General features: G+C 50.8%; 1 protein-coding gene across 3 annotated transcripts; it reads left to right on the plus strand.

Moving 5' to 3' along the window:
• The first annotated feature begins 8766 nt into the window (after positions 1 to 8766).
• On the plus strand, positions 8767 to 207199 carry ASPDH (aspartate dehydrogenase domain containing). 3 transcript variants are annotated; one of them, XM_073637239.1, is made up of 9 exons: positions 8767 to 8904; positions 115601 to 115667; positions 147439 to 147583; positions 175120 to 175204; positions 177139 to 177288; positions 186552 to 186854; positions 201318 to 201544; positions 201941 to 202098; positions 206532 to 207199. In XM_073637239.1, the coding sequence occupies exons 2-9, from the start codon at positions 115616 to 115618 to the stop codon at positions 206567 to 206569; spliced, it is 1158 nt and encodes a 385-aa protein (XP_073493340.1). In that variant the 5' UTR covers positions 8767 to 8904; positions 115601 to 115615; the 3' UTR covers positions 206570 to 207199. The 3 variants fall into 3 exon arrangements, with proteins under 3 accessions (XP_073493340.1, XP_073493341.1, XP_073493342.1); XM_073637240.1 differs by lacking the exon at positions 8767 to 8904 and adding an exon at positions 8927 to 8981; XM_073637241.1 differs by lacking the exons at positions 8767 to 8904; positions 115601 to 115667; positions 147439 to 147583 and adding an exon at positions 158319 to 158578.
• Positions 207200 to 244752: the final 37553 nt, after the last annotated feature.

Here is a 244752-nt window from a genome sequence, read left to right on the forward strand (position 1 = left end):
ACAGGTGCTTGTCAATACATCTGCAGGATATTCATGATGTATGATACTCCCAACATCCTTTCTCACTAATAGTACTGAATACAGTCCAGGTCATGGTGAACTTAGGGAGTTTCCTGGTGGTGATATATTGGGACTTTATTTTGTGTACAGACATAGGACAAGTATGATAATTATAAACCAATGAGCCAATTCTTATAAAGGTCATGAGAACACGACAAGAAAACAGAACAAACAAAAGTATTGCTAAATAAGGATTATATGACTGAAAAACAAGTCTTCTTAAAGGCAATGATTCGAAGCTGAACCATTATTTTAACATGCTGTAACCTAGTCCTTAAAAGGACTGCAATCACAACTATTCCCTACTCCTAAGCTATCTGTAGATTTGTGCAAAAATTGGCTTTAAATTAACAAGGTATAGCGCACACAGCAACAGCGGTGCCGTCTAACACGCAGCTGCAGCAGTGACAAAATGGTGGCGACGGGGAAAATGGCTTGGTCTTATAGGGCAAGGACATGTGACATACACTGCCAATGACACATGCCCTTGCTTGTGTGAAAAAAAGCACTTCGCTCCGTGTGTGCGCTGCTGATAGGCTGACAGATTGCACCTCCCCACTGTAAATGCGGGAAAGAGAAAAAAAAATGGAGATCTTCATTATTCCTGCAGAGATCCATCCCCTGCCCCTCCCCCCGCCCCACTGTACACTCAAACTGCGTATTAACATTAATTTTCATCATTACTGAGAAAAAATCCAGTTATGATTTTGGTGCACGAACAGTTATCGAACATAACCTCGAACAGCCAAATTTTTTTCAAATCGTTCGTGTTAGCCGAACGGCTCGAACACCGCCCAAAACAGCTCGAATTTGAGATTGGCGAACAGTTCGAGTAGAACAACGCTCATCTCTACTGCCGATTACTCCACTACTTGTAGCTCTGCCGCACAATTCTCCACTATCGATTACTCCACGAATTATAACGCTGCCTTACACTCCTCCACCGTCAATTACTCCATTAATTATAACTTTATCGCACACTGCTCCACTGCTGATTATTACACTACTTGTAACTCTACCGCACACTCCTCCACTGCCGATTACTCCACTACTTGTAACTCTACCGCACACTCCTCCACTGCCGATTACTCCACTACTTGTAACTCTATCGCATACTCATCCACTTCCGATTACTCCACTACTTGTAACTCTGCTGTACACTTCTCCACTCTCAATTACTCCACTACTTGTAACTCTACTGCACACTCCTTCACCGCTGATTACTTCACTACTTGTAACTCTATCGCACACTCCTCCAATTCCGATTACTCCACTATTTGTAACTCTGCCGCACACTCCTCCACTGCTGATTACTCCACTACTTGTAACTCTAGCGCACACTCGTCCACTGGCGATTACTCCACAACTTGTAACTCTACTGTACACTCCTCCACTGCCAGTTACTCCATTACTTATAACTTTACCACACACTCCTCCACTGTCGATTACTCCACTACTTGTAACTCTAGCGCACACTCCTCCACTGACGATTACTCCACAACTTGTATCTCTACCACACACTCTTCCACCACTGATTACTCCACTACTTATAACTCTACTGCACACTCCTCCACTGCCGATTAATCCACTACTTGTAACTCTACCGTGCACTCCTCCCCCGCCGATTACTCCACTACTTGTAACTCTACTGCACACTCCTCCACTGCCAATTACTCCACAACTTGTAACTCTACCCCACACTCTTCCACCACTGATTACTCCACTACTTATAACTCTACTGCACAATCCTCCACTGCTGATTACTCCACTACTTGTAACTCTACCGCACACTCCTCTACAGCCAATTACTTCACTACCTGTTACTCCACCGCACACTCCTTCACTGCTTATTACTCCACTGCTTGTAACTCTACTGCACACTCCTCCACTGCCGATTACTCCACTACTTAAAATGCTACTGCACACTCCTCCACTGCCGGTTACTCTACTACTTATAACTCTACCGCACACTTCTCCACTGCCGATTAGTCCGCTACTTGTAACTCTAGTGCACACTCCTCCACTGCCGAATACTCCACAACTTGAAACTCTATTGCACACTCCTCCACTGCCGATTACTCCACTACTTATAACTCTACTGCACACTCCTCCACTGCCGGTTACTCTACTACTTATAACTCTACCGCACACTTCTCCACTGCCGGTTACTCCACTACTTATAACTCTACTGCACACTCCTCCACTGCCGGTTACTCCACTACTTATAACTCTACCGCACACTCCTCCACTGCCGCTTACTCCACTACTTGTAACTCTACTGCACTCTCCTCCACTGCCAATTACTCCACAACTTGTAACTCTACCGCACACTCCTCCACTGCCGATTATTCCACTACTTGTAACGCTACTGCACACTCTTCACCCACCGATTGCTCCACTAATTGTAACTCTACTGCACACTCCTCCACCGCCGATTACTCCATGTAAAGATCTGATGCCTTTTAAATGAGAGGTCCTCCGGCCATTGGCCTGGGACTCCTTAGGACGGCGTGCATGGCCCCTTTAAGAGGGAGCGCGCGCCCTAAGCACAGTGCCCGGAGAGCTGCGCGTGCCGACAGCAACAGAGGCAGGAGCGCCGGAGGACGCCAGGCAGGGAGTGCGGCGGTGAGTGGGACAGTGTCTCTGCCTGTCAGGGGGCAGAGACGCTGATACTACATCCACCTTCAATTACTTCACTACTTGTAACTCTGCCGCACACTCCTCCACTGCCAATTACTCCACTACTTGTAATTATGCCGCACACTTCTGCACTGCTGATTACTCCACTACTTGTAAATGTGCCGCACACTTCTCCACTTCCCATTACTCCACTACTTGTAACTCTGCTGCACACTCCTCCTCTGTCAACTACTCCACTACTTGTAACTCTACCGCACACTCCTCCACCGCTAATTACTCCACTACTTGTAACTCTGCCACATACTCTTCCACTTCCGATTACTCCACTATTTGTAACTATGCCACAAACTCCTTCAATGATGATTTCTCCACTACTTGTAACTCTGCCGCACACTCCTCCACTGCCGATTACTCCACTACTTGTAACTCTGCCCCACACTCCTCCACCGCCGATTACTCCACTACTTTTAACTCTGCCGCACACTCCTCCACTGCTGATTACTCCACTACTTATAACTCTACCGCACACTCCTCCACCATAAACTACTCCATTACTTATAACTCTACAGCACAATCCTTCACTGCTGATTATTATGCTACTTGTAACTCTACCGCACACTCATCCACTGCCGATTCCTCCATTACTTGTAACTGTACCGCGCACTCCTCCACTTCCGATTACTATGCTACTTGTAACTCTACCGCACACTCCTCCACTTTCGATTACTCCATTACTTATAACTCTACCGCACACTCCTCCACCGCCGGTTACTCCACTACTTTTAACTCTACCGCACACTCCTCCACTGCCGATTACTTCACTACTTGAAACTCTACCGCACACTCCTCCACCGTCAACTACTCCATTACTTATAACTCTACAGCACAATCCTTCACCGCTGATTATTATGCTGCTTGTAACACTACCGCACACTCATCCACTGCCGATTACACCACTACTTGTAACTCTACCGCACACTCCTCCACTTCCGATTACTATGCTACTTGTAAGTCTACCGCACACTCCGCCACTTTCGATTACTCCACTACTTATAACTCTACCGCACACTCCTCCACCACCAATTACTCCACTACTTGTAACTGTGCCCCACTTTCTTCCACTTCCGATTTCTATACAACTTGTTAATCTACCGCACACTTCTCCACCGCCGATGATTCCACTTCTTGCAACTGTGCCGCACACTCCTCGCCTGCCAATTACTCCACTTCTTGTAACTCTGCCTCACACTCCTCCACTGCCAATTACTCCACTACTTGCAACTCTGCTGCACACTCCTCCCCGCCGATTACTCCGCTTCTTGTAACTATGCCGCACACTCCTCCACTGCCAATTACTCCACTGCTTGCAACTCTGCCGCACACTCCTCCACTGCCGATTACTCCACTACTTGTAACTCTACCGCATACTCCTCCACCGCGGATTACTCCACTACTTGTAACTCTGCCGCACACTGCTCCACTGCTGATTCCTTCACTACTTGTAACTCTACCGCACACTCCTGCATTGCCAATTACTCCACTACTTGTAACTATGCTGCACACTCCTCCACTGCTGATTCCTCCACTACTTGTAGCTCTGCCGCAAAATCCTCCACTGCCCATTACTCCACTAATTGTAACTCTGCCTTAGACTCCTCCACCGTCAATTACTGCACTACTGGTAACTGTACCGCACACTCATCCACTTCCAATTACTCCACTACTTTTAACTCTGCTGCACACTTCTGCACTCTCAATTACTCCACTACTTGTAATTCCACCGCACACTCCTCCACTTCCAATTACCCCACTACTTGTAACTCTACTGCACACTACTCCACCGCTGATTACTTCACTTCTTTTAATTCTACCGCACACTTCTCCACTGCCGATTACTCCACTACTTGTAGCTCTGCCGCACAATTCTCCACTATCGATTACTCCACTAATTATAACTCTGCCTTACACTCCTCCACTGCCAATTACTCCACTACTTGCAACTCTGCTGCACACTCCTCCCCCGCCGATTACTCCGCTTCTTGTAACTATGCCGCACACTCCTCCACTGCCAATTACTCCACTGCTTGCAACTCTGCCGCACACTCCTCCACTGCCGATTACTCCACTACTTGTAACTCTACCGCATACTCCTCCACCGCGGATTACTCCACTACTTGTAACTCTGCCGCACACTGCTCCACTGCTGATTCCTTCACTACTTGTAACTCTACCGCACACTCCTGCATTGCCAATTACTCCACTACTTGTAACTATGTTGCACACTCCTCCACTGCTGATTCCTCCACTAATTGTAACTCTGCCTTACACTCCTCCACCGTCAATTACTCCACTACTGGTAACTGTATCGCACACTCATCCACTTCCAATTACTCCACTACTTGTAACTCTGCTGCACACTTCTGCACTCTCAATTACTCCACTACTTGTAACTCCACCGCACACTCCTCCACTTCCGATTACCCCACTACTTGTAACTCTACTGCACACTACTCCACCACTGATTACTTCACTTCTTGTAACTCTACCGCACACTCCCCCACTGCCGATTGATCTACTTTTTGTAACTCTGCCGCACACTGCTCCACTTATGATTACTTCACTACTTGTAACTCTACCACACACTCCTCCACTGCCGATTACTCCACTACTTTTAGCTCTGCCGCACAATTCTCCACTGCCGATTACTCCACTAATTGTAACTCTGCGTTACACTCCTCCACAGTCAATTACTCCATTAATTATAACTATACTGCACACTGCTCCACCGCTGATTATTACACTACTTGTAACTCTGCCGCACACTGCTCCACTTATGATTACTTCACTACTTGTAACTCTACCGCACACTCCTCCACTGCCGATTACTCCACTACTTTTAGCTCTGCCGCACAATTCTCCACTGCCGATTACTCCACTAATTGTAACTCTGCGTTACACTCCTCCACAGTCAATTACTCCATTAATTATAACTATACTGCACACTGCTCCACCGCTGATTATTACACTACTTGTAACTCTACTGCACACTCCTCCACTGCTGATTACTCCACTACTTATAACTCTACCGCACACTCCTCCAATGCCTATTGCTCCACTACTTGTAACTCTACCGCACACTCCTCTACTGCCTATTACTCCACTACTTGTAACTCTGCCGGACACTGCTCCACTTACGATTGCTTCACTTCTTGTAACTCTACCGCACACTCCTCCACTGCCGATTACTCCACTACTTGTAGCTCTGCCGCACAATTCTCCACTATCGATTACTCCACTAATTCTAACTCTGCCTTACACTCCTCCACCGTCAATTACTCCATCTATTATAATTCTACTGCACACTCCTCCACTGCTGATTACTCCACTACTTGTAACTCTATCGCACACTCCTCCACTGCCTATTACTCCACTACTTGTAACTCTACCGCATACTCATCCACTTCCGATTACTCCACTACTTGTAACTCTGCTGTACACTTCTCCACTCTCAATTGCTTCACTACTTGTAACTCCACCGCACACTCCTCCACTTCTGATTACTCCACTACTTGTAACTCTATTGCACACTCCTCCACCGCTGATTACTTCACTACTTGTAACTCTATCGCACACTCCTCCAATTCCGATTACTCCACTATTTGTAGCTCTGCCGCACACTCCTCCACTGCCGATTACTCCATTATTTATAACTCTACCGCACACTCCTCCACTACTGATTACTCCACAACTTGTAACTCTAGCGCACACTCGTCCACTGGCGATTACTCCACAACTTGTAACTCTACTGCACACTCCTCCACTGCTGGTTACTCCATTACTTATAACTTTACCGCACACTCCTCCACTGCCGATTTCTCCACTACTTGTAACTCTAGCGCACACTACTCCACTGCCGATTACTCAACAACTTGTATCTCTACCACACACTCTTCCACCACTGATTACTCCACTACTTATAACTCTACCGTGCATTCCTCCCCCGCCGATTACTCCACTACTTGTAACTGTACTGCACACTCCTCCACTGCCAATTACTCCACAACTTGTAACTCTACCGCACACTCCTCCACTGCCGATTACTCCACTACTTGTAACTGTACTGCACACTCCTCCACTGCCAATTACTCCACAACTTGTAACTCTACTGCACACTCCTCCACTGCCAATTACTCCACAACTTGTAACTCTACCACACACTCTTCCACCACTGATTACTCCACTACTTATAACTCTACTGCACACTCCTCCACTGCTGATTACTCCACTACTTGTAACTCTACCGCACACTCCTTCACTGCCGGTTACTCCACTCCTTGTAACTCTACCGCACACTCCTCTACAGCCGATTACTTCACTACTTGTTACTCTATCGCACACTCCTCCAATGCATATTACTCCACTGCTTGTAACTCTAGTGCACACTCCTCCACTGCCGGTTACTCCACAACTTGTAACTCTACTGCACACTCCTCCACTGCCGGTTACTCCACTACTTATAACTCTACCGCACACTCCTCCACTGCCGTTTACTCCATTACTTGTAACTCTACTGCACACTCCTCCACTGCCAATTACTCCACAACTTGTAACTCTACCGCACACTCCTCCACTGCCGATTACTCCACAACTTGTAACTCTACTGCACACTCCTCCACTGCCAATTACTCCACAACTTGTAACTCTACCGCACACTCCTCCACCGCCGATTACTCCACTGCTTGTAACTCTACTGCACACTCCTCCCCCGCCGATTACTCCATGTAAAGATCTGAGGTTGTGGTTTGTCAGTAATCACCTAGGCAGGTTAACGATGCAACAATATTTTATTGATCACAGCCATGGTAATAAACCAATTCCAGGTAAATGGCCAAAATACAGTTCTCTCAGTCCTCAAGTTCCCAGTCTGGGTTCAGTAGTTCCACTGGCTTCTTATCAGGCCATACTCACTGTCTCCCAACTTTTGGTTGGCCCACAGATTTCGTATCTCCAGCCAGTATAGTCTGTAGCCACAGTCCATGATCCTCTAGACGGCAGATAAAATGATGAAAGCACAGGTATCCAGTAGCAGCAGTCCTTTTAAGAAAGTTTAAATCCAAACGACATAATCCATAATGGTAACATGTTTATCCATCCATCCTTCCAAGTCCACCGTCTCCATCCTCTTCCTTCAATCGTTTCACACAACTCTCACTAAAACATGTCTGTCCTTTCTTTCGCTGGGATCAGTCCCCTCCCAGGCCAGAAGTGATCACCCTCCCCCTTAAGCATTTACTGTTAGCTGAAAACAATGAAGAATATTCTAGAAGTCTTCATCTGAGACTGCATGTAAGACCCCCTGTGGTGACGGCTCCACTGTGTCTACAATCTACACACACATAATGAGATTATTGGCTGTTGGAACAATGGTTAGATACTCCTGAGATACAGGTATCCTGAGATACAGATTATTGAAATGCTGGACATTTTACAAGTGAATCTAGTGCACATACTGACAAGTTAGCTGAACTATATAAAACATAACAAGTAAATCACTAATAAAACACAATAATAATATTGACAAAAATGGTGGTCCGTTGCTGACAAAGTATCATAGTCTTTAGTAAGTGGGCAGCTCCTCACACTCCACTACTTGTAACTCTGCCACACACTCCTCCAGCGCTGATTACTCCACTACTTGTAACTCTGCCGCACACTCCTCCACTGCCGATTACTCCACAACTTGCATATTGAGCTCTAATGGCCTTTGTTTGGCTACTTTTTGGTGCTGCCATATTTACAGACGAACACAAGAACAAAGTCATCTGAAAAGAACACCACAAGCACAGAGGCACATTGGAGGCCATTTGATCTCAGTTTGTCTCATTATAGTGAATGACTCAGTCAAGGACAGTACTGTATTTCAGGGATTCATTGCTAAACGCACATACATTGTATCGTGGAATCCTGTGCTATATTCTCTGGACTCTGTATGTGGCACCTACATTTTTCTTGTTGCCATTAAGTTTAGTGAGGAGCAGCAGTCAGTTTGTTGTATAACTGCAGCGCTCACAAGGCCGTAACGGAAGCAGACAGGACCCAGGAGCGTTAGGTCACAATCAGATTGCTGACTCCTCACTAAAGACTCCCGAAATACAGAGCGAGCTCAAAGTCCTGCAGCCGAGCTGAGCGCTGTGTGCTGGGGAGGTATGTATACTCGCATAAATATATTTATATATATATGTATATACCTGCAGCCGAGCTAAGTGGTGTGTGCTGGGGAGGTATGTATACTAGCATAAATATATTTATATATATATATGTATATACCTGCAGACGAGCTGAGTGGTAGGTGCTGGGGAGGTATGTATACACGCATATATTTATTTATATACCTGCAGCTGAGCTGAGCGGTGTGTGCTGAGGAGGTACAGTACAGACCAAAAGTTTGGACACACCTTCTCATTTAAAGATTTTTCTGTATTTTCATGACTATGAAAATTGTACATTCACACTGAAGGTATCAAAACTATGAATTAACACATGTGGAATTATATACTTAACAAAAAAGTGTGAAACAACTGAAAATATGTCTTATATTCTAGGTTCTTCAAAGTAGCCACCTTTTGCTTTGATGACTGCTTTGCACACTCTTGGCATTCTCTCGATGAGCTTCAAGAGGTAGTCATCGGAAATGGTCTTCCAACAATCTTGAAGGAGTTCCCAGAGATGCTTAGCACTTGTTGGCCCTTTTGCCTTCACTCTGCGGTCCAGCTCACCCCAAACCATCTCGATTGGGTTCAGGTCTGGTGACTGTGGAGGCCAGGTCATCTGGCGTAGCACCCCATCACTCTCCTTCTTTGTCAAATAGCCCTTACACAGCCTGGAGGTGTGTTTGGGGTCATTGTCCTGTTGAAAAATAAATGATGGTCCAACTAAACGCAAACCGGATGGAATAGCATGCCGCTGCAAGATGCTGTGGTAGCCATGCTGGTTCAGTATGCCTTCAATTTTGAATAAATACCCAAAAGTATCACCAGCAAAGGACCCGAACACCATCACACCTCCTCCTCCATGCTTCACGGTGGGAACCAGGCTTGTAGAGTCCATCCGTTCACCTTTTCTGCGTCGCACAAAGACACGGTGTTTGGAACCAAAGATCTCAAATTTGGACTCATCAGACCAAAGCACAGATTTCCACTGGTCTAATGTCCATTCCTTGCGTTCTTTAGCCCAAACAAGTCTCTTCTGCTTGTTGCCTGTCCTTAGCAGTGGTTTCCTAGCAGCTATTTTACCATGAAGGCCTGCTGCACAAAGTCTCCTCCTAACAGTTGTTGAAGAGATGTGCCTGCTGCTAGAACTCTGTGTGGCATTGACCTGGTCTCTAATCTGAGCTGCTGTTAACCTGCGATTTCTGAGGCTGGTGACTCAGATAAACTTATCCTCAGAAGCAGAGGTGACTCTTGGTCTTCCTTTCCTGGGGCAGTCCTCATGTGAGCCAGTTTCTTTGTAGCTCTTGATGGTTTTTGAAACTGCACTTGGGGACACTTTCAAAGTTTTCCCAATTTTTCAGACTGACTGACCTTCATTTCTTAAAGTAATGATGGCCACTCGTTTTTCTTTACTTAGTTGCTTTTTTCTTGCCATAATACAAATTCTAACAGTCTATTCAGTAGGACTATCAGCTGTGTATCCACCAGACTTCTGCACAACACAACTGATGGTCCCAACCCCATTTATAAGGCAAGAAATCCCACTTATTAAACCTGACAGGGCACACCCGTGAAGTGAAAACCATTTCCGGTGACTACCTCTTTGAAGCTCATCAAGAGAATGCCAAGAGTGTGCAAAGCAGTCATCAAAGCAAAAGGTGGCTACTTTGAAGAACCTAGAATGTAAGACATATTTTCAGTTGTTTCACACTTTTTTGTTAAGTATATAATTCCACATGTGTTAATTCATAGTTTTGATGCCTTCAGTGTGAATGTACAATTTTCAAAGTCATGAAAATACAGAAAAATCTTTAAATGAGAAGGTGTGTCCAAACTTTTGGTCTGTACTCTATGTATACACGCATAAATATATATATTTATATATATATGTATATACCTGCAGCCGAGCTGAGTGGTGTGTGCTGAGGAGGCATGTATACTCGCATAAATATATTTATATACATACAGTCCAGAACAAAAGTTTGGACACACCTTCTCATTTAAAGATTTTTTTCTGTATTGGTATTAGTCCTTAGTAAAGGACTCTCTTTTGTACCTACTACAGATTGTGATATTTTTGAGACAGTAAAAGATCTGCACTTATTTATACGTAAATTAAAATGGAAAAAACACTTCATCAGGGAAGACAAAAAGAAAAGCCTTGAGTTGGGTATTGATGATGGACTCTTGCAGGATGTCCGATTTTTATTCCATCTGGGAGACATTAATCCAAATGTAAATGGGATGGGCCCATTCACCAATCTCAAAAGTAGGAGTCGGAAGATGCCCCCTTCCACAGGAGACATCAGTCCACTAGATGTATTTCTTGATCTTGTGATTGGTGAACTTAGAGCTCTTGATATGGGCAAATCAGACTGTCGTTTTAGTCTCTCCAAGACTCAGATGGATTGTTTACTTAGGCTAGAACAAGATAAAGACATAACGATCAAGCCTTCAGATAAAGGTGGGAACATCGTGATAATGGACACTGTAAAGTATCATGAGTTATGCCTTTCCTTACTAAGTGAGGAGATGGATTATCGTATCTTATTAGAAAATGCAACTAAACAATTCTCAAAGGATCTAAAAAAACTCTTTGAATATGGCCTTGAAAAAAGAGTCATTGACAGTAACGAGAGAGACTTTCTGTATCCGGTCCATCCTGTTTTGGCAACATTTTATTGTTTGCCCAAAGTGCACAAGGGAATTACTCCCCTCAAGGGGAGACCTATTGTGTCTGACACAAAATTTAGGTATCCACATTGACAAAATTTTGAAACCATTTGTGGTGTCACTCAGTTCTTACGTGCGAGACACAATGGACCTTTTGGGCAAAATTGATGGTATTACGGTGGATGCAGACACAATTCTATGTAGCATCGATGTGGAGGCCCTTTACTCCTCGATCCCCCACGACTGGGGACTAAAAGCTGTTCAATACTATTTGAAATCTAGGGGACAACAATTTGCTGCACCTAATGAGTTTGTTATGAAAGCATTGGAATTTTGTCTTACAAGGAACATTTTCATGTTTGACCAGAAGTACTTCCACCAGCTCAGGGGCACAGCAATGGGGAGCCCCTGTGCCCCCTCTTATGCTAATTTGCTCCTGGGCTGGTAGGAGGAAAATTTGGTATTTGGAGAACCCCCCAGGGACCAAGTTAATAACATCTCGATGTGGCTTCGCTTCATCGATGATGTGTTTGTTCTTTGGAGGGGGAGTCCTGAGAGCTTTGGAGAATTTGTTACTGAACTAAACGACAATCCAATCGGCCTTAAATTTACTTATGAGGCCCATACATCTAGACTAGCTTTTCTGGATGTCCTCATACAGAAAAATTGTGATGGCTTACTTGTTACTGATACCTACAGAAAGCCTACAGCAACCAACTCCCACCTGAGATGGGATAGTTGTCATCCTGTTCCCCTGAAGAGGGGCATCCCTAAGGGTCAATTCCTTAGAATGAGGAGAAATTGCTCGGATATTGAGAATTCCAAGAAGCAGGCATGGGATCTGAGGGGGAGATTTAGGGAAAGAGGATACCCTAAACATATTTTGGGAGAGGCCTTTAAGGAATCCCTCAATAGAGATAGAGCATCTCTTCTAAACCCTCAGCCTAAACAGACCGAAAAAAATGAGGTGGTAAGATTTATTACGCGCTTCTCTAATCAATCTAATGGTATCAGAGCGATTCTCCAGAGACACTGGTCTATCTTACACATGGATTTTGATCTCAAAAATTTCATTCCAACAGCTCCCCAGATTACTTATAGAAGAGGTAGGTCTCTACGAGATCGCCTTGTCCATAGTCACTATCAGCCAAAAAGAACTCAGTCGTGGTTGGATCGGGGTTGTAGGGGCTCCTTTCGATGTGGGGGCTGCAAGTCCTGTGACTTCATCACACAAGGGAAAAACTTTATAGGAAATGGAACAGGTGTGGTCTATGAGGTTAGGCACCTTATCAACTGTCGCACAAAAGGGATTGTATATAAAGCAACATGTGAATGTCAACTTGAATATATAGGGAAAACTAAGCGAGAGTTTCGGAAAAGGATAGGAGAGGACATCAGAGACATTATCAACAAACGAGATACTCCCCTCCCTTGGCCTGCCACGTCAATACCATGCATAAAGGGGATCACAAGAAAATCACATTTATGGGAATTGACAAAATTACCCCACCAATTAGAGGAGGTGATTGGGATGCCCTTATATTGCAAAAAGAAACCCGGTGGATTTTTGAACTAAGGACCAGCACTCCGCTTGGCTAGAATGAACAACTATCCTTTTCTCCCTTTATAAACACATAAGGGTCAGGAGAGGGACAGCTTAGGCAGGGACAGCCGACGTTGAGTGGGGGCGCCACTGGATGGTAGGGTGCCAACCTCCACGTAGGTAGGGATTAAGTTAGTTAGGGACATAAAGAGGGATATTGCCCATTGGTCCTTTTTCCTTCTCTCCTCCTGTTTGTATGTGCTCAGGTCCTTTGTGTCTCGCACTACCAAAAGGAACTGGTTACTCAATTATTAGTGGGTTATGTGTTTAATATATTTTCCCCTTCTTACTTTTTCATCTCATGTTCTTGTGGTGATTAAATTTCTCAAATGAAAAACATTAAAATACCAGTGACTTTCACCTCTCTTCATTTAATGAATTTATTGTCTAATCAGAGATATTGCCTCTGCTAGTATTGTCCCTTTCGGTCAAGTATAAAAACAAGATTAATGTAATTTTTGCCTTTGTACATGTTGAGAAAGGTCATGTGGAGCTCCTTTATAGAGTTTACATAAGGGTTCCACAAGACGCCCCGCATAGGCTACAGGGGAATGCAGATGTCCGCAGGGACTGCCTATCTCCCTGGCAGTAAGAGTTGTTCTAGGGCTATGGACCTGAGCGTATTGTTTGGGCCCATTGCCGCACACCTGGGTGTGACAAGCACTCTTTGGACGCATTGAATATGCGTTCCACGCAAACCCGGAGGTGCGTCATAGCCACACCCCCGGAAGTGACGCGTGCATGTCAGGCAGCGTTCCACGGAGGAGGAAGTGGTTTTAGCATAGGTTTGGAATGGCAGCATGTGACAGGCTGCAACCAATCCATGTGCATCACGTGATATTTAAAAGAGGGACCTTCCCATGTGCTGTAGCAGCGCAAACTACGGAAACTTTTGCCCCTGAATGGAAACTTGTGAACCTCTGTTCCCCCTGAAGACTCAGTTTGAAGAAACGTGTCGGGGTGGTTCGTGTTATGATGATGCTCACCTCTATGAGAATGAATAATAAAAGTCTCTAAGATTTATGGGTGAGATCACTCCATTTATATTCCCTTTCTCTTTCCCAGGTCTATATAAACTGGGGACATGTGGTATAGGGTTAGAAATTAAGCGAGTCCGTCCCTGGCCCTTGGTGTATGTGTACAATTTAAGTATCAGAACCATGAAAGAGGGTTATTTATTTTGAGAAGACTCTAATATTACAAATTGCTGCTTTATGGGTAAATAAATATATTAGCTTTATATTTTCTCCTATCCAGCAAGCATCTTTCAATATATCTTTTACATTGACCCTTATCTAGTTAGTATTAAAATAAGATGGTCACTGAAGTGTACCATTAGATGCTGTTTGCTGTATGACCATTACTGTATCTGAGCAGGATCTCTCTGGGTAAATTTTCCTGCATTGAGTATAGGTAGGGTAACCATTTATACATGTGAAAGGTCATGTGAACCCCTGATGTTATTGGGTGTGATAACTGGAGAAAAGGAGTGGATGAGTGGATCACTCTTTTATTGTGTAGATGTCAGTCTGTGAGCACCTGCACCTTATTTTAAAAGTCTTTGATTAAAAGTTACATTTTAAATTGATACACAGCTATTTCAGTTATTATACACTGTATCATTTCATAATTAAGCCCAAATGCTATACCGAACAATCTCTGATCACCCTGACTCGCCCAGGGGGATATGGGGGACTCGGTACCTGGGCCTTTACCTTCTTGGGATGTCACGGTGGTCGGCTCCCGGGCCCGTACCCTGGGGTCACTCTTTAAAAGGGGTTTGTTACTTGAAGGGATGAATAACAGTTTTGTCTCGTGACGCCACCTGTGGTTCCCGGTAATGGGTGCCGGCGCTGCTGCAGACCTCTGGAGCAGATGTTAGGGCAGCTGGGTTGGTGCGGCTCCCCACAGGCAGAGCACAGCTCCAGGGCAGTGTAGGTACAGATGGTGATGCTGGGCGTTGTAGTGCAGGAGCGATAGCGCGGTAGAAATAACTGACAGAAACAGTGGGGTGCAGTCATCCGAGTTTACTCACAGTTCTTTAGGTTCCTCATGTGGCAATATACGGGTGACTGTCTCCCACGTCGCGCTGCGTTTTCCAGGCAGGGGTTCAGCACTCCCTCAAGTATCTCAGAAGAACCTAACGGGACCCCTTTCTTTATGTTCCTTTCTTAGCCGACTTCCCGAGCTGGGTCTCTCCCTCCTGCCCTGCGCCCCGCCACACAAAATCCCGATCAGGTACCTTGAGATCCCTCTGGGCAACTTGAAGTTCCCGGACCTTGCTTGGTGACCTTTTCAGCAGCTTAGGTGCGAATGTGGCGACTGCACCTTGAAAGTGCAGAAGCCTCCGGTTTTCCAGCCGAGACCTGGAGTAACTCGTCTAGTCCAGGGACCGGTTCCCTTCTTGTGGCCTGATAACCTCTGACGCCTGGCAGATTCAGGCATACGGGTGCCGTCCTGCACTCACCGCACCCCCTGGGATCCCTTCTGTTACTGGAGCCTTCCTCCCTGACTCCCCTCTCACTCCTCTCTCAGCCTTGGGCGTGACAGGCCGAGCCTGCCTGCAGAGCCTTTGCTCCTCACGTCCTCTCACTCTCTCTCCCTCCGTACGACTCCCTTAAAAGATGGCTTCCCTATATATATATGTATCTTCTTTAAGTGCTCCCCTGTTCTGCGTCCTCCACCCATACCCACTACTTGGTTCCCCCTCACTTTGGTTTCCCCCCACTCCAGCCAGGGACGGGGCAGCAGAAAGCAGTGCATATTGCCCTTCCAGCCAGCCTGGAGTAGTGTAGTGTTGAGTGCAGGTGTTAGGGTCCCGGGCAGTACTCCATCCTCACTTGAGAGAAGGAGATGCCACACCTCTGGGTGAGGTGCAGTACCTCTGTGGCGACTGAACCCTCAGGGGCGCCACAACCCCAGCCTCCTTCATTTCCCGTAACATTCCTTTGGCACGTTGATAGTGAGCTGGGGGTACAGGCCAGTACCTCTCTTTAATGGGCGAATGATCTCCTGTGGGGATATGATGTTGGACCCCTTTTAGCTGCCCAAAATCTAGTGGGTGTTTGCTATAGACTCGCTCATATTCTTGGACCACCCGGTATACTCCGTGCTTTTGGTGCAAAGGGGTGGAGTCAGTGCCCACTTGTAGCTTCTGACACAAATCCTCCATCTGCCCCTTGGAGTCATTATCCTCCGCCTGTTCGGACGGAGGCAAGGGTTCCACTGCCTTTATTGCGTTGTTACTGACAGTGAACAGCTTAGCAAGGGTGGCATACCGGGGTAAATGGACCTCTCTCTCCCCACAATTCAGGATGCGGATCGGCACTCTCCCCTTGCGGACATCGACCACCCCCCTGGCTGTCAAGATGGTGGGCCTACTATCAGAGTATACGGGCTCTACCAGGGCCTGGTAATCTTGACCCCTGAGACCGATTGCTGCCCGACACCATATTAATATTTCACTCCTAGGGGGCATTGCAATGGGGAATGGATCACTCATCCTGACACTGCCAATTTCCCCTCCAGACAGCTCTACCTGTTGTCTCTGCATCAGGGCTCTGATCTCCTTCTGCAGAACTCGCGGCTGACTGGTACTGGCGGTCTCTGCGACCTGTTGCAACAAAACAATAATTTCTCCAAGACAATTCTCTATCACATTGATGCCTAAGGTTATCATAGGATGACTTTCTCAGAGATCGATATCAACAATAATCATTCCTTGTGATGGCAATTCTACTCGGCCAACCTTTATGGTCACCTCTTTATACCCCACCTGAGGCAAGGGCTGACCATTGCTGGCATAGATGCTAATATGTTCATCTGGACGGCGGATAATGTCTGAATCAGTCCAGTATTGTTTATAAAGGATATATGGCATCTTTGTCACCTGGGACCCAGTGTCCAGTAACGCGTTCATCGGGATGCCATCAAGCTCGACAGGTAGGACCGGTCGTCCTCCCACGTACTTGTCTCGCCAGCTTTGTGGGCCTGGTCATCTTACTCCTGGGGGTTGGCCCTCTAGCCCAGAGATTGCTCGTTTAAATCGCATAATCTTGCGAGGTGCCCCACCTTTTGACAGCAGCGGCAGATGGGTTGTCCATTCTGGTCGTAGCGATCGCTGTTTCTCCCTCTGGTAGGTGGGATTCTTCTCTGCTGTCGCCACGGGACGTCATCTGGACTGGAAGTCGGCTGGATCTTTTCCTTTGGAGACACTAGCATGGCCTGCACGGTTGTGGTTAGTGTAGCCACACTTTTGGTCAGCTCCTGGACCTGAAGAGGGTCTGCAGAGGGGTCATTATCTAGGGTTTGTGCGTCAGCCTCCAAAGATGTCGGGGAAAAGGATGCCGCCTCCTGGCAGTGTGTGATAGCTGGGCGCCGGAGGGGTGCAGTGCCACTTGGGATTGGTTCTCGCAGCACCCGGATGGCTCGGTCTTTAAATTGCGCAAAGTCCAGATCAGGGTTTTGCAGAGCCATAATGCGCAGCTGTGTCCAGTGAGCGTTAGACAGGAGCCCCTCAATAAACTGCTCAGTTAGCAATCTGTCCTCGTCTCGCACACTGTCGGGGTCTACCTGTTTAATGGCCCGCAGCGTTTAGAGCATAGTCCCGTACACTGTCCTGCACCCTTTGTTTACACCCGTAGAACTTTATTTTAGTTTCCGCTGCTGTGCGGGTGTCAAAGGTATCCTTCAACCGGGCCAGTATTAACAGTGCTTTTGTCCCTGTCCGGCCAGTGCTTCACCTCTCTCTGGGTTGCACCGATTAGCTGGCCTATGAGGATGCTGACTTTTTGCTCCTCAGACTGGGGGTACACTTGGAACAAACGTCAGGGGAGACTGCGGTCTCTCCTCAAATTCGCTCAGGGTGTGCGACTCCCCTGAGTACTGAGGCAACCATGCCGCCCTTGGAATATACGGCATGGATAAAGGCATTACAGTGGCGGTGGCCGCGCCCGCAGCTGGATCCTCTACCAGGTTGGGCACCTTCCCTCCACCCCCCAGTGAACCTCAGCCAGGTCCTGGGTTCCTGCTGGCGTACCAGTATCGTGCTCTGCAGGCGAGAGGGATCGCTTACCCGGCGGTTCCGGATTGAGGCCTCCTGCTTCCTCTCCCCTGACGTCAAATCATGAGGTTATACAGCTCAGCAAAGTCTATGGCACACAGTACCCGGTTATACCGGGCTTCGAATCCTGTTCATGAAGCCAAGTTGACACGCCCCCTGAGGCCGTGGGGTAGTCGTTAGCCGGGGCAGTCCTTTTCTGGGGTAGTCACGATGGCAGTGACCCGATCCGTGGCCCCGGGCGGTCAAATGAAGGAAAAGTGTAAAAGTCACTTTTGGGGAATGTATTTGTGACGCCACTTGTGGTATGCGGCTATATGGGGCCACCGCTGCGGTGCAGATCCACTGGAGCTGATGGTGACGCAGCAGAGTTGGTTCAGCTCTCCACAGGCAGAGCTTAGCTCCAGGGCAGTATATGATGAATAGTGGAGGTAGATGTTGTTGGTGCAGTATAATGCTGGGCTGAGGGCACAGATAATGACCAGGCAACAAATTAATGGCGGTTTCCTCTATCTTTACTTGCGGTTTGTCAGAGCAGACCGGGGCACGGGTACTAGCTGGTGGTGGAGATCCGGGCGGCCTAGAAGCAGTTTAGGAATCCACCTCGACCAAGTGGGGTTGTAGGCCTTCCCTCTGCGCTATTCTCTTTGGCCCTGCCGCTTAAGCTATGCTCCGGCCCTCGTTCCTGAGCAAAACGTCTATTCCTCACCCGTATGGCAGGCAGCTCGAGCCTTCTTCAAGTGTCGCTCTTTCTTGGCGGCGCTGGGCCCTAGGATGCTGCTGAGCCGCCGGGCGTCTGGTGGGGCCAGGAGATCTGCAGTCTCCTGCCCTCCAGATTTAGCTGCCGGGCCCTCAGTGCCCCACAACCACGGACTCCTGTGTCCGATTCCTTGCGCTTCTCTCTGGGGCGAGCTTGTTCACAGCTCCCTTCCCCAGGTCCTTCCTCGTCGTTCTCCTGTCTCCAACTCTCCTTCAACTAACCTTTTCTAACCCCGCCTCCAGGTTCCAATTTAAAGGGGAGGAGCTCCCCTGTCTGGTCTGGAGCCAGGAAAGTGTTGAATGCTGGTACACCTGATCAGGGGACCCCTCCTTGCTTTTAAGCATGGCATCACACCCTGTGAGGGAGGCAATGCCAATGTGGCAACCAGACCCCTGGGGTGCCACACATACACCGAAATGTATCTCTCTACAGGAACCCAGATCTTAATTCGGCTTGATCTGTTCCATCCACACACACCCCTCTTCATGATGACGTCACATGGGCAGGGTTGTGGACTGTCCTCAGCCCTTCAGAATTTTATGAAATCCCAACTTATGCGATAACTACTCCACTATCAGTATTTGGTCAGTATTCGGTCAGTATTTTTTCTCAGGAGTCCGGTGTCCTTGAGCACAACAGTAACGGTGTTGCCCACAGTAACCGGTTGCAAATTCTCACGAGCCCTGCCGACTGCCCCACCCACAAAAAGAATGGCTGCAGTAGGACCTGGGGCCTCAGGAGTGGAGTTCATCTTCTGCCACTCCGGGCAGACGAGGCTGATGTGACCAGTTCGGTCACAGGTATAGCACCGCCGGGAGTCAAATGCAGGCCAGTGCTGGAAGATGGGGCAGGACCCCTCGAGGATCGGATGGCAGGGTCACTGGGGGGTGTATGTTGGCTTATCCGTTTTCCAGCTGGCGATGGCTGACTTCCGCACCTCAGGCGTATGATTGGCCACATACGCGTCAGCGATCTGTGCTGCTTAGGTGGCCTCCTTTGACTCTCGGTCCAACACAAACTGTCGCACCTCCACGGAGCAAAGATGAAGAAATTGGTCTTCTACCATAATATCCTTCAGCTCCTCGAACGTGGTGACTGACAGTCCTTGGACTCACTGCTCAAAGTTAGTTCTGAGCTTATCGCCACATCACTATAGCTGCCTTGTGGTCCACGCTGGAGGGCTCGAAACTTTTTGCTTTATACCTCAGGAGTAAGCTGGTACTTTTTTTTATCAGGGTGGACCATTGGGAGTGCATTATATGGTATGGAGGACAATGGGGAGTGCAGTATATGGTATGGAGGACCTTGGGGGTGAATTATATAGTATGGAGGACCATGGGAGATGCATTATATTGTATGGAAGACCATAGGGAGTGCATTATATTATATGGAAGACCATGGGGGATGTGCATTATACTGTATGGAGGAACATGGGGGGGGTGCATAATACAGTATGGAAGACTTGGGGGTGCATTATACTGCATGGAGGACCATGGGGAGTGCATTATATTGTATGGAGGACCATGGCAAGTGCATTATATTCTATGGAGGACCATGGGGAGTGCATTATATTGTATGGAGGACTATGGGGAGTGCATTATATTGTATGGAGGACCATGGGGAGTGCACTATATTGTATGGAGGACCATGGCGAGTGCATTATATTCTATGAAGGACCATGGGGAGTGCATCATATTCTATGGAGGACCATGGCGAGTGGATTATTGTCAGTGGAATTTTCTTCCTTACCAATTAGAAATCGTCCACACCTGAATTCGTAAGATAATCTGTTATTTATTGATCATGCAGCATGGAGACAGAATGAAAGCAACAAATCATTAGCATAATCATAATGTCTACCCTCATTTCATTCCATGGCAGTTATATAGATAAAAATAAAGGCGTGTCGTAATAATGATTCTAGTACAGGAAAATATAATTAACAGAATATGAAATGCAGCTGTTATGTGAACGTCAGATAATCTGGCTGTAACTTCTAATTATTACATTTTAATGAGTGAGCGAAGACATCAGCTAACTAGAAAGGAATTCAACAACAAACTCACAGATGTTCACTTAGAGATAATAATTAGTTCATATAAGACTGAGTCTAATATATATGTATATGTATATATGTACCTTCTAAAAGTCTATATAATAATGATTATTAAAATAAGGCAGAAATGTATTACAATTATTATAACATTCCCTCATCTTGTAATAAATCATTCATCTGTAAACATCGGAGCTTTAGTTTTCCTTTGACAGATTTCACAGAAGCTCTTCATATAACAGAGTATTAGTAATCTCGAGAGAGAGTATTATTTTTGGGATCATTATCATTGAGTTCCAAAGTTCCCATTCCTTCATTGGATTCCAAAGTTTTTGTTATGGGGTCTCTTCATGGAAACAGCTATAGTTGAAAGCCTCATATGGGGTTGGGGCACTGCGAGATATGGCATAGTATCAGAGGATATTGGGCTATGGGTGCATATCCAGCAACTTTTAAGAATGTCTTTAGAAACTATGTCTCATAGCAGGACTTGCTGAAACTTATCAGTTTGTGTTCCAGTCCTCTCCTCCTTTAGTACATCATTGAGAGTTAGGGAAAGGAATGCAATTGCCATCAACATGGTCCAAAAGGGCAGGGTCATCATCTTTGCTTCTGCCGGGGATCAGGACCTTTTTCCAGTGGCTGTCATTGATGTAAGTATCTTTGCTTTGGAGGTTGACAGAAATGGCATTGGTCAGTAGTTAAAATGGCTCACTGTATCTGGGCTCAGTGGTCTCCTCATATGTCTTTTGACCACGACCCAGTCTCCTGGTATCAATGTGTGTGGCTCTTATACAGTTGGGGTCTGGGATGGAGGAAAGAGCACATTTATGAGTAACAGTCCACTCCAAGACATATTCAGAGAAGGAACTGTAGGAGGCTGCAGCTACTGCAAGAAATACAACCCTGTCTTGGGGACACTACCAAACAGTATTTCATCAGGGACAGCTTCTCTCTAGACTTTGGGGCGGTCCTCACTGAATACAATGCAATGGGCAAGCAATCTACCCAGGACAAGTGTGTTTCCTCCATTCACTTCTGGATTTTTAATTTCAGATACAGTTAAGGCGTTCCACCTTCCCACTACTTTGTGAGTGATAGAGAACATGGAAAACCTGTTCTATCCACAGAGTGCCATGATCTGTTTCATCAGCTCTCCAGTGAAGTGTGTGCCTCTGTCACTCTCTATGGTTTCGGTTACCCCATATCTACAAATCACCTCACTTATCAAAATTTTGTTTTGAACTTTGGTCACGACCCAAGCTTCAGGCAACCAAGGGAATAGATCAATGCATACCAGGACGTATTCATAAGTACCCACCTTAGGTAGCTGTATGTAGTCCACCTGCAGTCTCTGAAATGGGTAATCTGGTTTTGGCGTGCATTTTGTGGGACTCAAATAGGTCTACCGGGGTTATGTTTCGCACAAAGCACCCGCTTTGGCCTATACGTTCTGTACGTGTGGGGCAGCCTGAGTCTGGAAGACCTGCATTTGTTCACGATCAACGGTCATTGGGGCTGGTGCGGTGACAGTCTCCTCTGTGAAAAGGTAGTGACGAGCCCCTGGACCTGTGCCGAGTAGCGTTGCGCACGCGGGGGCCTACCCGGAGCCGGATCTGATAGGGGTAGTAGTTTCGTGGCGGTGACCCGGTCCGTGCCCAGGGAGTCAAACTAAGTGGCAGTGCTTGTCAGAAGATGTTATATTGCTCGACTACGCCACCCGTTGAATGCGGTTATGAGACCGCCACTGCAGGGCAGACCGCTGAGGCCGGTGGTACGGTTGTGCAGCGTGGATGGTATAACCCCCAACGGGAGGGGTATGGCCTCAGGGCAGCGGACGTGGATGATGAAACACTCAGAGACGGTGCGGTGTAGTTCAGGGTCTTTACTGGTGGCAAAGGTAGACCCTCCCGGAGTACTGGCTAGCGATCGGGGCCTGGTCAGTCCGTGAGCAGATGGAATCTCCCCTGGCCAGGCGGAGTTGTAGGCCTCCCCAACTAATCGTACTCTTCTGGCTACCTTGCTAGAGGCGGGTAAAAGTAGCCCACATCCCTGAGTGTACCGTGTGGTGCTCACCCGTATGGCCGGTGACTCGGGGCCTTCTGGTAGCTTCCGCTCCACGACGGCGGTGCTGGTCCCTTGCGTGTGACCGTGCCTTCGGGTTTCTTGGCCAGAGGACCTGAAATCCCCTGCCGGTCGGTTTCTGCTGCTGGGTAAGGATTCGTCCCCACAGCCTCGGACTCCGGGTCCGGTCAGAACTCTTCAATCAGGGCGAGCTCTACAGCTTCCAGCCCCTGATCTCTTTTAGCACAGCTCCCACAGAGCTCCTGATCTTTCTTTCCCTAAAGCTGCTCCACTACAGACCAGACTGTGTCTCTGTCTGTGTTCTCTCACTCTACTCTACTCACTAACCCTGCCTCAGCCCCAGCTTTATATAGGGGAAGTTCTTCCCCTCCCAGGACTGGACAGGAGGTGTGGTATGCTTAGGATTCCTGACCAGGAGACCTCCCACCTGCTCACAGACGTAATATGGCTATTACTGTGGTAACCAGACCCCTGGGGTGCCACAGTAGCTTCCTGCACTCTTGGTCACTGAGTCCCCTAGCGGGGCCGTGTCTGCTATGGCCAGTATACCAGTCAGAGGTAGTCGTGCTGCTTCCTTAGCCACCTGGTCGGCCAAGGCAATCCCTACTGCAAGGGGAATTTGTTCCATGTGCGCCGATGGCTGCCCTTCAGGGAAGGGTGAGTGCTGTGAGGAGTTGCTCTACTGCCTCATAGGTTTGCCAGCAGAGGTCAGAAAGTTACGGCTCCGCCAAATGGCGCCAAAGTCATGTGTGACCCTTTAAAACATATCTCGAGTCTGAAAATACATAAATCTCTTTACATTTTCCCAGATTGCCGGCTGCAGCGAGCACCGTCAGCTCAGTCTCTGGCGCAGAGCCGCTGGAGGAGAGTGGTTCATGTATTACTGCCTTACCATTGTGGACTACTGCACACCCGGTGATGAACCGTCCTTGATCGCTGTCCCGAGCTCTGGAACCATCTACAAAATACTCAGCAGAGGGGTTAGTGAGGGGACATCAGTGATATCTAACAACCCCTATGTGTCTGCTTCCAGTCATGTTCATGTGTCAATGTCACACCGAGCTTCCTCATCTGCCAGTCTGAAAAGCAGGAGCAGGTTTTGGCTCACAGTCCTTCCCTCTTCCTCATCCTGATATTCTCCTCCCTTCTCTAAATCCGCTGGTAATAACGTAGCTGGTTGCAATTATCCTTATTTGTGCCAGAGGAAGTTTTTTTTTCAAATGGAGAATCGGGCTTTTAAGTCTGTGTAGCCATAAGGCTATGTGCCCACGATGCAGAAATGCTCAGGATTTTTTCCTGAGCGTTTCTGCATCTCCCTGGCAGAAAAAAACGCATGTGGATTGTACATGCGGATTGTACATGCGGATTGTACATGCGGATTGTACATGCGGATTGTACATGTGGATTGTACATGCGGATTGTACATGCGTTTTCCTGCCAGGGACATGCGGAAATGGAGCGTTATTCACTGACATTTCCACATGCGGATTGACAAGCGCTTTCCAAGCTATTAGCATCACTTGGAAAGTGCTTGTGACTACTAGGTCACACTATATAAATCCATGCAAAAGGCAACCGGCATACATAGTGTGACCCGAGAGAGTGGTAAAAATAAAAAAATAAATATATACTTACCTTCCGATGGCCCGCGCTGGCTTGTTTCGCTCGGTCCCGGCTGCCGGCAGCAGTGGATTGAAAGACCTGCCGACGTCAGCGTCGCGTGACCCGTCACATGACTGACATCAGCGCAGGTCCTTCAATCCACTGCAAAGTGCCGGGAAGCAAGGAGGAGCGCAGCGCGGGCCGCCAGAAGGTAAATATACATATATTTTATTCTTTTTTTTACAGATTTTTTAATGGTACCTGGGTGTGGATGAGACTCTCCTCTCATCTACACCTGGGTACCATCCGCACATTAGAACGCTTGGATTACGCATCTACATATACAGTGATGCGTAATCCATGCGGTCTAATGCAAGTCAATGGCGGCGAAGACGCAACACTTCCGCAAAATAATTGGTAGTGCTGCGTTTTTTTCCGCAATGATAATCCACAGCGGAAATTCCCGCAGCATGTGCACAGCATGCGGATTATCATTGGGGAACATGGCAGGCCTTCTACCATGCGTTTTTAATGCATTTCCGCAGCTGCAAAAACGCATTAAAAACTCATCGTGGGCACACAGCCTAAGGCTTATACCCATAACCTCGGGCTACTATTGTCCATGCTGCTTTATGCCAGTCAACGCACATTCGGTCCCCCCTGCTATTTGAACTTATGATACAAACATGCTTATCGGACTCTGCTAGTTCCTTATCTCTGCATCCTTTATATAACAGGCAGAAGTCCACTAGTATAGCAGCCTCCTGTCCGATTTCAAAAGTAAGATTTAAGGTCTTAAATTAGAAACCATTCCACCACCCTGGACTTTCCTTTCCTGCTGGATCCATTCTTCTCCAATCTCCCATTACCATGGACATAAAAATATACATGTAACTAACCCTGATATACACATACTAGATCTGACCATTCTATCCGGGAAGGGAATGGGAGACTTCACCAGTTTGAGACAAGCTTCCCATTATGGAAAACCTCCCTTTGTACCTGGACTTTGACAGGCAAGTCAGATCCTACTCTGTCCCTACCTGTCTGACAAGTTTACAGTGTGAGAGATGGATCCAGGAGGAGCGCTCAGCAATCTTGACCGCAGTAGGAGTAGTCAACAGGACTTGGTAAGGACCCTCCCACTTAAGATGGTGCCAGTATTTCTTCTTTATAACCCTCACAAGGACCCAATCTGCAGGTTTCACAATCTCAGGTTTTGTTAATGGGTCTCTTGGAACAAAATTAGGGATAGAAACTTCTTTGTGAGTTAATATCTTAGCCATGTATTCTGCTAATGTACAGTCAACTTCCTCTATTCTTTTAAAGGGTTTTAGCTGAGGTAACAGAAAAGGTCTCCCGTATATGATTTCAAAGGCCGTCAGCCCTACAGATGTTGGCGTGACATGCATGTTTAGTACAACCAGTGGGAGACAATACAGCCAATTTTTCCCTGTTTCGTGCATGGTTTTTCTCAACTTGTTTTTCAAGATTCCATTGTGTCCCTTGACCAGTCCGGCGGACTTAGGATTATAGGCACAGTGGTTTTTTAATTCAATTGACAATGTTTCAGTTAATAGTGATATTATTTGGTTTACAAAATGTGGACCATTGTCCCTATATATTTTTTCTGGAACCCCAAATATGGGTGTTAAGGGGACGGTTGCAAACAACTTTATTAAATAATGGAAAGCAACCAAACACGGGGTCCGCGATGCAGCCTGGAGGACTGCGGCCGACCACCTTCCGGGTAAGAAGGTAAAACAACAAACTGAAATAACAATCCCCTCCATGTTACTGCACACCGGAACGGGAATAGGGATTCGCACTATCTCCGTTAACTGCACAAGAGATGTGTGACAAATAATGTATCCGTAGCCCTGTTTACAGCACAGGGACTACGCAGCAGGCGCTAGGATGCGTGTGTGCCTCACGCCGGCGAATATGTGCTCCCAGCCGGCGTGCTACCGGACTGAGGAGTATCTATCCACGTGGCTTACAGGCGGTGCCGGGAATACGGCGTCTGCAGACTGCTCGGGGTGTATGGTGACCCCTTTGTCGGAGCCAGACAGTCAGAAGAAGCTACCTGCCTCCCTCCATCTAAGGCTGCCTATCCCCCGCTAAACCTGCCTGACAGAAGCTAAAGCACACGTGGAGCCCAAATGACCAAGCGTCCACACAACAACACCATCACAGCTCAATGATCAGAGCGTGTTGCCATGCTTGTGGGCGGGCTATTTAAAGATTAAGCCCTGCCCACCGTCGCACTATTGGTGACGTCACCCGCGACCAATCAGGCGGTGCCAGGTCACCAGATCAGCTGACTCCCAAACCACCAATCACGGTCCGCCATGTCACGGGCATGCTAAGTGCAGTGAATCCTGGACTTAGGCTGTAGCAGCCCTGTTTCCCTCCACAACCTACACCTCATGTTGCTTGGCACAAAGACCCAAGAGACATCTTGTACATCTCGTGCACAAGCTAGGCGTTGGGATTGACAATGATGCTGAGCAGCATCAGCCCTGGCTGGACTGGAATGGGAGACCCCAGAATCCACAGAAGGCTCTGGACCCAGCAAACACCCAATGCCTAACACTGGGTATGATCTCTTCTAGAAGGGTCTTTGCTACTGTTAATGCAACAGGGTGGACAGTTGGAAAAACTTCAATGCACCTGCTGAAAGCATCTATAATGACAAGACAGTACTTTATTCCTTCACACTTGTTCAGTTCAATAAAATCCATACAGATGTGTTGGAATGGATATTCAGGGTGTGGAAATTGTCCTTTCTTTGGTCTCAGGTTCCCTTGGGAATTATTTGTGCACAAGTAATACAGGTTACACAAAAAATTCTTGAATAGTTGGTAAAGCCGTACGTTGTAAATACCTTGGATATGATCTCTACCATCCCTCCTGTTGAGACTTGGCTAATGCCATGGCTCAATACAGCGGCATATCTGAAGAGGTTACTGGGCAGTATATATGTATTTTCTGTAGATACATCTAGGCCATCTTTTAAGATGGCCCCTTTTGTTACCCATTTAGTTTGTTCAGATTTTGGTGATGCTTGTTGCATTTCTTTGAGGATTTGTAAGTCAATGTTTTTGCCTCATGTAACGTCAGTATATTTGTGGTAGCCGCTTGCTTTGCCGCCCTGTCTGCCTTTTCGTTGCACTTGGAAATGGTTCCATCTTTACGTGTATGTGCTGCACATTTACATATTGCTATTTTCTTGGGAAGCTGTATTGCCTCTAACAGGTTTAATGAGATTTTTATGATTTATTTCTTTACCTGTGGAAGTAACGATATCCCTATTTTTCCACTGTTGTGCAAACACGTGTGGTAGAAAAGGCGTATTGCCTGTCAGTGTATATAGACACCATTTTGTCTTTAGCGAGTTTACAAGCTTCTGTGAGTGCTACAAGTTCTGCTGCTTGTGCTGCTAGGTGTTTTGGGAGCATCCTGTGTCATCACTGCATACCCTGCAGCATTTGTACCATCTGGGTTCTCTCTGCAGGATCCATCTACAAACAGTACTAAGTCACTGTCAGGAATCGGCGTATCTTTAAGATCGGCTCTGGCAGCACTCTTTCTGAGATGGACTCTAAGCAGTTATGTCGTTCCCCATCTAGAGGTATCGGCATAAGTGTGGATGGGTTCAGCGTGGTGCATCCTTCTATCATCAGGTGTGGCTGTGATAGTAACAAGGTCATACAAGAAAGATATCTGGAGGGAGAAAGATGCAAGATCTTACTCAGCGGAAGTATTATGGCTCCAGCATGTGGCACCCTGAGGGTGAGAGGGTGAAACAGTACTAGTGAGGCTGAAGACTTCACAGCCTCAGCTGCTGCAGCTGCTGCATGTACACATGGGGACAGGGCTCTCGCTTGGAGGGATAGTAGGCCATTGGCCGGCTCTTGCCTCCATATTCCTGCAGAAGCACAGAAGTCATGTACCCATCCTTACAATCAGTTGTCTGAATGAAAGGTGTTGTGTAGTCTGGTGATCCTAACACTGAGGAACTGACTAAAATCGGTTTTAGCTGGCTGAAGGCTTTCTCATCCCCTGGTGTCCAGGATATATGGTCTTGTGCTGCCAACGGCTCATCAAAGATGAGTGCACTGAGGGGGCCGGTAATAGCAGCATAGTCGGCTATCCAGCGCCTGCAAAAGTTACTCATTCCTAAAAAGGTCATCATTTGTCTTTTTCTGACTGGTTTGGGGGTCTGGTGCTGTGGGGGCTCTTGGAATCACAGCTTTGTTTACAGCTTGAAGGTCCTGCAACAAGTGACATCCAACAGATGGGGGCGCTTATTTTTTACTGCAAACAAGGGTGTGTTACAAGGTGAGCTGGGGCAGGGTACAATCACCCCTGCCTGGAGGAGGCGCTGTATAATGAGTTCCATACCATGCTCATCTTCTGGCTTAAGGGGATACTGCCTTTGATGGGGCCTGAAAGTGGATTTTGGTGTTATACAGACAGGTTCTACCTCTTTTATCAATCCCACCCAGAGGCTGACTCACTCACAGGGGTGTCATCCCCATAGGTGCATGTCACCTGCAGCGGTGCTCAGTAAGGATCACCCCAGAGGCTGACTCACTCACAGGGGTGTCATCCCCATGGGTGCATGTCACCTGCAGCGGTGCTCAGTAAGGATCACCCCAGAAGCTGACTCACTCACAGGGGTGTCATCCCCATGGACGCATGTCACCTGCAGCGATGCTCAGTAAGGATCACCCCAGAGGCTGACTCACTCACAGGGGTGTCATCCCCATGGGTGCATGTCACCTGCAGCGGTGCTCAGTAAGGATCACCTCAGAGGCTGACTCACTCACAGGGGTGTCATCCCCATGGGTGCATGTGACCTGTAGCAGTGCTCAGTAAGGATCACACCAGAGGCTGACTCACTCACAGGGGTGTCATCTCCACGGGTGCACGTCACCTGCAGCGGTGCTCAGTAAGGATCACCCCAGAGGCTGACTCACTCACAGGGGTGTCATCCCCATCGGTGCTTGTCACCTGCAGCGGCGCTCAGTAAGGATCACCCCAAAGGCTGACTCACCCACAGGGGTGTCATCCCCACGGGTTCATGTCACCTGCAGTAGTGCTCAGTAAGGATCACCCCAGAGGCTGTCTCACTCACAGGGGTGTCATCCCCATGGGTGCAAGTCACCTGCAGCGGAGCTCAGTAAGGATCACCCCAGAGGCTGACTCACTCACAGGGGTGTCATCCCCATGGGTGCATGTCACCTGCAGCGGTGCTCAGTAAGGATCACACCAGAGGCTGACTCACTCACAGGGGTGTCATCCCCATGGACGCATGTCACCTGCAGCGGTGCTCAGTAAGGATCACCCCAGAGGCTGACTCACTCACAGAGGTGTCATCCCCACGGGTGCCTTTCACCTGCGGCGGTGCTCAGTAAGGATCACTTCAGAGGCTGACTCACTCACAGGGGTGTCATCCCCATGGGTGCATGTCACCTGCAGCGGTGCTCAGTAAGGATGACCCCAGAGGCTGACTCACTCACAGAGGTGTCATCCCCACGGGTGCCTGTCACCTGCGGCGGTATTCAGTAAGGATCACCAAAGAGGCTGACTCACTCACAGGGGTGTCATCCCCATGGGTGCATGTCACCTGCAGCGGTGCTCAGTAAGGATCACACCAGAGGCTGACTCACTCACTGAGGTGTCATCCCAACGGGTGCATGTCACCTGCAGCGGTGCTCAGTAAGGATCACCCCAAAGGCTGACTCACTCACAGAGGTGTCATCCCCATGGGTGCATGTCACCTGCAGCGGTGCTCAGTAAGGATCACACCAGAGGCTGACTCACTCACAGGGGTGTCATCTCCATGGGTGCATGTCACCTACAGCGGTGCTCAGTAAGGATCACCCCAGAGGCTGACTCACCCACAGAGGTGTCATCCCCATGGGTGCATGTCACCTGCAGCGGTGCTCAGTAAGGATCACACCAGAGGCTGACTCACTCACAGAGGTGTCATCCCCATGGGTGCATGTCACCTGCAGCGGTGCTCAGTAAGGATCACACCAGAGGCTGACTCACTCACAGGGGTGTCATCTCCATGGGTGCATGTCACCTACAGCGGTGCTCAGTAAGGATCACCCCAGAGGCTGACTCACCCACAGGGGTGTCATCCCCATGGGTGCATGTCACCTGCAGCGATGCTCAGTAAGGATCACCCCAGAGGATGACTCACTCTCAGAGGTGTCATCCCCACGGGTACCTTTCACCTGTGGCGGTGCTCAGTAAGGATCACCTCAGAGGCTGACTCACTCACAGGGGTGTCATCTCCACGGGTGCACGTCACCTGCAGCGGTGCTCAGTAAGGATCACCCCAGAGGCTGACTCACTCACAGGGGTGTCATCCCCATGGGTGCATGTCACCTGCAGCGGCGCTCAGTAAGGATCACCCCAAAGGCTGACTCACCCACAGGGGTGTCATCCCCACGGGTTCATGTCACCTGCAGTAGTGCTCAGTAAGGATCACCCCAGAGGCTGACTCACTCACAAGGGTGTCATCCCCATGGGTGCATGTCACCTGCAGCGGTGCTCAGTAAGGATCACACCAGAGGCTGACTCACTCAAAGGGGTGTCATCCCCATGGGTGCATGTCACCTGCAGCGGTGCTCAGTAAGGATCACCCCAGAGGCTGACTCACTCACAGAGGTGTCATCCCCACGGGTGCCTTTCACCTGCGGCGGGGCTCAGTAAGGATCACCTCAGAGGCTGACTCACTCACAGGGGTGTCATCCCCATGGGTGCATGTCACCTGCAGCGGTGCTCAGTAAGGATCACCCCAGAGGCTGACTCACCCACAGGGGTGTCATCCCCATGGGTGCATGTCACCTGCGGCGGTGCTCAGCAAGGATCACCACAGAGGCTGACTCACTCACAGAGGTGTCATCCCAACGGGTGCATGTCACCTGCAGCGGTGCTCAGTAAGGATCACCCCAAAGGCTGACTCACTCACAGAGGTGTCATCCCCATGGGTGCATGTCACCTGCAGCGGAGCTCAGTAAGGATCACCCCAGAGGCTGACTCATCCACAGGGGTGTTATCCCCAAAGGTGCATGTCACCTGCAGCGGTGCTCAGTAAGGATCACCCCAGAGGCTGACTCACCCACAGGGGTGTCATCCCCACAGGTGCATGTCACCTGCAGTGGTGCTCAGTAAGGATCACCCCAGAGGCTGACTCACCCACAGGGGTGTCATCCCCACTTGTGCATGTCACCTGCAGCGGTGCTCAGTAAGGATCACCCAAGAGGCTGACTCACTCACATGGGTGTCATCCCTACGGGTGCATGTCACCTGCAGCGGTGCTTAGTAAGGTTCACCCCAGAGGCTGTCTCACTCACAGAGGTGTCATCCCCATGGGTGCATGTCACCTGCAGCGGTGCTCAGTAAGGATCACCCCAGAGGCTGACTCACTCACAGGGGTGTCATCTCCACGGGTGCATGTCACCTGCAGCGGTGCTCAGTAAGGATCACCCCAGAGGCTGACTCACTCACAGGGGTGTCATCCCCATGGGTGCATGTCACCTGCAGCGGTGCTCAGTAAGGATCACCCCAGAGGCTGACGCACTCACAGGGGTGTCATCTCCACGGGTGCACGTCACCTGCAGCGGTGCGCAGTAAGGATCACCCCAGAGGCTGACTCACTCACAGGGGTGTCATCCCCATGGGTGCATGTCACCTGCAGCGGCGCTCAGTAAGGATCACCCCAAAGGCTGACTCACCCACAGGGGTGTCATCCCCACGGGTTCATGTCACCTGCAGTAGTGCTCAGTAAGGATCACACCAGAGGCTGACTCACTCACAGGGGTGTCATCCCCATGGGTGCATGTCACCTGCAGCGGTGCTCAGTAAGGATCACCCCAGAGGCTGTCTCACTCACAGGGGTGTCATCCCCATGGGTGCATGTCACCTGCAGCGGTGCTCAGTAAGGATCACCCCAAAGGCTGACTCACCCACAGGGGTGTCATCCCCACGGGTTCATGTCACCTGCTGTAGTGCTCAGTAAGGATCACCCCAGAGGCTGACTCACTCACAGGGGTGTCATCCCCATGGGTGCATGTCACCTGCAGCGGTGCTCAGTAAGGATCACACCAGAGGCTGACTCACTCACAGGGGTGTCATCCCCATGGACGCATGTCACCTGCAGCGGTGCTCAGTAAGGATCACCCCAGAGGCTGACTCACTCACAGAGGTGTCATCCCCACGGGTGCCTTTCACCTGCGGCGGTGCTCAGTAAGGATCACCTCAGAGGCTGACTCACTCACAGGGGTGTCATCCCCATGGGTGCATGTCACCTGCAGCGGTGCTCAGTAAGGATCACCCCAGAGGCTGACTCACTCACAGAGGTGTCATCCCCACGGGTGCCTGTCACCTGCGGCGGTGCTCAGTAAGGATCACCAAAGAGGCTGACTCACTCACAGGGGTGTCATCCCCATGGGTGCATGTCACCTGCAGCGGTGCTCAGTAAGGATCACACCAGAGGCTGACTCACTCACTGAGGTGTCATCCCAACGGGTGCATGTCACCTGCAGCGGTGCTCAGTAAGGATCACCCCAAAGGCTGACTCAATCGCAGAGGTGTCATCCCCATGGGTGCATGTCACCTGCAGCGGTGCTCAGTAAGGATCACACCAGAGGCTGACTCACTCACAGGGGTGTCATCTCCATGGGTGCATGTCACCTGCAGCGGTGCTCTGTAAGGATCACACCAGAGGCTGACTCACTCACAGAGGTGTCATCCCCATGGGTGCATGTCACCTGCAGCGGTGCTCAGTAAGAATCACACCAGAGGCTGACTCACTCACAGGGGTGTCATCTCCATGGGTGCATGTCACCTACAGCGGTGCTCAGTAAGGATCACCCCAGAGGCTGACTCACTCACAGGGGTGTCATCCCCATGGGTGCATGTCACCTGCAGCGGCGCTCAGTAAGGATCACCCCAAAGGCTGACTCACCCACAGGTGTGTCATCCCCACGGGTTCATGTCACCTGCAGTAGTGCTCAGTAAGGATCACCCCAGAGGCTGACTCACTCACAGGGGTGTCATCCCCATGGGTGCATGTCACCTGCAGCGGTGCTCAGTAAGGATCACACCAGAGGCTGACTCACTCACAGGGGTGTCATCCCCATGGACGCATGTGACCTGCAGCGGTGCTCAGTAAGGATCACCCCAGAGGCTGACTCACTCACAGAGGTGTCATCCCCACGGGTGCCTTTCACCTGCGGCGGTGCTCAGTAAGGATCACCTCAGAGGCTGACTCACTCACAGGGGTGTCATCCCCATGGGTGCATGTCACCTGCAGTGGTGCTCAGTAAGGATCACCCCAGAGGCTGACTCACTCACAGAGGTGTCATCCCCACGGGTGCCTGTCACCTACGGCGGTGCTCAGTAAGGATCACCAAAGAGGCTGACTCACTCACAGGGGTGTCATCCCCATGGGTGCATGTCACCTGCAGCGGTGCTCAGTAAGGATCACACCAGAGGCTGACTCACTCACTGAGGTGTCATCCCAACGGGTGCATGTCACCTGCAGCGGTGCTCAGTAAGGATCACCCCAAAGGCTGACTCACTCACAGAGGTGTCATCCCCATGGGTGCATGTCACCTGCAGCGGTGCTCAGTAAGGATCACACCAGAGGCTGACTCACTCACAGGGGTGTCATCTCCATGGGTGCATGTCACCTACAGCGGTGCTCAGTAAGGATCACCCCAGAGGCTGACTCACCCACAGAGGTGTCATCCCCATGGGTGCATGTCACCTGCAGCGGTGCTCAGTAAGAATCACACCAGAGGCTGACTCACTCACAGGGGTGTCATCTCCATGGGTGCATGTCACCTGCAGCGGTGCTCAGTAAGGATCACACCAGAGGCTGACTCACTCACAGAGGTGTCATCCCCAGGGATGCATGTCACCTGCAGCGGTGCTCAGTAAGAATCACACCAGAGGCTGACTCACTCACAGGGGTGTCATCTCCATGGGTGCATGTCACCTACAGCGGTGCTCAGTAAGGATCACCCCAGAGGCTGACTCACTCACAGGGGTGTCATCTCCACGGGTGCACGTCACCTGCAGCGGTGCTCAGTAAGGATCACCCCAGAGGCTGACTCACTCACAGGGGTGTCATCCCCATGAGTGCATGTCACCTGCAGCGGCGCTCAGTAAGGATCACCCCAAAGGCTGACTCACCAACAGGGGTGTCATCCGCACGGGTTCATGTCACCTGCAGTAGTGCTCAGTAAGGATCACCCCAGAGGCTGACTCACTCACAGGGGTGTCATCCCCATGGGTGCATGTCACCTGCAGCGGTGCTCAGTAAGGATCACACCAGAGGCTGACTCACTCACAGGGGTGTCATCCCCATGGACGCATGTCACCTGCAGCGGTGCTCAGTAAGGATCACCCCAGAGGCTGACTCACTCACAGAGGTGTCATCCCCACGGGTGCCTTTCACCTGCGGCGGGGCTCAGTAAGGATCACCTCAGAGGCTGACTCACTCACAGGGGTGTCATCTCCATGGGTGCATGTCACCTGCAGCGATGCTCAGTAAGGATCACCCCAAAGGCTGACTCACTCACAGGGGTGTCATCCCCATGGACGCATGTCACCTGCAGCGATGCTCAGTAAGGATCACCCCAGAGGCTGACTCACTCACAGGGGTGTTATCCCCATGGGTGCATGTCACCTGCAGCGGTGCTTAGTAAGGTTCACCCCAGAGGCTGTCTCACTCACAGGGGTGTCATCCCCATCGGTGCATGTCACCTGCAGCGATGCTCAGTAAGGATCACCCCAAAGGCTGACTCACTCACAGGGGTGTCATCCCAATGGGTGCATGTCACCTGCAGCGATGCTCAGTAAGGATCACCCCAGAGGCTGTCTCACTCACAGTGGTGTCATCCCCATGGGTGCATGTCACCTGCAGCGGTGCTCAGTAAGGATTACCCCAGAGGCTGACTCACTCACAGGGGTGTCATCTCCACGGGTGCACGTCACCTGCAGCGGTGCTCAGTAAGGATCACCCCAGAGGCTGACTCACTCACAGGGGTGTCATCCCCATCGGTGCTTGTCACCTGCAGCGGCGCTCAGTAAGGATCACCCCAAAGGCTGACTCACCCACAGGGGTGTCATCCCCACGGGTTCATGTCACCTGCAGTAGTGCTCAGTAAGGATCACCCCAGAGGCTGTCTCACTCACAGGGGTGTCATCCCCATGGGTGCAAGTCACCTGCAGCGGAGCTCAGTAAGGATCACACCAGAGGCTGACTCACTCACAGGGGTGTCATCCCCATGGACGCATGTCACCTGCAGCGGTGCTCAGTAAGGATCACCCCAGAGGCTGACTCACTCACAGAGGTGTCATCCCCACGGGTGCCTTTCACCTGCGGCGGTGCTCAGTAAGGATCACTTCAGAGGCTGACTCACTCACAGGGGTGTCATCCCCATGGGTGCATGTCACCTGCAGCGGTGCTCAGTAAGGATGACCCCAAAGGCTGACTCACTCACAGGGGTGTCATCCCCATGGACGCATGTCACCTGCAGCGATGCTCAGTAAGGATCACCCCAGAGGCTGACTCACTCACAGGGGTGTTATCCCCATGGGTGCATGTCACCTGCAGCGGTGCTTAGTAAGGTTCACCCCAGAGGCTGTCTCACTCACAGGGGTGTCATCCCCATCGGTGCATGTCACCTGCAGCGATGCTCAGTAAGGATCACCCCAAAGGCTGACTCACTCACAGGGGTGTCATCCCCATGGGTGCATGTCACCTGCAGCGATGCTCAGTAAGGATCACCCCAGAGGCTGTCTCACTCACAGTGGTGTCATCCCCATGGGTGCATGTCACCTGCAGCGGTGCTCAGTAAGGATTACCCCAGAGGCTGACTCACTCACAGGGGTGTCATCTCCACGGGTGCACGTCACCTGCAGCGGTGCTCAGTAAGGATCACCCCAGAGGCTGACTCACTCACAGGGGTGTCATCCCCATCGGTGCTTGTCACCTGCAGCGGCGCTCAGTAAGGATCACCCCAAAGGCTGACTCACCCACAGGGGTGTCATCCCCACGGGTTCATGTCACCTGCAGTAGTGCTCAGTAAGGATCACCCCAGAGGCTGTCTCACTCACAGGGGTGTCATCCCCATGGGTGCAAGTCACCTGCAGCGGAGCTCAGTAAGGATCACCCCAGAGGCTGACTCACTCACAGGGGTGTCATCCCCATGGGTGCATGTCACCTGCAGCGGTGCTCAGTAAGGATCACACCAGAGGCTGACTCACTCACAGGGGTGTCATCCCCATGGACGCATGTCACCTGCAGCGGTGCTCAGTAAGGATCACCCCAGAGGCTGACTCACTCACAGAGGTGTCATCCCCACGGGTGCCTTTCACCTGCGGCGGTGCTCAGTAAGGATCACTTCAGAGGCTGACTCACTCACAGGGGTGTCATCCCCATGGGTGCATGTCACCTGCAGCGGTGCTCAGTAAGGATGACCCCAGAGGCTGACTCACTCACAGAGGTGTCATCCCCACGGGTGCCTGTCACCTGCGGCGGTATTCAGTAAGGATCACCAAAGAGGCTGACTCACTCACAGGGGTGTCATCCCCATGGGTGCATGTCACCTGCAGCGGTGCTCAGTAAGGATCACACCAGAGGCTGACTCACTCACTGAGGTGTCATCCCAACGGGTGCATGTCACCTGCAGCGGTGCTCAGTAAGGATCACCCCAAAGGCTGACTCACTCACAGAGGTGTCATCCCCATGGGTGCATGTCACCTGCAGCGGTGCTCAGTAAGGATCACACCAGAGGCTGACTCACTCACAGGGGTGTCATCTCCATGGGTGCATGTCACCTACAGCGGTGCTCAGTAAGGATCACCCCAGAGGCTGACTCACCCACAGAGGTGTCATCCCCATGGGTGCATGTCACCTGCAGCGGTGCTCAGTAAGGATCACACCAGAGGCTGACTCACTCACAGAGGTGTCATCCCCATGGGTGCATGTCACCTGCAGCGGTGCTCAGTAAGAATCACACCAGAGGCTGACTCACTCACAGGGGTGTCATCTCCATGGGTGCATGTCACCTACAGCGGTGCTCAGTAAGGATCACCCCAGAGGCTGACTCACCCACAGGGGTGTCATCCCCATGGGTGCATGTCACCTGCAGCGGTGCTCAGTAAGGATCACCCCAGAGGATGACTCACTCTCAGAGGTGTCATCCCCACGGGTACCTTTCACCTGTGGCGGTGCTCAGTAAGGATCACCTCAGAGGCTGACTCACTCACAGGGGTGTCATCCCCATGGGTGCATGTCACCTGCAGCGATGCTCAGTAAGGATCACCTCAAAGGCTAACTCACTCACAGGGGTGTCATCCCCATGGGTGCATGTCACCTGCAGCGGTGCTCAGTAAGGATCACCCCAGAGGCTGACTCACTCACAGGGGTGTCATCTCCACGGGTGCACGTCACCTGCAGCGGTGCTCAGTAAGGATCACCCCAGAGGCTGACTCACTCACAGGGGTGTCATCCCCATGGGTGCATGTCACCTGCAGCGGCGCTCAGTAAGGATCACCCCAAAGGCTGACTCACCCACAGGGGTGTCATCCCCACGGGTTCATGTCACCTGCAGTAGTGCTCAGTAAGGATCACCCCAGAGGCTGACTCACTCACAAGGGTGTCATCCCCATGGGTGCATGTCACCTGCAGCGGTGCTCAGTAAGGATCACACCAGAGGCTGACTCACTCAAAGGGGTGTCATCCCCATGGGTGCATGTCACCTGCAGCGGTGCTCAGTAAGGATCACCCCCGAGGCTGACTCACTCACAGAGGTGTCATCCCCACGGGTGCCTTTCACCTGCGGCGGGGCTCATTAAGGATCACCTCAGAGGCTGACTCACTCACAGGGGTGTCATCCCCATGGGTGCATGTCACCTGCAGCGGTGCTCAGTAAGGATCACCCCAGAGGCTGACTCACCCACAGGGGTGTCATCCCCATGGGTGCATGTCACCTGCGGCGGTGCTCAGCAAGGATCACCACAGAGGCTGACTCACTCACAGAGGTGTCATCCCAACGGGTGCATGTCACCTGCAGCGGTGCTCAGTAAGGATCACCCCAAAGGCTGACTCACTCACAGGGGTGTCATCCCCATGGGTGCATGTCACCTGCAGCGGAGCTCAGTAAGGATCACCCCAGAGGCTGACTCATCCACAGGGGTGTTATCCCCAAAGGTGCATGTCACCTGCAGCGGTGCTCAGTAAGGATCACCCCAGAGGCTGACTCACCCACAGGGGTGTCATCCCCACAGGTGCATGTCACCTGCAGTGGTGCTCAGTAAGGATCACCCCAGAGGCTGACTCACCCACAGGGGTGTCATCCCCACTTGTGCATGTCACCTGCAGCGGTGCTCAGTAAGGATCACCCAAGAGGCTGACTCACTCACATGGGTGTCATCCCTACGGGTGCATGTCACCTGCAGCGGTGCTTAGTAAGGTTCACCCCAGAGGCTGTCTCACTCACAGAGGTGTCATCCCCATGGGTGCATGTCACCTGCAGCGGTGCTCAGTAAGGATCACCCCAGAGGCTGACTCACTCACAGGGGTGTCATCTCCACGGGTGCATGTCACCTGCAGCGGTGCTCAGTAAGGATCACCCCAGAGGCTGACTCACTCACAGGGGTGTCATCCCCATGGGTGCATGTCACCTGCAGCGGTGCTCAGTAAGGATCACCCCAAAGGCTGACTCAATCGCAGAGGTGTCATCCCCATGGGTGCATGTCACCTGCAGCGGTGCTCAGTAAGGATCACACCAGAGGCTGACTCACTCACAGGGGTGTCATCTCCATGGGTGCATGTCACCTGCAGCGGTGCTCTGTAAGGATCACACCAGAGGCTGACTCACTCACAGAGGTGTCATCCCCATGGGTGCATGTCACCTGCAGCGGTGCTCAGTAAGAATCACACCAGAGGCTGACTCACTCACAGGGGTGTCATCTCCATGGGTGCATGTCACCTACAGCGGTGCTCAGTAAGGATCACCCCAGAGGCTGACTCACTCACAGGGGTGTCATCCCCATGGGTGCATGTCACCTGCAGCGGCGCTCAGTAAGGATCACCCCAAAGGCTGACTCACCCACAGGTGTGTCATCCCCACGGGTTCATGTCACCTGCAGTAGTGCTCAGTAAGGATCACCCCAGAGGCTGACTCACTCACAGGGGTGTCATCCCCATGGGTGCATGTCACCTGCAGCGGTGCTCAGTAAGGATCACACCAGAGGCTGACTCACTCACAGGGGTGTCATCCCCATGGACGCATGTAACCTGCAGCGGTGCTCAGTAAGGATCACCCCAGAGGCTGACTCACTCACAGAGGTGTCATCCCCACGGGTGCCTTTCACCTGCGGCGGGGCTCAGTAAGGATCACCTCAGAGGCTGACTCACTCACAGGGGTGTCATCCCCATGGGTGCATGTCACCTGCAGTGGTGCTCAGTAAGGATCACCCCAGAGGCTGACTCACTCACAGAGGTGTCATCCCCACGGGTGCCTGTCACCTACGGCGGTGCTCAGTAAGGATCACCAAAGATGCTGACTCACTCACAGGGGTGTCATCCCCATGGGTGCATGTCACCTGCAGCGGTGCTCAGTAAGGATCACACCAGAGGCTGACTCACTCACTGAGGTGTCATCCCAACGGGTGCATGTCACCTGCAGCGGTGCTCAGTAAGGATCACCCCAAAGGCTGACTCACTCACAGAGGTGTCATCCCCATGGGTGCATGTCACCTGCAGCGGTGCTCAGTAAGGATCACACCAGAGGCTGACTCACTCACAGGGGTGTCATCTCCATGGGTGCATGTCACCTACAGCGGTGCTCAGTAAGGATCACCCCAGAGGCTGACTCACCCACAGAGGTGTCATCCCCATGGGTGCATGTCACCTGCAGCGGTGCTCAGTAAGAATCACACCAGAGGCTGACTCACTCACAGGGGTGTCATCTCCATGGGTGCATGTCACCTACAGCGGTGCTCAGTAAGGATCACACCAGAGGCTGACTCACTCACAGAGGTGTCATCCCCAGGGGTGCATGTCACCTGCAGCGGTGCTCAGTAAGAATCACACCAGAGGCTGACTCACTCACAGGGGTGTCATCTCCATGGGTGCATGTCACCTACAGCGGTGCTCAGTAAGGATCACCCCAGAGGCTGACTCACTCACAGGGGTGTCAACTCCACGGGTGCACGTCACCTGCAGCGGTGCTCAGTAAGGATCACCCCAGAGGCTGACTCACTCACAGGGGTGTCATCCCCATGAGTGCATGTCACCTGCAGCGGCGCTCAGTAAGGATCACCCCAAAGGCTGACTCACCAACAGGGGTGTCATCCGCACGGGTTCATGTCACCTGCAGTAGTGCTCAGTAAGGATCACCCCAGAGGCTGACTCACTCACAGGGGTGTCATCCCCATGGGTGCATGTCACCTGCAGCGCTGCTCAGTAAGGATCACACCAGAGGCTGACTCACTCACAAGGGTGTCATCCCCATGGACGCATGTCACCTGCAGCGGTGCTCAGTAAGGATCACCCCAGAGGCTGACTCACTCACAGAGGTGTCATCCCCACGGGTGCCTTTCACCTGCGGCGGGGCTCAGTAAGGATCACCTCAGAGGCTGACTCACTCACAGGGGTGTCATCTCCATGGGTGCATGTCACCTGCAGCGATGCTCAGTAAGGATCACCCCAAAGGCTGACTCACTCACAGGGGTGTCATCCCCATGGACGCATGTCACCTGCAGCGATGCTCAGTAAGGATCACCCCAGAGGCTGACTCACTCACAGGGGTGTTATCCCCATGGGTGCATGTCACCTGCAGCGGTGCTTAGTAAGGTTCACCCCAGAGGCTGTCTCACTCACAGGGGTGTCATCCCCATCGGTGCATGTCACCTGCAGCGATGCTCAGTAAGGATCACCCCAAAGGCTGACTCACTCACAGGGGTGTCATCCCCATGGGTGCATGTCACCTGCAGCGATGCTCAGTAAGGATCACCCCAGAGGCTGTCTCACTCACAGTGGTGTCATCCCCATGGGTGCATGTCACCTGCAGCGGTGCTCAGTAAGGATTACCCCAGAGGCTGACTCACTCACAGGGGTGTCATCTCCACGGGTGCACGTCACCTGCAGCGCTGCTCAGTAAGGATCACCCCAGAGGCTGACTCACTCACAGGGGTGTCATCCCCATGGGTGCATGTCACCTGCAGCGCCGCTCAGTAAGGATTACCCCAAAGGCTGACTCACCCACAGGGGTGTCATCCCCACGGGTTCATGTCACCTGCAGTAGTGCTCAGTAAGGATCACCCCAGAGGCTGACTCACTCACAGGGGTGTCATCCCCATGGGTGCATGTCACCTGCAGCGGTGCTCAGTAAGGATCACCCCAGAGGCTGACTCACTCACAGGGGTGTCATCCCCATGGACGCATGTCACCTGCAGCGGTGCTCAGTAAGGATCACCCCAGAGGCTGACTCACTCACAGAGGTGCCATCCCCACGGGTGCCTTTCACCTGCGGCGGGGCTCAGTAAGGATCACCTCAGAGGCTGACTCACTCACAGGGGTGTCATCTCCATGGGTGCATGTCACCTGCAGCGATGCTCAGTAAGGATCACCCCAAAGGCTGACTCACTCACAGGGGTGTCATCCCCATGGACGCATGTCACCTGCAGCGATGCTCAGTAAGGATCACCCCAGAGGCTGTGTCACTCACAGGGGTGTCATCCCCATGGGTGCATGTCACCTGCAGCGGTGCTTAGTAAGGTTCACCCCAGAGGCTGTCTCACTCACAGGGGTGTCATCCCCATGGGTGCATGTCACCTGCAGCGATGCTCAGTAAGGATCACCCCAAAGGCTGACTCACTCACAGGGGTGTCATCCCCATGGGTGCATGTCACCTGCAGCGATGCTCAGTAAGGATCACCCCAGAGGCTGTCTCACTCACAGTGGTGTCATCCCCATGGGTGCATGTCACCTGCAGCGGTGCTCAGTAAGGATCACCCCAGAGGCTGACTCACTCACAGGGGTGTCATCTCCACGGGTGCACGTCACCTGCAGCGGTGCTCAGTAAGGATCACCCCAGAGGCTGACTCACTCACAGGGGTGTCATCCCCATGGGTGCATGTCACCTGCAGCGCCGCTCAGTAAGGATCACCCCAAAGGCTGACTCACCCACAGGGGTGTCATCCACACGGGTTCATGTCACCTGCAGTAGTGCTCAGTAAGGATCACCCCAGAGGCTGACTCACTCACAGGGGTGTCATCCCCATGGGTGCATGTCACCTGCAGCGGTGCTCAGTAAGGATCACACCAGAGGCTGACTCACTCACAGGGGTGTCATCCCCATGGACGCATGTCACCTGCAGCGGTGCTCAGTAAGGATCACCCCAGAGGCTGACTCACTCACAGAGGTGTCATCCCCGCGGGTGCCTTTCACCTGCGGCGGTGCTCAGAAAGGATCACCTCAGAGGCTGACTCACTCACAGGGGTGTCATCCCCATGGGTGCATGTCACCTGCAGCGGTGCTCAGTAAGGATCACCCCAGAGGCTGACTCACTCACAGAGTTGTCATCCCCACAGGTGCCTGTCACCTGCGGCGGTGCTCAGTAAGGATCACCAAAGAGGCTGACTCACTCACAGGGGTGTCATCCCCATGGGTGCATGTCACCTGCAGCGATGCTCAGTAAGGATCACCCCAGAGGCTGTCTCACTCACAGTGGTGTCATCCCCATGGGTGCATGTCACCTGCAGCGGTGCTCAGTAAGGATTACCCCAGAGGCTGACTCACTCACAGGGGTGTCATCTCCACGGGTGCACGTCACCTGCAGCGCTGCTCAGTAAGGATCACCCCAGAGGCTGACTCACTCACAGGGGTGTCATCCCCATGGGTGCATGTCACCTGCAGCGCCGCTCAGTAAGGATTACCCCAAAGGCTGACTCACCCACAGGGGTGTCATCCCCACGGGTTCATGTCACCTGCAGTAGTGCTCAGTAAGGATCACCCCAGAGGCTGACTCACTCACAGGGGTGTCATCCCCATGGGTGCATGTCACCTGCAGCGGTGCTCAGTAAGGATCACCCCAGAGGCTGACTCACTCACAGGGGTGTCATCCCCATGGACGCATGTCACCTGCAGCGGTGCTCAGTAAGGATCACCCCAGAGGCTGACTCACTCACAGAGGTGCCATCCCCACGGGTGCCTTTCACCTGCGGCGGGGCTCAGTAAGGATCACCTCAGAGGCTGACTCACTCACAGGGGTGTCATCTCCATGGGTGCATGTCACCTGCAGCGATGCTCAGTAAGGATCACCCCAAAGGCTGACTCACTCACAGGGGTGTCATCCCCATGGACGCATGTCACCTGCAGCGATGCTCAGTAAGGATCACCCCAGAGGCTGTGTCACTCACAGGGGTGTCATCCCCATGGGTGCATGTCACCTGCAGCGGTGCTTAGTAAGGTTCACCCCAGAGGCTGTCTCACTCACAGGGGTGTCATCCCCATGGGTGCATGTCACCTGCAGCGATGCTCAGTAAGGATCACCCCAAAGGCTGACTCACTCACAGGGGTGTCATCCCCATGGGTGCATGTCACCTGCAGCGATGCTCAGTAAGGATCACCCCAGAGGCTGTCTCACTCACAGTGGTGTCATCCCCATGGGTGCATGTCACCTGCAGCGGTGCTCAGTAAGGATCACCCCAGAGGCTGACTCACTCACAGGGGTGTCATCTCCACGGGTGCACGTCACCTGCAGCGGTGCTCAGTAAGGATCACCCCAGAGGCTGACTCACTCACAGGGGTGTCATCCCCATGGGTGCATGTCACCTGCAGCGCCGCTCAGTAAGGATCACCCCAAAGGCTGACTCACCCACAGGGGTGTCATCCACACGGGTTCATGTCACCTGCAGTAGTGCTCAGTAAGGATCACCCCAGAGGCTGACTCACTCACAGGGGTGTCATCCCCATGGGTGCATGTCACCTGCAGCGGTGCTCAGTAAGGATCACACCAGAGGCTGACTCACTCACAGGGGTGTCATCCCCATGGACGCATGTCACCTGCAGCGGTGCTCAGTAAGGATCACCCCAGAGGCTGACTCACTCACAGAGGTGTCATCCCCGCGGGTGCCTTTCACCTGCGGCGGTGCTCAGAAAGGATCACCTCAGAGGCTGACTCACTCACAGGGGTGTCATCCCCATGGGTGCATGTCACCTGCAGCGGTGCTCAGTAAGGATCACCCCAGAGGCTGACTCACTCACAGAGTTGTCATCCCCACAGGTGCCTGTCACCTGCGGCGGTGCTCAGTAAGGATCACCAAAGAGGCTGACTCACTCACAGGGGTGTCATCCCCATGGGTGCATGTCACCTGCAGCGGTGCTCAGTAAGGATCACACCAGAGGATGACTCACTCACTGAGGTGTCATCCCAACGGGTGCATGTCACCTGCAGCGGTGCTCAGTAAGGATCACCCCAAAGGCTGACTCACTCACAGAGTTGTCATCCCCATGGGTGCATGTCACCTGCAGCGGTGCTCAGTAAGGATCAAACCAGAGGCTGACTCACTCACAGGGGTGTCATCTCCATGGGTGCATGTCACCTACAGCGGTGCTCAGTAAGGATCACCCCAGAGGCTGACTCACCCACAGAGGTGTCATCCCAATGGGTGCATGTCACCTGCAGCAGTGCTCAGTAAGGATCACACCAAAGGCTGACTCACTCACAGGGGTGTCATCTCCATGGGTGCATGTCACCTGCAGCGGTGCTCAGTAAGGATCACACCAGAGGCTGACTCACTCACAGAGGTTTCATCCCCATGGGTGCATGTCACCTGCAGCGGTGCTCAGTAAGAATCACAACAGAGGCTGACTCACTCACAGGGGTGTCATCTCCATGGGTGCATGTCACCTACAGCGGTGCTCAGTAAGGATCACCCCAGAGGCTGACTCACTCACAGGGGTGTCACCTCCACGGGTGCACGTCACCTGCAGCGGTGCTCAGTAAGGATCACCCCAGAGGCTGACTCACTCACAGGGGTGTCATCCCCATGGGTGCATGTCACCTGCAGCGGTGCTCAGTAAGGATCACCCCAGAGGCTGACTCACTCACAGAGGTGTCATTCCCACGGTTGCCTGTCACCTGCGGCGGTGCTCAGTAAGGATCACCAAAGAGGCTGACTCACTCACAGGGGTGTCATCCCCATGGGTGCATGTCACCTGCAGCGGTGCTCAGTAAGGATCACACCAGAGGCTGACTCACTCACTGAGGTGTCATCCCAACGGGTGCATGTCACCTGCAGCGGTGCTCAGTAAGGATCACCCCAAAGGCTGACTCACTCACAGAGGTGTCATCCCCATGGGTGCATGTCACCTGCAGCGGTGCTCAGTAAGGATCACACCAGAGGCTGACTCACTCACAGGGGTGTCATCTCCATGGGTGCATGTCACCTACAGCGGTGCTCAGTAAGGATTACCCCAGAGGCTGACTCACCCACAGAGGTGTCATCCCCATGGGTGCATGTCACCTGCAGCGGTGCTCAGTAAGGATCACACCAGAGGCTGACTCACTCACAGGGGTGTCATCTCCATGGGTGCATGTCACCTGCAGCGGTGCTCAGTAAGGATCACACCAGAGGCTGACTCACTCACAGGGGTGTCATCCCCATGGACGCATGTCACCTGCAGCGGTGCTCAGTAAGGATCACCCCAGAGGCTGACTCACTCACAAAGGTGTCATCCCCACGGGTGCCTTTCACCTGCGGCGGGGCTCAGTAAGGATCACCTCAGAGGCTGACTCACTCACAGGGGTGTCATCTCCATGGGTGCATGTCACCTGCAGCGATGCTCAGTAAGGATCACCCCAAAGGCTGACTCACTCACAGGGGTGTCATCCCCATGGACGCATGTCACCTGCAGCGATGCTCAGTAAGGATCACCCCAGAGGCTGACTCACTCACAGGGGTGTTATCCCCATGGGTGCATGTCACCTGCAGCGGTGCTTAGTAAGGTTCACCCCAGAGGCTGTCTCACTCACAGGGGTGTCATCCCCATGGGTGCATGTCACCTGCAGCGATGCTCAGTAAGGATCACCCCAAAGGCTGACTCACTCACAGGGGTGTCATCCCCATGGGTGCATGTCACCTGCAGCGATGCTCAGTAAGGATCACCCCAGAGGCTGTCTCACTCACAGTGGTGTCATCCCCATGGGTGCATGTCACCTGCAGCGGTGCTCAGTAAGGATTACCCCAGAGGCTGACTCACTCACAGGGGTGTCATCTCCACGGGTGCACGTCACCTGCAGCGCTGCTCAGTAAGGATCACCCCAGAGGCTGACTCACTCACAGGGGTGTCATCCACATGGGTGCATGTCACCTGCAGCGCCGCTCAGTAAGGATTACCCCAAAGGCTGACTCACCCACAGGGGTGTCATCCCCACGGGTTCATGTCACCTGCAGTAGTGCTCAGTAAGGATCACCCCAGAGGCTGACTCACTCACAGGGGTGTCATCCCCATGGGTGCATGTCACCTGCAGCGGTGCTCAGTAAGGATCACCCCAGAGGCTGACTCACTCACAGGGGTGTCATCCCCATGGACGCATGTCACCTGCAGCGGTGCTCAGTAAGGATCACCCCAGAGGCTGACTCACTCACAGAGGTGCCATCCCCACGGGTGCCTTTCACCTGCGGCGGGGCTCAGTAAGGATCACCTCAGAGGCTGACTCACTCACAGGGGTGTCATCTCCATGGGTGCATGTCACCTGCAGCGATGCTCAGTAAGGATCACCCCAAAGGCTGACTCACTCACAGGGGTGTCATCCCCATGGACGCATGTCACCTGCAGCGATGCTCAGTAAGGATCACCCCAGAGGCTGTGTCATTCACAGGGGTGTCATCCCCATGGGTGCATGTCACCTGCAGCGGTGCTTAGTAAGGTTCACCCCAGAGGCTGTCTCACTCACAGGGGTGTCATCCCCATGGGTGCATGTCACCTGCAGCGATGCTCAGTAAGGATCACCCCAAAGGCTGACTCACTCACAGGGGTGTCATCCCCATGGGTGCATGTCACCTGCAGCGGTGCTCAGTAAGGATCACCCCAGAGGCTGACTCACTCACAGGGGTGTCATCTCCACGGGTGCACGTCACCTGCAGCGGTGCTCAGTAAGGATCACCCCAGAGGCTGACTCACTCACAGGGGTGTCATCCCCATGGGTGCATGTCACCTCCAGAGCCGCTCAGTAATAATAATAATAATAATAATAATAGTTTATTTTTATAGCGCCAACATATTCCGCAGCACTTTACAAATTTTAGGGGGGACTTATACAGACAATACAGAATAAGCATATCTCAGATCGAACGGAGTGAGGGCCCTGCTCGCGAGCTTACAGTCTATGAGGAAGTGGGGGAGACACAAAAGGTAAAAAGTACATATATTGTATAATGCAGCCTTGATATACTGAATAGGATAAATAATAATACATGGACTGGTCGCCAGCCAGTATGTGTGCAGTCCTGACAGAGGCTTTTATGTGCATGGTTGGTTTGAACCCGAAGTTGAAGAAGATTTTAATATGGGGGAAAGCTGGGATGGACAGAGTGTGTTTAGGTGATACGCCAGTCTAAAGAAATGTGTTTTTAGGGTTCGCTTGAAACTGTGGGTATTGGGAATTAATCGAACTGTCCTGGGTAGTGCATTCCAGAGAATTGGCGCAGCACGCGAGAAATCTTGGAGACGGGAGTGGGAAGTTCGGATTATGGAGGATTTTAGTTTCAAGTCATTTGCAGAACGGAGGGCACGTGTAGGGTGGTAGACTGAGACAAGGGAGGAGATGTAGGGGGGTACTGAAGCATGGAGCGCTTTGTGGGTAAGCGTGATAAGTTTAAAACGAACTCTATATTGGATGGGCAACCAATGCAATGACTGGCACAGGGAAGAGGCATCTGAGTAGCGGTTGGCGAGGAATATGATCCTGGCTGCTGCGTTCAGGACGGATTGGAGAGGGGAGAGTTTAGTAAGAGGGAGACCGATTAGTAGAGCGTTGCAATAGTCAAGGCGAGAATGAATAAGAGCGACAGTAAGAGTTTTTGCCGAGTCAAAGGTGAGAAAAGTCCTGATTCTTGAGATGTTTTTGAGGTGTAGATGACATGAACGAGCGAGTGATTTGATGTGAGGAGTGAAAGAAAGATCTGAATCAAAAATGACCCCAAGACAGCGGGCTTGTAGCTGGGGAGTAATGGTTGAGCCACAAACGGAGATGGCAATATCGGGCACAGGTAGATTAATGGAGGGAGGAAAGACGAGTAGTTCAGTTTTTGACAGATTCAGTTTTAGGTAGAGGGAGGACATAATGTTAGACACAGCAGAAAGACAATCACTGGTCTTTTGTAGTAATGCAGGGGTGATGTCCGGAGCAGAGGTGTATAATTGGGTGTCATCAGCATAGAGATGGTACTGAAAACCGAATCCACTGATTGTTTGTCCAATAGGAGCGGTGTATAAGGAGAAAAGAAGGGGGCCGAGGACTGATCCTTGAGGAACCCCGACAGTAAGAGGAAGTAGGGAGGAGGAGGAGCCGGCAAAAGACACAGAGAAGGAGCGGTCAGAGAGATAAGAGGAGAACCAGGAGAGAACCGTGTCCTTGAGGCCAATAGTGCGGAGCATAGTGAGGAGGAGCTGATGATCCACAGTGTCGAATGCTGCAGAGAGATCCAGGAGAAACAGCAGGGAGTAGTGACCATTAGATTTAGCTGTTAGTAGATCATTAGAGACTTTAGTGAGGGCAGTTTCAGTAGAATGTAAAGAGCGGAAACCAGATTGTAAAGGGTCAAGAAGAGAGTTGTCTGAGAGATAGCGGATTAGACGGGAGTGGACCAGGCGTTCCAGGAGTTTAGAGATAAAGGGAAGATTGGAAACAGGTCTGTAGTTGGCCGTGCAGTTCTGGTCGAGGGATGGTTTTTTAAGTAATGGTTGTATGCTGGCGTGTTTAAAAGAAGAGGGAAAGATACCAGATGAGAGGGAAAGGTTGAAAATTTTAGTTAGGTGAGAGGTGACAGCTGGAGCAAGGGACTGAAGGAGATGTGAGGGAATAGGGTCGCTGGTGCAGGTGGTAGGGCGAGAAGATGCAAGGAGCCTGATCACTTCATCTTCCGTGACTGGTTCGAAGTCAGAAAATGAGCAAGATACAATGTGGCGGGGGGGAGCATGCATAACATTTGGGGATTGGGAGAAAATTTCCTGTCGGATATGGTCAATTTTTTCTTTGAAATAGTTAGCCAGATCGTCAGCGCTGAGCTCGGTGGTCGGGGCCTGTGCTGTTTGATTGAGGAGAGAATGAAACGTGTCAAAGAGTCGTTTAGGATTATTGGAAAGTGAGATGATGAGGTTGTTAAAGTAGGTTTGTTTGGAGAGGTGAAGGGCAGAGTTATATGTTTTCAGCATAAATTTATAGTGGAGGAAATCTTCGGGCAGATTTGATTTTCTCCACAGCCGTTCAGCGCACCTGGAGTACCTCTGGAGAAGACGTGTTTGAGGCGTGTGCCAGGGTTGTCGCCGTCTATGCCGAATTGTTCTTTGTGTAGGAGGTGCGGCTTCATCCAGGGCGCATAGCATTATTTTGTTATAATGCTTCAATGCAGATTCGGGACATGAGAGGGAGGAGATTGGGGCCAATGATGATTGCAACTTTTTTATAAATTTCTGGGTGTTAATGGCGCGTAAATTTCTATAAGTGTGGACGGTGGGAGTGTCTTGAGTAGAGTCACAGTTCTTGACAGAGAATGAAAGAAGATTATGGTCAGAGAGTGGAAGGGGAGAGTTAGTAAAGTCATGTACTGAGCAAAGCCGGGAGAAGATCAGGTCCAATGTGTTCCCGTCCTCATGTGTAGGAGAATTAGCAAGCTGTGAAAGGCCGAAGGAGGAGGTTAATGATAAAAGATGCGTGGCAGATGGGGAAAGAGTAAGGATCACCCCAAAGGCTGACTCACCCACAGGGGTGTCATCCCCACGGGTTCATGTCACCTGCAGTAGTGCTCAGTAAGGATCACCCCAGAGGCTGACTCACTCACAGGGGTGTCATCCCCATGGGTGCATGTCACCTGCAGCGGTGCTCAGTAAGGATCACACCAGAGGCTGACTCACTCACAGGGGTGTCATCCCCATGGACGCATGTCACCTGCAGCGGTGCTCAGTAAGGATCACCCCAGAGGCTGACTCACTCACAGAGGTGTCATCCCCACGGGTGCCTTTCACCTGCGGCGGTGCTCAGAAAGGATCACCTCAGAGGCTGACTCACTCACAGGGGTGTCATCCCCATGGGTGCATGTCACCTGCAGCGGTGCTCAGTAAGGATCACCCCAGAGGCTGACTCACTCACAGAGTTGTCATCCCCACGGGTGCCTGTCACCTGCGGCGGTGCTCAGTAAGGATCACCAAAGAGGCTGACTCACTCACAGGGGTGTCATCCCCATGGGTGCATGTCACCTGCAGCGGTGCTCAGTAAGGATCACACCAGAGGCTGACTCACTCACTGAGGTGTCATCCCAACGGGTGCATGTCACCTGCAGCGGTGCTCAGTAAGGATCACCCCAAAGGCTGACTCACTCACAGAGGTGTCATCCCCATGGGTGCATGTCACCTGCAGCGGTGCTCAGTAAGGATCAAACCAGAGGCTGACTCACTCACAGGGGTGTCATCTCCATGGGTGCATGTCACCTACAGCGGTGCTCAGTAAGGATCACCCCAGAGGCTGACTCACCCACAGAGGTGTCATCCCAATGGGTGCATGTCACCTGCAGCAGTGCTCAGTAAGGATCACACCAAAGGCTGACTCACTCACAGGGGTGTCATCTCCATGGGTGCATGTCACCTGCAGCGGTGCTCAGTAAGGATCACACCAGAGGCTGACTCACTCACAGAGGTGTCATCCCCATGGGTGCATGTCACCTGCAGCGGTGCTCAGTAAGAATCACACCAGAGGCTGACTCACTCACAGGGGTGTCATCTCCATGGGTGCATGTCACCTACAGCGGTGCTCAGTAAGGATCACCCTAGAGGCTGACTCACTCACAGGGGTGTCATCTCCACGGGTGCACGTCACCTGCAGCGGTGCTCAGTAAGGATCACCCCAGAGGCTGACTCACTCACAGGGGTGTCATCCCCATGGGTGCATGTCACCTGCAGCGGTGCTCAGTAAGGATCACCCCAGAGGCTGACTCACTCACAGAGGTGTCATTCCCACGGGTGCCTGTCACCTGCGGCGGTGCTCAGTAAGGATCACCAAAGAGGCTGACTCACTCACAGGGGTGTCATCCCCATGGGTGCATGTCACCTGCAGCGGTGCTCAGTAAGGATCACACCAGAGGCTGACTCACTCACTGAGGTGTCATCCCAACGGGTGCATGTCACCTGCAGCGGTGCTCAGTAAGGATCACCCCAAAGGCTGACTCACTCACAGAGGTGTCATCCCCATGGGTGCATGTCACCTGCAGCGGTGCTCAGTAAGGATCACACCAGAGGCTGACTCACTCACAGGGGTGTCATCTCCATGGGTGCATGTCACCTACAGCGGTGCTCAGTAAGGATTACCCCAGAGGCTGACTCACCCACAGAGGTGTCATCCCCATGGGTGCATGTCACCTGCAGCGGTGCTCAGTAAGGATCACACCAGAGGCTGACTCACTCACAGGGGTGTCATCTCCATGGGTGCATGTCACCTGCAGCGGTGCTCAGTAAGGATCACACCAGAGGCTGACTCACTCACAGAGGTGTCATCCCCATGGGTGCATGTCACCTGCAGCGGTGCTCAGTAAGAATGACACCAGAGGCTGACTCACTCACAGGGGTGTCATCTCCATGGGTGCATGTCACCTGCAGCAGTGCTCAGTAAGGATCACCCCAGAGGCTGACTCACTCACAGAGGTGTCATCCCCACGGGTGCCTGTCACCTGCGGCGGTGCTCAGCAAGGATCACCACAGAGGCTGACTCACTCACAGGGGTGTCATCCCTACTGGGTGCATGTCACCTGCAGCGATTCTCAGTAAGGATCACCGCAGAGGCTGACTCACTCACAGGGGTGTCATCCCCATGGGTGCATGTCACCTGCAGCGGTGCTCAGTTAGGATCACCCCAGAGGCTGACTCACTCACAGAGGTGTCATCCCCATGGGTGCCTGTCACCTGCGGCGGTGCTCAGTAAGGATCACCCCAGAGGCTGACTCACTCACAGGGGTGTCATCCCCATGGATGCATGTCACCTGCGGCGGTGCTCAGTAAGGATCACCTCAGAGGCTCACTCACTCACAGAGGTGTCATCCCTACGGGTGCATGTCACCTGCAGTGCTCAGCAAGGATCACCCCAGAGGCTGACTCACTCACAGGGGTGTCATCCCCATGGACGCATGTCACCTGCAGCGGTGCTCAGTAAGGATCACCCCAGAGGCTGACTCACTCACAGAGGTGCCATCCCCACGGGTGCCTTTCACCTGCGGCGGTGCTTAGTAAGGTTCACCCCAGAGGCTGTCTCACTCACAGGGGTGTCATCCCCATGGGTGCATGTCACCTGCAGCGATGCTCAGTAAGGATCACCCCAGAGGCTGTCTCACTCACAGTGGTGTCATCCCCATGGGTGCATGTCACCTGCAGCGGTGCTCAGTAAGGATCACCCCAGAGGCTGACTCACTCACAGGGGTGTCATCTCCACGGGTGCACGTCACCTGCAGCGGTGCTCAGTAAGGATCACCCCAGAGGCTGACTCACTCACAGGGGTGTCATCCCCATGGGTGCATGTCACCTGCAGCGCCGCTCAGTAAGGATCACCCCAAAGGCTGACTCACCCACAGGGGTGTCATCCCCACGGGTTCATGTCACCTGCAGTAGTGCTCAGTAAGGATCACCCCAGACGCTGACTCACTCACAGGGGTGTCATCCCCATGGGTGCATGTCACCTGCAGCGGTGCTCAGTAAGGATCACACCAGAGGCTGACTCACTCACAGGGGTGTCATCCCCATGGACGCATGTCACCTGCAGCGGTGCTCAGTAAGGATCACCCCAGAGGCTGACTCACTCACAGAGGTGTCATCCCCACGGGTACCTTTCACCTGCGGCGGTGCTCAGAAAGGATCACCTCAGAGGCTGACTCACTCACAGGGGTGTCATTACCATGGGTGCATGTCACCTGCAGCGGTGCTCAGTAAGGATCACCCCAGAGGCTGACTCACTCACAGAGTTGTCATCCCACGGGTGCCTGTCACCTGCGGCGGTGCTCAGTAAGGATCACCAAAGAGGCTGACTCACTCACAGGGGTGTCATCCCCATGGGTGCATGTCACCTGCAGCGGTGCTCAGTAAGGCTCACACCAGAGGCTGACTCACTCACTGAGGTGTCATCCCAACGGGTGCATGTCACCTGCAGCGGTGCTCAGTAAGGATCACCCCAAAGGCTGACTCACTCACAGAGGTTTCATCCCCATGGGTGCATGTCACCTGCAGCGGTGCTCAGTAAGGATCAAACAAGAGGCTGACTCACTCACAGGGGTGTCATCTCCATGGGTGCATGTCACCTACAGCGGTGCTCAGTAAGGATCACCCCAGAGGCTGACTTACCCACAGAGGTGTCATCCCAATGGGTGCATGTCACCTGCAGCAGTGCTCAGTACGGATCACACCAAAGGCTGACTCACTCACAGGGGTGTCATCTCCATGGGTGCATGTCACCTGCAGCGGTGCTCAGTAAGGATCACACCAGAGGCTGACTCACTCACAGAGGTGTCATCCCCATGGGTGCATGTCACCTGCAGCGGTGCTCAGTAAGAATCACACCAGAGGCTGACTCACTCACAGGGGTGTCATCTCCATGGGTGCATGTCACCTACAGCGGTGCTCAGTAAGGATCACCCCAGAGGCTGACTCACTCACAGGGGTGTCATCTCCACGGGTGCACGTCACCTGCAGCGGTGCTCAGTAAGGATCACCCCAGAGGCTGACTCACTCACAGGGGTGTCATCCCCATGGGTGCATGTCACCTGCAGCGGTGCTCAGTAAGGATCACCCCAGAGGCTGACTCACTCACAGAGGTGTCATTCCCACGGGTGCCTGTCACCTGCGGCGGTGCTCAGTAAGGATCACCAAAGAGGCTGACTCACTCACAGGGGTGTCATCCCCATGGGTGCATGTCACCTGCAGCGGTGCTCAGTAAGGATCACACCAGAGGCTGACTCACTCACTGAGGTGTCATCCCAACGGGTGCATGTCACCTGCAGCGGTGCTCAGTAAGGATCACCCCAAAGGCTGACTCACTCACAGAGGTGTCATCCCCATGGGTGCATGTCACCTGCAGCGGTGCTCAGTAAGGATCACACCAGAGGCTGACTCACTCACAGGGGTGTCATCTCCATGGGTGCATGTCACCTACAGCGGTGCTCAGTAAGGATTACCCCAGAGGCTGACTCACCCACAGAGGTGTCATCCCCATGGGTGCATGTCACCTGCAGCGGTGCTCAGTAAGGATCACACCAGAGGCTGACTCACTCACAGGGGTGTCATCTCCATGGGTGCATGTCACCTGCAGCGGTGCTCAGTAAGGATCACACCAGAGGCTGACTCACTCACAGAGGTGTCATCCCCATGGGTGCATGTCACCTGCAGCGGTGCTCAGTAAGAATGACACCAGAGGCTGACTCACTCACAGGGGTGTCATCTCCATGGGTGCATGTCACCTGCAGCAGTGCTCAGTAAGGATCACCCCAGAGGCTGACTCACTCACAGAGGTGTCATCCCCACGGGTGCCTGTCACCTGCGGCGGTGCTCAGCAAGGATCACCACAGAGGCTGACTCACTCACAGGGGTGTCATCCCTACGGGTGCATGTCACCTGCAGCGATTCTCAGTAAGGATCACCGCAGAGGCTGACTCACTCACAGGGGTGTCATCCCCATGGGTGCATGTCACCTGCAGCGGTGCTCAGTTAGGATCACCCCAGAGGCTGACTCACTCACAGAGGTGTCATCCCCATGGGTGCCTGTCACCTGCGGCGGTGCTCAGTAAGGATCACCCCAGAGGCTGACTCACTCACAGGGGTGTCATCCCCATGGATGCATGTCACCTGCGGCGGTGCTCAGTAAGGATCACCTCAGAGGCTCACTCACTCACAGAGGTGTCATCCCTACGGGTGCATGTCACCTGCAGTGCTCAGCAAGGATCACCCAAGAGGCTGACTCACTCACAGGGGTGTCATCCCTACGGGTGCATGTCACCTGCAGCGGTAGTCAGTAAGAATCACCCCAGAGGCTGACTCACTCACAGGGGTGTCATCCCCATGGGTGCATGTCAACTACAGCAGTGCTCAGTAAGGATCACCCCAGAGGCTGACTCACCCACAGAGGTTTCATCATCCCCACAGGTGCATGTCACCTGCAGCGGTGCTCAGTAAGGATCACCCCAGAGGCTGACTCACCCACAGGGGTGTCATCCCCACTTGTGCATGTCACCTGCAGCGGTGCTCAGAAAGGATCACCCCAGAGGCTGACTCACTCACAGAGGTGTCATCCCCATGGGTGCATGTCACCTGCAGCGGTGCTCAGTAAGGATCACCCCAGAGGCTGACTCACTCACAGGGGTGTCATACCCATGGGTGCATGTCACCTGCAGCGGTGCTTAGTAAGGATCACCCCAGAGGCTGACTCACTCACAGGGGTGTCATCCCCATGGGTGCATGTCACCTGCGGCGGTGCTCAGTAAGGATCACGTCAAAGGCTGACTCACTCACAGGGGTGTCATCCCCATGGGTGCATGTCACCTGCAGCGGTGCTCAGTAAGAATCACCCCAGAGGCTGACTCACACACAGGGGTGTCATCCCCACGGGTGCATGTCACCTGCGGCAGTGCTCAGTAATGATCACCCCAGAGGCTGACTCACTCACAGAGGTGTCATCCCCATGGGTGCATGTCACCTGCAGCGGTGCTCATTAAGAATCACCCCAGAGGTTGACTCACTCACAGGGGTGTCATCCCCATGGGTGCATGGGTGCATGTCATATGCAGCGGTGCTCAGCAAGGATCACTCCGGAGGCTGACTAACTCACAGGGGTATCATCCCCATGGGTGCATGTCACCTGCAGCGATGCTCAGTATGGATCACCCCAGAGGATGACTCACTCACAGGGGTGTCATCCCCATGGGTGTATGGGTGCATGTCACCTGCAGCGGTGCTCAGCAAGGATCAATCCGGAGGCTGACTCACTCACAGGGGTGCCATCCCCATGGGTGCATGTCACCTGCAGCGGTGCTCAGTAAGAATCACCCCAGAGGTTGACTCACTCACAGGGGTGTCATCCCCATGGGTGCATGGGTGCATGTCATATGCAGCGGTGCTCAGCAAGGATCACTCCGCAGGCTGACTCACTCACAGGGGTATCATCCCCATGGGTGCATGTAACCTGCAGCGATGCTCAGTAAGAATCACCCCAGAGGCTGACTCACTCACAGGGGTGTCATCCCCATGGGTGCATGTGAACTGCAGCGATGCTCAGTATGGATCACCCCAGAGGATGACTCACTCACAGGGGTGTCATCCCCATGGGTGTATGGGTGCATGTCACCTGCAGCACTGCTCAGTAAGGATCACCCCAGAGACTGACTCACTCACAGGGATGTCATCCCCATGGGTGCATGTCACCGGCAGCGGTGCTCAGTAAAGATCACCCCAGAGGCTGACTCACCCACAGAGGTGTCATCCCATGGGTGCATGTCATCTGCAGCGGTGCTCAGTAAGGATCACCCCAGAGGCTGACTCACTCACAGGGGTGTCATCCCCATAGGTGCATGTCACCTGCAGCAGTGCTCAGTAAGGATCTCCCCAGAGGCTAACTCACCCACAGGGGTGTCATCCCCATGGGTGCATTTCACCTGCAGCAGTGCTCAGTAAGGATCACCCAAGAGGCTGACTCACCCAGAGAGGTGTCATCCCCATGGGTGAATGTCACCTACAGCGCCGGTGCTCAGAAAGGATCACCGCAGAGGCTGACTCACTCAAAGAGGTGTTATCCCCATGGTTGCATGTCACCTGCAGCGGAGCTCAGTAAGGATCACCCCAGAGGCTGACTCACTCACAGGGGTGTCATCCCCCTCGGTGAATGTCACCTACAGCGCCGTTGCTCAGTAAGGATCACCCCAGAGGCTGACTCACCCACAGGGGTGTCATCCCCATGGGTGCATGTCACCTGCAGCGATGCTCAGTAAGGATCACCCCAGAGGCTGACTAACTCACAGAGGGGTCATCTCCATGGGTGCATGTCACCTGCAGCGATGCTCAGTAAGGATCACCTTAGACGCTGACTCACTCACAGAGGTGTCATCCCCATGGGTGCATGTCACCTACAGCGGTGCTCTGTAAGGATCACCCCAGAGGCTGACTCACTCACAGGGGTGTCATCCCCATGGGTGCCTGTCACCTGCAGCAGTGCTCAGTAAGGATCACACCAGAGGCTGACTCACTCACAGGGGTGTCATCCCCATGGACGCATGTCACCTGCAGCGGTGCTCAGTAAGGATCACCCCAGAGGCTGACTCACTCACAGAGGTGTCATCCCCACGGGTGCCTTTCACCTGCGGCGGGGCTCAGTAAGGATCACGTCAGAGGCTGACTCACTCACAGGGGTGTCATCCCCATGGGTGCATGTCACCTGCAGCGGTGCTCAGTAAGGATCACCCCAGAGGCTGACTCACTCACAGAGGTGTCATCCCCACGGGTGCCTGTCACCTGCGGCGGTGCTCAGTAAGGATCACCAAAGAGGCTGACTCACTCACAGGGGTGTCATCCCCATGGGTGCATGTCACCTGCAGCGGTGCTCAGTAAGGATCACACCAGAGGCTGACTCACTCACTGAGGTGTCATCCCAACGGGTGCATGTCACCTGCAGCGGTGCTCAGTAAGCATCACCCCAAAGGCTGACTCACTCACAGAGGTGTCATCCCCATGGGTGCATGTCACCTGCAGCGGTGCTCAGTAAGGATCACACCAGAGGCTGACTCACTCACAGGGGTGTCATCCCCATGGGTGCATGTCACCTGCAGCGGTGCTCAGTAAGGATCACACCAGAGGCTGACTCACTCACAGGGGTGTCATCTCCATGGGTGCATGTCACCTGCAGCGGTGCTCAGTAAGGATCACACCAGAGGTTGACTCACTCACAGAGGTGTCATCCCCATGGGTGCATGTCACCTGCAGCGGTGCTCAGTAAGAATCACACCAGAGGCTGACTCACTCACAGGGGTGTCATCTCCATGGGTGCATGTCACCTACAGCGGTGCTCAGTAAGGATCACACCAGAGGCTGACTCACTCACAGGGGTGTCATCTCCATGGGTGCATGTAACCTGCAGCAGTGCTCAGTAAGGATCACCCCAGAGGCTGACTCACTCACAGAGGTGTCATCCCCACGGGTGCCTGTCACCTGCGGCGGTGCTCAGCAAGGATCACCACAGAGGCTGACTCACTCACAGGGGTGTCATCCCTATGGGTGCATGTCACCTGCAGCGATTCTCAGTAAGGATCACCGCAGAGGCTGACTCACTCACAGGGGTGTCATCTCCATGGGTGCATGTCACCTGCAGCGGTGCTCAGTTAGGATCACCCCAGAGGCTGACTCACTCACAGAGGTGTCATCCCCATGGGTGCCTGTCACCTGCGGCGGTGCTCAGCAAGGATCACCACAGAGGCTGACTCACTCACAGGGGTGTCATCCCTATGGGTGCATGTCACCTGCAGCGATTCTCAGTAAGGATCACCGCAGAGGCTGACTCACTCACAGGGGTGTCATCCCCATGGATGCATGTCACCTGCGGCGGTGCTCAGTAAGGATCACCTCAGAGGCTCACTCACTCACAGAGGAGTCATCCCTACGGGTGCATGTCACCTGCAGTGCTCAGCAAGGATCACCCAAGAGGCTGACTCACTCACAGGGGTGTCATCCCTACGGGTGCATGTCACCTGCAGCGGTAGTCAGTAAGAATCACCCCAGAGGCTGACTCACTCACAGGGGTGTCATCCCCATGGGTGCATGTCACCTACAGCAGTGCTCAGTAAGGATCACCCCAGAGGCTGACTCACCCACAGAGGTTTCATCATCCCCACAGGTGCATGTCACCTGCAGCGGTGCTCAGTAAGGATCACCCCAGAGGCTGACTCACCCACAGGGGTGTCATCCCCACTTGTGCATGTCACCTGCAGCGGTGCTCAGAAAGGATCACCCCAGAGACTGACTCACTCACAGAGGTGTCATCCCCATGGGTGCATGTCACCTGCAGCGGTGCTCAGTAAGGATCACCCCAGAGGCTGACTCACTCACAGGGGTGTCATCCCCATGGGTGCATGTCACCTGCAGCGGTGCTTAGTAAGGATCACCCCAGAGGCTGACTCACTCACAGGGGTGTCATCCCCATGAGTGCATGTCACCTGCGGCGGTGCTCAGTAAGGATCACGTCAAAGGCTGACTCACTCACAGGGGTGTCATCCCCATGGGTGCATGTCACCTGCAGCGGTGCTCAGTAAGGATCACCCCAGAGGCTGACTCACACACAGGGGTGTCATCCCCACGGGTGCATATCACCTGCAGCAGTGCTCAGTAATGATCACCCCAGAGGCTGACTCACTCACAGAGGTGTCATTCCCATGGGTGCATGTCACCTGCAGCGGTGCTCAGTAAGAATCACCCCAGAGGTTGACTCACTCACAGGGGTGTCATCCCCATGGGTGCATGGGTGCATGTCATATGCAGCGGTGCTCAGCAAGGATCACTCCGGAGGCTGACTCACTCACAGGGGTATCATCCCCATGGGTGCATGTCACCTGCAGCGATGCTCAGTATGGATCACCCCAGAGGATGACTCACTCACAGGGGTGTCATCCCCATGGGTGTATGGGTGCATGTCACCTGCAGCGGTGCTCAGCAAGGATCACTCCGGAGGCTGACTCACTCACAGGGGTGTCATCCCCATGGGTGCATGTCACCTGCAGCGGTGCTCAGTAAGAATCACCCCAGAGGCTGACTCACTCACAGTGGTGTCATCCCCATGGGTGCATGTGAACTGCAGCGATGCTCAGTATGGATCACCCCAGAGGATGACTCACTCACAGGGGTGTCATCCCCATGGGTGTATGGGTGCATGTCACCTGCAGCACTGCTCAGTAAGGATCACCCCAGAGGCTGACTCACTCACAGGGATGTCATCCCCATGGGTGCATGTCACCTGCAGCGGTGCTCAGTAAGGATCACCCCAGAGGCTGACTCACTCACAGGGGTGTCATCCCCATAGGTGCATGTCACCTGCAGCAGTGCTCAGTAAGGATCTCCCCAGAGGCTAACTCACCCACAGGGGTGTCATCCCCATGGGTGCATTTCACCTGCAGCAGTGCTCAGTAAGGATCACCCAAGAGGCTGACTCACCCACAGGGGTGTCGTCCCCATGGGTGCATGTCACCAGCAGCGGCGGTGCTCAGTAAGCATCACCCCAGAGGCTGACTCACTCAGAGAGGTGTCATCCCCATGGGTGAATGTCACCTACAGCGCCGGTGCTCAGAAAGGATCACCGCAGAGGCTGACTCACTCAAAGAGGTGTTATCCCCATGGTTGCATGTCACCTGCAGCGGAGCTCAGTAAGGATCACCCCAGAGGCTGACTCACTCACAGGGGTGTCATCCCCATGGGTGCATGTCACCTGCAGCGGTGCTCAGTAAGGATCACCCCAGAGGCTGACTCACTCACAGGGGTGTCATCCCCATGGGTGCATGTCACCTGCAGCGATGCTCAGTAAGGATCACCCCAAAGGCTGACTCACTCACAGAGTTGTCATCCCCATGGGTGCATGTCACCTGCAGCGGCGGTGCTCAGTAACATAGTTTGTGAAGCCGAATAAAGACTTGCGTCCATCAAGTTCGATCTGTTAGTTCTGTAATTGTTAAAGTTGATCCAGAGGAGGGCAAAAACCCCAAATGATTTGGCCAATCTTCACCTGAGGAAAAATTCCCTCCCGACTCTGAAACCAGCAGTCAGAATAAATCCCTGTATCAATCTACTATTTTATTTTATTTTTAAGTATACGCTGAAATCTGCCTGGTATCTAGAAATGCATCCAGTCCCCGCTTGAACTGGTGTAGTGAATCCGACATTACCGTCTCCTCACTCAGTGAATTCCATATTCTCACTGCTCTTACCGTAAAGAACCCCTTCCTATGCTGGTGCTGAAACCTTTTCTCTTCCAGTCTTAGTGAATGCCCTCTTGTTACCGTAATATCCCTCCTTTTGAACAAATCCCGGGCAAGATCTCTATACTGTCCCCTAACATGTTTGTACACATTTATTATGTCCCCCCTCAACCTTCTCTTTTCCAGGCTGAATAGTCCTAGTTTTGCCAACCTCTCTGGGTATTGCAGTCCCTCCATTCCCCTTATTAATTTTGTTGCCCTCCTTTGTACCTTTTCAAGCTCATTTATATCCTTTCTATATATTGGGGCCCATAACTGAGCACAGTATTCCAAGTGTGGTCTGACCAGTGCTTTGTACAGTGGAAGAACAATGTTCTCCTCCTTTGCAGCTATACCTCTTCTGATACATCCCATTACCCTGTTTGCCCTTACAGCAGCCGCCTGACTTTGGGCACTCCAATTTAGTTTGCTATCAATCAAGATGCCCAAGTCCTTCTCCATCTCTGAATTCCCCAATGATTTCCCATTCAGTGAGTACTGGTGACTTCCATTTTTCCTTCCCATATGTATGACCTTACATTTCTCCTCGTTAAACCTCATTTGCCATTTAATGCTCCACCTACCCAGCTTATCCAAATCCCTCTGTAGGTCTGCACTGTCCTCTTTTGTATTAATTGTTTTACATAACTTTGTGTCATCTGCAAATATTGATATTTTACTATTTATCCCGTTGACTATGTCGTTAATAAAGATATTAAATAACATTGGGCCTAGTACAGACCCCTGTGGTACCCCACTAGTGACGCTTACCCAATCTGAGTATATTCCATTTATAACCACCCTCTGCCTTCTATCCTTTAGCCAGTTAGCTACCCACTTGCAGACATTTTCCCCCAGCCCCATCATTCTCATTTTGTATACCAACCTATTATGTGGCACGCTATCGAACGCTTTTGAGAAGTCGAGATACACGACATCCACTGGTTCCCCCTGATCTACTCGAGAGCTAACCTCCTCGTAGAAGTCAATCAGGTTTGTTTGGCAGGAGCGATTCCTCATGAATCCATGTTGGTTCGGGATTAAAAGATTATTAGCATCAAGATGCTCCGTAATTGCCTCTTTAATGAAGCTGTCAAAAATTTTGCCCACAACGGACATCAGACTCACCGGCCGATAGTTTCCGGCGTCACTTTTCGCTCCCTTTTTGAATATTGACACTACATTCGCCTGTCGCCAATCAAGTGGCACAGACCCAGTCTCAACAGAGTCCTTAAATATAAGATATAACGGTCTGTCTATCACATGACTTAGTTCCCTTAGTACCCGTGGGTGTATGCCATCAGGTCCTGGTGATTTGTTTATTTTAATGTTACTGAGGCGTTTCTGTACCCCAGCTTGGGTTAGATTTGTCATACTTAGTGGAGGATTAAGTTTGTCACTTCTCATTTCTCCTGTTAGTTCTATTTCCTTTGTGAAAGTTGTCGAAAAAAAATTATTTAATAGATTAGCTTTATCCACATCTTTCTCTATGATTTTGCCTTCCTCACTTTTTATCGGTCCAATATTATCCGATTTAATCCTTTTACTATTTATATACGTAAAGAACAGTTTGGGATTTGATCTACTTTCCCTAGCAATACGTCTCTCTGTTTCCTCCTTTGCTATTTTTATTTGTTTTTTACAGGTTCTCGTTTTTTCCTTGTAACACATTAGTGCCTCCTTACTGTTTTCCTGTTTTAATCTCTTGAATGCCTCTTTTTTGCTATTTAACGCCCCTTTTACGTTCTTGTTCAACCATATTGGTTTCCTCTTATTTCTGGCCCTTTTATTCCCATACGGTATATACCTCTCGCACTGAGTATTCAGAATTCTTTTGAAGGTTTCCCATTTACTATTCATATTCCATTGATTAAGAACTTTGTCCCAGTCAATAAGTTGAAGGCTTTCTTTCAGCTGATCAAACTTCGCCCTCCTAAAGTTTAATGTTTTAGTTGTTCCCTTATTGATAACCCTACTGAAGGGCATTTTAAAGTCGATAATATTATGATCGCTATTACCTAGGTGCCCCCCTATCTGTACCTCAGTTATTCTATCAGGCCTATTAGTCAATATTAAGTCCAACACGGCCTTCCCTCTCGTTGGCTCCTGCACTAGTTGGGAGAGATAATTATCCTTAATATTTGTCAAGAACCTTTTTCCTTTCTGAGATCTACAGGTTTCTGTTTCCCAGTCAATATCCGGGTAGTTGAAATCCCCCATTACAATCACTTCATTATGTGTAAGGATCACCCCAAAGGCTGACTCACCCACAGGGGTGTCATCCCCATGGGTTCATGTCACCTGCAGAAGAGCTCAGTAAGGATCACCCCAGAGGCTGTCTCACTCACAGGGGTGTCATCCCCATGGGTGCATGTCACCTGCAGCGGTGCTCAGTAAGGATCACCCCAGAGGCTGACTCACCTACAGGGGTGTCATTCCCATGGGTGCATGTCTCCTGCAGCGATGCTTAGTAAGGATGATCCCAGAGGCTGACTCACCCCCAGAGATGTCATCCCCATGGGTGCATGTCACCTGCAGCGATGCTCAGTAAGGATCACCCCAGAGGCTGACTCACCCACAGGGGTGTCATCTCCATGGGTGCATGTCACCTGCAGCGGCAGTGCTCAGTAAGGATCACCCCAGAGGCTGACTCACCCAAAGGGGTGTCATCCCCATGGGTTCATGTCACCTGCAGCAGTGCTCAATAAGGATCACCCCAGAGGCTGTCTCACTCACAGGGGTGTCGTCCCCATGGGTGCATGTCACTTGCAGCGGTGCTCAGTAAGGATCACCCCAGAGGCTGACTCACCCACAGAGGTGTCATCCCCATGGGTGCATGTCACCTGCAGCGGTGCTCAGTAAGGATTACCCCAGAGGCTGACGCACTCACAGGGGTGTCATCCCATGTGTGCATGTCACCTGCAGCAGAGCTCAGTAAGGATCACCCCAGAGGCTGACTCACCCACAGGGGTGTCATCCCCATGGGTGCATGTCACCTGCAGCAGTGCTCAGTAAGGATCACCCCAGAGGCTGTCTCATTCACAGAGGAGTCATCCCCATGGGTGCATGTCACCTGCAGCGTCGATGCTCAGTAAGGATCACCCCAGAGGCTGACTCACCCACAGAGGTGTCATCCCATGGGTGCATGTCACCTGCAGCGGTGCTCAGTACGGATCACCCCAGAGGCTGACTCACCCACAGGGCTGTCATTCCCATGGGTGCATGTCTCCTGCAGCGATGCTCAGTAAGGATGATCCCAGGGGCTGACTCACCCCCAGAGATGTCATCCCCATGGGTGCATGTCACCTGCAGCGATGCTCAGTAAGGATCACCCCAGAGGCTGACTCACCCACAGGGGTGTCATCTCCATGGGTGCATGTCACCTGCAGCGGCAGTGCTCAGTAAGGATCACCCCAGAGGCTGACTCACCCACAGAGGTGTCATCCCCATGGGTTCATGTCACCTGCAGCAGTGCTCAATAAGGATCACTCCAGAGGCTGACTCACTCACAGGGGTGTCATTCCCATGAGTGCATGTTTCCTGCAGCGATGCTCAGTAAGGATCACAACAGAGGCTGACTCACCCACAGAGGTGTCATCCCATGGGTGCATGTCACCTGCAGCGGAGCTCAGTAAGGATCACCCCAGAGGCTGACTCACCCACAGAGGTGTCATCCCATGGGTGCATGTCACCTGCAGCGGAGCTCAGTAAGGATCACCCCAGAGGAGGCTGTCTCACTCACAGGGGTGTCATCCCCATGGGTGCATGTCACCTGCAGTGTTGCTCAGTAAGGATCACCCCAGAGGCTGACTCACTCACAGGGGTGTCATCCCCATGGGTGCATGTCACCTGCAGCAGTGCTCAATAAGGATCACCCCAGAGGCTGACTCACCCACAGGGGTGTCATCCCCATGGGTGTATGTCAACAGCAGCGGTGCTCTGTAAGGATCACCCCAGAGGCTGACTCACTCACAGGGGTGTCATCCCCATGGGTGCATGTCACCAGCAGCAGTGCTCAGTAAGGATCACCCCAGAGGCTGTCTTACTCACAGGGGTGTCATCTCCATGGGTGCATGTCACCTACAGCGGTGCTCAGTAAGGATCACCCCAGAGGCTGACTCACCCACAGGGGTGTCATCCCCATGGGTGTATGTCACCTGCAGCGGTGCTCAGTAAGGATCACCCCAGAGGCTGACTCACCCACAGAGGTGTCATCCCATGGGTGCATGTCACCTGCAACGGAGCTCAGTAAGGATCACCCCAGAGGAGGCTGTCTCACTCACAGGAGTGTCATCCCCATGGGTGCATGTCACCTGCAGTGTTGCTCAGTAAGGATCACCCCAGAGGCTGACTCACTCACAGGGGTGTCATCCCCATGGGTGCATGTCACCTGCAGCGGCGGTGCTCAGTAAGGATCACCCCAGAGGCTGACTCACTCACAGGGGTGTCATCCCCATGGGTGCATGTCACCAGCAGCAGTGCTCAGTAAGGATCACCCCAGAGGCTGTCTTACTCACAGGGGTGTCATCCCCATGGGTGCATGTCACCTACAGCGGTGCTCAGTAAGGATCACCCCAGAGGCTGTCTTACTCACAGGGGTGTCATCCCCATGGGTGCATGTCACCTGCAGCAGCAGTGCTCAGTAAGGATCACCCCAGAGGCTGACTCACTCACAGGGGTGTCATCCCCATGGGTTCATGTCAACTGCAGCAGTGCTCAGTAAGAATCACCCCAGAGGCTGTCTCACTCACAGGGGTGTCATCCCCATGGGTTCATGTCAACTGCAGCAGTGCTCAGTAAGAATCACCCCAGAGGCTGTCTCACTCACAGGGGTGTCATCCCCATGGGTGCTTGTCACCTGCAGCGGTGCTGTAACATACCTGGCGGCGTCCTTGCATGGTGGTCCATCTCCCACTGTGCAAGAGGGCGCACTTGATCTCCTGTCCAGAATGTCTCTCTGGCTTCCCTCCATGCTGTCTGTTTGTGTCTGTTTCTGCTGCTTAAGGGCGGCGCCCGATCACTTCCTGCCTTTTGTACCTGCTGTGGGTCACACCCCTTGTGCGTCCTCAGCCTATTGCTGTCTGTCACTTGGTATATAGCTCAGCAGCTCCCTTCTATCCCTGCCTGAGCATAGTGTTTCCTTCAGTGTGTGCTTGCACTCTGAAGGTGCCAGGTCCCGTCTCTTGTCTCCTGCTTTTTGTATCAGTTCCCGTGTCTGAACTGAGTCCTGTATTTCTCCTGCTTTTTGTATCAGTTCCCGTGTCTGAACTGAGTCCTGTATTTCTCCTGCTTTGCGGTATCAGCTCCCATGTCTGAACTGAGTCCTGTATGTCTCCTGCTTTGCGGTATCAGCTCCCGTGTCTGAACTGAGTCCTGTATGTCTCCTGCTTTGCGGTATCAGCTCCCGTGTCTGAACTGACTCCTTTCTGTGTTCTCTTGTCTGTCCTGTCTGAACACGCTCCTAGCCTGTTCCTCTCGCCTTCTAGTGGCCGTTTTCCTAGACCCGCTCCTGTGTCTGGTCTGTCCTGTCTGAACACGCTCCTTGCCTGTTCGTTCCGCCTCTCTGGGGGCCGTATTCCCAGACCCGCTCCTGTATCCCTCTGCAGTGTCGGTCTCCTCCGTACACTCAGTTCCAGTCTGAACTCTCTCCTGTCCTTTGTAGCGCTGGCGTCCCTGCCCTCTGCTAGGCAGGGACGCTGCTCCCCTCACCGCTCTGCTCCGTGCCCGGCGTCCTCCTCCCGCTCTGCTCTCAGCGCGCGCTCCTTTCCGGCGCCTGTGCTTAGGGCGCGCGCGCGCGCGCTCCCCTCCTCTTAAAGGGACCGCGCGCGCCGTCCTAAGGAGTCCCCGGCCAATGGCCGGAGGACTTCATCATATATAAGGCACCTCCTCCAAAATGGAGGTGCCCGAGCAATGTTGTTTGCACCTGTGTCTCACCTGTGCTTCAGCCCTCAGGTCCCGTTGCCAGTTACCTGCCAGTTACCTGCCAGTTTCCTGCCAGTTTCCTGCTAGTTACCTGCCTGATTCCAGCCTGAATACTTGTTACCTGCCTGCCTGCCTGAGGTCCGACGGTCTGCCTTACAACTCCGGTCAGTCTGTCTAAGGACCAACTTGTCCGCTCACCTGGGAGCGCTTCTCCGCTACCTGCCTGCTTGCCAGCCCGGAGGTCCCGTTGTCACGTGCGGTGACCACCAGCTATTCCAGAGACTCTTGCCCGCTCACCTGGGAGCGCTTCTCCGTTATCTACCTGCCTGCCAGCCCGGAGGTTCCGCCGTCACGTGCCGTGACCACCTGCTATTCCAGAGACTCTCGCTTGCTCACCTGGGAGCACACGTCTACCATCTGCCTGCTAGCCTACCCGGAGGTTCCGCCGTCACGTGCCGTGACCACCTGCTATTCCAGAGACTCTCGCTTGCTCACCTGGGAGCACACGTCTACCATCTGCCTGCTAGCCTACCCGGAGGTTCTGCCATCACAGGTCGTACCTACCCCTTACTCAGAGACTGCCACCCGCTCCCTTACAAGGGCCGCCCCCTTGTACAGTAGCTCAGAGGTTCCGCCTCCCGGACCCGTTACATCCTTTACCTGTTTTGCCTCTATGTCCGTTCCCTTCCTTTTTCTGCAGAGTCTGAACTCGTACCTAACTCCTGCTTGTTGTCTCTGCAAGTACTGTGTGAGTATCTGGCTCTGTCTTTCCCTTCCTGTCTGTTCCGTGTGAACAGAGCCCTGTCCTCCCTGTTCAGCCTTGTCTGCACTCTAGCTGTGCTTGCCTGTAACCCTCTGCCTGTATTGTTCCTGAGTCCCGGTGTGTACTGGGTCCTATCCCGCCTGTGTTCCTACCTGCTAGTGCCTCCCTGTCTGCACTCTAGCTGTGCTTGCCTTTACCCCCCTGCCTGCATACCCGCCTGCCTGCATACCAGTCGTGCCTGCCTATACCCTCCAGTCTGTGTGCCAGCCTACCAGCCTGTTCCTGTATTTCCCTGTGTGGGTCAACAGCCGTGTCCGGGGTCTGTCCTGGAGTAGCACCTGGTCCCTCTGCTCGGTTCCTCCTTGGTGCACTGGCGTCGTATGCCGTCGTGCGACCCTGGTCGGATCGGGTGAATACTTAGTCACGCCCCTCCAGGCATTCACTCTCCGGCACGGTCCAGTGGAATCACTACCAATCACACGCACACGCCGCTTAGCCCGGGCGTGTGCATAACAGCATAACAGCATGCTCAGGCCATGGTTCCCGTTGAGCCCCACGGCCTTCGCTCTTTGAGAAGTTTTTCCAGCGAATACATGCATTAAAATAAATAAATAAATTTTTTTCCCCCTTTAGCTGAGTTCCAGGCGAATTACGCACCCGTCCAGATGGATCTATCAGCTCTCGTTCCTGCGGATCCGCCACGTTACTATGGGGATCCAAGACAGTGTCGTGCATTTGTGGAGCAATGCATGCTACACTTTAAGGCCTACCCTCTCTATTTTCCTTCCGATTGGGCTAAAGTGGCCTTTATGATTGACTACCTAGCGGGTGATGCCTTGAAATGGGTCACCCCCCTATGGGAAGCATGGGATCCTGTCATCCTTGACCTGCAGGCCTTCCTGGTGGCCTTTCGTATGGTCTTCGAGGACCCTAACTCTGAAGCCCCTGCTGAAGCTTCACTTCCCAATATCCCGGAGCAGCCCCGACGGGTAATGTGTGTGGGTAGCGCAATAGTCCTCCAGCCCAATGAGACTACTGCCCACCCAGAATCCTCACAGGGTGACTACGCTTTCCGGAATACTTCTCTCAACCTCAAGAGGCAGTCCAGACGTGCTAGACTTAGAGGCAAGCCGTCACGCCAGGGTCTGTCCTCCCTGAGACCTCCTGACCCCAGCCTTGGAGTCCCTACTGAAGCTTCATCTCCCTGTATCCCGGAGAAACCCCAATGGGTAATGTGCGTGGGTAGTGCACCAGTTCTCCTGGCCGAAGAGACTTCTGCCCATCCAGACTCCACACAGGAGAACTTCCTGCACCCGGCATCAGATGCTTCTTTCTCTTTAACCGGTGTGCATGTCCAAGGATGCTCCAAAGCTGTGGTTACCTCAGAGTCTGTGCACCTCTACTACCTGGCGGAGGATCCCCTGTTGCCTCCTGAACCCTCCGGGATACCACTCGATGACAAATGGAGAGAGACTTCTCTACACCCGGTACTCAATACTTTGTCCGCTTCGTCCTGTGAGCCTGACAATGGGTACCCCAAAGTGGTAGTTACCTCCGAGTCTCTACACCCCTCCGACCAGGCGGAGGATCTCCAGTTGTCTCCTGAACCCTTCGGGGTGCTACCTGGTAGCGAAAGGACAGAGACTCTCTTATACTCTGTACCTGATACCTCGCTCGCTTCGTCCAGTGAGTCCAACCTAGTGTACTCCGAAGCAGAGGTTACTCCTGAGTCTCTACACCCCTCCGACCAGGCGGAGGACCTCCAGTTGTGTTCAGAATCCTTCGGGGTGCCACCTGGTGGTGAATGGACAGAGACTTTCCTATATCCTGGATCTGATACCTCGCTTGCTTCGTCCAGTGAGTCCGACCTAGTGTACTCTGAAGCAGAGGTTACCCGTGAGTCTCTACACCCCTCTGACCAGGCGGAGGACCGCCAGCTGTCTCCAGAACCCTTCGGGGTGCCACCTGGTGGTGAATGGACAGAGACTTTCCTATACTCGGTACCCGATACCTCGCCTGCTTCCTCCAGTGAGTCCGACCTAGTGTACTCTGAAGCAGAGGTTACCCGTGAGTCTCTACACCCCTCTGACCAGGCGGAGGACCGCCAGCTGTCTCCAGAACCCTTCGGGGTGCCACCTGGTGGTGAATGGACAGAGACTTTCCTATACTCGGTACCCGATACCTCGCCTGCTTCCTCCAGTGAGTCCGACCTAGTGTACTCTGAAGCAGTTGTTTTCTCTGAGCCTCTGCACTCTTCTGACCCGGCGGAGGACCTCCAGTTGTTTCCTGAATCCTCCGGGATACCACCAGATAACAAAGAGACAGTGACTTTTCCTCATTATGTACGTGATAACCCGTCTATTTCTTCCTGTGAGCTTGACAAGATGTACCTCGAAGCAGTGATTACCCTTAAGTCTCTGTCCCCCTCCAACCCAGTGAACGACTGGCCCTCGAATTCCCTGCGGAAGATTCTGGCAGGCCTGAAGAAGAGGGGGCGTAAGGGGGGAGGTACTGTAACATACCTGGCGGCGTCCTTGCATGGTGGTCCATCTCCCACTGTGCAAGAGGGCGCACTTGATCTCCTGTCCAGAATGTCTCTCTGGCTTCCCTCCATGCTGTCTGTTTGTGTCTGTTTCTGCTGCTTAAGGGCGGCGCCCGATCACTTCCTGCCTTTTGTACCTGCTGTGGGTCACACCCCTTGTGCGTCCTCAGCCTATTGCTGTCTGTCACTTGGTATATAGCTCAGCAGCTCCCTTCTATCCCTGCCTGAGCATAGTGTTTCCTTCAGTGTGTGCTTGCACTCTGAAGGTGCCAGGTCCCGTCTCTTGTCTCCTGCTTTTTGTATCAGTTCCCGTGTCTGAACTGAGTCCTGTATTTCTCCTGCTTTTTGTATCAGTTCCCGTGTCTGAACTGAGTCCTGTATTTCTCCTGCTTTGCGGTATCAGCTCCCGTGTCTGAACTGAGTCCTGTATGTCTCCTGCTTTGCGGTATCAGCTCCCGTGTCTGAACTGACTCCTTTCTGTGTTCTCTTGTCTGTCCTGTCTGAACACGCTCCTAGCCTGTTCCTCTCGCCTTCTAGTGGCCGTTTTCCTAGACCCGCTCCTGTGTCTGGTCTGTCCTGTCTGAACACGCTCCTTGCCTGTTCGTTCCGCCTCTCTGGGGGCCGTATTCCCAGACCCGCTCCTGTATCCCTCTGCAGTGTCGGTCTCGTCCGTACACTCAGTTCCAGTCTGAACTCTCTCCTGTCCTTTACCTGTTTTGCCTCTATGTCCGTTCCCTTCCTTTTTCTGCAGAGTCTGAACTCGTACCTAACTCCTGCTTGTTGTCTCTGCAAGTACTGTGTGAGTATCTGGCTCTGTCTTTCCCTTCCTGTCTGTTCCGTGTGAACAGAGCCCTGTCCTCCCTGCTCAGTCTTGTCTGCACTCTAGCTGTGCTTGCCTGTAACCCTCTGCCTGTATTGTTCCTGAGTCCCGGTGTGTACTGGGTCCTATCCCGCCTGTGTTCCTACCTGCTAGTGCCTCCCTGTCTGCACTCTAGCTGTGCTTGCCTTTACCCCCCTGCCTGCATACCCGCCTGCCTGCATACCAGTCGTGCCTGCCTATACCCTCCAGTCTGTGTGCCAGCCTACCAGCCTGTTCCTGTATTTCCCTGTGTGGGTCAACAGCCGTGTCCGGGGTCTGTCCTGGAGTAGCACCTGGTCCCTCTGCTCGGTTCCTCCTTGGTGCACTGGCGTCGTATGCCGTCGTGCGACCCTGGTCGGATCGGGTGAATACTTAGTCACGCCCCTCCAGGCATTCACTCTCCGGCACGGTCCAGTGGAATCACTACCAATCACACGCACACGCCGCTTAGCCCGGGCGTGTGCATAACAGGTGCTCACTAAGGATCACCCAAGAGGATGACTCACTCACAGGGGTGTCATCCCCATGGGTGCATGTCACCTGCAGCGGCGGTTCTCAGTAAGGATCACCCCAGAGGCTGACTCACTCACAGGGGTGTCATCCCCATGGGTGCATGTCACCAGCAGCAGTGCTCAGTAAGGATCACCCCAGAGGCTGTCTTACTCACAGGGGTGTCATCTCCATGGGTGCATGTCACCTACAGCGGTGCTCAGTAAGGATCACCCCAGAGGCTGTCTTACTCACAGGGGTGTCATCCCCATGGGTGCATGTCACCTGCAGCAGCAGTGCTCAGTAAGGATCACCCCAGAGGCTGACTCACTCACAGGGGTGTCATCCCCATGGGTTCATGTCAACTGCAGCAGTGCTCAGTAAGAATCACCCCAGAGGCTGTCTCACTCACAGGGGTGTCATCCCCATGGGTTCATGTCAACTGCAGCAGTGCTCAGTAAGAATCACCCCAGAGGCTGTCTCACTCACAGGGGTGTCATCCCCATGGGTGCTTGTCACCTGCAGCGGTGCTCACTAAGGATCACCCAAGAGGATGACTCACCCACAGGGGTGTCATTACCATGGGTGCATATCACCTGCAGCGGTGCTCAGTAAGGATCACCCCAGAGGCTGACTCACCCACAGGGGTGTCATCCCCATGGGTGAACGTCACCTGCAGCGGTGCTCAGTAAGGATCACCCCAGAGGCTGACTCACCCACAGGGGTGTCATCCCCATGGGTGCATGTCTCCTGCAGCGATGCTCAGAAAGAATCACTTCAGAGGAAAACTCACCCACAGAGGTGTCATCCCCATGGGTGCATGTCACCTGCAGCGGCGGTGCTCAGTAAGGATCACCCCAGAGGCTGTCTCACTCAGAGAGGTGTCATCCCCATGGGTGCATGTCACCTGCAGCAGTGCTCAGTAAGGATTACCGCAGAGGCTGACTCACTCACAGGGGTGTCATCCCCATGGGTGCATGTCACCTGCAGCGGTGCTCAGTAAGGATTACCCCAGAGGCTGACTCACTCACAGGGGTGTCATCCCCATGGGGGCATGTCACCTGCAGCGGAGCTCAGTAAGGATCACCCCAGAGGCTGACTCACCCACAGGGGTGTCATCTCCACAGGTGCACGTCACCTGCAGCGATGCTCAGTAAGGATCACCCCAGAGGCTGACTCACCCACAGGGGTGTCATCTCCATGGGTGCATGTCACCTGCAGCGGCAGTGCTCAGTAAGGATCACCCCAGAGGCTGACTCACCCAAAGGGGTGTCATCCCCATGGGTTCATGTCACCTGCAGCAGTGCTCAATAAGGATCACCCCAGAGGCTGTCTCACTCACAGGGGTGTCGTCCCCATGGGTGCATGTCACTTGCAGCGGTGCTCAGTAAGGATCACCCCAGAGGCTGACTCACCCACAGAGGTGTCATCCCCATGGGTGCATGTCACCTGCAGCGGTGCTCAGTAAGGATTACCCCAGAGGCTGACGCACTCACAGGGGTGTCATCCCATGTGTGCATGTCACCTGCAGCAGAGCTCAGTAAGGATCACCCCAGAGGCTGACTCACCCACAGGGGTGTCATCCCCATGGGTGCATGTCACCTGCAGCAGTGCTCAGTAAGGATCACCCCAGAGGCTGTCTCACTCACAGAGGAGTCATCCCCATGGGTGCATGTCACCTGCAGCGTCGATGCTCAGTAAGGATCACCCCAGAGGCTGACTCACCCACAGAGGTGTCATCCCATGGGTGCATGTCACCTGCAGCGGTGCTCAGTACGGATCACCCCAGAGGCTGACTCACCCACAGGGCTGTCATTCCCATGGGTGCATGTCTCCTGCAGCGATGCTCAGTAAGGATGATCCCAGGGGCTGACTCACCCCCAGAGATGTCATCCCCATGGGTGCATGTCACCTGCAGCGATGCTCAGTAAGGATCACCCCAGAGGCTGACTCACCCACAGGGGTGTCATCTCCATGGGTGCATGTCACCTGCAGCGGCAGTGCTCAGTAAGGATCACCCCAGAGGCTGACTCACCCACAGAGGTGTCATCCCCATGGGTTCATGTCACCTGCAGCAGTGCTCAATAAGGATCACTCCAGAGGCTGACTCACTCACAGGGGTGTCATTCCCATGAGTGCATGTTTCCTGCAGCGATGCTCAGTAAGGATCACACCAGAGGCTGACTCACCCACAGAGGTGTCATCCCATGGGTGCATGTCACCTGCAGCGGAGCTCAGTAAGGATCACCCCAGAGGCTGACTCACCCACAGAGGTGTCATCCCATGGGTGCATGTCACCTGCAGCGGAGCTCAGTAAGGATCACCCCAGAGGAGGCTGTCTCACTCACAGGGGTGTCATCCCCATGGGTGCATGTGACGCACCCCCTGGGCCATATTCTTTAGGGGAATACCCGGAGCCGGATCAGATGGGGGTTGTAGTCTCCGAGTGGCTGTGACCCGGTCCGTGCCCAGGGTGTCAAGCTCAGAGTATGTGGCAGTCCTACAGATGTTACAAAGTTCGTTATGTCGACTACGCCACCCGTTGGATTGCGGTCACTACGGCCGCCGCTGCAGCAGGGTCCGCTGAGGCTGATGGTGTTGGTGCAGCTTTAGATAGTATAACCCCCAACGGGAGGGGTATGGCCTCAGGGGGTCAGGTGCAGAGGATGGGGGTTGTGGTGGTGCAGCGTAGATGATAATTAAAGACAGAGTCGGGTTGTGCAGTTCAGGGTGTTTACTTACTGCAGATATTCCAGTCACTCCGGCCTTGAGTGACCACCCGAGCCGTGCTGCGTCCACCAGGTCCTGGATTCAGCCAACCCCCAAGCAAGTCCGGAGCGTGTCCCTGAGCCCTCCTTCTTGTCCTTTCTTCTGGCCGTCCCCACCAGGGATCCACCTAGGTCCAGCTCCCTCGGGCCTTCTGTTGGGAGACCCTTGGCCTTGGGTTCCCTGACCCTACACGTGGTTTGCCTTCAGGGTGGATGTGGTGGGTGGCCGTGGCAGATCCTGCCCACGGCCTCCGGTCTCTGGCTGAGGTATGCTTTAGCCCCCACCAGTTTGGGATCCGGTACCCTGTTGCCAACTCTTCACCCTGTGATTGTATTTGGGGTCTCAGAGTTCCTTCTGTCTCCCCCTCTGGGTCTTTCTTGCTCTCCTCTCTCACTCTCTCTGGGCCTGGGGCTGCTCTGCTCTTCTGCTCTCCTCCTCTGGCTTCTCACAGACTGACTGACTGTGGCTGACTGACTGACCCTGATCTTAGATGGTGCCCACCTTAAATACTCCCTCTATGTGTGAGCTCAGGTGACCAGCACCCAATGAGCTCCTATCTTTACCCAGGCTGCTCCCCCTATCTGCCCCTACACTACTGGGATGTACCACCCCCCTCCCACTCCAGCCAGGAACAGACTCGGTCGTACCTGCACATTTCTAAGTGGGAGTACCGTTGGTCTGTTCCCCGGAAATGGGATGTGTGTAGTGCATGCAGCTAACTGAGCTCAGTTCCACACTCCATCCTTACCCGGGAGTGGAATATCACACCTCTGGGTTGAGGTGCAATACCCCTGTAGCAGCCGAATCCTCAGGATGCTACACATGTCACCTGCAGTGTTGCTCAGTAAGGATCACCCCAGAGGCTGACTCACTCACAGGGGTGTCATCCCCATGGGTGCATGTCACCTGCAGCAGTGCTCAATAAGGATCACCCCAGAGGCTGACTCACCCACAGGGGTGTCATCCCCATGGGTGTATGTCAACAGCAGCGGTGCTCTGTAAGGATCACCCCAGAGGCTGACTCACTCACAGGGGTGTCATCCCCATGGGTGCATGTCACCAGCAGCAGTGCTCAGTAAGGATCACCCCAGAGGCTGTCTTACTCACAGGGGTGTCATCTCCATGGGTGCATGTCACCTACAGCGGTGCTCAGTAAGGATCACCCCAGAGGCTGACTCACCCACAGGGGTGTCATCCCCATGGGTGTATGTCACCTGCAGCGGTGCTCAGTAAGGATCACCCCAGAGGCTGACTCACCCACAGAGGTGTCATCCCATGGGTGCATGTCACCTGCAACGGAGCTCAGTAAGGATCACCCCAGAGGAGGCTGTCTCACTCACAGGGGTGTCATCCCCATGGGTGCATGTCACCTGCAGTGTTGCTCAGTAAGGATCACCCCAGGGGCTGACTCACTCACAGGGGTGTCATCCCCATGGGTGCATGTCACCTGCAGCGGCGGTGCTCAGTAAGGATCACCCCAGAGGCTGACTCACTCACAGGGGTGTCATCCCCATGGGTGCATGTCACCAGCAGCAGTGCTCAGTAAGGATCACCCCAGAGGCTGTCTTACTCACAGGGGTGTCATCTCCATGGGTGCATGTCACCTACAGCGGTGCTCAGTAAGGATCACCCCAGAGGCTGTCTTACTCACAGGGGTGTCATCCCCATGGGTGCATGTCACCTGCAGCAGCAGTGCTCAGTAAGGATCACCCCAGAGGCTGACTCACTCACAGGGGTGTCATCCCCATGGGTTCATGTCAACTGCAGCAGTGCTCAGTAAGAATCACCCCAGAGGCTGTCTCACTCACAGGGGTGTCATCCCCATGGGTTCATGTCAACTGCAGCAGTGCTCAGTAAGAATCACCCCAGAGGCTGTCTCACTCACAGGGGTGTCATCCCCATGGGTGCTTGTCACCTGCAGCGGTGCTCAGTAAGGATCACCCCAGAGGCTGACTCACCCACAGGGGTGTCATCCCCATGGGTGAACGTCACCTGCAGCGGTGCTCAGTAAGGATCACCCCAGAGGCTGACTCACCCACAGGGGTGTCATCCCCATGGGTGCATGTCTCCTGCAGCGATGCTCAGAAAGAATCACCTCAGAGGCTGACTCACCCACAGAGGTGTCATCCCCATGGGTGCATGTCACCTGCAGCGGCGGTGCTCAGTAATGATCACCCCAGAGGCTGTCTCACTCAGAGAGGTGTCATCCCCATGGGTGCATGTCACCTGCAGCGGTGCTCAGTAAGGATTACCGCAGAGGCTGACTCACTCACAGGGGTGTCATCCCCATGGGTGTATGTCACCTGCAGCGGTGCTCAGTAAGGATTAACCCAGAGGCTGACTCACTCACAGGGGTGTCATCCCCATGGGGGCATGTCACCTGCAGCGGAGCTCAGTAAGGATCACCCCAGAGGCTGACTCACCCACAGGGGTGTCATCCCCATGGGTGCATGTCACCTGCAGCAGTGCTCAGTAAGGATCACCCCAGAGGCTGACTCACCCACAAGGGTGTCATCCCCATGGGTGCATGTCACCTGCAGCGGCGGTGCTCAGTAAGGATCACCCCAGAGGCTGACTCACTCACAGGGGTGTCATCCCCATGGGTGCATGTCACCTGCAGCGGTGCTCAGTAAGGATTACCCCAGAGGCTGACTCACCCACAGGGGTGTCATTCCCATGGGTGCATGTCTCCTGCAGCGATGCTCAGTAAGGATCATCCCAGAGGCTGACTCATCCCCAGAGATGTCATCCCCATGGGTGCATGTCACCTGCAGCGGCAGTGCTCAGTAAGGATCACCCCAGAGGCGGACTCACCCACAGGGGTGTCATCCCCATGGGTGCATGTCACCTGCAGCGGCAGTGCTCAGTAAGGATCACCCCAGACCCTGTCTCACTCACAGGGGTGTCATTCCCATGGGTGCATGTCTCCTGCAGCGATGCTCAGTAAGGATCACCCCAGAGGCTGACTCACCCACAGGGGTGTCATCCCCATGGGTGCATGTCACCTGCAGCGATGCTCAGTAAGGATCACCCCAGAGGCTGACTCACTCACAGGGGTGTCATCCCCTTGGGTGCATGTCACCTGCAGCAGTGCTCAGTAAGGATCACCCCAGAGGCTGACTCACCCACAGAGGTGTCATCCCATGGGTGCATGTCACCTGCAGCGGTCCTCAGTAAGGATCACTCCAGAGGCTGACTCACTCACAGGGGTGTCATTCCCATGAGTGCATGTTTCCTGCAGCGATGCTCAGTAAGGATCACACCAGAGGCTGACTCACCCACAGAGGTGTCATCCCATGGGTGCATGTCACCTGCAGCGGAGCTCAGTAAGGATCACCCCAGAGGCTGACTCACCCACAGAGGTGTCATCCCATGGGTGCATGTCACCTGCAGCGGAGCTCAGTAAGGATCACCCCAGAGGAGGCTGTCTCACTCACAGGGGTGTCATCCCCATGGGTGCATGTGACGCACCCCCTGGGCCATATTCTTTAGGGGAATACCCGGAGCCGGATCAGATGGGGGTTGTAGTCTCCGAGTGGCTGTGACCCGGTCCGTGCCCAGGGTGTCAAGCTCAGAGTATGTGGCAGTCCTACAGATGTTACAAAGTTCGTTATGTCGACTACGCCACCCGTTGGATTGCGGTCACTACGGCCGCCGCTGCAGCAGGGTCCGCTGAGGCTGATGGTGTTGGTGCAGCTTTAGATAGTATAACCCCCAACGGGAGGGGTATGGCCTCAGGGGGTCAGGTGCAGAGGATGGGGGTTGTGGTGGTGCAGCGTAGATGATAATTAAAGACAGAGTCGGGTTGTGCAGTTCAGGGTGTTTACTTACTGCAGATATTCCAGTCACTCCGGCCTTGAGTGACCACCCGAGCCGTGCTGCGTCCACCAGGTCCTGGATTCAGCCAACCCCCAAGCAAGTCCGGAGCGTGTCCCTGAGCCCTCCTTCTTGTCCTTTCTTCTGGCCGTCCCCACCAGGGATCCACCTAGGTCCAGCTCCCTCGGGCCTTCTGTTGGGAGACCCTTGGCCTTGGGTTCCCTGACCCTACACGTGGTTTGCCTTCAGGGTGGATGTGGTGGGTGGCCGTGGCAGATCCTGCCCACGGCCTCCGGTCTCTGGCTGAGGTATGCTTTAGCCCCCACCAGTTTGGGATCCGGTACCCTGTTGCCAACTCTTCACCCTGTGATTGTATTTGGGGTCTCAGAGTTCCTTCTGTCTCCCCCTCTGGGTCTTTCTTGCTCTCCTCTCTCACTCTCTCTGGGCCTGGGGCTGCTCTGCTCTTCTGCTCTCCTCCTCTGGCTTCTCACAGACTGACTGACTGTGGCTGACTGACTGACCCTGATCTTAGATGGTGCCCACCTTAAATACTCCCTCTATGTGTGAGCTCAGGTGACCAGCACCCAATGAGCTCCTATCTTTACCCAGGCTGCTCCCCCTATCTGCCCCTACACTACTGGGATGTACCACCCCCCTCCCACTCCAGCCAGGAACAGACTCGGTCGTACCTGCACATTTCTAAGTGGGAGTACCGTTGGTCTGTTCCCCGGAAATGGGATGTGTGTAGTGCATGCAGCTAACTGAGCTCAGTTCCACACTCCATCCTTACCCGGGAGTGGAATATCACACCTCTGGGTTGAGGTGCAATACCCCTGTAGCAGCCGAATCCTCAGGATGCTACACATGTCACCTGCAGTGTTGCTCAGTAAGGATCACCCCAGAGGCTGACTCACTCACAGGGGTGTCATCCCCATGGGTGCATGTCACCTGCAGCAGTGCTCAATAAGGATCACCCCAGAGGCTGACTCACCCACAGGGGTGTCATCCCCATGGGTGTATGTCAACAGCAGCGGTGCTCTGTAAGGATCACCCCAGAGGCTGACTCACTCACAGGGGTGTCATCCCCATGGGTGCATGTCACCAGCAGCAGTGCTCAGTAAGGATCACCCCAGAGGCTGTCTTACTCACAGGGGTGTCATCTCCATGGGTGCATGTCACCTACAGCGGTGCTCAGTAAGGATCACCCCAGAGGCTGACTCACCCACAGGGGTGTCATCCCCATGGGTGTATGTCACCTGCAGCGGTGCTCAGTAAGGATCACCCCAGAGGCTGACTCACCCACAGAGGTGTCATCCCATGGGTGCATGTCACCTGCAACGGAGCTCAGTAAGGATCACCCCAGAGGAGGCTGTCTCACTCACAGGGGTGTCATCCCCATGGGTGCATGTCACCTGCAGTGTTGCTCAGTAAGGATCACCCCAGGGGCTGACTCACTCACAGGGGTGTCATCCCCATGGGTGCATGTCACCTGCAGCGGCGGTGCTCAGTAAGGATCACCCCAGAGGCTGACTCACTCACAGGGGTGTCATCCCCATGGGTGCATGTCACCAGCAGCAGTGCTCAGTAAGGATCACCCCAGAGGCTGTCTTACTCACAGGGGTGTCATCTCCATGGGTGCATGTCACCTACAGCGGTGCTCAGTAAGGATCACCCCAGAGGCTGTCTTACTCACAGGGGTGTCATCCCCATGGGTGCATGTCACCTGCAGCAGCAGTGCTCAGTAAGGATCACCCCAGAGGCTGACTCACTCACAGGGGTGTCATCCCCATGGGTTCATGTCAACTGCAGCAGTGCTCAGTAAGAATCACCCCAGAGGCTGTCTCACTCACAGGGGTGTCATCCCCATGGGTTCATGTCAACTGCAGCAGTGCTCAGTAAGAATCACCCCAGAGGCTGTCTCACTCACAGGGGTGTCATCCCCATGGGTGCTTGTCACCTGCAGCGGTGCTCACTAAGGATCACCCAAGAGGATGACTCACCCACAGGGGTGTCATTACCATGGGTGCATATCACCTGCAGCGGTGCTCAGTAAGGATCACCCCAGAGGCTGACTCACCCACAGGGGTGTCATCCCCATGGGTGAACGTCACCTGCAGCGGTGCTCAGTAAGGATCACCCCAGAGGCTGACTCACCCACAGGGGTGTCATCCCCATGGGTGCATGTCTCCTGCAGCGATGCTCAGAAAGAATCACCTCAGAGGCTGACTCACCCACAGAGGTGTCATCCCCATGGGTGCATGTCACCTGCAGCGGCGGTGCTCAGTAATGATCACCCCAGAGGCTGTCTCACTCAGAGAGGTGTCATCCCCATGGGTGCATGTCACCTGCAGCGGTGCTCAGTAAGGATTACCGCAGAGGCTGACTCACTCACAGGGGTGTCATCCCCATGGGTGTATGTCACCTGCAGCGGTGCTCAGTAAGGATTAACCCAGAGGCTGACTCACTCACAGGGGTGTCATCCCCATGGGGGCATGTCACCTGCAGCGGAGCTCAGTAAGGATCACCCCAGAGGCTGACTCACCCACAGGGGTGTCATCCCCATGGGTGCATGTCACCTGCAGCAGTGCTCAGTAAGGATCACCCCAGAGGCTGACTCACCCACAAGGGTGTCATCCCCATGGGTGCATGTCACCTGCAGCGGCGGTGCTCAGTAAGGATCACCCCAGAGGCTGACTCACTCACAGGGGTGTCATCCCCATGGGTGCATGTCACCTGCAGCGGTGCTCAGTAAGGATTACCCCAGAGGCTGACTCACCCACAGGGGTGTCATTCCCATGGGTGCATGTCTCCTGCAGCGATGCTCAGTAAGGATCATCCCAGAGGCTGACTCATCCCCAGAGATGTCATCCCCATGGGTGCATGTCACCTGCAGCGGCAGTGCTCAGTAAGGATCACCCCAGAGGCGGACTCACCCACAGGGGTGTCATCCCCATGGGTGCATGTCACCTGCAGCGGCAGTGCTCAGTAAGGATCACCCCAGACCCTGTCTCACTCACAGGGGTGTCATTCCCATGGGTGCATGCCTCCTGCAGCGATGCTCAGTAAGGATCACCCCAGAGGCTGACTCACCCACAGGGGTGTCATCCCCATGGGTGCATGTCACCTGCAGCGATGCTCAGTAAGGATCACCCCAGAGGCTGACTCACTCACAGGGGTGTCATCCCCTTGGGTGCATGTCACCTGCAGCAGTGCTCAGTAAGGATCACCCCAGAGGCTGACTCACCCACAGAGGTGTCATCCCATGGGTGCATGTCACCTGCAGCGGTCCTCAGTAAGGATCACCCCAGAGGCTGACTCACCCACAGGGGTGCCATCCCCATGGGTGCATGTCACCTGCAGCGGCGGTGCACAGTAAGGATCACCCCAGAGGCTGACTCACTCTGAGAGGTGTCATCCCCATGGGTGCATGTCACCTGCAGCGGCGGTGCACAGTAAGGATCACCCCAGAGGCTGACTCACTCACAGGGGTGTCATCCCCATGGGTGCATGTCACCTGCAGCGGTGCTCAGTAAGGATCACCCCAGAGGCAGACTCACTCACAGGGGTGTCATCCCCATGGGTGTATGTCACCTGCAGAGAAGCTCAGTAAGGATCACCCCAGAGGCTGACTCACCCACAGGGGTGTCATCCCCATGGGTGCATGTCACCTGCAGCAGTGCTCAGTAACGATCACCCCAGAGGCTCTCTCACTCACAGGGTTGTCATCCCCATGGGTGCATGTCACCTGCAGCGATGCTCAGTAAGGATCACCCCAGAGGCTGACTCACCCACAGAGGTATCATCCCCATGGGTGCATGTCACCTGCAGCGGCGGTGCACAGTAAGGATCACGCCAGAGACTGACTCATTCAGAGTGGTGTCACCCCCATGGGTGCATGTCACCTGCAGCAGCAGTGCTCAGTAAGAATCACCCCAGAGGCTGTCTCACTCACAGGGGTGTCATCGGCATGGGTTCATGTCAACTGCAGCAGTGCTCAGTAAGAATCACCCCAGAGGCTGTCTCACTCACAGGGGTGTCATCCCCATGGGTGCTTGTCACCTGCAGCGGTGCTCACTAAGGATCACCCAAGAGGATGACTCACCCACAGGGGTGTCATTACCATGGGTGCATATCACCTGCAGCGGTGCTCAGTAAGGATCACCCCAGAGGCTGACTCACCCACAGGGGTGTCATCCCCATGGGTGAACGTCACCTGCAGCGGTGCTCAGTAAGGATCACCCCAGAGGCTGACTCACCCACAGGGGTGTCATCCCCATGGGTGCATGTCTCCTGCAGCGATGCTCAGAAAGAATCACCTCAGAGGCTGACTCACCCACAGAGGTGTCATCCCCATGGGTGCATGTCACCTGCAGCGGCGGTGCTCAGTAATGATCACCCCAGAGGCTGTCTCACTCAGAGAGGTGTCATCCCCATGGGTGCATGTCACCTGCAGCGGTGCTCAGTAAGGATTACCGCAGAGGCTGACTCACTCACAGGGGTGTCATCCCCATGGGTGTATGTCACCTGCAGCGGTGCTCAGTAAGGATTAACCCAGAGGCTGACTCACTCACAGGGGTGTCATCCCCATGGGGGCATGTCACCTGCAGCGGAGCTCAGTAAGGATCACCCCAGAGGCTGACTCACCCACAGGGGTGTCATCCCCATGGGTGCATGTCACCTGCAGCAGTGCTCAGTAAGGATCACCCCAGAGGCTGACTCACCCACAAGGGTGTCATCCCCATGGGTGCATGTCACCTGCAGCGGCGGTGCTCAGTAAGGATCACCCCAGAGGCTGACTCACTCACAGGGGTGTCATCCCCATGGGTGCATGTCACCTGCAGCGGTGCTCAGTAAGGATTACCCCAGAGGCTGACTCACCCACAGGGGTGTCATTCCCATGGGTGCATGTCTCCTGCAGCGATGCTCAGTAAGGATCATCCCAGAGGCTGACTCATCCCCAGAGATGTCATCCCCATGGGTGCATGTCACCTGCAGCGGCAGTGCTCAGTAAGGATCACCCCAGAGGCGGACTCACCCACAGGGGTGTCATCCCCATGGGTGCATGTCACCTGCAGCGGCAGTGCTCAGTAAGGATCACCCCAGACCCTGTCTCACTCACAGGGGTGTCATTCCCATGGGTGCATGTCTCCTGCAGCGATGCTCAGTAAGGATCACCCCAGAGGCTGACTCACCCACAGGGGTGTCATCCCCATGGGTGCATGTCACCTGCAGCGATGCTCAGTAAGGATCACCCCAGAGGCTGACTCACTCACAGGGGTGTCATCCCCTTGGTTGCATGTCACCTGCAGCAGTGCTCAGTAAGGATCACCCCAGAGGCTGACTCACCCACAGAGGTGTCATCCCATGGGTGCATGTCACCTGCAGCGGTCCTCAGTAAGGATCACCCCAGAGGCTGACTCACCCACAGGGGTGCCATCCCCATGGGTGCATGTCACCTGCAGCGGCGGTGCACAGTAAGGATCACCCCAGAGGCTGACTCACTCTGAGAGGTGTCATCCCCATGGGTGCATGTCACCTGCAGCGGCGGTGCACAGTAAGGATCACCCCAGAGGCTGACTCACTCACAGGGGTGTCATCCCCATGGGTGCATGTCACCTGCAGCGGTGCTCAGTAAGGATCACCCCAGAGGCAGACTCACTCACAGGGGTGTCATCCCCATGGGTGTATGTCACCTGCAGAGAAGCTCAGTAAGGATCACCCCAGAGGCTGACTCACCCACAGGGGTGTCATCCCCATGGGTGCAGGTCACCTGCAGCAGTGCTCAGTAACGATCACCCCAGAGGCTCTCTCACTCACAGGGTTGTCATCCCCATGGGTGCATGTCACCTGCAGCGATGCTCAGTAAGGATCACCCCAGAGGCTGACTCACCCACAGAGGTATCATCCCCATGGGTGCATGTCACCTGCAGCGGCGGTGCACAGTAAGGATCACGCCAGAGACTGACTCATTCAGAGTGGTGTCACCCCCATGGGTGCATGTCACCTGCAGCAGCGGTGCTCAGTAAGGATCACCCCAGAGGCTGACTCCCTCACAGGGGTGTCATCCCCATCGTTGCATGTCACCTGCAGCGATGCTTAGTAAGGTTCACCCCAAAGGCTGACTCACTCACAGGAGTGTCATACACATGGGTGCATGTCACCTGCAGCGGTGCTCAGTAAGGATCACCCCAGAGGCTGACTCACTCACAGGGGTGTCATCCCCATGGGTGCATGTCACCTGCAGCGGTGCTCAGTAAGGATCACCCCAGAGGCTGACTCACCCACAGGGATGTCATCCCCATGGGTGCATGTCACCTGCAGCAGTGCTCAGTAAGGATCACCCCAGAGGCTGTCTCACTCACAGGGGTGTCATCCCCATGGGTGCAAGTCACCTGCAGCGGAGCTCAGTAAGGATCACCCCAGAGGCTGACTCACTCACAGGGGTGTCATCCCCATGGATGCATGACACCTGCAGCGGTACTCAGTAAGGATCACCCCAGAGACTGACTCACCCACAGGCGTGTCATCCCCATGGGTGCATGTCACCTGCAGCGGTGCTCAGTAAGGATCACCCCAGAGGCTGACTCACCCACAGGGGTGTCATCCCCATGGGTGCATGTCACCTGCAGCGGTGCTCAGTAAGGATCACCCCAGAGGCTGTCTCACTTTCAGGGGTGTCATCCCCATGGGTGGATGTCACCTGCAGCGGTAGTGCTCAGTAAGGATCACCCCAGAGGCTGACTCACCCACAGGGGTGTCATCCCCATGGGTTCATGTCACCTGCAGCGGTGCTCAGTAAGGATCGCCCCAGAGGCTGACTCACCCACAGAGGTGTCATCCCCATGGGTGCATGTCACCTGCAGCGTTGCTCAGTAAGGATCACCTCAGAGGCTGACTCACCCACAGAGGTGTCATCCCCATGGGTGCATGTCACCTGCAGGGGTGCTCAGTAAGGATCACCCCAGAGGCAGACTCACTCACAGGGGTGTCATCCACATGGGTGCATGTCACCTGCAGCGGTCCTCAGTAAGGATCACCCCAGAGGCTGACTCACCCACAGGGGTGCCATCCCCATGGGTGCATGTCTCCTGCAGCGATGCTCAGTAAGGATCACCCCAGAGGCTGACTCACCCACAGAGGTGTCATCCCCATGGGTGCATGTCACCTGCAGCGGCCGTGCACAGTAAGGATCACACCAGAGGCTGACTCACTCAGAGTGTTGTCATCCCCATGGGTGCATGTCACCTGCAGCAGCGGTGCTCAGTAAGGATCACCCCAGAGGCTGACTCACCCACAGGGGTGTCATCCCCATGGGTGCATGTCACCTGCAGCGGTGCTCAATAAGGATCACCCCAAATGCTGACTCACCCACAGAGGTGTCATCCCATGGGTGCATGTCACCTGCAGCTGTGCTCAGTAAGGATCACCCCAGAGGCTGACTCAGTGTAACATACCTGGCGGCGTCCTTGCATAGTGGTCCATCTCCCACTGTGCAAGAGCGCGCACTTGATCTCCAGTCCAGGGTGTCTCTCTGGCTTCCCTCCATGCTGTCTGTTTGCTTCTGTGTCTGCTGCTTATGGGCAGCGCCCGTTCACTTCCTGCTTTTTGTACCTGCTGCAGGCACACCCTTTGTGCGTCCTCAGCCTATTGCTGTCTGTCACCTGGTATTTAAACCAGCTGCCCCATTAACCCATGCCTGAGCATCTTGCCCTGTCAGTTGGCTTTTGTCTCTGACATGCCAGGTCCTGTCTATGTTACCTGTCTTGCAGTATCTGTTCCCATGTCTGTACTGTGTCCTATCTGTGTACCTTAACCTGCAGTCTGTACTCGTTCCTTGCCTGTTCGTTCCGCCTTCCTGGAGGCTGTATTTCCAGGCCAGTCTGAACACGCTCCTTGCCTGTTCGTCCCGCCTCTCTGGGGGCCGTATTCCCAGACCCGCTCCTGTATCCCGCTGCAGTGTCGGTCTCCTCCGTACACTCAGTTCCAGTCTGAACTCTCTCCTATCTTTTACCTGTTTTTTCTCTATGTCCGTTCCTTTCCTTTTTCTGCAGAGTCTGAACTCGTACCTACTCCTGCTCGTTGTCACTGTACTTCCGTTTGTGAGTTTGTGGTCCACTCGCTACTTCTCTGCAAGTACCCTGTGGGTATCTGGTTCTGCCTTTCCCTTCTAGTCTGTTCCGTGTGAACAGAGCCCTGTTCCTTCCGCGTCTGCGGTTTTTGCTTTGCTCTGCTCTGTCCACCGCGTCTGCGGTTTTCGCTTTGCTCAGCTCTGTCCGCCGCGTCTGCGGTTTTCGCTTTGCTCAGCTCTGTCCGCCGCGTCTGCGGTTTTCGCTTTGCTCTGCTCTGTCCGCCGCGTCTGCGGTTTTCGCTTTGCTCTGCTCTGTCCGCCGCGTCTGCGGTTTTCGCTTTGCTCTGCTCTGTCCGCCGCGTCTGCGGTTTTCGCTTTGCTCAGCTCTGTCCGCCGGGTCTGCGGTTTTCGCCTTGCTCAGCTCTGTCCGCCGCGTCTGCGGTTTTCGCTTTGCTCAGCTCTGTCCGCCGCGTCTGCGGTTTTCGCTTTGCTCAGCTCTGACTGCCGCGTTTGCGGTTTTCGCTTTGCTCAGCTCTGTCCGCCGCGTTTACGGTTTTCGCTTTGCTCAGCTCTGTCCACCGCGTTTGCGGTTTTCGCTTTGCTCAGCTCTGTCCACCGCGTTTGCGGTTTTCGCTTTGCTCAGCACTGTCCACCGCGTTTGCGGTTTTCGCTTTGCTCAGCTCTGTCCACCGCGTCTGCGGTTTTGCTTTGCTCAGCTCTGTCCACCGCGTCTGCGGTTTTCGCTTTGCTCAGCTCTGTTCACCGCGTCTGCGGTTTTCGCTTTGCTCAGCTCTGTCCACCGCGTCTGCGGTTTTCGCTTTGCTCAGCTCTGTCCACCGCGTCTGCGGTTTTCGCTTTGCTCAGCTCTGTCCACCGCGTCTGCGGTTTTCGCTTTGCTCAGCTCTGTCCACCGCGTCTGCGGTTTTCGCTCTGCTCAGCTCTGTCCACCGCGTCTGCGGTTTTCGCTTTGCTCAGCTCTGTCCACCGCGTCTGCGGTTTTCGCTTTGCTCAGCTCTGTCTACCGCGTCTGCGGTTTCGAATTTGTCTCCCAGTCTGTACTGGACCCTACCCAGCTTGTGCTCTAGTCTGCCTGTTCCTGTATTCCCCGGTGTGGGTCAACAGCCGTGTCCGGAGTCTGACCTGGAGTAGACCCTGGTTCCTCTGCTCGGTTCCTCCCTGGTGCACTGGCGTCGTATGCCGTCGTGCGACCTTGGTCGGATCGGGCAGATACTTAGTTACGCCCCTCCAGGCACTCTCCGGTTCATGGCACAGTGGAATCACTACATAAACACGCACACGCCAGTCAGTCCGGGCGTGTGCATTACACTCAGTCACAGGGGTGTCATCCCCATGGGTGCATGTCACCTGCAGCGGCGGTGCTCAGTAACGATCACCCCAGAGGCTGACTCACTCAGAGAGGTGTCATCCCCACGGGTGCATGTCACCTGCAGCGGTGCTCAGTAAGGGTCACCCCAGAGGCTGACTCACCCACAGGGGTGTCATCCTCATGGGTGCATGTCACCTGCAGCGGAGCTCAGTAAGGATCAACCGAGAGGCTGACTCACTCACAGGGGTGTCATCCCCACGGGTGCATGTCACCTGTAGCGGTGCTCAGTAAGGGTCACCCCAGAGGCTGACTGACCCACAGGGGTGTCATCCCCATGGGTGCATGTCACCTGCAGCGGTGCTCAGTAAGGATCACCGCAGAGGCTGACTCACCCATAGAGGTGTCATCCCCATGGGTGCTTGTTACCTGCAGCGGTGCTCAGTAAGGATCATCCCAAAGGCTGAGTCACCCACAGGGGTGTCATCCCCATAGGTGTATGTCACGTGCAGCAGTGCTCAGTAAGGATCACCCCAGAGGCTGACTCACCCACAGAGGTGTCATCCCCATGGGTGCATGTCACCTGCAGCGGTGCTCGGTAAGAATCACCCCAGAGGCTGACTCACCCACAGAGGTGTCATCCCCATGGGTGCATGTCACCTGCAGCAGTGCTCAGTAAGGATCACCCCAGAGGCTGTCTCACCCACAGGGGTGTCATCCCCATGGGTGCATGTCTCCTGCAGCGATGCTCAGTAAGGATCACCCTAGAGGCTGACTTACTCACAGGGGTGTCCTCCCCATGGGTGCATGTCACCTGCAGCGATGCTCAGTAAGGATCACCCCAGAGGCTGACTCACCCACAGGGGTGTCATCCCCACGGGTGCATGTCACCTGCAGCGATGCTCAGTAAGGATCACCCCAGAGGCTGACTCACCCACAGGAGTGTCATTCCCACGTTTGCATGTCACCTGCAGCAGTGCTCCTTAAGGATCACCCCAGAGGCTGTCTCACTCACAGGGGTGTCATCCCCATGGGTGCTTGTTACCTGCAGCGGTGCTCAGTAAGGATCATCCCAGAGGCTGACTCACCCACAGGGGTGTCATCCCCACGGGTGCATGTCACCTGCAGCAGTGCTCAGTAAGGATCACCCCAGAGGCTGACTCACCCACAGAGGTGTCATCCCCATGGGTGCATGTCACCTGCAGCGGTGCTCAGTAAGGATCACCCCAAAGCCTGTCTCACTCACAGGGGTGTCATCCCCATGGGTGCTTGTTACCTGCAGCAGTGCTCAGTAAGGATCACCCCAGAGGCTAACTCACTCACAGGGGTGTCATCCCCATAGGTGCATGTCACCTGCAGCGGTGCTCAGTAAGGATCATCCCAAAGGCTAACTCACCCACAGGGGTGTCATCCCCATAGGTGCATGTCACCTGCAGCAGTGCTCAGTAAGGATCACCCCAGAGGCTGACTCACTCACAGGGGTGTCCTCCCCATGGGTGCATGTCACCTGCAGCAGTGCTCAGTAAGGATCACCCCAGAGGCTGACTCACTCACAGGGGTGTCATCTCCATGGGTGGATGTCACCTGCAGCAGAGCTCAGTAAGGATCATCCCAGAGGCTGACTCACCCACAGAGGTGTTATCCACATGGGTGCATGTCACCTGCAGCAGTGCTCAGTAAGGATCACCCCAGACGCTGACTCACCCACAGGGGTGTCATCCCCACAGGTGCATGTCACCTGCAGCAGTGCTCAGTAAGGATCACCCCAAATGCTGACGCACTCACAGGGGTGTCATCCCCATGGGTACATGTCACCTGCAGCGGCTGTGCTCAGTAAGGATCACCCCAAATGCTGACTCACTCACAGGGGTGTCATCCACATGGGTGCATGTCACCTGCAGCAGTGCTCAGTAACGATCACCCCAGAGGCTGTCTCACTCACAGGGGTGTCATCCCCATGGGTGCATGTCACCTGCAGCAGTGCTCAGTAACGATCACCACAGAGGCTGTCTCACTCACAGGGGTGTCATCCCCATGGGTGCATGTCACCTGCAGCAGTGCTCAGTAAGGATCACCCCAGAGGCAGACTCACTCACAGGGGTGTCATCCCCATGGGTGCTTGTTACCTGCAGCGGTGCTCAGCAAGCATCACCCCAGAGGCAGACTCACTCACAGGGGTGTTATCCTCATGGGTGCATGTCACCTGCAGCAGTGCTCAGTAAGGATCACCCCAGAGGCTGACTCACTCACAGGGGTGTCATCCCCACAGGTGCATGTCACCTGCAGCGGTGCTCAGTAAGGATCACCCCAAATGCTGACTCACTCACAGGGGTGTCATCCACATGGGTGCATGTCACCTGCAGCAGTGCTCAGTAAGGATCACCCCAAATGCTGACTCACTCACAGGGGTGTCATCCACATGGGTGCATGTCACCTGCAGCGGTGCTCAGTAAGGATCACCCCAAATGCTGACTCACTGACAGAGGTGTCATCCCCATGGGTGCATGTCACCTGCAGCAGTGCTCAGTAAGGATCACCCCAGAGGCTGACTCACTCACAGGAGTGTCATCCCCATGGGTGCATGTCACCTGCAGCAGTGCTCAGTAAGGATCACCCCAGAGGCTGTCTCATCCACAGCGGTGTCATCCCCACAGGTGCATGTCAACTGCAGCAGTGCTCAGTAAGGATCACCCCAGAGGCTGACTCACCCACAGGGGTGTCATCCCAATGGTTGCATGTCACCTGCAGCTGTGCTCAGTAAGGATCACCCCAGAGGCTGACTCACTGACAGGGGTGTCATCCCCACGGGTGCATGTCACCTGCAGCGGTGCTCAGTAAGGGTCACCCCAGAGGCTGACTCACCCACAGGGGTGTCATCCCCATGGGTGCATGTCACCTGCAGCAGTGCTCAGTAAGGATCACCCCAGTGGCAGACTCACCCACAGAGGTGTTATCCCCATGGGTGCATGTCACCTGCAGCGGTGCTCAGTAAGGATCACCCCAGAGGCTGACTCACCCACAGAGGTGTCATCCCATATGGGTGCAGGTCACCTGCAACGGTGCTCAGTAAGGATCACCCCAGAGACTGACTCACCCACAGGGGTGTCATCCCCATGGGTGCATGTCACCTGCAGCGGTGCTCAGTAAGGATCACCCCAGAGGCTGACTCACCCACAGGGGTGCCATTCCCATGGGTGCATGTATCCTGCAGCGATGCTCAGTGAGGATCACCCCAGAGGCTGACTCACCCACAGAGGAGTCATCCCCATGGGTGCATGTCACCTGCAGCGGCGGTGCTCAGTAAGGATCACCCTAGAGGCTGACTCACTCAGAGCGGTGTCATCCCCATGGGTGCATGTCAACTGCAGCGGCGGTGCTCAGTAAGGATCACCCCAGAGGCTGACTCACTCAGAGAGGTGTCATCCCCATGGGTGCATGTCACCTACAGCGGTGCTCAGTTAGGGTCACCCCAGAGGCTGACTCAGTCACAGGGGTGTCATCCCCATGGGTGCATGTCACCTGCAGCGATGCTCAGTGAGGATCACCCCAGAGGCTGACTCACCCACAGAGGTGTCATCCCCATGGGTGCATGTCACCTGCAGCGGCGGTGCTCAGCAAGGATCACCCCAGAGGCTGACTCACTCACAGGAGTGTCATCCCCACAGGTGCATGTCACCTGCAGCGGTGCTCAGTAAGGATCACCCCAAATGCTGACTCACTCACAGGGGTGTCATCCCCATGGGTGCATGTCACCTGCAGCGGTGCTCAGTAAGGATCACCCCAGAGGCTGACTCACTCACAGGGGTGTCATCTCCATGGGTGGATGTGTCCTGCAGCGATGCTCAGTAAGGATCACCCTAGAGGCTGACTCACTCACAGGGGTGTCATCCCCACAGGTGCATGTCACCTGCAGCGGTGCGCAGTAAGGATCACCCCAAATGCTGACTCACTCACAGGGGTGTCATCCACATGGGTGCATGTCACCTGCAGCAGTGCTCAGTAAGGATCACCCCAGACGCTGACTCACCCGCAGGGGTGTCATCCCCACAGGTGCATGTCACCTGCAGCGGTGCTCAGTAAGGATCACCCCAAATGCTGACTCACTCACAGGGGTGTCATCCACATGGGTGCATGTCACCTGCAGCAGTGCTCAGTAAGGATCACCCCAAAGGCTGACTCACTCACAGTGGTGTCATCTCCATGGGTGCATGTCACCTGCAGCGGTGCTCAGTAAGGGTCACCCCAGACGCTGACTCACCCACAGGGGTGTCATCCCCACAGGTGTATGTCACCTGCATTGGTGCTCAGTAAGGATCACCCCAAATGCTGACTCACTCACAGGGGTGTCATCCCCATGGGTGCATGTCACCTGCAGCGGCGTTGCTCAGTAAGGATCACATCTGCAGGTCCTGTGGACCATAAAGTTTCTGGATATGTGGTGAATTCCTCCCCTAGTTCTGGGGAGAGGATCATCATTTCTCCATTAATTCCCCGGCCTTACTGCACCTGGACATTGGGTTTAGAAATTGTGTCCAATCCAGCACTTTGGAGTATGCCTGCAGTTTGTCTTTGCAAAATGAGCCATCACCCAAATCCTACCATTGTTTACTTTCCTTACATTCATCCACAAAATTGCCAAGGGATTTCCATGATCTACCCTTACATCTGGAGAGGGAACGTGTGGCTTGGTACCTCTATAAAGCAATTTAAATTGTTCCCGACAATTTACCGCTGGCAGCACAGTTCCCTTTCTGATTCCAGTATAGGGGGTCCGAGAACAGCCGAGAGCAGGGTTTTCGGAAAAACTTATTATCGTATTTTAAATCAGGACCCTTAAAATACCTGTAATACATGGTGCAGTGTAGTTTTTAAGGTGTTTGAAATCTGCACCCGGATCCCCTTTATCTGTTGCTTCCTTGATTAAGGACTCAGTAACTGAGGATGGTCCTGCAGTTATTAGATCTAGACTGTAATGGTATCTGGGTTCCCTATACCCTTGGAGCACCATTGTCTCCGCCATGGATTTTGCCTGAAGTCCTGCAGTAGTAGGAATTATTCCCAGGCTCAGGGCTTGCATCTTATCCCCCCCACACAGTTGATAATATAATTTGTGCAGTTGCACTTTTACCTGTGCCGGGGTCCCGTACCTCCAGTGGTGTAGACGATGGTTCTCTGTGCCTTACCATTTGCTCCTGTTACCACTATGCAGGCAGCAGACAGTCCAATAGTGGGTATCTCTTCTGGATGTACTAAGGTTCTTATGGCTCCTGAATCAACAAGAAAAGTGACCTCACGGCCCCCCACGAGGAGGGGCACTTTTGGAAGTAAAGGGTTTTGTAAATACATTTCTATTTTTTTTCCTTCTGACCAAAAGGTCCTTATCACACAAGGGCATCATCTCAGTCCTTTTCTCCTGTTTTTTCTTTTGTCTACCTTTTTCTCTCGTTCTTGCCTCTCTCAACCATTTATTTGCACTGTCATGACCATTCTTTCTTTTCTCTTTCTCATTACCTTGTTCTATTTCTTGTACCAAATTTTCACATTCTGTCAAAGTAAGTTTACCATCAAATCCAAACTTTCTCTGCCATTAATCAAGGTACTTCCCACATTCAGGGTCTATTTTATGCATATACTTACTATCCCCCTCTAGTGTTTCCTTCTTATCATTACACCAAAGACAACCACGTTCCACACGTTTGCCTGGAGCATTCCCCATGTTTACAGCTTATATCCCAAATTCAAGACTGTTTGTTCTGCTTCAGTAGTCCCCTCCGGGTACAATTGTATCCAGCCGTCAGATGTAATGCACAATAACAATCCCGCCTTATAATGTGGACAAGACATTACAATATAGTTATGGGTCTACGTCCCGTAAGGATGTTATATGACATTCTTATACACAAGAAGAAGACAAAAAAGAAGATAACCATCCCAGTTTTTGGCACCATGTAATGTTGTGGTAGCCCTTCTAAGAAGAGCTAATTTGGAAGGAGATAACAAATTATCTCTAAATCTGTCTGCCATTTTTGGTTCTAATTAAATAAATAGACAAGTTCATTCAAAATTGTTAGTTATATATATACACTACCGTTCAAAAGTTTGGGGTCACCCAGACAATTTTGCGTTTTCCATGATACTTTTATTTATCAAATGAGTTACAAAATGATTAGAAAATATCGTCCAGACATTGACGAGGGTTGAAATAATTTTTATTTGAAAGAATAATTTTCTCCTTCATACTTTGCTTTGGGCACAGAATGCTCCTTTGCAGCAGTTCCAGCATTGCAGACCTTTGGCTTCTAGCTGTTAATTTGCTGAGGTCATCATGTGACATTTCCCCCCATGCTTCCTGAAGCCCCTCCACAAGTTAGATTGGCTTGATGGGCACTTTTTGCACCATACGGTCAAGCTGCTCCCACAGCAGCTCACTGGGGTTGAGATCTGGTGACTATGCTGGCCGCTCCATTACAGATAGAATACCAGCTGCCTGCTTCTTCCCTAGATAGTTCATGCATAATTTGGAGGTGTGCTTTGGGTCATTGTCCTGTTGTAGGATGAAACTGGCGCTGTACGCAGGGTATGGCATGGCATTGCAAAATGGAGTGATAGCCTTCCTTATTCAAAATCCCATTTACCTTGTACAAATCTCCCACTTTACCAGCACCAAAGCAACCCCGGACCATCACATTACCTCCACCATGCTTGACAGATGGCGTCAGGCACTCTTCCAGCATCTTTTCAGTTGTTCTGCGTCTCACAAATGTTCTTCTGTGTGATCCAAACACCTCAAACTTTGATTCATCTGTCCATAAAACTTTTTTCCAATCTTCCTCTGTCTAATGTCTATGTTCTTTTGCCTATATTAATCTTTTCCTTTTATTAGCCAGTCTCACATATGACTTTTTCTTTGCCCTGAAGGCCAGCATCCCGGAGTCGCCTCTTCACTGTAAACGTTGACACTGACGTTTTGCGTCTACTATTTAATGAAGCTGCCAGTTGAGGAGCTGTGAGGCCTCGATTTCTCACACTAGAGACTCTAATGTCCTTGTCTTGTTGCTTAGTTGTGCAGCGGGGCCTCCCACTTCTCTTTCTACTCTGGTTAGAGCCTGTTTGTGCTCTCCTCTGAAAGTATGGCCACGCTGCTTTACCCTCACCCTGTGTTGTCTGAGTAGCGCTATGCCCACGGAAGAACCCGGGTCTTCACATTCAGCATTTGTATTGTGTATGTATTGGAATCATACTAGCCCCCGACACCCTAAGGGCTAAAATTGTTGCTTATTTTGGTGCTTATATTATTGTTTGCATACACTTCTCTAGCAAACCCACACTGGGCACTTGAATTCTGTATGTATCTATATACTCTTACCCTAAGGATTAAAACTGTTGCTTATTTGTGTTTATTCTACTGTCTGCATGTACAGTACAGACCAAAAGTTTGGACACACCTTCTCATTTAAAGATTTTTCTGGATTTTCATGACTATGAAAATTGTACATTCACACTGAAGGCATCAAAACTATGAATTAACACATGTGGAATTATATACTTAACAAAAAAGTGTGAAACAACTGAAAATATGTCTTATATTCTAGGATCTTCACAGTAGCCACCTTTTGCTTTGATGACTGCTTTGCACACTCTTGGCATTCTCTTGATGAGCTTCAAGAGGTAGTCACCGGAAATGGTTTTCACTTCACAGGTGTGCCCTGTCAAGTTTAATAAGTGGGATTTCTTGCCTTATAAATGGGGTTGGGACCATGAGTTGTGTTGTGCAGAAGTCTGGTGGATACACAGCTGTTAGTCCTACTGAATAGACTGTTAGAATTTGTATTATGGCAAGAAAAAAGCAGCTAAGTAAAGAAAAACGAGTGGCCATCATTACTTTAAGAAATGCAGGTCTGTCAGTCCGAAAAATTGGGAAATCTTTGATAGTGTCCCCAAGTGCAGTTGCAAAAACCATCAAGTGCTACAAAGAAACTGGCTCATATGAGGACCGCCCCAGGAAAGGAAGACCAAGAGTCACCTCTGCTTCTGAGGATAAGTTTATCCGAGTCACCAGCCTCAGAAATCGCAGGTTAACAGCAGCTCAGATTAGAGACCAGGTCAATGCCACACAGAGTTCTAGCAGCAGACACATCTCTTCAACAACTGTTAAGAGGAGACTTTCTGCAGCAGGCCTTCATGGTAAAATAGCTGCTAGGAAACCACTGCTAAGGACAAGCAACAAGCAGAAGAGACTTGTTTTGGCTAAAGAACACAAGGAATGGACATTAGACCAGTGGAAATCTGTGCTTAGGTCTGATGAGTGCAAATTTGAGATCTTTGGTTCCAACCACCGTGTCTTTGTGCGACGCAGAAAAGGTGAATGGATGGACTCTACATGCCTGGTTCCCACCGTGAAGCATGGAGGAGGAGGTGTGATGGTGTGGGGGTGCTTTGCTGGTGACACTGTTGGGGATTTATTCAAAATTGAAGTCATACTGAACCAGCATGGCTACCACAGCATCTTGCAGCGGCATGCTATTCCATCCGGTTTGCGTTTAGTTGGACCATCATTTATTTTTCAACAGGACAATGACCCCAAACACACCTCCAGGCTGTGTAAGGGCTATTTGACCAAGAAGGAGAGTGATGGGGTGCTACGCCAGATGACCTGGCCTCCACAGTCACCAGACCTGAACCCAATCGAGATGGTTTGGGTTGAGCTGGACCGCAGAGTGAAGGCAAAAGGGCCAACAAGTGCTAAGCATCTCTGGGAACTCCTTCAAGATTGTTGGAAGACCATTTCCGATGACTACCTCTTGAAGCTCATCAAGAGAATGCCAAGAGTGTGCAAAGCAGTCATCAAAGCAAAAGGTGGCTAATTTGAAGAACCTAGAATATAAGACATATTTTCAGTTGTTTCACACTTTTTTGTTAAGTATATAATTCCACATGTGTTAATTCATAGTTTTGATGCCTTCAGTGTGAATGTACAATTTTCATAGTCATGAAAATCCAGAAAAATCTTTAAATGAGAAGGTGTGTCCAAACTTTTGGTCTGTACTGTACCTTTAGCTGAATGTTTTTTTGCATACCTGTCCCCTACGGGTTGTAAATTTCTGCTCAAAGTGTATTTTATTTCTTTCTATCCTTTGATTGTCCATGATTATCTACATCCTCTTGGGGATTATGAAAGATAATTGCTTTGTATGTACCCCCTGATGATATGTGTGTATTTCTCTGTGGTTACTGATTGTGGGATCCGTTCAGGTACCTGTGTATTGCAGTTTATTCTGCGTATTTGTGGTTCTGTTCCCCAATCTATATTCACCGTGTTGTGTACTAATTTTTGGAACTTAATGAGTTGAAGGTAACCACTCCTTAGTAAGGGCTGTCCAATTTTTATTTTTTCCCCAGACAGCACTTTGTCCTATAAAGTAGAATGGATGTATTCACACATAGTTAAAACCTTGGATCTGATAGTGAGATCCCTGTGACTCAGAGCAGGTCTCCTGATCCTATGTGGATCCTATCCGCGGATCAGACTCGGTCATTGAAGTCCATGGGGATCCGTTAGACACAGATGCAGATCGGAGGCATCACATTTGCTTCCATTTTGCATCACAGATTTGCTGCTTAGGGCACGGCCCCACTATCAGTATTTGGTCAGTATTCGGTCAGTATTTTTTCTCAGGAGTGGGAGCCAAAACTAGGTGAAGAACAATCAGAGAAAAGGTATAATAGAAACAAGTCACCAATTCTGCATTTATCACCCACTCCTGGTTTTGGCTCCAACTCCTGAGAAAAAATACTGACCGAATACTGATAGTGGGGCCGAATACTGATAGTGGGGCCGTGGCCTTATACTGATAGTGGGGCCGTGTCTTAGTGATAAAAAATCGTGATCTTCCAAAGGATTTTTTATTGGCTTGGAAGCATGGACACCTCTACACACAGAAGCTGTTGGATGTGTGAACGTGGTCTTTGGCACATGCAGACGAGCGTTTAAGTCATTCGTGTGCCGTCTGATTTCTGATCAGATCGCACACAGCGCACTGATTCGTGTTATTCAATACGGCTGTTCAGATGAACAATTTTTTTCTTGGTCCGACTGTCCATGAAAAAACAATTGCAGCTTGCACTACTTTCTACCGAGCCATGGATGAGACTCGCACATTCAAGTCTATGGGGGTGTCAGGGTTTCACAGCGACAGGGGAGACACCGGGGAGCTACACAATATCCCACCGCTGCCGTCACTCTGTCAGGATTTTGTCAGATATTCGCGAGCGCACGATTCCGACTACTCACTACGTAGCTATCGAGCAGAAAGCGTATGTCGTCACACCTCCGGATTCCAACACATGGAATATGTGTATACGCCCCAGTATGGTTACTGCCAGCTTCACCATAGCCCAATTAATATTATTCACTGCCACCAGTTTGAACTATAATACAGGCCTGGTCGTACGCCTGCTTTATGGTAGCTTATATGGCTTCGGGGGAAGGAACGATTACAGGACAAAAGAAACAGAACTATTACATTTTATATTTAATCCAAAAAGGAGGCAGTGTTTAGGAAAAATATACCAAGATTTTACAAATGGAGACATTACAATACAAATACAGTTACACAAAATAATAAGGATTAAAGAAGAAACTTACTATACGAACGCAGAGACGATTCAATAAAGCTGGAGACACTCCACTTGATTAGAACATTCGGCGAACGCGACCCCTTGCTTATGATACATATACTCCCGGTACTCATCCATCCTCCGTGGATTCTTTTATGCCTAAGGAGAGACCTGCCCACACACCCCCTGGGATGACATCACAGGGGCTGGTCTCCAGCCTTCATATTTTTCTTAGAATATCTGGCTTTTGTGATAACTCATCGGTGGTTGACCGTAGAGGCCCGAAAATGATACCATATTTTCCATTATGATTTTACCTTTCTCCAGAGACCACACACAATATCATTTTGTTACTTTTGCGCCACAGCCCCCCGGAGGGGTTTACAATGGCGGGAAAGTAAGCATATTGTTCCTTAGCTTACCCAGTCACTAAAAATATAGGTTACCATCCATTACCATCAGAATTAAGGAACGTGAGATATTTCATATCTCATATCGGCTCCAGCCGTCTGCAGAGCTCTGTTGAAATTCCCGGGAACTAATCTTTCTTGGCTAGATGTACATTTATCACAAGTCTGTGTCAGAGGAAACTTCCCTCGCATTTTAATTGGTTGGCAGCACCTAGCATTTGTTTACAAGTCACTTCTCATGTGTGTGTTAACTTGCATACAGACAGATGGTAGATTGTCAGCTCTTCTCTCCTGACAAATACTATAGTGGAGTGATGAGAGGGACTTCAGGGGGAGAAATTCTTAATATTTTTCTCACAGGGGGCAAGAAAAAAATCTGATCACACATGGAACATCCAAGCGGCATCCAATGTTTACGGGAAGATTTCTGTTATAAATCAGGAAACTATATGTGATCATGGACATGTGCTTAAAGTAGTTGTATGAAAATGGATCACACACGGACATAAAAAAACAGACACATGGAGGCACATGGATTAAATCTGATGAAAATTAGAAAAAAATCGTTCGAGTTTTGTGGATGAAACTCAGGTGATTTCTCATACACTCGTTTGCAGGCGCCTTAGACTGTCAGCCAAAGCCGGTGATACCGGCTAGTTTGACCGACATTAGTCTGGTGTGTATGGGGGACTTTAACTACTATCTAAAGGGTATGGGCACTTTTAGTCCGACTTATCAGTAGGAGGCATCACAACTTAGAGTGCCTAGGGCAGCATGAACACCAAATACGGCAATGCTGATCCCCATACTGTGCCCTCGCACTGTCCCTTCTTATGTATACTGATTCACATACTGTGACCTCGCTGTAGCGCCGGCGTCCCTGCCCTCTGCTAGGCAGGGACGCTGTTCCCCTCACCTCTCTGCTCCGTGCCCGGCGTCCTCCTCCCACTCTGCTGGCAGCGCGCGCTCCTTCCCGGCCACTGTGCTTAGGGCGCGCGCGCGCGCTCTCCCTCCCTCTTAAAGGGGCCGCGCGCGCCGTCCTAAGGAGTCCCCGGCCAATGGCCGGAGGACTTCACCATATATAAGGCACCTCCTCCAAAATGGAGGTGCCCGAGCAATGTTGTTGCACTGTTCACTACTCTGCTTCAGCCCTCAGGTCCCGTTGCCAGTTACCTGCCAGATTCCTGCCAGCTTGCTGTCTTATTCCTGCCTGATATTCTGCTACCTGCCTGCTAGCCTGTGGTCCGACGGTCTGCCTTACAACTCCTGTCGGTCTGTCTAAGGACCAGCTTGCCCGCTCACCTGGGAGCGCACATCAACTACCTGCCTGCTTGCCTGAGGTCCGACGGTCTGCCTTCCAACTCTTGTCAGTCTGTCTATGGACCAGCTTGCCCGCTCACCTGGGAGCGCACATCTGCTACCTGCCTGCTAGCCTACCTGGAGGCTCCGCCGTCACGTGCTGTGACCACCTGCCTGTCCAGTGACTCCTGCCCGCTCACCTGGGAGCGCTCATCTGCTGCCTGTCTGCTAGCCTACCTGGAGGCTCTGCCGTCACGTGCTGTGACCACCCGCCTGTCCAGAGACTTCTGCCCGCTCACCTGGGAGCGCTCATCTGCCGCCTGTCTGTTGGTCTTCCTGGAGGCTCCGCCGTCACATGCTGTGACCACCCGTTTATCCAGAGACTCTCGCCTGCTCACCTGGGAGCTCACGTCTACCATCAGCCGCCACAGGTCGTACCAACCCTTTACCCAGAGACTGCCCCGGTCACTTGCCGTGACCATCTGCCCGTTCCCCCAGAGACTGCCCCGGTCACTTGCCGTGACCATCTGCCCGTTCATCCAGAGACTGCCCCGGTCACTTGCCGTGACCATCTGCCTGTTCCCCCAGAGACTGCCCCGGCCACTTGCCGTGACCATCTGCCCGTTCATCCAGAGACTGCCCCGGTCACTTGCCGTGACCTCCTGCCCGTTCTTCTAGAGACTGTCCCGGTCACCTGCTGTGACTGCCTGCCTGGTCGCCACCCGCTCCCTTACAAGGACCGCCCCCTTGTATAGTAGCTCAGAGGTTCCGCCTCCCAGACCCGTTACAGTTTGCTCGGGCCTACGAACCCGGTGGCACCCAAGCTCCCTCGCTCTCGGACCTGTGTCATGAACTGTCCCGTCAGAGGTCCCAACAGGAGTCCATCCTGAGTCACCTGCGGAATGTCAATTCTCGCCTGGACACTCTGACTGCTCCGCCAGCAACCTCCGCCAGTGCCATGACTCGCAATCCGGCAGCTCCGCTGCCCACTAATACCATGGTATCCTACCCCGGACCCCGGCTTTCTGCACCTCCTCGCTTCGGAGGCGACTCCGCCCAGGCTCGGGGCTTCATAAATCAGTGCACCCTGCACTTTGAACTCCTGTCCCACCAGTTTAACTCCGACCGGGCCAAAATTGCCTTCATCATGTCCCATCTCACCGGGGAGGCCCTGGCCTGGCTAAATCCTCTATGGGAGAGAGGAGACCCCCTGGTGTCCGACTTGCCTGCCTTTCTCACGGCTTTCCGGAAAGTCTTCGACGAACCCGGACGGAAGACCTCATCCGCATCATCACTGCTACGCCTCCGTCAGGGAAGTCTCACCGTGGGCCAATATGCCATACGGTTCCGTACCCTTGCCTCGGAGCTGGCCTGGGATAACGACGCTCTGGTATCCGTCTTCTGGGAGGGTCTGTCCGGCCGTATTAAAGATGAACTTGCCGGTCGGGACATTCCTACCACTCTCGATGACCTAATAACTCTTGCCACCCGGATTGACCTACGGTTCCAGGAGCGTGCCAAAGAGGTCACCCGTGAGAGGAGGTTTCCACGTCTAGCTCCTACTTTTCAGAAATCCGTCTCTCCCCAGGTACACTCTCCTGAGCCTATGCAGGTCGACCAGACCAAGATGGTCAAAACCCGTCAGGACTTACGCCGTGCCGAGGGGAGCTGCTTCTACTGTGGCAGTAAGGAGCACCGGATCCGTGCCTGCCCGGAGAGGTCGGGAAACGCCTGTGTCTAGGTTCGCTCAGAGAGGTCGACCTAGACAAGAATAAATCCTCTCCATCTCTGCTGCTGTCAGTCTCAATCGTCTGCGGGGAGAACCATTATTTCGAACTAGCCCAACTTGACTCTGGAGCAGCCGGGAATCTTATTTCACAGTCCCTGGTAGAGAAATACCGCATCCCCACCAAACCTCTGGCTGTACCCCTGTCTGTTGCTGCCGTGGATGGGGGTCTCTTACCACGCCCCATCCAACTCATCACCGAATCCATTACTCTGCAGGTGGGAATGCTGCATTCTGAGAGTATCTCCTTTCATGTTCTGCCTGGACTCTCTCACGCCCTCTTGCTAGGTCTACCTTGGCTCCAGAGACATGCACCCGTGCTTGACTGGCAGACCGGAGAAGTCCTTCGCTGGGGACAGGACTGCCATAAGACCTGTCTGGTTCCCGTCCATCCCGTCCGTCCTTCTCCTACCCCAGCTAATCTACCTGGACTTCCGATTCCTTATTGGTCTTATGCTGATGTCTTTAATAAAAAGGAGGCAGAGACACTACCCCCTCATAGACCATACGACTGCCCTATCGACCTGTTACCCGGTACTACTCCTCCCCGTGGGCGTATTTATCCATTATCCGCTGCTGAGACCCGGTCGATGTCCGAATATATTGAGGAGAATTTGGCCAGGGGATTCATCCGGAAATCTACCTCCCCGGCGGGAGCAGGCTTCTTTTTCGTCAAAAAGAAGGACGGCTCTCTCCGTCCCTGTATAGACTATAGAGGCCTTAACCAGATCACGGTGAAGAATAAGTACCCCCTTCCGCTCATTCAGGAGTTATTTGATCGTCTGAGGGGGGCTAGAATCTTCACCAAACTGGACCTCCGTGGGGCGTACAACCTGGTTCGTATCCGTCAGGGGGATGAATGGAAGACGGCATTCAACACCCGGGACGGCCACTATGAATATCTGGTAATGCCCTTTGGTCTCTGTAACGCTCCTGCCGTCTTTCAAGAGTTGGTCAATGACATCTTCCGGGACCTTCTCTACTCCTGCGTAGTGGTGTACCTGGACGACATCTTGGTCTTCTCTCCGGATCTCCAGACTCACCGGAGGGACGTTCGTCAGGTCCTGCTCAGGCTCAGGCAGAATCACCTCTTCGCTAAATACGAGAAGTGCCTCTTTGAGCAGACCTCGCTTCCGTTTTTGGGCTACATTATTTCTCAGACCGGCCTACGAATGGATCCAGAGAAACTGTCTGCCATTGAGAAATGGCCTCGACCGGAGGGGTTGAAGGCCATTCAGCGGTTCCTGGGCTTCGCCAACTACTACCGCCTCTTCATACCGCACTTCTTTTCCCGGACTGCCCCAATTTCCGCGCTCACCCGTAAGGGTACTAATCCCAAAGAGTGGCCGCCCGAAGCAGAGGAGGCCTTTCTTTCCTTAAAACAGGCCTTCTCTTCCGCCCCGGTGCTGCATCGCCCGGACGGCAACAAGCAGTTCTTCCTGGAAGTTGACGCCTCCTCCTCTGGAGCCGGAGCGGTACTTACTCAAAAATCATCTTCCGGGAGGATGGTAACTTGCGGCTTCTTCTCTAAACTCTTCTCCTCCTCAGAGCGCAATTATTCCATAGGAGACCGAGAGTTATTGGCCATCAAACTGGCATTGGAGGAGTGGCGTTACCTGCTCGAGGGGGCTCTTCACCCGGTAATAATTTACACTGACCACAAGAACTTGGCTTACCTCCAGCATGCCCAGAGACTTAACCCGCGCCAAGCCCGGTGGTCCTTGTTTTTTGCTCGCTTTGATTTTGTTCTTCATTTTCGCCCGGCTGACAAAAACGTCAAGGCGGACGCCTTGTCTCGATCCTTTCTGGTGTCTGATCTCGAGGAAGATCCGAAACACATCATCGATCCCGCCAGAGTAATGCAGGTGGCTCCCGTGAGTCTAAATCGTCTCCCTCCCGGAAAGACGTTCGTATCAGTACCTGATCGGGAGAAGATCCTTCACTGGGGTCACTCGTCTAAACTGGCTGGCCACGCCGGTCAGAAAAAGACCCTCCAGCTTATTACCCGGCACTACTGGTGGCCTACCCTGCACAAGGACGTAATAGACTTTGTTTCTGCCTGTGTGTCCTGCGCCCGCAACAAGGTTCCGAGACATCTGCCAGCCGGTCGCCTCCTTCCGCTTTCTGTACCTGCTGCCCCCTGGCAGCATATAGCAATGGACTTTATAACTGACCTCCCAGTCTCTGCCGGTTGTACGGTCATTTGGGTGGTCGCTGACCGCTTCTCCAAGATGGCTCATTTCGTTCCCCTGCCAGGCCTCCCGTCTGCACTCGAGCTAGCTAAAGACTTTATTCGTCACATCTTTCGTCTTCATGGCCTGCCCCTCCACATCGTGTCGGATCGTGGGGTACAGTTCACCTCACGCTTCTGGAGAGCCACTTGTAAACTGCTAGACATCACCCTGGACTTCTCTTCCGCTTACCACCCACAGTCCAATGGTCAAGTGGAGCGGATCAATCAGAACCTGACCAGTTACCTCCGGCACTTCGTTAATGCCCATCATTCAGACTGGGTGGATCTCCTACCATGGGCCGAGTTCTCTTATAACAATCACGAGAGCGAATCCTCCTCCAAATCCCCGTTTTTTGTAGTCTTCGGTCAGCATCCTCGGATTCCTTTTCCTGTCTCCACCTCTGTGGACAACCCGGCTGCGGAATCTCTCGTTAGCAAATTTTCCTCCATTTGGGAGAGTACCCGATCCGCACTCCTTCAGTCGTCCGAACGGATGAAAAGACACGCTGACAAAAAACGCCTGGATCCTCCACAATTTCGTCCTGGAGATAAAGTCTGGCTCTCATCTAAATATGTCCGACTCAAGATACCTTCTTACAAGTTAGGGCCTCGGTTCATCGGTCCTCTGGAGGTCATCAGTCAGATCAACCCGGTGGCCTATAAATTGAAACTCCCGGCCAACTCACGGATCCCTAATTCCTTCCATGTATCTCTCCTCAAACCTGTGGTACTTAACTCTTTTTCCAAGTCTACAGGTACGCCTCCTGCTCCGGTTTCTGCTGAGGACGAGTTTGAGGTAGAGAACATTCTTGCCACCAAAAGGGTAAGAGGAAAGACCTTTTTTCTAGTAGATTGGAAGGGGTTTGGTCCTGAGGAGAGAACGTGGGAGCCCCGGGAGAACATCCATGCCCCGCTCATCCTTGCTAAATTTCTGTGTGGCCTAAAAAAGGGGGGGCCTAAAGGGGGGGGTACTGTAGCGCCGGCGTCCCTGCCCTCTGCTAGGCAGGGACGCTGTTCCCCTCACCTCTCTGCTTCGTGCCCGGCGTCCTCCTCCCGCTCTGCTGGCAGCGCGCGCTCCTTCCCGGCCACTGTGCTTAGGGCGCGCGCGCGCGCTCTCCCTCCCTCTTAAAGGGGCCGCGCGCGCCGTCCTAAGGAGTCCCCGGCCAATGGCCGGAGGACTTCACCATATATAAGGCACCTCCTCCAAAATGGAGGTGCCCGAGCAATGTTGTTGCACTGTTCACTACTCTGCTTCAGCCCTCAGGTCCCGTTGCCAGTGACCTGCCAGATACCTGCCAGATTCCTGCCAGCTTGCTGTCTTATTCCTGCCTGATATTCTGCTACCTGCCTGCTAGCCTGTGGTCCGACGGTCTGCCTTACAACTCCTGTCGGTCTGTCTAAGGACCAGCTTGCCCGCTCACCTGGGAGCGCACATCAACTACCTGCCTGCTTGCCTGAGGTCCGACGGTCTGCCTTCCAACTCTTGTCAGTCTGTCTATGGACCAGCTTGCCCGCTCACCTGGGAGCGCACATCTGCTACCTGCCTGCTAGCCTACCTGGAGGCTCTGCCGTCACGTGCTGTGACCACCTGCCTGTCCAGTGACTCCTGCCCGCTCACCTGGGAGCGCTCATCTGCTGCCTGTCTGCTAGCCTACCTGGAGGCTCTGCCGTCACGTGCTGTGACCACCCGCCTGTCCAGAGACTTCTGCCCGCTCACCTGGGAGCGCTCATCTGCCGCCTGTCTGTTGGTCTTCCTGGAGGCTCCGCCGTCACATGCTGTGACCACCCGTTTATCCAGAGACTCTCGCCTGCTCACCTGGGAGCTCACGTCTACCATCAGCCGCCACAGGTCGTACCAACCCTTTACCCAGAGACTGCCCCGGTCACTTGCCGTGACCATCTGCCCGTTCCCCCAGAGACTGCCCCGGTCACTTGCCGTGACCATCTGCTCGTTCATCCAGAGACTGCCCCGGTCACTTGCCGTGACCATCTGCCCGTTCCCCCAGAGACTGCCCCGGTCACTTGCCGTGACCATCTGCCCGTTCATCCAGAGACTGCCCCGGTCACTTGCCGTGACCTCCTGCCCGTTCTTCTAGAGACTGTCCCGGTCACCTGCTGTGACTGCCTGCCTGGTCGCCACCTGCTCCCTTACAAGGACCGCCCCCTTGTATAGTAGCTCAGAGGTTCCGCCTCCCAGACCCGTTACACTCGCACTGTCCCTTCTTCTGTACACTGACCCCTATACTGTTCCCTCACACTATCCCTCCTTCTGTACGCTGATCATCATACTGTGCCCTCGTACTGTCTCTCCTTCTGTACACTGACCCCTATACTGTGCCCTCGCACTGTCTCCCTTGTGTACACTGCTCCCCATACTGCGCCCTCACACTGTCCCTCCTTCTGTACACTGACCCCTATACTGTGCCCTCGCACTGTCTCCCTTGTGTAGATTGCTCCCCATACTGCACCCTCACACTGTCCCTCCTTCTGTACCCTGACCCCTATACTGTGCACTTGCACTGTCCCTCCTTCTGTACAATTTCCCCCTTCTGTACACTGACCCCTATACTGTGCCCTCGCACTGTCCCTCCTTCTGTACACTGATCCCCATACTGTACCCTCGCACTGTCCCTCCTTCTGTACACTGACGCCTATATTGTGCCCTTGCACTATCCCTCCTTCTGTACACTGATCCCCATACTGTGCCCTCTCACTATCCCTCCTTCTGTACACTGATCCCCATACTGTGCCCTCTCACTGTCCCTCTTTCTGTACACTGATCCCCATTCTGTGCCCTCGCACTGTCCCTCCTTCTGTACACTGATCCCCATACTGTGCCCTCGCACTGTCCCTCCTTCTGTACACTGATCCCCATACTGTGCCCTCGCACTGTCCCTCCTTCTGCCCTTCCTTCTGTACACTGATCCCCATACTGTACCCTCTCACTGTCCCTCCTTCTGTACACTGATCCCCATACTGTGCCCTCGCACTGTCCCTCCTTCTGTACACTGATCCCCATACTGTGCCCTCGCACTGTCCCTCCTTCTGTCCTTCCTTCTGTACACTGATCCCCATACTGTACCCTCTCACTGTCCCTCCTTCTGTCCCTCCTTCTGTATGCTGACCCCCATACTGTGCCCTCGCACTGTCCCTCCTTCTGTACGCTGACCCCATACTGTGCCCTTACATTATCCCTCTTTCTGGATACTGCGACCCATACTGTAAACTGTCTGTATATTGCTCTGCACACTGTACCCTCTTACTATCCCTCCTTCTGTATGCTGACCTCCCCTAACCCCTCTACTCTGCCCTCGCACTGTCTGTAAAAAAACTATTTCTGTCAAGCTTCCGTCCATCACTTGCAATCTTACACCCTAACCTTAGTGCAAAGGGCCTCTGGGGCGAAGAGGCAAATACAGACCTGCCTGCCGTCAGTGCTGAGCTGTGTGCCTCGGGTAGGTATCTATGAATGGTACCTGTCAGGGACGACACCGGCAGGATCACACAATATCCCACCGCTGCCACCAATTTGTCAGGAAAACTTGTCGGCCGGTGGGTGCCGCTCTCTGGCACCCCCTTTCCTCTCAGGTCAGTCAAGGTACTGCACCTAGAGTAAGTAATGCCAGAAAGCTGCCACCAGCGGGGGAAGACACTGTGGGGTGTGTTATCCCTTACACGTGACCAATCCGTGACGCCACAATACAGGCACAACACTCTGACGCCCCCTTGCCTCTCAGGTCAGTCAAGGTACTGCACCTAGAGCGAGTGGTCGCCGGAGAGGCTGTCCTGTAGCCCACTGGGTATTTGAGGCCCTCTGCAGTGAGGGCAGTATATATATATTTCCCTGGCTGCGCCAGTAATATATATCCACACCTCCGACCGTCACTGCCAGCCTTCCTCAAATCCCCCAGATGGTATGCTGCCACCAGTTCTGGTTTGATACAGCCCGGTATTAATGGACTTGTATCGGGTCAGGAACCAACCCGGTAGCGTTAAGGCTTCGGGGAGGAGAACGATTACAGAACAAAAGAAACAGAACTATTAAATTTTATATTTAATCCAAAAGGGAGGCAGTGTTTAGGAAAAATATATACAAGGATGTCACAAAGGGGACATTAAAATACATAAACAGTTACATAAAATAAACAGGGTAAAGAGTGAGAATTACTTACACTACACGATCACGGAGACGATTCAATATAGTGGGAGGGGGGTTCTCCAGATTTCTGTTATTGAGCAGGACCCTTTACGTATAATTCGTATTCCCCCCAGCAATGAGTGCCCCTTTCTTCTCCATAGACTCTTTTATGCCTAAGGGAGATCTGGCCACACGCCCCTTGTGGTGACATCATGTGGGCCGGTCTCCAGCCTGTACATTTTTATTAGAAAATGCTAGCTTCTGCGATAACTCATCGTTCGTTGATCGCAGAAGCTCGCAAACTACGCCATATTTTCCCTCACGATTTTATCTTTCTTTTGATATCACGCATCCCACAGCTGCAGTCTACTATTCGGGTGTTTTTGCCCTGCAGCTCCCTGATTGTGGTTACAGCCGTGGAAAAATACCTGCATATTCTGGGGCTGATTTGGTCACTACCCATTTGGGTCTCGTTATTGTCGGACCTATGGAACTCATATTATTTCATAACTAATATCGGAGTCAGTGAGTCTGCAAATTCCCCTTTGAAGCTCGGGGAAGACCCTTCACAGTTACACACAAATTAGGGAAGCCTGCATTTTAAGGACCTCCTGCGTCTTTCAGAGACAAGAGGCCTGCTTCCTAACGAAGTTTTCACACTTCTTCCCTGGCCGTGTGTGAATAACTATTTATCAGTAGTGCGTTAATTGGGGCTTTGTGCTGGCAGAAGGAAAATGGGACAGCTCGGTGCTGACAAGTGGTGATAATTTGCATTAGACACTGTATGATTGTCATCTCTGGACAAACACTACAGCAGAGGGCATGGGAGAAGGGCTAATATTCTGTTAAGCTGTCCCTGATATCAATATTTTATAATATTCCTGACAGTACCTATGAATTTACCATGTTATATTCAAACTATATGGAGAAAAGTTCTGGACCCCTCGTCTTAGTCACTGGATTACATTTTTTCCTTACGCCCCTTTGCCCTAGTGTAAAACATAAGGGTGAGTCGCCCCCAACCCCAGTGTGTAACCTCCGGCCCCCCTCTGTGCCCTCTGCCTTTCCTACCAGGTGACAGAACGAGCTCCCTGATACCAGCGCGGTCCTGTGGTCACAGAAGCTCGGTGCTTCATGGCGGCCAATCATGTATACACCTTCCCACCTGCTCGTTTTCCATCTATCTCCATCCTTCTCTGGTTCTATGAAGTCAGAGCTGTCAATCGGGGGGGGATAGATAAAAAACAAGCGGGTGCAAAAGTGCACTCAAATATTCTCCCGCGCCATGATGCACTGAGCGCCTGTGCTTGGTTTGAACAGTCATTCAGTGCTGACAGTCCTTTTATTAGTGCCTATGGTTGTTGAATGTCAAGTCACTAAAGCTCCTGTATGAGGAGGGGGCACATATTTTTCTCCATATACTGCAGGTATGAGAAGGCTATGTCTGCACAGATGATAGTGTGCAATAAACCAAATCTACTGCTAATGACGCGCCCCCTGGGACATATTCCTTTTTGAGGGGAATACCCGGCACCGGATCAGATGGGGGGGTTGTAGTCTCCGAGCGGCTGTGACCCGGTCCCGTGCCCAGGGCGTCAAGCTCAGTGTTATGTGGCAGCTTTACAGATGTTACTAAAGTTCTTTTGTGTCGACTACGCCACCCGTTGTGATGCGGTCACTGTGGCCGCCGCTGCTGCAGGGTCCGCTGAGGCTGATGGTGGGTGCGCAGCTTGGTGAGATAACCCCCAACGGGAGGGGTATAGCCTCAGAGGGGACAGGCGCAGAGGATGGGGGTTGTGGTGGTGCGATGCAGCCGGCAATGAAGACAGACTCGGGTTGTGCAGTTAAGGGTGTTTACTTACTGCTGATGTTGTACTGGTCACTCCAGCTGCTAGTGACCACCCGAGCCGTGCTGCGTCCACCAGGTCCTGGATCCGGCCAACCCCCAAACAAGTCCAGAGCGTGGCCCTGAGCTCTCCCTCTGTCCTTTCTTCAGCCGTCCCCACCAGTGATTCACCTAGGTCCAGCTCCCTCGGGCCTTCTTTTGGGACACCCTTGGCCCTGGGTTCCCTGACCCTTCATGTGGTGTGCCTTCGGGGTGAATGTGGTGGGTGACCGTGACAGACACTGCCCACGGTCTCCGGTCTCTGGCTGGGGAATGTCTTTGCCCCCACCAGCTTGGGTTCCGGTACCCTCTTGCTGACTCCTCACCCGGTGCTCTAATTTGGGTTCTTGGGTCCCTTCAGTCTTCCCCCTCTGGGTCTTTCTCTGCTCCACTCTCTCTCTCTCCAGGGCTGCTGTTTCCTTCTCTCTCCTCTCCAACTGACTTGTTCTCAGCGTCTGACCCTGATCTAAGTTGGTGCCCTCCTTATATATCCCTCTATGTGTGAGCTCAGGTGACCAGCACCCAATGAGCTCCTATCACTACCCAGACTGCTCCCCCTATCTGCCCTTACACTACATGGGATGTACCACCCCCCTCCCACTCCAGCCAGGAACAGGCTCGGTTGCACCTGCACATTTCTAAGTGGGAGTACCGTCGGCCTGCTCCTCTGGAATGGGATGTATGTAGTGCATGCAGTCTATCTGAGCTCAGTTCCACACTCCTTCCTTACCCGGGAGTGGAATATCACACCTCTGGGTTGAGGTGCAATACCCCTGTAGCAGCCGAATCCTCAGGGTGCTACATTCCCCCCTGGTAAATCACAGCACGTCCTCGGGCTGTAAGACATAAAACACCAAAACATACAAAATTTTTATATGAACATATAAAACATATAAACATTATATATATATAAAACTTTTTATATAAACATTCTCGTAGACTTCTCTTGTCTCTGGTTCCTCCTCCGGACACTGTGCAACGTGTGTCCGGGAAAAGTGCGACAGTCTCTTAGAAAAACTGGTTTTCTATAAAACCGGTAGGGGGCGCTTTAGGAAGCGCAACTATATACAGGGAAAGTTGAAAGTTGGCCGCTCTCAGTCCTCGGCCAGGTAGAGGGTAGGGAATGGCTGCTCACAGTCCTCAGCCTGTAGGATGAAGGGGTTAACGGGTAAACAGTTCCCTGGTCCCAACGGGGACTATTTTAGCAGCAACAGTTTCAGTTTCTATATACCCCGATTGGGTAACTATTTACAGCTCCTGCTCTGCCGCACTCAACGGCGTCTTCCTCCTGCTCTTTCTTGATATGATGTTTCTTCAGACCCGTCCGGGTCCTCTGGCTCCTCCTCCCCGTACCGCAACTCCTCCTCCGTCAAGCGGTGTACGTGGAGGGCGTAAGGTCCTTTGGCACACTTGTGCCGGGTGAAAGTGACCTCGTCTCCGACGTAGAGGTCACGGCCTTTGTGACCTTCCGGCAGGTGGGACTCGACGTCTCTGCGGGTCACAAAAACGTCATCGCGGTTGTTACGGTCCCGAATAAAGCCCCACCCATGCTGCGGGTTGAACTTTATCACTGTCCCGATGGTGCGGGGACAATGCGCTGCACGGGGGTTCCTCCTAGTCCGGCTCTTCTGCTCCGCGCTCTGGATTTGGGCCTGTTGTTCTCTGACCCGCCTCTCCTCCCGTTCTCTCTTAAACTCTGCCAGCTGTTGACGGCAACACTCTGTACGTTCAGCTGCGGCTGCCCGAGTTTCTCCGGTGAACCCCATCAAATCTTCTCCCGTGGGGTCCCACACGAATTGGGCTTCTGCTAGAGGAGGCGAGACCCGAGCCACGGGCTTCGGAGCCGGGATTAGGGGCTCACACAAGGGCCCTAGTCTTTGCTGCCGCTCCAGCTCAGGGTACCCTTCGGGCCAGATGAAGGGCCGCCCGTCCGGCCATGTGAGCTGGCCGAAGAGGTCCTCCCCCAGGTGTGGCACCCTAGGTATTGCGGGCGCGGTGGTGGTGGCGCCCGGGTTGCCCAGGCCTTGCGGCCAGGCCTGGGGCACCTGGAAGGTGAAGGGCACCGTTAGGACGGCGGCGCCCTGGGCTACCTGGCCTTGCGGCCAGGCCGGAGGCTCCGCGGAGGTAGGGGGCGCTGTTGGTGGTGCGGCGCCCGGGAATTCTAGGCCCTGCGACCAGGCTGGTGGTACTTCCTGCTTGGTCACGCTCGGGGTCGAGGCGTGTGACGTCACAGGGGTCGCGGCGGCGGCTTCCGGTTGGGGCCTAGTCATTAGCGGTGACATGGCGGCTACGGGCACAGCAGGGGGACTTTCGGGCTCTGCGACGGGGAGCTGGGGCAGGTGGGCGGTTTCTCGGCTTGGGGTATAAGCGTCCCCTTTACCTGCCTCCATGCGTTCGGCTCCCTCCTCGGCGCCGTCTCCGGCCTTGGGTCCTCCCGCACCATCCTCAGAGGCGGTCTGCTTCCTCTTCCAGGGTAGCGTGCTCCGTTGACTGGTCTTTGCTTGCTGGGTCATCTCCCGGCCCCACTCCGCCAGTATCTCGCGCTGTACCCGGGCCATCCTCCTTGCGAGGCCCTCCAGGGCAGTTTGTGCACACTCCCGGTCTCGGGGGGGCTGCGCTAGGATCTCCGCTAGACCTAGCGGGGTTGTGGACTCTAGCAGGCTCCTGACCATCGGGTCGGTGCTGCTCTGCTCGGCCTCCGGCAGGCTCCTGGCTAGCGGGCCGGTGCTGCTCTGCCCTCCTTCCTCGGTCTCTAGCAGACTCCTGGCCAGCGGGCCGGTGCTGTTCTGCTTTCTTTCCATCTCCGGGTGAGCTTCTCCGCTACTCCTTGTTAGACCTCTTGCCTCCGGGTCGCTCACTCCAGACTGCTCCAAGCGACACCCATCTTTTCTCTTCTCTTTCGTCTCCTCCCACTTCGAGGGCGGTCCCGGGGCAACTCGGTGACTGTCAGCTCCAGGGGTAGTTCTTTCACGCTGACAGACACCTCCAACATCACAGTCTCTGTTGGTGGGGGCGGTTTCCACTTTTGGCGCCATTTTCTGTCCTGGCCCACGATGGGAGGTGGCCTCCTGCCCTCCTTTGGCACGCCCATAATGGCGTCCGCTGCTCTTCCAAGGCGGGAAATCTGCGGTTTTGGCGGGAAGCGTCGCCCAGTGGCGGGAAACTCTGCAGATGGCGGGAACAAGCTGGAAATGGCGGACAATCGGCGGGAAACGACTGGTGATGGAGTCCGATGGCGTGGACCCTCCGGAACCGGCGGGAGACTTCTTTCTGAGGTAAACTTGCACTTTTCTTCAGGCACGCAGTACCCGGGTGTTGCGGGCACGTAATCCTGCCGACTACGCCAAAGTTGACGCGCCCCCTGGGACATATTCCTTTTTGAGGGGAATACCCGGCACCGGATCAGATGGGGGGTTGTAGTCTCCGAGCGGCTGTGACCCGGTCCCGTGCCCAGGGCGTCAAGCTCAGTGTTATGTGGCAGCTTTACAGATGTTACTAAAGTTCTTTTGTGTCGACTACGCCACCCGTTGTGATGCGGTCACTGTGGCCGCCGCTGCTGCAGGGTCCGCTGAGGCTGATGGTGGGTGCGCAGCTTGGTGAGATAACCCCCAACGGGAGGGGTATAGCCTCAGAGGGGACAGGCGCAGAGGATGGGGGTTGTGGTGGTGCGATGCAGCCGGCAATGAAGACAGACTCGGGTTGTGCAGTTAAGGGTGTTTACTTACTGCTGATGTTGTACTGGTCACTCCAGCTGCTAGTGACCACCCGAGCCGTGCTGCGTCCACCAGGTCCTGGATCCGGCCAACCCCCAAACAAGTCCAGAGCGTGGCCCTGAGCTCTCCCTCTGTCCTTTCTTCAGCCGTCCCCACCAGTGATTCACCTAGGTCCAGCTCCCTCGGGCCTTCTTTTGGGACACCCTTGGCCCTGGGTTCCCTGACCCTTCATGTGGTGTGCCTTCGGGGTGAATGTGGTGGGTGACCGTGACAGACACTGCCCACGGTCTCCGGTCTCTGGCTGGGGAATGTCTTTGCCCCCACCAGCTTGGGTTCCGGTACCCTCTTGCTGACTCCTCACCCGGTGCTCTAATTTGGGTTCTTGGGTCCCTTCAGTCTTCCCCCTCTGGGTCTTTCTCTGCTCCACTCTCTCTCTCTCCAGGGCTGCTGTTTCCTTCTCTCTCCTCTCCAACTGACTTGTTCTCAGCGTCTGACCCTGATCTAAGTTGGTGCCCTCCTTATATATCCCTCTATGTGTGAGCTCAGGTGACCAGCACCCAATGAGCTCCTATCACTACCCAGACTGCTCCCCCTATCTGCCCCTACACTACATGGGATGTACCACCCCCTTCCCACTCCAGCCAGGAACAGGCTCGGTTGCACCTGCACATTTCTAAGTGGGAGTACCGTCGGCCTGCTCCTCTGGAATGGGATGTATGTAGTGCATGCAGTCTATCTGAGCTCAGTTCCACACTCCTTCCTTACCCGGGAGTGGAATATCACACCTCTGGGTTGAGGTGCAATACCCCTGTAGCAGCCGAATCCTCAGGGTGCTACACTAACATATTGTGCTAAGTCTTTTCCCACCATAAGAGAAGTGACAATTAAAGGGTCTTTCAGGACTTTCTTCAATTCACACTTTTTTTTCTGTTTTTTTTTAGAGCCAATGATAGAAAATGTTTGAAGAGAGGAAATGGCGGATTGGTATTGTGGGCTACGGCCATGTTGGTATGTGATATATAATAAATAATAATAATAATATATGATTATTGATAACTTGTAGAGCAATTACCAATCAGCAGATCACTGGAAATTCAATATTTGATTTGTCTCAAACAAATTCGCTGCAAATTGCAATCATAAAAAGCTTCAAATTGCTCTGAAAATCTGTCTCACCCTCTGAGTTCTCCGAGGACTGTAATGAACACCTTTTGAGCTTAGTTATACACCGTCTTATTAATGTCCAAGTGGCCTCAAGCTATCTGATATAAATGGACGGTAAGGGAAACAACAGGGATCTCATGCAGATCCCACCGCTGTCACCATTTTGTCAAGAACCAACACTCCGCTGGCCCCTTTCTCCAAGACAATTACGTAATTGACTGACAAGTGATGGACGAGGCCGCGGCTGTTTTCACTACTAGGCCAGAGTGAGCATATGGTATATACACATCTGATTCCAATGCATGGAATATATATATATAAACCCCGGTACAGTCACTGTCAAGTCCACGATAACAAAAGGAACTAGCTGCCACCACCAATCATTTATACAGGCCGACTGGACACCCGTTACATGTAGTGTATGACTTCAAGGATGCGGTTTATAGAACAAGAGGAACAAAGCTATTACATTTTATATATTTAATCTAAAAAGTAAGAAGTGTTTCTAAAAATAAACAAAAGGTGTTACAAAATGGAAAAAGAAATACAGCATATACAATTACATAAAATAAAAATGGATAGCAAAAAAAAAGAAGTACTAAACCTGTGTCATGTAAAAGGCGTAGATCGTAGTGCAGGGAAGCACTCCTTTTTTAGGGAATTGGTACAGAACCACAGCGCACTGTGTCTTCCAGGACTGACAATGACAAAAACTCAAACTCTGATTTTATTGGATAAAAACCAAGCCCACATATCTTTCCTCGGTGCGCTCATATGGGGGCTGGTCATGGGATGTGGCTAGGGTACCAAAAATTAAGAGATCCCCAACTTTCAGGATATCTTCTCACTTTCCATAGATAAGAAACATGGCATATATAATGCTAACTCTCTTGTCATCTTTTATTTTCGGACTGATGCGGCAACCTCTAAGTGATGTAAGTCAATGAGATACGTTTGCCACTTTTTCGCGATGCCAAAAATTTATTTGCCATAACTGTAGGATGCTTGCTGTTCATAAAAAAAAAATCATAATTTGGGAAAGGAACAAAGGAGCTCAAAGCAGTCTGTTGGTAGTTCTGTGGCATAGGGATTCAAAGGCAATAGGGCATATCCACAGGCCATAAATCTGTCGCCTCCCACATTCTTCTGCAAGCTGTGCATGGACTTCGTGTCTGCGATCCATCAGGTAACCAACTTTAATTACCTGTTTGGTAAGTTTCATATGGAATTTAATAGAGTGCTAGCCTTGCTTCAATGTTCACTATGAAAACTGTCAGATGGCTTTATAGATTTTGCAATTGCATCCATGACACGTCCCCCTTTTAGAGATGGCATGGGAGACTAATTTACAGATCGTCTCCCAAGCCCATCTCCACAGCATTCCCCTTGTGGGACAATCCGTCAGTATTGCCATGTTCGCTACCCTTTTTGCGCTGAATGGTAAAATTGTACTGCTGTAGAGCCAAGCTCCACCACATTATATTACCATTGTTGCTGGCCACCAGATGCAGTCTGTTGGCTGTGGTCAATCACTATGGTGAAGTTGCATCCATGTAGGCAGTGCTACAGCTTCCGCAGAGCCACAACTACGGCAAGACACTCCTTCTCTACAAGTGGCATATGCCTATTCCTGGGGCAAAAACTTGAGGAACATCACTTAATACTCTTCTCCCTCCCAATTTTGCTGGATCAGCACCGCACCCAGGCCAAATGAACTGGCATCTATTTGAACTACAAACCGCCGGGTGAAGTCCTGAGTTTGTAGAACCAGGAAACTGTTTTTTGCGTTGTGAAGGATCACTTACAGTCAGACGTCCAGTTTACTGTTTGTGGTAGCTTCTTTTTGGTAAAATCCGTTAGAGGCTTGGCAAGGGCACTACAGTTGGAGATAAACTTCTTATACTATCCGCCATACCCAAGGAGGACATCACCTGCTTCTTGCTCCTCGGAGTAGGCCAGGAGGTGATAGCATCGAACTTCCCGGGCTCAGGCTTTAGAGTTCCGCCACCCACTCGGTGACCGAGGTATTGCACCTCCGTCATGCCTATTTGACATTTTCCTGACTTTATAGTCAAACCAGTTGTCATGGTACTGTTGCAGGATTTCTCGGGGCAAGGGGCTCCTTCCCTATCCCTCACACTAGGGGGCGCCCTAGTCTATCCCTATGCCCTGGACTACCCCGGAAAGTGGAGGCGCCGGGTCACGTGCCCTGCTATGCTCCTGACTTACCCTTATCTGCCCCCCCCCCCTACCCTGGATGTTGTGAGGTCGAAGTGTATAGGATTACATTACAGACAAGGGAAAACAGGGATAAATCAAAACTGCAATCATACAAAATACACTCACCAGACAACAGAGTGGGACACAGAGTAAGGTAGGTGAAACCTAATAGGAGAGGATGAGGATGAACATGCAAACTCCATGCAGGAATCTCCAGAGCAACTCTCCAACCGCCAACTCCAAACACCAAACAACTCCTCCAACTCAAAACCAGGCAGAATGAACTATCACTGGCAATTCCCAAATGCCAGTGGCAAGCATATATACCAGAGGGGATTGTCCAACACAGAACAGCTGAGGCAATCCATGATGGAGAGGTCCAGGACATCAACTGAACTGATTAACCCTAGCAATGCCAGAGCATATAAAATCTGCATTGTTTAGTAGGATGGTGAAGCAGTTTTATCTAGTGCAGGAGTTTGGGTAAACAGACGCTGCAATCTTCTGGCCCCTCGCTGTCACGGTATCCCCCTGACACCAGTGCCCCGGACCCACCTGAGCCGCTGCTTCAGGTGCCATGCCCCAGGAGTTCCTTCCAGGTGGAACTGAAGATGGCAATGTCATGTAAGTAAGCGACAGCAAACCCATATAGTCCTTCGAGAAGCTGGTTGACCAATTGTTGGAAAGTGGCAGGAGTATTTCTCTTGGCAAAGGGCATGAAGAGGGATTCGTACAGTCGGGTAAAGAAAAGAGGATCATATCTCATTAGACTACCATTCACTGGTGTACACCACCATAATTATATCGAGTATAGATTGGGAAGGGAAAAGAGGAAAAGATGCGAATGGAAAATAAAATATAACGTTTATTGAAAATTACTATTAAAATAGATACATTTGTGCAAAACGTGCATTAATAAATGCATACAGGGTCACCATCTATCAAATGGTGACCCACAAAACCCGGTCCGTAGTGAGGTGGAAAAAATAGTATTAGAAATGCCTAAGCCAGTCCCTTATTTATTGGGTCATGGCTGTATATTATACACCTAAATGACCCAATGAGAATTCATTACCAGTTATCTATTGAACAATGGACATAGATTGCTCATATAATGTGAGTTATATTTTGCACCTGATATCCAGTTCCTATAGTCTGACACTGCCTGTTGTGATAATTATGGATCATGCTTTATTATATGTATAACTGTGCTCACGATCCTATCTCAGGTGTTGAGCTCTGTAAATGCCGGTAAATGCTTTCACAGTTTACACCTTCAACCATAGATTTATGTTAGCACAGATTAAAGAGACAGATTAGTAGTGTAAAGAGTGGTCTCGGGATGGTGGTCCCTAGCCACACTGTTCATCTCCAGTCCCTCTCCTGAGTCTGCGATCGGTGGTCCCGGCCGCTCATGAATAGCAGGGCTGATGGCTGCACGTACTGACTCATAAATCTCCGGAGGGGCTCACACATGAGATAGTGGGGTCAGCGTGCTGTATTATGCCAAGACCACAAGACAATCGATCACTGTACAATACTGCAATGATCGCAGGTAAACTAAATTCTGCAGCCTCTAAGGTGCCGCACACATATGACTGCGTTCAGTATGCTAGCCACGCTAAGACCACAGAGCACCTGATCACTGCACATGTGCTGTATGGATCACAGGTTACCCAGAGGACCTTAAATCAAAGTTGCTCAGAATATTACACTGTTATTCATTGGTATAATCAATTTCCCACCTATACTATCAGAATACTCAGTCCCTGACGTGCGTTTCGCCGGTATACCTGCTTTTTCTAAGGGCCCTATCAGCCCGGCTAACTGGTAATGAATTTTCATTGGGTAATTTAGGTGTATAATATGCAGCCATAACCCAATAAATAAGGGAATGGGTAGGCATTTCTAATACTATTTTTTCCACCTCACTATGAACCGGGTTTTGTGGGTCACCATTTGATAGATGGTGACCCTGTATGCATTTATTAATACACGTTTTGCACAAATTTATCTATTTTAATAGTAGTTTTCAATAAATGTTATATTTTATTTTACATTCACATCTTTTCCTCTTTTCCCTTCCCAATCTATATTCGTACAGTCGGGGCCTTGCTGGTGCCTCCGTGGTCAGGGGAATCTGCCAGTATGCGACCCAAATCCACGATTGTCTGTGAAGATCTGAGATTGTGTGTTTTAATTATCACCTAGGCAGGTTAACGATGCAACAATATTTTATTCCTTACATCCATGGTAATACCACAATTCCAGGTAAATGTCTCAGTCCACAATCCTCCATATGACAGATAAAACGATAGAAGCACAGGTAACCAGTAGCAACAATCCTTTAAGAAAGTTTAAATCCCAACAACATATCCCACAACTGTAGAACATTTATCGAGCCCAGTCGGTACTGATCTCCATATGCAATCGATGCATCTATGGTCCAGGTTCTTAGATAAGATCCTTTTGCATCGACGACATTCACCAATTCCTCACTAAACATGTGACTTCTTTTCTCCTTCACTGGGATCAGCCCCCTGAATTGGCAGAACTGTAAAATTGTTCTTTTTGGGTCCAAGGGCCAAAGCCAGTTCATCAGACGACCCCCAAACTCTGCATTCAAGCCACAGTGCACTCTGAAGACAGTGAAGCATGGTGGTGCAAGCATCATGATATGGGCATGTTTCTCTTACTATGGTGCCGGACCTATTTACCACATGCCAGGGATCATGGACCAGTTAGCATATATTAAAATACTTGAAGTGGTCATGTTGCCTTATGCTGAAGAGGATATGAACTTGAAATGGGTGTTTCAACAAGACAACAACCCTAAACACGCCAGTAAATGAGCAAAATATTGGTTCCAGTCAGGGCCGGCGTCAGCACCCGGCGTACCCGGGCAAGTGCCGGGGCCCTGGAAAATCAGAGGGGCCCAGCCGCCCACTCACTGTCGGGGCCAGGCTCACACACCCGCCCGCCCACTCACTGTCGGGGCCGGGCCCACTCACTGTCGGGGCCGGGCCCACACACCCACCCGCCCACTCACTGTCGGGGCCGGGCCCACACACCCACCCGCCCACTCACTGTCGGGGCCGGGCCCACACACCCACCCGCCCACTCACTGTCGGGGCCATGGCCGCATCTTCGGCACCTGTTCAGTGATGCAGGCGCTGCTTGATTGCCGGCACTCCCCCAGTCCCAGAAATGGCCGCGCGCTGTCAGGCTGTGTCTGCTAGTAATGACACGGCAGGGTCGACGGCACTGCACCTTTAATTGTGCTTGTGTGTCGCCCATGCCGCGTCATTACTAGCAGACACAGCCTGACAGCGCGCAGCCATGTCTGGGGGAGTGCCATCAAACACCGTCGGAGCGGAGGTCCTGCACAGATGGGGGGGGAGCGGCCCGGACCCGACCGCAAGTGGGCCCCTCTGATGGTCCAGAGCCATGAAGTCTGTGACACGCCGGGGGCCCTGCACTGCCCCATACCTGAGGAGCTGCTGGACAGGACACTGGACCGGGGACAGGTGAGTGAGGCTTCCTTAATCCCCATATTAAAAATACTTGTAATGGGTCTGTGTGAGTGCATGTATGTGATTGTCAGTGTGTATGACTGTGTATATATATTTGTCTGTTTTATATATGTCTTTAAGAATTTGTGTAAAAATATGTCTGTCTGTATGTGTGCGTGTCTGCGTACCGTGTGTGCATGTCTGCGTACCGTGTGTGCATGTCTGCGTACTGTGTGTGCATGTCTGCGTCTGCGTACTGTGTGTGCGTGCGCATGTCTGCATATGTGAAGGATGAGGTGGCAGGCTGGGCCCTGTGTACTATATATATATATATATATTTCTCCGCCGTATCTGTGCATCATGAATCGTGTATGTGTTAAAAGGGTCCACTGAGACTCTTTCGCCCGGGGCCCAGAAAAACCTGGAGCCGGCCCTGGTTCCAGTCCAACAAAATTGAGGTTATGGAGTGGCCAGTCCAATCCCTGGACCCTAATCCGATAGAACACTTGTGGGATGACATCAAAAATGCCATTTCTGAGGCAAAGCCAACAAATGCCAAAAAATTGTGGGATGTAGTCAAAGCATCCTGGGTTGGAATAACAGTTGACAGGGGCCAGAAGTTGGTTGACTCTATGCAACATAGATGTGAAGCAGTTCTAAAAAACTGTGGGTAAACAACTATGTCAGGGATTGACAGGGACAACACCGGGGAGATCACACAATATCCCGCCGCTTCCGTCACTCTGTCAGGATTGAGCAGGGATTCGTGCACACACGATCCCGATTACTCACTACGTAGCTATCGGCAAGTGAGCAGAAAGCGTATGGCGTACATACCTCCGGATTCCAACGCATGGAATATGTGTATACGCCCCAGTACAGTCACTGTCAGCTTCACGATAGCCCAATTAATATTATTCGCTGCCACCACCGACCAAATTTGAACTATAATACAGGCCTGGCTGGACGCCTGCTTTCTGGTAGCGTATGTGGCTTTGGGGAAGGGAACGATTACAGAGCACAAGAAACAGAACTATTAAATTTTATATTTAATCCAAAAGGGAGGCAGTGTTTCTGAAAAATATGCAAAGATTTTACAAAGCGGGACAAAACAATACATATACAGTTACACAGAATAAAAAGGCTTAATAGAAGAACTTACTAAAGAGATCGCAGAGACGATTCAGTTTTGCTGAAGGGGAGGCACTCCTCTTGATTTGACCTTTATCGAACGGGATCCTTTGCTTATAAAATCTATACCCCCGGCAATGAATGCTGACCCCTCTTCGGCTGCGTCTATTATGGCGAAGGGGGGAACCTGCCCACACACTCCCTGTGATGACCTCATGGGAGTTGGGCTCCAGCCTTCATATTTTTATTAAAATATCTGTCTTCTGCGATAACTTCTCGCTGGTTGATCGCAGAAGCTCGAAAGTGATACCATATTTTCCCTTATGAATTTACCTTTCTTTAGAGACCACGCATGACATAGCTGTGGTCTGTTATTTTGTACTTTTGCAATACCTCTCACTGCAGGGGCATACAGCTATGGAAAATTATGCATATTGTTTCTTAACTGACCCTGCCACTAAAAATATGGGTCCCATTATTATCGGAAGTATAGAACTTCAGATATTTCATATTTTGTGTCAGTGCCAGGCAGACTGCAGATTTCCGTTGGATTCTTTGGAAGCCCGGGACTTTATAACAAGGAATTTATAACAAGCTGTGCGACTGGAAAACACACTTGCATGTTAATTGGGTTTGTAGCTCCATTTGTGCTAGCATCTGCCTATTAGCCACTTCTCCTGTGTGTGCTAATTGGCATACTGACAGCTCCGTAGATTGTCAGCTCTGCTATTCTGACAAACATTATAGAAGATGGGGAATGAGGGTTTTCAGGGGGGAGAGAGACATCCTTAATATTTTCTTAATATTTTTATGACAAACTAAATATTAGGTTAGTGATTCACAGGAATGCAAAATGCTCAAAAAAGAGACATATTGTGAGTTTGTAAAGACAAATGCAGACACTGCTGTTTTTTAGAACAGCCCAATGTTGATTTTTTTGTTATTTTCTGTAAAGTAGTTAAAAATTATCTACATTTCTCTTCATGTTTTGAATTAGAAAACAGTGAGCGATGTTCCCAATGCTGGAAATAAAAACTAGTAGAAAGATTTTGTGCTTAACTCATGTTTTTGAACACACTGCTATTATTTTGAACTCTACTGTATCTCCCCTCGAGGACCTGTCTGGCGGACATCTTACACCACGTTTTTTCATTTCATTGAGGCGCGAATGCACGATGTATTGACCTTCCCAGGTCACCTAAAGCTTGTTATGGGTCCTGATCCCAATGACCCAGACCTCCTGACCCACTTCGTACACCCGCTCCCGGGCGTTCCGGTCGTACCACAGCTTCTGGCTGGCCTGGGCCTGCACCATATTCTCAAGCACCAGCTGCTTCAGAGACTGCATTTTGTTATAGAGCCGCATACTGTAGAAGAAAACTTTGCAGTTGTTCAGTTCCCCTTCCCAGGATTCCCTTACCAGACCAAAGGTTCCCCGGACTCGTCTACCATCAAGGAGCTCGAAGGGGGAGAACCCCGTTGAAGCCTGTGGTACCTCTCTGTAAGTAAAGAGCAGTTGTGGGACGTACCGCTCCCAGTCGCGCCCATGGGACTCCACCAGCATCTTAAGCATCTGCTTTATGGCACCATTGAATCGTTCACTCAAACAATTGGTCATTGGGTGATACAAACTTAATACCAGGTGCTGCACCTGCATTTTCTTATAGAGGGCCTGCATTAAATGAGACAGGACAAGTGGGTGGTCTTTGGCACGGGCCTTTCCAGTCAACACTATTACTCTCCTGGGGCCACAGCTATTGATTGGCCATATAGGAGTCCGCTATGCTTGATGCTTGAGCCGTATCATTGGGTTCCAGATCCATCATGAACAAGTATTTTATTGCCTTCACAGTGGTGGCAGACATACCGCTGGTCCACTTCTGCATGGCAACCCTCTGGTGGACAGAGTGGGCAGTGTAGGTCTCCTGGGGACCACCATGATTTTTGCAGAACTTCCGTTGGTACATCTCGGGAGTGAGGTCAAACGCCTTCATCAGGGCAGTTTTAATGGCCTCATACTCCTCACCCTGCTCTCTAGATAGAGCTACAAGTACCTTCAGAGTTAAATACCTGGCCCATTGTTCAGGCATGATCTGGTACTGCTGGCAGAGCGTCTCAAAGGCTGGGAGGAAGTTGTCCAGGTCCGCATGCTACTCCAACACAGGGAAGTCCTCTGCATGGGGCTTGGCTGTAGCAGGTTCGCGGGATTCATGGTGCTGGGGGGGACAAAGACTGTACGAGCCGGGCTAGATCTAGCTGGTGCTTTCTAGCCATGTAGTTTGTTTATGAAAAAGGGCTCAGGGCAAGCACGAAATGGGTAAAAATACAAATGATTAAATGACTTTTCCTTTCTTGAGCTGCTTCCTTCATACAACTGTCTACTCTGAAACGTCAATCTCCTTATTCTACTAATGGCAGAAACTCAAAATCTGCATTTAGTGGATAAAAAACACACCCACATATCTCTCCTCAGTGCGCTCATATGGGGCTGGTAATGGGATGTGGCTAGGGTACCAAAAAATTAAGAGATCCCCAACTTTCAGGATACCTCCCCACTCTCCATATATAGGAAACATGGCATATACAGTGTATAATGTTAACCCTCTGCCAGCTTTCAGTTTTGGACTGATGCAGTGAGCACCCAGTGATGGAAGTCAATGCCTTAAGTTTGCCACTTTGTCAATACCAAAAATATGTTTGCCATAAACTGTATGACCCTTGCTGTTCATAAAATATCCTATATTCATAATTTGGGTGAGGGGAAAAAGGAGCTCACAGCAGTCTGTTTGCAGTTCTGTGAAATAGGGGCGCAAAAGCCACAGGGCATCTCCACAGGCCATAAATCTGTCACCTCCCAGATTCTTCTGCAAGCTGTGCCTGGAATTTGTGTCTGTGATCCATCAGATAAACAACTTTAATTACCCGTTCACAGCAGGAGGTCCCAGCTGAATAAGGGTGATGTGGAGGTTGATTGAAGAAATGCTTGCACTCTATGTTCACAAGGGGAACTATGAGATAGCTTTAAAGATTTTACAATTACATTGATGACAGCATTGGTAACTAGAGATGAGTGGATGGATCTGGGAAGGATCGACTTAAGAGTCGAATTTCCCAAAATTCACGGTTTCACAAGAATTCAAAAACTTTGAAATTCGATTTGTAAAAAAAACTTGCATACCGCCATTTCCCACACTGTTGACACATGAGAGAGCAGGCTAATGTCATTTGGCGTGGTTGCGAGGGCCTCCCCATAATGCCTTGCAGCTATGACATCTAGTGGATTATCACACTTTGTACAGTGGTGGTCAGCACCGGGGCCATCACAGATCAGCAGCTCCCAGCAGAGCACAGACTGTGCAGCAGAGTCGTTTTCCATCTCAAGAGTCACTGATCAAGTCTCTATCTCCTGTAGAGTGTAAGCTCTTATGATCAGTGGGGTCCTCTCTCTCCTGTAGAGTGTAAGCTCTTAAGGTCAGCGGGGTTCTCTCTCTCTCTCCTGTAGAGTGTAAGCTCTTATGATCAATGGGGTCCTCTCTCTCCTGTAGAGTGTAAGCTCTTATGGTCAGTGCGGTCCTCTCTCTCTCCTGCAGAGGGTAAGCTCTTATGGTCAGTGGGGTCCTCTCTCTCCTGTAGAGTGTAAGCTCTTATGGTCAGTGGGGTCCTCTCTCTCTCCTCTAGAGTGTAAGCTCTTATGATCAGTGGGGTCCTCTCTCTCCTGTAGAGTGTAAGCTCTTATGATCAATGGGGTCCTCTGTCTCTTGTAGAGTGTAAGCTCTTATGATCAGTGGGGTCCTCTCTCTCCTGTAAAGTGTGATCTCTTATGGTCAGTGGGGTCCTTTCTCTCCTGTAGAGTGTAAGCTCTTATGATCAGTGGGGTCCTCTCTTTCCTATAGAGTGTAAGCTCTTATGATCAGTGGGGTCCCCTCTCTCCTGTAGAGTGCAAGCTCTTATGGTCAGTGGGGTCCTCTCTCTCTCCTGTAGAGTGTAAGCTCTTATAGTCAGTGGGGTAATCTCTGTCTCTCCTGTAGAGTGTAAGCTCTTATGGTTAGTGGGGTCCTCTCTGTCTCTCCTGTACAGTGTAAGCTCTTATGATCAGTGGGGTCCTCTCTCTCCTGTAGAGTGTAAGCTCTTATGGTCAGTTGGGTCCTCTCTCTCTCCTGTAGAGTGTAAGCTCTTATGGTCAGTGGGGTCCTCTCTCTCCTGTAGAGTGTAAGCTCTTATGGTCAGTGGGGTCCTCTCTCTCTCCTGTAGAGTGTAAGCTCTTATGATCAGTGGGGTCCACTCTCTCCTGTAGAGTGTAAGCTCTTATGATCAATGGGGTGCTCTGTCTCCTGTAGAGTGTAAGCTCTTATGATCAGTGGGGTCCTCTCTCTCCTGTAGAGTGTGATCTCTTCTGGTCAGTGGGGTCCTCTCTCTCCTGTAGAGTGTAAGCTCTTATGATCAGTGGGGTCCTCTCTTTCCTATAGAGTGTAAGCTCTTATAATCAGTGGGGTCCTCTCTCTCCTGTAGAGTGTAAGCTCTTATGGTCAGTGGGGTCCTCTCTCTCTCCTGTAGAGTGTAAGCTCTTATAGTCAGTGGGGTCCTCTCTGTCTCTCCTGTAGAGTGTAAGCTCTTATGGTTAGTGGGGTTCTCTCTCTCTCTTTTCTGTAGAGTGTAAGCTCTTATGATCAGTGGGGTCCTCTCTCTCTCTCCTGTAGAGTGTAAGCTCTTATGGTAAATGCAGTCCTCTCTCTCCTGTAGAGTGTAAGCTCTTATGGTCAGTGGGGTCCTCTCTCTCCTATAGAGTGTAAGCTCTTATGGTCAGTGGGGTCCTCTCTCTCTCCTGTAGAGTGTAAGCTCTTATGGTCAGTGGGGTCCTCTCTCTCCTGTAGAGTGTAAGCTCTTATGGTCAGTGGGGTCCTCTCTCTCTCCTGTAGAGTGTAAGCTCTTATGGTCAGTGGGGTCCTCTCTCTCCTGTAGAGTGTAAGCTCTTATGATCAGTGGGGTCCACTCTCTCCTGTAGAGTGTAAGCTCTTATGATCAATGGGGTGCTCTGTCTCCTGTAGAGTGTAAGCTCTTATGATCAGTGGGGTCCTCTCTCTCCTGTAGAGTGTGATCTCTTCTGGTCAGTGGGGTCCTCTCTCTCCTGTAGAGTGTAAGCTCTTATGATCAGTGGGGTCCTCTCTTTCCTATAGAGTGTTAGCTCTTATAATCAGTGGGGTCCTCTCTCTCCTGTAGAGTGTAAGCTCTTATGGTCAGTGGGGTCCTCTCTCTCTCCTGTAGAGTGTAAGCTCTTATAGTCAGTGGGGTCCTCTCTGTCTCTCCTGTAGAGTGTAAGCTCTTATGGTTAGTGGGGTTCTCTCTCTCTCTTTTCTGTAGAGTGTAAGCTCTTATGATCAGTGGGGTCCTCTCTCTCTCTCCTGTAGAGTGTAAGCTCTTATGGTCAATGGAGTCCTCTCTCTCCTGTAGAGTGTAAGCTCTTATGGTCAGTGGGGTCCTCTCTCTCCTATAGAGTGTAAGCTCTTATGGTCAGTGGGGTCCTCTCTCTCTCCTGTAGAGTGTAAGCTCTTATGGTCAGTGGGGTCTTCTCTCTCCTGTAGAGTGTAAGCTCTTATGATCAGTGGGGTCCTCTCTCTCTCTCCTGTAGAGTGTAAGCTCTTATGGTAAATGCAGTCCTCTCTCTCCTGTAGAGTGTAAGCTCTTATGGTCAGTGGGGTCCTCTCTCTCCTATAGAGTGTAAGCTCTTATGGTCAGTGGGGTCCTCTCTCTCTCCTGTAGAGTGTAAGCTCTTATGGTCAGTGGGGTCCTCTCTCTCCTGTAGAGTGTAAGCTCTTATGGTCAGTGGGGTCCTCTCTCTCTCCTGTAGAGTGTAAGCTCTTATGGTCAGTGGGGTCCTCTCTCTCCTGTAGAGTGTAAGCTCTTATGATCAGTGGGGTCCACTCTCTCCTGTAGAGTGTAAGCTCTTATGATCAATGGGGTGCTCTGTCTCCTGTAGAGTGTAAGCTCTTATGATCAGTGGGGTCCTCTCTCTCCTGTAGAGTGTGATCTCTTCTGGTCAGTGGGGTCCTCTCTCTCCTGTAGAGTGTAAGCTCTTATGATCAGTGGGGTCCTCTCTTTCCTATAGAGTGTTAGCTCTTATAATCAGTGGGGTCCTCTCTCTCCTGTAGAGTGTAAGCTCTTATGGTCAGTGGGGTCCTCTCTCTCTCCTGTAGAGTGTAAGCTCTTATAGTCAGTGGGGTCCTCTCTGTCTCTCCTGTAGAGTGTAAGCTCTTATGGTTAGTGGGGTTCTCTCTCTCTCTTTTCTGTAGAGTGTAAGCTCTTATGATCAGTGGGGTCCTCTCTCTCTCTCCTGTAGAGTGTAAGCTCTTATGGTCAATGGAGTCCTCTCTCTCCTGTAGAGTGTAAGCTCTTATGGTCAGTGGGGTCCTCTCTCTCCTATAGAGTGTAAGCTCTTATGGTCAGTGGGGTCCTCTCTCTCTCCTGTAGAGTGTAAGCTCTTATGGTCAGTGGGGTCTTCTCTCTCCTGTAGAGTGTAAGCTCTTATGGTCAGTGGGATCCTCTTTCTCTCCTGTAGAGTGTAAGCTCTTATGGTCAGTGGGATCCTCTTTCTCTTCTGTAGAGTGTAAGCTCTTATGATCAGTGGGATCCTCTTTCTCTCCTGTAGAGTGTAAGCTCTTATGGTCAGTGGGATCCTCTTTCTCTTCTGTAGAGTGTAAGCTCTTATGATCAGTGGGGTCCTCTCTCTCTCCTTTAGAGTGTAAGCTCTTTTGGTCAGTGGGGTCCTCTCTCTCTCCTGTAGAGTGCAAGCTCTTATGATCAGTGGGGTCCCCTCTCTCTGTTCTGTAGAGTGTAAGCTCTTATGGTCAGTGGGATCCTCTCTCTCTCTCCTGTAGAGTGTAAGCTCTTATGGTCAGTGGGGTCCTCTCTCTCTCTTCTGTAGAGTGTAAGCTCTTATGGTCAGTGGGGTTCTCTCTCTCTCCTGTAGAGTGTAAGCTCTTATGATTAGTGGGGTCCTCTCTCTCTCCTGTATACTGTAAGCTCTTATGGTCAGTGGGGTACTCTCTCTCTCCTGTATAGTGTAAGCTCTTATGATCAGTGGGATCCTCTCTCTCTCCTGTAGAGTGGAAGCTCTTATGGTCATTGGGGTTCTCTCTCTCCTGTAGAGTGTAAGCTCTTATGATCAGTGGGGTCCTATCTTTTTTGTAGAGTGTAAGCTCTTATGGTCAGTGGGATCCTCTCTCTCTCCTGTAGAGTGTAAGCTCTTATGGTCAGTGGGGTCCTCTCTCTCCGGTAGACTGTAAGCTCTTATGGTCAGTGGGATCCCCTTTCTCTCCTGTAGAGTGTAAGCTCTTATCATCAGTAGGGTCCTCTCTCTCCTGTAGAGTGTAAGCTCTTATGGTCAGTGGGATCCTCTCCCTCTCTCCTGTAGAGTGTAAGCTCTTATGGTCAGTGAAGTCCTCTCTCTCTCCTGTAGAGTGTAAGCTCTTATGGTGAGTGGAGTCCTCTCTCTCTCCTGTAGAGTGTAAGCTCTTATGGTCAGGGGGTCCTCTCTCTCTCCTGTAGAGTGTAAGCTCTTATGATTAGTGGGGTCCTTTCTCTCTCCTGTAGAGTGTAAGCTCTTATGGTCAGTGGGGTCCTCTCTCTCCTGTATAGTTTAAGTTCTTATGGTCAGTGGGATCCTCTCTCTCCTGTAGAGTGTAAGCTCTTATGGTCAGTGGGATCCTCGGTCTCTCCTGTAGAGTTTAAGCTCTTATGGTCAGTGGGGTCCTCTCTGTCTCCTGTAGAGTGTAATCTTTTATAGTCAGTGGGGTCCTCTCTCTCTCTCCTGTAGAGTGTAAGCTCTTATGGTCAATGGGGTCCTCTCTTTCCTATAGAGTGTAAGCTCTTATGATCAGTGGGGTCCTCTCTCTCCTGTAGATTGTAAGCTCTTATAGTCAGTGGGGTCCTCTCTGTCTCGCCTGTAGAGTGTAAGCTCTTATGGTCAGTGGGGTCCTCTCTGTCTCTCCTGTAGAGTGTAAGCTCTTTTGGTCAGTGGGGTCCTCTCTCTCTCCTGTATAGTGTAAGCTCTTATGATCAGTGGGGTCCTCTCTCTCTCTCCTGTAGAGTGTAAGCTATTATGGTCAGTGGGGTCCTCTCTCTCTCTCCTGTAGAGTGTAAGCTCTTATGGTCAATGGGGTCCTCTCTCTCCTGTATACTGTAAGCTCTTATGGTCAGTGGGGTCCTCTCTCTCTCCTATAGAGTGTCAGCTTTTATGATCAATGGGGTCCTCTCTCTCTCCTTTAGAGTGTAAGCTCTTATGGTCAGTGGGGTCCTCTCTCTCCTGTAGAGTGTAAGCTCTTATGGTCAGTGGGGTCCTCTCTCTCTCCTGTAGAGTGTAAGCTCTAATGGTCAGTGGGATCCTCTTTCTCTCCTGTAGAGTGTAAACTCTTATGGTCAGTGGGGTCCTCTCTCTCTCCTATAGAGTGTCAGCTCTTATGGTCAGTGGGATCCTCTCTCTCTCCTGTAGAGTGTAAGCTCTTATGGTCAGTGGTGTCCTCTCTCTCCTGTAGACTGTAAGCTCTTATGGTCAGTGGGATCCCCTTTCTCTCCTGTAGATTGTAAGCTCTTATCATCAGTAGGGTCCTCTCTCTCCTGTAGAGTGTAAGCTCTTATGGTCAGTGGGATCCTCTCTCTCTCTCCTGTAGAGTGTAAGCTCTTATGGTCAGTGAAGTCCTCTCTCTCTCCTGTAGAGTGTAAGCTCTTATGGCCAGTGGAGTCCTCTCTCTCTCTCCTGTAGAGTGTAAGCTCTTATGGTCAGCGGGGTCCTCTCTCTCTCCTGTAGAGTGAAAGCTCTTATGGTCAGTGGGGTCCTCTCTCTCCTGTAGAGTGTAAGCTGTTATGGTCAGTGGGATCCTCTGTCTCTCCTGTAGAGTTTAAGCTCTTATGGTCAGTGGGATCCTCTCTCTCTCCTGTAGAGTGTAAGCTCTTATGGTCAGTGGGGTCCTCTCTCTCCTGTAGAGTGTAAGCTCTTATGGTCAGTGGGATCCCCTTTCTCTCCTGTAGAGTGTAAGCTCTTATGATCAGTAGGGTCCTCTTTCTCCTGTAGAGTGTAAGCTCTTATGGTCAGTGGGATCCTCTCTCTCTCCTGTAGAGTGTAAGCTCTTATGGTCAGTGAAGTCCTCTCTCTCTCCTGTAGAGTGTAAGCTCTTATGGTCAGCGGGGTCCTCTCTCTCTCCTGTAGAGTGTAAGCTCTTATGATTAGTGGGGTCCTTTCTCTCTCCTGTAGAGTGTAAGCTCTTATGGTCAGTGGGGTCCTCTCTCTCCTGTATAGTGTAAGCTCCTATGGTCAGTGGGGTTCTCTCTCTCTCCTGTAGAGTGTAAGCTCTTATGGTCAGTGGGATCCTCTCTCTCCTGTAGAGTGTAAGCTCTTATGGTCAGTGGGATCCTCTCTCTCTCTCCTGTACAGTTTAAGCTCTTATGGTCAGTGGGGTCCTCTCTCTCTCCTGTAGAGTGTAAGCTCTTATGGTCAGTGGGGTCCTCTCTCTCTCTCCTGTAGAGTGTAAGCTCTTATGGTCAGTGGGATCCTCTCTCTCCTGTAGAGTGTAAGCTCTTAAGGTCAGTGGGATCCTCTCTCTCTCTCCTGTACAGTTTAAGCTCTTATGGTCAGTGGGGTCCTCTCTCTCTCCTGTAGAGTGTAAGCTCTTATGGTCAGTGGGGTCCTCTCTCTCTCTCCTGTAGAGTGTAAGCTCTTAAGGTCAGTGGGGTCCTCTCTCTCTCCTGTAGATTGTAAGCTCTTATGGTCAGTGGGGTCCTCTCTCTCTCCTGTAGAGTGTAAGCTCTTATGGTCTGTGGGGTCCTTTCTCTCTCTCCTGTAGAGTGGAAGATCTTATGGTCATTGGGGTCCCCTCTCTCCTGTAGAGTGTAAGCTCTTATGATCAGTGGGGTCCTCTCTCTCTCCTGTAGAGTGTAAGCTCTTATGGTCAGTGGGGTCTTGTCTCTCTGCTGTAGAGTGTAAGCTCTTATGGTCAGTGCGGTCCTCTCTCTCTCTCCTGTAGTGTGTAAGCTCTTATGGTCAGTGGGGTTCTCTCTCTCTCTTGTAGAGTGTAAGTTCTTATGGTCAGTGGGATCCTCTATCTCTCCTGTAGCGTGTAAGCTCTTATCGTCAATGGGGTCCTCTCTCTCTCTCCTGTAGAGTGTAAGCTCTTATGATCAGTGGGATCCTCTCTCTCTCTGCTGTAGAGTGTATGCTCTTATGATCAGTAGGGTCCTCTCTCTGCTGTAGAGTGTAAGCTCTTATGGTCAGTGAGGTCCTCTCTCTCTCTCCTGTAGAGTGTAAGCTCTTAAGATCAGTGGGATCCTCTCTCTCCTGTAGAGTGTAAGCTCTTAAGATAAGTGGGGTCCTCTCTCTCTCCTGTAGAGTGTAAGCTCTTATGGTCAGTGGGGTCCTCTCTCTCTCCTGTAGAGTGTAAGCTCTTATGGTCAGTGGGGTCCTCTCTCTCCTGTATAGTGTAAGCTCTTATGGTCAGTGGGATCCTCTCTCTCCTGTAGAGTGCAAGCTCTTATGGTCAGTGGGATCCTCCGTCTCTCCTGTAGAGTTTAAGTTCTCATGGTCAGTGGGGTCCTCTCTCTCTCCTGTAGAGTGTAATCTTTTATGGTCAGTGGGGTCCTCTCTCTCTCTCCTGTAGAGTGTAAGCTCTTATGGTCAATGGGGTCCTATCTTTCCTATAGAGTGTAAGCTCTTATGATCAGTGGGGTCCTCTCTCTCGTGTAGATTGTAAGCTCTTATAGTCAGTGGGGTCCTCTCTGTCTCTCCTGTAGAGTGTAAGCTCTTATGGTCAGTGGGGTCCTCTCTGTCTCTCCTGTAGAGTGTAAGCTCTTTTGGTCAGTGGGGTCCTCTCTCTCTCTCTTTTCTGTAGAGTGTAAGCTCTTATGTTCAGTGGGGTCCTCTCTCTCTCCTGTAGAGTGTAAGCTATTATGGTCAGTGGGGTCCTCTCTCTCTCTCCTGTAGAGTGTAAGCTCTTATGGTCAATGGGGTCCTCTCTCTCCTGTAGAGTGTAAGCTCTTATGGTCAGTGGGGTCCTCTCTCTCTCCTATAGAGTGTCAGCTTTTATGATTAATGGGGTCCTCTCTCTCTCCTTTAGAGTGTAAGCTCTTATGGTCAGTGGGGTCCTCTCTCTCCTGTAGAGTGTAAGCTCTTATGGTCAGTGGGGTCCTCTCTCTCTCCTGTAGAGTGTAAGCTCTAATGGTCAGTGGGATCCTCTTTCTCTCCTGTAGAGTGTAAACTCTTATGGTCAGTGGGATCCTCTGTCTCTCCTGTAGAGTTTTAGCTCTTATGGTCAGTGGGATCCTCTCTCTCTCCTGTAGAGTGCAAGCTCTTATGGTCAGTGGGGTCCTCTCTCTCCTGTAGAGTGTAAGCTCTTATGGTCAGTGGGGTCCTCTCTCTCCTGTAGAGTGTAAGCTCTTATGGTCAGTGGGATCCCCTTTCTCTCCTGTAGAGTGTAAGCTCTTATGATCAGTAGGGTCCTCTTTCTCCTGTAGAGTGTAAGCTCTTATAGTCAGTGGGACCCTCTCTCTCTCCTGTAGAGTGTAAGCTCTTATGGTCAGTGAAGTCCTCTCTCTTTCCTGTAGAGTGTAAGCTCTTATGGTCAGCGGGGTCCTCTCTCTCTCCTGTAGAGTGTAAGCTCTTATGATTAGTGGGGTCCTTTCTCTCTCCTGTAGAGTGTAAGCTCTTATGGTCAGTGGGGTCCTCTCTCTCCTGTATAGTGTAAGCTCCTATGGTCAGTGGGGTTCTCTCTCTCTCCTGTAGAGTGTAAGCTCTTATGGTCAGTGGGATCCTCTCTCTCCTGTAGAGTGTAAGCTCTTATGGTCAGTGGGATCCTCTCTCTCTCTCCTGTACAGTTTAAGCTCTTATGGTCAGTGGGGTCCTCTCTCTCTCCTGTAGAGTGTAAGCTCTTATGGTCAGTGGGGTCCTCTCTCTCTCTCCTGTAGAGTGTAAGCTCTTATGGTCAGTGGGATCCTCTCTCTCCTGTAGAGTGTAAGCTCTTATGGTCAGTGGGGTCCTCTCTCTCTCTCCTGTAGAGTGTAAGCTCTTAAGGTCAGTGGGATCCTCTCTCTCTCTCCTGTACAGTTTAAGCTCTTATGGTCAGTGGGATCCTCTCTCTCTACTGTAGAGTGTAAGCTCTTATGGTCAGTGGGGTCCTCTCTCTCTCTCCTGTAGAGTGTAAGCTCTTAAGGTCAGTGGGGTCCTCTCTCTCTCCTGTAGATTGTAAGCTCTTATGGTCAGTGGGGTCCTCTCTCTCTCCTGTAGAGTGTAAGCTCTTATGGTCTGTGGGGTCCTTTCTCTCTCTCCTGTAGAGTGGAAGATCTTATGGTCATTGGGGTCCCCTCTCTCCTGTAGAGTGTAAGCTCTTATGATCATTGGGGTCCTCTCTCTCTCCTGTAGAGTGTAAGCTCTTATGGTCAGTGGGGTCCTGTCTCTCTGCTGTAGAGTGTAAGCTCTTATGGTCAGTGCGGTCCTCTCTCTCTCTCTTGTAGTGTGTAAGCTCTTATGGTCAGTGGGGTTCTCTCTCTCTCTTGTAGAGTGTAAGTTCTTATGGTCAGTGGGATCCTCTCTCTCTCCTGTAGAGTGTAAGCTCTTATCGTCAATGGGGTCCTCTCTCTCTCTCCTGTAGAGTGTAAGCTCTTATGATCAGTGGGGTCCTCTCTCTCTCTGCTGTAGAGTGTATGCTCTTATGATCAGTAGGGTCCTCTCTCTGCTGTAGAGTGTAAGCTCTTATGGTCAGTGAGGTCCTCTCTCTCTCTCCTGTAGAGTGTAAGCTCTTAAGATCAGTGGGATCCTCTCTCTCCTGTAGAGTGTAAGCTCTTAAGATAAGTGGGGTCCTCTCTCTCTCCTGTAGAGTGTAAGCTCTTATGGTCAGTGGGGTCCTCTCTCTCTCCTGTAGAGTGTAAGCTCTTATGGTCAGTGGGGTCCTCTCTCTCCTGTATAGTGTAAGCTCTTATGGTCAGTGGGATCCTCTCTCTCCTGTAGAGTGTAAGCTCTTATGGTCAGTGGGATCCTCCGTCTCTCCTGTAGAGTTTAAGTTCTTATGGTCAGTGGGGTCCTCTCTCTCTCCTGTAGAGTGTAATCTTTTATGGTCAGTGGGGTCCTCTCTCTCTCTCCTGTAGAGTGTAAGCTCTTATGGTCAATGGGGTGCTATCTTTCCTATAGAGTGTAAGCTCTTATGATCAGTGGGGTCCTCTCTCTCCTGTAGATTGTAAGCTCTTATAGTCAGTGGGGTCCTCTCTGTCTCTCCTGTAGAGTGTAAGCTCTTATGGTCAGTGGGGTCCTCTCTGTCTCTCCTGTAGAGTGTAAGCTCTTTTGGTCAGTGGGGTCCTCTCTCTCTCTCTTTTCTGTAGAGTGTAAGCTCTTATGATCAGTGGGGTCCTCTCTCTCTCCTGTAGAGTGTAAGCTATTATGGTCAGTGGGGTCCTCTCTCTCTCTCCTGTAGAGTGTAAGCTCTTATGGTCAATGGGGTCCTCTCTCTCCTGTAGAGTGTAAGCTCTTATGGTCAGTGGGGTCCTCTCTCTCTCCTATAGAGTGTCAGCTTTTATGATCAATGGGGTCCTCTCTCTCTCCTTTAGAGTGTAAGCTCTTATGGTCAGTGGGGTCCTCTCTCTCCTGTAGAGTGTAAGCTCTTATGGTCAGTGGGCTCCTCTCTCTCTCCTGTAGAGTGTAAGCTCTAATGGTCAGTGGGATCCTCTTTCTCTCCTGTAGAGTGTAAACTCTTATGGTCAGTGGGATCCTCTGTCTCTCCTGTAGAGTTTAAGCTCTTATGGTCAGTGGGATCCTCTCTCTCTCCTCTAGAGTGTAAGCTCTTATGGTCAGTGGGGTCCTCTCTTTCCTGTAGAGTGTAAGCTCTTATGGTCAGTGGGATCCCCTTTCTCTCCTGTAGAGTGTAAGCTCTTATGATCAGTAGGGTCCTCTTTCTCCTGTAGAGTGTAAGCTCATATGGTCAGTGGGATCCTCTCTCTCTCCTGTAGAGTGTAAGCTCTTATGGTCAGTGAAGTCCTCTCTCTTTCCTGTAGAGTGTAAGCTCTTATGGTCAGCGGGGTCCTCTCTCTCTCCTGTAGAGTGTAAGCTCTTATGATTAGTGGGGTCCTTTCTCTCTCCTGTAGGGTGTAAGCTCTTATGGTCAGTGGGGTCCTCTCTCTCCTGTATAGTGTAAGCTCCTATGGTCAGTGGGGTCCTCTTTCTCTCCTGTAGAGTGTAAGCTCTTATGGTCAGTGGGATCCTCTCTCTCCTGTAGAGTGTAAGCTCATATGGTCAGTGGGATCCTCTCTCTCTCTCCTGTACAGTTTAAGCTCTTATGGTCAGTGGGGTCCTCTCTCTCTCCTGTAGAGTGTAAGCTCTTATGGTCAGTGGGGTCCTCTCTCTCTCTCCTGTAGAGTGTAAGCTCTTATGGTCAGTGGGATCCTCTCTCTCCTGTAGAGTGTAAGCTCTTATGGTCAGTGGGGTCCTCTCTCTCTCTCCTGTAGAGTGTAAGCTCTTAAGGTCAGTGGGATCCTCTCTCTCTCTCCTGTACAGTTTAAGCTCTTATGGTCAGTGGGGTCCTCTCTCTCTCCTGTAGAGTGTAAGCTCTTATGGTCAGTGGGGTCCTCTCTCTCTCTCCTGTAGAGTGTAAGCTCTTAAGGTCAGTGGGGTCCTCTCTCTCTCCTGTAGATTGTAAGCTCTTATGGTCAGTGGGGTCCTCTCTCTCTCCTGTAGAGTGTAAGCTCTTATGGTCTGTGGGGTCCTTTCTCTCTCTCCTGTAGAGTGGAAGATCTTATGGTCATTGGGGTCCCCTCTCTCCTGTAGAGTGTAAGCTCTTATGATCAGTGGGGTCCTCTCTCTCTCCTGTAGAGTGTAAGCTCTTATGGTCAGTGGGGTCCTGTCTCTCTGCTGTAGAGTGTAAGCTCTTATGGTCAGTGCGGTCCTCTCTCTCTCTCCTGTAGTGTGTAAGCTCTTATGGTCAGTGGGGTTCTCTCTCTCTCTTGTAGAGTGTAAGTTCTTATGGTCAGTGGGATCCTCTCTCTCTCCTGTAGAGTGTAAGCTCTTATCGTCAATGGGGTCCTCTCTCTCTCTCCTGTAGAGTGTAAGCTCTTATGATCAGTGGGGTCCTCTCTCTCTCTGCTGTAGAGTGTATGCTCTTATGATCAGTAGGGTCCTCTCTCTGCTGTAGAGTGTAAGCTCTTATGGTCAGTGAGGTCCTCTCTCTCTCTCCTGTAGAGTGTAAGCTCTTAAGATCAGTGGGGTCCTCTCTCTCCTGTAGAGTGTAAGCTCTTAAGATAAGTGGGGTCCTCTCTCTCTCCTGTAGAGTGTAAGCTCTTATGGTCAGTGGGGTCCTCTCTCTCTCCTGTAGAGTGTAAGCTCTTATGGTCAGTGGGGTCCTCTCTCTCCTGTATAGTGTAAGCTCTTATGGTCAGTGGGATCCTCTCTCTCCTGTAGAGTGTAAGCTCGTATGGTCAGTGGGATCCTCCGTCTCTCCTGTAGAGTTTAAGTTCTTATGGTCTGTGGGGTCCTCTCTCTCTCCTGTAGAGTGTAATCTTTTATGGTCAGTGGGGTCCTCTCTCTCTCTCCTGTAGAGTGTAAGCTCTCATGGTCAATGGGGTCCTATCTTTCCTATAGAGTGTAAGCTCTTATGATCAGTGGGGTCCTCTCTCTCCTGTAGATTGTAAGCTCTTATAGTCAGTGGGGTCCTCTCTGTCTCTCCTGTAGAGTGTAAGCTCTTATGGTCAGAGGGGTCCTCTCTCTCCTGTAGAGTGTAAGCTCTTATGGTCAGTGGGATCCTCCGTCTCTCCTGTAGAGTTTAAGTTCTTATGGTCAGTGGGGTCCTCTCTCTCTCCTGTAGAGTGTAATCTTTTATGGTCAGTGGGGTCCTCTCTCTCTCTCCTGTAGAGTGTAAGCTCTTATGGTCAATGGGGTGCTATCTTTCCTATAGAGTGTAAGCTCTTATGATCAGTGGGGTCCTCTCTCTCCTGTAGATTGTAAGCTCTTATAGTCAGTGGGGTCCTCTCTGTCTCTCCTGTAGAGTGTAAGCTCTTATGGTCAGTGGGGTCCTCTCTGTCTCTCCTGTAGAGTGTAAGCTCTTTTGGTCAGTGGGGTCCTCTCTCTCTCTCTTTTCTGTAGAGTGTAAGCTCTTATGATCAGTGGGGTCCTCTCTCTCTCCTGTAGAGTGTAAGCTATTATGGTCAGTGGTGTCCTCTCTCTCTCTCCTGTAGAGTGTAAGCTCTTATGGTCAATGGGGTCCTCTCTCTCCTGTAGAGTGTAAGCTCTTATGGTCAGTGGGGTCCTCTCTCTCTCCTATAGAGTGTCAGCTTTTATGATCAATGGGGTCCTCTCTCTCTCCTTTAGAGTGTAAGCTCTTATGGTCAGTGGGGTCCTCTCTCTCCTGTAGAGTGTAAGCTCTTATGGTCAGTGGGCTCCTCTCTCTCTCCTGTAGAGTGTAAGCTCTAATGGTCAGTGGGATCCTCTTTCTCTCCTGTAGAGTGTAAACTCTTATGGTCAGTGGGATCCTCTGTCTCTCCTGTAGAGTTTAAGCTCTTATGGTCAGTGGGATCCTCTCTCTCTCCTCTAGAGTGTAAGCTCTTATGGTCAGTGGGGTCCTCTCTTTCCTGTAGAGTGTAAGCTCTTATGGTCAGTGGGATCCCCTTTCTCTCCTGTAGAGTGTAAGCTCTTATGATCAGTAGGGTCCTCTTTCTCCTGTAGAGTGTAAGCTCATATGGTCAGTGGGATCCTCTCTCTCTCCTGTAGAGTGTAAGCTCTTATGGTCAGTGAAGTCCTCTCTCTTTCCTGTAGAGTGTAAGCTCTTATGGTCAGCGGGGTCCTCTCTCTCTCCTGTAGAGTGTAAGCTCTTATGATTAGTGGGGTCCTTTCTCTCTCCTGTAGGGTGTAAGCTCTTATGGTCAGTGGGGTCCTCTCTCTCCTGTATAGTGTAAGCTCCTATGGTCAGTGGGGTCCTCTTTCTCTCCTGTAGAGTGTAAGCTCTTATGGTCAGTGGGATCCTCTCTCTCCTGTAGAGTGTAAGCTCATATGGTCAGTGGGATCCTCTCTCTCTCTCCTGTACAGTTTAAGCTCTTATGGTCAGTGGGGTCCTCTCTCTCTCCTGTAGAGTGTAAGCTCTTATGGTCAGTGGGGTCCTCTCTCTCTCTCCTGTAGAGTGTAAGCTCTTATGGTCAGTGGGATCCTCTCTCTCCTGTAGAGTGTAAGCTCTTATGGTCAGTGGGGTCCTCTCTCTCTCTCCTGTAGAGTGTAAGCTCTTAAGGTCAGTGGGATCCTCTCTCTCTCTCCTGTACAGTTTAAGCTCTTATGGTCAGTGGGGTCCTCTCTCTCTCCTGTAGAGTGTAAGCTCTTATGGTCAGTGGGGTCCTCTCTCTCTCTCCTGTAGAGTGTAAGCTCTTAAGGTCAGTGGGGTCCTCTCTCTCTCCTGTAGATTGTAAGCTCTTATGGTCAGTGGGGTCCTCTCTCTCTCCTGTAGAGTGTAAGCTCTTATGGTCTGTGGGGTCCTTTCTCTCTCTCCTGTAGAGTGGAAGATCTTATGGTCATTGGGGTCCCCTCTCTCCTGTAGAGTGTAAGCTCTTATGATCAGTGGGGTCCTCTCTCTCTCCTGTAGAGTGTAAGCTCTTATGGTCAGTGGGGTCCTGTCTCTCTGCTGTAGAGTGTAAGCTCTTATGGTCAGTGCGGTCCTCTCTCTCTCTCCTGTAGTGTGTAAGCTCTTATGGTCAGTGGGGTTCTCTCTCTCTCTTGTAGAGTGTAAGTTCTTATGGTCAGTGGGATCCTCTCTCTCTCCTGTAGAGTGTAAGCTCTTATCGTCAATGGGGTCCTCTCTCTCTCTCCTGTAGAGTGTAAGCTCTTATGATCAGTGGGGTCCTCTCTCTCTCTGCTGTAGAGTGTATGCTCTTATGATCAGTAGGGTCCTCTCTCTGCTGTAGAGTGTAAGCTCTTATGGTCAGTGAGGTCCTCTCTCTCTCTCCTGTAGAGTGTAAGCTCTTAAGATCAGTGGGGTCCTCTCTCTCCTGTAGAGTGTAAGCTCTTAAGATAAGTGGGGTCCTCTCTCTCTCCTGTAGAGTGTAAGCTCTTATGGTCAGTGGGGTCCTCTCTCTCTCCTGTAGAGTGTAAGCTCTTATGGTCAGTGGGGTCCTCTCTCTCCTGTATAGTGTAAGCTCTTATGGTCAGTGGGATCCTCTCTCTCCTGTAGAGTGTAAGCTCGTATGGTCAGTGGGATCCTCCGTCTCTCCTGTAGAGTTTAAGTTCTTATGGTCTGTGGGGTCCTCTCTCTCTCCTGTAGAGTGTAATCTTTTATGGTCAGTGGGGTCCTCTCTCTCTCTCCTGTAGAGTGTAAGCTCTCATGGTCAATGGGGTCCTATCTTTCCTATAGAGTGTAAGCTCTTATGATCAGTGGGGTCCTCTCTCTCCTGTAGATTGTAAGCTCTTATAGTCAGTGGGGTCCTCTCTGTCTCTCCTGTAGAGTGTAAGCTCTTATGGTCAGAGGGGTCCTCTCTGTCTCTCCTGTAGAGTGTAAGCTCTTTTGGTCAGTGGGGTCCTCTCTCTCTCTCTTTTCTGTAGAGTGTAAGCTCTTATGATCAGTGGGGTCCTCTCTCTCTCCTGTAGAGTGTAAGCTATTATGGTCAGTGGGGTCCTCTCTCTCTCTCCTGTAGAGTGTAAGCTCTTATGGTCAATGGGGTCCTCTCTCTCCTGTAGAGTGTAAGCTCTTATGGTCAGTGGGGTCCTCTCTCTCTCCTATAGAGTGTCAGCTTTTATGATCAATGGGGTCCTCTCTCTCTCCTTTAGAGTGTAAGCTCTTATGGTCAGTGGGGTCCTCTCTCTCCTGTAGAGTGTAAGCTCTTATGGTCAGTGGGGTCCTCTCTCTCTCCTGTAGAGTGTAAGCTCTAATGGTCAGTGGGATCCTCTTTCTCTCCTGTAGAGTGTAAACTCTTATGGTCAGTGGGGTCCTCTCTCTCTCCTATAGAGTGTCAGCTCTTATGGTCAGTGGGATCCTCTCTCTCTCCTGTAGAGTGTAAGCTCTTATGGTCAGTGGGGTCCTCTCTCTCCTGTAGACTGTAAGCTCTTATGGTCAGTGGGATCCCCTTTCTCTCCTGTAGAGTGTAAGCTCTTATCATCAGTAGGGTCCTCTCTCTCCTGTAGAGTGTAAGCTCTTATGGTCAGTGGGATCCTCTCTCTCTCTTGTAGAGTGTAAGCTCTTATGGTCAGTGGGATCCTCTCTCTCTCCTGTAGAGTGTAAGCTCTTATGGTCAATGGGGTCCTCTCTCTCCTGTAGAGTGTAAGCTCTTATGGTCAGTGGGGTCCTCTCACTCCTGTAGAATGTAAGCTCTTATGGTCAGTGGAGTTCTCTCTCTCTCCTGTAGAGTGTAAGCTCTTATGATCAGTGGGGTCCTCTCTCTCTCTGCTGTAGAGTGTAAGCTCTTATGGTTAGTGAGGTCCTCTCTCTCTCTCCTGTAGCGTGTAAGCTCTTAAGATCAGTGGGATCCTCTCTCTCCTGTAGAGTGTAAGCTCTTATGGTCAGTGGGGTCCTCTTTCTCCTGTAGAGTGTAAGCTCTTATGGTCATTGGGGTCTTCTCTCTCGCCTGTAGAGTGTAAGCTCTTATGGTCAGTGGGGTCCTCTCTCTCCTGTACAGTGTAAGCTCTTATGGTCAGTGGGGTCCTCTCTCTCTCTCCTGTAGAGTGTAAGCTCTTATGGTCAGTGGAGTTCTCTCTCTCTCCTGTAGAGTGTAAGCTCTTATGATCAGTGGGGTCCTCTCTTTCTCTGCTGTAAAGTGTAAGCTCTTATGGTTAGTGAGGTCCTCTCTCTCTCTCCTGTAGAGTGTAAGCTCTTAAGATCAGTGGGATCCTCTCTCTCCTGTAGAGTGTAAGCTCTTAAGATCAGTGGGATCCTCTCTCTCTCCTGTAGAGTGTAAGCTCTTATGGTCAGTGGGGTCCTCTCTCTCCTGTAGACTGTAAGCTCTTATGGTCAGTGGGATCCCCTTTCTCTCCTGTAGAGTGTACGCTCTTATCATCAGTAGGGTCCTCTCTCTCCTGTAGAGTGTAAGCTCTTATGGTCAGTGGGATCCTCTCTCTCTCTCCTGTAGAGTGTAAGCTCTTATGGTCAGTGAAGTCCTCTCTCTCTCCTGTAGAGTGTAAGCTCTTATGGCCAGTGGAGTCCTCTCTCTCTCCTGTAGAGTGTAAGCTCTTATGGTCAGTGGGATCCCCTTTCTCTCCTGTAGAGTGTAAGCTCTTATGATCAGTAGGGTCCTCTTTCTCCTGTAGAGTGTAAGCTCTTATGGTCAGTGGGATCCTCTCTCTCTCCTGTAGAGTGTAAGCTCTTAAGGTCAGTGAAGTCCTCTCTCTCTCCTGTAGAGTGTAAGCTCTTATGGTCAGCGGGGTCCTCTCTCTCTCCTGTAGAGTGTAAGCTCTTATGATTAGTGGGGTCCTTTCTCTCTCCTGTAGAGTGTAAGCTCTTATGGTCAGTGGGGTCCTCTCTCTCCTGTATAGTGTAAGCTCTTATGGTCAGTGGGGTCCTCTCTCTCTCCTGTAGAGTGTAAGCTCTTATGGTCAGTGGGATCCTCTCTCTCCTGTAGAGTGTAAGCTCTTATGGTCAGTGGGATCCTCTCTCTCTCTCCTGTACAGTTTAAGCTCTTATGGTCAGTGGGATCCTCTCTCTCCTGTAGAGTGTAAGCTCTTATGGTCAGTGGGGTCCTCTCTCTCTCTCCTGTAGAGTGTAAGCTCTTAAGGTCAGTGGGATCCTCTCTCTCACTCCTGTACAGTTTAAGCTCTTATGGTCAGTGGGGTCCTCTCTCTCTCCTGTAGAGTGTAAGCTCTTATGGTCAGTGGGGTCCTCTCTCTCTCTCCTGTAGAGTGTAAGCTCTTAAGGTCAGTGGGGTCCTCTCTCTCTCCTGTAGATTGTAAGCTCTTATGGTCAGTGGGGTCCTCTCTCTCTCCTGTAGAGTGTAAGCTCTTATGGTCTGTGGGGTCCTTTCTCTCTCTCCTGTAGAGTGGAAGATCTTATGGTCATTGGGGTCCCCTCTCTCCTGTAGAGTGTAAGCTCTTATGATCATTGGGGTCCTCTCTCTCTCCTGTAGAGTGTAAGCTCTTATGGTCAGTGGGGTCCTCTCTCTCTGCTGTAGAGTGTAAGCTCTTATGGTCAGTGCGGTCCTCTCTCTCTCTCCTGTAGAGTGTAAGCTCTTATGGTCAGTGGGGTTCTCTCTCTCTCTTGTAGAGTGTAAGTTCTTATGGTCAGTGGGATCCTCTCTCTCTCCTGTAGAGTGTAAGCTCTTATCGTCAATGGGGTCCTCTCTCTCTCTCCTGTAGAGTGTAAGCTCTTATGATCAGTGGGGTCCTCTCTCTCTCTGCTGTAGAGAGTATGCTCTTATGATCAGTAGGGTCCTCTCTCTGCTGTAGAGTGTAAGCTCTTATGGTCAGTGAGGTCCTTTCTCTCTCTCCTGTAGAGTGTAAGCTCTTAAGATCAGTGGGATCCTCTCTCTCCTGTAGAGTGTAAGCTCTTAAGATAAGTGGGGTCCTCTCTCTCTCCTGTAGAGTGTAAGCTCTTATGGTCAGTGGGGTCCTCTCTCTCTCCTGTAGAGTGTAAGCTCTTATGGTCAGTGCGGTCCTCTCTCTCTCTCCTGTAGAGTGTAAGCTCTTATGGTCAGTGGGGTCCTCTCTCTCTCTTGTAGAGTGTAAGCTCTTATGGTCAGTGGGATCCTCTCTCTCTCCTGTAGAGTGTAAGCTCTTATGGTCAATGGGGTCCTCTCTCTCCTGTAGAGTGTAAGCTCTTATGGTCAGTGGGGTCCTCTCACTCCTGTAGAATGTAAGCTCTTATGGTCAGTGGAGTTCTCTCTCTCTCCTGTAGAGTGTAAGCTCTTATGATCAGTGGGGTCCTCTCTCTCTCTGCTGTAGAGTGTAAGCTCTTATGGTTAGTGAGGTCCTCTCTCTCTCTCCTGTAGCGTGTAAGCTCTTAAGATCAGTGGGATCCTCTCTCTCCTGTAGAGTGTAAGCTCTTATGGTCAGTGGGGTCCTCTTTCTCCTGTAGAGTGTAAGCTCTTATGGTCATTGGGGTCTTCTCTCTCGCCTGTAGAGTGTAAGCTCTTATGGTCAGTGGGGTCCTCTCTCTCCTGTACAGTGTAAGCTCTTATGGTCAGTGGGGTCCTCTCTCTCTCTCCTGTAGAGTGTAAGCTCTTATGGTCAGTGGAGTTCTCTCTCTCTCCTGTAGAGTGTAAGCTCTTATGATCAGTGGGGTCCTCTCTTTCTCTGCTGTAAAGTGTAAGCTCTTATGGTTAGTGAGGTCCTCTCTCTCTCTCCTGTAGAGTGTAAGCTCTTAAGATCAGTGGGATCCTCTCTCTCCTGTAGAGTGTAAGCTCTTAAGATCAGTGGGGTCCTCTCTCTCTCCTGTAGAGTGTAAGCTCTTATGGTCGGTGAGGTCCTCTCTCTCTCTCCTGTAGAGTGTAAGCTCTTATGGTCAGAGGGTTAGGGTTAAGCAAAGTATCACAGAGCAACAACTTTGCATGGGCACCTCCATATTGGAGGAGGTGCCTTTCAAAGGGAAAATTGTTTGGCCATTGGTCCGGGACTTTTTAGGACTGTGCGCGTGGCCCCTTTAAGAGGGAGGGAGCGCGCGCGCTCACGCCCTAGGCACAGAGCCTGGGATGCTGCGTGCACCAGCAGCAGCTGCAGGGAGGCCGGTAGACGCCGGAGCAGGTCCGCGGCGGTAAGGGGGGCGGCGTCTCTGCCTGGCAGTGGTCGAGACGCCAATGCTACACCGGACTTCTCCAAGGAGTTTGTTGTCCAGACAGACAATTTAGATGTCAGCCTAGGTGCTGTCCTGTCACAGGAGGTGAACGAGGAAGAGCAAGGAGAACTACCCCATAGTGGAGAAGGAATGTTTGGCCATCAGGTGGCTGTTGGACTCTCTAAGGTACTACCTCCTTAGGCAGGAGGTTCAGGCTGGTGTCAGGTCATGACCCACTGAGGTTCATGCAGGAAAAGAAGGGGAACCATGCCCGAGTGACCAGGTGGTTTCTTGCACTTGAAGATTTTAGCTTTCATGTAGAGCATAGGCCCAGGAAACTGCATGGCAATGCTGACCCTCTGTTGAGGTCCCAGTGTAATATTGCGGAAGGTGCCAAACCCCACGGCTTTGGGTCGAGGGTGGACTATGTAAGATAGCCACCGGAGAGGTCCTTGAGGGGAAATATGTATTATTGAGGTTGGTAGCCTCGGTGATGTAAGCCCATGAAATCAGGCTCCAGCATGTATGGTGCTGACAGGGTTAATAGGGTATGTCAGGGCCAGGTTTATGAGCAGTCAGAGAGAAGGAGAGACGGGTGGGACTGGCTTCTTCCATATTCCCACCCTGGGGCATGGTGCGGCAGATAAAATGGAGACCAGTTGTCTCATTCAGTGTTTGTGTCGGGAGGTGTGCAGACCTCCAGTGTTGTTTGTGTCTGGAGGTGTGCAGACCTCCAGTGTTGTTTGTGTCGGGAGGTGTGCAGACCTCTAGTGTTGTTTGTGTCGGGAGGTGTGCAGACCTCCAGTGTTGTTTGTGTCGGGAGGTGTGCAGACCTCCAGTGTTATTTGTGTTTGCTAAAGACTAAAGTCCTGGACATTAACTTGAGGGGGTGAACCCACAATGCTGTATGGGCTATTTACTTTATGTTTTGACTTTGTAGCAAATAAGTCTGTTTTTGTTTTATTATCCTAAGCGGTTTATGGAGTTTTTAATAAACTAGCCTGGACCTTTTACGGCAACCGCTTTCCGTGTCTACCTCAAAACACAAGTGAGTGAGTAGATATCTTACAGATGCCATAAAATTGCAATATGCCAATACTATTTATGATGGGAATAACCCTTTAACTTTCGGTATTTCAAGCCAGTTAATAATCCATACTAATCCAAAAGTAAGAAGAGAGAAGAGGAGTAGAGTAGAAGATGGTCTGAGAGCGACAGGTGAGAAGACCCCTCAAGGTAGCTGTGTGATACTGAAACCAAGCAATAACCCTGCAAACCTTATCAATATTACTGCATTTAATACATTTGGCAATCCTAGACTGAATCCTAAGACTCATGAACTCCAACAATCACAACCCATCTCCACATATCACCTTTAAGCTTCCTCAGTATTACTTATTACAATTGCATGAACACCATCATCTCTTAAAGGTGGGGGATCCACTACATTTCCCCCCTTCTAGCCAAAGAGAAAACAGCTTTCTAAACCAAAGAACTGTTACTTTCCATCCTGAACCTCTGCAGCTTCAGCGCTGCCACTCTGGTGGTTAATCGTTCGGTCACCTGACCCTACAGTTAGTCAGTAGCCTCGGTGGCATGACTTCCAGTCCTGGTGGCTAAAGTGATGAGGGGTTTGGATTGGTAAGTAAATTATATAAGCAGCTCCAAAAGAATGGACAGACCTTCCTGGCCAAATTAGAGAAGTCGTTTCCATTTGACTAAAATGCGGTGAAGCTTTAGTGCAATTCACTGCACGTAATCCACAAGGACATGGACAGAAGAGCTGACTCTCTTACAGTGATGAAGGCAGTCAGCATCTGCCTCATGGGGTGTTTGCTTTCCTCTGGATCTAAATATTACGGGATAGGTTTAACTTTATGGACTTATATTTACCTTCTATCTTCAAAACTATGAAACTTCGGTGAAATATATCTGGAGCCGTTATTTCCTCAATCACCATGATAACAATGGTCCCTGATGACAAGAAGCATAACCCCAAGGCGGGGCATTTCACAACGTCTGCACCGAGTACAAATACACCTGTATGTTCTATGTCTGCAGGTAGTTACCTAGTGAAACAAATCCAACGAGACGGGGAGAAGTGGAGCATGGAATTAGCATTCGTCTGGAATAGGACACCGGGAAAACTGGAGGCGAGCGTCCAGCCACATCTACAGCTCCAGAACCTGGAGGAATTCGAGGAACGGTAAGTTATAAGTTACATCTGAGTATGAAATTGTATCTTTCATGACACATATCCTACGCTAACCCTATATCTGTCATCTCACACTCATCATACGCACACCCTTTATCGCTCTCTTCACACATCCTAAGAAAACATATCCTACACTAACTCTATATCTGTCATCTCACACATATCCTACACTAACCCTATATCTGTCATCTGACACATATACTTCACCAACCCTACATCTGTCATCTCACACATATCCTACACTATCCCTATATCTGTCATCTCACACATATCCCACACTATCCCTATATCTGTCATCTCACACATATCCTACACTATCCCTATATCTGTCATCTCACACATGTCCTACACTAACCCTATATCTATCATCTCACACATATCCTACACTAATCCTACATCTGTCATCTCTCACATATCCTACACTAACCCTATATCTGTCATCTCACACACATCCTACACTAACCCTATATCTGTCATCTCACACATATCCTACACTAACCCAATATCTGTCATCTCACATATATCCTACACTAACCCTATATGTCATCTCACACATATCCTACACTAACCCTATATCAGTCATCTCACACATATCCTACACTAACCCAATATCTGTCATCTCACACATATCCTACACTAACCTGATATCTATCATCTCACACATATCCTACACTAACCCTATATCTGTCATCTCACACATATCCTACACTAATCCTATATCTGTCATCTCACACACATCCTACATAACCCTATATCTGTCATCTCACACATATCCTACACTAACCCTATATCTGTCATCTCACACACATCCTACACTAACCCTGTATCTGTCATCTCACACATATCCTACACTAATCCTATATCTGTCATCTCACACACATCCTACACTAATCCTATATGTGTCATCTCACACACATCCTACACTAACCCTATATCTGTCATCTCACACATATCCTACACTAATCCTATATCTGTCATCTCACACACATCCTACACTAACCCTATATCTGTCATCTCGCACACATCCTACACTAATCCTATATCTGTCATCTCACACACATCCTAAACTAACACTATATCTGTGATCTCACACATATCCTACACTAATCCTATATCTGTCATCTCACACACATCCTACACTAACCCTATATCTGTCATCTCACACATATCCTACACTAACCCTACATCTGTCATCTCACACATATCCTGCACTAACCCTATATCTGTCATCTCACACATATCCTACAGTAACCCAATATCTGTCATATCACGCATATCCTACACTAACCCTATATCTGTCATCTCACACATATCCTACACTAACCCTATATCTGTCATCTCACACATATCCTACACTAACCCTGTATCTGTCATCTCACACACATCCCACACTAATCCTATATCTGTCCTCTCACACATATCCTACAGTAACCCAATATCTGTCATCTCACACATATCCTACACTAACCCATTATCTGTCATCTCACACATATCCTACACTAACCCTATATCTGTCATCTCACACATATCCTACACTAACCCATTATCTGTCATCTCACGCATATCCTACACTAACCCTATATCTGTCATCTCACACATATCCTACACTAACCCTATATCTGTCATCTCACACATATCCTACACTAATCCTATATCTGTCATCTCACACATATCCTACACTAACCCTATATCTGTCATCTCACACATATCCTACACTAACCCTATACCTGTCATCTCACACATATCCTACACTAACCCTATATCTGTCATCTCACACATATCCTACACTAACCCTATATCTGTCATCTCACACATATCCTACACTAACCTGATATCTGTCATCTCACACATGTCCTACACTAACCCTATATCTGTCATCTCACACATATCCTACACTAACCTTATATCTGTCATCTCACACATATCCTACACTAACCCTATATCTGTCATCTCACACATGTTCTACACTAACCCTATATCTGTCATCTCACACATATCCTACACTAACCCTATATCTATCATCTCACACATGTCCTACACTAACCCTATATCTGTCATCTCACACATATCCTACACAAATCCTATATCTGTCATCTCACACATATCCTACACTGACCTTATATCTGTCATCTCACACATATCCTACACTAACCCTATATCTGTCATCTCAGACATATCCTACACTAATCCTATATCTGTCATCTCACACACATCCTACACTAATCCTATATCTGTCATCTCACACACATCCTACACTAATCCTATATCTATCATCTCACACATGTCCTACACTAACCCTATATCTGTCATCTCACACATATCCTACACTAATCCTATATCTGTCATCTCACACATATCCTACACTAACCTGATATCTGTCATCTCACACATGTCCTACACTAACCCTATATCTGTCATCTCACACATATCCTACACTAACCTTATATCTGTCATCTCACACATATCCTACACTAACCCTATATCTGTCATCTCACACATATCCTACACTAACCTGATATCTGTCATCTCACACATGTCCTACACTAACCCTATATCTGTCATCTCACACATATGCTACACTAACCTTATATCTGTCATCTCACACATATCCTACACTAACCCTATATCTGTCATCTCACACATGTCCTACACTAACCCTATATCTGTCATCTCACACATATCCTATACTAACCCTATATCTATCATCTCACACATGTCCTACACTAACCCTATATCTGTCATCTCACACATATCCTACACTAATCCTATATCTGTCATATCACACATATCCTACACTGACCTTATATCTGTCATCTCACACATATCCTACACTAACCCTATATCTGTCATCTCAGACATATCCTACACTAATCCTATATCTATCATCTCACACATGTCCTACACTAACCCTATATCTGTCATCTCAGACATATCCTACACTAATCCTATATCTGTCATCTCACACATATCCTACACTGACCTTATATCTGTCATCTCACACATATCCTACACTAACCCTATATCTGTCATCTCACACATATCCTACACTAATCCTATATCTGTCATCTCACACACATCCTACACTAATCCTATATCTGTCATCTCACACACATCCTACACTAATCCTATATCTGTCATCTCACACACATCCTACACTAACCCTATATCTGTCATCTCACACATATCATACACTAATCCTATATCTGTCATCTCACACACATTCTACACTAATCCTATATCTGTCATCTCACACACATCCTACAGTAACCCTATATCTGTCATCTCACACATATCCTACACTAACACTATATCTGTTATCTCACACATATCCTACACTAACCCTATATCTGTCATCTCACACATATCCTACAATAACCCAATATCTGTTATCTCACACACATCCTACATTAACCCTATATCTGTCATCTCACACATATCCTACACTAACCCATTATCTGTCATCTCACGCATATCCTACACTAACCCTATATCTGTCATCTCACACATATCCTACACTAACCCTATACCTGTCATCTCACACATATCCTACACTAACTCTATATCTGTCATCTCACACACATCCTACACTAACCCTATATCTGTCATCTCACACACATCCTACACTAATCCTATATCTGTCATCTCACACACATCCTACACTAACCCTATATCTGTCATCTCACACATATCCTACACTAACCCAATATCTGTCATCTCACACATATCCTACACTAACCCTATATGTCATCTCACACATATCCTACACTAACCCTATATCTGTCATCTCACACATATCCTACACTAATCCTATATCTGTCATCTCACACACATCCTACACTAATCCTATATCTGTCATCTCACACACATCCTACACTAACCCTATATCTGTCATCTCACACATATCCTACACTAACCCTATATCTGTCATCTCACACACATCCTACACTAACCCTATATCTGTCATCTCACACATATCCTACACTAATCCTATATCTGTCATCTCACACACATCCTACACTAATCCTATATGTGTCATCTCACACACATCCTACACTAACCCTATATCTGTCATCTCACACATATCCTACACTAATCCTATATCTGTCATCTCACACACATCCTAAACTAACCCTATATCTGTCATCTCACACACATCCTACACTAATCCTATATCTGTCATCTCACAAACATCCTAAACTAACACTATATCTGTCATCTCACACATATCCTACACTATTCCTATATCTGTCATCTCACACACATCCTACACTAACCCTATATCTGTCATCTCACACATATCCTACACTAACCCTACATCTGTCATCTCACACATATCCTGCACTAACCCTATATCTGTCATCTCACACATATCCTACACTAACCTGATATCTGTCATCTCACACATGTCCTACACTAACCCTATATCTGTCATCTCACACATATCCTACACTAACCTTATATCTGTCATCTCACACATATCCTACACTAACTCTATATCTGTCATCTCACACATGTCCTACACTAACCCTATATCTGTCATCTCACACATATCCTACACTAACCCTATATCTATCATCTCACACATGTCCTACACTAACCCTATATCTGTCATCTCACACATATCCTACACTAATCCTATATCTGTCATCTCACACATATCCTACACTGACCTTATATCTGTCATCTCACACATATCCTACACTAACCCTATATCTGTCATCTCAGACATATCCTACACTAATCCTATATCTGTCATCTCACACACATCCTACACTAATCCTATATCTGTCATCTCACACACATCCTACACTAATCCTATATCTATCATCTCACACATGTCCTACACTAACCCTATATCTGTCATCTCACACATATCCTACACTAATCCTATATCTGTCATCTCACACATTTCCTACACTAACCTGATATCTGTCATCTCAAACATGTCCTACACTAACCCTATATCTGTCATCTCACACATATCCTACACTAACCTTATATCTGTCATCTCACACATATCCTGCACTAACCCTATATCTGTCATCTCACACATATCCTACACTAACCCTATATCTGTCATCTCACACATATCCTACACTAACCTTATATCTGTCATCTCACACATATCCTACACTAACCCTATATCTGTCATCTCACACATATCCTACACTAACCCTATATCTGTCATCTCACACATATCCTACACTAACCCTATATCTATCATCTCACACATATCCTACACTAAACCTATACCTGTCATCTCACACATATCCTACACTAACCCTATATCTGTCATCTCACACATATCCTACACTAATCCTATATCTGTCATCTCACACATATCCTACACTAACCTGATATCTGTCATCTCACACATGTCCTACACTAACCCTATATCTGTCATCTCACACATATCCTACACTAATCCTATATCTGTCATCTCACACATATCCTACACTAACCTGATATCTGTCATCTCACACATGTCCTACACTAACCCTATATCTGTCATCTCACACATATCCTACACTAACCTTATATCTGTCATCTCACACATATCCTACACTAACCCTATATCTGTCATCTCACACATGTCCTACACTAACCCTATATCTGTCATCTCACACATATCCTACACTAACCCTATATCTATCATCTCACACATGTCCTACACTAACCCTATATCTGTCATCTCACACATATCCTACACTAATCCTATATCTGTCATCTCACACATATCCTACACTGACCTTATATCTGTCATCTCACACATATCCTACACTAACCCTATATCTGTCATCTCAGACATATCCTACACTAATCCTATATCTGTCATCTCAGACATATCCTACACTAATCCTATATCTGTCATCTCACACACATCCTACACTAATCCTATATCTGTCATCTCACACACAACCTACACTAATCCTATATCTATCATCTCACACATGTCCTACACTAACCCTATATCTGTCATCTCACATATATCCTACACTAATCCTATATCTGCCATCTCACACATATCCTACACTAACCTGATATCTGTCATCTCAAACATGTCCTACACTAACCCTATATCTGTCATCTCACACATATCCTACACTAACCTTATATCTGTCATCTCACACATATCCTACACTAACCCTATATCTGTCATCTCACACATATCCTACACTAACCTGATATCTGTCATCTCACACATGTCCTACACTAACCCTATATCTGTCATCTCACACATATCCTACACTAACCTTATATCTGTCATCTCACACATATCCTACACTAACCCTATATCTGTCATCTCACACATGTCCTACACTAACCCTATATCTGTCATCTCACACATATCCTACACTAACCCTATATCTATCATCTCACACATGTCCTACACTAACCCTATATCTGTCATCTCACACATATCCTACACTAAACCTATATCTGTCATCTCACACATATCCTACACTGACCATATATCTGTCATCTCACACATATCCTACACTAACCCTATATCTGTCATCTCAGACATATCCTACACTAATCCTATATCTATCATCTCACACATGTCCTACACTAACCCTATATCTGTCATCTCACAAATATACTACACTAATCCTATATCTGTCATCTCACACATATCCTACACTGACCTTATATCTGTCATCTCACACATATCCTACACTAACCCTATATCTGTCATCTCACACATATCCTACACTAATCCTATATGTGTCATCTCACACACATCCTACACTAATCCTATATCTGTCATCTCACACACATCCTACACTAATCCTATATCTGTCATCTCACACACATCCTACACTAACCCTATATCTGTCATCTCACACATATCCTACACTAATCCTATATCTGTCATCTCACACACATCCTACACTAATCCTATATCTGTCATCTCACACACATCCTACACTAACCCTATATCTGTCATCTCACACATATCCTACACTAACACTATATCTGTCATCTCACACATATCCTACACTAACCCTATATCTGTCATCTCACACATATCCTACACTAACCCAATATCTGTTATCTCACACACATCCTACACTAACCCTATATCTGTCATCTCACACATATCCTACACTAACCCATTATCTGTCATCTCACGCATATCCTACACTAACCCTATATCTGTCATCTCACACATATCCTACACTAACCCTATACCTGTCATCTCACACATATCCTACACTAACCCTATATCTGTCATCTCACACACATCCTACACTAATCCTATATCTGTCATCTCACACACATCCTGCACTAACCCTATATCTGTCATCTCACACATATCCTACACTAATCCTATATCTGTCATCTCACACACATCCTACACTAATCCTATATCTGTCATCTCACACATATCCTACACTAACCCATTATCTGTCATCTCACGCATATCCTACACTAACCCTATACCTGTCATCTCACACATATCCTACACTAACCCTATATCTGTCATCTCACACATATCCTACACTAACCCTATATCTGTCATCTCACACATATCCTACACTAATCCTATATCTGTCATCTCACACATATCCTACACTAACCTGATATCGGTCATCTCACACATATCCTACATTAACCCTATATCTGTCATCTCACACATATCCTACACTAATCCTATATCTGTCATCTCACACATGTCCTACACTAACCCTATATCTGTCATCTCACACATATCCTACACTAACCCTATATCTGTCATCTCATACATATCCTACACTAACCCTATATCTGTCATCTCACACATATCCTACACTAACCCTATATCTGTCATCTCACACATATCCTACACCAACCATATATCTGTCATCTCACACATATTCTACACTAACCTTATTTCTGTCATCTCACATATATCCTACACTAATCCTATATCTGTCATCTCACACACATCCTACACTAACCCTATATCTGTCATCTCACACATATCCTACACTAACCCTATATCTCTCATCTCACACATGTCCTACACTAACCCTATATCTGTCATCTCACACATATCCTACACTAACCCTATATCTGTCATCTCACACATATCCTACACTGACCTTATATCTGTCATCTCACACATATCCTACACTAACCCTATATCTGTCATCTCACACACATCCTACACTAATCCTATATCTGTCATCTCACACATATCCTACACTAACCTGATATCTGTCATCTCACACATGTCCTACACTAACCCTATATCTGTCATCTCACACATGTCCTACACTAACCCTATATCTGTCATCTCACACATGTCCTACACTAACCCTATATCTGTCATCTCACACATATCCTACACTAACCCTATATCTGTCATCTCACACATGTCCTACACTAACCCTATATCTGTCACCTCACGCATATCCTACACTAATCCTATATCTGTCATCTCACACATATCCTACACTAACCCTATATCTGTCATCTCACACATGTCCTACACTAACCCTATATCTGTCACCTCACACATATCCTACACTAATCCTATATCTGTCATCTCACACATATCCTACACTAACCTGATATCTGTCATCTCACACATGTCCTACACTAACCCTATATCTGTCATCTCACACATGTCCTACACTAACCCTATATCTGTCATCTCACACATGTCCTACACTAACCCTATATCTGTCATCTCACACATATCCTACACTAACCCTATATCTGTCATCTCACACATATCCTACACTAACCTGATATCTGTCATCTCACACATGTCCTACACTAACCCTATATCTGTCATCTCACACATGTCCTACACTAACCCTATATCTGTCATCTCACACATGTCCTACACTAACCCTATATCTGTCATCTCACACATATCCTACACTAACCCTATATCTGTCATCTCACACATGTCCTACACTAACCCTATATCTGTCACTTCATACATATCCTTCACTAACCCTATATCTGTCATCTCACACATATCCTACACTAATCCTATATCTGTCATCTCACACATATCCTACACTAACCCTATATCTGTCATCTCACACATATCCTACACTAATCCTATATCTGTCATCTCACACATATCCTACACTAACCCTATATCTGTCATCTCACACATATCCTACACTAACCCTATATCTGTCATCTCACACATATCCTACACTAATCCTATATCTGTCATCTCACACATATCCTACACTAACCCTATATCTGTCATCTCACACATGTCCTACACTAACCCTATATCTGTCACCTCACACATATCCTACACTAATCCTATATCTGTCATCTCACACATATCCTACACTAACCTGATATCTGTCATCTCACACATGTCCTACACTAACCTGATATCTGTCATCTCACACATGTCCTACACTAACCCTATATCTGTCATCTCACACATGTCCTACACTAACCCTATATCTGTCATCTCACACATATCCTACATTAACCCTATATCTGTCATCTCACACATGTCCTACACTAACCCTATATCTGTCACCTCATACATATCCTACACTAACCCTATATCTGTCATCTCACACATATCCTACACTAACCCTATATCTGTCATCTCACACATATCCTACACTAATCCTATATCTGTCATCTCACACATATCCTACACTAACCCTATATCTGTCATCTCACACATGTCCTACACTAACCCATTATCTGTCATCTCACACATATCCTACACTAATCCTATATCTGTCATCTCACACATATCCTACACTAACCCTATATACAGCAATATATACACAGTGTCAGACTATATTCTCTGCATGGACAGAGCATCAGGTTCAGTGCAGATAGAAGTTTACATTCATACAGAATAATATTACACTAGAACCAAATATTCCAGGAAAGCGGAAATCACATTTTTATTGATTTACAACAATATAAAAACATTTATAAATTAAAAACAAAGTTAAAAAAGTGAGAAACCACAAGATGGCGCCACAATCCCCGAGATGTATGTACAACAATGATTGCATGAAGTGAACTATGTTATCACTCAAGTCAAAACCGTATAAGACTGTGCCCACCATGCGGATTCAATGCGTTTCCGCGGCACTATTTCCGCAGGGGCCGCCGGAGAGGTGACTATGAATATTTTTATTTTTTACTTTATAATTCTTTTTTTTTACTATAGGTCCAGTATTTTAAACAGAAATCTCGGTCAAACAATATAAATCCATGCCGGTTGCATGGATTTATATTGTGTGACCAACTTGTCAAACACTTTTCCAAGTGATGCTTAAAATCGCATGGAAAAGCGCTTGAAAAAACACATGTAAAATCGGCATGCATTTTTTCTGCCAGGGAGAGGAAAAAACACTCAGGAAATTTCTGCTTAAAATCTGCATCGTGGGCACAACTCCAAGTCTATTATATCTACAGTGAAGGAAATAAGTATTTGATCCCTTGCTGTTTTTGTAAGTTTGCCCACTGACACAGACATGAACAGTCTATAATTTGAAGGGTAGGCTAATTTTAACATTGAGAGAATATCCCAAAAAAATCAAGAAAATCACATTGTATAAATTAGATAAATTTATTTGCATTTTGCAGTGAGAAATAAGTATTTGATCCCTCTGGCAAACGACACTTAATACTTGGTGGTAAAACCCTTGTTGGCAGCACAGCAGTCAGACGTTGTTTGTAGTTGATGATGAGGGTTGTACACACGTCAGGAGGAGTTTTGGTCCACTCCTCTTTGCAGATCATCTCTAAATCATTCAGATTTTGAGGCTGTTGCTTGGCAACTCAGAGCTTCAACTCCCTCCAAAAGCTTTCTATGGGATTAAGGTCTGAAGACTGGCTAGGCCACTCCATAACCTTACTGTGCTTCTTTTTGAGCCACTCCTTTGTTGCCTTGGCTGTATGTTTTGGGTCATTGTCTTGCTGGAAGACCCAGCCACGACCCATTTTTAATGTCCTGGCGGAGGGAAGGAGGTTGTCACTCAGGATTTTACGGTACGTTGCTCCATCCATTCTTCCATTGATGCAGTGAAGTAGTCCTGTGACCTTAGCAGAGAAACACCCCCAAAACATAATGTTTCCACCTCCATGCTTGACAGTGGGGATGGTGTTCTTTGGGTCATAGGCAGCAGTTCACTTCCTCCAAACATGGCGAGTTGATTTACTGCCAAAGAGCTCAATTTTTTTCTCATCTGACCACAGCACCTTCTCCCAATAACTCACAGAATCATCCAAGTGTTCATTGGCAGACTTCAGACGGGCCTGCACATGTGCCTTCTTGAGCAGGGGGACCTTGTGGGCACTGCAGGATTTTAAACCTTTAAGGCGTAATGTGTTACCAATGGTTTTCTTGGTGACTGTGGTCCCAGCTGCCTTGAGGTCATTAACAAGTTCCCCCGTGTAGTTTTAGGCTGATCTCTCACCTTCCTCATGATCAAGGATACCCCACGAGGTGAGATTTTGCATGGTGCCCCAGATCGATGTCGATTGACAGTCATTTTGTATTTCTTCCATTTTCTTACTATTGCACCAACAGTTGTCTCCTTCTCACCCAGCGTCTTACTTATGGTTTTGTAGCCCATTCCAGCTTTGTGCAGGTCTATTCCCTTACATCCTTAGAAAGCGGTTTGGTCTTGCCCATGTTGTAGGGGTTAGAGTCTGACTGATTAATTGAGCCTGTGGACAGGAGTCTTTTATACAGGTGACTATGTAATACAGCTGTCTTTAATGCAGGTAACGAGTTGATTAGAAGCGTCTAACTGGTCTGTAGGAGCCAGAACTCATAATGGTTTGTAGGGGATCAAGTACTTATTTCTCACTGAAAAATGCAAATAAATGTATCTAATTTATACAATGTGATTTTCTTCATTTTTTGGGATATTCTCCCAATGTTAAAATTAACCTACCCTTAAAATTATAGACTGTTTATGTCTTTGTCAGTGGGCAACCTTACAAAAACAGCAAGGGATCAAATACTTATTTCCTTCACTGTATATCCTGCTGGTGTAACATCACATGGAAACAATCAGGGGGTGCACTTATTTAAACATAGCTAGAAGAGTGTACTCAAGCACATGTTACCTGTAGTGGGAGGTGGTGCTAACAGCCTTTATATACTGTATCTTAAATGTAGATATTTAACACAAAAAAATCAAACAATTGTATATAAAGATGATAGATAGATAATAGATAGATGGATAATAGATAGATGATAGATAGATAGATAGATGATAGATAGATGATAGATAGATATATAGATAGATAGATAGATAGATAGATGGATAGATAGATAATAGATAGATAGATGATAGATAATAGATAGATAGATGATAGATAATAGATAGATGATAGATAGATGGATAGATAGATAATAGATAGATAGATGATAGATAGATAGATAATAGATAGATAGATAGATGATAGATAATAGATAGATAATAGATAGATAGATAATAGATAGATGATAGATAATAGATAGATGATAGATAGATAGATAATAGATAGATGGATAATAGATAGATGATAGATAGATAGATGATAGATAGATAGATAATAGATAGATGGATAATAGATAGATGATAGATAGATAGATAGATAATAGATAGATAATAGATAGATAGATAGATAGATAGATAATAGATAGATAGATAGATAGATAGATGATAGATAATAGATAGATGGATAATAGATAGATAGATAGATAGATAATAGATAGATGATAGATAATAGATAGATAATAGATAGATAGATAGATAATAGATAGATAGATAGATAGATAAATAATAGATATATGGATAATAGATAGATAGATAGATAATAGATAGATAGATGATAGATAGATGATAGATAGATGATAGATAGATAGATAGATAATAGATAGATAATAGATAGATAATAGATAGATAGATGATAGATAATAGATAGATAGATAGATAGATGATAGATGATAGATAATAGATAGATGATAGATAGATAGATAGATAGATAATAGATAGATGGATAATAGATAGATGATAGATAGATAGATAGATAGATAATAGATAGATAGATAATAGATAGATGGATAATAGATAGATGGATAATAGATAGATGATAGATAGATAGATAGATAATAGATAGATGGATAATAGATAGATGATAGATAGATAGATAGATAGATAGATAGATAGATAGATAGATAGATGGATAATAGATAGATGATAGATAGATAATTGGGGGAGGTTGTGTCAGTGGTTAGGGCACCTCATAGCATCCATATAGCTATAATTCTATTACAGAGGTGCCCAAATACCAACATGGATGGGTAAATAGATCAGCACAGAATAGAATCAAATCCTATAGAAAAAATGTACTCAAGAAGCAAAATAAAAATCTAAAAAATCTTTATTCCTCACAGATGAAACAAACAAAATACATAAAAGATTAAAAACAGTAGGAGACCACAAGGTGGCGCTACTCACTTACTAGATGGAACTATATAGGAGCCTACCTATTGAGCCCGCTCTACGCCCGAGGGGCGAGCATTTTTATTGTATACTAGCTGTACTACCCGGCTTCACCCGGGTTAATAAATGCTGTTAACAAAAATGTATTCTCCACACAAAAACCACAAAACCACAAAAGATAGAAATGTAATTATTAAAAGGCAAAAACCAAGCTAATAAAAGCATTTCACAACATACATTTCAACAGCAGAGATATTCCACACAGATGTAACTACATTGGCCAAGTAATGTGAAGTAATCTACTGCTTATTCGAGAGCCATTCTTAGTTCTTCCTTCAGGTCCAAACACGAACAGATTTTTGTCTGTTCCAACTCTTGAACAGGCCACATAATGACCATGAGAAAAGCATGGAGATGGTAAATCGATTCCAGCTACTTTCAAGGACTGTCCCTGAGCCTTGGTGATGGACTTAGCAAATTCCAGTCGAACAGGAAACTGGAGGCGTTTAAAATCTAAAGGCAAATCAGATGGAATGAGAGGAATTGATGGAATGAAAACATCTTCTGTGGCAGATCCTGTCCAAATGGTTGCCTCAATTACATGTGGAAACAGGGTCTTAATCAAGAGTCTTGTTCCATTACACAGCTTTGGTGAATCCAAATTTCTCAATAGCAGAATAGGTGCTCCAGGATTTAGAAAGAAGGTTGTGAGGAGGAAGAAGTCCTTGTGGCTCCAAGGAATTGAGGAACTCAGTTGGATAGAATAATGCTTGAGCAGGGTCTATGACTGTATGCACTGACTTGTAGGTTGTGCACACACCTGGAAGGAGATTTAGAATCTGAAGATTGATCTTGTTGACACTGTCATTTTTGGGAGCTAGAATAGCCCTTTCACACAGCCAGACAGAATTTTTGAATGTTTGGGAAAACCTTTGCTTTCAACTCCTCAATGGAAGTCACAATGCAACAAAAGCTGCTTGGGAAGGTGATCTGTCCAGTGGTTGAGTTTACTGGTGCCTTGCCATCTCAGATAGTCAACAGCTGGCTCAAAAACAGTCCAGCAGAAACATTGCCTGTCATGTAGACCTTCATGTTTGTGCTCAGTGACATTTTTCTCCAAAGGTACGATGCTTTGAGACAGGCATTCAGTTCGTCTGCAGGGGTTGATCTTGGAATAACAGGTAGTGTTTGGCGGAAATCACCTGCCAAAACAGCAACTACTCCTCCCATGATATATTTGTTGCTGCGCAGGTCTTGCAGCAGTCTGTCCACAGCTTCCAGAGCCCTTTTGTGTGACATGGTGCATTCATCCCAAATGATAGCACTGCATTTTTGAAGCAATTTGGCCAGTCCTGATCCCTTGGCAATATTACACACGGAGCTGTCACTATGAGACAGGTTAAGTGGTAGTTTGGATGTCGAATGTGCTGTCCTGCCACCTTTTAAAAGCGTAGCTGCAATTCCAGAAGATGCCACTGGAAGTGCAATCTTTTTTTGTTGTCGAAATTTTGCCAGGAGCAAGTTGATTACAAATGTCTTTCCTGTTCCACCTGGAGCATCAAGGAAGACAATCCCACCTTTGTTGGTTTCACTGAAACTTAAAATGTCGTTATAGGCGTCCCTTTGATCTGCTACCAATATTGGCTCGTTCTGAGACACAAATGCTGTCAGTTCATCAATATTGTAGTTTATTTCTAGGAAAATCTCCCTACACATTTGGATGCCTTCAGGATTTCTTATTGGAGCAGGCAACCCAAGCAACTGTAAGGCTTTTCCTGACATTGCTATGCACTGATCTTCAAGGAGCATTAAAGTTTCATTGAACATTTCCTCAGTGAAGTTGATGAGTTGCTGAGGATTTTCCCTTCTAATCTGCATGAGGATGTCCTCGCTGAGATCAGTTTTGTACTTTGTCCAAATCTCAAGAGGATTTGAAATGCTACAGGTTGTTAGAATAATAGCAAAGAGGTGTCGTAGTCGCTTTGGGGTTTGTGTGGCTGCTGCTTCACTGAGGGTCATGTCCCAGTGTCCATCATTTTCCAAAAGTCCTTTTCTTTGGCAAGCTTCCCTGAATGTTTCCCACACATGGCCTCCGACGGTCTTCAGGTCAGAAAATGATGTAGGGCCTTTGACAACATGAAGTAACATGCGCAGGTAGAAGCACTCTGCATTTGACGGATGAACAGTGTAGACGCGACCAAGAGTATCAGTTGCTTTCACCCCTGGATAGCCTTCAATATCAAGCCCCCGTTTCCTCCGTTCCAGTGTTTTTCTGGAGGCATTCCAAGTGTAGTACTTTGGTAAATCACAGTAGAGAATTGTTTTTGCAAAAGGGTCTTGTTGACACAGCTCAAAAAATGCCAAGAGGGTGGTCTTAGGTGGTGTTAGGAGCTGCAGCAAGTTTGCTGGGTTAAAGTAAATTCTCTGTCCATTTTCCAAGTGCACACTCAGATGCACAACTGGGGGGTAGCGCTCATGAATGGAGAATCCTAGTATTCTCCAAACAACTTCATTGCTGCTTATGTACCTGCTCATCTGGAATGCCTCCACTTCATCAATAATAGGTCCATTATTCTGGAGTTCAAAAACTGCTTGATCACTTCCTTTGTGGTCATATTTGCAGATATACTTGATTGATTTCACAGAGTGGCAAGATTCGACATTTATGTGGGCCTGGAAGATTTTTGAGAGCAAAGGGTTGTAAGGCACTACCCACCTGTTGTCAATTTCTATCTCTTGGAGTGATGATCCAACACGCATTTTGAGCTTTGCTATGAAACCACCATCCCATGGCTTTCTTCTTCGGTAGACTGGATATCCATCTTGTCCTGTTTGGGTTTCTTGGACCAGGGATCGTGGGTAATGCTTTGAACACCTGCCATCAATCATAAAGGGAGAATTTTTGTTCAGACTCCCACACGGACCATGGATCATGTTTTTTGTGATGGTGTCAAACAGCAAAGGGTCAATCTGAGGGTCTGGCAATTCAGCACTGATGATATATAGGCTGTCTCCCCGGGGAATAACACCTTCCCATCAGCCTGTGCTGCTATGAGTACTACTTCCCCATCCTCCCCCATTACCTCAGGCGCAGTGCTACGTACGGGGCAGCTACCATCAGCCAGGTCACCTTCTGTTGTGACACTGGCACAGCACCACCTGCTTCATGGTCCCTGTGCCTCTCCCCATTACCCTTAGCACTGACAATTGCTCCTGCTAGGGGATCCTCAGCAATATCACCCCGCAGCGTGACATGGCTGAGTTATCCTATACCTTCCAATACATCATCATCATCATCATTATCAGCAGTTAAAGCATTGACATTCCCATTATCAGCATTAATCTTACCAACCGTATCAGATCGAGGAGGGGGATCCGGGGCATAATAAGCAAACATCCTCCCCCAATCAGTTCCCAACAAAACATTTGCAGGTAGATTTTCAGATACTCCCACTTCCTTCACCCCACTCCCCACACCCCAATCAATAAAAACCCGGGCCATGGGCAAGGGGCATCGGACGCCCCCAATCCCGGTGACAGTCAGGGTCTTTCCCGGAATAAGCGCTTCAGCGGACACCAGTTCGGGTCGGATGAGGGTTCGTTCGGCCCCAGTATCCTTGAGGCCTACAGTGACAGTGTCCCCCACCCTGACAGACTGCAAGTTTTCACAGGCCCTCCCAACCGGCCTACCCACCAAAAGAACTGATGCATTAGGCCCTGGGGCCTTGGATGGGGGGTTCTTCCTCTGCTTCTCTGGGCAAGTGGCACTGAGATGACCAGTCAGATGCAGGCCGAGCATTGGTAAGGGGAAAAAGGCCTCCGGAAGGTCGGCTGGCAGGGGCAGGGATGGTGGTTGATGGCTTACCCCCTTTCCAGCTGGTGACGACCGGCTTCCGCACCTCCGCCTCCGGTTGGCCTCGTAGGTGTCTGCGATCTGCGCTGCTTTATTGGCATCTGGTGGCTCCCGATCCATCACGAACTGCCGTACCTCAGTCGGACACAGATGCAGGAACTGGTCTTTCACCATCAGATCCTTTAGCTGCTCAAAGGTGGTCGCTGACAGTCCTTGGATCCACTGCTCAAAGTTGGTTCGGAGCCCATGCACCACATCGCTGTAACTGTCGTGCGGTCCACGTTGGAGGTTCCGGAATATTTTACGGTACACCTCAGGAGTCAGTTGGAACCTCTGGATTAGGGCCTGCTTAATGGCATCATAGTTCCCATCGAGGCTCTGAGGAAGTGCCACAAACACATCCAGAGCTTTGCCTCGCAGCCTTTGCAGTTAAGTATCGCGCCCACTGGCCCTCAGGCAGCTGGTACTGTCTGCAAGTCTTTTCAAAACCCCTGAGAAAAGTGTCGAGGTCGCCGTCCTTTTCCATCACAGGAAAATGCTCTGGACGGGGCTTAAACAGGATCGTATTGTTGGTCTCACCGTTCCGTGAGGTGGATGCTGGGATCCCGAGTTGGGCCATCTGCAGTTCATGGGCCCTCTGAGCTTGGGCCTCCGCTCTCCGCTCAGCAGCCTCCTGGTGCTGCTGAATTACTTTCAGCCGTCCTTCATGATCCTCTGCAGGAAGTTGCTGTAGAGCCATCTGCAGATAGGGGTCCACGCTGCCCTGGTCGCTGACGCGGCGTGCGTCTACAGGTGGGACCCCTGCAGCAGTACTGTCCATATCTCGGCTGACCCCTGGCCCTGCTGAGGTATGGAGAAGGGCTTGCTCGGTCTCCAGTTGCGCCAGTGCAGCAGCCATTTGTTCTTATTTTTTGCCGAGGGGGTCAATGCCTTTGGTTATACATATTCCAATAAGACTGTCCTTTTTCTGCTGGCTGTACCAGAACTCCCCAACTACGACCATGATCACCAAAATAAAAATAGAAAAGAAAAAACTAAGAAGGGTAGGGGTAACTGCTACACATACAGTATTGTCTCAGATCTAATAAACACTGAGTTCGATCTTCAAAACTTTTGTGCAGGGTCCAGGTAAGAACCATGCAAGTTTTTAGTGAGAGGAATGATTGCTCAAACTCGATCACTAATGTCCTATGATCCCACCACTTGCCACCAATTGTCACGAAAACACACTTGGTCAGACCTTGCAGCCATCTGGCGCCCCCTTATCCTGCTGGTCAAACATGGTATTGACCGAGGATAAGCACGGGCGCAGCTGCTCTAATTTATTTTGACTATTGTGGCACGTGATGTGACAGGACGTATATATACCACCAGTTCCTTGCAGGAACGTATATATACCTTCGTCCAGCCACCCTCAAACCACAATATCACATAAATACTGGTATAATTTTATTAAAATAAAAGGGATAAGTGATAGCAAAACCTGCGCCACGAGGTGATGGTCTCAGATTCTGTGGGGGAACGGCTCCCCGGAAATTAAATGTGATTCTTCCACGCAGCGAGGGGTGCATGCGTCTGACGTCCCAGGCAAGAATGACTTAAAATGGCCGCTCTGGTTTTTAGTAAGGGGCCAAAACATTAGGAGACACCCATGTTGTTTACCTCACATGGGGGCTCAGTTTTGTGAACCCACCCAGCTGCACAAGACATTAAAATCCTTCAGATTTCATATCTTGGTATGGGGGGTCCCACATCCAAGATGGAGACATCATGTTTGCCGTCACCACTATTCATGAAGATGGATATCAAATATGATATCTCTATGACGCTCAGAAGCTCAGAATCCATTTCCCAGGTTCCTGGTGGTCTCCCAGCCACGAAAACCACACCATCACAATTGGAAAAAGGTGAACATCTCAAAAATGTGGTCCCTGTGTTTTGTTACTAAAATCGACATTAAAAGCTTGTACAGTTAGACAATAGGATCTTGGAGGGAAAATCCAGGGTATACCAGTATGCTCGCTGACGTTTTATGGCGGCAATAAAAATTCCTTGTTAGGGGGGAGGTAAGAGTGAGTTCTATGTAGAACTCTTACAAATGGACAGGGGTTGGAGATTTAAGACATCTCTCATTTTTAAAACTAGGACAAAAATACATTTTGCCTGACAGCAAACATTCATTGTTCCAGAATCAAAGAGGAGACAACAATCAGGGTTATACAAATACTGGTCTGTTCTTATTGACCAGGCACATAAATACACATATATTTACAAATCAACCCAAATATAATACTGTATTTCTCTTGTATTAACAAATCTAAATGTCTGGCTTATTAAGATTATAGGCTGTATCGGCAATAAAAACACGAGACCCGGAGCCCCGCCTACGTGTGAACGTGAGCGCAAATCCGGTCACATGATCAGAACGCCGGTCCGGCAGACACATTCAAGCTTGTTGAAGAGGTGGGTTTTCAGGTTCTGTCTGAAGTATCCGAATGTGGTGGCTAATCGGACGTGTTGAGGCACAGAATTCCAGAGGATGGGGGATATTTGGTAGAAGTATTGGAGGTGATTGGGTGAGGAACAAATAAGGGTGGAAAGAAGGAGGTCTTGAGAGGACCGGAGATTACGAAAGGGAATGTATCGGGAGATTAGTTCAGAGATGTATGGAGAAGAAAGGTTATTGATGGCTTTGTACTTCAGTGTTAGTAGCTTGAACTGGATACGTTGGGCAATTGGGAGCCAATGAAGGGATCTTATAGATTGAAATCTTATGGACAAGTGAATGAGGGCAGGGATGGTACAGAGCCAGTCCGCATTAAAAAAGCAGCCATAGAGTGTTCAGGAACCATCCGACACACTTTTCTTAGCCAGGGATGCTTCTCGGCAGGGTTGGACTGGCCCACCAGAGAACCGGAGAATCCTCCAGTGGGCCCTGGCTTCTCCATCAGGAGAGTTCATAGCGCAAACCTTGCAGGTTGTGATGATGATGAGGCCATCCATCTCCTTAGTTTTCTGTTACTTGGAATGCAAGCGCAAGTATGCAGCCAGCCAAATCAATAATAAACTGCCACATTTCAGAACAGCTGCTTGCACTTGAAATGCTGCCTTTTAACCTCGTGGAGGTGGAAGCTTTTCACAACCTCATGCCGGCGATGGCCGGGTCTCCATACTCGGTCCCCAGCTGCTACTATTTTTCCCGGTGTCTTCCCCACCTTCCACAAGCGCGGGTCCCAGAACATTACCCGTGCCCTCCCCAGTGCACTTACTGGGAAGGACCGCCTAACCACAAACATGTGGGCAAGTGAATGTGGCCAGGGATGGTATGGAGCCAGTCCACAGTAAAAAAAACAGCCATAGAGTGTCCGGGAACCTTCCCACACACTTTTCTTAGCCAGGGATGCTTCTCGGCAGGGTTTGACGGGCCCACCAGAGAACCGGAGAATCCTCCGGTGGGCCCTGGCTTCTCCTTCGGGAGAGTTCATAGGGCAAACCATGCAGCTGCTATGGGGCACTTTAGTGGGGGAGAAAGGTGGTCCCTCAGAATAAAATCCCCTGATGGGCCCAATGTTCATCAGTCTGACACTGCTTCTCGGTGAGAGTTGTATTTCACCACAGCTTTATTCTTTAGCTTAGTGAAAGGACTGGCATAGAGGGAAACCATATCTACTCTGGCTGTCATTTCTCACAGGAAGTCTTGTAATGCAACTTGTTGCATAAGCAATGGCAGCCCGTCCATCATCAGCTCACACTTCTCGGTGGTGCTTAGTCACAGACAAACATTTTTCTTTACGCCTTGAATTTAATCACTACAGAGATGGACAACGGCCTGATCTACAATGCGTTTTGAGAAATAACATGCATAAGCAAAGCCACGGTTTAGGCCACTGAAGGTCATTAAGCGAAATTCATACAACCCACAGACTGAAAGAGGGGTATCAAGACTTCCAAGACAGCCAAGACTTCCCTGTTCTCCCCAAGAGGACGACTGTCCATGTTCTCCTCCTCCTCCTCATTATCACCCAATCCGCATTGAGATTAGATGAGGCTGGGCTGCATAGTTCCTTGCTCCGCCTGCAATGTCTCCTCTTTAACTGTGAGCACCAAGCGTTTCAGTAGACAGAGAAGCGGGATGTTGATGCTAATTATGGCGTCATCACCGCTCACCATCTTGGTGGAGTCCTCAAAGTTTTGGAGGACGGCACAGATGTCAGACATCCATGCCCACTTATCAGTTCTTATGTGTGGAGGCTGACCTGAATGCCAATGGGCGTGTTGAAGCTGGTACTAAACAACTGCCCTCTGCTGCTCACAAATCCTTTCCAACATCTGCAACGTTGATTTCCAACATGTGGTGACATCACATAGCAATCGGTGAGCTGGAAGCTGCATATGCTGCTGAAGCACTGCCAGGGTGGTGGAAGCTGTAGCTGACTTTCTGAAATGGGCACACACGCGTTGTACTTTCACAAGCAGCTCTGGCAGATCTGGGTTGGTTTTGAGAAACCGCTTAAGCACACAGTTGAACACATTTAGTGCTCTCTCATTACTAATGTGTACCCCTGTATGGAGAACAATATCAGCACCGAAAAATTAAAAGATGAAATATAGCCTGCTTTATATACCACGGTACTAATGGGGACCGACACCGCTTCCACTATAGCCAACCCAATAGATGGAGACCCAATCAGGATTCCCCACATTTCCAAAAATTAGGGCCTGAAACCACCAAAGTGGCATCAATTTCAGAACAGTACAAATTGTAGAATTAGGAACGACACCTGTTCCCCTATGGTCAACCCAGTAGATGGAGACTCAATCAGGAGTGCACCATCCTCTCTAGTCGTTCACCACGTGTCAGACTTGTACTCTGTTGTGCAGGTGCATGAGCTGATCTAAAAAATGTGTGAAAGGACTCACAGAAATTGATTCTGCCACTTACATAACTGCTGCTGCTAATATTTTGGCGTTGATGAATTGACGTGCCGGAGGTTGGAAGTGTAGAGCTGCGATGAACTCTGTGTGCCTCACTGCTGGCTTAAGGTTGTGTCTTAAGGTTGTGTAAAAGCGTGTTTAGATACTCCAGCATTCGCGGGACCCTTTGCAGGGCGGGAAGCATCTGGCAAAATTTACTCTTATAACGTGGATCTAACAGAGTGGTAACCCAGTCGTCAGCACTATTTTGAATCATAATTAGTGATGGGCGAGCACTAAATGCTCGGGTGCTCGTTGCTCGGGTCGAGCAAATTTGGATGCTCGGGAGCTCGGGCCGAGTAACGAGCCCAATGTAAGTCTATGGGAAACTCGAGCATTTTTCAGGTGGCTTTCCCTGGAGGTCTGCAGAGGGCCTAAAATCGATGGGAACAGTGCTCATATGACATGGGAACAGCATGGGGAAGACCCCTGGAAGCATTTCTGACTCCTAGGTCACTGCTGTCAACAACGTTGTCAGTGTATTATGCCACTTTTACGGACTCACAATAAAACATACAAAAACAAAAACAAAATGGATTTTCCTGGGAAATATGTTAAATATGTTACATCCTTTCCAGGGTAATGACTTGTATATAAAGCAAAATAAATAACCAAAAACAAAAATGCTCCTCCACCTTGGACTATGTTCACACGTAGCGTTTTTGATGCATTTTTTCACTTTTGCATTGCTTTCAACCAAGACAAATGCATTCACCAGGAAATGTCATTTTAACATTTTACTACCTTATCTGGCCATGTGGTGTGTGACACATCATCAGACACATCCTGTTTAATTTATGAAGGAGGGATTGTGAAAGTCACATACACTATTTTTACAGCCTTACTATTCTTAAAGGGCCAGCAGTCGGCTATGGTTTGTTGTTCCCATTATTAAAGGGAATCTGTCACCCCCTGGGCAATATCAGACCTCTACTATGGGCATACAGGTGATAGAAAAATAAATCTATACTTACCTGTATTGCCCAAAGCAGAGGTTTGATTGCAGAGACCATCTATTGAGTCTATTGAGACCATCTCAAACGGATACGTAGTTGGGATGTTGCCCATACGTGCCCGGGTTGATGTGTTGGGACGTATATCTTTCAGACACACACACTACCTGGTCACGTACCTCTCAATATCTCTCTGCATGTAAGGCCAGAAGAAACATTCACGGATCAAGTTGGTTGTCCTTTCCACTCCCAGGTGTCGCATGTTTTCATGGAGCTCTTTGGAGACCAACCTACGGAATACTCTGGGTAGTATCAACTGCCGGTTTTGTTCTCCTTTACGATACAGGATACCGTCTTCACTGAGGTAGAGCTTCGTCCATTCTTTAACTAAAACAGATACTGCTGGTGACTCATTATCTCTCTCTCTCGTTTACTTGGAAACCAATTTTGGTCCACATAAAGTGCTCTATGGATTTTTCCTTTTGGAAGTTGTTGAATGGACAGGGGATGATTTTGTTCTCTCGAATTTATGGTGGTTTCCACAGTGAACGGGCACCACCATGGTGTTTCTAACTCTTGATAAGCTTGCACTGCTTGGGTAGTGCTCTCAATTGCTTCCAGACTGACTTCCTCCGAGCATTCTTGCATGAACTCCTCAGACTCTAGTGGCATTCTCGACAATCCGTCAGCATCCGCAAAGCATTTTCCTGGCCTGTACTTGATGCTGAAATTGAAGTCAGCTAGTTCAGCGACCCATCTCTGACCCGTTGCATTCAGTTTGGCTGTAGTGAGGACATCGGTCAAAGGGTTGTTGTCAGTGTATACCTCAAACTCTTTGCTGTAGTAGAGAGAAACTCTAAATCGTTCACAGATAGCCCATTTCAATGCCAATTTTCCAGAATGTAGATGGTAATTCTTCTCGGCGTCTGTCAACGTTCTAGAACCTTACTCTCAATTTTCCATCTTGATGTTGATACAGGGCAGCTCCCAGACCAATTTAAGAAGCGTCACAATGAAGAGCAAATGGTAAGTTGAAATCAGGATATTCCAAGATGGGTGGTTTTATCAGGTAGTCTACTAGTTCTTCCTATACCTCCTGGTGGTCTGCTGTCCAGAGAATGGGCTGTTGAGATGAAACTGCGTTGTTTCTTTTAAGCCTGGTCCTTTCCACATTCTTCTTTTTCTCCGTGGGTGTTGTTGACTCTGTCGTCGTCCCCAAGAGGAGGTGTAGCGGGACGGCAATCCTGGAGAAGTTCCGAATGTAAGTACGATAGTAGGAGAGGAATATTAAGATCTGCCTCAGCTCCCTGACTGTAGAGTGCTGCTTGTCTTTTAAGGCCAGTACCAGAGCGATTTCTGCTGGGTCCATGGTATATCCTTCTCTGGACACAATTTTCCCTAGAAATCGGACTTGTCTTTTGAACAGTTCACACTTCTTTGAGGTCAACTTAACACCGTGTTGTTGATACCCCTGAAATACAGTCCTCACGTGTTCAACATGCTCCCGGAAGGTTTTTCTGTGTACCACATTGTCACCCAAGAACGGCTGGCAGATATCGTCCCTCAATCCTTCCAAACAGGTCTCCATTCTCCTCTGAAATTCTGCTGGAGCTGAACTGAGCCCAAACGGTATCTGTATCCAGTCATATAACCCCCCCGGTGTGATGAATGCTGTCAAGGGTCTACTGGACTCTTCAACAAACCCTTGATGGTAGGCTTTACCCTGATTGAGGACAGAGAACCAGATACTTCCTGATAGGCTATCCAGCATATCTTGGATCTTTGGTATCGGGTGCCGATCAGGTACTGACTTTTGGTTTAGTTCCCGGTAATCACAGCAGAGTCTCAACATACCGTCCTTCTTCCTAACACAAACAATAGGAGAGGAATAAGACGACTTCGACTTTTGGACCCAACGTCTATTGATTAGATCTTGCAAATACTCTTTCACTTCACGGTGTAATGGTTTCGGCACAAACATGTAACTTCTGGTTACTGGGGTCGTGTCTTTCAAATTGATTTTCAACTGCGACGATGGGATACAGCCTATATCAGAGTCATCTTTAGAGAATGCATGACACTCTTCTCTCAGCATCTGTTTTGCTATTGCTATATCTTCAGCACACAAATGTTCCAGGGGTACTGGGGGATCCCAGGACTCCGAGGTGGGTCATGCAATTTCCTCCCCTGGGCAACTCCTGTTCCTTGGTGGGGAGACTGAATTCACGGTAGACCCCTGGGCGTGTCTCACACTGGTTGGAATTACCGTTTTAACGGTTTCAATGAGACCTAACACAGTCTTTGGATCCAGTCTAATTTCGTGTTTCGTAGTATTCATCACCGGTACTGTCACTCGAGCAAACCCACTAGTAGGAAGCGTAAGCACAGTCTCACCTTGAACTAGGCCTTCTGGAAGTTCTGAGGAGTCTTTTGACACGAACAGTCTTTTCTGGACTTTTCTTCCCGGCTCTACCCGGACTCCACACCTCACCCCCACCATTTGGTTTGCAGGGATGATGGTTGGGCGCCAGCCTACCTTGACTTCCTTTAGGTCCATTGTATTCTGTGCTTTCTTTACTCTATGAATCACATTTTCAGCCACAGCGTTGGGTATGGCAAGTGATATGGCAATTATTCTGTATGGAGTATTATATGGGGTCCATTATTCTGTATGGAGCATTATATGGGGTCCATTATTCTGTATGGAGCATTATATGGGGTCCATTATTCTGTATGGAGCATTATATGGGGTCCATTATTCTGTATGGAGCATTATATAAGGCTTATTATTCTGTATGGAGCATTATATAAGGCTTATTATTCTGTATATACTCATCTGTCCGAAGATGTCCCCTGCTGTAGCCCATCTGACTGCTAATGCTGAGGAGCCAGGAAGAATGACTTGCTCCAGCGAGCGGGCCCCGGAGCTGCGCTCAGCAAGTGGTGTTCTGTCACTTATTGAGATCAGCGCAGATCCGGGGCTTGCTCGTTGGAGCAAGTCATTCTCCCCGGCTCCGCTGCGTGATCGGTCATGTGGATTACAGTGGGTGACATCTTCAGACAGGTGAGTATAAGGATTTTTTTATTTTATTATTTTTACATTAGGACACAGTGGGGGCAGACACTACTACTCTCATCATTGTCCCTTGCTCGCGCTGATCGCGGTGCTGGCAGGGCACAATGATGAGGGCAGCGTTCAGCACCCGGCGCTTGGGAACAGCGCTAACTGTATGCTGATTCACAGGTGCCGGTATGTGTCACACGGATGACACACGGATGTCATCCGTGTGTCATCAGCAAGGGACGTTTTGCGGCCCATGCAGCGCTCCAGGAGGCAGATCGCGCTCCGTCCCTCCCGAGTCTCAACGTATGGCTAAGCAGTACTGTGCAGCCACACATGGGGTATTTCTACATTCAGCAGAAATTGTAGGACAAATTTTGGCGTTCATTTTTTCCTTTTACCCCTGCGAAAATAAAAAAAAATTGAGTCTAAAGAAACATTTTTGTGAAAAAAAAAGTTAAAATGTTCATTGTTTTCTTCCACATTCCAAAAAGTGAAGCACTTGAAGGGTTAATAAACTTCTTCAATATGATTTTGTGCACCTAGAAGGGTGCAGTTTTTAGAATGGTGTCACTTTTGGTTATTTTTGTCATAGAGGCCCCTCAAAGTCGCCTCAAATGTGATGTGGTCCCTAAAAAAATGGTTTTGTAAATTTTGTTGCAAAAATGAGAAATCGCTGGTCAACTTTTAACCCTTATAGCTTCCTAACAAAGAAAAATTGGTTACAAAATTGTCCCGATGTAAAGTAGACATGAGGGAAATGTTATTTATTAACTGCGAAATTTTCAAAATTTTCGCCAAATTTCTGATTTTTTCACAAATAAACACAAGTGATATAGAAGAAATTTTACCACAATCATGAAGTACAATATGTCACAAAAAACAATCTCAGAATCAGGGGGATCTGCTGAAGCTCCAGAGTAATTACCTCATAAAGTGACAGTGGTCAGAATTGTAAAAATTAGCCCGGTCATTAACAGCCTTCGGGGGTAAAGGGGTTAAAGGGGCCCACTGAGACTCTTTCGCCCGGGGCCCACGAAAATCTGTAGTCTGGGAGTAAGATCTGTGATGTCTTCCTCCTCCTACTAGATTCTACTAGGTGATTTTCATTGGATTTAATCTACAGGATTTGTGCCAAGCAAGAAGTTGTATGTTTTTTGTGAAAACATAGATTGACAAATTGTGACTCTTGGAAGGAAAAAAAAAAGTTGAAAATAGCGCCATTATTTCTCCATTGTACGTCTTTCCAGAGCAGCGGATCTGATCGTGGAGGTGGCGCATCCATCTATAACCAGAAGATTTGGAGAACGCTTCATATCTGCAGCAAATCTACTGGTAAATCCCTCTTTGAACTTCTTTAGGAATATTGTGTAGATGCTGGGATTCACATCTATGGTTCCTTATTCAGCGGGGGCAATGAGAAGCTGCATTTAGCTTCTGCTGGGATGCTTCATAGACAACTATTTTATCCTGCAAATTCAGCACAAAAAATCTATACCTCTAATATAGACGATGGAGCCCATAGAAGATGAATGCCACTAGTACCTATATGCCTAACCCTATACCGTGGCATCCATTGAAGGTCTACATTGGTCACTTCTGACCAGGGATGCCACCCATCCCCTGTAGATTGTGAGCCCTCGCGGGCAGGGTCCTCGCTCCACCATACCAGTGCACGACCAGCTCTACCCTCACCTACTGTATCGTCACCCATCCCCTGTAGATTGTGAGCCCTCGCGGGCAGGGTCCTCGCTCCACCATACCGCTGCACGACCAGCTCTACCCTCACCTACTGTATCCTCACCCATCCCCTGTAGATTGTGAGCCCTCGCGGGCAGAGTCCTCGCTCCACCATACCGCTGCACGACCAGCTCTACCCTCACCTACTGTATCCTCACCCATCCCTTGTAGACTGTGAGCCCTCGCGGGCAGGGTCCTCGCTCCACCATACCAGTGCACGACCAGCTCTACCCTCACCTACTGTATCCTCACCCATCCCCTGTAGATTGTGAGCCCTCGCGGGCAGGGTCCTCGCTCCACCATACCGCTGCACGACCAGCTCTACCCTCACCTACTGTATCCTCACCCATCCCTTGTAGATTGTGAGCCCTCGCGGGCAGGGTCCTCGCTCCACCATACCAGTGCACGACCAGCTCTACCCTCACCTACTGTATCCTCACCCATCCCCTGTAGATTGTGAGCCCTCGCGGGCAGGGTCCTCGCTCCACCATACCGCTGCACGACCAGCTCTACCCTCACCTACTGTATCCTGACCCATCCCCTGTAGATTGTGATCCCTCGCGGGCAGGGTCCTCGCTCCTCCTGTACCAGTTAATGCTTCTATTGTCTAAGATTATTGTAATTGTTTTTTTATTATGTATACCCCTTTTCACATGTAAAGCGCCATGGAATAAATGGCGCTATAATAAATAATAATCCTCCTGGCGCCAAATTCAACACGTCTCCATCCTCCTGGCCCCACATCATGTCTCCATGTCCGCCATATTTTGGCTTTTCACAAAAAAAATGATATGTTTATTACCTGGCCGCGGTCCAGCAGCATCCTCTTCCTTCTTCATATATGGCGCTGACGCACCAGCGCATGGTAGTGACGTCATACCAGCGAAGTGCGTGCCTACAGAAGCTGTCGGCCTCTGATTATCTGGCAGCTGTTAACTATTGCCGGTGGCTTCCTGCACGGCAATATATTTAAACTGGACCGAGGACGCACGTTCAGTTGAGTAATGGATCGGCCCAACCCACCCCTGCCCCTAGGTCCCAATGAGCAGGAGCAAAAGAAGGCTGGCCTGGACTGTGTAAGACACGCTGCCAGCGTGTTTCACCCAGTCCAGGCCCCCCCTCTTTACTTCTGCTCACCGGGCCCCATACACCAGTAAGGGTAGTAATGCCCTGATGGCGGCCCTGCTTCTAACACGTTTCTCCAACATCCAATGCAAGCGCAGTCTCAATGTACCCAAATTAATCCTTTTCTCATATATATTGTGGATCTGTCTGGTGAGCCAGGAATATGCAGTATGTGCACGGGATGCCCAGTACAGGTGAAGATATCGCTTCTTGTAGGTGCTCCAGTCCTTAGAGACTAAGCATAGTTTTCCGCCTGCCCATATTGAATGCAAAGTAGCCACCAACCAGCTGCAGGCACAACATATCTATACAAATATCCATGGCTGAACGGCCAAAACTCAACAGATCCTTATCTTTCTTCTAGAGATGGACTCCGTTAAAGTTTTGTCCCCTCATTTTGCCAGGTTGGATCCCCCACAGCATTAGCTGATGAAGACACTGAGAGAAGACTAAGAGGACGAGCCAAGATGTCTGGTCACACCCTTTATATTCCCAGCGGAGCACTGTGGGGTGGAGAAGATATCATGAAGATGGCAGATAGAGGAGCGCTCACAGTAAGTTATGGATGGACATATAAACCCTGTTCACACTCCTATGGAATAATTGTACTCAGACACAGAGACCCTCAGGCCGCTAGGGTCACTCCAGGCACATAGCACCTATGAGCTGAATAAATGCTCCGCCTGGTGGTGGAAGACGGTAATGCCAGGGATCAATGATATGGAGACAAATAGCAGGGCCAAGGCTGTGTGATCATCCATTCATGGGACAAAGTAAGTGCTGCCATGTAAGAAGTTAAAGGGAATCTTAAGATGGTCCCACCAAAGCCGTCTATATGGGCACACGGGTCATAGGGAGCTGAATAAAATAACATCTTGATATCTGCGATCTGATGTCTTTTTCGGATGAGCTGTTCAGGACTATGGGCCGGACGCGGATCTGCCTGAGAATCTGCCTAGGAATCTTTATAATATAACATTTGTCTTGTTTAGCCCTTTTTGCTCCAGCACTGTGATATTCAGCTGCCCTCTGGTGGCCATTTATAGGTAGTAGTTCCTATACTCTGCAGGCACTTGATGTTGTAGACGTACATTGGTCATCACTATATAATAATATATATATTGTAAGATCACGTAATCGATGTGAGTTATGTCTCCCAGAGATGGCTGGTCTCTGGGATGTAACTCGGAGTGTTTTCTCTAGTGCACGCATGCACTAAGAGGACTGATTGGTGCACCTGGGACCGGGTTACGGGTAGCTTAGAGAGATGGGCGGGTCCAGCTACCCACATACCTCACCCCTGGGTGTGGTTACCAGCCTATACAATGGAGGCTGCTGTTGGCCACATGGTCTCTGTGTTTGGAGGGAGAAGGCCTCCTGGTTGTGGTTGTCTCCAGACCGAGCCAGGATACTGGACGTCATGCAGCCTGTGTGCCCACAGGACTGATTAAGCAGAGACCTGCTAAGGACACTTTACTTTGTTTTCCTGAAGGCTGTCTGTTTTCTTTTCTTGCTTGTTGGTTTATGAAGCAATAATGGACTCTTAAAGGAACATGCTCACTGTTTTCCTCCCGTCACACCCAAGTGAGTGTAACCCCTACAATTTGTGTTAGATGTGCGGGCAGCGTTCCCAACAGAGACGTGTGACTGCTACAGGAAGGTCTGCATGTCCTGGGTCAAGTCTGTCGCAAGCCAGCAAGCTTCGCCAGACAAAATGGAGGACCTGCTGAAACACTTGGTCCAGTCGCAGCAGCAGCAGCAGGAGACCAACAGGCTGTTATTACAGCAGATCCAGCAGCACCAGCAGAAACAACAGCAGCAGATGCAGCTTCTGGCAACCGAGATCCAGGGCAGGATGAGCGCCCCAACCCCAAGTCCGGCTGATGACACCAATGTCCGGAAGGCGATAAGACGGGCTTTGCAGAAATTGACCCCGGGGGATGATGTTGAGGCCTTCCGTGTTTGAAAGGGTCACCGAGAGGGAGAAACTTCCACCAGAGCAGTGGGGAGAGGTACTGGCACCATACTTGACGGGAGAGCCCCAGAAGGCATACTATGACTTAGCTTTGCAGGATGCTAAAGAGTATGGCAAGCTAAAGTCAGATTCTCACACGCTTAGGGTTGACAATCAGGACGCAGCGGGTTCACCGCTAGGCGTATCACCGGGACAAACCACCTCGCTCCCAAATGTTTGACCTGTTGCACCTGGTCCAAAAGTGGCTGCAGCCGGAGTCCTCTACACCTGCTCAGATGATAGAGCGGGTGGTAATGGACCAGTTTGTGCACTCCCTACCAAGGCCCATACAGACTTGGGTTGCCCAGAGTGACTCCCGGAATGCCAATGAACTGACCGGACTGTCGAAAGATACCAGGGGGTTGAAGGTTCTTTGGGAAGGCAGCCCACTCCATACTAGGCGTTCCAGCAGGGGGCGGAGGCCCAAAAGAGGGTAGGGCATCCAAGGTCCAAAGGGGTGTGGGAGGTGGTGCCCAAGGTCCCTACGGGTGAGGTTGTTTGCTGGAGGTGCCATGGCCAGGGGAGGAGTCCTGAGGAGATAATTTGCATATTCCCACTGCATTTTGGGGTAAGTGAAGAGTCTCCGCGAGCTCAAAGAACACTGGATTTTGGCTGTTGGAGCTGAAAAGAGGACATCGGTAAACCGCGCGCCAATAGGCGCGCGCATTTTGAAGCTTTTTTCACTGTTTTCAGAACATTAACAGTAAGAACATGGAAGAGTCCAGGAGCCATTTGGTGAGCTGCATATCCTGCTACATGTTCACAGACTTGCCAGTGGAAAAGCCAAACTTCACATGCCAGAAATGCAAGTGACCGACTACGCCAAGGTTGACGCGCCCCCTGGGCCATATTCTTTAGGGGAATATCCGGAGCCGGATCAGATGGGAGTTGTAGTCTTCCGAGTGGCTGTGACCCGGTCCGTGCCCAGGGTGTCAAACTGAGTTGTATGTGGCAGTCCTACAGATGTTATAAGTTCTTTATTGTCGACTACGCCACCCGTTGTGTTGCGGTCACTGTGGCCGCCGCTGCAGCAGGGTCCGCTGAGGCTGGTGGTGTAGGTGCAGCTTTGGTGATATAACCCCCAACGGGTGGGGTATAGCCTCAGGGGATCAGGTGCACAGGATGGGAGTTGTGGTGATGCAGTGTAGACGGCAATCAGAGACAGAGTCGGGTTATGCAGTTTAGGTTGTTTTACTCACTGCTGATGTTCTGGTCACTCCAGCTTCGAGTGACCTCCCGAGCCGTGCTGCGTCCACCAGGTTCTGGATCCAGCCAACTCCCAAATAAGTCCGGAGCGTGACCCTGAGCTCTCCTTCAGTCCTTTCTCTGGCCGTCCCCACTATTGATCCACCCAGGTCCAGCTCCCTCGGGCCTTCTGTTGGGAGACCCTTGGCCTTGGGTTCCCTGACCCTCCTCGTGGTATGCCTTCGTGGTGGATGTGGTGGGTGACCGTGGCAAACGCTGCCCACGGTCTCCGGTCTCTGGCTGGGGAGTGTTTTTACCCCCACCAGCTTGGGTTCCGGTACCCTGATGCCGACTCTTCACCCGTGGATTGGATTTGGGGTCTCAGAGTCCTTTCCTTCTGTGCCTCTGAGTCTCTCTCTCTCTCCTCTCTCACTCTGGGTCTCTCTTCTCCTCTGCTCCTGACTTTCTCTCTGCAACTGACCCTGTTCTTAGTTGGTGCCCACCTTATATACACCCTCTATGTGTGAGCTCAGGTGACCAGCACCCAATGAGCTCCTATCTTTACTCAGGCTGCTCCCCCTATCTGCCCCTACACTACTTGGGATGTTCCACCCCCCTCCCACTCCAGCCAGGAACAGACTCGGTCGTACCTGCACATTTCTAAGTGGGAGTACCGTTGGTCTGTTCCTCGGAAATGGGATGTGTGTAGTGCATGCAGCCTACCGAGCTCAGATCCACACTCCATCCTTACCCGGGAGTGGAATATCACACCTCTGGATTGAGGTGCAATACCCCTGTAGCAGCCGAATCCTCAGGGTGCTACATTCCCCCCTGGTAAATCACAGCACGTCCTCGGGCTGTAAGACATAAACACCAAAACATACAAATTTTTATAAACATATAAAACATATAAAACATTATATAAATAACATATCTTAGCAGATAAAACTTTCTCGTCGTCTCAGGCTCCTCCTCCGGTCACTGTGCAACGTGTGACCGGGTAAAGTGCGACAGTCTCTAGGAAAATGGTCTTCCTATAAAACCGGTAGGGGGCGCTTTAGGACGCGCAACTATTTACAAGGGTATGGCCGCTCTCAGTCCTCGGCCAGTTAAGGAGGGGAAGGGAATGGCTGCTCACAGTCCTCAGCCTGTGGGATTAAGGGTAAACGGGTAAACAGTTCACTCAGCTGGTCCCAACGGGGACTATATTAGCAGCAGCAACAGTTTCAGTTTATGGTGCCCCGACGGGCAACTATATACAGCACCTGCTTCGCTGTACTTAACAACGGCGTCCTCCTGCTCTTTCTTTATTGTTACCTTCGACTCTAGTTTCAGACCCGTCCGGGTCCTCTTGTTCTTCCTCCTCACATCGCAGCTCTTCCTCCGTCAGGCGATGCACATGGAGGGCGTAGGGTCCTTTGGCACACTTGTGCCGGGTAAAGGTGACCTCGTCCCCGATATAAAGGTCACGACCTCTGTGCCCCTCCGGCAGATGGGACTCCACATCTCTGCGCGTGACAAAGACGTCGCCGGGGGTGTTGTGGTCTCTGATGAAGCCCCACCCATGCTGCATGTTGAACTTAATTACAGTCCCGGTGGTGCGGGGACTGTGCGCTGCACGGGGGTCCCTCCTGGTTCGGCTCTTCTGCTCGGCGCTCCTTATTTGGGCCTGTTGTTCCCGGACCCGCCTCTCTCTCCGCTCCCTCGCAAACTCCTCGAGCTGCTGTCGGCAGCACGCAGCACGCTCCGCTGCAGCTGCCCTGGTTTCTTGAGTGAACCCCATTAGGTCTTCTCCGGTGGGGTCCCACTCAAATTGGGTCTCTTCAAGCGGGGGCGAGATCCTTATCACGGGCTTCGGAGCCGGAATCAGGGGTGCACACATGGCCCCAACTCTCCTCTGGTGCTCCAGTTCGTAATATTCCTGGGGCCAGATGAAAGGCTGCCCGTCCGGCCACGTGTGCTGGGCAAACAAGTCCTCTCCCAGACGCGGCACCCTTGGTTTTACGGGTGCGGGCGCGGTGGTGGTGGCGCCCGGGTTGCCCAGGCCTTGCGGCCAGGCCTGGGGCACCTGGAAGGTGAAGGGCACCGTTAGGACGGCGGCACCCTGGGCTACCTGGCCTTGCGGCCAGGCCGGAGGCTCCGCGGAGGTAGGGGGCGCTGTTGGTATTGCGGCGCCCGGGGGTACTAGGCCTTGCGACCAGGCTGGAGGTACTTCCTGCTTGGTCACGCTCGGGGTCGAGGCGTGTGACGTCACAGGGGTCGCGGCGGCGGCTTCCGGTTGGGGCCTAGTCTGCATCAGTGACATGGCGTTTTCGGGCACAGCAGGGGGACTTTCGGGCTCTGCGACGGGGAGCTGGGGCAGGTAAGCGGTGTCCCGGCTTGGGGTATAGACGTCCCCTTTACCTGCCTCCATGCGTTCGGCTCCCTTCTCGGCGCCGTCTCCGGCCTTGGGTCCTCCCGCGCCATCCTCAGAGGCGGTCTGTCTCCTCATCTTGGCTGGCGTGCTCCGGGTCTTGGTTTGCTGGGCCATCTCTCGGCTCCACTCCGCCAATGTCTCTCGCTGTACCCGGGCCATCCTCCGTGCGAGGCCCTCCAGGGCAGTTTGTGCACACTCCCGGTCTCGGGGGAGCTGTGCAAGGACCTCCACTAGGCCTAGTGGGGTCGCGGTTTCCAGCAGGCTCCTGACCAACGGGTCGGTGCTGCTCTGCTCTTCTTCCAGCAGGCTCCTGGCCAGCGGGCCGGTGCTGCTCTGCTCTCTCGCCATCTCCGGGTGAGATTCTCTGCTACTCCTCTCCAGGCTTCCTGCCTCCGGGTGCGCTCGCTCTAGACTGCTCCAGACGGCACCCATCTTCGTTCTTTTCTTTCGTCTCCTCCCCCTTCGAGGGCGGTCCCGGGACCACTGGGTGATTGTCAGCTCCAGGGGCTGTTCTTTCACGCTGACAGACACCTCTAGCATCACAGTCTCTGTTGGTGGGGGCGGTTTCCACTTTTGGCGCCATTTTCGGTCCTGGCCCACGATGGGAGGTGGCCTCTCGCCACCCTCTGGCACGCCCATAATGGCGTCCGCTCTTCCAAGGCGGGAAACCTTTGGAAATGGCGGGAATCGCTTCCCAGTGGCGGGAAACTCTGCAGATGGCGGGAAAAAGCTGTTAATGGCGGACAACCGGCGGGAATTGACCTGTGATGGAGTCCGATGGCATGGACCCTCCGGAACCGACAGGAGACTTCTTTTTGAGGTAAACTCGCACTTTTCTTCAGGCACGCAGTACCCGGGTGTTGCGGGCACGTAATCCTGCCGACTACGCCAAGGTTGACGCCCCCCCTGGGCCATATTCTTTAGGGGAATATCCGGAGCCGGATCAGATGGGAGTTGTAGTCTTCCGAGTGGCTGTGACCCGGTCCGTGCCCAGGGTGTCAAACTGAGTTGTATGTGGCAGTCCTACAGATGTTATAAGTTCTTTATTGTCGACTACGCCACCCGTTGTGTTGCGGTCACTGTGGCCGCCGCTGCAGCAGGGTCCGCTGAGGCTGGTGGTGTAGGTGCAGCTTTGGTGATATAACCCCCAACGGGTGGGGTATAGCCTCAGGGGATCAGGTGCAGAGGATGGGAGTTGTGGTGATGCAGTGTAGACGGCAATCAGAGACAGAGTCGGGTTATGCAGTTTAGGTTGTTTTACTCACTGCTGATGTTCTGGTCACTCCAGCTTCGAGTGACCTCCCGAGCCGTGCTGCGTCCACCAGGTTCTGGATCCAGCCAACTCCCAAATAAGTCCGGAGCGTGACCCTGAGCTCTCCTTCAGTCCTTTCTCTGGCCGTCCCCACTATTGATCCACCCAGGTCCAGCTCCCTCGGGCCTTCTGTTGGGAGACCCTTGGCCTTGGGTTCCCTGACCCTCCTCGTGGTATGCCTTCGTGGTGGATGTGGTGGGTGACCGTGGCAAACGCTGCCCACGGTCTCCGGTCTCTGGCTGGGGAGTGTTTTTACCCCCACCAGCTTGGGTTCCGGTACCCTGATGCCGACTCTTCACCCGTGGATTGGATTTGGGGTCTCAGAGTCCTTTCCTTCTGTGCCTCTGAGTCTCTCTCTCTCTCCTCTCTCACTCTGGGTCTCTCTTCTCCTCTGCTCCTGACTTTCTCGCTGCAACTGACCCTGTTCTTAGTTGGTGCCCACCTTATATACACCCTCTATGTGTGAGCTCAGGTGACCAGCACCCAATGAGCTCCTATCTTTACTCAGGCTGCTCCCCCTATCTGCCCCTACACTACTTGGGGTGTTCCACCCCCCTCCCACTCCAGCCAGGAACAGACTCGGTCGTACCTGCACATTTCTAAGTGGGAGTACCGTTGGTCTGTTCCTCGGAAATGGGATGTGTGTAGTGCATGCAGCCTACCGAGCTCAGATCCACACTCCATCCTTACCCGGGAGTGGAATATCACACCTCTGGATTGAGGTGCAATACCCCTGTAGCAGCCGAATCCTCAGGGTGCTACACAAGCTTGTGTCCCTGTTGGAGGAAAAGTTGCGAAATCTAGAAGAGAGGTTAACTACCTTGAAAATCATTAAGGAAGGTGAAGAGTTCTTAGACAGAGCAGAATTATCTCTTCATGATTCAGAAAGAGAAGAAATTCGAACTGCACCTGAGGAAACAGAGGAATGGAAGCATGTGACCCACAGAAGCTGGAGGATCGAGAGGCAGTCAGCACCCATACTGCTCAGGAACCAGTACCAGGCTCTCACGCAGGAGAACCATGAAGAAATACAGCAAAATAACACTTTGCCAGCAATGAATAACCTTGTAAGCCCTCAGAATCCTCCTGGATGGAAAAAGAAGAAAGTTGTGAAGAAAAAACGGAGAGTGGTGGTCATGGTGGATTCCCTGTTAAGAGGAACAGAGGCCGCTATCTGCAGACCAGACATAACCTCAAGAGAAATGTGGTGTCTTCCAGGAGCAAAAATTAAAGATGTGTCTGACAGGATATCAAGACTCTTCAGACCTACAGATCACTACCCATTCCTGCTAATACATGTGGGGACAAATGACACCGCAAGAAAGGACCTGGAAACCATCTGTAGTGACTTTGAAGACTTAGGCAAGAAAGTGAAAGAATTGGGAGCGCAGGTGGTCTTCTCATCCATCCTCCCAGTGGATGGCCATGGAACAATGAGGTGGAATAAGATTCTACAGGTGAACAACTGGCTACGTCGATGGTGCAGTCAACAAGGATTTGGATTTCTGGACCACGGAATGAATTACCTATACGATGGACTACTTGCTAGAGATGGGGTGAACCTTACGAAGACTGGAAAACATGTATTTGGAAGTCGCCTTGCTACACTCATCAGGAGAGCTTTATACCAGAACAATGTGGGAAGGGAAGCAAAAGGCCAGAAAAAGCCATACAGCTGACAAATACTATTGAGATCTCTGCTACTGGAAGTGGAAAGGAAGAACAAAGACAAAACAATTTAAATAATAAAAATATGGGAGGAAGAGAAACCAATCACAAACTAAAATGTTTTTATACAAATGCACAAAGCATGGGCAACAAACAAGGAGAATTGGAACTACTAATGCAGGAAAAGAAATATGATGTCATTGGAATCACTGAAACTTGGTGGGACGATACACATGATTGGAATAAAAGGCTAAAAGGATACAACTTATTTTCAAGAAACAGACTTGAAAAACGAGGAGGAGGTGTCGCATTGTATGTTAGAAAAGCGTATATCTGCACAGAGATTGAAGCTTCAGAGACTGGGAGTTCTGTGGAAACTGGGTAAGAATACAAGGAGAGAACAACGGAAAGGACACCATTGTAGGCATTTACTACAGGCCACCTGGGCAAGCTGAAGATATGGATGAACTCTTTATGTATCAAATGACCAAGTTCTCCAAAAAATATGACGTAGTGGTCATGGGAGATTTCAACTATCCAGACATTTGTTGGGAATCTCTCTCAAGTAAAACTAACAGGTCAAGCAAATTCTTATCCTCTCTTGCTGACAACTTTATCTTCCAAAAGGTAGGGGAGAAAACAAGGGGATCTGCTACTTTGGATCTAATCCTTATAAACAGGGAGGAAATGGTTGAGGAGTTAAAGGTGGCTGGGACCCTAGGAGGCAGCGATCATGCTATTATAGAATTTTGGATAACTAGAGGAGGAAGACATGTGAAGACTCAAACTTCAAGGTTAGATTTTAGAAAGGCAGATTTTAAGAGACTCAGAAAGAGAATAGGAGGGATCCAATGGCTGGATGTCCTTAAGGACAAAAATGTCCAGGAAGGATGGGAAATTTTTAAAAATGAGATTCTCAAAGCACAATCGTTAACAATCCCGAAAAGTAGGAAGAATGGGAAGCATTTAAGGAAACCAGGATGGATGAACACAGAACTTAAACACATGCTGAAAAGAAAGAAAGAAATGTTTATTAAATGGAAAGAGGGAGGCATATCTAAAGAAGATTATAATGCAGTCTGCAGATCCTGTAGGGCACATATCAGGTTAGCTAAAGCTGACAATGAATTAATTTTTACAGGATGAAAATGGAGAAATGGTAAGAGAGGATGTTGAGAAGGCCGAACTTTTTAACTCCTATTTTGCATCTGTTTTCTCTCAGAAAGAAAATGTAACATCAACTGATCTTCACTGTCCTTTTAAAGGAATAGAGGAATCCAAGTTATCTGTAAACAGAAAGATTGTGAGGGAATATTTAGCTAACATAAATGAGTTCAAGTCTCCAGGTCCAGATGAATTACACCCCAGAGTACTGAAGGAGATCGTAGAAGAAATTTTAGAACCACTCTCCATAATCTTTGAAAATTCTTGGAGAACAGGAGAAGTCCCAGAAGACTGGAGAAGAGCAAATGTTGTTCCTATCTTCAAAAAGGGGAAGAAGGTGGACCCAGGGAACTATAGGCCGGTGAGTCTGACTTCTATACCAGGAAAGATCTTTGAACAAATTATTAAACAACATGTATGTAAGTACATGGATAAGAATGAAGTGATTAACCAGAGTCAGCATGGGTTTGTAACTAACAAGTCATGTCAGACTAACTTAATTTCCTTCTTTGACAGAATCACTGACTGGGTGGATCAGGGAAATGCTGTAGATATAGTATATCTTGACTTCAGCAAAGCATTTGACAAAGTATCTCACACCATCCTTATTGAAAAAATGACCAAGTATGCAATGGACCAGGCAACTGTTAGGTGGATTCATAACTGGCTTAGTGATCGGACTCAAAGGGTGGTTGTAAATGGCTTCACATCCAGCTGGATGAATGTCTCAAGTGGGGTACCACAGGGCTCCGTCCTGGGACCTGTATTGTTCAACATCTTTATCAATGATTTAGATGAAGGAATTGAGGGTAAACTGATTAAATTTGCTGATGACACAAAGCTAGGAGGGATAGCTAATACTAGAGAAGAGAGAGAGAGGATTCAAAAAGACCTAAATAAACTGGAGCAGTGGGCAGCAACCAACAGAATGGTTTTTAACAGGGAAAAATGCAAAGTACTACATCTGGGCAATAAAAATGAAAAAAGCATATACAGAATGGGAGGAATAGAGCTAAGCAACAGTACATGTGAAAAAGACTTAGGTATACTAATAGATCATAGACTGAACATGAGTCAACAGTGTGATGCAGCAGCAAAAAAGGCAAATACAATTCTGGGATGTATTAACAGAAGCATACAGTCTAGATCACGTGAAGTCATTATCGGTCTTTACTCCTCTTTGGTCAGACCTCATCTGGAATACTGTGTACAGTTTTGGGCGCCACAGTAACATACCTGGCGGCGTCCTTGCATGGTGGTCCATCTCCCACTGTGCAAGAGCGCACTTGATCTCCAATCCAGAATGTCTCTCTGGCTTCCCTCCTTGCTGTCTGTTTGTCTGTTTTGGCTGCATAGGGCGACGCCCGCTGAACTTCCTGTTTTTTGTACCTGCTGCGGACACGCCCCTGTTGCACCTTCAGCCTATTGCTGTCCATCTTTGGGTATTTATACCACCTTCTTCCTCAAGATGGCGCCTGAGCATTGTGTCCTGTCAGTTGGCTTTTTGTCTCTGACGTGCCAGGTCCTATCCTGTTTTCCTGCCTGTTCTCCAGTTCTGTGTCTGAACTGTGGTCTGTTCTTGTGAACACGCTTCTAGCCTGTTCTTTCGCCTTCTAGGGGCTGTATTCCTAGATCTGCCTGTCTGTGCCTTGCGGTATCTGTTCCCGTCTGAACAGAGTCCTGTTTGTGTCCCAGCCTTGCTGTATTTGTTCCCATTTCTCTGTTTCCAGTTGTCTGTGCCTAGCGGTATCTGTTCCCGTCTGAACAGAGTCCTGTTTGTGTCCCAGCCTTGCTGTATTTGTTCCCGTTCCTCGGTTCCTAGTTGTCTGTGCCTCGTTTCTACTTTTGCCTTTTCTCTCTTTTCCCTCTTTGTCTGTTTTCTGCGTCTTTCTGCAGAGTCTGAACTTGCTCCTAAATTCCTTCTCGTCGTCTCTGTACCTCTGTTGTGAATTTAGTGTACGCTCGCTACTTCTTTGTAAGTACTGTGTGTGCTTCTGGTTCTGCCTTTCCTTCTCCGTCTGTTCTTTGTGAACAGAGTCCTACCCCCCTGCCTTGTTTGCCGCTCTGCGGTTTCCGCTCTGCTCCTGCCTTGTTTGCCGCTCTGCGGTTTCCGCTCTGCTCCTGCCTTGTTTGCCGCTCTGCGGTTTCCGCTCTGCTCCTGCCTTCTTAGCCGCTCTGCGGTTTCCGCTCTGCTCCTGCTTAGCTTGCCGCTCTTGCGGTTTCTGCTCTGCTCTTGCCTTGCTTGCCGCTCCTGCGGTTTCCGCTCTGCTCCTGCCTTGTTTACCGCTCTGCGATTTCCGCTCTGCTCCTGCCTTGTTTACCGCTCTGCGGTTTCCGCTCTGCTCCTGCCTTGTTTACCGCTCTGCGGTTTCCGCTCTGCTCCTGCCTTGTTTACCGCTCTGCGGTTTCCGCTCTGCTCCTGCCTTGTTTACCGCTCTGCGGTTTCCGCTCTGCTCCTGCCTTGTTTGCCGCTCTGCGGTTTCCGCTCTGCTGCGGCCTTCTTAGCCGCTCTGCGGTTTCCGCTCTGCTCCTGCCTTGTTTACCGCTCTGCGGTTTCCACTCTGCTCCTGCCTTGTTTGCCGCTCTGCGGTTTCCGCTCTGCTGCGGCCTTCTTAGCCGCTCTGCGGTTTCCGCTCTGCTCCTGCCTTGTTTACCGCTCTTGCGGTTTCCACTCTGCTCTTGCCTTGCTTGCCGCTCCTGCGGTTTCTGCTCTGCATCTGCTCGCTGCTCCGGCAGTCCTGTCCTGCTCTGCTTCTGCTCGCTGCTCCGGCAGCCCCGTCCTGCTCTGCATCTGCTCGCTGCTCCGGCAGTCCTGTCCTGCTCTGCTCTTGCCCACCGCTTCGGGCGTTCCCTCTCTGCTGTGTTTGGCTACCGCATCTGCGGTTCTGTTTCTGTGACCCAGTCTGTACTGGGTCTTGTCCTCTCTGTGCTCCAGCCCGTCCTTTCGGCCAGTACCTCCCTGCCTGCATATTCGCCTGTATCCACCCGTCTGCATACCTGCCGTGTTCGCTTATATCCACCAGTCTGTGCCAGCCTAACCTGCCTGTTCCAGTAATCCCTGTGTGGGTCAACCCCCGTGTCCGGAGTTTGACCTGGAGTAGCACCTGGTCCCTCTGCCCGGTTTCTCCCTGGTGCACTGGCGTCGTATGCCGTCGTGCCATCTTGGTCGGATCGGCCAGATACTTAGTCACGCCCCTCCAGGCACTCTCCAGTTCATGGTCCAGTGGAACCACTTCTCCCGCACACGCCAGTCAGTCCGGGTGTGTGCATAACAGCAACAGCATGCTCAGGCCATGTTTCCCATTGAGCCCCACGGCCTTCGTTCTCTGAGAAGTTTTCCAGCGAATACATGCATTAAAAATAAATAAATACATTTTTTTTTCTCAGCTGAGTTCCAGGCGAATTACGCACCCGTCCAGATGGATCTATCTGCTCTCGTTCCTGCGGATCCGCCACGTTACTATGGGGATCCAAGACAAAGTCGTGCATTTGTGGAGCAATGCATGCTACACTTCAAGATCTACCCTCTATGTTTTCCCACCGATCGGGTTAAGGTGGCATTCATTATGTCTTACCTGGCGGGTGATGCCTTGGAATGGATCAACCCCCTATATGAAACACAGGATCCGATCCTCCTGGACCTAATGGCCTTCCTGGTGGCCTTTCTAATGGTCTTCGATGATCCTAACCCGGAGGCTCCTGCTGAAGCTTCACCTACCAATATCCCGGAGCAGCCCCGATGGGTAATGTGTGTGGGTAGCGCAATAGTCCTCCAGCCCAATGAGACTACTGCCCACCCAGAATCCTCACAGGGTGACTACGCTTTCCGGAATACTTCTCCAAACCTCAAGAGGCAGTCCAGACGTGCTAGACGTAGAGGCAAGCCGTCACGCCAGGGTCTGTCCTCCCTGAGACCTCCTGACCCCAACCTTGAAGTCCCTACTGAAGCTTCATCTCCCTGTATCCCGGAGAAGCCCCAACGGGTAATGTGCGTGGGTAGTGCTCCGGTTCTCCTGCCCGAAGAGACTTCTGCCCATCCAGACTCCACACAGGAGAACTTCCTGCACCCGGCATCAGATGCTTCACCCACTTTAACCGGTGTGCATGTCCAAGGATGCTCCAAAGCTGTGGTTACCTCTGAGTCTGTGCACCTCTACTACCTGGCGGAGGACCCCCTGTTGCCTCCTGAATCCTCCGGGATACCACTCGATGACAAATGGAGAGAGACTTCTCTACACTCGGTACTCGATACTTTGTCCGCTTCGTCCTGTGAGCCTGACAATGGGTACCCCAAATTGGTTGTTACCCCCGAGTCTCTACACCCCTCCGACCAGGCGGAGGACCTCCAGTTGTCTCCAGAACCCTTCGGGGTGCTACCTGGTAGCAAAAGGACAGAGACTCTCCTATACTCTGTACCTGATACCTCGCTCGCTTCGTCCAGTGAGTCCAACCTAGTGTATTCCAAAGCAGAGGTTACTCCCGAGTCTCTACACCCCTCCGACCAGGCGGAGGACCTCCAGTTGTCTCCAGAACCCTATGGGGTGCTACCTGGTAGCGAAAGGACAGAGACTCTCCTATACTCTGTACCTGATACCTCGCTCGCTTCGTCCAGTGAGTCCAACCTAGTGTACTCCGAAGCAGAGGTTACTCCCGAGTCTCTACACTCCTCCGACCAGGCGGAGGACCTCCAGTTGTCTCCAGAACCCTTCGGGGTGCCACCTGGTGGTGAATGGACAGAGACTTTCCTATATCCTGGATCTGATACCTCGCTTGCTTCGTCCAGTGAGTCCGACCTTGTGTACTCTGAAGCAGAGGTTACCCTTGAGTCTCTACACCCCTCTGACCAGGCGGAGGACCTCCAGTTGTCTCCAGAACCCTTCGGGGTGCCACCTGGTGGTGAATGGACAGAGACTTTCCTATACTCGGTACCCGATACCTCGCCTGCTTCCTCCAGTGAGTCCGACCTAGTGTACTCTGAAGCAGATGTTTTCTCTGAGCCTCTGCACTCTTCTGACCCGGCGGAGGACCTCCAGCTGTTTCCTGAATTCTCCGGGGTACCACCAGATAACAGAGAGACAGTGACTTTTCCTCATTATGTACCTGATAACCCGTCTATTTCTTCCTGTGAGCTTAACAAGATGTACCTCGAAGCAGAGATTACCCCCAAGTCTCTGTCCCCCTCCAACCCGGTGAAGGACTTCCAGTTGTCTCCTGTACCCTCTGGGGTGCCACCTGAAAATATGTGGAGAGAGACTTCCTTGTGTGCTGTTCCTGGTACTCCACCCGTTTCGCCTGTTGCTAAGGATGGCTGGATAGGAGGTAGCATCCTAGCTAACCAGATGAGATCAATTTTTCCTGTGGACAGTGGAAGTGATCTCCTTGAAGTGAACGACTGGTCCTCGAATTCCCTGCGGAAGATTCTGGCAGGCCTGAAGAAGAAGGGGCGTAAGGGGGGGGGTACTGTAACATACCTGGCGGCGTCCTTGCATGGTGGTCCATCTCCCACTGTGCAAGAGCGCGCACTTGATCTCCAATCCAGAATGTCTCTCTGGCTTCCCTCCTTGCTGTCTGTTTGTCTGTTTTGGCTGCATAGGGCGACGCCCGCTGAACTTCCTGTTTTTTGTACCTGCTGCGGACACGCCCCTGTTGCACCTTCAGCCTATTGCTGTCCATCTTTGGGTATTTATACCACCTTCTTCCTCAAGATGGCGCCTGAGCATTGTGTCCTGTCAGTTGGCTTTTTGTCTCTGACGTGCCAGGTCCTATCCTGTTTTCCTGCCTGTTCTCCAGTTCTGTGTCTGAACTGTGGTCTGTTCTTGTGAACACGCTTCTAGCCTGTTCTTTCGCCTTCTAGGGGCTGTATTCCTAGATCTGCCTGTCTGTGCCTTGCGGTATCTGTTCCCGTCTGAACAGAGTCCTGTTTGTGTCCCAGCCTTGCTGTATTTGTTCCCATTTCTCTGTTTCCAGTTGTCTGTGCCTAGCGGTATCTGTTCCCGTCTGAACAGAGTCCTGTTTGTGTCCCAGCCTTGCTGTATTTGTTCCCGTTCCTCGGTTCCTAGTTGTCTGTGCCTCGTTTCTACTTTTGCCTTTTCTCCCTTTTCCCTCTTTGTCTGTTTTCTGCGTCTTTCTGCAGAGTCTGAACTTGCTCCTAAATTCCTTCTCGTCGTCTCTGTACCTCTGTTGTGAATTTAGTGTACGCTCGCTACTTTTTTGTAAGTACTGTGTGTGCTTCTGGTTCTGCCTTTCCTTCTCCGTCTGTTCTTTGTGAACAGAGTCCTACCCCCCTGCCTTGTCTGCCGCTCTGCGGTTTCCGCTCTGCTCCTGCCTTGTCTGCTGCTCTGCGGTTTCCGCTCTGCTCCTGCCTTGTTTGCCGCTCTGCGGTTTCCGCTCTGCTCCTGCCTTGTTTGCCGCTCTGCGGTTTCCGCTCTGCTCCTGCCTTCTTAGCCGCTCTGCGGTTTCCGCTCTGCTCCTGCTTAGCTTGCCGCTCTTGCGGTTTCTGCTCTGCTCTTGCCTTGCTTGCCGCTCCTGCGGTTTCCGCTCTGCTCCTGCCTTGTTTACCGCTCTGCGGTTTCCGCTCTGCTCCTGCCTTGTTTACCGCTCTGCGGTTTCCGCTCTGCTCCTGCCTTGTTTACCGCTCTGCGGTTTCCGCTCTGCTCCTGCCTTGGTTACCGCTCTGCGGTTTCCGCTTTGCTCCTGCCTTGTTTGCCGCTCTGCGGTTTCCGCTCTGCTGCGGCCTTCTTAGCCACTCTGCGGTTTCCGCTCTGCTCCTGCCTTGTTTACCGCTCTGCGGTTTCCGCTTTGCTCCTGCCTTGTTTGCCGTTCTGCGGTTTCCGCTCTGCTGCGGCCTTCTTAGCCGCTCTGCTCCTGCCTTGTTTACCGCTCTTGCGGTTTCCACTCTGCTCTTGCCTTGCTTGCCGCTCCTGCGGTTTCTGCTCTGAATCTGCTCGATGCTCCGGCAGTCCTGTCCTGCTCTGCTTCTGCTCGCTGCTCCGGCAGCCCCGTCCTGCTCTGCATCTGCTCGCTGCTCCGGCAGTCCTGTCCTGCTCTGCTCTTGCCCACCGCTTCGGGCGTTCCCTCTCTGCTGTGTTTGGCTACCGCATCTGCGGTTCTGTTTCTGTGACCCAGTCTGTACTGGGTCTTGTCCTCTCTGTGCTCCAGCCCGTCCTTTCGGCCAGTACCTCCCTGCCTGCATATTCGCCTGTATCCACCCGTCTGCATACCTGCCGTGTTCGCTTATATCCACCAGTCTGTGCCAGCCTAACCTGCCTGTTCCAGTAATCCCTGTGTGGGTCAACCCCCGTGTCCGGAGTTTGACCTGGAGTAGCACCTGGTCCCTCTGCCCGGTTTCTCCCTGGTGCACTGGCGTCGTATGCCGTCGTGCCATCTTGGTCGGATCGGCCAGATACTTAGTCACGCCCCTCCAGGCACTCTCCGGTTCATGGTCCAGTGGAACCACTTCTCCCGCACACGCCAGTCAGTCCGGGCGTGTGCATAACAGCCACATTTTAAAAAAGACATAGACAAACGGAGCAAGTTCAGAGAAGAGCGACCAGAATGGTGACTGGTCTGCAAACCATGTCCTATGAGGAACGGTTGCAGGATTTGGGAATGTTTAGCTTGCAAAAAAGAAGACTGAGAGGAGACTTAATAGCTGTCTACAAATATGTCAAGGGCTGTCACATTGTAGAAGGATCATCTTTATTCTCATTTGCACAAGGAAAGACTAGAAGCAATGGGATGAAACTAAATGGGAGGAGACACAGATTAGATTTTAGAAAAAACTTTTTGACAGTTAAGGTGATTAATGAGTGGAACAGGCGGCCACGAGAGGTGGTGAGTTCCCCTTCAATGGACGTCTTCAAACAGAGGCTGGACAGACATCTGTCTGAGATGATTTAGTGAATCCTGCTTTGAGCAGGGGGTTGGACCAGATGACCCAGGAGGTCCCTTCCAACTCTACCATTCTATGATTCTATTCTATGATTCTATGATATAGCCGTCTGTTGTCCCCTGACCCCCGAGCAGATGGACTGCAGCATAGGATGCCGCTGTTCTTATTATGCGTATCCGGCATGCAGTGTGAACTGTCCACAAGCGTGTCCCATGAAGGTGAACAGGTGAGAGGTAACAGCACTTCTAGACTCTGGGAGTCTGGTGACCCTTGTGAGGGCCACCCTTCCTCTCCGACTGATCCCGGGGAAAAAAGGTGGTGTACGGTACATTCATGGCAATGCTAAGGACTACCCTATGGCTAGAGTGGACATTGAAATGGCCCACGGTGCTGAGTCCCACGAGGTTGGCGTAGTTCAGGACTTGTTGTACCCTATAATTATAGGCCGGAACTTTTGTTTATTTTGGGATCTGTGGGGGAAGAGTTCTGGGTTCGCAGGTTCAGATAGGAAACCAGTTAACCCTGATGAGGTAGCACCACACTCAGAGTCAGACAGGTTTCCCTTTTGTGTCCTTGTGGGGGATGAGGAGGTAGTGTCCCCCAAGTCTCATATTCCAGAGTTAGGGGTGATCGGTGAGAATTTTAGGTTTGCCCAACATAGGGACCTAACTCTGAAGGAAGCCTTCAATAATATCACCGTCATAAATGGGGATTGCACAGGAGCCGGGGGCTGACACAAGGTTTCCCTATTTTATGATGAGTGGGGAGTTGTTGTACCAGGTTACGAAAGAGTTGGTGGAACAGTTAATAGTGCCGGGTCCCTATAGACGGAAGGAGTTGGATATGGCCCATTCGGATATCTTGGAGGGACATCTAGGGGTGGAAAAAATGCAGGGACAGATTATGCAGAGGTTCTATTGGCCCGGGTGTCACAGGGAAATATTAAAGTATTGCAGGTCCTGCCCTACGTGCCAGCTAACCACCCCCACCTCTCACTTTCGAAGTCCCCTCGTGTCATTGCCCATTATTGAAGTGCCGTTCGAGACAATTACCATGGACTTGGTTGGTCCCCTGGTTAAATCTGCTCGTGGGCATCAATATATCTTGTTCATTCTGGACTATGCCACACGTTATCCGGAAGTAATTTCCCTGTGAAACTCCTCCCCAAAGAGTATAGCCCGCAAATTGGTCCACATTTTCTCCCGAATAGGTCTACCAAAGGAGATCCTGACCGATCAGGGAACACCTTTTATGAGTAAGGTCCTGCAAATCTCCCAACTGAGAAGTTCAGTTTACCATCCTCAGACAGATGGCCTGGTGGAAAGGTTTAATAAAACGCTAAAGAGTATGCTGAGGAAGGCCAAAGAAGAGGATGGTAGACACTAGGACTGTCTCCTACCGTATCTGTTGTTCTCCATCCGAGAGGTGCCACAGTCATCCACGGGGTTCTCGCCATTCGAACTTCTGTATGACCGACATCCGCGAAGTCTCCTGGATATAGCCAAGGAAACCTGGGAAGCCGAGGTCACGCCTCACAGAAGTGTCATCGAGCACGTGGCACTGATGCAGCAGAGGATTGCGAAGGTGATGCCCATCATAAAAGGACATCTCCTCCAGGCCCAATAAGCTCAGGCCAGGGTCTACAACCAGTCAGCCAGAGTGAGGCAATTCAGTCCTGGAGACCGAGTCCTCGTGCTAATTCCTACGGTGGAGAGTAAGTTCTTGGCCAAATGGCAAGAGCCGTATGAGGTGTTGGAGAAGCTTGGTGATGTGAACTACAAGGTTCATCAACCGTGACGACCTAAGCCGTACCAAATGTACCACGTCAACCTCATCAAGCCGTGGCAAGACAGGGAGGCTGTGGAAGCTCCATGCTTGCTGGGCAATCCAGAAGGTGTCGTTGGAGAAGCAGCAATAGCGTAAACACTAACGAAGGCCCAGAAACAGCAGTGTTGGGAATTACTGCAGAAGAACCGGGATTTGTTCTCGGAATTACCAGGCTGCACAGGGGTCATAGAACACTAGGTTCTGACGAAGCCACATGTACCGGTGAACTTGAAGCCCTATCAGATATCTGAGGCCCGACGAGAGTTGATTTCCAAAGAGGTGGCTTGTATGCTGAAACTTGGTGTCATCGAAGAATCCAAGAGCGGTTGTTCGAGCCTGATTGCCTTGGTCCCAAAGCCCGATGGTGAGTGGAGATTTTTCAATGACTATCGGAAGTTGAATGAAGTCTCCAAACTTGACGCATATCCCATGCCACGCGTCGACAAGCTGATCGAGAGGCTTGGGCCAGCAAGGTATATAACCACCTTGGATTTGACGAAGGGATATTGGCAGATCCTCATGGCACAGGGAACCAAGGAGAAGCCTGCGTTTTCTACGCCGGATGGATGCTTCCAGTATGTACGGATGCCGTTTGGACTGCAGGGGGCCCCTGCAACCTTCCAGAGAGCTATGGATTGAATTCTTGCACCCCATAAGCAATATGCCACGGCAGACCTGGACGATATTGTTATCTTCAGCCCAGACTGGGAGAGTCATCTGGAAAAAGTCCAGGCGGTGTTTGATGCTCTCAGGAAGGCGGGGTTTTCAATAAACCCGAAAAAATGTGCCATGGGGAAAGAAGAAGCCAATTACCTGGGCTATGTGGTTGGTAGAGGCAAGATCAAACCCCAAATCAGTAAAGTGGAGGCAATCCAAACTTGGCCGACACCGCTGTCAAAAATGCAGGTTAGAGCCTTCCTGGGGATTGTGGGATACTACAGAAGGTCCATCCCAAACTTTGCCATTATGGCCGCACCCCTGACTGACCTTCTTAAGGGGGCAAAATCAGCCACCGCCAAGTGGACTGCAGAGGCGGAGACGGCCTTTTAAGAGATGAAAGTGGCTCTGTGTAGGTGTCAGGCAAAATGTATTTTTGTCCTAGTATTAAAAATGAGAGATGTCTTAAATCTCCACCCCCCCCTGCTCATTTGTAAGAGTTCCACATAGAATTTCTCTACTTCCCCCAAAGCCAGGAATTTTTATGATCACCATAAAGCCTCAGCCCAGAGCAAGCATTCTGGTTTAAGCTGGAAATTCCCTCCAAGATCCTATTGTCTAAATGTACAAAGTTTTAATGTTGATTTTAATAATGCACATGACTGTCACAAACACAGGGACCACATTTTTGAGATGTACACCTTTTTCCAATTGTGATGGTGTGGTTTTCGTGGCTGGGAGACCACCGGAAGCCCGGGAAATGGGTTCAGAGCTTCTGAGCGACATAGAGATATCATATTTGATATCCATCTTCATGAATATTGGTGACGGCAAACATGATGTCTCCATCTTGGATGTGGGACCCCCCCACACCAAGATATGAAATCTGAAGGATTTCAATGTCTTATGCAGCTGGGTGGGTTCACAAAACCGAGCCCCCGTGTGAGGTAAATAACATGGGTGTCTATCAATGTTTTGGCCCCTTACTAAAAACCAGAGCGGCCATTTTAAGTCATTCTTGCCAGGGACGTCAGACGCATGCACACCTCGCTGCGTGGAAGAATCACATCTAATTTCCGGGGAGCCGTCCCCCCCACAGAATCTGAGACAATAACCTCGTGGCGCAGGTTTTGCTATCACTTATCCCTTTTATTTTAATAACTGTTTTATGCATGTATGTAAATTGCCTCTTTTATAATATCTTGTATATCTTTTGTAAACACTGCCCACTTTCGGGTGAAAATCATTATTATTTACCAGCTTCGTTGTTCTTGTCCTATGTCGAGCAAACACGTTCTTCACCCGCTAATTCACGTTACCTAACGGGCACCCGATCCATCTGTTAAGCGATTGGTGGTGGAAGTATACCAGTATTTATGTGATATTGTGGTTTGAGGGTGGCTGGACGAAGGTATATATACGTTCCTGCAAGGAACTGGTGGTATATATACGTCCTGTCACATGACGTGCCACAATAGTCGACATAAATTAGAGCAGCTGCGCCCGTGCTTATCCTCGGTCAATACCGTGTTTGACCAGCAGGATAAGGGGGCGCCAGAGGGCTGCAAGGTCTGACCAAGTGTCTTCCCTGACAGTAGGCAACCGGTCCTGGTTGCCCCCAACTTCAAGAAAGAGTTTGTACTCCAGACAGATGCCTCAGATGTCGGTTTGGGAGCAGTCCTTTCCCAAGGATACACAGGGAGGAGCACCCTGTCCTCTACCTGAGTAGGAAGCTGTCCTCCTGCAAGAAAAATTATGCGGCGATAGAGAAGGAGGGCTTGGCCATAAAGAGGGCATTGGACACGTTGCAGTACTATCTGCTAGGTCAAAAATTTAGATTGGTATCCGACCATGCGCCACTCAGATGGATGAGGGAAACAAAGGGGAAAAATGCCAGGGTCTCCCGTGGGTTTTTAGCCCTACAGGATTTCAACTTCCATGTAGAACATAGAGCAGGGAAGCTACATGATAATGCTGATGCCCTCTCGAGAATCCCCTGTCTAGTCATAAAAGGTGCCAAGCCCCACGGCTTTAGGCAGAGGAGGGGGGTATGTAAGGTGGCTAATGATAGTGTAGTCGATAGGGGGTATGTATCACAGAGATGGCTGGTCTCTGGGATGTAACCCGGTGTATTTTCTCTAGTGCACGCATGCACTAAGAGGGCTAATTGTTGTACCTGGGAGCCAGTGGACGGGTTGCTAGGAGAGAAATAGGCGGGTCCAGCAACCCACATACCTCACCTATGGGTGTGGTTAACAGCCTATAAAATGAAGGCTGCTGTTTGCTACATGGTCTATGTGTTTGGAGGGAGAAGGTCTCCTGTGTGTGGTTGTCTCCAGACCGAGCCAGTATACTGGACATCACGCAGCCTGTGTGCCCACAGGGCTGATTAAGCAGAGACTTGCTAAGGACACTTTACTTTGTTTGCCTGAACTAAAGGCTGTCTGTTTTCTTTTCTTGCTTGTTGGTTTATGAAGCAATAAACCGACATGGCCTCTTAAAGGAACATGCTCCCTATTTTCCTCCCGTCGCACCCAAGTGAGTAAAACCCCTACAATAAATTAATACAGTGCTGGCCAAAAGTATTGGCACCCTTGCAATTCTGTCAGATAATACTCAGTTTCTTCCTGAAAATGATTGCAATCACAAATTCTTTGATATTATTATCTTCATTTAATTTGCTTGCAAGGAAAAAACACAAAAGAGAATGAAGCAAAAATCAAATCATTGATCATTTCACACAAAACTCCAAAAATAAACCAGACAAAAGTATTGGCACCCTCACCCTAATACTTGGTTGCACAACCTTTAGCCAAAATAACTGTGAACAACCGCTTCCGGTAACCATCAATGAGTTTCTTACAATGCTCTGCTGGAATTGTAGACCATTCTTCTTTGGCAAACTGCTCCAGGTCCCTGATATTTGAAGGGTGCCTTCTCCAAACTTCCATTTTGGGATCTCTCCACAGGTGTTCTATGGGATTCAGGTCTGGACTCATTGCTGGTCACCTTAGAAGTCTCCAGTGCTTTCTCTCAAACCATTTTATAGTGCTTTTGGAAGTGTGTTTTGGGTCATTGTCCTGCTGGAAGACCCATGACCTCTGAGGGAGACCCAGCTTTCTCACACTGGGACCTACAATATGCTGCAAAATTTGTTGGTAGTCTTCAGACTTCATAATGCCATGCACACGGTCAAGCAGTCCAGTGCCAGAGGCAGCAAAGCAACCCCAAAACATCAGGGAACCTCCGCCATGTTTGACTGTAGGGACCGTGTTCTTTTCTTTGAATGCCTCTTTTTTTTCCTGTACACTCTATGTTGATGCTTTTTCCCAAAAAGCTCTACTTTTGTCTCATCTGACCAGAGAACATTCTTCCAAAACGTTTTAGGCTTTCTCAGGTAAGTTTTGGCAAACTCCAGCCTGGCTTTTTTATGTCTCGGGGTAGGAAGTGGGGTCTTCCTGGGTATCCTACCATACAGTCCCTTTTCATTCAGATGCCGACGGATAGTACGGGTTGACACTGTTGTACCCTCGGACTGCAGGGCAGCTTGAACTTGTTTGGATGTTAGTCGAGGTTCTTTATCCACCATCCGCACAATCTTGCGTTGAAATCTCTCGGCTATTTTTCTTTTCCGTCCACATCTTTAAACTTCTTGATGACACTGCACACGGAAGACACAGGAACATTCAGGTCTTTGGAGATGGACTTGTAGCCTTGAGATTGCTCATGCTTCCTCACAATTTGGTTTCTCAAGTCCCCAGACAGTTCTTTGGTCTTCTTTCTTTTCTCCATGCTCAATGTGGTACACACAAGGACACAGGACAGAGGTTGAGGCAACTTTAATCCATGTTAACTGGCTGCAAGTGTGATTTAGTTATTGCCAACACCTGTTAGGTGCCACAGGTAAGTTACAGATGCTGTTAATTACACCAATTAGAGAAGCAACACATGATTTTTCAAACAGTGCTAATACTTTTGTCCACCCCCTTTTTTAGGTTTGGTGTGGAATTATATCCAATTTGGCTTTAGGACAATTCTTTTTGTGTTTTTTCATTGAAGACAAATTAAATGAAGAGAATAATACCAAAGAATTTGTGATTGCAATAATTTTCAGGGAGAAACTGAGTATTATCTGACAGAATTGCAAGGGTGCCAATACTTTTGGCCACCACTGTAGATGCGTAGACCCTAGTAGACCCAGATCAGCTCTGCCATTGACGTCTGGCACAACAGGGGCCTGTTGTCCTCAGTAATTGGGGCTCCAATGGATGACAGGCATATCTGTTACAGGTGAGGAGTTGACTCGCTCTGCTCAGTGGTCCTGCATATTCTGTACAATGTGTCACCGGTGAGGGTCCGTTTTGTGGCCGTCAGCACTTATTGCGTCCTCACCATCATGTCAGTGTAGATCAATCACATGAAAAACTCAGGCTTCTGCTTCTCTTCCAGGGCCTGAAAATCACAATGACCAAACACCCAAAGAGCTTTAAACTAGAAGGCAAGTTGTCAGAAAAAGATCTGTCGGCCATCCAAGATCGCACTATCCTGTATGAAGGACCCATACGACAACTGTGCCCAATGGCTCCCAATAATGTCAACACAATGGCAGCTGCCTCACTGGCTGCCCACACGCTGGGATTTGACAAGGTCATTGGGGTATTAGTAGCAGATCCCAGGTAAGATTACAAGTGATCAGTCCTGTATATACACCACTCAGCTCATCGGTGACTGTCCCTATAAATGACATTACACAATCCTCAGTCAGGACACTGAATCCCAGTCTGGTAATCTCTCCACAGACAGATTCCTATAAGCATGCTCTGCATTCTGGTGGGGGCATAGCACGCCTAGGGTAGGAGGGCATCACAGCCCCTTTCTGAGCTGACAATTACATATGACAATAGAAAGAGATGGAAACTGCTGAAAAGCACCTCACCTGGGTGACTATAAGCTGTTGTATGGATGGTCCTGATAACTCACCCGCAATTATATATTATAGGATGCTGACTGCAAACAAGGACACCTAAACCATAAGATGATCACAGCATTCACCATATTTTTCTTCTCCCCAGTGTCCCAGACTGGCATATAGTGGACATTGAGGTGACAGGAGCAACAAATGAGACAACAGGTCAAGTGTTTACTGTTAGAACAAGTCGCCAAAACCCGGCGTCACCTGGAGCTGTGACTGGAGCCGCCACCTTTGAGTCATTCTGGAGCAGCATCCTAGGTGAGCTTCTCCTATTCAACTTCAAACTAACTTTCTTGACCTAAAGAACTCAGTTGTACTTGGGTCACTTGCAGGGGGACATAGGAGTGTGATAAGGCCATCCTGTAGGTGTTAGGAAGTATTTTCATGGTCTGGGCCCTTAAGGTCAAACATTAAGGTTGATGAAACCATCTCCTAGATGTTAGGAAATATTCTCATGGTCTGGGCCCTTCAGGTCAAACATTATGGTTGATGAAACCATCTCCTAGATGTTGGGAAATATTTTCATGGTCTGGGCCCTTCAGGTCAAACATTAGGGTTGATGAAACCATCTCCTAGAAGTTGGGAAATATTCTCATGGTCTGAGCCTTTCAGGTCAAACATTAGGGTTGATGAAACCATCTCCTAGATATTAGGAAATATTCTCATGGTCTGAGCCCTTAAGGTCAAACATTAGGGTTGATGAAACCATCTCCTAGATATTAGGAAATATTCTCATGGTCTGGGAACTTCAGGTCAAACATTAGGGTTGATGAAACCATCTCTTGGATGTTAGGAAATATGCTCATGGTCTGAGCCCTTCAGGTCAAACATTAGGGTTGATGAAACCATCTCCTAGATGTTGGGAAATATTCTCATGGTCTGGGCCCTTCAGGTCAAACATTAGGGTTGATGAAACCATCTCCTAGATATTAGGAAATATTCTCATGGTCTGGGCCCTTAGGGTCAAACATTAGGGTTGATGAAACCATCTCTTGGATGTTAGGAAATATTCTCATGGCCTGAGCCCTTCAGGTCAAACATTAGGGTTGATGAATCCATCTCTTGGATGTTAGGAAATGTTTTCATGGTCTGGGCCCTTAAGGTCAAACATTAGGGTTGATGAAACCATCTCTTGGATGTTAGGAAATATTCTCATGGTCTGGGCCCTTCAGGTCAAACATTAGGGTTGATGAAACCATCTCCTAGATGTTAGGAAATATTCTCATTATCTGGGCCCTTCAGGTCAAACATTAGGGTTGATGAAACCATCTCCTAGATGTTGGGAAATATTCTCATGGTCTGGGCCCTTAAGGTCAAACATTAGGGTTGATGAAACCATCTCTTGGATGTTAGGAAATATTCTCATGGTCTGGGCCCTTCAGGTCAAACATTAGGGTTGATGAAACCATCTCCTAGATGTTAGGAAATATTCTCATTGTCTGGGCCCTTCAGGTCAAACATTAGGGTTGATGAAACCATCTCCTAGATCTTGGAAAATATTCTCATGGTCTGGGCCCTTAAGGTCAAACATTAGGGTTGATGAAACCATCTCTTGGATGTTAGGAAATATTCTCATGGTCTGAGCCCTTCAGGTCACACATTAGGTTTGATGAAACCATCTCCTAGATGTTGGGAAATATTCTCATGGTCTGAGTCCTTCAGGTCAAACATTAGGGTTGATGAAACTATCTCCTAGATGTTAGGAAATATTCTCATGGTCTGGGCCCTTCAGGTCAAACATTAAGGTTGATGAAACCATCTCCTAGATGATGGGAAATATTCTCATGCTCTGGGCCCTTAAGGTCAAACAATAGGGTTGATGAAACCATCTCCTAGATGTTGGGAAATATTCTCATGGTCTGGGCCCTTCAGATCAAACATTAGGGTTGATGAAACCATCTCCTAGATGTTAGGAAATATTCTCATGGTCTGAGCCCTTCAGGTCAAACATTAGGGTTGATGAAACCATTTCTTAGATGTTAGGAAATATTCTCATGGTCTGAGCCCTTCAGGTCAAACATTAGGGTTGATGAAACCATCTCTTGGATGTTAGGAAATATTCTCATGGTCTGAGCCCTTCAGGTAAAACATTAGGGTTGATGAAACCATCTCCTAGATGTTAGGAAATATTCTCATTGTCTGGGCCCTTCAGGTCAAACATTAGGGTTGATGAAACCATCTCCTAGATGTTAGAAAATATCCTCATCGTCTGGGCCCTTCAGGTCAAACATTAGGGTTGATGAAACCATCTCCTAGATGTTAGGAAATATTCTCATGGTCTGAGCCCTTCAGGTCAAACATTAGGGTTGATGAAAGCATCTCCTTGATGTTGGGAAATATTCTCATGGTCTGGGCCCTTAAGGTTAAACATTAGGGTTGATGAAACCATCTCCTAGATGTTAAGAAATATTCTCATGGTCTGAGCCCTTCAGGTCAAACAATACGGTTGATGAAACCATCTCTTGGATGTTAGGAAATATTCTCATGGTCTGAGCCCTTCAGGTCAAACATTAGGGTTGATGAAACCATCTCTTGGATGTTAGGAAATATTCTCATGGTCTGGGCCCTTAAGGTCAAACATTAGGGTTGATGAAACCATCTCCTAGATGTTGGGAAATATTCTCATGGTCTGAGCCCTTAAGGTCAAACATTAGGGTTGATGAAACCATCTCCTAGATGTTGGGAAATATTTTCATGGTCTGGGCCCTTAAGGACAAACATTAGCGTTGATGAAACCATCTCCTAGATGTTAGGAAATATTCTCATGGTCTGAGCCCTTCAGGTCAAACATTAGGGTTGATGAAACCATCTCTTGGATGTTTGGAAATATTCTCATGGTCTGAGCCCTTCAGGTCAAACATTAGGGTTGATGAAACCATCTCCTAGATGTTGGGAAATATTCTCATGGTGTGGGCCCTTCAGGTCAAACATTAGGGTTGATGAAACCATCTCCTAGATGTTAGGAAATATTCTCATGGTCTGAGCCCTTCAGGTCAAACATTAGGGTTGATGAAACCATCTCTTGGATGTTAGGAAATCTTCTCATGGTTTGGGCCCTTAAGGTCAAACATTAGGGTTGATGAAACCATCTCCTAGATGTTGGGAAATATTTTCATGGTCTGGGCCCTTAAGGTCAAACATTAGGGTTGATGAAACCATCTCCTAGATGTTAGGAAATATTCTCATAGTCTGAGCCCTTCAGGTCAAACATTAGGGTTGATGAAACCATCTCCTAGATGTTAGGAAATATTCTCATGGTCTGGGCCCTTCAGGTCAAACATTGGGGTTGATGAAACCATCTCCTAGATGTTAGGAAATATTCTTGTGGTCTGAGCCCTTCAGGTCAAACATTAGGGTTGATGAAACCATCTCCTAGATGTTAGGAAATATTCTCATGGTCTGAGCCCTTCAGGTCAAACATTAGGGTTGATGAAACCATCTCTTGGATGTTAGGAAATATTCTCATGGTCTGAGCCCTTCAGGTCAAACATTAGGGTTGATGAAACCATCTCCTAGATGTTGGGAAATATTCTCATGGTGTGGGCCCTTCAGGTCAAACATTAGGGTTGATGAAATCATCTCCTAGATGTTAGGAAATATTCTCATGGTCTGAGCCCTTCAGGTCAAACATTAGGGTTAATGAAACCATCTCTTGGATGTTAGGAAATCTTCTCATGGTTTGGGCCCTTAAGGTCAAACATTAGAGTTGATGAAACCATCTCCTAGATGTTGGGAAATATTCTCATTGTCTGAGCCCTTCAGGTCAAACATTAGGGTTGATGAAACCATCTCCTAGATGTTAGGAAATATTCTCATGGTCTGAGCCCTTCAGGTCAAACATTAGGGTTGATGAAACCATCTCTTGGATGTTAGGAAATATTCTCATGGTCTGAGCCCTTCAGGTCAAACATTAGGGTTGATGAAACCATCTCCTAGATGTTGGGAAATATTCTCATGGTGTGGGCCCTTCAGGTCAAACATTAGGGTTGATTAAATCATCTCCTAGATGTTAGGAAATATTCTCATGGTCTGAGCCCTTCAGGTCAAACATTAGGGTTAATGAAACCATCTCTTGGATGTTAGGAAATCTTCTCATGGTTTGGGCCCTTAAGGTCAAACATTAGAGTTGATGAAACCATCTCCTAGATGTTGGGAAATATTCTCATTGTCTGGGCCCTTCAGGTCAAACATTAGGGTTGATGAAACCATCTCCTAGATGTTAGGAAATATTCTCATGGTCTGGGCCCTTCAGGTCAAACATTAGGGTTGATGAAACCATCTCCTAGATGTTAGGTAATATTCTCGTGGTCTGAGCCCTTCAGGTAAAACATTAGGGTTGATGAAACCATCTCCTAGATGTTAGGAAATATTCTCATGGCCTGGGCCCTTCAGGTCAAACATTAGGGTTGATGAAACCATCTCCTAGATGTTGGGAAATATTCTCATGGTCTGGGCCCTTAAGGTCAAACATTAGGGTTGATGAAACCATCTCCTAGATGTTAGGAAATATTGTCATGGTCTGAGACCTTCAGGTCAAACATTAGAGTTGATGAAACCATCTCCTAGATATTGGGAAATATTCTCATGGTCTGGGCCCTTCAGGTCAAACATTAGGAGTGAAAATAATATCTCCTAGATGTTAGGAAATATTCTCATGATTTATAGTTTATTTGCTGTTATTTATATTGCAGTTTGCAAAGGTCACGGAGGACGGGTATATTTCTGCTAGTTAAGTTGTCTACATGGTTTTCAGCAAACAACCGAGGAAGAAGAAAATTCAGGATCTTGTTATAGCAAATATCCAGCATAAAATGGCATTGATCCCAGTGATCACCATCGTACAGGCTACCAACGTGATTGCCAGAGGGAAATCACCAACATGTCCATGAACTTTGTCCCTTGCATCTTCTCCCTCTTGTCCTGCAGTCGCTTCAGGTGAACAATGTCTAAATCTCAGAACTTTTCTCATCATTCATCTTCCTGTGCAGAGAGAAGATTCTTCATTTATAGTGATTAGATTATGAGAGTTTATAGAAGGATTAAGCAGCTCAGCAGCCTCAACATATCACAAGTGTGGTGGGACGCCTGGCCGCTATGGGGTCTCGGTGTATTGCATTATCGCCATCATCCAGTACCTAGAGTTTACTCTGTGAGGTCATTGTCATTGTGGAAATCTATGGAAAGTATTCCTCCATCTCTGGAATCCGCAAGGGACCTCAAAGCTGAAGAACAATAGAACGTCTGAAGAAGTGCATGTCCACCGAACCACGTCTGCCCGTCTCCGATGGATGCTTCATAGTCTTACATAGTTTTAGGCCTGGCTATATCTACATTAATAAATATTATATATTGTACAAAATATGTCTGTCTGGTCCCAGGTGACGGAAAATCTGGGTATTGTGGAAGTACAGAAAGCTGTTAACCCTAGCGAGTCTATGACCTTGGTCCTCTCTATGGACATGCCACTCCTTGCTGCGATCATTGGGATCTCAGAGTCTTGCCATGTAATTAGGCCACCTGGTCCACTTATGGTCCAGACACCATACAGTTTCTGAAGAGACCCCAATGTGTGAGCAGCCCCCTCAGAACGTTTCTGCTCACACAAATCACAGTCCCATGTAATGCAAAAAATTCTAAAATTCAGTCACATGCCCTCAAATTAATGCAAAAACTTCTGTGTAGTGATGAGCGAGGAGTAAAATGCTGGAGTGCTCGGATCGAACAGGTGGGATGCTCGGACGGGCTCCACTCGAGTAACGAGTATAATGGAAGTCAATGACTCGAGTAACGAGTAGAATGGAAGTCAATGACTCGAGTAACGAGTAGAATGGAAGTCAATGACTCAAATAACGAGTATAATGGAAGTCAATGACTCGAGTAACGAGTATAATGAAAGTCAATGACTCGAGTAACGAGTAGAATGGAAGTCAATGACTCGAGTAACGAGTATAATGAAAGTCAATGACTCGAGTAACGAGTAGAATGGAAGTCAATGACTCAAGTAACGAGTAGAATGGAAGTCAATGACTCAAGTAACGAGTATAATGGAAGTCAGTGACTCAAGTATGGAGTATAATGGAAGTCAGTGACTCAATGAGGAACGGTTGCAGGATTTGGGAATGTTTAGCTTGCAAAAAAGAAGACTGAGAGGAGACTTAATAGCTGTCTACAAATATGTCAAGGGCTGTCACATTGTAGAAGGATCATCTTTATTCTCATTTGCACAGGGAAAGACTAGAAGCAACGGGATGAAACTAAATGGAAGGAGACACAGATTAGATATTAGAAAAAACTTTTTGACAGTTAGGGTGATTAATGAGTGGAACAGGCTGCCACGAGAGGTGGTGAGTTCCCCTTCAATGGACGTTTTCAAACAGAGGCTGGACAGACATCTGTCTGAGATGATTTAGTGAATCCTGCTTTGAGCAGGGGGTTGGACCAAATGACCCAGGAGGTCCCTTCCAACTCTATCATTCTATGATTCTATGATTCTAAGTAACGAGTAGAATGGAAGTCAAAGACTCGAGTAACGAGTAGAATGGAAGTCAATGACTCGAGTAACGAGTAGAATGGAAGTCAATGACTCGAGTAACGAGTAGAATGGAAGTCAATGACTGGGGGAGAGGGAGCATATATACATGGACTGGGGGGGAGCATATATACATGGACTGGGGGGGGAGCATATATACATGGACTGGGGGAGGGAGCATATATACATGGACTGGGGGAGGAAGCATATATACATGGACTGGGGGGAGGGAGAATATATACATGGACTGGGGGGAGCATATATACATGGACTGGGGGAGAGGAAGCATATATACATGGACTGGGGGAGAGGGAGCATATATACATGGACTCGGGGAGAGGGAGCATATATACATGGACTGGGGGAGAGGGAGCATATATATGTAGCACCCCGAGGACTCGGCTGCTACAGGGGTATTGCACCTCAAACCAGAGGTGTGGTATTCCACTCCCGGGTAAGGATGGAGTGTGGGACCGAGCTCAGCTAGTTGCATGCACTGCACTCATCCCATTTCCGGGGGACAGAACAACGGTACTCCCACCAGTTAGATGTGCAGGTACGACAGCGTCTGTCCCTGGCTGGAGTGGGAGGGGGGGAGGAACATCCCAGTAGTGTAGGAGCAGTCAGGGGAGGGACTCTGGGCATAGGAAGGAGCCCATTGGGTGCTAGTCACCTGGGCTCGGGTGTCAGAGGGAGTATAAAAGGTGGGCACCATCTTTAGACAGGGTCCTGTTCAGAGGAGGGTCTGCTCAGAGAGGAGCTCAGCCAGAGAGGGCTGAGGGGGAGCTGTGGCTCCGTCTGGGCCCAGCTCCAGAGCCAGGCCTGAAGCACAGAGAGGAGGAACAGAAACACCAAGAAAGGCCCAGAGACGCAAGAATAGAGGGAACCCTGAGATCCCACAAGAGAACAAGTTAACGGGTGAAGGGTTGGCAGAAGAGGGTACCGGATCCCAAACTGGTAGAGGCTAAACATCCTTAGCCAGGAACCGGAGGTCGTGGACAAGTTTTGGCGCGACCCCTCACTATATCCACCAGGAAGGCAAACCACGCATAGGGTCAGGGAAGCCGGGAAAGGTTTCGCCACCAAAAGACCCGAGGGAGCCGGACAAAGGTGGGTCCCTGGTGAGGACGGCCCGTAGGAAGGAATAGAGGGGAGCTTGGAACCACGCTCTGGAACTGCCTGGGGGTTGGCCGAGTCCCGCACCTGGTGGACGCAGCACGGCTCGGGTGGTCACTGCTGGCTGAAGTCACCGGAGCAACACCTGTGAGTAAAAGCCTTGAAACTGCACCACACGTCTCTGAGCTTCCTTGCTGCACCATCACTACCACTATCTTCCACATCTGCTGCCCTGGGGCCATACCCCTCCCGTTGGGGGTTATACCATCTACGCTGCACAACCATATCACCGGCCTCAGCGGTCTGCCCTGCAGCGGCGGCTTCATAGCCGCGTTCAACGGGTGGCGTAGTCGAACACTCTAACATCTACTGCTAAAGACTGCCGCTCAGTTTGACTCCCTGGGCACGGACCGGGTCACCGCCACGAGACTACTACCCCCATCTGATCCGGCTCCGGGTAAGCCCCCGTGCGCGCGATGCCGCACGACACAGCAGGCCCAGGGGCGCGTCAACTTTGGCGTAGTCGGCAGGATTACGTGCCCGCAACCACCGGGTACTGCGTGCCTGAAGAAAAATTCATATTTACCGTAAAAAGGAGTCTCCCGCCAATTCCAGAGGGTTCCCGCCATCGGACGCCATCTCGGGTCGTTTCCCGCCGTTTGCCCGCCATCTGCAGCCTTTTCCCGCCATCCACGGAGTTTCCCGCCATAAGGAGACGATTCCCGCCATCTGAGACGATTTCCCGCCCTGGCAGAGCGGACTCCATTATGGGCGTGCCAGAGGGTGGCAAGAGGCCACCTCCCATCGTGGGCCAGGTCCAGGAATGGCGCCAAAAGCGGAAACTGCCCCCACCAGCAGAGACTGCAATGATAGAAATGTCCATCAGCGTGAGAGGGCTGCCCCTGGAACTGACAATCACTAAGTTGCCCCGGGACCACCCTCAATGGGGGCGGATACAGAACAAAACAGAGAAGATGGGTGCGGCCTGGAGGAGTCTGGACAGATCGCACCCGGAGATGGAGGAAGAGTCAATCAGCACCGACCCTGTGGTCCGGAATATGTTGCAGGCTGCCACCCCAGAAGGCCTGGTGGAGATCCTGGCACAGCTCCCCAAAAATCGGGAGCGTGCACAGACCGCGCTGGAGGCCTTGGCCCGGAAGATGGCCCGGGTACAGCAAGAAGCACTGGCCGAGTGGAGGAGAGAGATGGTCCAGCAGGCTGGAACCCGCCAGCAGAGGATGCCACCCGCAACGTGGAGCGTGTCTGCCCCTGAGGATGGGGCAGGAGGAACGGAGGCCGGAGACGACGCCGCGGAGGGAGCCGCAGAGATGGAAGCAGGTAATGGGGACGTCATCACCCCTTGCCCAGTAGCCGCAAGCCTGCCCCAGCTCCCCGTCGCAGAGCCCGAAGTTCCACTTACCGCGCCCGTTGCCGCACCGCCGCTGCTTCCAACTAGGCCTCAAGCGGCAGGAGCCGCGGTCGTGCCCTCTGTTACGCCACGCCCCTTGACCCTGAGCGCGGCAAAAGAGGAAGTGCCCCCGGCCTGGTCGCAGGGCCGAGTACCCCCGGGCGCCGCAGTCTCCACAGCGCCCTCTACCTCCACAGCGCCACCGTCCTGGTCGCAAGGCCGAGTACCCCCGGGCGCCGCCGTCTCCACAGTACCCTTCACCTTCAGAGTGCCACCGGCCTGGTCGCAAGGCCTGGTGAATCCGGGCGCCGCTGCCCCCACCGCGCCCTCAACCTCCACAGTGCTGCCCCTGGGTGAAGATCTATCCGCACAGCACACTAGTCCGGACGGGCTGCCTTTCATTTGGCCACCGGAGTACGTCAACCCCCGACTCCGGAAGGAATGGCCTCTGTGTGAGCCTCTGATCCCGGCTCCGGCACCCGCCAAAATTGTTTCGCTCCCGCTGGAGGAGGCCCAATTTGCATGGGACCCCACCGGCGAAGACCTCATGGGGTTCACCCAAGAGACACGGGCGGCCGCAGCCCAACGTGAGGAGTGTTGCCGACAACAACTGGAAGTCTTTCAGAGGGAACGGCGAGAGAGGCGGGTCCGCGAGGAGCGGCTGCAGGTCCAAAGCGCGGAGCAGAAGAGCCGGACCCGACGAAACCGCCGTGCGGCCCACGGTCCCCGCGCCACCGGGACTGTAATAAAGTTTCAAATGGAGCACGGCTGGGGCTTTATCCGGGATCACAGAACCCCCGGCGATGTCTTTGTTACCCGCAGGGATGTTGAGAGCCACCTGCCGGAGGGACACCGAGGACGTGACCTCTACCCGGGTGATGAGGTCACCTTCACCCGGCACCAGTGTGCCAAAGGACCATACGCCCTTCACGTGCACCGGTTGACGGAGGAGGAGTTGCGGTATGAGGAAGATCAAGAGGACCCGGACGGGTCTGAAGACTGCCCTCAGGAGGAGCCAAGGAGAGGATACCGCTACTGAAGGGAAGTAGCATAAGCCAGGAACTGTATATAGTTACCCGTAGGGGTACCTAAGTTGTTGCTAATTGGAGTGTGGTCCCCGTTGGGAATAGTGTGGAACTGTTTAAAGGGACTGTTTCCTGTGTGCCCCTAATCCCTTACCAGGCTGAGGACTGTGAGCAGCCATTCCCCTATTCCCCACTGGCCGAGGACTGAGAGCGGCCATACCCTGTAAATAGTTGCGCTTCCTAAAGCGCCCCCTTCTGGTTTTATAAAGAACTGTTTTTTTTCTCTAGTGACTGTTGCACTTTACCTGGTCACGAGTTGCACGGTGGCCAGGGATCAAGGACGTATTAGTCAAGAATGTTATATATGAAAAGGTTTTATAGTATGCTAAAAAAAAAAAAAAAAGTTGATATATTTTATATGTAAGTGCACTTTAAAATTTTGTATGTTTTGTTTTATTCCTTTACAGCCCGAGGACGTGCTGTGGTTTACCAGGGGGGAATGTAGCACCCCGAGGACTCGGCTGCTACAGGGGTATTGCACCTCAAACCAGAGGTGTGGTATTCCACTCCCGGGTAAGGATGGAGTGTGGGACCGAGCTCAGCTAGTTGCATGCACTGCACTCATCCCATTTCCGGGGGACAGAACAACGGTACTCCCACCAGTTAGATGTGCAGGTACGACAGCGTCTGTCCCTGGCTGGAGTGGGAGGGGGGGAGGAACATCCCAGTAGTGTAGGAGCAGTCAGGGGAGGGACTCTGGGCATAGGAAGGAGCCCATTGGGTGCTAGTCACCTGGGCTCAGGTGTCAGAGGGAGTATAAAAGGTGGGCACCATCTTTAGACAGGGTCCTGTTCAGAGGAGGGTCTGCTCAGAGAGGAGCTCAGCCAGAGAGGGCTGAGGAGGAGCTGTGGCTCCGTCTGGGCCCAGCTCCAGAGCCAGGCCTGAAGCACAGAGAGGAGGAACAGAAACACCAAGAAAGGCCCAGAGACGCAAGAATAGAGGGAACCCTGAGATCCCACAAGAGAACAAGTTAACGGGTGAAGGGTTGGCAGAAGAGGGTACCGGATCCCAAACTGGTAGAGGCTAAACATCCTTAGACAGGAACCGGAGGTCGTGGACAAGTTTTGGCGCGACCCCTCACCATATCCACCAGGAAGGCAAACCACGCATAGGGTCAGGGAAGCCGGGAAAGGTTTCGCCACCAAAAGACCCGAGGGAGCCGGACAAAGGTGGGTCCCTGGTGAGGACGGCCCATAGGAAGGAATAGAGGGGAGCTTGGAACCACGCTCTGGAACTGCCTGGGGGTTGGCCGAGTCCCGCACCTGGTGGACGCAGCACGGCTCGGGTGGTCACTGCTGGCCGAAGTGACCGGAGCAACACCTGTGAGTAAAAGCCTTGAAACTGCACCACACGTCTCTGAGCTTCCTTGCTGCACCATCACTACCACTATCTTCCACATCTGCTGCCCTGGGGCCATACCCCTCCCGTTGGGGGTTATACCATCTACGCTGCACAACCATATCACCGGCCTCAGCGGTCTGCCCTGCAGCGGGTCTGCCCTGCAGCGGCGGCTTCATAGCCGCGTTCAACGGGTGGCGTAGTCGAACACTCTAACATCTACTGCTAAAGACTGCCGCTCAGTTTGACTCCCTGGGCACGGACCGGGTCACCGCCACGAGACTACTACCCCCATCTGATCCGGCTCCGGGTAAGCCCCCGTGCGCGCGATGCCGCACGACACAGCAGGCCCAGGGGCGCGTCATATACATGGACTGGGGGGGAGCATATATACATGGACTGGGGGGGAGCATATATACATGGACTGGGGGAGAGGGAGCATATATACATGGACTGGGGGAGAGGGAGCATATATACATGGACTGGGGGGGAGCATATATACATGGACTGGGGGGGAGCATATATACATGGACTGGGGGAGAGGGAGCATATATACATGGACTGGGGGAGAGGAATCATATATACATGGACTGGGGGGGAGCATATATACATGGGCTGGTGGAGAGGGAGCATATGTACATGGACTGGGGGAGGAAGCATATATACATGGACTGAAGGAAGGAAGCATATATACATGGACTGGGGGAGAGGGAGCATATATACATGGAGTGGGGGGGAGCATATATACATGGACTGGGGGAGAGGAAGCATATATACATGGACTGGGGGGAGCATATATACATGGACTGGGGGGGAGGGAGCAAATATACATAGACTGGGGGAAAGGGAGCATATATACATGGACTGGGGGGAGGGAGCATATATACATGGAATTGGGAGAGGGAGCATATATACATGGACTCGGAGGAGGGAGCATATATACATGGACTGGGGAGAGCATATATACATGGACTGGGGGAGAGGGAGCATATATACATGGAGTGGGGAGGAGCATATATACATGGACTGGGGGAGAGGGAGCATATATACATGGACTGGGGGAGAGGGAGCATATATACATGGACTGGGGGGGAGCATATATACATGGACTGGGGGGGAGCATATATACATGGACTGGGGAGGGAGCATATATACATGGACTGGGGGAGAGGAAGCACATATACATGGACTGGGGGGGAGCATATATACATGGACAGGGGGGAGCATATATACATGGACTGGGGGGGGAGCATATATACATGGAGAGTGGGAGAGGGAGCATATATACATGGACTGGGGGAGGAAGCATATATACATGGACTGGGGGGAGGGAGAATATATACATGGACTGGGGGAGCATATATACATGGACTGGGGGAGAGGAAGCATATATACATGGACTGGGGGAGAGGGAGCATATATACATGGACTGGGGGGGAGGGAGCATATATACATGGACTGGGGGAGAGGGAGCATATATACATGGACTGGAGGGGAGCATATATACATGGACTGGGGGGGAGCATATATACATGGACTGGGGGAGAGGGAGCATATATACATGGACTGGGGGGGAGCATATATACATGGACTGGGGGAGAGGGAGCTTATGTACATGGACTGGGAGAGGAAGCATATATACATGGACTGGGGGAGAGGAAGCATATATACATGGACTGGGGGGAGCATATATACATGGACTGGGGGAGAGGAAGCATATATACATGGACTGGGGGGGAGCATATATACATGGGCTGGCGGAGAGGGAGCATATGTACATGGACTGGGGGAGGAAGCATATATACATGGACTGAAGGAATGAAGCATATATACATGGACTGGGGGAGAGGGAGCATATATACATGGACTGGAGAGGAGGGAGCATATATACATGGACTGGGGGAGAGGGAGCATATATACATGGATGGGGGGGAGGGAGCATATATACATGGACTGGGGGAAAGGGAGCATATATACATAGACTGGGTGGGAGCATATATACATAGACTGGGGGGGAGGGAGCATATCTACATGGACTGGGGGAGAGTGAGCATATATACATGGACTGGGGGGGAGCATATATACATGGACTGGGGGGGAGGGAGCATGTATACATGGACTGGGGGGAGAGGAAGCATATATACATGGACTGGGGGAGAGGGAGCATATATAAATGGAATGGGGGAGAGGGAGCATATATACATGGACTGGGGGGAGCATATATACATGGACAGTTGGAGAGGGAGCATATATACATGGACTGGGGGAGAAGGAGCATATATACATGGACTGGGGGGGAGGGAGCATGTATACATGGACTGGGGGAGAGGGAGCATATATACATGGACTGGGGGGGAGCATATATACATGGACTGGGGGAGAGGAAGCATATATACATGGACTGGGGGGAGCATATATACATGGACTGGGGGGGAGGGAGCATATATACATGGACTGGGGGAAAGGGAGAATATATACATGGACTGGGGGGAGGGAGCATATATACATGGAATGGGGAGAGGAAGCATATATACATGGATTGGGGGGAGCATATATACATGGACTGGGGGGAGCATATATACATGGACTGGGGGGAGCATATATACATGGACTGGGGGGGAGGGAGCATATATACATGGACTGGGGGAAAGGGAGCATATATACATGGACTGGGGGGAGGGAGCATATATACATGGAATGGGGAGAGGGAGCATATATACATGGACTCGGGGAGGGAGCATATATACATGGACTGGGGGGAGCATATATACATGGACTGGGGGAGAGGGAGCATATATACATGGACTGTGGGGGAGAATATATACATGGACTGGGGGAGAGGAAGCATATATACATGGACTGGGAGGGAGCATATATACATGGACTGGGGGGGAGGGAGCATATATACATGGACTGGGGAAGAGGAAGCATATATACATGGACTGGGGGAGCATATATACATGAACTGGGGGAGAGGGAGCATATATACATGGACTGGGGGGAGGGAACATATATACATGGAATGGGGAGAGGGAGCATATATACATGGACTGGGGGAGAGAAACCATATATACATGGACTGGGGGGGAGGGAGCATATATACATGGACTGGGGGGAGCATATATACATGGACTGGGGGAGAGGGAGCATATATACATGGACTGGGGGGAGGGAGCATATATACATGGACTGGGGGGAGCATATATACATGGACTGGGGGAGAGGGAGCATATATACATGGACTGGGGGAGAAGGAGCATATATACATGGACTGGGGGGGAGGGAGCATGTATACATGGACTGGGGGAGAGGGAACATATATACATGGACTGGGGGGGAGCATATATACATGGACTGGGGGAGAGGAAGCATATATACATGGACTGGGGGGGAGCATATATACATGGACTGGGGGGCAGGGAGCATATATACATGGACTGGGAGAAAGGGAGCATATATACATGGACTGGGGGGAGGGAGCATATATACATGGAATGGGGAGAGGAAGCATATATACATGGACTGGGGGGGAGCATATATACATGGACTGGGGGAATCATATATACATGGACTGGGGGGGAGCATATATACATGGACTGGGGGGGAGGGAGCATATATACATGGACTGGGGGAAAGGAAGCATATATACATGGACTGGGGGGAGGGAGCATATATACATGGAATGGGGAGAGGGAGCATATATACATGAACTCGGAGGAGGGAGCATATATACATGGACTGGGGGGAGCATATATACATGGACTGGGGGAGAGGGAGCATATATACATGGACTGGGGGGGAGAATATATACATGGACTGGGGGAGAGGAAGCATATATACATGGACTGGGGGGGAGCATATATACATGGACTGGGGGGGAGGGAGCATACATACATGGACTGGGGGAGAGGAAGCATATATACATGGACTGGGGGGAGCATATATACATGGACTGGGGGAGAGGGAGCATATATACATGAACTGGGGGAGAGAAAGCACATATACATGGATTGGGGGAGAGGGAGTATATATACATGGACTGGGGGAGAGAAACCATATATACATGGACTGGGGGGGAGGGAGCATATATACATGGACTGGGGGGAGCATATATACATGGACTGGGGGAGAGGGAGCATATATACATGGACTGGGGGGAGGGAACATATATACAAGGACTGGGGGAGAGGGTGCATATATACATGGACTGGCGGGAGCATACATACATGGACTGGGGGAGAGGGAACATATATACATGGACTGGGTGGAGCATATATACATGGACTGGGGGAGAGGGAGCATATATACATGCACTGGGGGTGAGCATATATACATGGACTGGGGGAGGAAGCATATATACAAGGACTGTGGGGGGAGGGAGCATATATACATGGACTGGGGGGGAGCATATATACATGGACTGGGGGAGAGGGAGCATATATACATGGACTGGGGGAGGAGCATATATACATGGACTGTGGGGGAGGGAGCATATATACATGGACTGGGGGAGAGGGAGCATATATACATGGACTGGGGGGGAGCATATATACATGGACTGGGGGAGAGGAAGCATATATACATGGACTGGGGGGAGCATATATACATGGACTGGGGGGGAGGGAGCATATATATATGGACTTGGGGAGAGGGAGCATATATACATGGACTGGCGGGAGCATACATACATGGACTGGGGGAGAGGGAACATATATACATGGACTGGGTGGAGCATATATACATGGACTGGGGGAGAGGGAGCATATATACATGCACTGGGGGTGAGCATATATACATGGACTGGGGGAGGAAGCATATATACAAGGACTGTGGGGGGAGGGAGCATATATACATGGACTGGGGGGGAGCATATATACATGGACTGGGGGAGAGGGAGCATATATACATGGACTGGGGGAGGAGCATATATACATGGACTGTGGGGGAGGGAGCATATATACATGGACTGGGGGAGAGGGAGCATATATACATGGACTGGGGGGGAGCATATATACATGGACTGGGGGAGAGGAAGCATATATACATGGACTGGGGGGAGCATATATACATGGACTGGGGGGGAGGGAGCATATATATATGGACTTGGGGAGAGGGAGCATATATACATGGACTGGGGGGAGGGAGCATATATACATGGAATGGGGGAGAGGGAGCATATATACATGGACTGGGGGAGAGGGAGCATATATACATGGACTGGGGGAGAGGGAGCATATATACATGGACTGGGGGAGAGGGAGCATATATACATGGACTGGGGAGGAGGGAGCATATATACATGGACTCGGAGGAGGGAGCATATATACATGGACTAGGGGGAGCATATATACATGGACTGGGGGAGAGGGAGCATATATGCATGGACTCGGAGGAGGGAGCATATATACATGGACTAGGGGGAGCAAATAGACATGGACTGGGGGAGAGGGAGCATATATGCATGGACTGGGGGGGAGGGAGCATATATACATGGACTGGGGGAGAGGAAGCATATATACATGGACTGCGGGGGAGCATATATATATGGACTGGGGGAGAGGGAGCATATATACATGAACTGGGGGAGAGAAAGCATATATACATGGACTGGGGGAGAGGGAGCATATATACATGGACTGGGGGAGAGAAACCATATATACATGGACTGGAGGGGAGGGAGCATATATACATGGACTGGGGGAGAGGAAGCATATATACATGGATTGGGGGAGAGGAAGCATATATACATGGACTGGGGGAGAGGGAGCATATATGCATGGACTGGGGGGAGGGAGCATATATACATGGACTGGGGGGGGAGCATATATACATGGACTGGGGGGAGCATATATACATGGACTGGGGGAGAAGGAGCATATATACATGGACTGGGGGGGAGCATATATACATGGACTGGGGGGAGCATATATACATGGACTGGGGGAGAGCATATATACATGGACTGGGGGAGAGGGAGCATATATACATGGACTGGGGGCGAGCATATATACATGGACTGGGGGAGAGGGAGCATAAATACATGGACTCGGAGGAGGGAGCATATATACATGGACTGGGGGAGAGGAAGCATATATACATGGACTGGGGGAGAGGGAGCATATATACATGGACTCGGAGGAGGGAGCATATATACATGGACTGGGGGAGAGGGAGCATATATACATGGACTGGGGGAGAGGGAGCATATATACATGGACTGGGGGAGTGTGAGCATATATACATGGACTCGGAGGAAGGAGCATATATACATGGACTGGGGGAGAGGATGCATATATACATGGACTGGGGGGAGCATATATACATGGACTGGGGGGGAGGGAGCATATATACATGGACTGGGGGGAGGGAGCATATATACATGGAATGGGGAGAGGAAGCATATATACATGGACTGGGGGGGAGCACATATACATGGACTGGGGGAAGCATATATACATGGACTGGGGGGGAGCATATATACATGGACTGGGGGGGAGAGAGCATATATACATGGACTGGGGGAAAGGGAGCATATATACATGGACTGGGGGGAGGGAGCATATATACATGGAATGGGGAGAGGGAGCATATATACATGGACTCGGAGGAGGGAGCATATATACATGGACTGGGGGGAGCATATATACATGTACTGGGGGAGAGGGAGCATATATACATGGACTGGGGGGGAGAATATATACATGGACTGGGGGAGAGGAAGCATATATACATGGACTGGGGGGGAGCATATATACATGGACTGGGGGGGAGGGAGCATATATACATGGACTGGGGGGAGCATATATACATGGACTGGGGGAGAGGGAGCATATATACATGAACTGGGGGAGAGAAAGCATATATACATGGACTGGGGGAGAGGGAGTGTATATACATGGACTGGGGGAGAGAAACCATATATACATGGACTGGGGGGGAGGGAGCATATATACATGGACTGGGGGAGAGGGAGCATATATACATGGACTGGGGGGAGGGAACATATATACATGGACTGGGGGAGAGGGAGAATATATACATGGACTGGGGGGAGCATATATACATGGACTGGGGGAGAGGGAACATATATACATGGACTGGGTGTAGCATATATACATGGACTGGGGGAGAGGGAGCATATATACATGGACTGGGGGTGAGCATATATACATGGACTGGGGGAGGAAGCATATATACAAGGACTGTGGGGGGAGGGAGCATATATACATGGACTGGGGGGGAGCATATATACATGGACTGGGGGAGAGGGAGCATATATACATGGACTGGGGGAGGAGCATATATACATGGACTGTGGGGGAGGGAGCATATATACATGGACTGGGGGAGAGGGAGCATATATACATGGACTGGGGGGGAGCATATATACATGGACTGGGGGAGAGGAAGCATATATACATGGACTGGGGGGAGGGAGCATATATACATGGAATGGGGGAGAGGGAGCATATATACATGGACTGGGGGAGAGGGAGCATATATACATGGACTGGGGGAGAGGGAGCATATATACATGGACTGGGGGAGAGGGAGCATATATACATGGACTGGGGAGGAGGGAGCATATATACATGGACTCGGAGGAGGGAGCATATATACATGGACTAGGGGGAGCATATATACATGGACTGGGGGAGAGGGAGCATATATGCATGGACTCGGAGGAGGGAGCATATATACATGGACTAGGGGGAGCATATATACATGGACTGGGGGAGAGGGAGCATATATGCATGGACTGGGGGGGAGGGAGCATATATACATGGACTGGGGGAGAGGAAGCATATATACATGGACTGGGGGGGAGCATATATATATGGACTGGGGGAGAGGGAGCATATATACATGAACTGGGGGAGAGAAAGCATATATACATGGACTGGGGGAGAGGGAGCATATATACATGGACTGGGGGAGAGAAACCATATATACATGGACTGGAGGGGAGGGAGCATATATACATGGACTGGGGAAGAGGAAGCATATATACATGGATTGGGGGAGAGGAAGCATATATACATGGACTGGGGGAGAGGGAGCATATATGCATGGACTGGGGGGAGGGAGCATATATACATGGACTGGGGGGGAGCATATATACATGGACTGGGGGGGAGCATATATACATGGACTGGGGGAGAAGGAGCATATATACATGGACTGGGGGGAGCATATATACATGGACTGGGGGGAGCATATATACATGGACTGGGGGAGAGCATATATACATGGACTGGGGGAGAGGGAGCATATATACATGGACTGGGGGGGAGCATATATACATGGACTGGGGGAGAGGGAGCATATATACATGGACTCGGAGGAGGGAGCATATATACATGGACTGGGGGAGAGGAAGCATATATACATGGACTGGGGGAGAGGGAGCATATATACATGGACTCGGAGGAGGGAGCATATATACATGGACTGGGGGAGAGGGAGCATATATATGACGCGCCCCTGGGCCTGTGTCGCGCTGCGTTGCGCACGCGGGAGCTTACCCGGAGCCGGATCTCTTGAGGGTTGTAGTCTCGTGGCGGTGACCCGGTCCGTGCCCAGGGAGTCAAACTGAGCGGCGATGTAACAGCGGTAGATGTAGGACGACTACGCCACCCGTTGAATGCAGCTATGGAGCTGCCGCTGCAGGACAGTCCGCTGAGGCCGGTGGATGGATGGTGCAGCGTAGATGGTATAACCCCCAACGGGAGGGGTATGGCCTCAGGGCAGCAGGTGTGGATGATGGGGGTAGCAGGAACCACTCAGAGACGGTGCGGTGTAATTCAGGGTCTTTTCTGGTAACAACGATAGACCCTCCCGGAGTACTTGCTAGTGAACGGGGCCTGGTCAGTCCTTGAGCAGATGGGATCTCCCCTGGCCAGGCGGAGTTGTAGGCCTCCCAAACTGACTGTACTCTTCTGGCTACCTTGCTAGAAGCGGATATAAGTAGCCCACGTCCCTGAGTGTACCGTGTGGTGCTCACCCGTATGGCCGGTGACTCGGGGCCTTCTAATGGCTTCCGCTCCACGATGGCGGTGCTGGTCCCACGCGTGTGACCGTGCCTTCGGGTTTCTGGGCCTGAGGACCTGAAATCCCCTGCCGGTCGGCTTCTGCTGCTGGGTAAGAGTTAGTCCCCACAGCCTCGGACGCCGGGTCCGGTAAGAAATCTTCTCAGTCAGGGCGAGCTCTGCAGCTGCCAGCCCCTGACTTGTAGTAGTATTGCTTCTGCTGTTTCTTGTCTCTACTCTCCTTGACTGCTCACCCTGCTTCAGCCCCGGGTTTATATAGGGGAAGTTCTTCCCCTCCCAAGACTGGGCAGGAGGTGTGGCATGCACAGGATCCCTGACCAAAGGACCTCCCACCTGCTCTCAGACGTAATATCTCTATCACTGTGGCAACCAGACCCCTGGGGTGTCACATTCCCCCCTAGTGAAATTTAGTACTCCGGGACTAAACATATTTTTTAGAAAAACATAACAAGGTATAACAATAACAATACAATAAGAAAAACACATAAGATGGTTGCGGCGTGTCCGCAACCGGGTGCAGTCTTTGAAGAAAGCAAGGTGTCCATTTCACCAAAACAGGGAGACGTAACCAGGTAGGGGTCTGTCCTACCCCGAGTCCTTAACAGTCTCTAGTCCATCCTGGGTTACGCTCCAACTATGTACAAGGATTCCCGGTAAATCCACCAAGGACTCCTAAAAATAACTGGAAACACAAAATTATACACAAGCAACAATACACAGATAAATATAAATAAAACAATTTATACACTTCAAATCCTCCAGCGTGCGGGTAACTGGCCTCTAGTGGCCCTAGTGGACCTACGGAGCTGACTGTCTGGCCCTGAACTACAGGGTGTAGGAGCTGTCAAGGGTAAACTGGGCAGCTGTCTACCGGCTCTTTGTCTCACTAGGGGTACGGCAGGCTCACTATAAGCAGAGGGTTGATCCTCCTGTTCTGCTTGTGTGGAGTCTTCTGCCTCCTGGACCGGCTGTTCTTCCAGCTCTACCTGTTGCTCCGTAGGTGCTTGGGATGCTGGTTGGAGGAAGGTGAGTACAGGTACCACAACTGCACCATTGACTTGAGTCCAAGACCGAGGGAAGTCCCCGAGCACAGTACTAACCATATCTTCCCTTTCCTCTACGGGTCGATGGTCTTCTTGTTCCTCTTCAGGGTTCCTCAGTTGTTCGGGACACTTCTTCAGGTGGTCCCGGGATACAATAGCTGTGGTTTCCCCTCCGTCTTTACTGATGGTACAAACCTTCGGGTTCTCGTGGCTTGAGGGCAGTACGGTGTACGGGTCCTTTTCCCACTGGTCGTCCAACTTGTGGAGCCGTCTCTTCCTCTTCAAGACCTGCTCTCCGGGTACCAGGGGAACAGCGGGAGCATACTGGTTGTAAGTTTTCTCTTGTCTTTCCCTAGCCTGACAGAGACTTCGCTCCACGCTCTCCTGTACTCTCCGGTACTGCTGCTGCCTCTCTGTGTCCCAGTCTGCTTCTGGTGAAGTGTCCTCGGGTGTCAGGACTCCCATTTCCAGGTCAACAGGTAACTTACCAGGTCTTGCCCTCATTAGGTAAGCCGGGGTACAGTTGGTGGAACCTACCGGGATGTGGTTGTATAGGTCCACCAGATCGGGCAACTTCTCAGGCCACAGACTGCGTTCTTCCAGGGGCAACGTTTTTAGAAGATCCATTACCACCTGGTTCATTTTCTCACAAAGTCCATTAGTTTGCGGATGGTAGGGTGTCGTCCTTCTCTTCCGGCAGCCATACAGATTGCAGAATTCCTGGAAGACCTCCGCTTCAAAGGCAGGTCCCTGGTCCGTCAGCACTTGGTCCGGGTACCCGTGTGGACGGCAAAAGTGCTGCTTGAAGGCTCTAGCTGCTGTTTGAGCCGTTAAGTCCTTGACGGGGACGACAACCAGAAACCGGGAGTAATGATCCACGATGGTTAACGCGTAGACGTAGCCACTTCTGCTTGGGGTCAGTTTTACATGATCCAAGGCTACCAGTTCCAACGGTTGCCGGGTGACGATGGACTGCAGGGGAGTCTTCTGGCTGGCACGGTCCTTCCTTCTCAGGTTGCACGGGCCACAGTCTCTGCACCACTTCTCGATGGTTCCCCTCATGCCTACCCAGTGGAACCGCTCGCGCAGCAGGAACTCCAGCTTCTTCCACCCGAAGTGTCCAGCTCCGTCGTGGTATGCCTCCATCACCATGGCTGCGTCTCTTCGTGGCACCACTACTTGCCAGAGTAATTCATGCGTCCGGGAGTTAACCATTCTGCGGCACAACTTCCCTTTGTAAAGGAACAGTCGACTCTTCTCTGCCCATAGTTGTTTGGCTTCCTCCGGAGCGTCTGGTTCAAGGCGAGCCTCCGGCCGAGTCAGCATCTCCTTCACCAGTCGGACGGCAGGGTCGCTGTCTTGCGTTTCCGCCCAGTTGTAGTGGGGTAAGGGGTTCAACGTAGCAGCCTGCTTACTCCTTACCCGGTGGGAATACTGGATAGTCCCATGACGGTGGAACGCAGGGAGTTCAACTTCTTCCAGTCCCTCCGGATCTTCTCCTCCGTCTGGCAGGTTGGGCATCCTGGACAGGGCGTCCGCGTTGGTATTGGAGCGTCCTGCCCGGTATTTGATTGTGAACTCGTAGTTGGACAGACGGGCCATCCACCTCTGCTCCAGGGCACCGAGTCTTGCCGTGTCCAGGTGTGTCAACGGGTTGTTATCCGTGTACACGGTGAACCGGGAAGAAGCGAGGTAATGCTTAAAGCGCTCGGTGACTGCCCATACTACGGCCAGGAACTCTAACTTAAATGAGCTGTAATTCTCGGGGTTCCTTTCGGTGGGTCGCAGTTTTCGGTTGGCGTAGGCGATTACTCGTTCCTTCCCCTGCTGGATCTGGGACAGTACGGCTCCTAGCCCGATGTTACTGGCGTCGGTGTAGAGGATAAAGGGCTGGCTATAATCCGGGTACGCCAGGATTTCGTCCCCCGTGAGGGCCATCTTCAGCTGGCGGAAGGACTCTTCTTCCAGCTCCTCCCATTTGAAGGGCGGCTTCTGGTTCTTGGCCTTCCGGGACTGGCCTATCAGGAGGTCCTGCATAGGTGCTGCCTTTTTGGTGAAACCGGGAATAAACCTTCGGTAGTAGCCTACCAACCCGAGGAACTGCCGCACTTCTTTTACGCTGGAGGGGCTTGGCCATTCCTTAATTGCGGTGATCTTATCAGGGTCGGGAGCCACTCCGTCAGCGCTCACCACGTGTCCCAGGTACTGCACCTTTGGCTTCAGGAGGTGACACTTGGAGGGTTTCACCTTTAGGCCGTAACTCGCCAGAGCTTCGAACACTTCCGCCAGGTGTTTCAGGTGGTCCTCATACGTCTTGGAATATACGATGACATCGTCCAGGTACAACAGGACCGTCTCGAAGTTTCTGTGGCCCAGACAACACTCCATTAGTCGTTGGAAGGTTCCTGGTGCGTTGCAGAGTCCGAACGGCATGCAGGTGAACTCGCTAAGTCCCATCGGGGTGGTGAATGCGGTCTTCTCCCGGTCCGCCTCTGCTACAGGAACCTGCCAGTACCCGCTAGTGAGATCCAAGGTAGAGAAGAAGTTAGCAGATCTTAAAGCAGCCAATGACTCCTCTATCCTTGGTAAGGGGTACGCATCCTTGTGTGTGATACGGTTGATTTTCCGGTAATCTACACACATCCTCATGGTGTTGTCTTTTTTTCTGACTAAGACTAGTGGAGCTGCCCAGGGGCTACAGCTATCCCTGATCACCCCAGCCTCCTTCATGTCTCTAAGCATCCCCTTGGCATGTTGGTAGTGTGCAGGGGGTACGGGTCGATACCTCTCTTTTATGGGAGGATGGTCTCCCGTGGGGATGTGGTGTTCTACCCCCTTGACTCGCCCGAAGTCTAACGGGTGTTTACTAAACACTCTCTCGTACTCTTGAACCACCCGATAGACTCCCTGTTTCTGATGTGAGGGAGTGGAGTCAGTACCCAAATGTAGTTGCTGACACCAGTCCTCCTTTGTTTTCTTAGAGCCATTACCTTCCTCCGGGTGAGATGGAGGCAAGGGTTCCACAAATTGTATAGCATTTTGGTTAATGGTATATAATTTGGCTAGCGTGGCATACCGGGGCAGGTACACTTCCCTCTTCCCGATATTGATTATGCGAACGGGCACCCTCCCATGGCGTACATTAACCACCCCCCGTGCTGTCAAGATGGTGGGCCTACTGTCTGAGTAAACTGGTTCTACCATTGCCTGGTAATCTCTACCTCTCAGACCAATAGCTGCCCGGCACCAAATCATCATTTCACTTTTTGGGGGCATGGCAATAGGAAAAGGGTCACACATGCTTACGCTACCAATCTCACCGCCGGAGAGTTCCACCTGTTGCCGTCGCATCAGTGCCCGGATCTCTTTCTGGAGCACCCGCTGCTCGCCGGAGCTGGCGTTCTTGGCAACCTGCTGTAAAAGGAAAATCACCTCTGCAAGACAATTTTCAATTACATTAGTTCCTAGAGTTATTTTTGGGTGACTCTCATGTTTGTCAATATCTACAATGATCAGTCCCTGTGCTGCCAGTTCGACTCTACCGATTTTGATGGTCACCTCTTTAAATCCGATCTGTGGCACGGGCTGGCCATTGCTGGCGATGATACTCAAGTCGTCGTCAGGGTAGTGGGTAATATCCGAGTCATTCCAGTACTGCTTAAAGAGCACGTACGGGATGGTGGTGACCTGTGACCCGGTGTCCAGTAGGGCACTCATGGGAATGCCATCCAGTACCACAGGCAAGACTGGACGTCCTCCCACATATCTGTCGCGCCAGTTCGATGGGCCTGGTGATCTTTTTCCTGGGGGTTGTGCCCGTTTAAAGAACAGTACCTTGCCATATGTCCGGGTTGATTGCAGCGGCGGCAGATGGGTCGTCCGTCTTCGCTGTATCGGTCACTGGGTCTTCCTCTGGCCGGTGGGGTCCTCCTTGGTCGACGCCACGGGATGTCCTCCGGTCCGGATGCCAGCTGGATCTTCCCTGGGGTGGAAACCTGTAAAGACTGCACAGTTCGGGTTAGCGCAGAAACGCTCTTAGCTAGCTCTTGGACCTGATGGTGTAGGTCTGGAGCCGGGTCATTGTCCAAAGCCTGCGCATCAGCTCCCACAGGCCCTGCCGACAAGGGCGCCGCCTCCTGGTGGTAAGTGATAGCTGGGCGCCTGTGGGTCACAACGCCACCCGGTGCCGGTTCTCGGAGCACCCGGATGGCTCTGTCCTTGAACTGTGCAAAGCCTAGATGGGGATCCTGTAAGGCCATCGCCCGCAACTGGGTTCGGTGGGCATTACAATATAGTCCCTCTATAAATTGTTCGGTCAAGAGCCTGTCCTCGTTTCCCACTCCATCAGGGTCGGTCTGCTTAATGGCCCTCAGGGCCTCTTGTAGGTTTAGTGCATAGTCCCTTATACTCTCATGCGCTCGCTGCTTGCACCCGTAGAATCTAAGCTTAATCTCGGCTGAGGTGCCGGTATCAAAGGTGTCCTTCAGCCGGGTTAGTATCCCTGCGACAGTCTTCCTCCCAGGTGGCCAGGATTTTACTTCCCTTTTGGCTGCCCCGGTTAGTTGGGCCACCAGGATGCTCACTTTTTGCTCTTCTGTGAGGGGGTACACCTGGAAGAGGCTATCCAGCTTTTCTCTAAAGTCATGCAGGGTATGTGACTCCCCTGAGTACTGGGGTAGCCAAGCTGCTCCCGGGATATAGGGCATGGTGAAGGGCATAACTGCAGCAGCGGTAGCGCTGGCGGGGGTTGAGGCAGTGAAGCTCTCCTCCGTATCCGACATCTTCCTCCCCCCTAGTGGACCGTGGCCTACCTTGCGATGATCCTGTTCCGTAGGCCGCGGCTCCGCAGTGGATCGTCAGGGTTGAGGACCTTCCGTCGCGCTCCTGTGACGTCGGCGTCTGCTGGGCTCCTTCCAGGACCTTACGCAACGTCCGGACGTGAGGCGGGGCTTCAGTTCTCGCGCGCTTTCGGAGTCCACGCCCCTCTTCTTCCCGCGCGGCGTCCTCAAGATGGCGTCCAATGGCGGGAAAACTCCACGGATGGCGGGAAGAAGGCCGAAGATGGCGCCGGATGGCGGGAAAACTTCGCGGACGGCGGGAAGAAGGCAGAAGATGGCGCCGGATGGCGGGAAACCTCCCCACTGGTAAGTTTGAACAGTCTTTGCTTTTCAGGCACGCAGTACCCGGTGGTTGCGGGCACGAAATCCTGCCGACTACGCCAAAGTTGACACGCCCCTGGGCCTGTGTCGCGCTGCGTTGCGCACGCGGGAGCTTACCCGGAGCCGGTTCTCTTGAGGGTTGTAGTCTCGTGGCGGTGACCCGGTCCGTGCCCAGGGAGTCAAACTGAGCGGCGATGTAACAGCGGTAGATGTAGGACGACTACGCCACCCGTTGAATGCAGCTATGGAGCTGCCGCTGCAGGACCGTCCGCTGAGGCCGGTGGATGGATGGTGCAGCGTAGATGGTATAACCCCCAACGGGAGGGGTATGGCCTCAGGGCAGCAGGTGTGGATGATGGGGGTAGCAGGAACCACTCAGAGACGGTGCGGTGTAATTCAGGGTCTTTACTGGTAACAACGATAGACCCTCCCGGAGTACTTGCTAGTGAACGGGGCCTGGTCAGTCCTTGAGCAGATGGGATCTCCCCTGGCCAGGCGGAGTTGTAGGCCTCCCAAACTGACTGTACTCTTCTGGCTACCTTGCTAGAAGCGGATATATGTAGCCCACGTCCCTGAGTGTACCGTGTGGTGCTCACCCGTATGGCCGGTGACTCGGGGCCTTCTAATGGCTTCCGCTCCACGATGGCGGTGCTGGTCCCACGCGTGTGACCGTGCCTTCGGGTTTCTGGGCCTGAGGACCTGAAATCCCCTGCCGGTCGGCTTCTGCTGCTGGGTAAGAGTTAGTCCCCACAGCCTCGGACGCCGGGTCCGGTAAGAAATCTTCTCAGTCAGGGCGAGCTCTGCAGCTGCCAGCCCCTGACTTGTAGTAGTATTGCTTCTGCTGTTTCTTGTCTCTACTCTCCTTGACTGCTCACCCTGCTTCAGCCCCGGGTTTATATAGGGGAAGTTCTTCCCCTCCCAAGACTGGGCAGGAGGTGTGGCATGCACAGGATCCCTGACCAAAGGACCTCCCACCTGCTCTCAGACGTAATATCTCTATCACTGTGGCAACCAGACCCCTGGGGTGTCACATATACATGGACTGGGGGAGAGGGAGCATATATACATGGACTGGGGGAGTGTGAGCATATATACATGGACTCGGAGGAAGGAGCATATATACATGGACTGAGGGAGAGGAAGCATATATACATGGACTGGGGGAGAGGGAGCATATATACATGGACTCAGAGGAGGGAGCATATATACATGGACTGGGGGAGAGGGAGCATATATACATGGACTGGGGGGGAGCATATATACATGGACTGGGGGAGAAGGAGCATATATACATGGACTGGGGGAGCATATATACATGGACTGGGGGAGTGTGAGCATATATACATGGACTGGGGGTAGGGAGCATATATACATGGAATGGGGAGAGGGAGCATATATACATGGACTCGGAGGAGGGAGCATATATACATGGACTGGGGGGAGCATATATACATGGACTGGGGGAGAGGGAGCATATATACATGGACTGGGGGGGAGAATATATATATGGACTGGGGGAGAGGAAGCATATATACATGGACTGGGGGGAAGCATATATACATGGACTGGGGGAGAGGGAGCATATATACATGGACTGGGGGAGAGAAACCATATATACATGGACTGGGGGGGAGGGAGCATATATACATGGACTGGGGGGAGCATATATACATGGACTGGGGGAGAGGGAGCATATATACATGGACTGGGGGGAGGGAACATATATACATGGACTGGGGGAGAGGGAGCATATATACATGGACTGGGGGGAGCATATATACATGGACTGGGGGAGAGGGAACATATATACATGGACTGGGTGGAGCATATATACATGGACTGGGGAGAGGGAGCATATATACATGGACTGGGGGTGAGCATATATACATGGACTGGGGGAGGAAGCATATATACAAGGACTGTGGGGGGAGGGAGCATATATACATGGACTGGGGGGGAGCATATATACATGGACTCGGGGAGAGGGAGCATATATACATGGACTGGGGGAGGAGCATATATACATGGACTGTGGGGGAGGGAGCATATATACATGGACTGGGGGAGAGGGAGCATATATACATGGACTGGGGGGGAGCATATATACATGGACTGGGGGGAGGGAACATATATACATGGACTTGGGGAGAGGGAGCATATATACATGGACTGGGGGGAGGGAGCATATATACATGGAATGGGGGAGAGGGAGCATATATACATGGACTGGGGGAGAGGGAGCATATATACATGGACTGGGGGATAGGGAGCATATATACATGGACTAGGGGGAGCATATATACATGGACTGGGGAGGAGGGAGCATATATACATGGACTCGGAGGAGGGAGCATATATACATGGACTAGGGGGAGCATATATACATGGACTGGGGGAGAGGGAGCATATATGCATGGACTCGGAGGAGGGAGCATATATACATGGACTAGGGGGAGCATATATACATGGACTGGGGGAGAGGGAGCATATATGCATGGACTGGGGGGGATGGAGCATATATACATGGACTGGGGGAGAGGGAGCATATATACATGGACTGGGGGGGAGCATATATACATGGACTGGGGGAGAGGAAGCATATATACATGGACTGGGGGGGGAGGGAGCATATATACATGGACTGGGGGAGAGGAAGCATATATACATGGACTGGGGGGGAGCATATATATATGGACTGGGGGAGAGGGAGCATATATACATGAACTGGGGGAGAGAAAGCATATATACATGGACTGAGGGAGAGGGAGCATATATACATGGACTGGGGGAGAGAAACCATATATACATGGACTGGAGGGGAGGGAGCATATATACATGGACTGGGGGAGAGGAAGCATATATACATGGACTGGGGGAGAGGAAGCATATATACATGGACTGGGGGAGAGGGAGCATATATGCATGGACTGGGGGGAGGGAGCATATATACATGGACTGGGGGGGGGAGCATATATACATGGACTGGGGGGGAGCATATATACATGGACTGGGGGAGAAGGAGCATATATACATGGACTGGGGGGAGCATATATACATGGACTGGGGGGAGCATATATACATGGAATGGGGGAGAGCATATATACATGGACTGGGGGAGAGGGAGCATATATACATGGACTGGGGGGGAGCATATATACATGGACTGGGGGAGGAGCATATATACATGGACTGGGGGAGAGGGAGCATATATACATGGACTGGGGGGAGCATATATACATGGACTGGGGGAGAGGGAGCATATATACATGGACTGGGGGAGAGGGAGCATATATACATGGACTCGGAGGAGGGAGCATATATACATGGACTGGGGGAGAGGAAGCATATATACATGGACTGGGGGAGAGGGAGCATATATACATGGACTCGGAGGAGGGAGCATATATACATGGACTGGGGGAGAGGGAGCATATATACATGGACTGGGGGAGAGGGAGCATATATACATGGACTGGGGGAGTGTGAGCCTATATACATGGACTCGGAGGAAGGAGCATATATACATGGACTGGGGGAGAGGAAGCATATATACATGGACTGGGGGAGAGGGAGCATATATACATGGACTCGGAGGAGGGAGCATATATACATGGACTGGGGGAGAGGGAGCATATATACATGGACTGGGGGGGAGCATATATACATGGACTGGGGGAGAAGGAGCATATATACATGGACTGGGGGAGCATATATACATGGACTGGGGGAGTCTGAGCATATATACATGGACTGGGGGGAGGGAACATATATACATGGACTGGAGGAGAGGGAGCATATATACATGGACTGGGGGAGAGGGAGCATATATACATGGACTGGGGGGAGCATATATACATGGACTGGGGGAGAGGGAGCATATATACAGGGACTGGGGGGAAGCATAAATACATGGACTGGGGGGGAAGCATATATACATGGACGGGGGGGAGCATATATACATGGACTGGGGGGAACATATATACATGGACTGGAGGAGAGGGAGCATATATACATGGACTGGGGGAGAGGGAGCATATATACATGGACTGGGGGGGAGCATATATACATGGACTGGGGGAGGAAGCATATATACATGGACTGGGGGAGGAAGCATATATACATGGACTGGGGGAGAGGAAGCATATATACATGGACTGGGGGGTGGGAGCATATATACATGGACTGGGGGAGAGGGAGCATATATACATGGACTGGGGGGGGAACATATATACATGGACTGGGGGGGAGGGAGCATATATACATGGACTGGGGGGGAGGGAACATATATACATGGACTGGGGGGGAGGGAGCATATATACATGGACTGGAGGAGACGGAGCATATATACATGGACTGGGGTTGAGCATATATACATGGACTGGGGGAGGAAGCATATATACATGGACTGTGGGAGAGGGAGCATATATACATGGACTGGGGGGAGCATATATACATGGACTGGGGGGAGCATATATACATGGACAGGGGGAGAGGGAGCTTATGTACATGGACTGGGAGAGGAAGCATATATACATGGACTTGGGGGAAGGGAGCATGTATACATGGACTGGGGGAGAGGGAGCATATATACATGGACTGGGGGAGAGCATATATACATGGAGTCGGAGGAAGGAGCATATATACATGGACTGGGGGAGAGGAAGCATATATACATGGACTGGGGGAGAGGGAGCATATATACATGGACTCGGAGGAGGGAGCATATATACATGGACTGGGGGAGAGGGAGCATATATACATGGACTGGGGGGGAGCATATATACATGGACTGGGGGAGAAGGAGCATATATACATGGACTGGGGGGGAGCATATATACATGGACTGGGGGAGTGTGAGCATATATACATGGACTGGGGGGAGGGAACATATATACATGGACTGGAGGAGAGGGATCATATATACATGGACTGGGGGAGAGGGAGCATATATACAGGGACTGGGGGGAAGCATATATACATGGACTGGGGGGAGCATATATACATGGACTGGGGGGAGCATATATACATGGACTGGGGGGGAGCATATATACATGGACTGGGGGATGAAGCATATATACATGGACTGGGGGAGGAAGCATATATACATGGACTGGGGGTGAGCATATATACATGGACTGGGGGAGAGGGAGCATATATACATGGACTGGGGGAGGAAGCATATATACATGGACTGTGGGAGAGGGAGCATATATACATGGACTGGGGGGAGCATATATACATGGACTGGGGGGAGCATATATACATGGACAGGGGGAGAGGGAGCATATATATGTGACACCCCAGGGGTCTGGTTGCCACAGTGATAGAGATATTACGTCTGAGAGCAGGTGGGAGGTCCTTTGGTCAGGGATCCTGTGCATGCCACACCTCCTGCCCAGTCTTGGGAGGGGAAGGACTTCCCCTATATAAACCTGGGGCTGAGGCAGGGTAGGGAGTTCTGAGAGGAGAAGACAGGGAGCAGAGCTGCTCTATGGGCTCTGCTCCACAGGCAGGCCCTGTCCAGGGGCCTGAGCCTGGAGTCAAGGAGAGTAGAGACAGAGAAGCAGCATAGGAAGAAACAGCAGAAGCTCATTGGGAGCAATATTACTACGAGTCAGGGGCTGGCAGCTGCAGAGCTCGCCCTGACTGAGAAGCTTTCTTACCGGACCCGGCGTCCGAGGCTGTGGGGACTAACTCTTACCCAGCAGCAGAAGCCGACCGGCAGGGGATTTCAGGTCCTCAGGCCCAGAAACCCGAAGGCACGGTCACACGCGTGGGACCAGCACCGCCATCGTGGAGCGGAAGCCATTAGAAGGCCCCGAGTCACCGGCCATACGGGTGAGCACCACACGGTACACTCAGGGACGTGGGCTACTTATATCCGCTTCTAGCAAGGTAGCCAGAAGAGTACAGTCAGTTTGGGAGGCCTACAACTCCGCCTGGCCAGGGGAGATCCCATCTGCTCAAGGACTGACCAGGCCCCGTTCACTAGCAAGTACTCCGGGAGGGTCTATCGTTGTTACCAGTAAAGACCCTGAATTACACCGCACCGTCTCTGAGTGGTTCCTGCTACCCCCATCATCCACATCTGCTGCCCTGAGGCCATACCCCTCCCGTTGGGGGTTATACCATCTACGCTGCACCATCCATCCACCGGCCTCAGCGGACTGTCCTGCAGCGGCAGCTCCATAGCTGCATTCAACGGGTGGCGTAGTCGTCCTGCATCTACCGCTGTTACATCGCCGCTCAGTTTGACTCCCTGGGCACGGACCGGGTCACCGCCACGAGACTACAACCCTCAAGAGATCCGGCTCCGGGTAAGCTCCCGCGTGCGCAACGCAGCGTGACACAGGCCCAGGGGCGCGTCAACTTTGGCGTAGTCGGCAGGATTTCGTGCCCGCAACCACCGGGTACTGCGTGCCTGAAAAAGAGACTTTTCAAACTTACCTGTGGTGAAGATTCCCGCCATCCGGCGCCATCTTCAGCCTTCTTCCCGCCATCGGTGAAGTTTCCCGCCATCCGGCGCCATCTTCTGCCTTCTTCCCGCCATCCGTGGAGTTTTCCCGCCATTGGACGCCATCTTGAGGACGCCGCGCGGGAAGAAGAGGGGCGTGGACTCCGAAAGTGCGCGAGAACTGAAGCCCTGCCTCACGTCCGGACGTTGCGTAAGGTCCTGGAAGGAGCCCAGCAGACGCCGACGTCACAGGAGCGCGACGGAAGGTCCTCAACCCTGACGATCCACTGCGGAGCCGCGGCCTACGGAAGAGGATCATCGCAAGGTAGGCCACGGTCCACTAGGGGGGAGGAGGACACCAGGAACGGACAGCAAGATGGCGAATCGGCAGCAGACTAAGCTGCCCAGCATCGGCAGCGCCCCAGCCGTCGCGGGCCCCGACCAGCACCAGGAGAAGACGCGTGACGCAGGAGCGGTCGCGGGAGCAGGTAAGAGGAGTCTCCCTGTCCCGGACGCTGCCAGCGTCAGCCTGCTCCCGGGCCCCCTGGTGGAGCCGCTGACCCCGGGCGCTGCGAACACCGACCTGCTCCAGCCCCCGCAACAAGCCCTGCGGCCGAGCCCTCCAGCCCTGGGCACCGCCACCACCAGCCCGCGCCCAGGCCCAAAGTCGCACTCTCTGACCCCGGGCGTCATCAACGGCGACCCTCTCCAGGCCCGGTCGCAAGGCCTAGTGAACCAGGGCGCCGCTGTTCCAACAGTGCCCTCTACTTCCAAAGCACCCCCGGCCTGGTCGCAAGGCCGAGTACCCCCGGGCGCTGCCGCCCCTACGGCGCCCTCAACCTCCACAGTGCCACCCATGGGCGCAGATCTTTTCGCACAACATGCCAGCCCAGACGGGCACCGCGGACGTGATCTCTATCCGGGTGATGTGGTTACCTTCACCCGGCATAAGGGTGCCAAAGGACTGTACGCCCTCCATGTACACCGTCTGACTGAGGAGGAGCTGCAGTACTACCAATACGAGGAAGGCCAAGAGGACCCGGACAGGTCTGAAGCCTACACACAAGAAGGAGCAGGAGGATGCCGTTACTGAAGTACGGTAAAGTGGAACTGTACATAGTTACCCGTAGGGGTACTTGTGTTGCTAATTAAAATATGGTCCCCGTTGGGACAAGTGTGAACTGTTCCCGTGTGTCCCCTATCCTTAACCAGGCTGAGGACTGTGAGCAGCCATCCCATCTCCCCACAGGCTGAGGACTGTGAGCAGCCAATCCTTATCCCCACTGGCCGAGGACTGAGAGCGGCCATATCTTGTAAATATTATGTGTTTCCAGTTATTTATAGGAGTCCTTGGTGGATTTACCGGGAATCCTTTGTACAGTTAGTGGAGCGTAACCCAGGATGGACTAAAAGACTGTTAAGGACTCGGGGTAGGACAGACCCCTACCTGGTTACGTCTCCCTGTTTTGGTGAAATGGACACCTTGCTTTTCAAAACTGCACCCGGTTGTGGACACGCCGTAACCATCTTATGTGTTTTTCTTATTGTATTGTTATTGTTATACCTTGTTATGTTTTTCTAAAAAAATATGTTTAGTCCCGGAGTACTAAATTTCACTAGGGGGGAATGTGACACCCCAGGGGTCTGGTTGCCACAGTGATAGAGATATTACGTCTGAGAGCAGGTGGGAGGTCCTTTGGTCAGGGATCCTGTGCATGCCACACCTCCTGCCCAGTCTTGGGAGGGGAAGGACTTCCCCTATATAAACCTGGGGCTGAGGCAGGGTAGGGAGTTCTGAGAGGAGAAGACAGGGAGCAGAGCTGCTCTATGGGCTCTGCTCCACAGGCAGGCCCTGTCCAGGGGCCTGAGCCTGGAGTCAAGGAGAGTAGAGACAGAGAAGCAGCATAGGAAGAAACAGCAGAAGCTCATTGGGAGCAATATTACTACGAGTCAGGGGCTGGCAGCTGCAGAGCTCGCCCTGACTGAGAAGCTTTCTTACCGGACCCGGCGTCCGAGGCTGTGGGGACTAACTCTTACCCAGCAGCAGAAGCCGACCGGCAGGGGATTTCAGGTCCTCAGGCCCAGAAACCCGAAGGCACGGTCACACGCGTGGGACCAGCACCGCCATCGTGGAGCGGAAGCCATTAGAAGGCCCCGAGTCACCGGCCATACGGGTGAGCACCACACGGTACACTCAGGGACGTGGGCTACTTATATCCGCTTCTAGCAAGGTAGCCAGAAGAGTACAGTCAGTTTGGGAGGCCTACAACTCCGCCTGGCCAGGGGAGATCCCATCTGCTCAAGGACTGACCAGGCCCCGTTCACTAGCAAGTACTCCGGGAGGGTCTATCGTTGTTACCAGTAAAGACCCTGAATTACACCGCACCGTCTCTGAGTGGTTCCTGCTACCCCCATCATCCACATCTGCTGCCCTGAGGCCATACCCCTCCCGTTGGGGGTTATACCATCTACGCTGCACCATCCATCCACCGGCCTCAGCGGACTGTCCTGCAGCGGCAGCTCCATAGCTGCATTCAACGGGTGGCGTAGTCGTCCTGCATCTACCGCTGTTACATCGCCGCTCAGTTTGACTCCCTGGGCACGGACCGGGTCACCGCCACGAGACTACAACCCTCAAGAGATCCGGCTCCGGGTAAGCTCCCGCGTGCGCAACGCAGCGCGACACAGGCCCAGGGGCGCGTCATATACATAGACTGGGGGGAGCATATATACATAGACTGGGGGGAGCATATATACATGGACAGGGGGAGAGGGAGCTTATGTACATGGACTGGGAGAGGAAGCATATATACATGGACTTGGCGGAAGGGAGCATATATACATGGACTGGGGGAGAGGAAGCATATATACATGGACTTGGGGGAAGGGAGCATATATACATGGACTGGGGGGAGCATATATACATGGACAGGGGGAGGGAGCATATATACATGGACTGGGGGAGAGGAAGCATATATACATGGACTGGGGGAGAGGAAGCATATATACATGGACTGGGGGAGAGGGAGCATATATACATGGACTCGGAGGAGGGAGCATATATACATGGACTGGGGGAGAGGGAGCATATATACATTGACTGGGGGAGAGGGAGCATATATACATGGACTGGGGGAGAGGGAGCATATATACATGGACTCGGAGGAGGGAGCATATATACATGGACTGGGGGAGAGGGAGCATATATACATGGACTGGGGGAGAGGGAGCATATATACATGGACTGGGGGGAGCATATATACATGGACTCGGAGGAGGGAGCATATATACATGGACTGGGGGAGAGGGAGCATATATACATGGACTGGGGGGGAGCATATATACATGGACTGGGGGAGAAGGAGCATATATACATGGACTGGGGGGGAGCATATATACATGGACTCGGAGGAAGGAGCATATATACATGGACTGGGGGAGAGGAAGCATATATACATGGACTGGGGGAGAGGGAGCATATATACATGGACTCGGAGGAGGGAGCATATATACATGGACTGGGGGAGAGGGAGCATATATACATGGACTGGGGGGGAGCATATATACATGGACTGGGGGAGAAGGCGCATATATACATGGACTGGGGGGGAGCATATATACATGGACTGGGGGAGTGTGAGCATATATACATGGACTGGGGGGAGGGAACATATATACATGGACTGGAGGAGAGGGAGCATGTATACATGGACTAGGGGAGAGGGAGCATATATACATGGACTGGGGGGAGCATATATACATGGACTGGGGGAGAGGAAGCATATATACATGGACTGGGGGGAGCATATATACATGGACTGGGGGAGAGGAAGCATATATACATGGACTGGGGGGAAGCATATATACATGGACTGGGGGGAGCATATATACATGGACTGGGGGGAAGCATATATACATGGACTGGGGGGAGCATATATACATGGACTGGGGGGAGCATATATACATGGACTGGGGGAGAGGGAGCATATATACATGGACTGGGGGAGAGCATATATACATGGACTGGGGGAGAGCATATATACATGGACAGGGGCGAGGGAGCATATATACATGGACTGGGGGAGAGGAAGCATATATAGATGGACTGGGGGGGAGCATATATACATGGACTGGGGGGAGCATATATACATGGACTGGGGGGAAGCATATATACATGGACTGGGGGGGGAGCATATATACATGGACTGGGGGAGAGGAAGCATATATACATGGACTGGGGGAGAGGAAGCATATATACATGGACTGGGGGAGAACATATATACATGGACAGGGGGGAGGGAGCATATATACATGGACTGGGGGAGAGGAAGCATATATACATGGACTGGGGGGGAGCATATATACATGGACTGGGGGAGAGGAAGCATATATACATGGACTGGGGGAGAGGAAGCATATATACATGGACTGGGGGAGAGCATATATACATGGACAGGGGGGAGGGAGCATATATACATGGACTGGGGGAGAGGAAGCATATATACATGGACTGGGGGAGAGCATATATACATGGACAGGGGGGAGGGAGCATATATACATGGACTGGGGGGGAGCATATATACATGTGTGACACCCCAGGGGTCTGGTTGCCACAGTGATAGAGATATTACGTCTGAGAGCAGGTGGGAGGTCTCTTGGTCAGGGATCCTATGCACGCCACACCTCCTGCCCAGTCCTAGGAGGGGAAGAACTTCCCCTATATAAACCTAGGGCTGAGGCAGGGTTAGAGAGTAGAGAAGAAGTAGAGACAGAGAAAAGAAGCAAATATAGGAACAGAACATCAGGAGCTCTGTGGGAGCAGTGTTACAAGGAGTCAGGGGCTGGCAGCTGCAGAGCTCGCCCTGACTGAGAAGATTTCTTACCGGACCCGGAGTCCGAGGCTGTGGGGACTAACTCCTACTCAGCAGCAGAATCCGTCAGGCAGGGGATTCCAGGTCCTCTGGCCAAGAAACCCGAAGGCCCCGAGTCACCGGCCATACGGGTGAGCACCACACGGTACACTGAGGGACGTGGGCTACTTATACCCGCCTCTAGCAAGGTAGCCAGAAGAGTACAGTTAGTTTGGGAGGCCTACAACTCCGCCTGGCCAGGGGAGATCCCATCTGCTCAAGGACTGACCAGGCCCCAATCGCTAGCCAGTACTCCGGGAGGGTCTATCTTTGTCACCAGTAAAGACCCTGAACTACACCGTACCGTCTCCGAGTGGTTCCTGCTACCCCCATCATCCACGTCGGCTGCCCTGAGGCCATACCCCTCCCGTTGGGGGTTATACTATCACGCTGCACCATCCTACCACCGGCCTCAGCGGTCTGCCCTGCAGCGGCAGCTCCTTAGCTCTACTCAACGGGTGGCGTAGTCGTCCAACATCTACCGCTGATACATCGCCGCTCAGTTTGACTCCCTGGGCACGGACCGGGTCACTGCCACGAGACTACAACCCTCAACAGATCCGGCTCCGGGTAAGCTCCCGCGTACGCAACGCAGCGCGACACAGGCCCAGGGGCGCGTCAACTTTTGGCGTAGTCGGCAGGATTTCGTGCCCGCAACCACCGGGTACTGCGTGCCTGAAAAAGACTGTTCAAACTTACCTGTGGTGAAGATTCCCGCCATCCGGCGCCATCTTCAGCCTTCTTCCCGCCATCCGGCGCCATTTTCAGCCTTCTTCCCCCCTTCCGTGGAGTTTTCCCGCCGTTGGACGCCATCTTGAAGACGTCGCGCGGGAAGAAGAGGGGCGTGGACTCCGAAAGCGCGCGAGAACTGAAGCCCCGCCTCACGTCCGGACGTCGCGTAAGGTCCTGGAAGGCGCCCAGCAGACGCCGACGTCACAGGAGCGCGACGGAAGGTCCTCAACCCTGACGATCTACTGCGGAGCCGCGGCCTACGGAAGAGGATCATCGCAAGGTAGGCCACGGTCCACTAGGGTGGAGGAGGATGTCGGATGCGGAGGAGAGCTTCACTGCCTCAACCCCCGCCAGCGCCACCGCTGCTGCAGTCATGCCTTTCACCATGCCCTATATCCCGGGAGCGGCCTGGCTACCCCAGTACTCAGGGGAGTCACATACCCTGCATGACTTTAGAGAAAAGCTGGATAGCCTCTTCCAGGTGTACCCCCTCACAGAAGAGCAAAAAGTGAGCATCCTGGTGGCCCAATTAACTGGGGCAGCCCGAAGGGAGGTAAAGTCCTGGCCACCTGGGGGGAGAACTGTCGCAGGGATACTAACCCGGCTGAGGGACACCTTTGATACCCGCACCTCAGCCGAGATCAAGCTTAGATTCTACGGGTGCAAGCAGCGAGCACACGAGAGTATAAGGGACTATGCCCTGAACCTACAAGAGGCCCTGAGAGCCATTAAGCAGACCGACCCTGACGGCGTGGGAGACGAGGACAGGCTGTTGACTGAACAATTTATAGAGGGTTTATATTGCAATGCCCACCGAACCCAGTTGCGGGCAATGGCCTTACAGGACCCTCATCTGGGATTTGCACAGTTCAAGGACAGAGCCATCCGGGTGCTCCGAGAACCGGCACCAGGTGGCGTTGTGACCCACAGACGCCCCACTACCACTTACCACCAGGAGGCGGCACCCTTGTCGGCAGGGCCTGTGGGAGCTGATGCGCAGGCTTTGAACAATGACCCGGCTCCAGACCTGCACCATCAGGTCCAAGAGCTAGCTAAAAGCGTTGCTGCGCTAACCCGAACTGTGCAGTCTTTACAGGTTTCCACTCCAGGGAAGATCCAGCTGGCATCCGGACCGGAGGACATCCCGTGGCGTCGACCAAGGAGGACCCCACCGGCCAGAGGGAGACCCAGCGACCGATACAACGAGGACGGACGACCCATCTGCCGCCGCTGCAATCAACCCGGACATATGGCAAGGTACTGTCCTTTAAACTGGCACAACCTGGGGTAGAGGGCCAACCCCCAGGAAAAAGATCACCAGGCCCATCGAACTGGCGCGACAAATATGTGGGAGGACGTCCAGTCTTACCCGTGGTACTGGATGGCATTCCTATGAGTGCCCTACTGGACACCGGGTCACAGGTCACCACCATCCCGTACGTGCTCTTCAAGCAGTACTGGAATGACTCGGATATCACCCGCTACCCTGACGACGACTTGAGTATCATCGCCAGCAATGGTCAGCCCGTGCCACAGATTGGATTTAAAGAGGTGACCATTAAAATCGGTAGAGTCGAACTGGCAGCACAGGGACTGATCATTGTAGACATTGACAAACACGAGAGTCACCCAAAGATAACTCTAGGAACTAATGTAATTGAAAATTGTCTTGCAGAGGTGATTTTCCTTTTACAGCAGGTTGCCAAGAACGCCAGCTCCGGCGAGCAGCGAGTGCTCCAAAAAGAGATCCGGGCACTGATGCGACGGCAACAGGTGGAACTCTCCGGCGGTGAGATTGGTAGCGTGAGAATGTGTGACCCTTTCCCTATTGCCATGCCCCCAAAAAGTGAAATGATGATTTGGTGCCGGGCAGCTATTGGTCTGAGAGGTAGAGATTACCAGGCAATGGTAGAACCAGTTTACTCAGACAGTAGGCCCACCATCTTGACAGCACGGGGGGTGGTTAATGTACGCCATGGGAGGGTGCCCGTACGCATAATCAATATCGGGAAGAGGGAAGTGTACCTGCCCCGGTATGCCACGCTAGCCAAATTATATACCATTAACCAAAATGCTATACAATCTGTGGAACCCTTGCCTCCATCTCACCCGGAGGAAGGTAACGGCTCTAAGAAAGCAATGGAGGACTGGTGTCAGCAACTACATTTGGGTACTGACTCCACTCCCTCACACCAGAAACAGGGAGTCTATCGGGTGGTTCAAGAGTACGAGAGAGTGTTTAGTAAACACCCGTTAGACTTCGGGTGAGTCAAGGGGGTAGAACACCACATCCCCACGGGAGACCATCCTCCCATAAAAGAGAGGTATCGACCCGTACCCCCTGCACACTACCAACACGCCAAGGGGATGCTTAGAGACATGAAGGAGGCTGGGGTGATCAGGGATAGCTGTAGCCCCTGGGCAGCTCCACTAGTCTTAGTCAAAAAGAAAGACAACACCATGAGGATGTGTGTAGATTACCGGAAAATCAACCGTATCACACACAAGGATGCGTACCCCTTACCAAGGATAGAGGAGTCTTTGGCTGCTTTAAGATCTGCTAACTTCTTCTCTACCTTGGATCTCACTAGTGGGTACTGGCAGGTTCCTGTAGCAGAGGCGGACCGGGAGAAGACCGCATTCACCACCCCGATGGGACTTAGCGAGTTTACCTGTATGCCGTTCGGACTCTGCAACGCACCAGGAACCTTCCAATGATTAATGGAGTGCTGTCTGGGCCACAGAAACTTCGAGACGGTCCTGTTGTACCTGGACAATGTCATTGTATATTCTAAGACTTATGAGGACCACCTGAAACACCTGGCGGAAGTGTTCGAAGCTCTGGCAAGCTACGGCCTAAAGGTGAAACCCTCCAAGTGTCACCTCCTGAAACCAAAGGTGCAGTACCTGGGACACGTGGTGAGCGCTGACGGAGTGGCTCCCGACCCTGATAAGATCACCGCAATTAAGGAATGGCCAAGTCCCTCCAGTGTAAAGGAAGTGCGGCAGTTCCTCGGGTTGGTAGGCTACTACCGCAGGTTCATCCCCGGTTTCACCAAAAAGGCAGCTCCTATGCAGGACCTCCTGATTGTCCAGTCCCGGAAGGCCAAGCACCAGAAGCCGCCCTTCAGATGGGAGAAGTTGGAAGAAGAGTCCTTCCGCCAGCTGAAGATGGCCCTCACGGGGGATGAAATCCTGGCGTACCCGGATTACAGCCAGCCCTTTATCCTCTACACCGACGCAAGTAACATCGGGCTAGGAGCCGTGCTGTCTCAGATCCAGCAGGGGAAAGAGCGAGTAATCGCTTACGCCAGCCGAAAACTGCGACCCACCGAAAGAAACCCTGAGAATTACAGCTCATTTAAGCTAGAGTTCCTGGCAGTGGTGTGGGCAGTCACCGAACGCTTTAAGCACTACCTCGCTTCTTCCCGGTTCGTCGTGTACACGGATAACAACCCGTTGACACACCTGGACACGGCAAGACTCGGTGCCCTAGAGCAGAGATGGATGGCCCGCCTGTCCAACTACGAGTTCACCATCAAATACCGGGCAGGACGCTCCAATACCAACGCGGACGCCCTGTCCAGGATGCCAATCCTACCGGACGTAGGAGAAGATCCAGAGGGACTGGAAGAAGTCGAACTCCCCGCGTTTCACCGTCATGGGACTATCCAGTATTCCCATCGGGTGAGGAGTAAGCAAGGCGCTACGCTTAACCCCTTACCTCACTACAACTGGGCGGAAACGCAAGACAGTGACCCTGCCGTCCGGCTGGTGAAGGAGATGCTGACTCGGCCAGAGGCTCGCCTTGACCCAGACGCTCCGGAGGAAGCCAAGCAACTGTGGGCAGAAAAGAGTAGACTGTTCCTTTACAAGGGGAAGTTGTGCCGCAGGATGGTTAACTCCCGGACGCATGAACTAATCTGGCAAGTAGTGGTGCCACGACGAGACGCAGCCATGGTGATGGAGGCATACCACGATGGAGCTGGGCATTTCGGATGGAAGAAGCTGGAGTTCCTGCTGCGCGGGCGGTTCCATTGGGTAGGCATGAGGGGAACCATCGAGAGGTGGTGCAGAGACTGTGGCCC

Source organism: Phyllobates terribilis, unplaced genomic scaffold (genome assembly GCF_046119375.1).
Source record: "Phyllobates terribilis strain yellow unplaced genomic scaffold, ASM4611937v1 Scaffold_6__1_contigs__length_29720123, whole genome shotgun sequence".
Taxonomy (NCBI): Eukaryota; Metazoa; Chordata; class Amphibia; order Anura; family Dendrobatidae; genus Phyllobates; species Phyllobates terribilis.

What these genes read in the sequence shown, in the direction of transcription:
- ASPDH (XM_073637239.1), top strand. Translation starts at nt 115,616, where the DNA reads ATGTTTGAAGAGAGGAAATGGCGGATTGGTATTGTGGGCTACGGCCAT. An exon ending in ACCCAGGGAACTATAGGCCG is followed by an intron (nt 186,855 to 201,317) that starts GTGAGTCTGACT and finishes CTTCTCTTCCAG; the next exon opens with GGCCTGAAAATCACAATGAC. An exon ending in ATTCTGGAGCAGCATCCTAG is followed by an intron (nt 202,099 to 206,531) that starts GTGAGCTTCTCC and finishes TTTATATTGCAG; the next exon opens with TTTGCAAAGGTCACGGAGGA.